Source organism: Apodemus sylvaticus, chromosome 7, assembly GCF_947179515.1.
Source record: "Apodemus sylvaticus chromosome 7, mApoSyl1.1, whole genome shotgun sequence".
In the NCBI taxonomy this organism is placed as follows: Eukaryota; Metazoa; Chordata; class Mammalia; order Rodentia; family Muridae; genus Apodemus; species Apodemus sylvaticus.
Window position 1 is genome coordinate 111,181,300 of NC_067478.1, and position 256,634 is coordinate 111,437,933.

The window sequence follows — 256,634 nt, forward strand, 5'->3', positions numbered from 1 at the left end:
TCTCCTGAGCGGCCAGCGCAGTGGCTCGGTGGAGAGTGGTTGCTCCGTGAGCACGAGAGACTCAGTTCGGATCCCAGCACCCACATAAACAGCAGGGAGTAGTGGGGTGCATCTACCATCCCAACTCTAGGAAGTGTAGACAGATCCCAGGGGTTCAGAGTGAGACTCTGTCTCAACAGATAATGTCGAGGGGCCATCAGGCTGGCCGGTGGGTTAAGGCGCTGGCTAGGCAAGCCTGACAACCCTAGTTCAGTTCCCAGGACCACAGACGGTAGAAGGGGAAACTGAGTCCACGAAGTGTCCTCTGCCCTGCATGTGCACCCAACACATCGCAGATAGAAACAGCATAAGTAGATCTTTGCAAAACCAAGATGGAGAGCAGTGGGACCTGGTGACCACCTCGGGCCTCCATGTGAGTTTGTGAGAGTGTGCACACACATGCACTGCACACACATGCATTACACACACATGCACTACACACACATGCAATGCACACATGCACTGCATACACATGCATTACACACACATGCACTGCACACACATGCACTATACACACATGCACTGCACACACATGCACTATACACACATGCACTACACACACATGCACTGCACACACACAAATCCTATTGGAATAGGCACATGCCAAAAAGAAACCGGTATCTCCTGTACTGGAGAGTCCAGCAGGGGTCTGGAGAGTTTGGCTCCGTGGTTAAGAGCATTTGTTCATTTTGTGAAGGCCCCGGGTTCTATCCCCAGCACCTGCTGGGAAGTCCAGTGGGTCTGGCTTCGGGTCCAGAGGGATCCAGGATCTCAAAGGGCATCGTCAGGGCTTTTGTTGTTCTCTGGACTCCGATTTGTTCTGAGAACAAGATTGTCCGTCCTCCCTCAAGTTCACTCACTTCCTATGGGAGCAGAGGCACCGACGCTCAGCCACTGAAGGTGAAAACTACAGACCGGGCTGTCACTCCAGTGCTCAGGAGGCTGAGGCTGAGGCATGGCGGGTTCAAGGCCAACCATGTGTCAAAACAACGTGAACACTTCCCTACGTTAGGGATCAAACACAGGGCTTTGAGCATGGTGGGCCAGTGAGCTACCATAGAAAAAGTTTTACCTAACTCTCCTGTGGTTGAGTGTGGTCACATGACTAACTCTCCTGTAGTATGGCCACATGACTGACTAATTCTTGGCCAAGTTGGCCAATTTCAAGGATTGCTCTGTTTTGTTTGATTTGAGACAAGGCTTTTCTGTGTGTAGTCCTGGCTGTCCCAGAACTCACTCTGTAGACCAGGCTGGCCCTGAACTCAGAGACCGACCTGCTCTACCTCCCAAGTGCTGGGATTAAAGCGCGCGCCACCACTGCCTAGCCTTCCCTTTAATAACTGAGCCGCAAGAGGGAAGGTGCCTGGGCCCTGGAGCCAAACAGCTGCCATGTAGATGCCTGTCAGTCAGTGGGGGGTAATGGCCGTCAGTCAGTGGAGTTGTAATGGCCGTCAGTCAGGGGAGGGTAATGGCCATCAGTCAGTGGAGGGTAATGGCCGTCAGTCAGTGGAGGGTAATGGCCGTCAGTCAGGGGAGGGTAATGGCCGTCAGTCAGGGGAGGGTAATGGCCATCAGTCAGTGGAGGGTAATGGCCGTCAGTCAGTGGAGGGTAATGGCTGTCACATGGAGAGTAATGTCAGAAATAATTGCTACCACTTCCTGCTATTATTATTTGCCCTAGCACCAAAAGAACACAGCCTTGACCCCAGCACTCAGGAGGCAGAGGCAACTTCCACGATAGCCAGGGCTACACAAAGGAAACCAAACCAGGGGCTGGAGAGGTGGCTCAGCGGTTAAGAGCCCTGTCTGCTCTTCCAAAGGTCCTGGGTTCAATTCCCAGCACCCACACGGTGGCTCACAGCTGTCTGTGGTGGGATCCGATGCCCCTTCTGGTGTCTGAAGACAGCGGCAGTGCAGTCATAGAAATAAAATAATTCAAAGTAAGAAAACCAAACCAACCAAACAACAACAAAAGAACATTCTTGGGTGTCTTGGTTTGTTTCTATCATGAGTGTGTGGTGTGTGAGAAAGACAGAGAGAGTGTGTGTGTGTGCGTGTGAGTATGTGTGTGAGAAAGAGTGTATGTGTGCGTGTATGTGTGAGAGTGTGTGTGAGAAAGAGAGAGAGTGTATGTGTGTGCGTGCGTGTGTGTATGTGTGTGAGAAAGTGTATGTGTGTGTGTGAGAGAATGTGTGTGCGTGTGTATTTGTGTGTGTGAGTATGTGTGTGAGAAAGAGTGTGTGTGTGTGTGTGCGCGCGCGCGTGTATGTGCGAGTGTGTGTATGTGTGAGAGAGTGTGTGAGAGTGTATGTGTGTGCCTATGTGTATGTGTGAGAGACTGTGTGTGTGAGAGAGTGTAAGTGTGTGTGCGGGTGTGTGTGTGTATGTGTGAGAGAGAAAGAGTGTATGTGTGTGTGTATGTGTGAGAGAGTGTGTGTGAGAGTGTATGTGTGTGTGCGTGCGTGTGTGTGAGTGTGTGTGTATGTGTGAGAGTGTGTGTGAGAGAGAAAGAGAGAGAGTGTGTGAGTGTGTGAGTGTGTGTGTGTGTGTGTGTGTGTATCTCTGAGACTGTCTCTCTGAGCCCGGGTCTCACGGTCAGCTAGGCTGGCCCGTCAGTGAGCTCCAGGGGCCCGGTCTCAGGTCGCTGCAATGAGGTTTCATGGGGAACTCATCCTGCTTTTCCACGGGGGCTGGGGATTTGAACTCTGGTCCTCCTGCTTGCATAGCAACCACTCTACCCGTGAGCCTTCTCAGCTTCTGTGTTTGCTACTCCTATTTGTTTGCTTTTGTTGGTTTTAGTCAAAGCCTCATTTAGGCCAAGGTGTCCCCAACCCCGCGGTGTGTGTCCGGGTGGCCCTGCTGTGACAGCGCATGCGTCTTCTGCAGGGCGGCAGGGGCAGCCTTTCCTCGCACAGGCTCCGCACACAGCAGAGAAGGTGCCTGGCCTCTGTGTGCCCCAGCTAACGCCCCAGGGCGGGTTCCACTGGGTGGGCGTGGTCACGCCTGACCTGTGACCTCCAGGTGATGGCCAGGTCCAAGTTCTACCCACGTGTCTGGAACTGGCAGAGAAACTTCAGGTCCAAGAGCAGAGTTTGGGAGGCGACTTCCTTTCAAGGTAAGTTTGAGAGCGGCGAGGAGGAGGAGGAGGGAAGCCTGCTGGGCGGGGCTGAGAGCCGCGGCTGTGGTTCTGTCTTAATGGCGACCACAGGGCGGCCCCGCCGGGGTGCAGAAAGTGCAGGCCCCGACACGACACGTGGAGGTCAGAGGACCACGTACGAGAATCCACTTGCTCCTTCCACCACATGGGTCCTAGGAATAGAACTCGGGTCTTCGGGCTGGGCTGTAAGACCCTGTACCCGCTGAGCCCTCTCGCTGGCCCAACCCCACATTGTTAATATTTATTGAGAACGTTTTTCTTTCTGATTGTTTTGCTTTTGTTTTCTGTTTGTTTGCTTTTGTCTTTGGAGACAGGGTTTCTCTGTGTAGCCCTGGCTGTCCTGGAACTCACTCTGTAGACCAGGCTGGCCTCGAACTCACAGAGATCTGCGTGCCTCTGCCTCCCAAGTGCTGGGACGAAATGTGTGCGCCACGATGCCCAGCTATGCTTTAAATTACTTATTTTTATCTATTTTTGTGTGAGGGTCGCACTGGAGTTACAGCTGTAAGCCACCACATGGGTGCTGGGAATCAAACCCGGGTCCTGTATAGGAGCAGTCGGTGCGCTAACTGCTGAGCATCCCAGCAGCCCAGGCTTCCTCCGCGAACATTAGTTCCTGAAGGCCATTCTGATGTGCAGCCTCTCCTCTGAAGTGGCCTGAGAGCACTTCCTACCCCAATGCCCACTTCCGGGCCAGCCGCAGTGCACACGGCTGCAATCGCATGGGGACCGCGGGGAGGATGAGCGGACACACGGAGATCCCTGTGGGTCTACACCTTTGATACATAACCAGACTGTCACCAAAAAGAAAATTTTAAAAAGATTTATTTATTTATTTTGGGTGTTTTTTGGTTTGGTTTGGTTTGGTTTTTTGGATTTGGCTTTTCGAGACAGGGTTTCTCTGTGTAACCCTGGCTGTCCTGGAACTCACTCTGTAGACCAGGCTGGCCTCAAACTCAGAAATTCACCTGCCTCTGCCTCCGAAGTGCTGGGATTACAGGCGTGCACCACCACCGCCCGGCAGATTTATTTATTTTATTTATATGAGTACATCATAGCTGTCTTTAGACACACCAGAAGAGGGCATCAGATCCCATTACAGATGGTTGTGAGCCACCATGTGGTTGCTGGGATTTGAACTCAGGACCTCCGGAAGAGCAGTCAGTGCTCTTAACTGCTGAGCCAGCTCTCCAGCTCCCAAGAATTTTTTTTTTCTTTAAGAATTTTTAAGGCATATACAAACACTACAAAAGCCCATTTCCTGAGGAAGAGAGTTGCACTGATATTTGAATTTTTTGTTGCTTTATGTTTGAGCGATTTGCCTGTATGTATATATGTGCACCACATGTATTCAGTGCCCATGGTTGCTAGAAGTGGGTGTTGGATCTCCCGGATCTGGAGTTACAGACACCATATCGGTGCCGAGAGTCCAACCCAGGTCCTCTGAAAGATTTAACCGCTGAGCCATCTCTCCGGCCTCAACATCTGCCTTTCGGTTTGATTCACTGTGAGACAGCGTCTTGAGATGTGGTCCGGGCTGAGATTGAATTTATGACCGTCCTCCTGCCTCAGCTTCCTAAGCACCGGGATTACAGATGTATGCTACTGCATCCGGCTTCTTACCTGTATGTGCCTTTGTATGGTCTTCTTAAATAAAGATAATGTGCTTGCGTTTGTATGTGTGGGTGTGTATGTCATATGCACATGTGGAGGTCAGAGGACAACTTACAGTGAGTTCTGCCCTTCCACCACCCGGGTTTCTGAAGAGAGTCACGCTGACCTCTGCCTTTGTTGCTGGTGTCTTATGCTTGATGTGTTTTTTGTGTGCCACACGTGTCACTCAGGTCATCTGGCTTGGAGACAAGCTTCCCCTGAGCCACCTCCCTGACTCTCTGTCCATGTATGTATGTATGTATGTATGTATCCATACATGTATCTACCCACGGGTCTCAGCTACTATTCTATTGCTGGGAAGACACCCCACAATCAAGGCAGCTCATAAAATAAAGCACTTAACTGGGAACTTGCTTACAGTTTCAGAGAGAGTCCGTTGTGATCATGGCGGGGAGCACGGTCCTGGAGCAGTAGCTGAGTGCTCACATCCAATCCCGAGGCTGATCACAAGGGAGACTGGGCGTGTCACTGGCTTTCCAAACCTCAGAGCGGACCTCCCAATGACGCACCTCATCCAACAAGGCCGCGGCTTTTTAAAACAATGATTTATTTTTATTTTATGGGCATTGGTGTTTTGCCTGCATGTTTGTCTGTGTGAGGGTGTTAAATCCCCTGGAAGTTGGGTTACAGACAGTTGTGGTTCTGGGAATTGAACTCAGGTCCTCTGGAAGAGTAGCCACTGCTCTTTACCCTTGAGCTGTCTCTCCAGCCCTCAGGGCTACACTTTTTTTTTTTGGTTTTTTTTTTTTTTTGGTTTTTCAAGACAGGTTTTTTTGGTTTTTTTAAATTTGTTTTTTTCGAGACAGGGTTTCTCTGTGTAGCCCTGGCTGTCCTGGATTTCACTCTGTAGACCAGGCTGGCCTCGAACTCAGAAATCTGCCTGCCTCTGCCTCCCTAGTGCTGGGATTAAAGGCGTGTGCCACCACTGCCTGGCAGGGCTACACTTCTTAATGCTTCCTAAAACAGTCCACCATCTAGGCACCAAACATTCAAATATATGAGCCTACAGAAGTCATTCTCAATTAAACCACTGTATCATGTATATATGTATGTATGTATGTATGTATGTATGTATGTATGTATTCATCTGCCAACCTATCTATCCATGTGTGTATCTATGCATGTATGAATATATGAACATATCCATACATGTATCTTTGTGTGTATGTATATATCCAAATGTGCCTATTCATGTATGTATGCATGTATGCATGTATGATGTATGTATGATGTATGCATGCATGCATGTATCCGCCTATCTCTGTATTTTGGTGGTTCTGGGGATAAACCTAGGGTTTTCCACCCGCTAAGCACGTGCTGGCTCACCACACCCCACTCTACTCTGTTTTTCTTTTTAAGTTTAGAAAGCACAGGTCTGTGATCTCAGCACCCAAGAGCCTGAGACAGGAGGATTGCCACAGTTCCAGGACATTCAGGGCTATTTAGTGACAGCCTGCATGGAAGAAAGCAAAACAATACTGGGGCTGTGGCGTTGGCAGAGCCTTGCTCAGCATGGCCGAGGCTCTGGGCTCCATCCCCAGCACCGCATCGGTGGCACATGCCTGTCATCCCAACGCCCAGGAAGTGGAGGCAGGAGGACCAGAAGTCTAAGAGCATCCTTAGTTATATGGGGAGTTTGAGGCCAGCTTGGGATACGATGAAACCTGTCAAAAGAAAGGGCTGATGGGATGGCTCAGGAGAGATGGCGCAGCTGCTCACGGACCTCTCTGCCAATACAGAAGACCTAAGCTCAGAACCAGACACACATGGTAGGGGAGGGCTGACTTCCAAAGTTGTTCTGTGCTGCCCATATGTGCCCTGCTGCACTTGTGCATACACACACACACACACACAAATACACGTAAAATTTTAAATAAATTATATTTAACATTCCCAAATCCATGTAATTTATAAACAGAAAACACCGTAGCATGCGTTTGTCACACTGCACGGCCTGATCCCACTCACACACCCAGTTGCTAGTTTTCTTTAGGATTCTTATTTTGAACCGGGCTGGAGAAGAGACACTGGCTGGGGTGACAGCCTCGCTTCCATCTGTGTGGCCTGCCAGCTCCACAGCAGGCAAGATCCAAAGACCCCCTGACAGGACGGTAAAGCAAGCTAAGTCACCTGTCCATGACCATAGCAGCAAACCCACCCGGAACAAAACCCTGCTGTCCGCCCCACCCCCACACTGGGTTAGGCAGTGGCTGTGCCCAAGAAGGCCCCTGTTCCCTTGGAGGCCCGGAGCTTATCTGTCCCCGAACTGCTAGCTGGCCCCGCCCCCTGGAGGGAGCTGCCACTTAGAAGCTCCTGGTCAGCTGTGTCCGGCAGCTGCTGCTGACCCAGCTGTGGACTAGGGCAAAGGGGAGAGAGGAAAGGGAAGGGGAGGTGGGGGGCGAAAGGGGGGGCTGGAGCCCTGAGCTTCCCGAAGCTGGGGCTGCACCATGGGCCAGCTCAGGGTGCCCCTCTGGCCTCGGGTTGGCACCCTCTGTCTCCTACTTGCTGGGGCAGCCTGGGCACCTTCACCCAGCCTCCCGGACCCCAAGTTTGAGAGCAAAGGTAAGAGATGAACATGGGCATCTCCTCATTAAGTCGCAGAAGGGCAATGCTATGGCCTGAATTCCCAGCCTGGTTCCCGGGGGTTAAATGTCCCCTGAACCTCCTGATGGGGTCCTAGGGGACAAACTGGTGTCTGAACTTGATGAGGCACCTCAGAGTCTCTGAGCCCTGGAATGATGCTCGGGCCAGAAGGCTTACGATGGTTTCGGCTGTTGTTTGTTTGAAACAGGATCCAACTAGACATTCCAGGGTTAGACACTGAACTGCTAGGATTGAAGGCCTGTGTCTAGGCCTGCACTGTTTTTGATTTTGAGGCAGGGTCTGTGTAGCCAGAGCTGCCTCAGACTCGTTATGTAATTGACATTGGGCTTGAATTCCTGACCCTCCTGCCTTCACCTCCGGTTGCTGGGATGACCTGCAAGAGTGTTTTGAGGGAGTCTGGGATATGGCAGAAATCGCAGGGGTAAGGTAGTACTCGGTCCGACGTCCTGGAGGAGGTGGCCGAGCTCACAAGACTGTGAGACGGATCAGGTAGTAGTACAACAGGACCCGCTGCTGACTGTAAATACAGTTTGGCGGGCGGATGGTGCTAGGTCCTTTGGACGGCTTGCTAGGAGGAGGAAGGGGGCGGAGGACACGGTTGGCGCTATCGGGGTACAGCCGGGTGCCTGCGGGAACCGATAGGAGGCCGAGCTCTCTGCGCGCGCACACACCCGCTGGGGCGGGGCGAGCCCCTGCTCAACTTGCAGGGTGAGTGGGCGTGCGCACGGGGGTGGAACAAGGCAGGCGGGTCGCTGCTCTTGGGAGTTCTGGAGGCGCCACTTCTGCAAGACCCCTCGAAGGCCCTTTTGGAGAAGAGGGCGGGGCACTAAAATTATCGGATCTGCACAGGCGGCAAGAGGGAGGGTAAGGGGACTGTGGAAGGCAGAGCTGGACTTCCCTGATGCCCCCTCCCCCCGCCATGGCTACCCTCTTTTCTAGCGGCCCTGCTGGCATCCCGGGGCTCCGAAGAACTTCTGTGCTTCACCCAACGCTTGGAAGACTTGGTGTGTTTCTGGGAGGAAGCGGCGAGCTCCGGGATGGGCTTCAACTACAGCTTCTTTTACCAGCTCGAGTGAGTCCCCCAGGCCTGGGTGGCCTTGGGGGGGGGGGTGCAGCAGAGCTTCCTGGATGTCAGCCTGGAATGGTTCCCTCGGCCTGGAGACTAGGTTCAGGGTGGGAAACTCCGGGAACGGAGGCGGGGATGGGGGTGGTGCGGAGGTCGCCCCCCGGTGGCCGGAGCTGGAATAATTCCTCTCCATCAATGCGCTCAGGTGTTAACGCTGGAAATTGGGCACTAAGTGGTCGTGGTAGTCAAAATGCTCTGGTGCCCACGATGTGAGCCAACGAAATCCGAAACTCTCCAGTCACCTCCTGCCCTCCCTACTTGTTCAACCTTTTCTTCTCGGTTCCCCCGACTGCCCAGGGGTGAGTCACGAAAGTCGTGTCGCCTGCACCATGCGCCCACCGTCCGCGGCTCGGTGCGTTTCTGGTGTTCACTGCCGACCGCGGACACGTCGAGTTTTGTGCCGCTGGAGCTGCAGGTGACGGAGGCGTCCGGATCTCCTCGCTACCACCGCGTCATCCATATCAATGAAGTAGGTAGGTGAGAGGGGATGGGAGCGACGCCGGTCCGGGTGGGGACCGCACTGGGTCCCCGCCTACACCAACCACTTCACTTTCCGCAGTGCTCCTGGACGCCCCCGCGGGGCTGTTGGCGCGCCGGGCAGAAGAGGGCAGCCACGTGGTGCTACGCTGGCTGCCACCTCCTGGGGCACCTATGACCACCCACATCCGCTACGAGGTGGACGTGTCAGCGGGCCACCGGGCAGCGGGGACACAAAGGGTGAGAGCCGAAAGAACTGCCCCACCCAGCCTTCCTGAGTGCTGCCCAAAGTCCCCACTCCCTCAAGTGCCTCTCCGAGCGTCCAACATCCCGTCGCTATTTTTAAAACTGCTCTCTTGCCTGACATTTAGACATCTTAAACATTACATTATTGTGTTATTTGTGGGGGGAGGGGCACACTTGGCACTGTGCACTTGTAGAGGTCAGAGAACAACAGCTTTCCGGAGCTTTCTGTTCCCACCACTTGGGTCCACCGAGCCCTTGCCACTGGAGCTCACGATAGGTCACTGTGCCCCACCCCCACTTTGCTCGTGCCTCTGGGGCAACCCATCAGAGCCTCAGCCCCTCTCACAACCTGGCACAAAATCTCGGATACCAAGGAGGCGATCTGTCAGGTGTCTGCCTCTGCCTTTTGTTTTGTTTTTTGTTTTGTTTTGGATTTGTTTTTTTTTTTTTTTTTCCAGACAGGGTTTCTCTGTGTAGCCCTGGCTGTCCTGGAACTCACTCTGTAGACCAGGCTGGCCTCGAACTCAGAAATCCGCCTGCCTCTGCCTCCCAAGTGCTGAAATTACAGGCTTGGCCACCACCGCCCGGCTGCCTCTGCCTTTATATGGCCCACGGCCAGTTCCTGACTTTGGGGTCCTCTCTCTGATTGGCCTTCAGGCAAGAACGGGACTTATCAGTTGACACCATTACTTGAGCACCCCAGGCACCCTTCCCATAATTCGGGTGCTGACTAGCTGCCTCGGTGCGGTGCGAGCCCCACACCCCCTCTCACTGGGTGTGTTGGCTAGCTGTGCTGGCTCCCCGCCCCAGGTGGAGGTCCTGGAAGGCCGCACCGAGTGTGTCCTGAGCAACCTGCGGGGCGGCACGCGCTACACCTTCGCCGTCCGAGCGCGCATGGCCGAGCCCAGCTTCAGCGGCTTCTGGAGCGCCTGGTCTGAGCCCGCGTCGCTACTGACCGCTAGTGGTGAGGCCCCGGTTCCCCGGGATGAAGGAGGAGCCGGGCCAAACACCAGGCAAACCTCCTGACCTTCTCGCCTCCCAGACCTGGACCCTCTCATCTTGACGCTGTCCCTCATTCTCGTCCTCATCTCGCTGTTGCTGACCGTGCTGGCCCTGCTGTCCCACCGCCGGTGAGCCCCTTACTGAGCTCTACCTTAGATCATCCCCGGGATCTCCCTCTCTAGAGAAAGCCAAGCTCAGATTGGCGTGAGCACTTGCCCACAGTAAGTAACAAACTGTGTGTCGGAGCTAGCCCACAAGCAAGTCCACTCACACTCACAGTAATCACAGTAACAAACAGTGTGTCAGAGCTAGCCCACAAGCAAGACCACACGCACTCTCGGGCTTCACTCTTGGGCGGCGGCTGGAGCTCCCTTGACTTTAGCGATGGCTCCTTCCTGCATTCCTCTGTGGGTTCCATTCCTAATGTCGTCAACTTTGTCAAATCAACCAGAAAGTTTAATGGGAAAGATTTAAGCGAGTGGCTCTAATGATCTGACCAGCCAGCCGTGCTGAGGTATTTATAATTCCCAGTGCACTCAAAGCTTGGCCCTTCTGGCTTTCTGTAAGTACACAGCCTGTTTGCCTTTTGTGGCCGCGTTTATTTACTTCGTTGAAAAACATGCTCGCACTTGTGAGGGTTCTGGGGATCCCATCCCTAGCCTGAGGACAGGAATGATGTCGGAGGCAGGATACAGCAAACTCCTATGCATCCTTCAGAATTACCAGTCACCCTTCGGTAGGGCCTTGCTAATGCCTCCTTCACAGGCTGCTGCGCCTTCCTGCAGGAAGTCACTGTGGTGGGGGGGTTGAGAGGGCACAGGTGAGCTGAGCGTCACAGGTTCACGGACTTGTTTCTAACGATTTCCTCAGGACCCTGCGGCAGAAGATCTGGCCTGGCATCCCAAGCCCAGAGAGCGAGTTTGAGGGTCTCTTCACTACCCACAAGGGTAACTTCCAGGTAGGTGACGTTTTGTCTTCTCTGTTCCTGGGGCTGCTGCTGCCACACGCTGAAGCCATGGCTCTGAGCCCACAGGCAGGCCTTCTCTTTCCAGCTATGGCTGCTGCAGCACGAGGGCTGTCTGTGGTGGAGCCCAAGTAGCTGCCTCCCTGAGGATCCACCTGCCCACCTAGAGGTCCTCTCAGAGCGCCGCTGGGGAGTGACTCAGGCTGGGGACCCAGGGGCAGATGACGAGGGGCCTTTACCGGAGCCGCTGGGCACAGAGCATGCCCAGGACCCCTACCTGGTACTGGATGAGTGGTTGCTGCCCCGGACCCCATGCAGCGAGACCCTCTCAGGGCCTGGGGACAGTGTGGACCCTGTGACTGCGGATGAAGGCTCAGAAACATCTTCCTGCCCCTCTGATTTGGCCTCGAAGCCCAGGCCGGAGGGCACCTCGCCTTCCAGCTTCGAGTATACCATCCTGGACCCCAGCTCTCAGCTCCTGTGCCCGCGGGCACTGCCTCCTGAGCTGCCCCCGACTCCACCTCACTTGAAGTACCTGTACCTTGTGGTGTCCGATTCCGGCATCTCAACAGATTACAGTTCAGGGGGCTCCCAAGGGGCCCACGGGGGTTCATCTGATGGCCCCTACCCCCACCCCTATGAGAATAGCCTTGTCCCAGACCCAGAGCCCCTGCATCCCAGCTACGTGGCCTGTTCCTAGGACTCCAGCTATAACTTCTTGAACGGGATTGCTGAGACCATACTTAAAGTCACAGCTGATCTTGGCCCTCTCCCCAGGAAGTGACAGCCTCGCAATGTTAAGATGGAGAGTTATCTGTGTATAGAAATATATATATATATATATATATATATATATATATATATCGGGTTTTCTACCACGACTGTGTCATTTGTGTATGTATGACGTGAGTGTGGGTGTGTGTGCCTCAGGTCATGTACGGAAGCTGATTCCTCTCACCTCAATGCAGAGCGCCTTGTTCCTGCCTGATTTCCTATTCCAGGCTGGCGGTCTATGCTGCTTCTCTCTCCCGTCTGCCTCCCATCTTGCCTTTGGGTTGCTGCAAAGACTGCAGACTGCACCACAACCCTCAGCGTTCTCTTGCTGGCCCATAGTTTAGTTTGAGACACGGCAGCTGAAGGTGACCTTGACACCCCCCCCCACATGCTCCTGACTCTACCTCCCCAGTGCTGGGACCGTGGACAAGCTGCACCACACCAGCTCCCGTGGTGCTGGGCGTGGCACTTGAGCTCTGCCTACTGCGCCACACCCCATCCTCTGCCATGGCCTCGGACCCTGGCTTCACCTGGTCCTGGCCCATGGAAACAGACGGCCAGCACTGAAGGTTTGGATCTGGCGACATGAAGACAGACTACACTGGTCACTGCACATTTCACCAGCTGCCAATACACGCTGCTCCGAACCCCAGTGCCTTATCCACCGTCCATCTCCTGCAGGACATGAACGGACATCCACACTTGCCCAGACAGAAAACCCAAGTACACATACCACCAAAGTCCACTCTGGTAAACCAAAAAAGTTTTACTGGGGTTATGTCCAGGAGTGTGGGTGAGGGGTTTCCCACCGGAGTGGAAAGGCCTCAGACAGAGAACCAAAGCTGTCACAGTGAGAATTCCTAGCCACAAGCTCCGTCCAGACCCCTAGTTGTTGAGACAGGGTCTCACTGCATAGTCCTGGTTGGCCTGGAACTTGTCACGTAGACCAGGCTGGCCTCAAACACATACACACAGAGCCACCTGCCTCTGTGCTAGGATTAAAGGCCTGAGCCGCCACGCCTGGCCCATTTTGGTTTTTGGAGACAGGGTCTGGTCTGAGGCAGCATGGCTTCCAACAGCTTATGCGGCCACAGAGAGCCTTGCACTTGTGAGCTCCCATCGCGACCAAAGCCAGCCTTACCATTTAACATTCCATCATGCACAGCTTCAGTGTGATGGCTTTAAAAATGGCTGTCCTAAGAAGGCTAAATGTATGCATACCCTACATGGAGTGGACCCTCACCCACCTGTACACCCTAAGCACACGTGCGAGGTTATGTATATATTTGACTAGACCCCAACAGTATGTCAGGCAACACACGGAGGTCACTAGGTCACCCGCGGCACGTGCCAGAGGCGGCGAGAATAGGAGCAAACTCAAGAGACGAGGCTGGAGGGTCAGGAGTTCAAGGGCAGCCTCAGCTAAGTATCTAGTCTGAGGCTAGCCTGACTTACAAGAGAGCCTGTCTGGGTAAAAAATGCAGCAGATAAAAAGAACTGAACTAGGAAACATGGCTGACCTCACTAACAACGGTGAGTGGGCAGAGGCGGCTCCGCTGCTCTTATTTATCTTAAAGGTTTCATTATTATTATTAGTGTGGAGGGCATATGTGTGCCTCTACCCAAACGTGCAGGTCGGAAGACAACTTGCAGGAGTCAGTTCTCTATCTTTCTACCACGTGGGTCCTGGGTCATCATGATTGTCGCCAAGGCGCCTGACCTCCTGAGCCATCTTGCCAGCCCCCGACAACGTCGACGACAATAATGCTAGCTTATAAACAGAATACCTATGCTTCTCAGGTCTTTGAATCTGTCCTTGTCCCTGACTTAAGTATCCCATCCAAGGGAAACCCAGGACCAGGGAGGTCGTCACACCCCAAAGTTAAGGACTGGCTTCCTGCTCCTAAACCTTTTTTGTCTGGGCTGAGCTTAGAAGCCTCGGCAAACCATGGGGTGATTGTCATTTCTCCACCGGGTAAGAAAGTCACTGACCACTCTGTCCTGGGGCCCGGCTGGCCCGGCTCCAGGCTGGCCCGAAGGCAGCCATGCTGGCCCGAGCGGAGGGCGTCTGGCTGCAGCCGGCACTGTGCAGGAAAATACCGCTGAAGTAATGCTAGATGCGGGGCATCGCCATCTGCCTCCTTTTGGGTTTCAAAGGCCACCACAAGCCCACAGCTGCCATTGGCTCCAAGACGGTGGCTAAAATAGGCAGCAGTATCCAGAAGCAATGCGGCCAAGTACGCGACTTCCTGGGCCCCTGGATCCTCCGCTAGATATTCTTCTAGGCCGTCCAGGAGTAGAAGGGACGGGGGAGGTGCTGGGGCCTCGTGGGCACAGGCTAGCAGCTGGAGAAGCTCTTGAATTGAGGATGGATACTGGAATCGAACCTTCTAGAAGATAGGAAAAGGCTAGATTTAATATAGGGGTCAAAACGCCCTGTTCTGGCCACCTCACTTCTATACTTTCCGGTCCAGGATGAGGCACCAGCTCCAATACCTCACCCTTTTCACCCTCCCTTCTCCAGCACTTCTCGCGACCCAAGATTATTTAAGGAAAATGTTTTTATTTTCTTTAATACAGGGTCTCATGTAACCCAGGATGATCGCAAACCCATTTTGTAGCCAAGGATGGCCTCACACTTCTGTCCTGAGAACTGAATCCCAGGCATATATTACCAAGTCTGGTTCAAGGGATAGAAAGAACCCAGGGCTTCGCGCAGGTTAGATAAGCCCGTCTTTTTTGTTGTCGTTTTTGGTGGTTTTGGTTTGTCACCCATGCTGGCCAACACCGCCCGACCACAGGACCGTCTTTTATTTAATCTTAAGTAAACCCGCACTGTCCCGGGCCACGTGCCTACTCCGCCTCTTCCACCCACCACTTCCACATGGGCTTTATGACGATTTAGTTATGAATCTACGATCCACGCTGCCATTTGCCTATCGAACTGTCACTCACGCGAAACCTAGCCCGCCATTGGGTGACGCATTGCCAGATCCAGCCCTCCGTTTACCTGGAGCCGCCAATGGTCTCGTGCTGCGGGTGTATTGAGCGGCAGGCTCTGAAGAGGCCTCCGTGTCAGGAAGAGGACGGGCCCGTGGCCTTCCCCTGCCGCCTCAAGAGCGGCTGCAAAGAGCAGCGACGTCTGCGCAGAGCGCGGAGCGCCGAGCAACAGCAATGGCGGCCCGGCAGCGCCGTCCCCTCCGGGCCCTGCCGCGCTGCCGGCATTCAGCACCCGCCTCAGCGCCTCCGCCATTTGCTGAGTGCTGCTGACCAATCAGAAGCGAGATATTCTCGTGGGCCCGCCCACACAGAGCCCTCATTGGCTATGGTTCACAGTGTAGGTTCGTCGCTGTTGGCGAGTGGTCAAAACCCGGAGAGTGGAGGAAATGGGTGCGGGAGGGAATCTGCTGCGTGAAGCCTCGTGGTCGATTAAAAGGAAGGCCGAGGGTCCAGACGCGCTGCCCAGAGACGCCCAGGCGCTAGGTCGGAGCTGGAGAGAATGGCTCAGTCGTTACGAGCACTGGCTGCTCCTCCACAAGACCCGGGTTCAGTTCCCACCACCTAGCCATCCATAACCACAGTGCGAGGGAATCCGGCGTCCTCTCTGGCCTCCGCGGGCGCGTGGCACACATATATTCATGGCCCCGCGCGCGCACACATGTAAAAAAAAATCTAAAAATTAAAAAAAAAAAAAGGAAGCCGGTCGATGGTGTCGCGCACCTTTAATTCCAGCACTTGAGTGGAGGTCCCCTGAGCTATATATATATTGAGGTTTGCAACCAGGCTGAGCTACATGAGCACCTATCTTTAAAAGATAATACTATAATAACCAGACTCTCAGCTTGCCCACCTGCAAAATGAGTATTATGATTCCATGTGATGATCACTGCAGTGTGTTGGTGTGAATATTTGCTAATGTCACCCAAGGAACGTTCACAGATGGAAAGAGATACCTGTTTGCTTTTCTCCGCATAGTTGAACAGGGGGTGGTTTTTATGAACTACAGACTCATAGATCTGGCTTTTTTTTTTTTAAAGTAGGGTCCCAGACATTTTAGCCTGTGCCACCATGATAAGTTAATGCAAAGCTGGAGATGAAATTGAGGGTTTTGTGCACGCTGGGCAAGCCCTCTGCAGTCTGCCACACCCCTAGCCCTCGATGGGGTCATTACATTTATTTAGTTGGTGTGAGTGTGCATATACTCCCATGACACAGGGTGCGTGTGCTCTGAGGGCAACTTCTGAGATAAAATGCAGTTCTTTCTCGCCCACCAGGTGTGTCCCTCGGATGACAGATCTTCAAGGTTTTCTGTTTTATTTATTTATTTTAATCATTTTTGTGTGTGTGTGCGCGCGTGCGTGCAGAGCTCAGTCCTTGCCTCTGTCGCGTTTTCAGTCGTGTGTGTGTTCACTGCTCTGTATGCCAGACAGGATGGCCATCGCGGCCCCACCACGGTGTTTACGCGGGCTCTGAGCTCTGAGGCTCACGCCTGTACATCCAGCACTGTGCATCCTGAGTCCTCTCCCCGGCTCCTGAAGAGGCCTGTCATCTAACTTTCTCTTTGGCCTGGGACCTTCTTAATGCCTGTAATGCTTGTGTGGAGGGGAGAGGACACTGGGTGTGGAGGGGGAGGGAGGGCGGTTGGAGAGAATGAGGGAAAGAGGGCTTCGGCTGCTCCATTCACCAGCAGGCGGCGGCGGCTGCGACCACACCGGAGAAGGACAATCCTGTAAGGTCACTGGATGAAGGAGGAAGAACTGAAGGAACCAAGGCGAGCGATCCTGATTGCTCAGCCCGCCCGTCTCGTCACCCAAACTTGGCTCTAGAGCTGTCACTCAAGCCTGTGTTTCCCTGGAAACCTTGTCTCCTAGTAACTTCAAAGTGGTACGGTTGCCTGGAGACCCAGGAACAGGGCGGAACTGTGATTTCCTGAGCTTACTCTCTCCCTTTGGGGACAGAAAACAGCTTCGCAACATCCCCCAGTACACCCACACACACAGCTGGGCACCCCCCACCCGGACACGCATACGCACACACACCCTGCACACACACATGCACAATACATGCACACATACATGCATACACATATGCACACACACATGCACACACAGCTGAGCACCCCATACCACACATGTACACATATATACACACACACCCTGCACACACACACCCTGCACACACACACCCTGCACACATATATGCACACACACCCTGAACACACACATACCACGCACACACACACCCTCTGTGAGCACACACATACACACATACACGCTTACATGTACACACACACCCTGCACACACACACGCACATACACATACTGTGTACACACACCCTGCACACACGCACATACACATACTGTGCACACACACCCTGCACACACACATACATTCCACGGCATTTTTGTATATTCCTTTTTCAGACTTCCATGGCCCCGCACACATAAACAGCTCAACCCTGACACAAAGCATTCCATACAGTATCCCCACTTCACACGCCACACCACGCCCCTCAGGCGCGTGTGTGCACACACACACACACACACACACACACACACGTTGAGATGACTGTGTGGTTGGGATTCCTCACCCATCCTCAGCAGTTACACTGTTCTAGGGAATCTGACGCTTCAGCCCCCAGCCCCACCCCAGACACAACCTGCCACCGCACAGCCTTAGTGCGCAAGCCCAGGTCACAGGAGTGCGCTCGCTCGCCTTTTCACAATTCCTCCTTACCCGGGAGACTTGGCTCTACTGGCTGTCTCTCGCTCTGGGTCTGTCTGTCTGTCTGTTTGGCCTCTTGCTGGTTTGGTGTCTTCCTCTCTTCCCTTCGGTACACAGGGCCCATGTGTGCTAAGTGAACATTCGAACACTGAGCTAAACAGAGCCTTGTTTGTCCCCACATAATGTTTTTGTTTATTTTTGTTTCATGGCTATAAAAGTTTGCCCATATGCAGTATGTGGTATTGTGTGCACCACGTGAGCCTGGTGCCCTTAGAAATCAAAACTGGGCCACCCTGTGATGCTGAGCCCTGCATCCGGGCCCTCTGCAGGAGCAGTGTACACGGCTCGCCTCCAGCCTCCCTCCCTGCCTATTTTCCTCTTTATTCAATTAACTTTTCTTTCTTGCTTGCTTTTTTGTTTGTTTGGTTGGTTTGGTTTTTTTGAGACAGGGTTTCTCTGTGTAGCCCTGGCTGTCCTGGAACTCACTCTGTAGACCAGGCTGGCCTCGAACTCAAACATGCGCCTGCCTCTGCCTCCTGAGTGCTCGGATTAAAGGTGTGGGCCACCACCGCCTGGTTGTGGTGTTTTGTTTGTTTGTTTTTAAATGTGTATGAGTACACTGTAGACACTGTAGATTCACCAGAAGAGGGCATCAGATCCCATCACAGATGGTTGTGAGCCACCATGTGAGTGCTGGGATTGAACCTAGGACCCCTGGAAGAGCAGTCAGTGTTCTTAACCATCTCTCCAGCCCGTCATTTTCTTTTCACATTGAGACTTTCATCTCCTTCAGTTGCGTAGTCTGGTCTGAGCTTGTTGTGTACTCCAGGCAAGTCTTGACTCGTGACCATTCTGTCGCAGTCTCACAAATGGCTGTGAGTGCAGGCTGCAGCACCAGGGCTGGCAGCTGCTGCTCTCCACATACACGCGCACATACACACATATACTTGTATGGGTATTTTTCCTCTCTGTATGGTTGTGTAACATGAATGTGCAGTGCCCATGGAGACCAGAGGAGGGCATTAGATCTCCTGGAATTGGAGTTATAGATCGTTGTGAGCCACCATGTGAGTACTAGAAATCAAAGCCAGGTCCTCTAGAAGAGCAACAAGTGCTACTAACTTCTGAGGGAACATCTTTCCAGGCCTCATCATCACCACCATCATCATCATCATCATCACCATCATCACCACCATCATCACCACCACCATCACCATCATCACCATCACCACCATCATCACCACCACCACCATCATCATCATCACCACCATCATCATCACCACCATCATCACCACCACCATCACCATCATCACCATCACCACCATCATCACCACCACCACCATCATCATCATCATCATCATCACCACCATCATCACCACCATCATCACCACCACCATCACCACCATCATCACCACCACCATCATCATCATCACCACCATCATCACCACCACCACCATCATCATTTCCTCCTTCTCTTCCTTTTTCTTTTGTTCTTTTCTTTTTGTTAGTTATTTATTTGTATTTTATGCATATGGCTATTTTTCCTGCATGTAGCCTGTGCATAAATTGTGCCTGATGCCTGCAGAGGCCAGAAGCGTCAGAGTCCCTGGGCCCAGAGTTATGGACAGTTGTGTGTGCTTACATCGGACCTGGATCCTCTGTAAACACACAAGTGATGTTAGTCCCTGAGCCATCTCTCCAGCATTACATTTTAAACCTTGATCCATTTCTGTGTCCTTGTGTGGCTGCGGCACGGTAAGGCTGCACAGGCAGCCGGGGATGACCTGTGGGAGTTCTCCCCTTCCACTGTGGGAGCCCTGAGATTTGAACTCAGGCTGTCAGGCCTGGTGGCAGGCCTTTTGTCTACTAAGCTCTCTCGTCGGCACCCCCCCCCTTTTTTTTTAAAGATTTATTGTTATACATAAGTACAAAGTAGCTGTCTTCTGACACACCAGAAGAGGGTGTCGGGTGTCTTTACAGATGGCTGTGAGCCACCATGTGGCTGCTGGGATTTGAACTCAGGACCTTCGGAAGAATAGTCAGTGTCCTTAACCGCTGAGCCATCTCTCCAGTCCCCCTCCCCCCTTTTTAACTTCATTTGAGTCTCTGAACATCACCTGCTTGTAGAGACTTTGCTTGAGCAAAACTAATGTGTCCCTTCATTTATTTTATTTTATTTTATTTTATTTTATTTTATTTTATTTTATTTTTGGATTTGGTTTTTTTTGAGACAGGGTTTCTCTGTGTAGCTCCGGCTGTCCTGGAACTCACTCTGTAGACCAGGCTGGCCTCGAACTCAGAAATCTGCCTGCCTCTGACTCAGGAGTGCTGGGATTAAAGGCGTGCACCACCACCGCCGGCTCATTTATTTTTTAAAGATTCATTTCCTTTAAAAGTTTAAGTGTGTGTGTGTGTCTGTGTGTCTGTGTGTGTATGTCTGTGTGTGTGTCTGTGTGTATGTGTGTGTCTATGTGTGTGTTTGTGTGTGTGTGTTTGTGTCTCTGTGTATGCATTTGTGTCTGTGTGTATGTGTCTTTGTGTCTGTGTCTATGTGTGTGTTTGTGTGTGTGTGTTTGTGTCTCTGTGTATGCATTTGTGTCTGTGTGTATGTGTCTATGTGTGTCTGTGTGTATGTGTCTCTGTGTCTGTATGTGTCTATATGTGTGTGTATATGTGTCCTTGCATGTGTTTGTGTGTCTTTCTGTGTGTCTCTGTGTGTGTGTGTGTCTCTGTGTGTGTCTGTGTGTATGTGTCTATGTGTGTCTGTGTGTATGTGTCTCTGTGTCTGTATGTGTCTATATGTGTGTATATATGTGTCCCTGCATGTGTTTGTGTGTGTGTCTATCTGTGTGTCTCTGTGTGTGTGTGTGTCTGTGTGTCTCTGTGTGTGTGTCTGTGTGTGTCTCTCTGTGTGTGTCTCTGTGTGTGTCTGTGTGCGCGTGCACATGATTGGGGAGCTATCCCACGGCAAGCATGTTCAGGTCAGAGAACAGCTCTGATTCTCTCCTTCCACCTTTGCATGGGCTCTGGAGACCAAGCTCAGGCCAGCAGTCTTTGCAGCACTCCTCCAGAGCTGCTGAGCTCTCTGGCCTGCCCAGGCTTGTGTTTCTATCTCAGGCATCTCCGGGCTAGCCTCCGACTCACTAGCTTGCTGAGAACCACCTTCAGTTTCGAATCCTGCCGCTCTCATCTCCCAGGTGCTTGGGTTACAAGCATACCTCATCACGCCTGGCTCAAACATCATTACATATCCGGGATGAAATAGACAGATGATCTGCCACGGAGCTAACTGCCAGCCCTGGAGAGATTCAGGAGTCGGTTTGCACCGCCTACCCGAGGTTATCCATTAGTGGCGCGCATCTGAACCGGAGTGTGCCACGACCCTCCTCAGCACTCCTGTTCTCCAAGCCTTTAAGACCTTCCGTTGCCCGCCCGCAGAATCAGCACCAAGGACAGCGTCACCGAGAGCTGTCCAGACCTGAAGGCCTCACACATGAGGTGCGTGAGCTTCAAACGCAGCCCTCCTTGGTCGAGATAGAGGCTCTATGATCAACTAAAGATTCTCAAGGCTGCCCTCCCCGTGGCCAGTGACCAGTCCCTCCGCCTCCCGGACCACCACCTCCTCCTCTGTTTGCTCTGTCATTCACAGAGTCCCAGCCACATAAAGGTCCTAGTTCCTTCCTGGAGACATCAGGCACGGGTCTCAAGCCTCAGGACCTTTGCACGTGCTGACTTGTGTGCCTGGGATTCTTACTGCCACACACACATACACACGGTTCGCAGATATTCTTGCGACTCCTTTTCTTCCCTCTCTTCTCACCAATGCTGTTTTCTTCTCAGTGGGCTTCCAGGAAAAGTCTTTAAGATGCTGTTTCCATTTAGAATTCTCACGCACACACTGTCTCCTTTCCTGCTGATATAGCCCAGGCTGGCCTCTAAGTCACTGCTTAGCTGAGGACCACCGTGGACTGTCTCCCTGCTCCTCCGCCTCCAAGTACTGGGCTCGCCGGCATGCCCCAGCACCCACTCTGAAAATGTTTCATTACTTTTATTTACTTTAGTGCATGTGAAGTGACCACGTTGAGGTACGGAGACTACTTGCACGAGTTGGCTCTCGGTACCAAGCTCAGGTTTAGCACCTTTACACAGGAGCCATCTCTCCAGCCTCCCTTTTTTTTTTTTTTTAACTTAAAAGAAACATTTAAACATGTCTTCTCTTTTGTGTGTGCATGGCATGTGAGTGCAGGTGCCCCAGAGGGCAGTGGAGAGCATCAGGTCCCTTGGATTTGCATCCATCTGAGACATCCTACATGAGTGCTGGGGAGAACCTCGCTCAGCCACGTCTCCAGGCCCTCTTTAAAAAGCTGTCCTCTGCTGCTGGGCGGTGGTGGCGCACGCCTTTAATGCCAGCACTCTGGGAGGCAGAGGCAGGCGGATTTCTGAGTTCGAGGCCAGCCTGGTCTACAGAGTGAGGACAGAGAAACCCTGTCTCGAAAAAAACAAACAAACAAACAAAAAAACAAAAAAAAGCTGTCCCCATCACCACCACCATCATCATCGCCACCACCACCATCATTGGAAGGGGAGACAGGGAGGATTGTCACAGTACACACATGAAGCTCCCTGTAGTCTGTCCCTTCCTCTCACCCTGGGGTCTAATGGCTGGAACTCAGGTTTTCTTGGTTTTTGGTTTTTTTTTTTTTTTTGAGACAGGGTTTCTCTGTATAGCCCTGGCTGTCCTGGAACTCACTCTGTAGACCAGGCTGTCCTCGAACTCAGAAATCCGCCTGCCTCTGCCTCCCAGAGTGCAGGGATTACAGGCGTGCGTGCGCCACCACCGCCCGGCATGGAACTCAGGTTTTCAGACTCTGAGAAAAGTGTGTTCACCTGCTGAGCCACGTCACTGGCTCCTGCTCGACAACTCTTACATCATGCCACACCCTGGCTTAAGTTTTCTACGGGTCGAATATCAATACCTAACATTCCAGAGATCTTAAGCCCAGGTACTGGGTGTTCATGGGCCACCCCAGCGCTCAGGAAGCCCAGGGAGGACGAGACCCTTCTCCGAGTCACAAATAGAAATCTCAAGCCCTTACCTAAACAATTGAAGCTAGAGTTTCCAGCTCCACAGAGTTTGATTCGAGGCTTTCGTGGGCGGTGGGTAGCAGGGTCAGGTGACCCACACGGACTTCTCACTTGGTGCTCTAAGCCCGATCCTACCTCCAGATCCCTCCGCTGAACCCTGACTCCGGATCCTCTCAGTGCTCTGTCTGCAGCCGCGTGTCACTATGCCCAGGTTTATGGATGCCGAGGACCCCACTGCCTCTCCACATGTGTCCTTAGACACAGGCGGCAGCCCGCACCCTCACTCACATCCACTGCTGTCTAGAGTCAGCGCTGTGGTCCCATCTGTCTCCTAGCGCTCGGGGGAGGCGGGCAGAAGGCCGAACTTCTGTTACAAACAGGTCTTTATTAAATGAGGAGGGGCGCAGGAAGGGGGACAGTGTCTCGTCTGCCCACTGCCTTTGGCTAGTCAGGGTAGGGGAACCCCCTTCTGCTCCACCCGTGCCCCCCAAGATGGCCCAACGACACGAGGCTGAGGCATGGGGGCAGTGTGAAAGAGAAGGGCAGGTCCCGAGAAAATAAAGTCTTTTTCCACAGCCCTAATAAATAATAGAAGGGTTTTTTTTGGGGGGGGGGTGCCCTAGGCACAGCCAAGGGAGACAGCATCTGGCACTCCATAACCTGTGAACTGGGGCGAGCCCTACTTTAAGTAGAGAGTTGGAACGTGTGAGATGGTGCACCTGGGGCAAGGGCGAGAAGGGAAGGGGTGCCGCAGGACCTTGCTGTGGGGGAGCCTGCCCCCCACCCTCCAGCTGGACTCCGTGTTCCCGGGGAGAGACTGGATAGCCCTCCTTGGCTTTGACTTGGCTTTGACACGGGCGGTCCCCCATTGACTGGAATCATTCCCACCCTCTCTCAGCAATTCTGAATGCCAAGGGATCGTCTTGGCTGTTTAGACACTCAACTCTGGCCAGAGTAGCACCCTCTTGCTTGAGGAAGCTAAGAAGTGAGAGGTTCCCATACACTTCTGTAAACTTTTGGGTTGAATTCTGAGAACTGGAGCTCTCACTGGCTAGGCAATGCCAGCTGGGTCAAGCATCAGCCGTTACAAGGGCAATCCTAGCGATATGGACCCACCTGGTTGTTTTTGCCTACCCAGATGTCCCAGAAGGCCAGAGAGCAGCCAAGAGATTCCCTGCCTTGAAGCGCCCCTTCCAGCCATCTTCTGATGCTGGGCCTGGCTGGTTTGGAGGGCAGGGGCCTTTAGCACTCACGTGCCACACACACGCGTGGCAGGGGGGGGAACAGGGGACACTGGGTAGATTTTAGGTGGTGGATCTCACAGCAGGTGGTCGCGGCTGGCAAACAGATAAGGGCTGAAGTTGTCGCGGTGGAAAGGGGAGGGATGGAGTCCACTGAGGGTGTACAGGTCCCTTAGCAGGGGCGTGGGCAGCAGCAGCTTCCGGCCACGCCCACCTCCCCCGCCTGGGCCCCCGGGTCCAGGGGAGGAAGGCGAGGGACCCTGGCTGGGAGTCGGTGCAGGAAGGGGCAGCGGCAGAGGCAGGGGCGTTGGCTCAGACCTCAGTCGAGGGCGGGGCACACGGGGCGAGGAGCACATCGCTGGCGCCCTGGAGGACACACAGCTGGGAATCAGGTGGCCACGGCGGGCACAGTTCTGCGGCTCTAGAGATGACAATCGAGATGGAGAGGTTAGCAAACCTGGGAGGGGGTGGCACAGAAGCCCAGGCCAGATGAAACCTCTGCTCACCTGGAAGAGCCCCTGTTTACCCCCACCTTAGCCCCTAACACACACACACCCACACCCACACCCACACCCACACACACACACACACACACACTTACTGGATGGGGTGAGCCGTGCCGGTGTCGAATGCGGCCTGCAGGTCTCGGGTTCCTGGGACAAAAGAATAAGAGGGGAGGGGCTAGAGGATCCCAGGAGCCCACAACTCACAGTCAAAAATGGCTGGTCAGCCAGCCGCCCCCATGGCAAACGCGGCAGAGATGGCCAGATTAATGATGTCGGTTTGAGAGAGAGGGGAATGTGGCCTTCTGCGCAGTACGGTTGCTTTCTTCCTAGGACTCATCCCCAGGGCTGGGCGGTTCCTCTACCCCCACCGCCCGTGGCAATGACACCTCTTTGTTGACTTCCTACCTCCACGGGCCTCCTCCACCCACCACCCTCTCCAGAACGGAGCAACCCCCGGGCCCCCTTACCTGGGCCACACTTAACTTTTCGAGGGGGCTGTCCATGGTGGGGGCCTGGCTCAGGTCCTCCCAGGGGGAGAGCCTTCGGCCAGAGTGGGGTCGGCTCTGGAAATTGTGCACAACACAGGTGACCTAGGGCAGACGGACAGGAGCAGGTTGAGGCCTGAGACCATCAACACAGAATTATGAAAACACCCTCTCCAGTTTTCAGATAGAAACTGAGGCTCACCGGGCGGTGGTGGCGCACGCCTATTATCTTAGCACTTGGGAGGCAGAGGGAAGTGGTTTTCTGAGTTCAAGGCCAGCCTGGTCTTCAGAGTAAGTTCCAGGACAGCCACGGCTACACAGAGAAACCCTGTCTCGAAAAAAACAAAACAACAACAAAAAAAGAAACTGAGGCTCAAATATCTAGACACATACAACCTTTCTTGACTTTTTACTTATTGATTTTTTATTTAAGATATTTCAGATTTAAGATATTTACTTACTTTTTACTTACTGATTTTTTTTTTATATCTATCTATTTATTTTCGAGACAGGGTCTCTCGGTGGCTAACCTGGAACTCCCTGTGTACGCCTGGTCTGCCTTGATTGCGAAAGATCCATTTGCACCTTGCATGGAGTGCTGGGATTAGAGGCACTCAACACTACGCCCGACTGCACTTATGTTTGACATTTGGAATATTGCAATTATTTGGCATGGATATTATTGGATATGTAAAACATTTTTGAGACTTATTTTTAATTTTCTGTCTATAAGTGTTTTGCATATATGTCAGGGCACTAGAGTGCCCGGTGGCCAAGGCCAGAAGAGGGCATTAGATGCCCCTGGAACCAGAGCTACAGATGGTCGTGAGCCACCATGAGGTACTGAGAACTGAACCTGGGTGTTCTACCAGAGGACTGGCGCTGAGCCATCTCTCCAGCCCTGAATATCAATTTTTTTTACTATCTCAAAAATATTATATTTTATTATCACTACTCACTGTGTGGGAGGGTTACCCACAACACGCTGCATTTGTGGGGGTCAAATGAAAGCCTTCTGCACTTAGCTCCTTTTACCAGTTGAGACCCAGGATGGAATCTAGGCTTAGGTGGCAAATTGCCTTTACCAGCCGAGCTCTCTCACCAACCCTTCCCCAAATGTTGCTCTGCGAGCTGCTACACTGTGGCTCCCTGCAGAGAGTGCGTGCCTGGCACCACGAAGGCCTGGCTCCCATCTCCAGCACCACAGACTCTCAGCACTGGAGAAATAAGGCAGGAGGATCAGAAGAACAGAGTTATGCTTGGCTGTCTAGCTAGTTCAAGGACCGCCTGAGCTTCACGAGAGCCCGTCTCAAAAAACCCAGTCTCGCCGGGAGCGGCAGTGCACAGACTTCCTCCCATGCTTAGAAGGCAGAAGGAGAGTTCTGAGTTCAAGACTAGCTGCTCTGCACATTCACAACCAAGCCAGTCAGGCCTGCGGAGTGAGACCCTATGGACCAAGACGGCCTCAAACTCGAGCAATCTGCCTGTCTTTGCCACCCAAGTGCTGGGATTAAAGGAATCTGCCACCCTCACTGGCCAAAAGATACTTTTAAAATGTATTTAGTGGTCTCAAAAGGTGGCTCAATGGTTAAGAGCACTGACTGCTCTTGCAAAGGCTCCGGATCCTGTTTCCTGCACCCTCACGGCGCCTCCCAACCAACTGTAACTCCAGTTCTAGTACACTCTTCAGGTACGACACACAACACACACACACACACTCACAAGTTCATGTTCACATTCACACATGATGCTCGGACACACACATGCATGCACACATATACACAAACTCACATTGAATGCAGGCAAAATGCAGAATTAAAACTAAATCAAAATTTAATAGACACACACATATATTTTTAATGTATCGGTGGTGTGGATGTTTGTGTATGTGTGAGTGCATGTGTGTGTGTCATGCAGGTGTGTCCCTGTGTTTGTGCAGATCACAGGGTGTGATGTGAAGGTGGAGTCAACCTCATATCATTCCTCAGGAGCGGTCGGCCATGCTCTTTGAGACAGCGCCTCCCGCTGGCCTGGAGCTCCTAGATTAATGTAGACTGGCCAGGCAGTGAGCCGCGGGGACCGCCCTGCCTCTGCCTTCCTGGTGCTGAGGCGGCAGGCACACCGCCTCTGCCTTTTGTATGGGTGCTAGAGATCCGAACTCAGATCCTTGTTTGAAAGGCAAGCACTTTACCAACTGAGACATCTTCCCCTGTGTGAAATAGTATTTTCCTCAGTTGCTTACTGCTGTGGCGTCCCTTTAAATTTTGCTCTTCGTGGTATGAACCCATTTCACAGATGAGAGCAAGCAAGCAACCAGGGCCAAAGTAAAGGACAACTGGCCTCCCCAAGTCATGCAATACTTTCAGCATCGTTGAGCGACTCTGTCTCTGCGTCAGGGGCCTGAATGAGAGGTCTTCCAAACAGAGATTGGCAGGAAGGGGACTTACCAAAAAGGTGGCAATGGCTGCTCCAGTCAGAAAGCCAGCGAGCACATCCGACCAGTGGTTGCGATACTCTGCCACGCGGACTACGCCCACCAGGAAGGCGGGGCACAGGAGGGCCAGGCAGAGGGAAGGCTTCACCAGGCGGGAGCCCTTCACGCGGAACACTAGGGTCACGTACATCTGGGAGACCCAAACCGATCAGAGGATTAATCTACACCTTTCGGGCCAAAGGCTCGAAGGAGTCAGGGGGCCTCCAGGAATGGGGCAGTGGTCCGCAGGGGTGGAGATGAGAAGCGGAGAGAGAAGGGGTGCCTGGAACTGGGAGGCAGTGGTTCTGCATGCAGGTAGTGTGGTCAGAGCGGCAAAAAGGACGGGTGAGGGTCTATGGACCATGCTGCCCCAAGACAAGGGAAGATGCTCGCTGCATTAAAGCATGAACACGGAACTCGGGAGTCCAATCAGCGCCAAAGAGGCAGGTCTGTCCGGGAGCTCAGAAGTGGCCTCAGAACCTCATGGAGCCATAGTTGTCTGGGGCGGGGCGACTGGTGGCATCAGTCATTCCAGAGGCCAGAAAAGTGAAGAAATCAAAGCAACAAAGCGCGGGAATAGAGAAAGGCTAGGAACCGAATTAATTCATAAGGCTTAAAGATCAGGGGCGTGGCAAAGGGGAGGGGCGAGGACTCCAGGAGGCGGAGTCAAAGGCTTAGTCTCCCAGCCATGGTCCAGGGCCTGCAAAGTCTCTGCAACTCCAAAGGGCGGAGTCCGAGAAGGCAAAGTCCAAGACAAGAGGAGAGCAGTGAGGGGGCTAGGGCTGGGGTGCACCACGAGGGTGTGGCCTCAACTTTAAGGCTCCATCTCAGCGGGCATGACCTCCTTCCCAGACCTCCCCCAGCTCCAGCTGCCCCCACTTCCAGACCCCTGGCAGCTCCATCAGGGCCTCACCGCAGTATAGGTGACCGCGTAGGCGCACAGGGCGGCATCCTTGCAGGGAAAGGCGCGGCGTGCGGCGGCCACCAAGCTGGGACTGCCTGCACAGGCGCTCTGGTCCGTGACGAAGCGGTCAGGTCCTGGCCGGTCAGGAGACGGCGGTGGGCAGCCCAGGGCCGTGTAGTTGGGGCGACACACCGACAGGAAGTGAGGTGTGGGGTTACCGGTCACCACTTGTCCAGCATTTGCGAAGATGGTCGTAGTGAAGAGGCCAAAAGAGTACACCCCTGGCGAAGGGGAAGAAAGGTCATGTCCCTTCCACTGCACTCCTCCCGAGTGCCCCACACAGTGCCATGAAGCCCCTTGTCGGTCTCTTTCAATTTTTTTTTTAAACACAGGGTGGTAGTGGCACTCCAGGCAGAGGCAGGCAGTTCTCTGAGCGACCTATCTGGTCTGCAGAGAGTTCCAGGACAGCCAGGGAAACAGAGAAATCCTCTCTTGAAAAGAGATTTTTTTTTTTTTGCGTTTATTTGGGGTATGTCTACTTGTGTGGGCATCGTTATACTTTGTGTGGAAGTCGGAGAACAGACAACCCCAGGTATTTAGTTCTTCTACCACAAAGGTCATCAACTCAGCGCTGTCAGGCCTGGTACCAAGCTCCTTTAGATTAGTTGCTGGTCTCAACTGTCTTGCTGGGATGGCCACTGAAGCCAATCTGGGGCCCTATGATGACTGGGCTGAAGTCCCCTTACCTTTGGTGCCACCACAGCCCCCACCCCACCCCCAGTAAATATAGTCTGTCTCTAAGAAAAGTTCTGTGTCATGGGCAGGCTCTCCTGACTGCATCACAGCCTCTGTGGGACCCTTAGTACCAGTGCATCATGAGTTCATGACCTCCTAGAAAGACCTTATCGGAGTTTCTGAGATTCCCCTCTCCTCCCCCTTCTCTTCCTCTTACAGTTTTTAAGGATTATGATTATTTGTTTGTGTTTGCTTATGTGTGTGGAGGCCAGAGGACAACTTGTGCCAGACCTGTGTGTCTGTGTGTCTGTGTGTCTGTGTGTCTGTGTGTCTGTGTGCCTGTGTGCCTGTGTGTCTGTGTGCCTGTGTGCCTGTGTGCCTGTGTGTCTGTATGGTTTTTGTTTTTGTTTTGAGACAGGGTTTCTCTGTGTAGCCCTAGCTGTCCTGGAACTCACTCTGTAGACCAGGCTGGCCTCGAACTCAGAAATCCTCCTGCCTCTGCCTCCCAAGTGCTGGGGTTAAAGAAGTGTGCCACCACTGCTGGCCATGTCTGTCCTTCTAGCAGGTAGGTCCTAGGGATTGAACTTCACCCGTGGAACCCTCTGACCACCATGCCCCCATCCCCCTCCCCTCCAGGCAGAATCTAGCTGTGTAGCCCCACCTTGACTGAAAATTATATATATATATATATATATATATATATATATATATATATATATATACACACATACATATATGTAACTCCTAGCCAGCCACACACACACACACACACACACACACACACACCACACACACATATATGGCTGGCTAGGAATTTTCAACCAAGCTTGAACTTTTAAACAATGATGTACTTGGGGCTGGAGAGATGGCTCAGTGGTTAAGAACACTGGCTACTCTTTCAGAGGTCCTGAGTTCAATTCCCAGCAACCACAGGGTGGCTCACAACCATCTGTAATGGGATCTGATACCCTTTTCTGGTGTCTAAAGACAGCTGCAGTGTACTTGTATACATAAAATAAATAATTCTTTAAAAAAAATATTTACTTGTTATTTGTATGTGTATGTTTGTGTGCCTCTGTGAGTTTATGTTCACCACATGGGTACAGGTGGTCCTGGAGGCCAGAGCGAGTCAAATTCCCTGGAACTGAGTCACAACCAGCTGTGGGCTGCCTGATGTGGCTGAACTCTGGTCCTCTGCAAAAGCAACAAGCTATCTTTCAGCTCCTGAGCAGAACTTTTGAATGTTGAGTTTATAGGAATGTGCCAACCCACGTGGCTTTTCTTACTTTCTTTCTTTCTTTCTTTCTTTCTTTCTTTCTTTTAAGATACTGACTCACTTGTAGCCCAGGCTAGCTTCCGGGCCAGAGCTCTTGCGTGTGTGAGTGCATATGCATGTTGTGGAGGTAAGAGGACAATTTCAATTGTCATCCCTCTGACACCTTCACGTTTGGTTTCACACAGAGCTTCTCACAGGCCTGAAATGTTGCCAAGTAGGCCAGGCTGTGTGGCCCAAAGCCTCCGTGAGCCACCTGTCCCCACCGCCCATCTCTGGGACAACAGATGTGTGCCGTCTCTGGTTTTTAGAAAACATTTTCTTTTATTCATATGTGTCTATGTGCATATATGTGTGCATGTATGTGTGGGTACATGCGTGTTATCCATATGTATGTGTATACATGCATCTAAATGTATGTGTGTGCATGTGCATGCCTGTGTCTATGTATGTGCACACATGCAAGCATGTGTGTGGGCGTGCGCCATATCTACAATGCAGTCAGAGGATAGCTCAAGAACTGATTCTCTGGGAGGCAGAGGCAGGCGGATTTCTGAGTTCGAGGACAGCCAGGGCTACACAGAGAAACCCTGTCTCGAAAAACAAACAAACAAACAAAAACAAAACAAAAAAACGATTCTCTCCTTAGACCACGTGGGTCTGGATAAGCGAACTCAGGCCAAGCTTGGTGGCAAGCACCTGTATACACTGAGCCAGCCATCTTGAGTGGCCGAGACTGAGACTGGCCTGAGACTCTTTTCAAGGTGGAACTGGCCCACACGCCTCGGTCCCTGAGCCTACCTCCCCACGACCGTTGGTCTGACCCCAGGCTGCGTGTCTTACCCAGGAAACGGACCAGCCTCCGCAGCGGGGGACTGAAGCGGCAGCAGGCCCCAGACACAATGGTGCTCTCCCCACTGACAGGACTGGCAGAGGGTGGTGCAGGGAAGAAGGCACGGGCCAGCTCCCCCAGCAGGATCTGTGGACAAGACCAAGATGGGGTTTTTCCTGACCTTCAAGGCCAGGGCTCCACCGGCCCCACCCGGCCTTGCTGCCTCCTGAGAGGTTTTACTCCGTCACCCAGCCTGGTGACCCACACCACGCCGTGTCTCACCGTGAGGGTGGGCCCAGCAGTGACCAAGGCGTAAATGAGGGCAGGAGGTGCTCGGCTGGCGGCCTCGGGCCCGGGGTACGGCTTGGCGTAAGCACTGTCATAGCAGAAGAAGCCCTGGGTGTGCACAGGGAAGGTGTCTGTGAACTCCAGACGGTATGCGAGAAGGACCACGATGCCTAGTAACACAGACTGCAGCCAGTCAGGGGCCGGAGAGAAGCACAAAGAGATAGGAGGAGGTCAGAGGCCGTGAGGTCAGAGACAAGGAAATGCAGAGAGATGGAAGGAGAGAGAGATTGGAAGATGAACACTGAAACCAAAGCAGAGGAGGGAAAGAAGGAGTTACTACATTTTAGGCTTTTCACTGTAGCAACGGTGCCCTGTTATCTTGTGTCTGGTGGATTTTTGTTTTGTTTCTGAGACAATTCTTCATGTAGTCCAGGAGAGCTTAGAATTCACTATGGGCTTGGGGCTGGCTCCTGATCCTCCAGCCTCCATGCCCTCGTGCTCGGGTGGTAGCTATAGGGTCAGCACACCTTTGTTTCTTCAGTGCCAGAGAGAACCCAGGGCTTCGTGGGCCAGACAGGCCTCTGGCCACTGACCCACATTCTCAACCCCATTTTTTTTATTTTGCTATTTATTTGCTTATTATTTTTACATGATCTCATTATATATCTCAGGCTGGCATGGAAATCATAAGCTTTTTTTGTTTTATGTGAAACAAGGTTTCCCTGGGTGGCCTGGAACTCACTCTGTAGACCAGGCTGGCCTCTGAGTTCACCAGAATACACATGCCTTTGCCTCCCGTGTGCTGTGACTAAAGGTGTGTATGACAACCCCTGGCAGTTGGTTTTAAGACAGGATCTCACCCACAGCCCTAGCTGGCCTGACCATGTATATGGACTAGCCTTGAATTTGCAGACATTCTCCGGCCTCTGCCTCTCCTCTCCTTTCCTGAATGTCAGGATTACAAGTACGCATTACAATGGCTGTACCTTGCATTTTTTCCTCTCTCTTTCTGTCTTTATCTTTTTTGAGACAGTCTCATGTAGCCCAGGCTGGCCCCGAATTCCCTGAAATCCTTCTCCTTCAGCCTCCCAAATGCTGAGGTTACACATATGTACCACCATGCCCTGTTAATTATGCACATTTTAGAGATGAGGAAACAGAGGCTCAGGCACACAAAGTCTCTAAGTGTGATGGATTAGGGCAAAATAGGGCCAGAATCCAGAGAGGAATGCTTCTGATTCCAGTCTGGCCATCACACTTCCAGAGAGATGGGGCAGCAGCAGAGGTTCTGAGGTAATGGGGAATCAGGGGCAGGACTGCCTGGGGCCAGGAAGGTGGGGAAATGAGTGTGGGCCAGGAGCTGGGAGACAGGCTGGGTGGGAACAGAGGGACAGGAGGACAGAGGGACGGAGCCCTTTCTCAGAGTGGCTCTGAGGTTCTCACCTCCACGAAGACGAAGCAGGGGATGATGGAGAAACTCCGCTTCAGGTGAGGTCTCCCTCCAGCCATGGTGAAGCCCGGGCCTGCGGAGGGACGGGGAGTGGGAGCTCGGGGGCGCGTCACCGAGCAAAGGAGGCTGCGTGGCCTTCAGCCTCCGCTCACTGGACACCCCACCTCTTCCTACACCAGGGCTCTGCGTCTACTAGAGAGCTAAGGCTTTTCTTTCCCCTTAGATTTATTATTTGTTGAGTCTGTGCTGTGTGTCCCAGAGCTCAGTGGCGGTCAGCCGGCAGCCGGCAGGGGTTGGTTCTCAAAAGATCCTATAGTGATGTCGTCTCTCTAGCTTCACTCAAATTCTTCAGGCCCCACGTCTTTGCCTTTTATGGGACCCTCTAACCGGCCCTTAGAGAAGGGTGCCTCTCTCCCTGGTGCCACCTCTGTCACACTTTAGGGAACTTCATCTTCGTTGCCCAGGAGACCCCTCGCTTCTTGCCCTCTCCCTTCTCCAAGTCTCTTCCGTGATGGCCTCCACATTTTCCTCCCTGTCCCCATGGGCTGTGGTATCTGGTGTGGGCTGATAGCCAGATACTCCCTCTCTCCCAGCTGCCTCACACCCCCATCCCCCCAGGCCAGCTGCCTCTCCAGTCTCCTCACCACCACCACCCCCCATCTAACTTCAATTCCCAAGGAATCGGGAACCAAAGCAGTCAAGTCAGCCCGTGCCCCCTGACACCTGGTCTCACCTGTGAAAGCGCCCTAGGGCTTCCTACAGGCATCCGCCTCCACCGCCACCAACTCACAGCCACTCCATGAGGCCAGCAGAGCAAGAACACTCATCTCCATTGCATGGATGTGGAAACTGAGGCCCAGGCAGGTGGGGGTTGGCACTGTGCATCCAGGGCTCCATTGAGGCCTATGTCATGAATAACACATTGAAGAGAGGGGCACCACAGGTCCAGGTGTACAGTCACCCATATGGGCACTCCCACACACAATACAACCCAGGCGTGGCTTCCATCCCAAACACCACACACAGGGACATCTCAGAACATGACATCCATCCATTCCACAGCAGGAGCCAGCACACTGTGTGGGGTGCCTGCTTCATGCTGAGCAAACCAGATATGCTCATTCACACAAATCCCCGGGACTCCTAAACACACACACACACACACACACACACACAGTTTGCATACGGCCTGTCATAGACACCCACACAGATGGAACATACCCCCTCAGACACACAGTCAGAGAGACACACAGAGAGACATCCCAGCCCCCCACAAATCCTTGCCCTGATACAGTCACCACCATAGACTCAAGGTTGTTAACCACTTAGACTCACAGCAGAGTCACTCCCCACAGTGAGAGTCACAGAATGGGTCACGGAGTCACACCCCCAGTTACAAGGCGCTCAATGACAATCACACACACGAACACCCTTCTCCAGAGTCCTAGGAGACACAGCCTGCCACCCACAGCCTCAACCACATGGTCAGGTAGGGATATACGTGACAGGGACTTGCAGCTCACACAAAAGGCACGCAAGAGCAGACACCTGCCAGATTGCAAAATAGACACACAACATCAGAAGGAACACAACAGTAACTACAAAATGACAGATCACACAACTAGACACCAACACACACACACACACAGAAGCCTGTGCATATTCTCGCTCTATCGCTCTCTTTCTCTCATACACACACACACACACACACACAATCAGTGGACACACCCGAACCCATCACAGTCAGACAGCCACACAACCAGTTACACAACCACACACCAACACGGGGCAGCTTACACCATCATTCACCCCCAGCCACCCTCGCAGTACTGTGTGGCCTGGCTCTTGAGGTGGGGGGGGGTCCCTTCTTCCGGCTCCCCTCCCCCAACCCCATCTAAAGCCCTAGATCGCCGCCTCCCCTCCCCCCAACTCTCCCCCCCCACCCCCCGGCGCAATGGACCCGCAGGGAACGCATCGGAAGGACCCATGTCCATGGTCTGGACCTGCATGTCCAGGCTGAGCAGCCCCTCGGGCTAGAAAAAGGGGACGCCCACGCTTCTCCCTCACCCTGTCAAGGCCGCCGCCGCCTGAACACTCGCTCCCTCTAGACGGTCTCGGTGCCGCAGAACAGTCAGACAGATCGCTGGTCAGGCAGGCGGACACCGAGATGAAGTCTGGACCGCTGGACTTGCCGCTCCGCGCAGACTCCGTGGCCGAGGCAGGGGCGGGGCCACAGGGTGCCTTATTTGCATAACCCAGTGGGGCGGGGGCACGAGTCACATTTGCATAACCCAGTGGGGGGCGGGCCCAAGCCTTTTGTTAGCCAGGCAGGCGGGGCCATTGGGCCCTTCATTTGCATAACACAGATGGGCGGGGAGTGGTGAGCATGTCGGGGCGGGGCTATAAACGCTCTTTTGCACAACTCAATGAGGCGGGGCAGGACGCGTAGGCAGAGATTAGAAGGGAAAAGAATGGAGATAGAGAGTAAGGACTAGCTAGGTAGGATAGGCTAAGAGAGGAGCTCAGCCTCTTCAGAGAACACCCTCTTGTACGCCTCTTTCCGTTTGGCAGCCCATATCCATTTTGTTTGAGACTGGGTCTCAGGAGCTGGCCTCCAGTTTACTTTGTAGCCAAGACTAGCCTTGAACATTGGATCCTCCTGTCTCCATTTTCTTGAGTGCTGAACTTTCAGACCTGTTCCACCACATCCGTTTTATATGATGGGGTTGGAACAGAAAGCTTCCTGGGTGCTAGGCATGCAAGCGTTGTCCTGATTTTGTGTTTTTAAATTTTTAAAATTGCATTTATTTGCTGAGCAGTGGTGGCCGGCCGCATACCTTTAATCCCAGCACTCGGGAGGCAGAGGTAGATGAATCTCTGTAAATTCGATACCAGCCTGGTCTACAGAGAGAGTTCCAGGACAGCCAGGGCTAGAGAAACCCTGTCTTAAAAAAATATTGTTTTTTAATTATTTATCGGGGTGTGTGCGAGTGTGCATTTCTAGATTGGAGGACAGCTTGCATGAGTCAGTTCTCTGCCACCATGAGAGTCCCTGGGATCAAACTCAGGTCTTCAGACTTGGTGGCCAGTGCCTTTACCCAGTGAGCCATTTGGTTGGTCCACTTCTTTGTTTTTCAGACAAGGTCTCCTGTGGCTCAGGCTGGTCTCACACTCGCTGTGTTAACTTTAAAGTGATATGCCTACTCCTACCTACCTGCCAAGTCCTTGGATCACACGCCCGTCTAATGCACCCTAAGTATTGTCTCACCACACATCCTCAAAGTGCCCAGTCTCTGCATGCTTTGAGATAACAGAGTGATCTGGGGTTGGCATGGGGAGGACCCCAGACTCTTGAACTAGCAGGTGCAAAAGTCCAGGGTGGAGGAAGGTCTCAGCTAGTTTATTTTCTCTCTGGAGGGGTCTTCAGGGCAAGCAGTCCCAGCTGCTCAAGCTACGGGGAGAGAAGGTAGGTCGTAGTCTGGTTTGAACCAGGCGAACTCAGGGTTGCCAGCCAGGGACCAAATGCCCAGATAGAGTGTCAGCCTCAGGGTCCACACTGTGGGAATCACAAGTGGGCCAGATGGTAAGGGATGAAGAGGGGTTGAGTAGGGTCTGTACCGGGAGGGTAGGATCCGCTCTTGCTGAATGGTCTCTCCCAGTCAGAATCGGAGTCCCAGGACGGGCACTGAGAACTCTGGCACTGGTGTCCTTTCTGGCCTGAGGGAGAGACATGCCATCCTGGACCTTCAGGTCCTCAGTCGGACCCTCTAGCAACTTCAGAATATGAACTCCACATCCCTTGAAATGAAACCGTCCTGATTTATGATCCAGACACCCACATCCCTTGGGTGACCCAAAGTAATTCCAAATTATATCAATGACCCTTTAAATGTTCCCTTAAAGACATCCCACAGGGGGCTGGAGAGATGGCTCAGCGGTTAAGAGCACTGACTGCTCTTCCAGAGGTCCTGAGTTCAAATCCCAGCAACCACATGGTGGCTCACAATCATCTGTAATGGAATCGGATGCCCTCTTCTGCTGTGTCTGAAGATAGCAACAATGTACTCATATACATAAAATAAATAAATCTTTTTTTTAAAAAAAAAAATCCCATAGAGGGCCAGAGAGGTGGCTCAGTGGTTAAAAAATACTACTGTGGACTCTTCCAGAGGACCCAGGTTCAAATCCCAGCACCCACATAGTGGAATTATAGAGGCTCACAACCCTCTGTAATTCCACTTCCGAAGGGTCTGATGCCTCTTCTGGCCTCTGAAGCACCAGGCATACAGGCAGTGCACAGATATATGCAAAACACCCACAAACATAAAAATAAAATAAAATAAAATACATATTTAAAAAAATCCCATCGAGCCAGAAATGGTGGCACACATCTGTAAGCCCAGAATGGGGAGTTGAGTTCAGGTCATCCTTGACTTCGTAGTGAGTTTAAGTTAATCTGGGCTATGTGAGACCATATCTCAAGAAAAGAAAGAGGAGGAAAAAAACCTCACAGATCCTGAATGTGACCCCAAAGCGGCTGATCTTGGGTTTGAGGTCCTCTTTCATCCACCCACCCCTTATGCCTTCTTCAAAATCCCAACCATTATCTCAGCTACCCCGTGTAACCTTGGAACCCAAGCCTACATGACCCTAAAGGTGGTCTCATACACATGAGACTGGGAGTGACCGCCCCGTTCCATTCTGCCCCTCACCCCTGAGACTGGAGGCCCTGGGTCTGGTGCCCATGGACAAAGCGAGACAGTCGATGGAGCTCTGCAGACTGTGAACAGCAGACCTGTGGGGAGACAGAGACAGGGTCCCCAAGAGATGCTGGGGTATCCAGGGTACCCCTGAATCAGCTAGGGCGAGGGCGGCTGAGGAAGGGATGATTCCCAGAAGGTGTAGGAACCAATCGGGTTCCAGATGCAGTGGGTAGAGAGGCGGGTTAGAGGAGGGTTGGTGGGTCAGAGGTCACACCGGAAGCTAGCCTCACCATATGTCACCCAGCTCCTTCTGGAGGTCATCCTTGCAGCAGCCGCTGCCTTCCGCGAGCACCCCCTCAGCCTCTGTCCACGAAGATGAATCATATGCCTGTTGCTTCATCTTGGTAAGAACCTGGGGTTCAGGAGGGGGTGGGGAGACACACAAGTAATGTAACCATAGGAAAACTTCAATTCCAGGTCGTATTAAGAGTATTCAGTCCTCAGTGGGTGCATCTTTCTGATCAGGGAGGAGTCGCAGCTAGTACACCCATTACATGGAGAGGCAAATCGAGACCGGAGAGGCAAAGTGATTTGCCTATAATCACACAGCATTAAGAGGCAGAGCTGGGCTTTGAATTATTCTGCCTCCTAGATCAAGTTCCGTGATGGAAGCCAGGGGAAGCACGCCTTGGCCCGGTGTCTCTCAGGCGCTCACTGTCCCGCTCACCTTTCGGCATTTGACCTGTGTTTTCTGCATCTTGTGGATATTCAGGAGATTCTCTGAGATCTCGTCCTCCTGGTCCTCTGTCGGGGAAGAGGGCGCAGTGAACCGGGAAGCAGAGGAGTCCCACATCCCTTCCAGGCTGTGCGCTTCCAGGAACTCACGGAGCTTCTGATAGATGAAAGTCACCTCTTCCCGCACCAGCTCCAGTTCCTCCCACAGGAACTTCTTGCTGAAGGGAGAGAGGAGCCTAAACCCACACTCCCCGCCCATTCCCCAGGCCTCCATAGCCTCCTCCCACACCCCATCTGCCCAGCACAACAACCAGAGACTCCTCTCAGAGCCCTAGCTCCAGTCAGGGCATCCACTAAGAGGCCCTGCTAACAACCTCAAAATCCACAAAGTCCACAGCCCGAGGCTCCACCCAGTCCCAGACTCCGCCCACACCAGAGCTCCACCCAGTCCCAGACTCCGCCCACAGCCCCCGTGCTCCATCTTCTCACCTTTCAGTCTACTTTTCTCTTTCCTACCTGGATCATCCCAGCATTGCCTTCAGCTCTTGATTTTTATTCTCCAGCCTCTCCGCTTCCTAATCTTCTGAGTCCCTGCCTCTTCCCCACCCCACCTCAGCTTGCCGTCTCCCTAACCTTCTAGGTCCCTTAGACTCAACACCCACTCTCTAGCCACCTCTATCCTCTGAGCGTCCTTTCCCTATCCCTCTGTTGGGTCCCCCAAGCCTTCCACTCCCTGCCCAATTAAGTTCCTCCGGTGGTGGCCTGCTGTCTTGAAACCTCCATGCTGCCCTCCTGCCCACACCCACCTGTCCCGGATCTCCTGGGCCAACAGCTGCAGACAGCGAGTGGTCCGGGCCCGCTGCAGCTCCTCGCCTTCCTTCAGGGACTTCTGCAACACCTGCAGGCCTTGAGCCAGGGCCCCATACAGCTCCTGGTGGCCCTGCTCCGTGCTCCACTTTCGGCCGTCCTTCTCTCCTTGGCGGCTCATGGGGCTCAGCACGTCTGTAGAGACGGTGGGATCCTGTACACGTTCACGTTTGCGCAGGTGTGTGCACAGGTGTACAGGCTGTGTGTGGGGTAGGGAGGTAATTCTTCTCCACCTTATCTTCTGACACAGGGCCTCTTACTGAACCTGAAGCTTGAAGATTCAGGTAGACTGGCTAGCAAGGGCACCCAGGAGTCTTCCTATCTCCAACTCTGAAGAACCGGAATTAAGAATACCGCACTGAGCCTGGCCTTTTAATATAATAACAGAGTCATCTCCTGGGCCCTAGAACATTTTTAATTTTTAAGATTACTTATTTTTATTTTATGTGGCTTATATTTTGTGGACGTTTTGTCTGGTGCCCATGGAGGTCAGGAGAAGGTGTCCTATTAGCTGGCACTGAAGTTATAGGAGTTGTGGCCACCACATGGATATGGGAACAGATCCTGGGTCCTCTGCAGGAGCAGCCAGTGCTCCTACCTGACTGAGGCTTCTGTTCTTTCTTATTTCCCGGCCAGAATCTCTAGCCTGGGCTGACTTTCAGCTCCCTAATTAGATAACCTTGAATAATTCTCTTGCTTTTGCCTCCCAAGTGCTGGGATCACAGGCACACACCACCTGGTCCAGTTTTATTCCAGGCTGAAGATGGAACCCAGGATTAAATGCATGCTAGGCCAGTGCCTTACCAATCCAGGCCCAGCCCTAAAAGGTAGGAAACTGATGTGGGCCTGAGGCTAGCCTTGACCCCAGCTTTTTAAGCCTGTTTTGACCTTGACCTGGTGACCTATTTCTCACTCACTGTAAACTTCCTCAGACCTTGGCCTCTGTCTCACCCTCACCTTCAAGCTGCTGAATCTTGATCTGTTGCAGGCAGCTCTCCTTCTCCAGCATGGTCACGGAGTGGTTCAGGAACTCGAAAGCCTGGAGGGGTGGGGGGTGAGGCCCTGGAGGGGCACGGGGTGAGGCCCTGGAGGGGCAGGGGGTAAGAACAGGGGTGCAGAGGGTGGAAGGCACTCACCTTGCTCTGAGCCTGCAGCTGGGTCCTGAGAGACTCCAGTTCACATCGCAAGAGCTTCTGAGCATCAGGAATTAGCATGGTGTTCTTAACTGTTAGAGGCAAGGGTGGGCCGTGACTGAGGTAAGATCGGGGCCGAGATGGGGCGACCGAGGAGGCAGAGGGGCAGGCATAGAGCAGGAGACCCCCTTGAAGCATTTAATGAGCATGGGCCTTGAACTGGAGAAGAAAGGGGAGGGTGCAAGGTGGCTCTGTGGGTAGGCACCACTAAGACAGGGGCCAACGAGGTAGGAGAGGACCAACCCTGGGAGGTTGTTCTCTGACCTTCAAACGTCACGGCACACCCTAAGACACAGGGAGTAAACACAGAAGGGAAACTTTCTGTGGAGAAACCCAAATGTCTTCCCACTCCAGTCTCCCGCTCACCTTTTACTTTGGAAGAGCTGGGCTCCAGGGACTTCTGGGGCAAGAGGAGAGGAGTGTGAGAATGAATCCTTAGATAGCTTACCTGATTGCAGCCCTCGACAGAGGGTGGGGCAGGGGTGCTTCTCCTGAGTTCTGGCTATCCCCAATCAGGCAAAAAGACCCCTGCCCCAGATTTATCATGTGCACACGCTCAGATGTGTGCTTGTGTGCCCCGACTCTGTGAGAGTCTGGTTGACACTGACAGGAAGCAGACGTCAGGCTGTCCTTGATTTGACCTTTCTCCTTCCTAGTGCAAGAGGTCAACTACAGCAATGTCTATAATAAACGCCACCAGCACTTACTTGACACACCACAAACTGTTGTTTGTTTGTTTGTTTGTTTGTTTGTTTGTTTGTCTGAGACAGGGTTTCTTTGTGCAGCTCTGGCTGTCCTAGAACTCACTCTGTAGACCAGGGTGGACTCAGAACCACAGAGATCTGTCTACCTCTGCCTCCCAAGTGCTGGGATTAAAGGTGTGCACCACAGCCACCCAGCCACAAGCTGTTAAACACAATCAGCCACATAGACATACAATTTTAGTCACTAACATGAGTCTCACACACAATAAGAAACCATATAGTTACAAAACCAAGAAAAACCAACTAACCAACCAACCAACCAGACAGACAAAAAAACCCACAAAAAGTCAGACATCCTCATGTCTGAAGAGAGCTCAGTGTGCTGGTCTTTCAGGGACCTAAGATTAGGTGGTCCACAACCACGTAAAGCTCCAGCTCCAGCTCTTCTGGCCTCCATGGACATCTTGCCCTAAAGTGCACACACACACACACACACACACACACACACACTTGGAAGGCAGTAGTGGGTGGGTTTTTGTGAGCTTCAGGCCATCCTGGTCTACATAGTGAGTTTCAGACCAGCCTTTTTTTTTTTTAAATAAAAATGGATAATTTCAGCCGGGCGGTGGTGGCGCATGCCTGTAATCCCAGCTCTCTGGGAGGCAGAGGCAGGCGGATTTCTGAGTTCAAGGCCAGCCTGGTCTACAGAGTGAGTTCCAGGACGGCTTGGGCTATACAGAGAAACCCTGTCTCAAAAAAACCAAATAAATAAATAAATAAATAAAATGCATAATTTCTTGAAGAAGACCCAATTATCCAAGTCAGAAGGCTCACAACTACCTGAACTTCAGCTCTAGGGATCTAATGCCCTCTTCTAGCCTCTCAAGGAACTGCACTCATGTGCACAAACCTCTCTCTCTCTCTCTCTCTCTCTCTCTCTCTCTCTCTCTCTCTCTCACACACACACACACACACACACACACACACACACACACCTTAAGAAAATGACTGAAAGTCAGGCCAGGCAGTGGTGGTGCACAACTTTAATTCCAGCACCTAGACAACAAAGGCAGGCACACCTTTAAGTTCCAGACCATCCTGATCTACAGAGCAAGCTTCAGGACAGCCAGAGTTACACAAAGAAACCCTGTTTCAGAAAACAGAAAACAACCAACAAAGACATAATGTCTCCATCCTAGAATCCTTGCATTCAGGAGATACAAGCATAAGAAACAGGAATTCAAATCCAGCTTTGGCTACAGAGCAAATTCAGAGTCAGCTTGGGCTACAATAGACACTGTCTCCTGACAAACAAGCAAAGACACACAAGCAGTATTCCTCAGGGTCCTCCCTCCCTCCTTCCCTCCCTCCTTCCCTCCCTCTCTCCCTGCCTCTCTCCCTGCCTCCCTCCCTCCCGTCTGTGGTGCTGTTCTAGGTGCTGAAACAGAAGACCCTTCCCTATGTTCCACGGTAGTACACAGCATGTTCATTCTTAGGTTAGTGAGGATACCCTAAGTGGGGGTAACCTTGGCTATGCTGTGGTTCCTCTTCACAAGGTCCTGGTCATGATAATGGTCCTTGTTCAAGTCTGAGTTGGAACAGGATGTAGCCTCATGAGGCTGAGGTTCTGAGTCCCACTCCTTCTGCCAGGCCACAGACTTCACTGCTTGTTCAGAAGCAGTGTTCACGATCTCAGGCTCCAAAGTCCTGGACCAGTGGGTCATACAGTCCAAAGCCTTGTCTGAGGAGGGCCCTAGGGGGACAAAGGTTTCCTTCAGGGACAAGTGAAAGCGACTTGTAATTGTCAGCCCCTCCCCGGCCTCCAAATGTCTACCAGGCTCTCCGAGAGGTGGTGAGTACTTGCCCCTCTCCTTAGCAGGCCACGATGTGATGGAGAGTGAGGGAGGTGAGCAGAGATGAGAAACACAGTAGTCAGAGTCCCGGGATAGGCCAGCCAAAAGAGGGTCACTGCAGAGGGGGGATGGGAGGAGCTCTGAGACCAGGCTCTAACTCCTGATCCTTTTATTTTGGCTACTTATTATTTTGAGACAGAGTCTCGTGTAGCCCAGGCTGGCCCCCAACTCATTATGTAACCAGGGGTGATCTTGAACTCCAGGGCGTCCATCGTCTACCTCCCCGGTGGCTAGGATGACAGGCATGTGTCACTGCGTCCAGTTTGTACAGTGCTGGGGATGGAACCCAGCAGCACGCTAGGCAGGTGCCCTGCCAACTGAGGAGCAGCCCCAGACACCTAACCTCTTTAGAGCGTCCCCAAGAGACTCCTCAGAGATGTTCCAACCAGAATCTCCTCAGTATTGGCAGAAGTGGAAGCCAGAGGAGAGGTAAACCCAGACACAGAGGTGGGGTTGGGTTAGGAGAACCAGACATCCACATAAAGATGGGAGGCATGGAGGGCTCACAGAGCAATGTGCTTGTGGCCATGCCTTGTCGACATGACTGGATCCCCAGTGGCCAGCTCAAAGGTGGGAGGGGAGAACCGACCCCATAAAGCCATCCTCTGACATGCACGCCTCGACACATGCATGCTTAAGACAACCTCATGCGCGACAAGAATAACAAAGCTTTATATTAGAAAAAGACACAGCTGGGCAGTGGTGGCGCACGCCTGTAATCCCACCACTTGGGAGGCAGAGGCAGGTGGATTTCTGAGTTTGAGGCCAGCCTGGTCTATAGAGTGAGTTCCAGGACAGCCAAGGCTACACAGAGAAACCCTGTCTCAAAAAACTAAAAAAGAAAAAAAAGAAAAAAAAGAAAAAAAGAAAAAAAGAAAAAGAAAGAAAGAAAAAGAAAAGAAAAAGGACATAAAGCAGTCACATGCCTTTAATCCCGGCACTCAGGAGGCAGAAGCAGGCAAATCCCTGAGTTTGAGGCCAGCATGGTCTATTTAGTATTTAGTGAGTCTCAGTCTAGTCAGGGCAAAAGACCCTATCACAAAAACCTTTTTTAAAAAATGGCTTGAGAGTTGGTTTAGCTGCTTTCCCTGAGTACCCAGGTTCAATTCCCAGCACCCATAAGGTGGCTCACAACCTTCTGTGTCTCCAGTCCCAGAGGATTTGATGCCCTCTTCTGACCCCTACAGGCGCCGGCTGCAAACGCAGGGCCCAAGCATACACAAGCAAATCGTTAATACACATAAACCAAAGTTTAAAAATCTGAAACAAAACACATAAAGGACAGGATGTGGCAGTTCGTCCCTTTTAATCCCAGAACTCAGGGGACCCCAGAGTTTCAGGCCGGCCTAGTCTACAAAGCTAGTTCCAGGCCAGCCAGAGCCATACAGTGAGACTCTGTCCGAGGGGAGAAAAGCATTATATATACTATATTGGGCTGCCCTGATTACACAGATTTAGTCCAGTGCTTGTAAACGAAAACTTGTTCTAGAATGTCACCTGAGGACCACAGATTCCCTAGAAGATTAGAGCGGGAAAGGAAAGGAACAGTTCTGAACTTCACCGTCAGAAGGTCCCCCAACCTTCCGATGCCTGCCCTCCCCCCAGCCCCAATTGAATCTTCTGCTGTCCCCTTCTCCAGAGAATTCTCCGCGCTTGGGGGCGTAACCATTGCTATTAGCCCCGCCTCTTGGTCTGTCAATCTAACACCCGCCAGTCTCCCTATTCTCTTCCATCCCCACCGACTACCGCATACCACCTGTTCATGCTCTCCCATCAGGGACCACGATGCCAGTCCCCAGCTGTGACGCTGAAGTTTTGATCCCCTGGGGACACCATCCATGGAAAACGCGGGCAGGCCAAAGGTGGAGTCACAGAGAAGGGCGTGGTCCTCCCTTAAGCCACGCCCGCTCACTCCGGGTCAGGAGCGGAGTTCATTGGCGCCTGAGCATCTTCGGTGTGAGTGGATGAAGTTCCGAGAAACCAGAGGGCCGGATGATTCCAGCAAGCCAACTGGGCAATCACTAAGTGGGCGAGTCCAGAGGAGTCAGAGCTGTGATCTTATTGGCTTCTGGCTGGCTGGGAGGTGGGGCGAGGCCTACGGAGCGGAAGAAAACCTGGGCGTTCTCAGGCAAGCGGAGCTGCGCTGGAGCTGCCCGGAGCTGCCCGGGTTCTTGGTCCCTACGCCTGACCTCGGGTGCTCCAACGGTGGGGTCAGATCGGGGCTCTGGGGGTGCTTTGGGATGTTCCTTGGATATCTCGAGATGAGGGCTCTTAAATGTCTGCAGAGTTAGGGTTATCCCTGAAGACCTAGAGATGTGAACTTGAGCTGCTGGGATTTAAGCTTTTGGGGTGCAGTGGATATTGGGGTTCGGAGAGAGCCTTTTGTTCTAGAATTTTGGTTTTGAGACAAGGTCTCATGTATATCTGTTTGGCCTCCAACTTCTGCCCCTCCTGTTTCTACTTTTGTGCTGGTGTGACAGAAGACAGCCAGAGCCTGTTTTATGCAGAACTGGAGATGGACCGCAGGGCTTCCTGCGCGAGGCAAGCGCTGTCCTCTGAGCCACTTAGCCAGCTGGAGCCTGAGATGTTTCCTTGTTTATCTTGAGATAGTCTCACTGTATCTGAGGCATTCAGTCCTCAGACTCAGTGATTTTCCTGCATCATCCTCTGATATGCTGGGATTACAACTGAGTCACCAGGCCAGTCTCTATGTCTTTAAACGCCTTTTGGAATTGAGGAATCTTTTTCTATCCTTGAGCTAGAAAAGTGGCAACCCCCTGCCTCCGTCTTCCAAGTGTTGGGGATTTACAGGTATGAACCTTTCATGCTGGGTGAGATTATTTACTTATTATTTTTGCAAGTATAGAGGAGAGAATGCGAGGCCAACACCAACGGAGTCCCTGACCCCCAAAGCCACAATTCCAGCCCCACGCCTGAGCTCAGACCGACTGCTTGGGCTTGAGATTGTCTAGGAACTACTTTGGGTCTCCCGACTGCCATTTCCAGGCTGTTTTCTCTCCTCTTTGCACCAGTGTGAGGCTAAGCACTCTCTACCATGGCCTCCAAGCTAGGGGGCAAAGGTTGAAGGTTAAGCTGAGTCACCTCTGCTTCCTTCCCAGGGCGGCAGAATGGAAAGTGAGGACCCAGGAGGTCTGGTTAAGGTGATCCACTTGCTGGTCCTGTCTGGTGCCTGGGGCATGCAGTTGTGGGTGACCTTCGCCTCAGGTAGGGCCCCTCCAACCTGTTATTTAGGGTGAGGACTGAGTGGGAGGGAGGTCCGGAAGTGTCCTGACGGGTGTTCGTGGCCCTCCACCGCCCAGGCTTCCTGCTTTTTCGGAGCCTCCCGCGGCACACGTTCGGACTCGTGCAGAGCAAGCTCTTCCCGGTCTATTTTCACGTCTCCTTGGGCTGTGCGTTCATCAACCTCTGCATTCTGGCACCGCAGCGAGCCTGGATTAACCTCACACTGTGGGAAGTCAGTCAGGTATGAGGATCTGAGGGGCCCCAGGACTCCAGTGAGCACTGAAGGAGACTTGGTTTTATTTCAGTGTGTGTGTGTGTGTGTGTGTGTGTACATTCATGTGCACATGTGTACAATCATATAAAGACAGACCAGGGCTTATATATAATTGGCTTTCTCTGTGTAGCCTAGGCTATCCTAGAATTAATTCACTCTGTAGACCAGAATGGCCATGAACTCAGAGATTAGCCTGCCTCTGCCTCCTGAGTGCTGGGATTAAACGTGTGTGGTGTTACCACCCGTCTTATTTATTTTTGTTCTTCTGAGACAGAACTCTGGCTGTGCTGGAACTCACTCTGTAGACCAGGCTGGCCTCAATCTCATAGAGATCCACCTGCTTCTGTATTCTAAGTGCTGGGACTAAAGGCTTAGACCACCCCACCTAGCTTATTTATTTTTTTGAGACAGGTCTCTCACTGAGCCTGAAGCTCTCACTGATTTGCTCAGACAAGCTGGCCGGAACTCTCCAGGGATCCTTCTAGCTCTGTCAACCAGCACTGAGACCATAGGCACGAGCCTCCAGGCCTGGCTTTTTAGCACGGGTGTTGGGTGATTGAACTCAGGTCCTCACGCCTGCAGGGCAAGCCCTTTACTGACAGGATCTCCCAACCCTTTATTTGATGCTATTTTTCACAGTGTGGGGGGATAAAGCCCAGGCCTTGTACATGCTAGGCTTGCAATCTAAAAGTATATGGGTTTTTTTAATTATTATTTTTGTTTGCTTGTTTTGTTTTTTTAACCTACATGGGTAGTAGTGTCTTTATTTTTTTGAGACACAGTCTTGAACCGAGTATGTGGAAGATGAGTTTGAACTTCTGTTCATCCTGCCTCATGAAATCACAGGCATGGTCTACTACACATAGTTTTCTAAAGTGTTGGGAATCAAACCTAAGGCTTTGTGTCTGCCAGACACGTACCCTACCAAAGTAGCTCCATCACTTGTGTAATTTTCTTTAAGATTTATTTTTATTATGTTTTGTTTTGGTTTTTGTTTTTGTGATTCCCCTGCTTCCACTACTTCAGGATAGCCTTCTGGTGTGCCACCGCCATCAGTTCAAGTGACATTGTTTTGAAAGGGACAAAGAAATGCCTCTTTTTCTTAGAGAAGCCAGAGCTGATCACTGGGTATCCTTGAATGGTGCCCACACACTGGATAGCTTCTCCCATCAGCCCCCTCGGTCCAGCCTTATCTTCCCGACTAGCTCCTGTTTCCTCTCTGCCCAATAGCCGGGCCTCCTGCTAAACTGGAGTGACTCAGCTGAGCTGAGACACCGATCACAGTTCATTGTTTAAAAACTAGACGGACTGGGAATTGAGGTTTCCCTGGTCCAGTGTACACATTCCCTCAGCCGCAGTATAAGGAACAATGTCCGCTCTCAGTTCCCACCCTCTCTCCCTCTGCTCTTGAAGTTTTCAGATGTGGGCGGGTGAGACCTTCTGTGTGTGATTACCCGTCAGTCCGATGTGGTGGTGTTCATACACCAGTCACCCCGGAAGGTGGTAAAAGTTCTAGGCCAGCTTGGACTATATAGTAAAACCCTGTATCAAACAATTTCTGGGAGTGCGAAGCGAGCCTGGTCTACATAGAGAGTTCCAGGACAGCTAGGGCTGCAAAACAAAGCAAAACAAAAACAAAAACCCAATAAACTAAAAGTAAAAATTTAAATAAAAACACCAAGGTTGATGGGGGGGGGGAGGTGTCTGACCTCCACCTGGCTTGAGGTAGAGGTCAGGAGTTCAAGGCCAGGGTCAGATACATAGGGAGTTTGAAACCAGCCTGAGCTACTAAGATCCTGTCTCAACCTGCTCCCTCTGAAAGAATCATCTCCTGGAGATCAGAGAGGGTTATGGGTAGCTGCTATTCCCAGGTGTTTAATTCACTTCCTGTTGGTCCAGTGTCAGTTCCTTGGGTCTGAGCTGGGAGCACAGAAGCGATGGGTCCTATTTAAGGCTGTGTATTTTTGGGCATGAAGAATCAAAGAACAGTTAGTGCTGCTGTCTGTCTTAATTTTGGGGCAAGAAGATGGAGAAGGCCACCATCCCAGCTCTCTGGGAGGCCTACGCAGGAGGATTGCAAGTTTAAGGTCAGCGTTGGCCACATAGCAAGTTCTGCTCCAGCCTGGGGACTTAGTGAGACCCCGTCTCAAACAGAAAAGAGGGGAGGCTGGGGGATGACTTGGACCGAAGAGTGCTTGCTCTGCAAACACGAGACTCAGGTTTGAGTCCTCGGCATCCATTCAAAAGCCGAACACCGAGGTGGTCCCCATCATGGGGAGGTGGTGGGGGTCAAGGGTGGAGACAGGCAGAAGCTCCCTGACCATCCAGCCAGCCTAGCTTCATGAGGTGGTTCCAGGATCAATGAGAGACGCCGTCTCAGAAACTAAGGTGTAGCAAGCTGCCAAGCCTGGTGACAGTCAGCTCCCTGAGGGTCTACACAGTGGAAGAGGAGAAATGACACCCTCAAGCTGTGGTCCAGGCTGCACAAGCATACTGTGACACACACACACACACATGCATGCAGACACGCATGCACACACAGGAATAGGTAAATCCAATAAATTAAAAAAAAACAGAAAAGAAGAAAACAGTGGAAAGCCCAAAGGCAACTTCTGCCCTCCACAAAAGCACATGCACCTGCAAGCACGTGTTGCACACGTACATAAACCACATCTGCACAAGAGGAGAAAGGGCGGGGCATGTAGCTTAGTGTAGATACTTTGACTGAGGCCCCAGGGTCAATCAATTCTCACTACTACAAAAAATAAATAAATAGATTTTGCTTTGAAGAAGCGGTTTCTGTGTTCAGGGAACAGGAGCAGAGCAGAGGAGAAAAGGCCATAGGTAGATTCTTTCCCAAGGACTGCTGTTTTCAGGGAACTCTCTGGACTGTGAGGATGCAGGCATGCCCTCTCCTCTCCGCCCTCCCCACCTCACCCCCTGTCACTCTGTCACTGTCCTCAGCTTACCCTACTGCTTCTGAGCCTCACACTGGCCACCATCAATGCCCGCTGGCTGGAGGCTCGCACCACGGCCGCCATGTGGGCCCTACAGAGTATAGAGAAAGAGCGAGGCCTGGGGACAGAGGTGCCTGGCAGCCTCCAGGGGCCTGACCCCTACCGCCAGCTGCGGGAGAAGGACCCCAAGTACAGTGCTCTGCGCCAGAAATTCTTCCACTACCACGGCCTGTCTTCCCTCTGCAACCTGGGGTGCCTGGTGAGCAACGGGCTCTGCCTCGCGGCCCTCGCCCTGGGGCTCAGGGGCCTCTAACATGGGCCCCATGTGTCAATAAATGCTTCTTTGGAGATGGTTGTGGTCCATTTTTTCACCCCAGGAGAAGCAGGGTGATGTGTGTGTGTATTTGTGTGTGTGTGTGTGTGTGTGTGTGTGTGTGCTTGTATAGCCCTCAGAGCCTCAGGTTACCCCCTAGCTGGTGGCATGACACATTGGAGCCTGAGCTACTGAAGTCCCAGCATGTCTCCTCTAATAGTGACCATACATTGTGCACCTTCTGTATACCCGGCTCAGTTTTAACCACTGCCCTTCCTATGTGTTGCTGCAGCAACAGCAGGTTCCCACCTCCCAGGCACAATCACAGTTCCTATCCTGCCAACACAGGAAGTGACATTATGACTTGCATTGACTGATGAGATGTGAGTGATTCTAAGAAGTGTTTACAGGCTGGAGAGATGGCTCAGTGGTTAAGAGCACTCACTGCTCTTCCAGAGGTCCTGAGTTCAAATCCCAGCAACCACATGGTGGCTCACAACCATCTGTAATGGGATCTGATGCCCTCTTCTGGTGTGTCTGAAGACAGCGGCAGTGTACTCAAATAAATAAATCTTTTCTTAAAAAAGTGTTTACAAGACAGGATAGAACCTCTTCCCCTAGCCCCTAGCATCCACCCCGAGATATGAACCTAGGCGTGTGATATCCTGGGGGCTTGGCAGCTGCTTGTTTCTAAGAATATCTCAGCTCTTCCTAGCTAATACGCTCCAGCACAATCCATGTTAGAGCTTTGGAGGCAGCTGTTGTTCCTTTAGGCATCTGGGCGAGCAGAGTTCAAGTTTGTGTGTGTGTGTGTGTATATGGGTATGTGTGTGTGTGTATATGGGTATGTGTGTGTGTGTATGGGGGGTGTGCACACATGGGGTATGTGTGTATATGGGGTGTGTGTGTGTATGGGGTATGTGTGTGTGCATGGGGTATGTGTGTATGGGGTGTGTGTGTATGGATTGTGTGTGTGTGTATGGATTGTGTGTGTGTGCATGGGGTGTGTGTGTGTATGGTGTGGTGTGTGTGTGTGTTGAGGCAGGGACTCTAGATCAGGCTGACCTGGAATTCTGTGGCTCAGGTTGGCCTGAAACTAGAGAATGCTCCTGCCTCGGCCTCTCATGGGCTAAAATTACAGGCATGAGCTACTATATCAGTCTACTTTTGTTTTGAAACAGGTTCTTACTATGTAGCTAATCTGGCTTGAAACGTACTATGTAGCCCAGGCTAGCCTCAAATTCATGGCAGTCCTCCTGCCTCAGCTTCCTGGTACTAGGATGCCAGGTATATACCACTTCACCTGTACAGACACACGTGCAGATAACTTTTGAGATGGAGTCTCGTCTGAGCTCAGACTGGACTTGAACTTACTACAGACCTGAGTATGACCTTGAACTCCGGGTTTCTGTTGTCTTCCACCTCCTCCCAAATTCTGGAATTACAAATGTAAGCCACCATACATAAAGGTATGTTTGATTTTCTACATGTGGAGGTCAGAGGGCAACCTGTGGGAATTGTTTCTCCTTCTACCCTGTTGGTCCCTGGAACCCCCTCACCAGGCTTAGTGGCAAGTGCCGTTACCCGATCGTCCATTTTGATTATTCTGAATTCCAAATCTTGCTGTGTGAGCTCAGGCAAATATCTACCTGTCTTTGATCCTTGGTTTCCTTATTTCTAAAGCTTGTTTTAACTCCAAGAGCCCTTAAGCATGTTGAACAGCAGAATCCCTTTAGAGCATCCTTTAGAGCCAGGCACTTAGACTCCTCCCACATGGGACAGGGAACACGCCTAAGATTCAGGAAGCCCCCAGCACTGAAAAGAAAATGGGCTGGGGGATAGAGTGCTTAGTATATAGGAAGCCTTGGGCCGGGCGGTGGTGGCACACGCCTGTAATCCCAGCACTTTGGGAGACAGAGGCAGGCGGATTTCAGAGTTCGAGGCCATCCTGGTCTACAGAGTGAGCTCCAGGACAGCCAGGGCTACACAGAGAAACCCTGTCTCGGGGGGAAAAAAAAAAAAAAAAAAAAAAAGGAGCCCTAGCACTATGTTAACCAGCTTTAGACACCTTCAATCCCAGACGTTGGGAGGCGGAGCCAGTAGAATCAGTTCACATTTATTCTTGGCTACTTAAAGAGTTTGAGGTAAGCCTGGAATAAATAAGTCCTTGTCACTAATAAATACATACATAAATAAATATATATTTTTTAGATTTTTAATTTTTTTTTAACACGAGTGTTTTGTCTGCCGGTCTGCACCATGTAGGCTCGTGCAACTTGAAGAAGGGGGAGGGGTCAGGTCCCCCGGAACTGGAGTTATGAGTCACTTATATCCTCAGCCAGAACAAGTACTTTTGGCCGCTGAGCCATCTCTCCAGCCCCCGACATTAAAATAAATAAAACTATGGTTACACAAATCTTGTTATGAACCACTCGGCAGATGGAAACATTGAGGTTGAGAGAGGGTAAATATGTCCGGAGTCACCCAGTCCTAGAAAGGGGCGGTGGGACTAGAACTCAGCTGCTGAGGTTTTCCTCTTAACCACAGAGTGCAAAGAAAATATTTCCTACCTCCAGTTAGGAAAGAGAGGCTCTGATGGGACTTAGTGCCTCTGCCTGCTCCTCTGGGCTCTAGCTCAGGACCACACACTCGCACTCCCAGACCCCTACCACCCCGCCCCCACCACACTACCAGGTCCCACCCTCTCGACTCCCCGCCCTCCTCCGATGCCTCTTGAGGTGGTCCCGCCCCTACCAGACTCCACCTCCGCCTGCAAGGTTCGACTCTTGCCGCAACTAAGTCTCCGACAGACCACGCCCATCTCCCCGGCTCAGTGGGCGGTGCCCCGATCGGCAAGGCCACGCCCACCTCCGGGAGCCACCTCTCACGACGCCCTGCCCCTCCTAGGCCCCGCCCGCGCACCTCTCCGAGCTTTGCTGCGGCCTCGCCCCCTCCACCTAGGAGGAGGCCGCGCTGGATCCGGGTGTCAGCGTTGGCAGCAAGCGGCCCGCGGCTGTGGGGCGAGGGTCGCAACCCCTGTGCGGGCCGTAAAACTTCGTGGGCGGATCCTGGTGTGCAAGGCGGGACCCGAGGTGAGTCCAGGAGTGAGTGCACCAGCCAACCCGCCGATTCGCGCGTGCACTATGACAGGGTTGAACTGGGGTCCGCGCGAGCCTGGGTCCCGCACCCCCAGTCAGTGCTGCTGGCTCTTCTGGGTTCCCCCGCACCCAGCAAGCTCTGCGAACGGTGGCGGGGTGGGCGAGAAGCCCAGCTGGGGGGTGAGCGAGGGCGCCATATGGTGATGGGGGAGGCACTTGCTGGTGCACGCAGTGCAGTGACAGTTCGGAAGCCAGCCTTGAGGGCCAGGGGACCCCAAAATGGCCCGGAAGAGGAGCCGAGGTGGGGCGGGGGGCCAGCCTGGAGGCCCTGCCCGACGGACGCTTTGCAGTCCCTCCTCAAACCCGTTCTCCCGGAACACAGGGTGGGGTTGGCTGCGTTCTCCTTAGAAATGCACGGGGCAGAGAAACAGAAAACACCGAAGGCCGTTGAGAAATACTTTTGCTTGGGCTTCGGAGAGCAACTCTAAGCTAGACAGCTGGGGAAAGTGGAGCGGGGGGCGGGGTGGGGGAGAGCTTGGAAGGGCACCCTGGATTCGGATAAAACAGCATGCTGGAGTGTGGGTAGATAGAAACAGCAGGATATGGGGTGGTGGGTTTTGTGATCATTAAGTGGCTAGGATAATTCTCTTGGATTTGATGACTTTCAGTCCTGTCTTTGTGGACCATGGCTGGGGTGAGTCAGCTGTGGCCAAGAGGGAGCCAGGCCCAGCCCCTTTGACAAATAAAATGGCAGGTACCCACTTGGGAGCCTACCTGGCTTATTAAACCTTATGCTAAATGTATAGAAATTCCCCTTAGCCTGGGGGACAGGGAAAGGATTAAAGTGTATTTGGAGGACAGGACAGGCACCCCAGTGGCAGGAACCAGCTAAATTCAACATCCAGGCCCCGATGGAAGGGGCTCTGTCTAGCTGGCAGTCACACACACACACACACACACACACACACACACACACCTGGCCATACCAGCTGCTTGCACTGGGCAAAGTCCAGCTTGCTACCTGTGCAACTTCCTCACCACCACGCCCCCCACCCCCAACTGGCTCTGAATTTTCACCTGTTACCTGAAGGAAGAAGATCAGAACCTTCCACTATAAAGGTTCAGTATTTCTTTTCCTTCCTTCCTTCTCTTTCCTTCCTTCTGTTCTTTCTTTCTTTCTTTCTTTCTTTCTTTCTTTCTTTCTTTCTTTCTTTCTTTCTTTCTTTCTTTCTTCCTGAGACAGGTTCTCAGATAGCCCACCCCAGTTTACTTCCAATGTAGCACAGGATGGTTTTGAACGCCTGTGCTAGAATTACAGGGGTGCACATCATGCCTGTTTTCCTGGGTGCTGGGTCCTGGGTGCTGGGGCTGAAACCTCAGGTGAGTGCTCTAAGTCATCCCCAGCCCTCAGCTTCACGTTTGAAGATTAAATAGCAACCATAGCCTGCGAGCCGTGGGTGGCGTTCATGTCATGCACAGCTGTGTTTCTTCAGAGACCCTGCGCTTGGTGCAGACAAAGTCTCAGCAGAAGTTTGTTGGTGAAGACCACAAGAATCGTTAAGAAGGGCACAGTGGTGCACACCCTAATCCACAGCTGTAATCCAGAGGCAGGAATTTGAGGTCAGCCTGGACTACCTGAGATCTTTCCTTAAAGAATAAAAGAGAAAATGAGCAGTTTTTTTCAGACAACCTGACTGGATTCTTAGAACCCAGGTCAGGCAGTTTACAGCCGCCTGTAACTACAGCCCCAAGATGGAGGTCCATACCTGTTAACCTCATACACAAGTCACATATGGAGTCCTAGTCTGGCTCCATAGTGAGACCTTGTCTCAATAAATAAAATAAATAATAAAATTTAAAAACTAGGGCTAGGGATGGCTTTGCAGGAAAAGGTACTTACTGCCTAGCCTGCTGACCTGAGCTTGATCCACATGTTGGAAGAAGTGACTCTTGAAACCAGTGCTCCCATAGGACTCACACTTACGGTTCCCGCCCTTACGGGACCCGCCCCTTACAGGACCCGCCCCCTTAGAGGATTCCACTCTTTCACATCAGAATTTCTGGCCTCCCTTCCAAGCAGATCCCACCAAGATGGCGTCTGCCAGTGAGTCCCCTGCCAGCCCAAGGGATGCTGCTGACCAGAACTTTGACTACATGTTCAAAGCTGCTCTTGATCGGGAACAGCAGCGTGGGCAAGACGTCCTTCCTGTTCCGCTACGCCGATGACTCCTTCACCCCCGCCTTCGTGAGCACCGTGGGCATCGACTTCAAGGTCAAGACAGTCTATCGACACGACAAGAGGATCAAGCTGCAGATATGGGTGGGCTGAGTCGCCGTGTAGAGAGTGGGAGGGCAGCCAGCAGAAAATCCCAGCAGACACGGAGAGTAGTGTGGGGCGGGGAGACGCCTCCTGTCTCCGAGGGAAGCCCACCAGGGTGTGGGGACATATCTCCCCTGGGTGTCCTGCGGAGGGAGAAGGTGGACAGAAGGCACTTCATGGAAGTATCAGTGACTAGTGAGGAGTCATTTAGGAACCATCTTGACTCCTATGAGGCTGCCAGGCTCAGCGCTACATTCTGTCCTGGCCTGGTTGTTGATATCATCATCACGGTGACAAGGGGACCAGACACAGATCAAGATGATGTCCTGAGGCCCAGATGGCTCTTCTTTGTGACAGTCACATGGGTTCTCGGAAACAAGGTTAGGAAGCTCATAAGTGGGGGACAGCCCTACACAGTAGAGTCCATCCAGGGCAGAGCTGAGTTAGTTAACTGAGTTTTCAAGATGGGACAATGGGGCTGGTGCTACATGCCTGTAATGTCTCCCGTCAGGTTGAGTTGTGAGGGCGGAGTCATGCCTGCCCATCAGACTGGGAAGGGAAGACCAGTTTTTCTCCAATCAGATAGGATTGCAACGGCGGGGCCATACCTCTCTGTCACACTGGGGCCTGTGAAAGGAACACCTCTCTCCTCCCATCAGATTGGGCCACAAGAATAGACCTGTGTCCCTTTCAGGGTCCCGCAGAGTCAGGCGGGGAACAGGTGGCCCCTACCTAGCTGACTGACTACTGTTTGCCCAGGACACAGCAGGCCAGGAGCGCTACCGGACAATCACCACGGCCTACTACCGCGGAGCAATGGGCTTCCTGCTCATGTATGACATCGCCAACCAGGAGTCCTTCACCGCCGTGCAGGACTGGTAAGCACTGGCCAACCACCGTGCCACGGGCCTTTCTTCTCCCCTTCCCGATCCCCATGCCTGATCCCTAAGCTTACTCTCAATGTCTTCAACTCCACAGGGCTACGCAGATCAAAACCTATTCCTGGGACAACGCCCAGGTCATCCTCGTGGGGAACAAGTGTGACCTGGAGGACGAGCGGGTCGTACCTGCTGAGGATGGCCAGAGGCTCGCCGATGATCTTGGTGAGTCCCCAGCCTGAGCCACAGGTCCTGGCTCCTGACTCCACACCAGTCTTCACCCTTGAATCCCAGACCCACAGTGGTTGCCTGAAGATCTGGGGTGTGGAGAGGGGGGTTCCCATGAGCTGGAGCTGGGGAGATGGCTTCGTGGGTAAGCAAGTAAGAATGCTTTTGTTGTTGTGTAAACATGAGACTCTCAGCACCTTCATCAAAGGACACACACACACACCTGAACCCACCTTCATGCCTGTAACCTCTGCGCTGTGGGGGGCTGGGATGAGGGGGGCTGGAACTTGCTGTCTGCCATGGTAGCTTTAGGTACAGTGAGAGACCCATCTCAGTGGAATGTGAGATGTAGAGACAGATGTGCATGTACACCTACACATACTCCGAGATAGCCCATAAACACACCCGTATATAAGCCATGTTCTCCCATTGGGGACACATGCCCTGCCCTGGGAACCCAGCTGCTTGACCCTGCTGACCTCTTATTTTCCTTTTGAATTTCTATAACAAGTATTAACATACCATAGTTTTTATTTTTGTTGTTGTTTTGAGACAGGGTCTCACTGTGTAATGTCGGCATGGAACTCAGTTATATAGGCAAGGCTAGCCTTGCTCACAAGGAACCCACCTGCCTCTACCTCCCAAATGCTGGGATTAAAGGCGTGTACTTACATGCCCAGCATCTACTACCGATTTTTCTATGCATTCTGAAACTGGAGTGATACTGTTTTTTCTTTGTTTTGTTGTTTGGCTGTTTGGTTGGTTTGGTTTGGTTTGGTTTGGGGAGCCGAACCCAGGGCTGCCTTCACATTGAGCAGGCACCCTACCACTGAGCAACACCACCAGACTTTTCCTCATTTGTTAGTTTGGACAATCTCACTAGGCCAGGCTGAACTTTGAACTCATGATCCTCTGTCTTAACCTCCCAAATTGCTGGAACTGCAGGCTTCCCTTTCATTCAGGGACCAAGAGCTACGGAAGAATCACACCCTCCTTGGGCTGGTCCATTCTAGCAGCAGAGATGACTATGAGGTGGACATCATACACTCACCCAGTCAGGTGATCTCAATTCTAGAAGTCGCACAGGTCGCACGGGCTTTCTCATGCTAAGAGCTTTCTCCTCCAGCTTCCCATTATGTCCTTTCTGAGCTGGGGGGGAGAGATGGCTTTAATATAGCCCAGGCTGGCTCTGTGCTTCTCCTGTCTCAGCCTTGAGTCCTGGGATTACAAGTGTGCACCATTATGCCTACACACACACACACACACACACACACACCTGCATATTAAGAATTTACTAATTTGGCCAGACAGTGGTGGCACATGCCTTTAATCCCAGTACTTGGGAGGCAGAGGCAGGCAGATTCTGAGTTTGAGGCCAGCCTGGTCTACAGAGTGAGTTCCAGGACAGCCAGGGCTACACAGAGAAACCCTGTCTCAACTGCCCATAGACACACACAAAAAATCTAAACCCAGGCCCTCATTCTTGCAAGGCAAGCACTTTACCATCTGGGTGTCATCTCCAGAGCCCCCACAACACTGCTTTAAATGACAGTTTCTAGCTCTCCAACCCAGGGTTGGGGGCAGGGTTAGAGACAATGAGTCTTGGGAAGCCTACTGCCTGGCTTCTCTTTTTTAATCGCAGATGGTGCCTTGCCTGCATATGTGTCACTGCATCATGTAGTGCAGACGTCAGATCCCCTGGAGCTAGAGTCACAGATAGTTGTGAGGTACTGTGCAGGTGAACCCAGCTCTGTCTCTGAAAAATGGTGATGGCAGCTGACACACTCACGAACACATAGCACTGCACATACACAGGTCTGTGCTGGGAATTGAACCCAGGTCCTCTGGAAGAACATCCAGGGCTATTAATGGCTGATCCATCATCTCTCTAGCCCCATTATTTATTTAGTGTCTCTGGATACATGCACACACACACACACACACACACACACACACACACGCGCGCGCGCGCGCGCGCGCGCGCACGCACACACACTCGCCGGTGGAGGTCTTGTAAATTTTGGGGATTAAACTCAAATCATCAGACTTGGTAACAAATACCTTTACCTCTGAGCCAGCCATCTGTCTGTCTTCTGAAGACTCTTGGCTGGGCAGGGTGGGGTAGCCTGAAATCACTGCACTCTGACAGCTGAGGCGGGAGGATTGCTGAATTGGAGGCTCTATGAACCATTTCAACATTGCTACACAGTGAAATTTTGTCTCAGAACTTTAAAAATGGTTTACAGAGGCTGGGAAGGATCTACATTCAGTCAGGCGGGGCAGTGTACACGGGTCATCCTGAGGGGCTGATGGGCTGACCAGCCAAGCCCGCTTGACGGCTTTTAAGCCACTGAGAGACTCTGTCTCTGAAAAATGGTGATGGCAGCTGACACAGTCACGAACACATAGCACCTCACACACACATGTGCATCCACACACATATGCACCCCGACACACATGCATCCACACATGTACACACACACTTGTGCACACACACACACACATGTGCACACACACTCACACCCACAGCAGATCAGACAGGAGTGAGCTCAGAAGAATCCAGGTTTGAACTACTCCACTTTCTAGGCCCAGTCCTTTGGGACTCACATGACTGAAAACTGTCTCTGCCTTCTTCCCACGCAGGTTTTGAGTTCTTTGAGGCCAGCGCCAAGGAGAATATCAACGTGAAACAGGTGTTCGAGCGCCTGGTGGACATCATCTGTGACAAGATGAATGAATCCCTGGAGCCCAGCTCCAGCCCAGGCAGCAATGGCAAAGGCCCAGCCCTTGGGGATACCCCACCCCCACAGCCAAGCGGCTGCGGCTGTTAGGCTCGGCCCTGACCTCCCCACGCCTGTCCCTTCTTGCCTCCTCAAGGACAGCAGCCCAGGTGTGAGCTATGGGGACTCTCAGCTCAGGGCACCCCTTGCCTCTGGCCCACCTCCCCTCCTCTTGCACAAGTCCCTCTCCCTGTCTCTCCACGTCGGAATGCTCAGACAGTCCTGCTTAGAGCCCACACACCCCAGGGCTCTGCCCAGCATTGTCTGAGGGGCTGGGATACCCACGCGGGTGCTTACTGCTTCCGAGGCATTTTGATGGACGTAGCTGTGGGCGGCATCACCTTCCCTGAGTGACAGAGGGGATGTTGGTGCCTTCTGCCTTAGAACCATTCCCCAGGTCTACTCTTCATGTCGTTGGCTGAAGATAGCAGCTGGTGTGGGTCGCTGTCCAACATAGTCCTGGCAGCCTCTCTATCTCAGGTCCACCAGTTTGGCCTTGAAACCTGCCCGTGACCTGACTGCTGGCCAGGCACACAGGTCTGCGGTCTCCATCCTCTGCCCCCCTGGCATCTACCGGAAAGCCTGTTTTCTGGATGTAGAAGGGACAGAGTCAGAGCCACCCCTGGCACCGGGAACTCGCCAAAGTGCCTTCCAAGCTTCCCCTGAATCCATCCATCAGTGTGGGTTAATCCACTCCTAGAGTTAAATTTTGTCACATGGGGCCCTGTCACATAGGGGCTGAGAATGGCCAACCCTAGCAGTCCAGCTTCCTGTCAGTTCGCCTCAGAGCCAGGGAGCTGAAGGCTGCCCGCCCAGGCCCCTGTCTGTCCGCCTGGTGTTTAAGCAAGAGCTTTACAAACCTTATATCCTGTTTAGAAACGGAAGTGGAGAAAGCAGCCCACAGAGGGTGTGTGCCCTTGCTGGCCAGTTTCTCATGACAGGATTGGGGCTTTTCCTCCTGAGGATTCTTGTATATCCCCAGTGTCTGCATCGTGGCCACCATCAGTTGCCCAGTGACACTGGGGTTGTGGGGAAGGATTGGGGAGAAGGGACCAGCGTTTTCATTTGTCTGTCATGGGCGCAACAGGCCCTCCTGTGGATTAGGGATGGGTGTGGGTTGTGACTGATGTCGCTACAAAGTTTGGGATGTGGCCCCTAGGATCCTTGGTTCTCTCCAGCTAGGAGGTCTTTCTACTCACCGGCCAAACTCCCCTAAACACCATCTGACATCTCATAGCCGAGGTGACAGTGCCCAGATGGCCTGTGTCCTACGCCCCTGATTCTATATCAGGGGTGAGGTGTACTCCTTCAGTCCCCATGGCCCAAATCACGTCTGCAGCCTTACTGAGCTCGGCATCGCCCCAGGGGTGTGTATTCCCTACAGTGCCTGGTTCAGGTTCTTTATAGCCATGCCAGTGGCTGTTTTTGTACAAACCGGATGAGCAACGTGAGGGCATCTGAACACTCGGGGGAAAGAGTCAAAAACTTTTTATGTTGCTTTGTCATTAAATAGTCAAAATGGTGAAAATTATGTTGCTAAGATTCAACAACCTGCTCGGTATGGTGATGAAAATTTTTGATCCCAGCACTCTGGAGGCGGAGGCAGTTGGACCTGTGAGTTTGAGGTTAGCCTGGTCTATAAAGCGAGTTCCAGGATAGCCAGGGCTACACAGAGATAACCTGTTTTGAAAAACAGAGAGGAAGGGAGAAGAGGCGCAGCGAGTCTGGAACTAGCTCTCTTGCTAGCATTTGCCTAGTGTGTTGCACAGGGTCCTGGCTTTAAGGCCCAGCACCAGACGAACCAGGCATGGAGTCACTCTAGTACAGGCACGAGGATCAGAAGTTTGGGGTCACCTTTGAGAACTATCTAGGAGGATTGAGGCCAGCCTGGAACTCTAAGAGTCTGATAGGGGGGAGGGGGGCGCGGGGGAAAGGAATGCCTGTCAAAAATCCTATAGACCAGTCAGTCCATTGTCCCCAAGCACAGTGGGGGAGATCCTGCCCTGAGTTAGCTAAGGCCAGTCCTGACATTCCATGTCAACTAGATCACCTCTGACTGCATCTTGGACTTGGTCTCAGCTTCCTGTTGCTAGAGTCCCTCCGTTTTACTCTGAATACCAGCATAGGAAACCACCTTGTGGTTTTCTTACAACTGGAGATTTGGCTGGCAGAATGGCTCATCTGAAGACACTTGCCACCAAGCCCCATGACCTGAGTTAGATCTCGGGATCCATGAGGTAGAAGAGAAATGACCCCGTTAAGCCACCGTCTCACCTCCATGGTGAGCAAGAGTGTGTGCTCAGTCAATGTCAAACAAAAAACCTTTAGTGAAGACTGAATAGTGTGGACAGTTTGTTGTCTCTTCCTCCGATGAAGGGTGATTGAACTCTGATTCTTCCATTAGGGTTTACCAAGGATAGGTGAGGGGGCACTCAGTGAGTGGAGGCTGTGCAGATGGCCAAGAGGGACGGGAGCCTGATGAGTTTATAGACAGAAGCTATACACAGGGCATGGAGAATGCTGCTCCACAGAAGGCCCAGGAGTAGCCAGCCTCTGGAGCCTGAGTCCTCCCGGGCAGGACTGTCCATGGCTTTGGTTTTTCTTGTTCTTGTTTGTGGGTATCATGATGTAGACCAGGCTGACCTTGAACTCACAAAGACCCACCTGCCTGTGGCTCCCTAGTGTTGGAATTAGAGGCTTACATCATTATGTCCGGCTAATGTTCCCACCTCCTACATGGTGGAATTATAGGTCGCACCACCGTGCTCTGTCTGATGCAGTACTAGGGATGGAGTCCAGGACTCCCTGCATACTAGGCAAACATTCTACCAACGAAGCCTTGGCCCCGTCCTGGTCTCTGCTCCCAAGCGATGATTCTGCTCCAGGCTCCCTGCTAGCGATTCTGAAGCAACACTGAATTCTGGCCTGGCGCTGCCTATTCTCCCAATTGTCCAGTCCAGAAAAAATGTATAATAAAATAAGGGAAGCCACTGTGCCCTGTGTGTCGTGTATTGCTTAAGCTCACTGCGAAGCCAGCTGTTTGTGGTGCACAGAGTCCTCAGCAGGTTGAGGTCTCCAGCTAGGCCCCAGCCACTACCTTGGCTCTAGGAAGTTTCAACTGCCTCCAAGTCTGGTGACCCAAGTTCGAGTCCTGGAACACACAGAAGTAGAAGCCAGATTCCTACAAGTTGTCCTCCTGTCTTAGGGTTTCTATTGCTGCAGTGAAACACCAAGACCAAAAAGTTGAGGAGAAAAGGGATAATTTGGCTTACACTTGCATTTTGTAGTCCATCACTGTATTAGTCAGGGTTCTCTGGAGTCACAGAATGTATGGGTAGTCTCCATATAGGAAGGGGACTTGTTGATGAGTTAATAGTCTGTAGTCCAACTCCCAACAATGGTCAGCAGCAGCTGTGAACGTAAGTCCAAGGATCTAGCAGTTGTTCAGTCCCACAAGGCAAGCAGGTGAGAAGAGAGAATTCTCCTTCTTCCAATGCCTTTATGTAGGTCTCCAGCGGAAGGTCTTGCTTTGTCCCAGATGACCTTGAACTCGGAGATATCCCTGTCTTAATCTGGGATTCATAGCCACTATGCCTCAAGATTACCAAGCTAAGATCCAGGTCAGAGTTGATTCCAGATATAGTCAAGTTGACAACCAGGAATAGTCACTACAATCACTGAAGGAAGTCAGGACAGGAACTCACACAGGGCAGGACCTGGAGGCAGGGGCTGGTGCAGAGGCCAGGGAGGGCTGCTGCTGACTGGCTTGTCCTCATGGCCTGCTCAACCTGCTTTCTTCTAGAACCCAGGACCACCAGCCAGGGGTGGCCCCACCCACAGTGGGCCGGGCCCTCCCCATCAATCATTAAGAAAATGCTCTACAGGCCTGCCTGCTGCCTGACCTTATGGAGATATTTTCTCAGTTAAGGTTCCCTCCTTTCAGATGATTCTAACTGTGTCAGGTTGACATGAAACTATCCATGACACCTCTGACCTCTACATATATGTTGTGATACACTTGCCCAACCCACCCTCAAAGACAAATGTATAACTGCCTATTTTTTATTTATTTATTTATTTATTTATTTTGGTTTTTTGGATTTTTTTTTTTTTCGAGACGGTTTCTCTGTATACCCCTGGCTGTCCTGGAACTCACTCTGTAGACCAGGCTGGCATCGAACTCAGAAATCCGCCTGCCTCTGCCTCCCAGAGTGCTGGGATTACAGGCGTGCGCCACCACCGCCCAGCGTATAACTGCCTTTTAAAAGATGTTTGTCTTGTGTTTATGATTTCTCTGCTTACATGTATTTATGTGCACCACTAGCACACTTGATGCCCACAGAAGTCAGAAGAGGGCATCCAGGTGCTATGGAACTGGAGTTATGGATGCTTGTAGGATGACCTGTGGGTGCTAGGAACTGACTCCAGGTCTTCTCAAGTGCGGCAAGTGCATGTTGGGAGAGATGGTGTAGCAGTTAAGAGCATCGATTGCTCTTGCAGAAGACTCATGACCATTTCCTAGCCCTATGTGGTGACTACAACCACCTGTAACTCCAGTTCTGTTTCTTCTGATCTCCATAGGCGTCAAGCAGACATGGTGCACATACACACATGCAGGTGAAAAATTCATACACATAAAATGAAATACATATTTAACAACAACAAAAAAGAATAAGTGTGCCAGGCAGTGGTGGTGCATGCCTTTAATTCCCTGACTTGGGAGGCAGAGGCAGGTGGATCTCTGAGTTTGAGGCCAGCCTGGTCTACAGAGTGAGTTTCTAGATAGCCAGGGCTACACAGAGAAGCCCTGTCGAAGAAGAAGAAGAAGAAGAAGAAGAAGAAGAAGAAGAAGAAGAAGAAGAAGAAGAAGAAGAAGAAGAAGAAGAAGAAGAAGAAGAAGAGGAGGAGGAGGAAGAGGAGGAGGAGGAGGAGGGGGGAGGAGGAGGAGGGGGAGGAGGAAGAAAGAAAGAAAGAAAGAAAGAAAGAAAGAAAGAAAGAAAGAAAGAAAGAAAGAAAGAAAGAAAGAAAGAAAGAAAGGGAAAGGAAAGGAAAGAAAGGAAAGGAAAGGAAAGGAAAGGAAAGGAAAGGAAAGGAAAGGAAAGGAAAGGAAAGGAAAGGAAAAGAGAGAAAGGAACAGGGAAAAGCAAGCAGGGAAGCAGGCTGGCAAGCCGTGAGGAGCAAGCCAGTGAGCAGCATCCCTCTGTGGCCTCTGCTCCAGCTCCTGCCTCAAGGTCTTAAATTCCAGCTACACAGAAAGTCACAGATCCTTCTGACCTCAGCACACACCATGCTCGAGTGGGACAAAATGACACCAAGCAACATCATGTGCCTGGGGACTGGGGGAGGCTAAGAGAGGCTTCAGATCACAATGCTTCCTGTCCGCAGATACTGTTTATGCTAAGGCATGTGGACGCAACTTCTTGGTTTGAAACTATGGAATGTCTTTTTCTGTTCTTTTGCTATTTGTGGCCTAACTACCTAGGCCATAAGTACCATGTCCTCCTATATCCATACTAGCTGATCCTAGGATGCTTGTTTGTTTGCTTGCTTAAATGGGTGAATCTGTCCACTTTAACCTGTGTTATATGTGGATCCCACAGACACTTATTCCCTCACAAAGAATGGACTCGCTTCACCATGGAGTTGAGCTCATGAGCAGAAACTAACCACGTGTTTTGGTTAATGTCACCATGTTACCATCAAAAAGATGGTGTGTGTCATCCGACTTCACCACCATCTTGGATATTGTACCCACGTGGCATAAACCAAAATGGTGGCCGAGCCCTCAATGGGTTACCCCTTTTGTGCTAAGGAGCCAACACAAGACTTCCTTAAACTGTCTTTTTAAGGCTTTTATTGTCTTAATTTTGACACATGGCTCAATTTGATATATTTACTGACCTCTAAAGGAAACTTAAAAGTAGTTCCAGCCATGTGCCTCCAACATTAGTAAGGTATCAAAGGAAGCTGACATGGAAATGGTTAGACTTGGGAGGCTTATGTGAACTGGATCAAGCCAGAGCCAAGTCTTGGGAAAGCACAGAACTCAAGGAGAACTAAAAGAATAGCTGACCAGGTGCTGCCGGAGAGGGGGACAGCTATGACAGCCGGGGCAAAGAGGAAGCCATCTGGTTGGAGGGAGGCTGGAGATACGGGCTGTGCTTGGGTCTCAGAGCCTGATCTTTCTGCCTGGAATCTCCAAGACTGTTTTTCTCTAAGATATGTGGGGCTCCTCCACTCCACCTCTGCTGACCACTCTTGAGCTGCCCCAGCGTGTCCTGAGAACGGAATGGTTTTCATTTCTAATTCTTGTGACACAAATACACGGGAAAGAACATTCTCCCAACAGCAAGTCTCCTATCCAGTGTGTATCACTAGAGTGTCAGTTACTGACTTGGCCTTTGTGGTGTTCTCTGTCTGCCTTTTTTTCCTTCCTTTCTTTCTTCCTTCCTTCCTTCCTTCCTTCTTCTTCTTCTTCTTCTTCTTCTTCTAGACAAGGTTTTTCTGTATAATTTGGGCTGTTCTGAAACTTGCTCTATAGACCTCGTTGGCCTTGATCTCAGAAATCCACTTGTCTCCCCCCTGAGTGCTGGGTGAAGGCATGTGCCAGCACGGCCCAGTTCCGGTAGGGAACCAGTTCTCAGAGACTCCTTAGCTGAGTCTTGATGGACATGATTGAGGGGGCTTAAAAAGAGGAGGATGGGGGTTAAGGGAGTGTGGCATGGTGGCCTGGGGAAGGGGATGCCCAGGCAGGCCTTTGCCTGGGCACCTCTGCCCCCTGGGGGACCACACACACCCAGGCATGGTATAGAATCGAGTTTATTCAGAGTAGGGGATGGGAGTTAGTGGGGGGGGGGGAGAGAGAGAGAGAGAGAGAGAGAGAGAGAGAGAGAGAGAAGAGAAAGAGAGAGTAGAGAAGTGGAATGGAGGCCGGCCATGACCACGTGGGGGGGGGGAGAGCCCAAGGGGCAGAGAGGTGAGAGTATGTGGGAGAGCAGAGAGAACAAAGAGGGAGAGGAGGGGCAAGTAGCCCCTCTTATAGTGGGCCAGATCTCTGAGGCGGGGCATACCTGGCTATTGCCAGGTAGGTGTGGTGTGGAGCTTAGACGAACACCAACATATACCAATATTTGCTTAATTAAAAAGGAAAAAGAAAAAAGAAAAGAAGTGACAGTGAACACAGTGAAGCAGGAATAGGGTCATTGTTGAGATCTGGCTGCTTCATGCTGACATTGGGGCGACGTGTCTCTGGGGAACCTAGAGAAAGTGGAATGGGGGGTGATTGTCCAGTCTCAGGAGGACTGGCTGCTTCTTTGCTGTCCAGGGTCTGTCTGTGGAGCCATTTGAGGATAGGTCAGGAGAACAGGTCCAGACAGGTCCAGTAGAAGCTGTCTGCGTCTAGAGAAGCTGAGAGGAGATTGGAGCATCTGAAGTTGCTTCTCTGGAGCTGTCCTGGATATGGCAAAGGCCTGGACTTAACAAGATATTGGAGCATATTAGTATAGGTAGGGAACAAGACTAAGTACATTTGGGAGAAAGGAAAAATTTTAAGATGTACAGTTGAAACCCAGAGGAATCCCACCCTTTGGAATGGTAGTAAAGTGGGAACTTGGGCAGATGTATTTATCTGGATGGAGCCTACTTGGTCCATGAGCAGTAGATCTGGGTAGGTTTTTCTGTAGCTAACAAGTTTATTAAAGAGATAACAACATGAGTTAACCACATGAACAGTCTTTAAGATGAGCCTTTGTGGATCAGAAGGAATAGGATTGAAGGTTGGATCATATAGTGGAATATTTATTATTAGAGAAATCATTAGGAATGCAGATGTTAGGACAGTGACAGAGCAAGAAGAGGAAATATGAAGCATTTAATGGAAACAGAGTTTAGGTAAGGAGATAACTGTCTAGCTGTCAATGTAGTCAGAAGTCTGAGGGATAAACAATAACTTAGCAGTTATATTATTAAAGAATGACAGGTTCCAGTAGCCAGCAGTTCTTTGTGGTATCTGGTCTCCATGGTGGCTTTGGCTGTCAGTCTGGCTTTCAAGCACAGAAGATGCACGGCTTTTTCTCTGTGGAATGGATACCCATGACATGAGAAATGGCTTACCTTTGTTTAGCTAAGTCATTTGACTCAAGGTATCCAGTTTTGTCCACTGTACTCTTTCAGGCAGCATCCTGTGGCAGTGTCCATCTTTCTTCTGAGACCTCCTGGGAGAAGCTGTCAGGCCTTTGGGAATTCTGTCTGTCTTAAATCTAATAACAAACTTCTGACAAGATTGAGTGCAAGATAGGAGAGCAATAGTTAAAGAGAGACTAGGAATGGGAATCTTAAGTAGCTTTGACAGGTTGTATAGGTAGAGGAAAGTATATTGCCTTGGTTAGTAAAGATGCTAGGATCAGAGTAAGAAAGCTGGCAGCAATGGATTAAATTGTGGTGACAGAAAATGAGTTTGTCTAGGCAGATTTAGGCTCGTTAACATCAACTTGAGCACGCAGGCTATAGGAACAAACAAGTTAAGGATGTGGGAGCACAGAATAGGTGAGATTTAGGTCCTTTATCATTTACCAGACTGTTAATTTTAAAAATATACGGTTGAAGACAATTAGCGCCCACTGGGTGAGAGAGGGGTACCTGCTAGATAGAGTTCCAGCGTCCTGGAAGTCTATTAGCAGTGTGTTACAGCCAAGGCTAGAAATTCAGGTCGTCGTGAGAAAATCTAGGTGGCAAACAGCTAAGGAAGAACCCAACCTGGTTTCAGGATTTCCAGCGGCGAGAGGAAAAGGGAATATGGGTTCCTTCCGAGTGTTTGGGGTGGGGGCGCCCAAAGGAGGGCCTAAATGTCCTAAGCAGGAATTTTATCTGGAATGTCAATGAAAGGGCTTAAGCAAAACCCACGGTAGCCGGGCAGTAGTGGCGCACGCCTTTAATCTCAGCACTTGGGAGGCAGAGGCAGGTAGATTTCTGAGTTCGAGGCCAGCCTGGTCTACAGAGTGAGCTCCAGGACAGCCAGGGATACACAGAGAAACCCTGTCTCAGAAAAAAAACAAAAAACAAAAAAACAAAAACAAAAACAAAAAAACCAATGAGGGGCTTAAAAAGAGGAGGGTGGGGGGTTAAGGGAGTGTGGCACGGCGGCCTGGGGAAGGGGATGCCCAGGCCTTTGCCTGGGCACCTCTGCCCCCTGAGGGACCACACACACACACAGGCATGGTATAGAATAGAGTTTATTCAGAGTAGGGGATGGGAGTTAGTGAGAGAGAGAGAGGTAGAGAGAGAGAGAATAGAGAGAGAGAGAGTAGAAAAGTGGAGGAGTGGAGGCAGGCCATGACCACATGGGGGGGGGGGGAGAGCCCAAGGGGCAGAGAGGTGAGAGAATGTGGGAGAGCGGAGAGCAAAGAGGGAGAGGAGGGGCAAGTAGCCCCTTTTATAGTGGGCCAGATCTCTGGGGCGGGGCAACCTGGCTATTGCCAGGAAGGTGTGGGTGGAGCTTAGACAAAACACCAACAGCTGTAGACATCAGTTTGAGGGTGATTTCCTTTGCTGTGTTTGTTGCTCCCCACACTTGTTCAGAACCAAAGGCGTGGTTATGGTAGTGTCTCCACGTCCTGAAAGACTCTTATGTTTTCTATAAGATTTACCTATGGGGCTGGAGAGATGGCGCAGCAGTTAAGAGCACTGACTGTTCTTCCAGAGGTCCTGAGTTCAAATCCCAGCAACCACATGATGGCCCACAACCATCCATAATGAGATCTGATGCCCTCTTCTGGTGTGTCTGAAGACAGCTACAATATATTTACATGTAATAAATAAATAAATCTTTAAAAAAAAAAAAGATTTACCTAGGAACTTACAACTTTCCGTTTAGCAGTGTTACACAGGTGATATTAACTCAGTGCACTATCTTGTGCATGCAGTTGCTGTGCAGCTGTCCTTTATTAAAGTGGTCTTGTGCTGGCCATGGTGCCTAGGCCTTTAATCTTACACCACGAAGACAACCTTTAATGGAATTTGACTTGGACATTTTAAAGTACTTTCCAGACACCAGGAACTTACTTTGCTCCCAACATCTGAAATTTGGTCTATCTAAGAGACCCTCTGGAGGAGGACCCCAAAACTGCTTCACTGAACACCCCAAACAAGGCAAATTGGACATCACCCCAGTTCCATACTGGTATTTAGGGTTAGCTTTTCAAGGAAAAGAGGGATGATAGAAACAGGAAGTCAAAACTGGCTAGGTAGTTTAGGGTAAAAAGATTCCCAAAGAAAAGCAACCAGTTTCTTTCTTGAGTAAAAGCCAGAAATTTCCTTGGAACTCTTGGCAATGTAACTGACTTCGTGAGGGAAGTACCACTGAGGTCCTAAAACTCAGCACGAGGACAACACCACCAGCCAAAACAAAAACAAAGACCAAATCCATCGAAGTCCAGAGTTCTGGAAAAGTCTCTAAATGTACAAACCTTGCTTTTGGGCTTCTGTAGTTCTGCTTCTGAGCAACTGTGCTTGTAACAAAAAGAAAAAAAAAAAAAGAAAAACAAAAAAACAAAGCAAAAGAAAACAACAAAACCGACAAAGGAACAAAACCACCCCTAACACAATGCAACCGATGCTGGAAAGACACCAGGCCTTTTGAAGATGGGAAGCCTTTGTTAGCAAGCACAAAGGGAGAGAGGAAGAGTGCCTGGTGCCTTTGTTTTGCCACAGGAGGCACAACCTCAAGGTAGCTTCAAGGATGTTCAACCGCAGAGGGGCATTCTGACACCAGGAGTCAGCCACAGGAAGCAGCTACCTCCCTCCTGTACCAGATCACTCTTTAAAAGCACCCTCAGGTATTTCACTATTACAAAACCTAGACTTAACACACACTGTTACACTTAGCTGTTTCAAGTTCATATCCTCTCCAGGAGCGCAAAATAAAAACCAAGAAAGACGCCGGGCAGTGGTGGCACGCGCCTATAATCCCAGCACTCTGGGAGGCAGAGGCAGGCGGATTTCTGAGTTCAAGGCCAGCCCAGTCTACAGAATGAGTTCCAGGACAGCCAGGGCTATACAGAGAAACCTTGTCTCAAAAAAAAAAAAAAAAAAAAAAAAAATCCAAACAAACAAACAAACAAAAACCAAGAAAGACAAAGGGATAGGTAGCGTTTATGCTAATATTTTATCATCAATTCCTCCCCAAAGAGCAGTGAGCCCCCCAGAGAAATAAAAGAGGAGCCTCAATGCCCAGCAGACAGGTGGACTCTGGGTCTTGCCCTTTGCCAGATTTTGTCAGCCCGGCTTGAAGAACAGCAGTAAAGGTGGCAAGAATTCCCAGCTTGAAGAACAGCAGTAAAGGTGGCAAGAATTCCCAGCAGCTGCGGGGAGGGATATCCAAAGCTAAAACAAGCTGGATGAAAGGATCAAGTTGGTTCAGTGGGTAAAGGCGCTTTGCTGGCAAGCCCGATGGCCTGAGTTCAATCTGACCTCCATACGTATGCAATGCCACCTCCCCACCCAAACATTTTAAAAGTTATTTTACAGATTTGTTTTTATGTGTACGAGTGTTTTGTCTGCTTGTATATACGTGCACCAGGGTCAAAAGGGGGCGTCAGACACCGGGAAACCGGTGATGTGGCCCTCATCCGCGGTCATTGGTCTGAAGCTGGGAAGGAAAGAGGCTGAGAAGAGGCAGCTCTGTACGCTGAAACTTCGGCTAATACTCTAAGACTAAGCCTCCAACTGAATCAATAACTCTTGCCTGGCGCTTTGCCCCGTCTAAGGACTACATTTCCCAGAATCCCACACAATGACTTCCTATAAGGCTGCACCAATAGAAGGCGCTAACTTCCGGTAGTGGTTACAAAATGGAAGCATAGATGGGAGATGCATGTACAGAAGGGAAAATCTTGAACAACTGTTCTCACCCCTAGTCTTCAGCTCCGCGGTTACAGCTTTGGAAAGATGTGTTTTCTTGTGTTAAATCCGTTATTTTATTATTTTAGACAGGGTCTCACTCTGTGTCCAGGCTGTATTGAAATTTACTATGTAGTCCAGGCTGTCCTTAGAACTCAAGATCCACTTGACTTCTGCCTCCCGAGTGGGCCACTACACCAGGCTGATTTTGTTTCTTAGACAGAGTCTTGTAGTCCAAGATGTCAAACCCCTGATTCTCCTGCCTCCCCTCCCGAATCCTGGGATTACTGGTGTTTATTCCACCATGTTTGGCTTTTGATCACATTTTCTTTTAAAGTTGTTACTACTTTCTTTACCGTATGTGCGCATGTGAACTTGCACATCTCGTGGCAAGAGTGCAAACAGAGGTCAGAGAACAACTTTGACAGTCAGTTTTTTCCACCACATGGATTCAGGAACTCGAATTCAGACCATTTGGCTTGGCCACAGTGCCATTGCCAGCCGAACTGTCTTGCTAGCCCTCGTATGTGTGTGGTGTGTGTGTGCAAGAATTGGGAATGCATGTTGGTCCATGTGAATATGGAGGGCAGACACTGATGTCTGGAGTCTTCGTTTAGTTTACACCTTTCAGTTTTAAATTATTTCATTTATTCATTTGGGGTTGGGGGGGATGTAGGTAAGCCACAACTCAGGTGTGGAGATCTGAAGAGAATTTGTTGATGCCACCCACATCTATCTTATGGGTTCTAGGTATCCCAAATCAGGTCTTCATGCTTGTATTTCAAGCATTTTACAACCTTGAATTTTGTTGCTGTTATTGTTGGGTGTTTTTGTTTTTTGAGACAGAGTTTCTATGTAGTCCTGGCTGTTCTAGAACTCACCATGTAGACCAGGTTGGCCTTGAACTCAGAGACCCACCTACCACCACCATGTGCATGTGTATCTTTGTGCTGGGACTACAGGACTTGCCACCACAATAGGATTACATGAGAAATCGATTTTCAGAAGGAATGCCTGTGTTTTTGTTTAAAAGTTAGAGCTGGGAGTAGTGGTGACAACCTTTAGTCCCAGCACTCAAGGGGTAGAAGCAGGTGGATCTCTGATAGTTCGAGGCCAGCCTGGTCTACATTACTAGTTCTGAGGCAGCCTGGCTACCCAGTGAGATCCTGTCTCAAAACCAAAAAAGTTGGGGGATATTCTAATATTTATTACTTGATCCATAGTAGCAGGTCACACCATAATTTATTTCCTTACAAGTCTAGGTAATGTTTTGTTTTTTTAAAAAAAACAGAACCAGATGTATTAAAAAGCAGCTTTCCTGGCTGTTCACCTGTGTGTACGGTGTGCGCACACCCTGTATGCCTGTGAGCAGATGCAGGGGAGCACCTCATCTACTACCCTCTGCCTCAGTCACTCGAAGGGAGTCTCACTGAATCTGGAGTTAGGCTGCCAGCATCTTGAGGTCCTGTGTGTCCACCTTCCCAGTGCTGGGGCTGGCAGCGTGGCCCCAGTCTTTAAGGTGGTCTTTAGGGGGTGACTAGATCGGCCTGTAGGATGAGCATTTCCCTCGGGGGTTGAGTCCGGTGGGGCCTGGGTGGCTCACAGCAAGGGCAGGCTCTCACAAACTGAAGCTGTCCTCTGCAGAATACCTTCACTACATAGCCCAGGATGACTTTGAACCCCGATTCTTCTCCTGATGTAGAATGCTGGGCAGAATCCCAGCAGAATGCTGGGCAGAATCCCGGCAGAATGCTGGGATTATGAATGTGTGCCGCTATGCTAGGTTTATGTGATTGGGGACGGGGGGCGGTTAACCAGACCTAACACACCAGGCAAGCCATCTACCAACTGGGCTTCCTCCCCTCCTAATGACATCAAGTGTTTTGTTTGTTTGATTGTTTTGTTTTCAAAATGGGGTTTCTCTGTGTGGTCCTGGCTGTCCTGGAACTCACTCTGTAGACCAGACTGGCCTCGAACTCAGAAATCCACCTGCCTCTGCCTCCAAAGTGCTGGGATTAAAAGCATGCGCCACCACTGCCCGGCATCAAGTGTTTTCAATTGAGACTTGGATTATCGGGTTTATTTATTTGGTTGTTTGGTTGGTTTGTGTTACTGTTGTTCATTTTTTGAGACGTAGTTTCTCTGTATAGTCCTGACTGTCCTGGAGCTCAATCTATAGACCAGGTTGGCCTCGAACTCAGAATCACCTACCTTTGCATCTCGAGTGCTGAGATTGAAGGCATGTGCCACCACCACCCAGCTCAAACTGAGATTTTTATCTGTTTTCTCTTGACTCTTGGCTCCACCGCAGCAGAGATTTCAGTCTTTCACTCACCGCCTTGTCTCTGGTGGCCAGAACACCAGAATTTTCTATGTACTTCATAAAAGAGTTTGATCAGGGCTGGCAAGACAGCTTAGTGGGCAAAGAAGCTTGTGGCCAAAATTGATTATCTGACTTGGATTCCTAGGATCCACGTATTGGAAGGAGAGAACCGAGTCTAACAAGCTGACCTCTGACCTCCACACATGTGCTGTGTGGCATGTGCCTGCACGAAATAAGTCAATTGATGCAGGGCTGGCGAGATGGCTCAGGGGTTAAAAGCACTGAACCACATGGTGGCTCACAAACATCCATAAGGAGATCTGACGCCCTCTTCTGAAGTGTCTGAAAACAGCTACAGTGTACTTACATATAATAAATAAATAAATAAATAAATAAATAAATAAATAAATATTTGAAAAAAAACAAGACGATGTGAATTCCTTCAAATTCAGTTTACCCCAGAGAGACCGAGTCTTACCTGCACTGCCGCTGTCCTGACGGAGACCTCACCTCAAGATGAAACCCTGGGTCCTGGTGATTTTCAGAAGTTTGACAAAGCAACCGTAGGTTGATAAGGCAGAGCTGTCAGCAGCTCGGGGCCCTGGGGCTCTCTGCAGTGCAGCTTCTTTCCTCTCTGGCCATCTCCAGTCCAGCCTTGGCTAACCTCCTTCTCACTTCCTTCTCCAGTCTGTGCTGCACAACGGGTGTGGCCAGTCAACCCCATCCTCAGAGGCTGTGTGATCTCAGGCAAGTTAAGGTGCCTCTCTGTGCTTTAGCTACCCCAACCCTAGATGGCACCAGTGCTGTGAGAGGTTTGCAAGGACTTCAAGGATTCACTTGGAATGCATCAGCTGCTGTTTCTTCCCTCCCTCCTTCCTGCTCTACTTTTCTTTTTCCTGAGACAGGGTCTCAACTGAGTATCCACTGATGTCCTGGAACTCACTCTGTAGACCAGGCTGGCCTCCAACTCACAGAGATCTGCCTGCCTCTGCCTCCTGAGTGCCGGGGTTAAAGGCCTGCACCACAGTGCTTCTTTGCTCTTGCCTTTTTTCTTTTTTTTTCTTCTTTCATTTTGTTTTAGTTTTAATTTTTTTTTTTTTTTTTGGATTTTTTTTTTTCCGAGACAGGGTTTCTCTGTGTAGCCCTGGCTGTCCTGGAACTCACTCTGTAGACCAGGCTGGCCTCGAACTCAGAAATCCACCTGCCTCTGCCTCCCAGAGTGCTGGGATTACAGGCGTGCGCCACCACCGCCCAGCAATCTTAATTTTTTTATTATTACTCTGTGTGTGTGTGTGTGTGCTCTCAGGGGCAGAAGAAGGTATCTGTCATGGTTGGCTCTTTGAAATGTAACACAACTTAGAATTATCTGGAAACAGGGAACCACAATTGAGAAAATGCCTCCATCAAATTGGCCTGTGGGCAACTCCGTGAGGCATTTTCTTTTTTGGGAGGGGGCATTTTCTTGATTGATGATTAATGTGAGAGAGCCCATCTGGCGGTGGGCAGTAGCACTCCTGGGCCCTGGGTGCTGTAAGCAAGCAGAGCAAGTCATGAGAGCAAGCCTGTAAGCAGCATCCCTCCATGGTCTCTGCATCAGCTCCTGGCTCCAGGCTCCTCCTGCCCTGGTTTCTCTCAGTGATGGAGTGTGAACTGGAGCCAAGTAACCCTTTCCTTCCCAAGTTGCTTTGGTCATGGTGTTTTATTACAGCAATAGACACCCTAAGACAGAAATTAGTACCGGGAGTAGGGTATTTCTGTGACAAAACTGACCATGTTTTGGGAGAACTGTTAAAGAACTTTCAAATTTTGGGCCATGAGTGTTCAGAGTTGTGCTGGCTACTTTTAAGTTAATTTGCCACAAGCTGGAGTCGAGGAAACCCCACTGAGAAAATGCCTCTCTAGATCTGGCTGTAGGCAAGCCCAAGAGGCATGTCTTTAGTGATTGATGTGGGCGGGCCCAGTGCATTGTGGGTGGTGCGGCCTCTGAACTAGTGATCCTGGGTTCTAGAAGAAAGCAGGCTGAGTGTTCCTTGGTGGCACACACCTTTAATCCCAGCCCTGGGGCTGGGGGAGGGGGGGAGGCAGGCGGATCTTTGGGTTAGAGACCAGTCTGGTCCACAGTATTAGTTTCAGGACAGCCAGGGCTACACAGGGAAACCCTGTCTTAAAAGCGAAACAAGGAAAGAAAGAAAAGCAGACTGAGCAAACCACGAGGAGCCAGCCAGTAAGCAGCCTCCTCCGTGGCCTCTTCGCTCGCCAACTCCTGCCTCAGGATCCTCCTCTGACTTCCCTGTGAGATGGACTCTCACCTGGAAGTGTGAGCAAGGTGCATTGGTCATGGTGTCTCATCACAGTAATAGAAACCCTAACTAAAACAAGAACTTAATGAGTGCCTGTGGGAACCTAGAAGGAAATTCTGAGAGCACACACCACAGGGGTCAACGGGAAGTTTGAAGTCCCTTAAAAACTCCATGAGAACCATTCAACATGCACAATGTCCCTGTCTTCAGACACACCAGAAGAGGGCATCGGATCCCATTACAGATGGCTGTGAGCCACCATGTGGTTACTGGGAATTGAACTCAGGACCTCTGGAAGAGCAGTCAGTGATCTTAACCACAGAGTCATCTTTCCAGCCTCCAGTCAACATTCTGAATTAAAGATCTATGGTTCTGGTCAGCTGGGGATGAAAAATTGGCTATAAGTGGGACAAAACTCACCAAACTGAAAACTTTGCCTTGCTGAAACCATTTGGGGCTAGGAAGAGACCAGCATCACCGAGGGACCAGCATCACCGAGGGACCAGCATCACTGAGGGACCAACATCACTGAGGTGAGACCTGTTGTCTCCTCAGGGTCAGCCCTCAGGAGCTGTGCCCCAGACAGAGCCAAGACTGCACCGTATGCTGCACCCAAACTTGTTGATGTGTATGTTTCCCAGTGGTACTGGTTTTGAAGGCATGAAGGGGTCATGGAGAGCAGCTGGCACCTGGCCCTGTGAGAGGCCAGGAGAGGCCATTGGGAAGGGTTGGGCACAGTTGCAATGGCGAGCCCAGGACTGAAGGAGAAGCTGAGTATTACAAGGCAGGGTCAGAGTCCTGAAGGAGCACAGCAGAGGCTCTTGTGGGTGCCTCCCAGTTGAAGTGGGGACCCGAGCTTTTCGGAGATGCCAGGACCGAGGGCTGACCATTCACAGCAGTTGCTGTGGAGTGGAGCTGACCTGTGTGAGTGTCAGATCCCAAGAGGGGAGCTACACAGGCCCTTTAGAGTCTAGAAGATCATGAATCTCAAGACCATCGAGCTTTACACTGTTGGATTTGGGTTTTGCTTTGACTTGGCTGTGACTATACCCTAGTTCTTCCCTCTTGAGAAAGAAAAAATGTAACTTTTTTTTAATAGCAGCCCACAATTAAGATACTTTGGATTTTCAGAGAGACTTTGAATACTTAAAAAGACTATTTTTAGCCAGGCGGTGGTGGCGCACACCTTTAATCCCAGCACTTGGGAGGCAGAGGCAGGAGGATTTCTAAGTTCGAGGCCAGCCTGGTCTACAGAGTGAGTTCCAGGACAGCCAGGGCTACACAGAGAAACCCTGTCTCGAAAAAAACCAAACCCAAAACAAACAAACAAACAAAAAGACTATTTTTAAAGTGTTTAAAGTTTTAGAAACTGAGACTTTTAAAAGTTGGATTGAAGCCAGGCAGTGGTGGCGCACGCCTTTAATCCCAGCATTTGGGAGGCAGAGGCAGGCAAATTTCTGAGTTTGAGGCCAACCTGGTCTACAAAGTGAGTTCCAGGACAACCAGGGCTACACAGAGAAACCCTGTCTCAAACAAACAAACAAACAAACAAGCAAACAAAAACTTGGATTGTTTTTTAAGCAGGGCAGTGGTGATGTACACCTTAATCCCAGCACTTGGAAGGCAAAGGCAGGCATATCTTTGTGAGTTTGAGTCCATCTTGAGCTACAGAGTGAGTTCCAGGACAACCAAGCCTGCATAAAGAGACTCATTGTCAAAAACAAAACAAAAAAAATTGGAATGTTTTATACTGTGATATTAATATGCGATCTTGGGGATAAGCAAGAAAGGAAGAGTTATGGTTCAATAGTATTGCGTTGGTGTGTTAAACGGACAGGTGACATGTTGTCCTTGCTTGGGTTTTGGTCAGCTGACACAAGCTGGAGTCTCTGGGATGAGGAACCACAGTTGAGAAAATGCCTTCAGTGATTCTCCTGTACTCAAGCCTGGGGTGGGGTGGGGCACCTGCTTGGGTTGGTGGCTACTTAGAGAAGGCCCAGCAAAGCCCACTGTGGGCAGTACCATCTCTGGGAAGATGGTTCTGGGTTATATAGGGAAGAGGGAACAAGCCACGAGGAGGGAGCCAGTGGACAGCCTTCCTTTCTCCAAGTTAGTGCCTCAACTCCCCTCAATGATAGGCTAGAAACTTTAAAGCAGAAATAAACCCTTTATCCCCAAGTTGCTTTCAGTCATAGTTTCAATGCAGCAATAGAAACCCAGTTACGGGCAGCTCCGAGCTGCCCAGGGCGGGTGCTGGGATCTGAGCTCCAGTTCTCAGGCCTGAGCACCAAGTGTTCTCACCCCCTGTCCAGCTCCTGAGATTTTGTTTTTGTTTGAACAGGCTCACCCACCGCACGGGCTAGCTTAGAACACTCTACAGCAGAGAATGACCTTGAACTCCTGGACTTTCTTGCGCTCCCTTGTCAAGTACTGGGATTATAGGTGTGTCTGCTGATTTGCGGGGTCCTCAGGACCAGACCAAAAGTCTCATGCAGTCAAGGTGCACAACACCACCTACTTAGTTACAGTCTCAGCCTTAGTTTTATTTTTATTTACTTGTTTGTTTACTTTAGATACAAATATATAGCCCAGGCTGGCCTCAGGCACGACTCCTGTTTCAACCTCCAAGGTGGTGGAATTATGGGGCATGTGCACTCCTCCTCCTCCCGCTCCTCCCCCTTCTCCCCCTCCTCCTCTTCTTCCTCCTCCTCCCCTTTCTCTGGGCCAGAACCCAGGGCTTCACCAGTGCTAAGCACCTATTCCTCCACTGAGCTACAATGTTACTTATTTCCAAGGCTCTTTCCATGTGAAGGGAAGGGCTGTACTAACCATACTCAACTACTCAACGCCTCAACCCTTTGTGTTTTCCCAATCATCTCTCAGTGCAGTCTCAGGAGAAGGGGGCTGCTCTCTGCTTTATCTTATGGGAGAGGGAATTGGAGCTCAAAGACATTAGGATACCAGATAAAGAGGTGTGCCAGGAAGCTGCCTGCAGAAGAGCCCTTCCCCTCCCAGGCCACGCATGTCTTGCCTCTACAAGTTTGGGCTGGCTGAGGCTTGCTGTGTAGAGGACCTCTTCCACTTGCACACGTGAGTGAGAGAGAGAGAGAGAGAGAGAGAGAGGACCAGACAGAGGGAAGGAGTTAGGGAGGGAAAGAGGGAGGGAAGGGAAGGAGGGAGGGAGGGAGGGAGGGAGGAAGGGAGGAAGGGAGGGAGTTAGGGAGGAAAGGAGGGAAGGGAAGAAGGGAGGTAGGGAGGGAGGAAGGGAGGGAAGGGAAGGAGGGAGCACATCAGTGACCCAGCATATTTATGGATGTCAGAAGACCACTTGCACAAGTTGGTTTTCTTTCTACCATGTGGGTCCTGGAGACCAAACAACTCTTCGGCCTTTGTGGCAAGTGGCATCCTAGTAAGTCACCTCACCAATTCCTCATATTACCATTTGACTACCGAGTGCCAAGAATTAATCTGGACTCCCCAATTCCCAACCCCACTGACCTACTTCCTCAAACCAGAAGCCATCCTAATAACACCAGTCTTATGAGTCCAGCACAGACAGCATCAGTTGAGGGTCACATCAGAGCTTTCTTGATTTAATTACCTCCTCAAATCTCCAGAACTGACCACCGAATGTCTGAACCACAAGACTCTGTGGAAACACTGTTAGTTTAAACCACAGCTGAATCCCACCCACATTAAAGGCAGTGAGAAAAACGAGGCTCCCAGGCAGGGAAGCGTAGAGAATGGCTTAGTAGCCTGGGACTCCGCTTGGCTTGGGCTATGCACACTGTCTTCTAACAATGAACTGATAACCCAGGACCTTCATCTGCTTGTAGCATGCATCCACACCCCTTTCCTAGTGATGCACCCCGAAACCTGGGACAGCTAAGTGCTTCGAGTTGATTGGCCACCCCACTCTGAACAGTGTCATAGGGGTGTGGCGATGTAGCCCAGTCAGTAAAGGCACCTGTGCTAAGGTTGAAGATCTGAGTTCAACCCCAAGAACCAATGGTGGAAGGAGAGAACTGACTCCTGAAATCGTTCTCTGGCCTCCAGACTTGCCTTGACACACTGGCCTATGCCCAGTGAAATTAATAAATGTAATAATTAAAACACACACACACACACAAAAGCAGACTGTCAAACCGAGCTTCTGTTCACATGAATTTCTCAGTGTATCTGGGTATGAGGTTGGGTGGTCAATCCAGCCAGGACTGGTTCAAACACAGTAAGGAAGATTGTGGTCTCAAGTACAGTTTTATGGAGAATCCCCTGTTTACCATCGTATGCATATGCATAATAGGCTGTGCATATGAATAGAATCAGATGCCCGCATGGCAGAGCCAATTTCCTTTAACCCAATCCTGTCAATCAAAATAAGGAGCCACAGTGCTGAACCCCTTAGCAACAAACTACTCTTTCTCTCAGATCCCAGGAAAGGAACTCCAAATAATAACAGTAACTATAACAGTAACAGGGCCTTCACTGCCATCACTCATGTGGCCCTTCCTCCCTCTTTTTGTTTAATTGTGACTTTTTAAACTTTGTTTTAATTGTATGGGTAATTGTATGTTTATGTAACATGTGGGTGCCTGGTGCCTGCAGAGGGTGTCTGATCCCTTGGAATTGGAAATTATGATCTATGCGGTGCTAAGACTCAAGCCCAGGTCTTCTGAAAGAACATGTGCTCTGAACCACTGAGCCTCTGCTCCAGGCTTGTTTCTTTGTTTCTCTGTTCTTCTATCACTGCTCCAGGCTTGTTTCTTTGTTTCTCTGTTGTATCACTGCTCCAGGCTTGTTTCTTTGTTTCTCTGTTCTATCACTGCTCCAGGCTTGTTTCTTTGTTTCTCTGTTCTATCACTGCTCCAGGCTTGTTTCTTTGTTTCTCTGTTGTATCACTGCTCCAGGCTTGTTTCTTTGTTTCCCTGTTGTATCACTGCTCCAGGCTTGTTTCTTTGTTTCTCTGTTCTATCACTGCTCCAGGCTTGTTTCTTTGTTTCTCTGTTCTATCACTGCTCCAGGCTGGTTTCTTTGTTTCTCTGTTCTATCACTGCTCCAGGCTGGTTTCTTTGTTTCTCTGTTCTATCACTGCTCCAGGCTGGTTTCTTTGTTTCTCTGTTGTATCACTGCTCCAGGCTTGTTTCTTTGTTTCTCTGTTCTATCACTGCTCCAGGCTGGTTTCTTTGTTTCTCTGTTCTATCACTGCTCCAGGCTTGTTTCTTTGTTTCCCTGTTGTATCACTGCTCCAGGCTTGTTTCTTTGTTTCTCTGTTCTATCACTGCTCCAGGCTGGTTTCTTTGTTTCTCTGTTCTATCACTGCTCCAGGCTAGTTTCTTTGTTTCTCTGTTCTATCACTGCTCCAGGCTTGTTTCTTTGTTTCCCTGTTGTATCACTGCTCCAGGCTTGTTTCTTTGTTTCTCTGTTGTATCACTGCTCCAGGCTGGTTTCTTTGTTTCTCTGTTGTATCACTGCTCCAGGCTTGTTTCTTTGTTTCTCTGTTGTATCACTGCTCCAGGCTTGTTTCTTTGTTTCCCTGTTGTATCACTGCTCCAGGCTTGTTTCTTTGTTTCCCTGTTGTATCACTGCTCCAGGCTTGTTTCTTTGTTTCTCTGTTGCATCACTGCTCCAGGCTTGTTTCTTTGTTTCTCTGTTGTATCACTGCTTCAGGCTTGTTTCTTTGTTTCTCTGTTGTATCACTGCTCCAGGCTTGTTTCTTTGTTTCTCTGTTGCATCACTGCTCCAGGCTTGTTTCTTTGTTTCTCTGTTGTATCACTGCTTCAGGCTTGTTTCTTTGTTTCTCTGTTCTATCACTGCTCCAGGCTTGTTTCTTTGTTTCTCTGTTCTATCACTGCTCCAGGCTTATTTCTTTGTCTCTCTGTTGTATCACTGCCCCAGGCTGGTTTCTTTGTTTCTCTGTTGTATCACTGCTCCAGGCTTGTTTCCTTGTTTCTCTGTTGTGTTGTATACACAAGCTCATGATACACATGTATGGTGTGCAGATGGAGGGCAGAGGATAACTTGGGGATAACAGGTTTCTTTTTTTCCAAGTGGGTCCCAGCGATCAAACTCAAGTCATGCCAGGCTAGGTGGTAAGTATCTTTACCCACTGAGCCATCTTGCCAGCCCTCCTCCTTTTTATTTTTTTAAGCTAGGTCCAGCTAGCCTCTCAGACTCACAGTAATCCTCCTGCCTCTGCCTCCTCAGTGCTTACACTGAGTGTAATCACAGGGATTACAACTGTGATCACCCTGGCCAGCTAATATTCCCTCTTTTCTTGCTGATGGTCTCAGGTGTTTTGTTACCATATCAGAAAGCTGACTCGGGGGCTGGAGAGATGGCTCAGCAGTTAAGAGCACTGAGTGCTTTTTCAAAGGTCCCGAGTTCAATTCCCAGCAACCACATGGTGACTCACAACTATCTGTAATGAGATCTGATGCCCCCTTCTGGTGTGTCTGAGGACAGCGACAGTGTACTCACATACATAAAAATAAATAAATAAATCTTTCAAAGAAAGCTGACTTGGTATCCCAAAGTGAAGTGAACACCGGATGAGTTCACCTCTTTCCCCCACAAGCCCTTGGCCAGGGTCCCACAGATCAGTCACGAGATCCTAGAGTCTCTAACATGCAGCATAATAAACCCCCTGGTAGAAGACATCTGAAGACACATTGTGCCCGTCACAGTGGGCAGTGTCTGTGGATTCACAGCAGGTCCTGGGATAGGTGTGACCAGCTGTCATATGAAAGGGAGAGCCACCAAAATCTGAATAGTTAATTATTCTGCCCACAGCACTTGAACTGCAAAAGACAAGGAGTATTAGTGACTCCCCATGAGGATCTGTGGGATGGCTCAGTGGTGAGAACATTTGCCGCACAAGCACAACCTGAGGTAGAATACCCAGTACCCTTTAAAAAGCCAGGTGTGCCACATGTGCCTGTAACTCCAGTGCTGGGAGGCAGCAACAGGGCACTCACTGGGGTTTGCCAGTTGCCAGCCTGGCATCCAGGTTTAGTAAGAGACCCCATCTGAAGGTGTAGCATGCTGGAGCAGGACCCTGATGTGCTCCTGTGTTGTCCACACACACGCACATGCCTGTGCACACTCGCTTACACACAGTATTTAAATAATAAAGCAGCACCAGGGAAGCCAGGTTCCACAGAGCTGCCACACCCCTCTCCCAGGCTCCGGCTAAATGTCCCGGACACCATTCCATGGAGTAGAAACTAGCCTCTTTGCCCTGACTCGCAAGGGCTTTGCCTCTGCCACCTCTCAGTCTGATCTCAGGCTGGTGTTGAGTTCATGATGATCCTCCTGCCTCAGCCTCCTAGTGTTGAGTGACCCTGGTGGCTCAGTTCTTTTAAATACAATTTTTGTTTTGTTTTGTTTTGTTTTGTTTTGTTTTGTTTTGAGACAGGGTCTCACCGTGTCACCTGGCTGCACGGACCTGGTGATGCTGACCTGGATGGTTTGGATTTTTTTTTTTTTTTTTTTTTGGATTTGGTTTTTCCGAGACAGGGTTTCTCTGTGTAGCCCTGGCTGTCCTGCAACTCACTCTGCAGACCAGGCTGGCCTCGAACTCAGAAATCCACCTGCCTCTGCCTCCCAGAGTGCTGGGATTACAGGCGTGCGCCACCACCACCCGGCTATGGTTTGGATCTTATAGAGAAGCACCTGCTTCTGCCTTCTGGGACTACAGGTGTGTTCCACCACACCCAGCCTAGATTGTCTTTATTTTTATTTATTATTAATTTATTATTATTATTATTATTATTCCTCTGTTCCACTACACAGGTGTATAGAGCAGGGGAAACCTCAGAAGTCAACTCTCCTCTCCTGTTACTACCAAGTCATCTTGCCAGCTTCGTTGAATCTTTTCAATCCACAGTTGTCTGACTGAACGCTTCCGTACAGAGAACTGACTGGGTTCATTTCTCTCTCGTGGTGACGGCCCATCACACTTGGCCAGGGCTTGAGATTGTCTGCTCAGAGGGCTGGAAGTGCTACAGGCCGCAAACCTGCACAGGGAGCCTGCAGGAGCCCAGGGGGCATCACCCCTCAGCGAATAGTGGTGAGGTCCAGGCCAGGCGGCAGGAGAGTCATTTTATAAAAGTTAGAGTGTGTCTGGGAAAATAGTTTGGTGGCTGTTTGTCTAACGTATGGTCTTCCTTGGTTCTGTGCGCAGCACAACAAAATGGTTAAATAATCAATTTCCCCGTTGCGTCTATTTCAGCGGTGCTGTATAAAGGACACAACACACCCTCTGTGGCAATGTTCCACCCTACAGAAAATTCTCCACGCTCATGGTAATGCCGGGAATTCCCCCTCAGGGTCAGCAGTGTGTGCTCTGAAGCCACATCTCGAACCTTCCAGGAGAGACCAGAAGCAGAAGCAGCAAAGGGAGCCACTGATGGAGAGAGCCTCCTGCCTCCTGTCCTCCGTCTCCCTCCCTGCCTCCCTCCTTCCTTCTTGCCCCCTCTTCTCCCCTTCCTCTTTCCCCCCTCTCTTTCTCTTCCCCTCCCTCCTTCTCCTCTCTCCTCTCTTCTCCCTCCCTCCTTCCCTTCTTCCTTTTCTTTGACACACAGTCTCACGTACCTAAGGCTAGCCTCCGATGCACTTGGCACCCAGAGCTGACTTTGAACTTCTGACCCTCCTATTCTTACCTCTTGAGTGCTGGGGTTATTTGGTTTGTTTCTTTGGGGTAGAGTGAGAATATGGGGGTTCCTTGGTTATCCTCACTTTCTCTACCTTTCCTCAAGGCTTTGGGGTAGAATTAAATCGTTCCGGCTGGAGGACAGCAGTCTGCAGGAAGCGGGCCTGATCTGCCCGGTAACCAAGGAACCTGAATCACCTGCTCTTTCCCACCACCTGCAGCTGGCTACGCCCCCCCCCTTCAGCTGCCCCTCCCTGTCCAGTCTTGTCATCCCAGCACTGAGGGGACAGATGCACAAGGGTCTAGAGTTTACAGTCAGCCTAGCTGCTTAGTGAGTAGCCTAGCCTGGGCTACATGAGACTGCATCTCAGAGAAAAAGAGGACAGCATTAAATATTATTTTAAGCAACCAAGTTTTTCTTGGAACACATAAAGGGCAAATTTAGATTTTGCTTTTTTTTTTTTGAATTTTTTTGAATTTTTTTTATTCGATATAATTTATTTACATTTCAAATGATTTCCCTTTTCTAGCCCCCCCCACTCCCCGAAAGTCCCGTAAGCCCCCTTCTCTTCCCCTGTCCTCCCACCCACCCCTTCCCACTTCCCCGTTCTGGTTTTGCCGAATACTGTTTCACTGAGTCTAGATTTTGCTTTTTATATTATCTGTGTATTTGCTGAAACAGAGCCTCAATAAATGTTCAAACCTGATTGGGCTGGAACTCTCTATGTAGACCAGGCTGGCCCCAATCTCACAGGGATCCATTTGCCTCTGCCTTCTCAGTGCTGGGATTAAAGGCGTGTGTTACCACACCCAGCCTCCAATTTATATATAGTTTAAAATAAAGGTTTTTTGGGTTTTGGTTTTGTTTTGTTTTGTTGTTTTTTGTTTTTGTTTTGATTTGTTTTGGTTTGGTTTTGGTTTTTTGAGACAGGGTTTCTCTGTCTAGCCCTGGCTCTCCTGGAATTCACTCTGTAGACCAGGCTAGCCTCGAATTCAGAAATCCACCTGCCTCTGCCTCCCAAACGCTGGGATTACAGGCATGTGCCACCACCGCCCGGCTAAATAAAGACTTTGGAATGCTAGGTTTTGGAATGCTGGAGTGGGGTTGCTGAGGACTTGGCTGTCAGTCAGCACCTGCCTGTCGTCATTAAACTCTGGGTTCAGTCCCCACCACAGCAACCAGGCATGGTGGTGGCGCAGACCTATAAACCCATCACCAGGGGTGTGGAGACAAAAATGTTAGGAGTTCAGGGTCATCCTCAGCTACGTAGGGATTGAAGATCCTGTCTTCAGAAGCATCCCTGCCATGCTACGGTATAGAGTCATCTCCAAAACGGACGGAGTCTAGAGGACCAACCATGGAACCCTTTCCTTCCCACCACGTTTCCCAGTCTCCTCTCAAAGCATGACAACTTACAGCGGTGACTGGCCCCGTGCTTCATGTCCCAGTGTGTCAGGGTGACTGACGCACAAGCTCTCTCTGCACCTGACTGTCCCCAGCAAGGCCAGGTCTCCACTGCTCCTCATTTCTCTCACAGTGGCCTCACTGCCAGCGCCATGAGGGTGGCTGCCTGTCCTTTGGCCCCTGCACACAGCCCTCGTGCAATACACCCAGTGTGAGTTGGTGAAACAACCTCAGGTCCTTATCCCTTTGAGCACAGTAACTCAGGTTTGTGTTGTTTGAGGCAGGCTGTGGCAAGTAGCCCTGGTTGGATGTAAGTTCATGATCCTCCTGCCTCAGCCTCTTGAATTCTGCAATTACAGATGTTTGCCATGATTCCTGGCTCAAGATACACGCTCTTTTTTGTATGTGTGTCTATAAGTGTGTATGTATGTGTGTATGTGTGCATGTGTGTACACAACTACATTCACGTGGAGGTCAAAGGTCAACCCTGTTGTTTTGACTTTCACTTGATTTATCTTATGGAGAGCAGAGGGCGGCTTAGAGGAGTCAGTTCTTCCATTATTTGAGTCCTGCTCCCACAAAGCCATCTTGCTAGCCCCACCTTGTGTTTAGACACAGGATTGATCGCTGGCTCAGAACTTATCCATAGGTCTAGGCTGCGGGTCTCAGGGATCCTATGGTCTGTATCTCCCCAGTGTGAGATCACAGAAGCACCCCACCCACCCACCCACCGTGCCTGCTTCATACGGTGCTGGGGATGGAACCCAGGACTTGTGCGTGCTGGACCTGCAGTCTATGAACTGAGCCTTCTCCAGGCCTCTAGATGGATTTCCTACTTTGTGACTGGCCCAGTGACCTACTTTTCCTGTCCCCATGCATGTGCTGTCATCACCTCCCAAATAAACCACATGACTTGTTTTGTTTTATTTTGTTTTTCAAGGCTGGGTTTCTCTGCGTAGCCCTGGCTGTCCTGTAACTCCCAAAGATCCACCTGCCTCTCTGGGATTAAAGGTGTGTGCTGCCACCACCTGACTGCCACAGGGCTTTTTGTAAAGCCTCGGTCTTAACCAGGATAGGAGAGTAAGCCCCTCACTGGGGATCCGCAGCAGGGACTCGCTCTCCGCTAAGACATCCCGACACCCCTGACCTTTGATTATCTTTCACAATTCTACAAATGTGCCTGCCTCCCGTCTCCCTGAAGAAGACAAGTTGGATGGTGGTGGGTCCCTGCTGTCCTTCCCCACCCCAGAGTCCCCTGTCTCCATACTTCTGTGTGCCCTTGGGACTAGACCGCTATGGCTTCTCTGTCCTTCCTGTGACTTAGCAATTGTGTATTTACAAGTGGAAAGAATCCAAGCAGCACAGAGGCCACCGACTTCCAGGATGACAATGATGACTAGAAACAGGAGAGCAGAGAGGGGCGGGGCTGGGCGGGGCTGGGAGCTGGCACATCCCAGGGATGCGGTTCTGAGGAGGGAAAGGCTCTCCTGGTCCTGCCCGACCCCCACTCTGCTCAGCTCCAGTTTGAAAGAACCCAGACCTGGGTAGGGCGGGAGGTTTTGTTCTCCCAGACACTTCCAGGGTGTGGGAAGATCCAGGATGCCGGCTGGCCTGTTAGATAGGAAGCTATGTTGAGAAGCTGAAGGGCAGAACTCAAAGGAGGTGCATATGGAAGACAAGGTCGCTGAAGAAGAAAGGATGTGAGAGCAGGCAAGCCCCAGCCTTCGACAGGTACCAAAATCAAACAAGGAAACCACACACCTGAACTCTGCCCACTTGAAAAGTGGAAAGGGGGGAAAGAGAGGCTAAAAGTCATCCTGGGCTGCTTAGCCAGACCAGGGCCAGCCTGGGCTAATGAGACCCCGACTCAGGAAAAAGGAAAAAAAGAAAAGAGCCAGGTATGAAGCAGGTGTGGAAGCAAGAACCTCTATTCTTAGCACAGGTGTGGGGGAGGGGCAGATACAGGTGGGTCCTTGAGTTTAAGGTTAACCTGGGCTACATGTAAGATCCTGATTTGTTTGTTTGTTTGTTTGTTTGTTTGTTTGTTTTTTAAGTCTCAACAAAAATACAATATATAATAAAACAGGGGCTGTGGAGGGAAGGCGCCAGGGACCCGTGACTGAAGAGGAACACATGGCGGCAGGGCCTCGAGGGCCCCAAAGCGCGGATCCTACTTACAGTCAGAGCAAGCCTCTGCCTTCCTGGGTTCATCCACACTGACAAGGCTAATATGGTGATACATCCCATCCCCAGCTCAGGTAACCCAAGTGACAGAGGCAGGCAGAGGACTTCCCAAGGACCTTCATCAGTGTGGCCTCTCCATACCTGACGCGCGCCCCCCCCCAGAGGCAGGCCATCGAGGATCAGACCAGACACCTTGAGAACAGAAAGCAGAAGGACAACATTTAATCAGGGCTGGCTTACGGGTTCAGACGTTCAGTCCAGTATCATCAAGACAGGAACATGGCAGCATCCAGGCAGACATGGTGTTGAAGACATGGTGTCTTCATCTGAAGGCAGCTAGGGTGAGGTCTTATAGCCCACACCCACAGTGACACACCTACTCCAACAGGACCACACCTTCTAATGGTGCCACTCCCTGGACCGAGCATATACGAACCGCCACAGGGTGCAGGTGGGAGTCTTCCTGGATGGGGCCAGAGGGAAGCAGAGGATAATAAAATCTGCAAAAACACCAAAAGGGGTGAGGCCAGAGGCGGTGGTTATGTGGAGGCAATCTCAGAGTTGTAGAAGAACAGAAAGCAGAACTTTTTAGGTGGAGGAGGTGGCTGCACTGGCCAAGCACACACAAAACCCTGGGTTCCACCCCACAGCCAGGAAAACCCAGTGTGGGAGCACAAACTGGTGATCCCAGCGCTGGAGAGGTAGAGGTCAGGCGGTCAGGCGGTCAGGAGGTTAAATTAAGGTCATCCTCAGCTACTGAGTGGATTGGAGTCTGTCCTGGGCTACAAGAGAGACACCTCAAAAAGAAAGAGAAAACTAAAAGATTTTCTTTTTTAAAAAAATTGGTTTTAAAGGATTTTTTTAAAAAGAGGAACTCATGATGTATCTCTAGTTGACCTGAAACTCAATATAGAAATCAGGCTGGCTTTGGACTCACAGACATCTACCTGCCTCAGCCTCCTAGTGCTGGATCAAATGTGTGTGTGTCATGAAGGCTGACTTCATTTCTTTGATGTGTGGATGTTTGGCTGTGTTGTGTGCGCGAACTCCTTATGAATGTCTGAAGAGGCCAGAAGAGGGCGCTGGCTCCCCCCTCCAAGCGGAGTTACAGGTGCTGTGAGGGCTCCTGCAGCAGCATGTGTGTGTGTGTGTGTGTGTGTGTGTGTGTGTGTGTGAGTGTGCCCTTAGTTGTTTCTGAGCAGCCCTCCAGCCCCAGATTTTACTTTCGGAAGTAAAATTCTATCCAAAAAGCTGGGCGGTGGTGGCGCAAGCCTTTAATCCCAGCACTTGGGAGGCAGAGGCAGGTGGATTTCTGAGTTCAAGGCCAGCCTGGTCAACAGAGTGAGTTCCAGGACAGCCAAGGCTACACAGAGAAACCCTGTCTTGAAAAAAAAACAAAAAAAAAACAAACAAACAAAAAAAAAACAAAAAAAATTCTATCCAAAAACAACATTTTCAAATTTTCAGCTCAAGGAAATAGTCATAGCCATCTCTCATGGGCAAAGGGTGTTCGCTACTGCAGAGTTTTGTATTGTTTCACTACATAGCCCAGGCTTGCTCATTATGCAGGCTAACCTTGCACTTCTGACCCTCCTGTCTCCACCTACTGAATTCTGGAGTTACCAGCACAACCCATTATCCATGGCTTTGTTACTAGGATTTGTTTTTGAGGTTTTTGTTTTGTCTTGAGACAGGGTCTCACTGTATAGACCAGGCTAACCTTGCTCTCACCTGCCTCTGCCCAAGTGCTGGGATTAAAGTTGTGTGCCACCATGCCCAGCTGTCACTGTGCTTTTATAGGAAGAGGACATGAGACTGTAGAGATGGCTTAGCTATGAAAACTATTTGCTGTTGTTGCCAAAGACTTGAGTTTACTTTCTCATACACACACTAGATGGTTCACAACTGCCTGTGGCTCTAACTCCAGGGCTTCTGTCTCTCTTCTGGCTTCTGCAGACAACACACACACACAGAGACACACACACACTGCAAAAACAAATTGTTGAAGTGTGGGACAGTTGGGGAGCTGGCTCAGTGGATAGGAACTCTTGATGCACAATCTTGAACGCCTGCATTCAGATTCCCAGCACCCACATCAGAGCCCGGCTCTGTCTGCTGCCCCTGTGCCTGTAACCTCGGTGCTGCGAGGAGGGCATGGTCAGGGGGATCGCAGGGCTAGCAGCCACCAGGCTCCAGGCTCAGGGAGAGACTCTGCCTCAAGAGAACAAGGCAGAGAGTGACAGAGCAGGACTGTCCTCCTCTCCTCCTCCCTGTGTGTATGTATGTGTGTGTGTGTGTGTGTGCCCGTGTGTGTGTGTGTGTGTGTGTGTGTCTGTGTATGTGCATAGGTGTATCTTTGTGCACGCGCCTCCCCGTGCACACATACAGGCACATATATGTAGAGGTAAAAGGACAACGTGAAGGAGTCAGTTCTTGTCTTTCGCCACGGGGCCTCCAGGGCTGGAACTCAGGGTGTCAGGGTAGATGGCAGGTGCCTTTACCCACCGAGCTATCTCACTAGTCCTGGATTGGCTCTTGTCTGTGTGTTTGCTTGTTTGGTTTTTTTTTTTAAGATTTGTTTATTTATCACATGTAAGTACACTGTAGCTGTTTTCAGACACCCCAGAAGAGGGAATCAGATCTCATTACAGATGGTTGTGAGCCACCACGTGGTTGCTGAGATTTGAACTCAGGACCTTCAGAAGAGCAGTCAGTGCTCTTAACAGCTGAGCCATCTCTCCAGCCCATGTTTGCTTGTTTTTGAGACAGAGTCTCATGTAGTCCAGGCTAGCCTCCATCTGTGCGAATCCTCCTGGCAGCCTCTCAGCTTCTGTGGTTGCATATGGAAGCCACTAACACTAGCCCGAAAGATGAAGAGTTCAAGATTATCTTCAGCTACATAGTGAGTCCAAGGCCAGCCTGGGCTACATGACTCTGTCTCAAAAAACTAACAAAGTATCGAAGAATGGTGGCACATACCTTTAGTCCCAGTACTTGGAGGCAGAGGCAGGTGGATCTCTGTGAGTTTGAGGCTTGCCTGGTCTACAGAGAGAGTTCCAGGCCAGCCATAGGACTGCGTAGTGAGAGCCCGTCTCAAAAATAAGACAAAAACAAGCAAACAAAACCAAAAGCATACTGTGTCACCCTGGTAGTGAGAAACGGCCCTTCAGGGACCATAAAAGATCAAAACATGAGCTTGGGAGCAGCTCTTGGCCATGTGCTTAGCATGCATGAAGACTGGGTTCATCCTCAGCACACAAAAGACCACCCGGGGTCGGAGCGCACACTGCTCCTGCAGAGGACCTGAGTGAGGTCCCAGCACCCACGTGGCAGCTCTCAGTGTCTAGAACTCCAGCTCCAGGGCATGGGAAACATAAAATGCGCCTTCCTCCTCTTCCTCTTCCTCTTCTCCACTTGGATTTTTTGTTGTTGTTTTGGCTGTTTGTTTGTTTGTTTGTTTGTTTTGAGACAGGATTTCTCCTTTTAGACCGGGCTGGCCTCAAACTCACAGAGATGGGCTTGCCTCTACCTCCTGAGTGCTGAGATTAAAGGTGTGCACCATCACCACCCAACTGCATTGTATTTTCTACCAAAGGGTCAGAAAAGACAAAACCTCTCTCCATTGGAAAAAGTTATAAAGAAGCCACTTGGCAGAAATTTGAATTGTTCTAGGGTCAGTACTTTGGGAATCAAAATATGTCCTCAGTGTCAGTTCTCCACAGAAAGCTTGCTGCTCTCTGCCAGCTGGTCTCCGAAGAGTGAGGCTGAGCCCTGACCTCCCGTGAGGCACAGGAGACCTTTCTTTGTGTTTGGAATCGTTAAAAACCCGGTGCCAACCTAGGCTGTGCACCCTGCTACGGAAATAAACGCTTTGCCTTGTCTTGTCCTCTCTCTCTCTCTCTCTCTCACTCTCTCTCTCCTTCCATCCTTCCTTCCTTCCTTTCTTCCTTCCTTCCTTCCTTCCTTCCTTCCTTCCTTCCTTCCTTCCTTCCTTCCTTTTCTTTCTTTTTCTTCTGTTTGTAGCCCTGGCTGTCCTGAAACTCTTTCTCTGTAGACCAGGCTAGCCTTGACCTCAGAGATCTACCTGCCTCTGCCTCCCTGACACTGGGATCAGAGATAAAGGACTTAACCAGCTGTGTGATTTTCTTGAGGATCTGGGCTAATTTATTTTCTTTTTCACTTTCTCTTTTTCCTTCTTTCCCTTCTTCTTCTTCTTCTTCTTCTTCTTCTTCTTCTTCTTCTTCTTCTTCTTCTTCTTCTTCTTCTTCTCCTTCTCCTTCTCCTCCTCCTCCTCCTCCTCCTCCTCCTCCTCCTCCTCCTCCTCCACCTCCTCCTCCTCCTCCTCTTCCACCTTCTCCTCCTCCTCCCCCTCCACCTCCTCCTCCTCCCCCTCCCCTTCCTCCTCCTCCTCCTCCATCACCAGGTCTCACTAGATGGCCTTGTCTGGCCTGGGACTTGCAAGTTGGGAAGGCTTGGCACCAGATCCCCTTGTAAGAACTGGACCAGGTGAGGCAGGCATGGCTCATGCCTGGTTTTAGTCCCAGCACTCTGGAGGCAGAAGCAGGTGGATCTTTGTGAGACACCAGCCTGGTCTAAGACCAAGGAAATCCAGGGCTTCAAAGAGAGGCCTTGTCTCAAAACAAAAACAAAGGAAACCCCCTGGCTGGGGAGGCCCCAGGCCCTGAGGAGAATGTGTACTTCTGTTGTTTTGTTGATTACACTTGCTCTCAAGCTGCTCCTATCGGTTGCTTAATACCTTTCTGGCCTAGGTTGATATCCGTAGGTTAATATCTTTCTATTCATAGGTTAATGCTCTCTGCTTTGTTCCGAGAGGCTTCTGTTTGCAGGAAGCACCGGCTAATGCAGGGACTAGGGATGACCAACTACTAAGAATAAATGCCTACCGAGTGCTCAGTCCTAAACAGAGGGCTGTCACGTACCTCAGAGAACCTCACTGGGTGGGAAGAATGGAAGAGCTGAGGGGTGGGGAGGAGGCCCTGGGGGCCTGAGGGCTGTCTCCTGGACAGGACAAGGCTGCTGCTCCCACAAGCTCAGGGCATGGGGGTTTCCGGCACAAATGGAGCTGTCGACACTACTCCTTGGGTGAGAGAGGGCTCCGAAGGCCCCACCCCTGCCTGAGGAGCTGTTGGCAGGTAAAGGTTGCTGCTGGAGCTGGAGCCCTGACCTCAGAGCTGTAGCCATTGGTCCATGGCCTCGCTACACTAACCAAACACAGGAGTCAACAAAAACTCAGGCAGAGGTAGGGAACCTACTTGTTAAGAAGAAAAGATACAAAATGGTGACAGAATGAACACTTTCTTATAAAGAGAAGGAGGAGGGGCTGGAGAGCTGGCTGTGCAGTTAAGAGCACCTTCTGCTGACAGAGGGCTGGGTCCAGTTCCCCCTCCACATGGAGGACACCCACAGGTCTAGGTCCAGCTCCCGGGACTGTGACCCCATCCTCGGACCTCTCAGGGCCCTGAGCACAGGTACACATGCTCACACACACACACACACACACACACACGGATCTTCAAACAAATATGTGAAGGGAGGAAAGAGAGGCAAAGGGCGCGAGAGAGCCAGCTCCCAGGGACAAGAGCGACACAGCTCTCACTGAGGGCCTGCGTCATTTCAGGCTCTCATATCAGATGGTTTACGGCCGCCTGCAACTCCAGCTGCAGAGGGTCTGATGCCTCTGGCCCCCATGAGCACGTGTGTGTGTGTGTGTGTGTGTGTGTGTGTCCATGCGTGCACACATGCTTGTGCATGTGTGCAATTAAAACAACAAAAGAATGAACCATTGTCTACTGTGACACAAAATGTCCAGTTAAAAGCAACCTGGGGAGGAAAGGGTTACTTCAACTGACAGCTGATAGCCCCTCCCTGAGGGAAGCCATGGCTGGAACCTGGAGGCAGAAACTCTATCAGATGACAGGAAGTGCTGCCCAGTGGCTCGCTCTATGGCCTGCTCAGCCTGCTGTCTCATAGCCCCAGGAAGAACTGCTCCACCGTGGGCTGGGCCTTCCCACTTCAGTCACTGACCAAGAAAATACCCTCCAGTCTGGTGGAGGCAGTTCCTCTACTAGGCCTCTTCCTAGACGACTTCAGCTTCTGTCAAGGTGACCAGCAAACAAACAACAGCACCACACACCACACACAAACGCACACACACAAAATCCTGCTTGTCAAATTCAATCATCTTTTTTTTGTTTTTTTGTTTTTGTGAGACAGGGTTTCTCTGTGTAGCCCTGGCTGTCCTGGAACTCACTCTGGAGACCAGGCTGGCCTCGAACTCAGAAATCCACCTGCCTCTGCCTCCCAAGTGCTGGGATCAAAGGCGTGTGCCACCACTGCCCGGCCAAATTCAATCATCTTTTTCAACATACATTTATTTGGCTTGCTTGTTTCTCTTTTCTTTTTTTTTTTTAATTTATTCATTTATTTATTATGTATAAAATGCTCTGCCTTCATGTTCGCCTGAACACCAAAAGCAGGCAGCAGCTCTCACAGATGGCTGTGAACCATCTATGTGGTTGCTGGGACTTGAACTCAGGGCCACTGGAGGAACAACTGGTGCTCGTACCTGCTGAGCCATCTCTCCAGCACAGCTTGCTTGTTCTGAGACGGCATCTCATGGACCTCAGGTTGGTGCAGCTGGGATGACCTTGAACTATCTGATTCTCCTGCACACACCTCCCGAGTGCTGTGTGTGCCTCTGTGTTGGTTTATGTGGTGGTAGGAATAAAACTCGGGGCTTCTTGCAAGCTTGGGGGCTCCCAGCTTGTCCCACCCCCAGCCTCCCCAACTCTTTCATGGGATCTGATGAAAAGCCATGCCTGACCTGGGCTCCCCAACTGTGTGTCTGTGCTGACCTGGCAGCTCTGGGTCCCGGTGCCCACACACTTATGTCTGACAGGTCTCACTTCTCCTCAGCCTGCCCTTCTTCTCTCCCGCCCCTCCACCCCCTCTGGGAGCACAGATCCGGAAGGCAATTTAGATCAACTTATTTCTGTCTTGCAGGGAGAGGTCTGTGAGGGGAGGGGACCGCAGTGTCCCCAGGGCCTGGATTGTGACACACTTATGGCCGAGAAGCCATTGAATAGAGACAACGGTTTCCTCAACAAAGAACACGGCACATGAATGTCAGTCATGAAGGCAGACCTGGGGGCTCTGAGAGGTCGAGTCAGCATCTTCCCTAAACCTCTAGGCTGCTGAGTCCCCACGTCAGCAGTCTTAGCAAGAGACACTCAAGTTGACCTGCTCAGCCTCCTGAGTCCCGGGTCACCTCCTTGGGCTGCTTGGCTCAGCCCTAAACCGTTATCACATCACAACAGGAAGCTGGCTGGACATGGTGACCAGCCACACCTTTAATACCAGCATTTGGAAGGCAGAGGCAGGGGGATCTCTGTGAAGATGAGGCAGGCCAGGGCTATATATAGATCCCTCTCTGTCTCGCTCTGTCTCTCTGTCTCTGTCTCTGTCTCTCTCTCTCTCTCTCTCTCTAGCGTTTAACAGGACACATGGTTCTTCCAGAAGGTGGGGGTCAGATCCCAGCATCTACTCCAGTCGGTGGACAGCCGCCTGAAACTCCCTCTATCTCTGGGATTTGATTCCTTCTTCTGGACCCAGGGGCCCCCTACATTCACACGGCAGACAACTCACACAGACATTAAATAAATAAATAAATAAATAGCCAAACAAAACAGCTGGAAGCCGGGCGAGATTGACAGTAGCAGAGACAAGCGTGCTCCCCGCCCCCACCCCACCGCCCCACCCCGCCCCGTCCCCACCCCAACCCTTGCTGGGCTTCTTCTCCAAAGAGAACATGGGACACAGAAGAAGATAAGTCTCCTATATGGCTCCGGGGCCACCAGGCTCAGTGCTCAGGACTCAACCCCGGGAATGCCCGTGCCGGAATGACCTGTGACATGGCTGGGCGGTCCTGCTACACCGCCCCTGAAGCCCCGCCCACGAGATGCTCATGGAGTCAGAGTAGATGAATGAGAACGGGGCTTTGAGTCACACATTTTTTGTTGTTGTTGTTTTGTTAGTTTTGTTTTTTTTTATTCGATATAATTTATTTACATTTTAAATGATTTCCCCTTTTCTAGCCCCCCCCCCACTCCCCGATAGTCCCTTCTCTTCCCCTGTCCTCCCTCCCACCCGTTAGTTTTGTTTTTTAATTTAATGAAAACTTTAGCTTGAAAACTGAATCCCAGATGGTCTAGAACTGGCTATGTGGCCCAGGCTGGCCTCGAACTCACAGATATCCACCTCCCGAGTGGTGTACAGGCAAGGTACTCCGAACAGCTGACTTCATCTTTTCTGCCACCTCTGAACTTTTGCAGTGTCCTGCCTCCCCCGCGCGGCAGGTGGAGGGATAGGTTTCTCTCTTCCACGAAGCGTTCTGAGCATGTGAGTTCAGCATCGCGGTTGAATCCTCGGGATTTTGAATTCAAAGGATGGCCTTGACCTGCAAAATCACGCTGGCCTGACGGAGCAGCTGCAAGGGCGGAATTCCGGAGCTGTTCCCTAGTGGCCGCTAGGGGACACTATTCCCACAGAAAACAATGGACGCGTCTCCGCGTTAGGGCTAAGTTCTTGAGTTAGGCCTGCTAACACTGTCCCCTCGTGGCAGATGCGTGGGTCAGCAGTATATTCGAGCACTGTTTTGTGTCGCGCCGGGCAGGCACAGGTTGGTGGCGGGCTCGGCGTCCCCACTAACCCACTAAGTCCTCTCCTCCCTCCTCCTCTCCTCTCCTCTTCCTTCTCACCCCTCCCCTCCCTCTCTTTAAGACTAGATCTCTCCTGTAGCCACTGTAGCCGAATATGACTTTGAAACTCTGGCTCATTAAAATAGCCTGTCTGTCTCTGTCCTTAGTTGTAGGGCATGGGAAAGCCACGCTGTGGGTGTCTCCCGCAGCCGGGGTTCCTGCTGACCAGGTAGCCAAGGATGGCCCTGGACTCTTTATTTATCCTTTTTTATATATTGTAATGTAATTATAGTTCTCTCTTCCCTTTATCCCTCTAAGTCCACCCACATATGCTTCCTTGCTCTCTTTCAAATTCATGGCCTCTATTTTTATTGTTATTATATGCATATATGCCCATGTATATACATATACACTCCTAAATATAACCTGTTTGGCCTGTATGATGTTACTTGCATGGATGTTTTCAGGACTGATCATTGTTTTTGTTTTTGTTTTGTTTTGTTGATGTTGTTGGTTGGTTTGTTTGTTTGGTTGGTTGGTTGGTTTTTTGAGACAGGGTTTCTCTGTGTAGCCCTGACTGTCCTGGAACTCACTCTGTAGACTAGGCTGGCCTTGAACTCAAAGATCCTCCTGCCTTTGCCTCCCAAGAGCTGGGATTAGAGGTGTGCACCACCACTGCCCGGCTGACCATTGGTTTTGAATAACCAAATGGTGTGCTCCTGGGGAAGACCGTTCCTTCCACTCTCTGAATTTCTTAATCGCCTGGCTGTCTTTTGTGCAGGGCTGACACGTGGTCCTCTGGGCTTCCCTCTGTCCACACTGAGATGTCTATTGGTGTCGTCCCTGTTCAGTTCACATTTAGGCAGGCGTGCCGGTGATGCATTATGGATGCAGCTTCTGATATTTCTAGAAGACACAATCACACAGCAGCCCCCAGTCCTCTGGCTCTTTATGTCTCTTCCCAAGGGTTCCCTGAGCCTCACATACAAGGGTGCTTTTGTCTGTCTGTCTGTCTGTCTGTCTGTCTGTCTTGCTTTGTTTGTTTTGTTTGGGTGCCACCCCTGCCCCACTAATATGAGGATGTTTGTGAATGTATCCATTGAGACTGTCGTCCTCAACTCTGCATGATGATTGGTTGTGGGGTTTTTTCGAGTGGTCTCCATCCGTTGGAAAGCGAAGTTTCCTTGATGGGGCCCGGGACCTGCAGCTGCATGTGCAGATCTGACGATAGGCTAAAAAAAAGATTTATTCATTTCTCACGTACAAGTGCTTTGTCTGTGTGTGTGTTAGTTAGGGTTTGCATTGCTGTGAAGAGGCACCATGGCCAAGGCAACTCTTTTTTTTAACCATTATTATTATTATTTTCTAAATTCTTTGTTTACATTCCCAATGCTTTCCCCTTTCCCGGTTCCCCCCACCCCATATGTCCCATAAGCCTTCTTCTCTCCACCCATTCTCCAATCACCTCCCTCCTTTTTCTCTGTCCTGGTACTCCCCTACAATGCTGGATCAAGCCTTTCCAGGATCAGGGCCCTCTCCTAACTTCTTCATGGGAGTCATTTGATATGCTAATTGTGTCCTGGGTATTCAGAGCTTCTGGGCTAATTATTATCCACTTATCAGAGATCGCATTCCATGTGTGTTCTTTTGTGACAAGGCGACTATTATAAAGGGGGCTGCTTACAGGTCAGAGGTTCAGGCCGCTTCTTCTTGGCGGGAAGCATGGCAGCGCCCAGGCAGGCGTGGCAGGAGGAGCTGAGAGGTCTCCATCTTCATCTGAAGGAAGCCAGGAGCAAACTGTCCATGGGCAGCTAGGAGGAGGGTCTCCAAGCCCACTCCCGCAGTGACATACGCCCTCCAAAAAGGCCACACATACTCCAACAAGGCCACGCCTCCTAATAGTGCCACTCTCTGGCCCAAGCATATGCAAACTACCACAGTATGTTTGTGCACATATGTGTGCCTGGTGCTTGGAGGTCAGATGGGGGAATAAGACCCCTTGTAACTATACCTATAATCTTAGCCACTGAGCCATCTCTCTAGCCCTGACTTTTTTTTCTTCAGGGTTTCTCTGTTTAGTATTGACTGTCCTGGAACTCACTCTGTAGACCAGGCTGGCCTTGAACTTGGAGATTCACTTGCCTCTGCCTCCCACTGAGATTAAAGGTGTACGCCACCACCACCAAGCTCAACCAACCTTAAACTCTTGATCCTCCTGCCTCCGTCCCCCATCAGCACAGCAACATCACAGTCATATCATCTAACGGGGGGAGGGGGGGGGCACTCAGTTAGAGAGCTCACACGTGAGACCCTGGGTTAAATTTCCAGCTCCACAGAACTAAAATGAAATAAAATTCCACATTCTCTTGAAGAATCAGGAAAACTTAAAATGATGGTGGAAGCCACTGTAATGGAAAAGCCAACATGAACTGGGAACAGTTTCAAAAGTCAAACATGACTCCAGGACTGGGAACTGAGAGCAGGTGGCTCCTCTGATGGTCATCCCTAGCTGTAGAGAGAGTTTGTGGCTTGACTGGGCTGCGTGAGACCACTTCTGGAATGAGGAAGAAAGGAAGGGGCTGGAGAGGTGGCCCGGTGGTTGGAGTGTTCTAAGACAGGAGCTGAGTGGAGACCCCAGCACGCGAGTGACCAAGTGACCGTTCAGGATCACTGAGAGACAGCCTCAAGGCAGCGAGGCAGAGAGAGCAAGGAGGAGCAGGGGCCCCTGGAGTTCTCCATCCTAATCCTGCTGCTGTGGGAGCACACGCATCTGTGCACGGACTGTCCACACGCACGCGTGCACACACCACACAGACACAGAGGAGGGGCGGGAATTTGGCCAGTTTTGTTTTTGTTTTGTGAGCCAGGGTTTCTCTGTGTAGCCTTGGCTGTCCTCCAACTCAGAAATACGCCTGCCTCTGTTTCCTAGTCTGCACGCCTACTGCACCCCAATATTACCTCACCCCAATTATAAAGATTTAAAAACAGGGCAGCAGGCTTTCGAAGCCAGAGGCTTCTAAAGCTAGGAAAGAAAACCAAACCTTTTTGTTCTTATTTTTATTCACTTTATTTTATTCAGCATTTTCAGGCACGGTCTCTACATAAGCCCTGGCTATCCTGGAACTCTCTCTGTAGACAAGGTTGGTCTTGAACCCACAGAGATCCCCCTGCCTCTGCCTCCCAAGTGCTGGGACTAAAGGTGTGTGCCACCTGGCCTGGCACCTTTTTACTTTTTTTTTTTTAAGATTTATTTATTTGTTTTATGTGTATGAGTACACTGTAGCTGTACAGATGGTTGTGAGCCATCATGTGGTTGCTGGGAACTGAACTCAGGACCTCTGCTTGCTCTGGCCCAAAGATTTATTTATTGTTATATGTCAGTATACGGTAGCTGTCTTCAGACTCACCAGAAAAGGGCATCAGATCTCATTACAGATGGCTGTGAGCCACCATGTGGTTGCTGGGATTTGAACTCAGGACCTCTGGAAGAGCAGCCAGTGCTCTTGACCGCCGAGCCATCTCTGTGGCCACCTTTTTACTTTTTAAGGGGATTATGTCAGGTGTTCTGTGTGGCAGTGACGTCTAGATGACTAGCGCAGTCCCCAACCACTATCTTAAGAAGTCTATATGAATCACTCCATCTTTAAATGTTGTTACTAGTAAATATCAATTATACACGATCATGGGATTCTATGACACTCTTGTCAATGTGTCAGAGGATTTGCTGTCGAGTGAATTTGGTGCTGTCTTTATCCCTCTTCACAGATGAGATAACTGAGGCATGAAGAATTAGACACCTGCCTAAGGCTAAAAGGGTCTTCAAACGATCTCTAATTCTCTCTCTCTATATATATATATCCATCCTGCCTGTCAGGCAAGGGCTCTAACTATTGAGCTTCATCTCCAACTGCTTGACTGTTTTGTTTAGCTAAGACAAAAGTCTTGCTCTGATTCTAGGTTGGTCTTGAACTTTTGACCCTGTAGATGCTTTGGCAGCAGGTTTGCGGCTCTAGGCCTGGGCCTTGACCTCTGCATTCCTAGGAAGGTTTCCTTACAGTCCTCTCAGCTGGGAGCACCTGCTTAGCCAGGCAGGGAGGATCATGGGAATCGGGATCACATCCCGGACCAAGCAAGTAAGAGATCATCTGGGGAAACAAACCAGTTCTGACCTGAAACTTAGCCAAATCCTCAGAGGGGTCAAAGAAAACAATCGGCCCAGCAGAGGAATTTTCCTTGCTCCTTTGAAGAGAGGTGGGAAGGTCGATGGAAGGATTTCTCAGGGTGGTTAGTGACAAGGCAGGCGCTGCTCCCCCCGGCCTGGAATTCTTCCCCTTTCCTGGAGACAGCCTCTGGGAAAGTTGCTAGTATAAAATGGAGTCCCAGTCTGCGATGATCATAAATGCCTGCCCTCTGGGGATGAGGAGCAAGGACCTGGAACAAGCCTGGAGGGCAGAGAAACCCTGTCTCAAAACCAGACAGACAGCAGACAGACAGCAGACAGACAGCAGACAGAAGCAGACAGCAGCCAGACAGCAAACGGGGATTTGCAAAACTAGACTCACTTCAAATCACCACACACTGGAGTCAGGAGGACGGGAAAGAGATCTCATGGGGCTGTGTATGCCTATAGGGTGTGCGGTAAGAAACCATCAGACTGGGCAAGGCTGAGTGGTAGCCTTGCCCAGTGAGGAGCTGGGGGCATGTGTGGCCTGGCTGGAGAGGGCTGGCCTGGCATTTGGAACACCCGAATTCCACTCCCAGCAATCAGTGACCTGTATCCGCAGTAACAGTGCCAGGGAGATGATTCAGTTCTCCTGCCTGACAAACAGGAGAACCTGCACTTGATCCCCAGCAAGTCATAAAAAAAAAGGCCAAGAGAAGCAGCATGTGGCTGTAACACAAGCACAAGGAAGCAAAGCAGGAGGACACACACACAGTCACACACATTCACAGCCACACTCATACACACTCACACTAACATACACTCTTATACAGACACACACACTCACATACACTCTTACAAACACATACACACTCACATACACTCTTATACACACACAGACGCACACACTCATACACACACTCACATACACTCTTACAAACACACACAGACACACACACATATACAAACACTCACATACACTCTTACAAACACACATGGATACATATACACACACTTATACACAAACTCACACTTACACAGGCACACACACTCACACACGCTCATACACACAGACACACACTCACAATCACTCGCATACACATACCCACATTCATATACACTCTTATACACACACAGACGCACACTCACACACAATCACACACACACTCATATACACACTCACATTTACATACACTCTTACTTACACAGGCACACACACACATACACATAAGACAACCAATACTAACCTCTGGTGTTCACAAACAGGTGCCTACAGGCATGTGTACACACACTCAGGCACATGTGTACATGTGACATAACCAAACACTTAAAAGTATATAACCAGCCAGGCCCAGTTACCTTTAATCCCAGCACTTGGGAGGCAGACACAAGTGGATCTCTGTGAGTCTGAGGCCAGCCTGGTCTATATAGTGAGTCCCAGAACAGTCAGAATACCCAGAGAGATCTCGATTCTTTTTTTTTTTTTTTAAGATTTATTTATTATATTAAGTACACTGTAGCTGTCTTCAGACACTCCAGAAGAGGGCATCAGATCTCATTACAGATGGTTGTGAGCCACCATGTGGTTGCTGGGATTTGAAATCAGAACTTCAGAAGAGCAGTCAGTGCTCTTACCTGCTGAGTCATCTCTCCAGCCCCGAGATCTTGGTTCTTAATTCAGAAAGAAAGAAAGGAAGGAAGGAAGGAAGGAAGGAAGGAAGGAAGGAAGAAAGAAAGAAAGAAAGAAAGAAAGAAAGAAAGAAAGAAAGAAAGAAAGAAAGAAAGAAAGAAAGATGAAAAAGAAAAAAAAGGAAGGAAGACAGAAAGGAAAGAAAGAAAATCTAATGTATATATTTATACTCCCCCCCCCCTCTCTCTCTAATCCTTAAGTATCCACCGAGTATTCATTCCAGACATCCACAGACACCAACAGTCTAGGATGTCCAAATCTCTCACACAAATAGCAGAGGCCAGGTGTGCCGGTGCCCCTGTGATCCCAGGCCGTCTGGCTGCATAGACAGATCCTTCTAAAACACCAAAGGCTGAGTAGCTGGAGCGACGGCCTGAGAGCCTACCAGACACAGGAAAATGTGAGTTCCGAGCTTCGGGGCCCATCTCAAAAGCTGGGTGCAGCGGCACAGGCCTGCGATCTCAGGGATGGGGAGACAGAGGCAGGATCCCAGGCGCTCGAGGGCAGCCAGTCTAGCTGACTTCAGAGAGGGAAAATGGGCCACGTGAGAGTGCGGGTCTTGGTGCATGGTTGGTGGAAGAGCAGGGGTTAGCACATGGTCCCACGATGTCCCATCCCAGAACTCAAGAGGCAGAGGCAGGAGGATCAGGTGTTCAGGCTCCTCTGCTATAGTGCTCTAGTTTGAGGCCAGCCTGGGCTAGAAACCCTGTCTCAAAAGTAAATAAATCTCTAAACAATTGAAAATACATAAAATGGGAGGGGTTAAAGAAGGCGCTATCTCCGGCTTCCACAAGTAAACAGACACTTGCACATTTGTACACAGATTAAACAAGCAAACAAAGCCACCGGAGGCTGAGTGTGGCTCTGGGGTAGAGTTTCTCTCTAAAATGTCTTCAGTCCCGTGCTGCGTGTTCAGCACTGAAGAAACATTGTAACAGGGGCCGGCAAGACGGCTCTGAGGGTAAGGCCGTTTGCAGCCAAACCTGACAGTCTAAGTTTAAATCCTAGGACTCACACGGTATAAAAATGAGAACTGTGACCCAGAGACTGCCCTCTGACCACCACACAGTCACCCACACAGCATAAATGATTTAAAACCGTTTAAATTTAAATATACTTTCTGCTTTTGTTTTTTGAGATAGGGTTTCTTCGTTTAGCCCTGGCTGTCCTGGAACTCATTCTGTAGACTAGGCTAGCCTTGAACTCACAGATCCTTTGTCTCTGCCTCCAGAGTGCTGGGTTTAAAGGAGTGTGCCACCATGCCAGGTTGAAAAGTACATTTAAATAATGAACTGGCATAGTAATTTTATAGGCCTCACACATCCTTTCTGAGAATAAGAAACCTGGGTGGTTTATAGCTCATCATGACCATGTGGAAACAGTTTTATATTGAGTATTTTACAGGCGATACAGAGGAGAAGCGTGCTTTATGCAGGTAGAATGCCATTTCAATTTTTAATTTTAGCATCTTATTTCTTTATTGTAGAGGGTGGTTCTCTCCTTTCTGGGATCATGAGGGTGCAGGGATTAAACTCAGGTGGTCAGGTCTGGTGACTTTTTTGTTTTGTTTTGTTTTGGTTTTGAGACACATATGACCCAGGATAGTCTGGAATTCATTGTGTAGCCCCAGGCTGACCTTGAACCTTGAGGTCTCTTTTTGTTTTGGTTTGGTTTTGTTTTTGTTTTTGTTTTCGAGACAGGGTTTCCCTGTGTAGCCCTGGCTGTCCTGGAACTCACTCTGTAGGCCAGGCTGGCTTCAAACTCAGAAATCTGCCTGCCTCTGCCTCCCAAGTGCTGGGATTACAGGTGTGCGCCACCACCGCCCAGCTGACCTTGAGTTCTTGATCCTCCTGTCTCAGTCTTCTGGGACTGACTTGGGCTGAGAGTTTTTTTAGCTCTGCAGTCGAAAGGGAGTGGTTTTGCTCAGTTTCCCCTCCTGCAGTCTGGACTCTTAAAGACACCTTCCTCAGAGCTGATGTTCTGTGGATCCTGAGGTATTCCAAGGAGCTCTTAGCACCCAGCGGCCGCTCAGTCACGTTCTTGACAGCTACTCTCTCAGCAAGCCTGTCTCCCCACAGTTTCGGGGAGCACTTTTGCCCCAAGCACCTCGACAACTGATCAGAAAACCTCCCCACTTAACCAGGACTATCACCACGGCTCATAACAATTTTGATTTCAATTTTAATAAGTCATTTATTTGTTTTATTTGTGTGTAGACAGGCCTTGGTGTGGTGTGTGTGTGTGTGTGTGTGTGTGTGTGTGTGTGTGTGTGTGTGGTGGGCAGAGTGCAGATGTGGAGGGGATCAAACTCGGGTCACCAGGCTTGGCAGTAAGTACCTTACCCAGTGAGTCGCTTCGCTGGCCCTGAAGGCTGCCTTTCGCATCTAGCCTCCTGAAGCAGCCGGAATGTCTTTAAGATTGACTAGCTGTCGCCTGTGGCAATAAGTAGTTCTTTTTTGTCTTCCTGAAGAATATTCCATGGTACGGACAGACCCTGGCTCAACGTTCACTCCTGGACACACAATTGGCCATTTCAAGTCATTGGCAATAATGAATAAAGCTGCTGTTTCCACTGTGGTTACATTCATGGGCAGTGGGTTTTCGGGCAGGGTGCAGGGCAGTAGTTAGCTGGAGGACAATTTTTAATTACATTTCAAGAGAAAAGCAATTAGATGAACACACTGAAATCCCAGCAGCCACTGGGAAAGGAGGAGAGCAAGAAGAAGGGGGAGTGTCATACCGCGTGACTTAGGTCCAAGAAAGCAGACAGGTTGGGCCAGCGACAGGGCTTAGGAGATGAAGGGGCTGTCTGCCAAGGCTGGAGACCTAATACCCAGATCCACGTGATGGAAGGAAGGAAGTCACTCCCACAAGCTGTTCTGTGACCTACACACACACACACACACACACACACACACACACACACACACGCACGCACACACGCACACACAAGTAATTAAACAAATGTAAAAAGAAAGCAATCAGGTGTGACAATGGCAGTCTGCAAGCATTTGCATGGGGCATGGAGGGGCAGCGGGGTCATCAGAGAAAGCAGTGAGAAAGCCCAAAGGGTCAAAGGGAACACGCTTAGGGTTTTGTTCACTGTGCAAAGATTTATATAAAAAGGGTGTGTCCTGATTTGCTTTCTATTGCAAGGGTAAAGACCATGGCCAGCCAGGCAGTAGTGGTGCACGCCTGTAATCCCAGCACTTGGGAGGCAGAGGCAGGCAGATTTCTGAGTTTGAGGCCAACCTGGTCTACAGAGTGAGTTCTAGGACAGCCAGGGCTATACAGAGAAACCCTGTCTCTTCTGGAGATCCTGACTTCAAATCCCAGCAACCACATGGTGGTTCACAACCATCTGTAATGAGATCTGACACTCTCTTCTGGTGTGTCTGAAGACTGCTAGAGTGTACTGATATATAATAAATAAATAAATCTCTTTTAAAAAAGAGAGAGAAATTTGGGGTTGGGGAAGAGTTTATTTCATATTATAACTCTCAAGGAAAACACCTTCACCTTTCTTTTATATAGAAAGGCAGGGCCGAAACTGCAGGAGCCTAGAGGCAGGAACTGAAGTAGAAGCCACAGGAAATGCTCCTTATCAACTGTATTCCTTTGAATGAGAAAAGCTCTGTGGTGGTTTGAATAAAATGACCCCCATAGGCTTACATGAGCAGCACTATTAGGAGCTGTGGCCTTGTTGGAGGATAGGCTTTGAGGTTTCAGAAGCTCAAACCAAGCCTAATTTTTCCGTTGCCTCTTCCTGCTGCTTGTGGATCCAGACGTAGAACTCTCAGTCACCTCTGCAGCACTATGTCTGCAGCACTATGTCTGCCGCCTTGCTTCCTACCATGATGATAATGGACTAAACTTCTGGAACTGTTAGCCAGCCCTGATGAAATGTTCTCCTTTATAAGAGCTGCCATGGTCATGGTGCCTCTTCACAGCAATAAAATCCTAAGATGGAAATTGGTACCAGGAGTGGGGTATTGCTATAATAGGGCCCGACTACATGGCTTCTTGGCAGAAAGTGGGTTTTCAGACTTTGGATTAGCAAAGCAGTTGAATCCTGTAATCAGGGCTTAATGAGCCATAACGTAGAGGACAGTTACAGTGAGAGTGATTTGAACTGTGGGGGCCTGGCTCAAAAGGTTTCAGAGGAGAAGATTACTAAGTGGACTAGAACCCTATCTTTTAATATTTTGGTGAAGAATGTGACTGTTTCTACCCTTGCCTAAAGAACATATGCCTGAATGTGGTAGGTTTAATAGGAATGGCTTTTTTTTTTTTTTTTTTTTTTGGTTCTTTTCAAGACAGGGTTTCTCTGTATAGCCCTGGCTGTCCTGGAACTCACTCTGTAGACCAGGCTGGCCTCGAACTCAGAAATCCGCCTGCCTCTGCCTCCCGAGTGCTGGGATTACAGGCGTGCGCCACCACCACCTGCCTAGGAGTGGCTTTCATAGACTCACGTGTTTGAATGCTTGGCCCATGGGGAGTGGCACTATTATGAGGTGTGGCCTTGTTGGAGGAAGTATGTCACTGTGGGGGCAGGCTTTGAGGTCTCCTATGCCCAAGCTCTGCCTAAGGTAGAAGCCAGACTCCTCCTGGTTGCCTTCAGGTTAAGATGCAGAACTCTCAGCTCCTTCTCCAGCACCGTGTCTGCCTGGATGCTGCCATGGTTCCTGCCATGATGATAATGAACTAAACTTCTGAATCTATAAGTCAGCCCTGATTAAATGTTGTCCTTTATAAGAGTTGTCATGGTCATGGTATCTCTTCAAAGCACTAAAACCTAACTAAGACAGTTAGGCTCGATTCAAGAGTGATGGATTAACAGCTTTGCCAAAGGACATTTCCAAACATCGTCTGAAAACATCAACTGTGCTGTGCAGCCATTAGTGGCCAGTTTTATACAGAGATCTGTAATGAAAAGTAGCAAACTAGCCAGGAGGTGGTGGCGCACACCTGTAATCCCAGCACTCTGGGATGCAGAGGCAGATTTCTGAGTTCGAGGCCAACCTGGTCTACAGAGTGAGCTCCAGGATAGCCAGGGCTATACAGAGAAACCCTGTCTTGAAAAAAACCAAATCCAAAAAACCAAAAAAAGAAAGAAAGAAAGAAAGAAAGAAAGAAAGAAAGAAAGAAAGAAAGAAAGAAAGAAAAAGAAAGAAAGAGAGAAAGAAAAGTAGCAAACTGAGCAAGGAAAACCACAAAGTGTACTTCTTGAGGAGAAAAGGGCCCTAGGAAGTGTAAACAGATTAAAGAAAATTCAGAAAATTTCCTTTTTTCGTGGAAAAAAGGGAACGGTGACCTCAAAGCAAGGTCCTACCCAGCTAAGCTTCCAACTTGTAAAAATAATTAAAGAAAAATGAAAAGGAATGAAAGAAAGGGGCCAGGCATGGTGGTGCAAACCTTTAATCCCAGCGCTTAGAAGGCGGAGGCTGGCCGAATTCGAGGTCAGCTAGGTCAACACAGTGAGTTCCGGCATGCTCAAGTGTGAGCATTGAAGGGGAGCGTGGAGGTCAGAAAACTGGTGGAAATGTGCTCTGCCAGCCCAGAAAGCACGGCGGCTTCGGCCCCATGGGTCTAGCCTTAGAGTTTGAGGCAAGGACAGAAGAAAGGTTACAGAATCTCCCTCTGTGACTGAGGAAAGCCCCCGAGGGCGGGCTTGTGGCAGGGGTGTCCCAGTATGGAGGCCAAGAGAGCCCATTGCACGAAGCTGTGAACCTGAAGCCTGGATTGCCTTTGAGGCCCCAAGATTTTGGAGGTGCCAGAGTATGGGATACCTGCTGAGGAGAGCTGCTAACGGGGAGGGGAACCAGTCAAGAGAGAAGAGTGTGCTGCCTTCAACAAGGCTGACAGGAAGTGGGGATCTGAGGAGCGCTTTGGCATCAGACATAGAGATGCAGAGTCTGCCCTGCGGGTTTTCAGTCTTTTCCTGTCCAGTGTTTCCTCACTGTGCTCCTTTCCTTCCCTTTTGGAACAGTTGACCCTGTGCCATTGTATGTTGAATGTATGGGATCTGCTTTTAATCTTGATTTTCTAGGGGATTACAGTTAAGAGACTGCATGAGTCTCAGAAGAGACTTTGAACTTTGGACTTTTAAACGCTGTAGAAACTGATGGAGTATGAGGACTTTTGGAGTTGGATTTGATGCAGTTTTGCATTATGAAACAACCAGCCTTTGGGGACCAAGCAGTGGGATAAGGTGGTCTGAAGGAAAATGGCCTCCACAGGGCCACGGGGAGTGGCACCGTAAGGAGGTGTGGCCTTGGAGGAGGTGTGTCACTGGGTAGTAGGCTCTCAGAGGCTCAAGCCAGGCCTAGTGGCTCACTGCCTCCTCCTGCTGCCTGTGACTCCAGATGCAGAACTCTCAGCCGCCTCTGCAGCACCGTCCATGTCTGCCTGCACGCTGCCGTGCTTCTACCATGACAATGGACCGAACCTGAACTGTAAGCCAGTCCCAATGAAATGTTTTCCTTTATAAGCGTTGCCTTGGGCTGGGGGGCAGCGCATGCCTTTAGTCCCAGCACTTGGGAGGCAGAGGCAAGCTGATTTCTGAGTTCGAGGCCAGCCTGGTCTACAGAGTGAGTTCCAGGACAGCCAGGGCTACACAGAGAAACGCTGTCTTGAAAAACTAAAAAAAGAAAAAAGAAAGAAAGAAAAAAGAGTTGCCTTAGTCAGGTGTCTCTTCAGCACAGCAGAGCAGTGATTCAGTTACTAGCTTGATCCTCACGGCTTGCTTAGCATGCTTTCTTATATGTCCCAGGACCACCAGGTCATGGTGTCACCATCCACAGGGGGTTGGACCCTCTCACATCAATAATTAAGCAAAAAAAAAAAAAATCCCCACAGACTCTCAGACTTGTCTACTGGCCAATCTGATGGAGGAATTTTTTTTTTTTTTTGGCTTGATGTTCGTGCTTCCTAGATGACCCTGGTTTGTGTCAAGTTGACAGGGATAGGAGGAAGGAAAGTCACACTTTAAAAAAAAAAAATCATCATTATGAGGGCTGGAGAGCTGGCTCAGCAGTAAAGAGCACTAGATGCTCTTCCAGAGGACCCAGATTGATGTCCATCACCCACACGGCAGATCACAACCATCTATAATTCAGTTCTAGGGGAGCCAATGCACGTGGTGCACATGCATACATGCATGCATGCATGTAAATCACACATAAAATAAGATAGGATAAAATAACCATGACCTGCCTGTGATGTGTATGTGGTGTTGATGTGTGTGATGTGTGACACTGATGTGTGTGGTGAGTGTGTGTGCACTTGACATGGCTCACATATGGAGGCTGACATGAGGTGTTCAGCTGCCCACAGGTACTTGCTGCCTGGCCCCTACACCTGCACACTCGGGTCACCAACTTTTTTTGTCTTTTTTTCTTTGACACAGGGTTTCTCTGTGGCCCTGGCTGTCCTAGAATTTACTCTGTAAACAGGATGACCTTGAATTCAGAAATATGCCTGCCCCTGCCCAGCCGTGATTAAAGGCCTGCGTGCCACCACCACTGCCCAGCTGGTTCACCAGTCTTACACATAATCGGCTTTACCTGTGAAGTTATCTCATGGACTCCTGTTGGATTTTTTTTTTTAAGACAGGGCTACAAAAAATGTGAACTCAGCCGGGCAGTGGTGGCGCACCCCTGTAATCCCAGCACTTGGGAGGCAGAGGCAGGCAGATTTCTGAATTCAAGGCCAGCCTGGTCTACAGAGTGAGTTCCAGGACAGCCAGGGCCACACAGAGAAACCCTGTCTCAAAAAACCAAAAAAAAAAACCCTGTGAACTCTGGTCCTCCTGTCTCTACTTCACACCAGCATACCATGATAAATAACACTTATATGTGTGACCATGTGTTATAAGTATGTATCAATATGTATTCACATGCACATACACTATATACTCATAAATATATAGTATATAATATACTATATAATGTATACAATATATACATAATATACATGTAATATATATTATGTAATATATATAATACAGGTGATAAATATATGGAGATAGATAGATAGATAGATAGATAGATAAGACAAAAAAGTACTTGGGGCTATAGCTTAGAACCAGAGTGCTTGCTTAGAACATCCATGAAAAAAATTGTAAGCATCTAATTCCAGGGTCCTGCAGTGCCAGAGACAGCCCAGCATCCGGTGACTAGGTCATCTATCCAAAGAAAACAGGAAGCCTGGGCCCTGCCCCTTGGCCTCTCTTTGTGACTTCACGTCCCGAAGGCCTGGACACCCTGCCCGGCTTCAGCTTCCTTTCCTAGCTCCGGAAGGAGCAAAGCAAACAATCTTGTGAGGCCCTGGTGGCTTGCGTTGGGGTGGCAAACCTTCCTGGCCTGCTGTGGCTCTGTGGGCTGAGGCCGGGGTCCTCCCTGCACCCAGCTTACCAAAGAGGCCCAACAGGACCCAAGCCACCTTTGGCCAACCTGGAAATGGAATCCAAAATCTCTGCACTTGAGATTGTTATCACACTAGATGATGTACAGTCCATTCATTCAGTCAGTCGCTCATTCATTCACACATTCATCTATTCATTAACTCATTCATTCATTCAGGCACAAGTTCATTCACTCATTTGCTCATTCCTTCACTCATTCACTCATTAATTTATCATTCTCTTTTTCTTTTGTTAGTTTTTTTGAGACAGGGTTTCTCTCTGTGGCCCTGGCTGTCCTGTAATTTAGTCTGTAGACCAGGCTGGACTCAAACTCACAGAGATTGCCTGCCTCTGCCTCCCAAGTGCTGATATTAAATGCATGTGCCACCACCACCTGGTTCAATTTATCATTTTCATTCATTCATTCATTCATTCATTCATTCATTCATTCATTTGTTGAGTCATCAATTTACCAAAACAGGCAGCTGGCTGGAGTGTATATGAGCAGCCCTGTGAGGCTGCCACCTACAGGGAGGGCTTTGCTCCTCACTCTTGCTGGAAAAGTGTCCCTGCCACATCACCTCCTCTGCCTGTGGGTGGGACAGGGCTCTGTCGTCTCAGCAGTTCTGTTCATGGGATGAGAGCCGTGTCTACAGATGTCAAGCCTCAGCATCCTCAGGGAGTCTTCTAGATGGGAACATTTTACTTATTAATTTTATTTCTTTTTAATTACACACACACACACACACACTTTTATCTTTGTGGTGCTAGGAGTGGATCCCAGAGTCTCACACATGTTTAGCATGTACACACTGCTGAGTCACACCCCAGCCTTCGCTGAGGTGTTCTAGGCAGACGCTCTACCTCTGAAGTGCATATCCATTGTTTATGACAATGTTTAATAGTAAAAAGTGAGGCAACTGCATTTCAGGAGGAAGGCTTGGCTTGTGACAGCTGCAAAAGGCCAGACACAAAAAGCCACGTTACACCAACTGTGGGGTTGGGGAGAGGGCGAAGCAAGCGCCCAGCTCTGGCTGGGACCAGACTTGGGACCAGACCCACAGCAAGTGGCTCGCCTCCGCCTGTGCCCACGGTCTCCTCTAGCTTCATCTGCTCACACGTGATGCACACGTGCACACCCCCATACATAATACATCTTTAAAGACAATTGCATGTGTTATGTGGATGTTTACCTGTTCATGTGTGTGCACCTGCGTGGGGGTGCATGTTTGTACTTGTGGAGGTCAGAGGTCAACATCAGAAGCTTCTATCACTCTCCATTTTATCTCTGTCTGTCTATTTATTACTTATCTGTCTGTAGCTATTATCTATTTATTACTTATCTGTCTATTTGTCTATCTGTCTATCTATCTATCTATCTATCTATCTATCTATCTATCTATCTGTCATTTTCCAAGACATGGTTTCTCTGTGTGGCTCTGGCTGTCCTAACTCAAGCTGTAGACCAGGCTGTGTTCGAACACACAGAGATTCTCCAGCCTCTGCCTCAGGGCTGGGATTAAAGGCATGCGCCACCACCACCCTGGTCATTTAATTTTTTTTAACCTATTTTTTTCTTTTGAGGCTGGAGGGAGACTGACCTTGGGATGTCAATCTTGCAAAGCGAGGGTTTTCACCCCCTTAGCCCTCCTTCCTTTCTGAGACAGGGTCTTTCACTGTACCTGGTGCTCATGAATTCAGTCGGGCTGGCTGAAGAGTGGCTCCCAGGAACCCTGCTGTGTCTGCCTCCCCAGTTCTGTCACTAGAGAGGCTTTTTTCTCAAGTGCTGAGACCTCACCTCAGGTCTTCAGAGTTGAGCAGAAAGTTTTCTCCCCAGCTCCTTGCCATTGTTTTGAGATAGAGTCTTGTGTAGTCCAGGCTGGTCTAGAACTCCCTCCTTAGCTGAAGCTGGCCCTGCTTTTTTTTTTTTTTTTTTTTTTTTTTTTTTTTTGACTTGGTTTTTATTCGAGACAGGGTTTCTCTGTGTAGCTCTGGCTGTCCTGGAACTCACGCTGGAGACCAGGCTGGCCTCGAACTCAGAAATCTGCCTGCTTCTACCTCCCAAGTGCTGAGATTAAAGGCGTGTGCCACCACCACCGGGCTGGCCCTGCATTCCTGATCCCTATCTTTCTACTTCTCAGTTCTGGGCTTATAGACATGTGCAACGTGCCTGGTCTTCAAGTGAGTGTGCAGGACCTGACCTTGGCTTGAGCTGCAGGCACACGGAGCCGTCCCCCCGAGGCTCACCGATCCCCATCACAAGCTCATGGGACAAATGAACACTATCGGCAGGTCAGGAGCATGTGAGAGCAGAGTCCAGAATTAGACATTTTAGCAACAGCTGTGCACCAGGTCCTAGGCAGCCCAGAGATGCGGAGAATCTAATTATCAGTGTCACCGTGGATGGAACAGTGTTCTGGGAATGGGGCAGCATTGCCAGCAGCACAAATGGAGGGAAAACCTTTCCTGCTGTTTAAGACAGGGCCTCAGGTGGCCCGGGCTGGCTTCAAATCCCTCAATAGATAACTAAGGCTGACCTTAAACTCCAGGTCCTCCCGCTTCCTCCTACCAAGTGCTGGAGTTAGCTGTGTGTCCTACCACGCCCAGCAGAAGGTTTCCAACCCCTCATTTCTCACACAGACAGTGAACTAACCAACAAGGCAATGAACACACCCCCTTCTTACCTCCCTGTCAGCCCCACCTACATCCAGCCCTGATCAAGTCTCCCAGAAGGAAGCAAGATTGTCTCCTCTGCCCAGGTGTGCCAGCCCCACCTATACCTCATCATGTGGAGGCCAAAGTCTCCTGAAGCTGAGCGGCTGCAGGAGCACCCCTGCCCCGCCCAGCTGAGTCAGAGCTGGCAGTGGCCTGCAGAGGTGTGGTCTTGACAATCGGGTCTGGCAGGGACCTGGGTGGTGCTGGGCACTATCTTGGCCTGAAGGGATCTTTGAAACTACCCTTTCTGAAACCAAAGCCACTCTGAAAGTCCCCTGGCTTGGGTTAGGGCCCTATTTAGCTTCTCGAGAGAATCAGGGCTCTGGAGGCCCGCTCCCCCTACACAGATCAGTACATTGTGCTGTGACTCACCAGAAGCTCTCATTGAACAGAAGAGAAAAATCAAGGCTCTGAGAGGTTGAAAAATTGAACACAGCCAGGCCTGGATTGGAACCCAACTGCTTTCTTGGGGGTGGGGGGCACATCAAGCTCCTTATATCCAATTCTTAAATCTGACATGGATACATTGTGTCTAAAGCTTAAATGGGACATGGATGCATTGTGTCCAGATCTTAAATGGGCGTGGATACATTAGGTATATAGGGCAAGTCTTGGGTTTCCTCATGTAAAAGAGAGCAGGCTAGCACTCACAAGTAAAAGGTGGGGGCTGAACCCACAGCCAGAGAAAGGTCTTGGAGGAAATGTGGGCCACATCCTAGTGTTTCAAAGGACTATTTAGGGGTCAGAGGCAGGAGGACAGTTGGGCTGAAGTACAAGAGGGAAACTACGAGGACAGGGTGGCGACAGGGCAATTTACCAGCACCTGGAGGGATGGATTAGGATCCAAGTGAGATGGGCCACGGAGGCTCTGCACAAGGAAGGATATGGTGGGACACAGACATCCCCAAGACCATGCACAATGGAAGCATCAGGGAGGGCCCAGCTCCATGTTCCCTACCTGGCCTCAGAGGAAGAGGCAGAGACCTGAGTGACACTGGGTGTGGCCCAGCAAGTGGTGGGTGGAGTTAGATGCTGCATCTCCCAGGCCTAAGCAGCTGGACCACTCTGGGTAGGTGTGTGGGCTCCTGACAGCTGTGTACACAGAGCAAGAGCAGATGGGTATCTAGGGGGTGCCCCTACCATCTAGGTTTCCTTTCTGTGCCTTTAGAAGCAGATAAGGATTTGCTGGGCAACTGAGGCAAGTTACTCTGCCCTCTGGCCCCAATTTCATCCTCTGTAGATGGGGCTCCTGTTAGCATCCATCCAGAAGTGGGGAAAAGAACAGCACAGGAAAAAGCTCTGAGGCAGACACGTCCTGTGCTGTACAGCTGCCTACCCTCCCTAGACGGTTTTGACCGTGACAGCTCAGAAGAGCTTTTCTCTCAGAAAAGCTCTTGCTTTTCGGGAGAAGGTGTGGAGGCAGAAGACAACCGGCCTATCCAGAGATGAGCCAGGACTGAAAAAATTCTAGGAAACTGTTGTCGGGAGAGGAGCTGTAGGGAAGACATTTAAGGCCACAAATTAATGAAGGCATCCTACAACCCTAACCCTAACCCTAACCCTAACCCTAATGAAGGCATCCTACAACGGAGTCAGACGCTTCCGGTCTGGCTCACTCAGGTATCGATACCAGCTTTCTGAGTCACACTTCCTAGAGTGACACCCCTGAGCTTAGCTGGACTCATCCACCTCTCTACAGCAACCCAGAAACTGGCAGGAAGTCCCTTGAGCCCCTTTTGAGGCTACTAAGCAAAAAACCTCCACACCTCTAGCCTTCAGTTCACCCATTTGTCAACAGTGGAAAACAACAGTTCTTCCCACCTATGCCCACTGCACATCTATAAACAAAACCTTAGAAATTACTGTGTGACATTGAGATTGTTTCCTAGGCAGCGTGCCTCCGGGGCTAGTGGGGACCTAACAGGTTTTGATGTTCAGTATTTTTCTTCCCAGCCCAACAGAAGTCTCAGTTTCCCCATCTCGACCCCAGTGGGAAGGGAACAGTCCCTTCCATGCCCTGTCCCTGCTCCACACCCACCCATGCCCAGCTCTGTCTGGTCCCCAACTCCCAATTCCCAGCCCATCTCAGAGATGAGCCACTTACAATGTCCCTCCCATCAAGGACCGTCCCTCACAAGCCACGCCCACAACGAGCTTCATCTCTCCAGCCTTGTCCCGGTCCTCATCTGGGAACAGCGACATCCCGGACCACAGCCTGGTTCCATCCTGCTGTCAGCGCTGTCTCCTCCCCATCTCCAGTGTTTCTGTCCCACTCTCAGAGCTGGCCCCGCGCCATCCCAGAGAAGGCTCCGCCCTATCTAGGGGAAGCCCCGCCCCTCCAGGGAAGGCCCCGCCCCATTCTAGAGTTAGCCCTACCTCGCCGCCACGCCCCGAGAAGACCCCGCGTCATTCCCGGCCTGGTTCCGCGGCTGAGGCGGGTCGAAGCGCAGGCCCCGCCCCATCAGCACAGGCCCCGCCTCTCCCGCGCGCCAGCTCCGCCCAGCCCGGCTGCCCAGACTCGGGAGGCTGCGGCGGGACGCGGGGCGTCATGGCGGCCTCGGAGCGCCGCGCCTTCGCTCACAAGAACAACAGGTAGTGAGAGCGGCCGCGGTCACGGCCGTTCTGGGCGGGACCGGCGAGTGCTGGGGGCTGGCGGGCAGCGGGGGCGTGCCGGGCTCCCCGAGGACTTCCCGGAGGAGGAAGCGCATCCCGGGTCGGTGCGGGCCGGGCTCTGAGAGTGCTAGGCTGCACTCCGACCCTCCTGCCGTCCTTCCCTTCGCCGGCCTGGGGACATACGCACCCCTCCCCCGCCCAGGGTCCCGGGACCCAGCTGTCTGGGAGCTGGGGGACAGCTGGGGACAGCCCCTCAGTCTCCTGCCTCAGCCTCTCCCAGCACCGGCAGGGCGCGGGAGGGGGCGTGGGGGCTGGGGACTGAACCAGCTGGTGGGCAGACAGGGGAGGGGACAGGCGACAGATGCTGGGGGATCCCTTTCCGCGGCCACTGGATGCTGAGAGAGGCTCAAATCTGGGGTAGGCTAGTAATCATCTCTGGTATCCGGTCCACTGGAGACCTGTCTGACCACCCTTGGGTGAGAGGAAAGCTACTCTGTGGGACCCACCTGATGGAGAGACAGGAAAGTAGCCCCATTCTTGGATTTTGCTGTGGTAGGACAAGCATAGATGTGTCCGTGGTGTGGTGGAGATCTATAAGACAGGAAGGGGGTAGGGTCGCGATGGACGACCAGGTATAGTTAAGCACAGACCTAAAGGAGAGAAGGAAGAGATCTCCTGTCCATTATCCAGGGGAGACAAGTGCAAAGGCCCTGGGGCCACAGAGGGACCAATAGGACTAGATTTTTAGGGCCCTGTAGACCAGAAGAAGGACTTTGACTGTGACCCCAAGAGAAGTGAGAGCCACAGAGAGTTCTGGATAGAGGAGGGTCGTGATCTGGGGCAGAGCATTGGGCAGTCTCCTGCTTCCCTGTAGTACCGTGTGTTACCTGTACCTGTAGTACCTAAGTCCTTATGCCGTTCGCTCAAGTGGGAAAAATGGAGAGAGGAAGCCCAAGACTCCCAAGCAGCCTGGTCGATAACAGACCTCACCTCTCCCTTGAGTTCACTTGCTAATCCCAGATGAACCAAACATCAGTGGACTGAATGAGTCTTGGTTTACTTTGTCGTATTTTGTTAGTCTGGGACTGGGTCACGCAGCCCACGCTGACCTCAGATGCACTCTGTAGCTAAGACCAGCTGTGAACTCCTGGTCCCCCTGCCCCAGTGCTGGGCACACAGGCGTGCGCTGCCACGCTCAGTTTCTGTGTTTTGAGAAAGGTTCTCACCCTGTCCTAGCTGCCTGGAACTGACATATCTTTTGTCATTTCCTTATTGTGTGTACATGTGTATACCTCTCTCTCTTTGTGTGTGTGTGTGTGTGTGTCATAGGATGCTTGTTGGACGCTCGGCAGCAAGTTACTACTGAGCCATCTTGCCAACCTCCTCCCTCCATCTTCAGTTTTTGGAGGCAGGGTCACTCACTGGGATCTGGAGCTCCAGCTAAACTGGCAGGGAACTGGCCCTGGGGATCCTCTTGTGGAGATCTGGACTTTTACTTATTTATTTTGTGTATGTGGGTACACTGTAGCTGTCTTCAGACACATCAGAAGAGGATAATTGAGCCCATTACAGATGGCTGTGAGCCACCATGTGGTTGCTGGGAATTGAACTCAGGACCTCCGGCAGAGCAGTCAGTGCTCTTAAGCACTGAGCCATCTCTCCAGCCCGTTTCTGGCTTGTCATCCTCCCCATTATAACAAGAGGCCCAGGAACCCTCGCCAGCCTGGGATGAGCACCACATTGCTACAGTATCTCTTGTTGCAATTGTGACCTGATTTGTAGAAACCCAGTCAGTTCAATTCAGTGTGTGTTGCCTCTTTAAAAAAAAAAAATACCCTTAGCCGGGTGGTGGTGGCGCACGCCTTTAATCTCAGCACTCGGGAGGCAGAGGCAGGTGGATTTCTGAATTTGAGGCCAGCCTGGTCTACAGAGTAAGTTCCAGGACAGCCAGGGCTACACAGAGAAACCCTGTCTTGAAAAACAAAAAAACAAAAAACAAAAACAAAACAACAAAAACACTTATTATTGCACGGTTGTGTGTGTACGCAGGTATCACAGCACAGGTGAGAGGTCGGAGGTCAACTTGAGGGTGGGAATCTCTCCCTCCCCCTTCGCATAGGTCAAACTCAGGCCTTCACTCTTGGTGGCAAATGCCCTTACCTGCAGAGCCATTTTGCAGACTATCTCTGTTCTTAGAAATGTCTTTCTTCTGCCAGCGGTGGTGGCAATGCCTTTAATCCCAGCACTCGGGATGCATAGGCAGGTGGATCTCTAAGTTTGAGGTCAGCCTGGTCTACAGGTCACATTCCAGGATGGCCAGGGCTACACAGAGAAACCCCGGGGGCTTGGGGGGGGAGGTCTTCTACCAGGTCACCTAAACAAGTCAGATTTCGGGTTGAAACACGGAGGAGGCTCAGCATATGGTACATGCCTGTTATCCCAGCAGTCGAGCCGTGGAAGGAAAGAGGGCTAGGAACTCAGGCCCAGCCTGGGTTACGGAGTGAAACTGGGGCCAGCCTGGACTGTATAAGACCCTGTCTCTAAAAGGTGTTTTGTGGGTTTGGAAGATGACTAAGTCAGTAAACAACCATGAGGCCCTGAGTTCAGTGCCTGACATCCGAGTACAAGACAGCTGGGACTAGCAGTAACCTCGGGGCTCCGGGAGGATGGAGAATGGGGGCTGCCGGGAGCTCGACCATGGAGAATCGTGGCTTCCGGGAGCCAAGGCTGGAGAATCGTGGCTTCCGGCAGCCAGAGGATGGAGAATGGTGGCTTCCGGGAGCTCGACCATGGAGAATGGTGGCTTCTGGGAGCTCGACCATGGAGAATGGTGGCTTCTGGGAGTCAAGACTATAGAGAACCGTGGCTTCCGGGAGCTGGAGGATGGAGAATCGTGGCTTCCGGGAGCTCGACCATGGAGAATGGTGGCTTCCGGGATTTCACTGGCCAGCAGCTTGTCCTTATAGAGGGCCCCAGGCCAGGCTCAGACAGTAAGATGAATGGTTGCTGAGAACCTCTGACCTCCATCTGTATGTACATAGGCATGCCTTGAGCGCGCGCACACACACACGCGCACACACATACACACACACACATACACACTGCATGCACTTCTACCCAGTTACTCCCTAGTAATGGGTCATAAGGCCACCATAGGAATTTACAAAACATACTCAGTGGCTCCCTTGCCTCGGGTTGCAGATTCATCTCTGTTTTCCAAGGCCACGGCAGTGTCCCACCCTCCCCAGCCTTTTCTCCAGCCAAAAAGACCAGCCCGGGTGGGGCCACTGCCTAGCCCCTGGCCTGGCTTCTTTTAAAAAGAAATAATCCCCCCGGGCTCTGAGTGCCTCAGGCTTCAGGGAGTCTGCTTGCAGGTTTGAATTTGAGCACAAAGCCTTAATTTTCACTTTAATTTCACTGGGGCTGCAGAGGTGGCTCCGGGTTAGGTAAGCTGACCCTGGTTCAGTTCCCAGCACCCACATGGTGGCTCACAGTCATCCAATCTCCAGTTCCAGGAGATCTGACACTCCACACTCTTCTAAGCTCTGAGGGCACAAGGCACGCATGTGGTGCACATATGTACAAGCAGGCAAAACACTCATACACAGAAATAATAAAGCTAAGTTTACTTCTGTTGCTAGGGTCAGTGAGAGGGCGGAGCAGGTAAGGGGCTTGCCACCAAGCCTGACATCCTGAGTTTGATTCCCAAGACCCAGTCGTGGGAGGAGGAAAAACTCCCATCAATTGTCTTTTCCTTGGTTTTGGTTTTGCTCCGGTTCCGGCATGCAAAGCAAGCACCTGACCGAGCTGCAGCAGCAGCAGCAGCAGCAGCAGCAGCAGCACGGTGCTACCTTCTAGAAACAACATTAACTGGTTTTCTTTGCACATGGAAGGGGCATGCAGTGACGTGCATGTGGGTTGTGGAAAGGAATGGGGTCCCCAAATTCAGGTTCTTGGCTGTGTGATTTTTAAGACAGCCTGGGGCTGGGACGGATCATCGTCAGAGTGTGAGGAGCGACTCCCAGTATCCCCAAAAAATTAAAGGAGAGAAAGCAGTTACTCAGACCCACAAAAGATGCCCAGTGGGCACGGCTGGGTGGGCTATGTCATTAATTCCATCCTGTGCCACAGAGGGGCCGTCTCCTACACTCAGCTGGCCATGGAGGGAGCAGCTCCCCATAACTGGTGTGAGCCAAGGCCATTTCTCTCCCACAGGCCATGGTCTGCAGGGTTCCTGTGTTGAAAGGTTGAAGTTAAGAGATGGAAGGCAGGGTTGGGGCTTGGCTTGTTCTGGACCCCTGCTGTGAATCCCCGTGAGGGGCTGAGGGTGTGCCTCAGCCACAGGGGGCCAGAGGATCTCCTCCACTGCAAAACAAAGTAACCCGTTATTGAATGCCTAGAGCCACCACCTTCAGCCCCGGGACTCCCGGAGTGTGTGTCAGCCAGCCGACATTCTTCACGTGAGCTCAGGGTCCTGTTGGACTCTGGCTGGCAGCCTCGTCCTGGACTCCCTGAGGAGACACATACAAAGAATGCTTACTGAATGTCAGTAGGGCGTTCCTCTGAGGTCAGGGCAACTGAGTGGGTAAACTGAGGCTGGGAGGCAGGAGTGTTGTGCCAGAGCTGGGGGTGCTGGATTGGTGTACATCTTCAGGAAAAGTGGAGAGAGCATGTGTTCCTCGAGACCTTGATGGGTCTAGGAGGGGGGGTGATGGGGGAGGAACCTGTCACTCCCTGGAGCCTGGCACAGTGAGGTTTCCCTGCTTGTGTTAGGTGCAGGGGGGACTGGGGTGCAGGGAGGCCTGCATCCTGTATCATCTGTTTCTTTAGTTTGGTGGTGCTGGCAGTGGAACCCAGGGCCTGTCGCTCACTTGCAGGGACAGCTCTCTGCCACTGTGTAGCACCCCAGCTCACTGCTGTGTTCACGTGTGTAAGGGGACCCCGTTGGGGACTCAGTTCTCTCTCTCTGCCTTGTGAGTCTAGGGTTGGGGACTGAGCTCAGGGGTTCGTGCTCAGGAGGTGGGGCCTGCTTTATACCTGCTGAGCCGCCTCACCCGGGCCTCTTGTTTTTGTTTTTAAGCCCTTGTTTTTATTTTTCCTTTCATGGCCTGAGGTCTCGCCTCCAAATAAAACTACCCCCATTTCCCCAGAACAGCAGTCTGAGTTTCCTTGTTTCCCACACCCCCTTCCTGTCTTCCCAGGACTGTAGCTGCTGAGGTCCGGAAGCAGGTGTCCCGGGAACGCAGCGGCTCACCCCACTCCAGCCGACGCTCCAGTAGTTCCCTGGGGGTGAGTCCCTGCCCAGTGGCCGGCAGCGGAGGGGTACACGCTGCTCTGACACTGCTTGGACCCGTAGCCAGAGGGGAGGGAGTCCTTGTCCTTCACCCTCGAACACAGATGCAGGGATGTGTGTGTGTGTATTCCAAGGGTGGTCAGGGGGTGACACCGGCTTCCTGGACCACCCAGATGGGGCCCCAGGCTGGGGGCTGGAAAAGACTTCCTGCCACAGTGGGAAGGGGTGGGGCCTCAGGAATTGTCTCCGGCCATGCCTTTTACCATGAGAGTCTTTCCAGACACCAGGGTGTGATTTCCTTCCTGGAGTCCCTGGAGGGAGGGGGCAGGCCCCTAGCCAGGCTGCTGTGGAAAGTCTGAGCTCACTGGCTCCCCTAGACCCTCGGGGGCTCCCACCACCCCCTGTTGCAGGCTAAAGTCAGCTGTCACCAAACTCCCAGCCTCTCACCAGGGGCACCATGGCTGCTGTCCTCCAATCAGGTCCCTCTGACGGAGGTCATTGAGCCCCTGGACTTCGAGGATGTGCTTCTGAGCCGGCCACCTGAAGTAGAGCCCGGTCCCCTCAGGGACTTGATAGAGTTTCCAGCCGATGACCTGGAACTACTGAAGCAGCCCCGAGAATGCCGGACCACAGAGCCTGGGGTGCCGGAGGATGGGTGCGTTCTACACACACACACACACACACACACACACACACACACACACACACACACACACACCATTCCCCTCCCAGAGTCTCATACTCCCAGGTTCACCTTCAGGCTTGGGACAGCTGTGTGGCCTTGGGCAAATCACTGTCCCTCTCTGAGCCTGCATTTGTTGCATCTTTGACTAAAAGTATTTTTTGTTGTTGCTTGTGGATGTATGTATGTAGTGTGTGTGCATGTGTGTGTATCCTGTGTGTGTGCATGTATTATGTATGTGTATGCACTCAGTTGATAAGTGTGCAGGTTCATGCGCACACCTGTGCAGAGGACAAAGGTCAAATGTCAGGAGTCTCCCTTTTCCTTTTTTTCCTAATATATTGAGGCGGAATTTCTCACTTGAACCCAGAGCTCCACAAGTTGGCTTGTCTCGCCAGCCAGCTTGCTCCCGGGACCCCCTGCTTCTGCATTCTGAGTTTGGGACCAGCTGCGCAGGTGCCGAGGTCTGAAGGGCAGTCTTCATGCCTGCGTGGCACCCCTCCCCACGCCCCCGCCCCGCCCCCGTTGGCCTTGAGTCTCTCCAGCAAGATCCTTCTCACTTTTTAAAGATTTATTTATCTTGTTTCACACATATGGGTGTTTGGTCTATGTTCCTGGTGCCCGTGGTAGCCGGAAAGCATTGGGTCCTCCGGAACTGGAGTTACCAGTGATTGTGAGCCACCGTGTGCGTGCTGGGAACTGAACGGGGGTCCTCTGGGAGAGCAGCCAGTGCTCCTGACCGCCTAGCCATCTCTGGAGCCTATTGTTTCTGTGTTTTGAGGCTGGGTCTCCTATGGCCCAGACTAGGTCCTGGACATCCGGCTCTCCTGCCTCTGTCTCCCTACCGCTGGGACGGCTGCGTGCCGCCTCCCGGTGTATGCAGTGCTGAGACCAGGAACCCAGGGCGTGGGGACATGAAGCCAGCCCCTGAGCTGCATCCTCACAGTCTCACACTGTGTCCCAGCCTGGTCTGTAACTCCTAGGAATCCTCCTGCCTCAGCGTCCTGGGCACTGGTATCTGTAGTCCTTTTCTCCTAGGCCTTGGAAATGTCCACCCCGTCTCTGTTTACCCTGCTTGTATTTTGCTGCAGAAAGTTGGATGCCCAGGTGAGGGCCGCAGTGGAGATGTACTCAGAGGACTGGGTCATCGTTCGCAGAAGGTAGGTCTTACCTGGAGCAGCTCATGGGAGGGGAAGGAGGGTCGAAGGGCTGCACTGTTTGTGGTTGGTTCCTCTCTGAAGTTGGACTTCATTAGTTAAAGGTAGGTGTCAGGTGGGCTCGGCACTCTAGTCAGAGTCCCCAGCTCCGCCTCCTGCTTAGCCCCGCCTCCTGCTTAGCCCCGCCTCCCGCTTAGCTCCGCCCCACTTAGCTCCGCCCACCGTCCTGCTAGGTACCAGCACCTGAGTACAGCATACAGCCCCATCACTACTGAGACACAGCGTGAGCGGCAGAAGGGCCTCACCTGCCAGGTCTTCGAGCAGGACGCCCCTGGGGATGAGAGGACGGGTCCTGAGGATGTGGTAAGGGGCCGCTGACTGGGGTCACCAGAGGGGGGGGTCAGTTTCAGGGCCGCTGACTGGGATCACTGGGGGTCAGACTCAGGGATGTGGCCTGGTCAGCCTTGATCCCAGTGAGTGAAATAAGCCCCGTTCAGGAGTGGAAAGAGTCACACTCACGCACATTTATTGAGTGCTTAGTGTATACTTACAGCTTCCTGCTTCTTCTCCTTTCATCCTGTGAGTGGGGCCACAACTGTTATATCACTCTTCACAGGCAGAGAAACTGAGGCACAGCAACATTACTAATGCTTATACTTTCTTAGTCAGCATTTACTATAAACACTTTCTGTGTACCAGTAACCGTTTGTTATCTCTAGTGTGCGTTCCTTTGTTGTTGTTGGATGTATCTTGGGAGGGTGGATTTAACCCCGTGGGAAAGTGTTTGTGCGGATGGTAGGCACAGGTTCCATGCTTAGCTGGGGAAGGGACCAGGGAGGGAGACGGAAGGAGACGAAGAATAGATAAGGAAACAAGGTGCAGGAGGGGAAACTGAGGCTGGCAGTCAGGTCAGAGACTCACAGTCACAGCGCTGAACTAGATTTGAGTCAGGGCTGTGGGCAGAGCTGACTGTGGGTGGTCCTCAGCCAGCCGCACACTTGGGGGCAAGGACTCTCCTCTTCCCCACAACGGCGAACAGGGTCTCAGAAAGGCTCGGATTGGTCCAGCCCAGGAAGCTTACTCGGAGCCAATCCCTGCGGCTGACCAATGTGGCCATTCTAAGCTTAGCCTAAAGGCAGAGAAGTTATTAGGTATGTTCTGATTGTCCAGAAGAGAGCCTCCTGTGGGACAGGGTTACCCCCCCACAGCAGTGGTAAAGAGCTCCCTACATGGAGTATTTCCGGAAGTTTCTGGAGAGGCCAGTCAGGCCCCCAAATGACCCCTGTAGTGGTGACCCCACCTGGCCTGCCCCTCAGCTTCTGTCCCATGTAGACTAGATGTCTACAGCGACAGACTCAAGAGAGCAGGTGCATGCAGTCGGCGCTCAGTACTTGCACATCCTCTCCTGCAGGATGATTCCCTGCACTGTTCGGGCTCCCCAGAGGACACGCCTCGAAGCAGCGGGGCCTCAGGCATCTTCAGCCTGCGGAACCTGGCTGCGGACTCCCTGCTGCCCACGCTGCTTGAGCGGGCGGCCCCGGAGGACGTGGACCGGCGCAATGAAGCCCTCAGGCGGCAGCACCGGGCCCCCGCCCTGCTCACCTTGTACCCAGCACCTGATGAGGTGGGTGCCCGTCGGCTGGCTCACTGCCCCAGACCAGAGCCCAGCAAGCATTTATTGGCTGCCTGCTGTATACCCATCGTCAGCTAGTGACATCTGGATCCTTATTTGTCTGACCGCCATTTACCAACCAATGTGCTGACCACCTCTTTATCAAGGCATTTATTTGGCATCTAGTGCATTCTATTATGTTTTGTTTCACCATTTATTAAGTGCTGGCTGTATACATATATGTTTATTTAGTCACTACCTACTGGATATGTAGTGAATGGAGATACCTTGGCTATGATGAAGTCATACCCCAATAAACCTATTTGAAGTTCAAAGTTTCTAAGTCAAAATTGCATTCAGGCTTGCATGGTGCCCTGTGCTTATAATCCCAGCACTTAGGATGCAGAAGTAAGAGGGTCAGACGTTCAAAGTCAGCCTTGGCTATCTAGTGACTTTGAGGCCAGCCTGAACTACACGAAACCATGACTGAAATAACAAAACAGAACCGAAGAAGACTGTGTAATGCAGATAGATATCTTATTGAGTGTCAGCTTAGCCTACTTTAGATGTATAGGAATACATCCATCAGCCTGTAGTTGGGCAAAAGAGAGGGGGAAATCCTGTTTTATGCTGAAGTGTTGCCTGTCTGGTGTGGTGTACGGAAACTGTACTGAATGAAGTGCAGTTGCTTGGTTACACATCCTTAATCCTCACAAGCTCGCACAACGGCTAAGAATCAGAGACTTTGTATGCATCTAGCATTTAGTGAATGCTTTCTTTAAATGCTGACACTTATACAAACAAAATCTGCTGGCACTTACTGTGACGCCTGGGCTGAACCAGCCATGCTCTGTGGTTGATGCTGGGATGGATCTAAGCTGAGTGAGGAGGACTGAGGGCACCCAGGCTGGGAGCACGGTGAAGCAAGGCTGGCAGAAGGTCTCTGAGTGCGAATGCCAGTCCATCAGGCTTGGGGAATGGGGGGCTGGGGCTGGGGGCAGCCGATCTCGGGGCAGGCACCCTAGAACCTCCCTGGAGGATATACCCAGAGCGCCCCACCCGCCTTGTAGGATGAAGCTGTCGAACGCTGCAGCCGCCCCGAGCCGCCCCGAGAGCACTTTGGACAGAGGATCCTGGTGAAATGCCTGTCACTCAAGTGAGTCAGAGGCGGGCCCTGTGGGTTTCCCTGTTAGGAGGGCACCGTGGGCTCTTCCTTCCCCTCAGAAGGCACACGCTGCCCCCACATCAGCACATGTGGATCCCCGGCTCAGCCAGCCCCCTCATTAACATCTGTTCCCTCAAGCTGTGGCTCCGCCCCTCTGGGCCTCAACACCTCGTTCACATCTGTGACCCGTCCTGTGAGGCCTGCGCCCCGAGCATTTGCTGATTGACTGTGTGAGCTCACAGCTTTCCCAGCTTTGGAGGCTAGGGCTGACGGCCAGAATGGAGTTCTGTTTCCTGCTCTGATCCAGACAGAGACGGGGTCCAGGCCGGCAGGGCCAGGCTCAGAGAGCACTTCCTGCCCAGTTCCATTCCCACGCTCTGCTCTTCGGGCTGTCCTGAAGGCTGATACTGATGAGCCTTGGACAGGCGGGCTGGCGGGTGGGAGCCAGGCTCCGCCTTTCCAGCCACCCGTGTCTCTGCAGGAGGGTGGGCAGGCCAGAGCCAGTCTCTGGTTTTTACAAGTGCCATGCTCTCAGGCAGGACACCTGCGCTATTCCGTGCCTCAGTTTCCTCACCTGACAGGTGAGGGAGGTAGATACTAGTACAGGAGAGGGGCCGCCTGAAGCAGCGGGGGCCGGACTGTACTTGGGAGTTCTGCCGTTTTCAGTGGTAGAATGACTGCATGCAGCACTCCTGAGTCCATTCACAGCACTGCAGACAAGGTGCGAGCCAGCACTTGAGAGAGAGGCAGGAGAGTCGGGAATTTAAGGGCGTTCTTGGGTACAAAGGGAGCTGGAAGCCAGCCTGGGCTAAATCAGACCCTGTCCCAAAAGGGAAAGAAAGAAAGGAAGGGAGGGAGGAAGGCAGAGTGTGGCTGACAGCTCTCAAAGAGCTGGCCCCCTCTTACCTGCAGGTTTGAGATTGAAATTGAACCCATCTTTGGCACCTTGGCCCTGTATGATGTGCGGGAGAAGAAAAAGGTAAGTGCCCCTCCTCCTCCCTCCCTCCTCCCTCTCCTCCCTTCTCCCCCTCCTCCCTCCTCCCTCCTCCTTTCTCCCCTTCCTCCTTGCTTCCACCTTCCCTACCTCTTTTCAGTCATCCTTCCTCCCCTCCCTCCTCCCTCTCCTTCCTCCCTCTCCCTCCTCCTCTTCATCTTTCCCTCTTATTCCTCAGAGGGTGCCTGTGGAGCGGTGTCTCTCAGCTAGCTGCCTCTTATATCCCCAGATTTCAGAAAACTTCTACTTTGACCTAAACTCGGACTCAGTTAAGGGGCTGCTCCGGGCCCATGGCACCCACCCGGCCATCTCTACCTTAGCCCGCTCCGCCATCTTCTCCGTGACCTACCCCTCTCCTGACATCTTCCTAGTTGTCAAGGTGCCTACTGGGGCCCTACAAGGGGGTGCAGTGGGATAGCATTTCAAGGCTGAGGCAGGGGGATTGTGAGTTTGGGCTGCATATAGAAACTTTTGGCTTAAAAGCAAGCAGGAACAGCTGAGTCTCCCTCTGTGGGTGGGGCAGGGAAGATGGGCAGAGCATTCTGGGATTTCTTCAGTGTGCTTAGGTTTCAACAATGGCCAGCCTACTGTGCAGAGCAGCCGAGTCAGACCCTGTCCCACAAGGAACGGTCCTTGAGATCTAGCTCCTCATCGTTTTATAGATGGGGAAACTGAGGCACAGAACACATAAGCACCTTGCCCGGGGTCCCACAAGTCCTGAGATGTTTAGGACTGGAGTTCTGGCCCCTGGGTTCAGGGTCATGGCTCAGCTGTAGAGGGCCTTCCTAGAATCCTCCAGTGAGGGCCTGGGGTGTGTCTCAGTGGCAGAGTGCTTATCCAGCATTGGGAGGCCTGGTTTCCATTCCCGGGATAAGAAAGAGTCCAGGCGGCGGTGGCACACACGCTTGGGAGGTCTTCCTGGCCTTACAAAGCAAGCCTGGGGCCAGCCAGGGCTACACAGTGTGGACATGCCCCAAAACAACCAGAAGCAGGGGGGTGGGGAGGAGGGCGGGCGGGGGGGTGGAGGAAGGGGGAAACTGCAGAGATGCCCCTCCACCCATGCTGGGAGGCTCCAGTGCCCTCTTCTGGCCACCACGGGCACTGCGCTTACACATGCGTAATTAAAAACATTAAAAAATCTGCTAAAGTGAGGAGCTGGGTGTAGTGCCACACACCTTCAGCCCCCACCCCGAGAAGGCGGAGACAGGCGAATCCCTGTGAGCCTGAGGCCAGCCTGGTCTATGCAGAGCTGTATAGTAAGAGCTACGCAGGAGTCCTGGGTTCATCCTCTGGAATGAAGTACCTGTGGGCAGGGGAGGGTCGGGAAGACTGACGCGGGGCTAAAGGAGCCCCTCTCTGGGCCCTTCTGCCCTGCAGCTCGAAAAGGTGCTACAGCAGGGGGACATCAGCGAGTGCTGCGAACCCTACATGGTGATGAAGGAGACGGACACGGTGAAGGTATGTGTGGGTGGGCCGCGCGGGGTGGGAGCGCAGGTCCTGAGGGTGCCGCACAGGGGAGGGCAGGCCGCTGAGCTGCGGGGCGTGCGCGACTCCCCACAGAACAAAGAGAAGCTGGAGAAGTTGCGTGTGGCCGCCGAGCAGTTCTGCACCAGGCTGGGCCGCTACCGCATGCCCTTCGCCTGGACGGCCGTGCACCTTGCCAACATCGTGAGCAGCGTCGGATCCCAGGACCGGGACTCCGACTCCGAGGGCGGTGAGGACTTGCGCCGCCGGCTGGGTCACCTCGGCACTCAGCCATCGCCCCCCCCCCCCCCCGCCCCTGCCCCAGCCCCAGCACTCTGATCTCTAACCCTGTCCTGCTCTGCCACCGTGCTGATGTCTTCTAGAACGCAAACCCACCTGGGCCGAACGCCGGCGTCGGGGCCCCCAGGATCGAGGCTCCGGTGGGGATGATGCCTGCAGCTTCTCCAGCTTCCGCCCGGCCACGTTAACTGTCACCAACTTTTTTAAACAGGTGACCTTGGTGTAGGACAAGGGGATTGGGAGCAAAGGAGCTCAGAAATTTTTTTCCCCCGCCCTGGGATCCATCCTGGGGACTTTCAGCCCCCTTAACCTTGGGGAACCTGTATCTGGTAGGAGGCAGAACGGCTCAGTGATGAAGACCTGTTCAAGTTTCTGGCGGACATGCGGCGACCATCGTCCCTGCTGAGGCGACTGCGACCTGTGACTGGTGTGTGACATACTGTACAAAGCCGAGCTGTCGCTCCTATAGTCATTCAGCAACCGTGCTGAGGAAAATGGGTACTGGGGACCCAACCCCGGGGCATGGATAGGCAGTGAAGGAACAGGGCAGCTAGTGGGGTGCGGCGCCCAGAGGCCATCGGGAGGCAGGCAGAGCCCGGCAGAAGTGCCCGAGCTAAGGAAGCTGAGGCAGGTGAAAACCCAGTCCTTCTCCCCAGCTCAGCTCAAGATTGACATCTCCCCTGCACCCGAAAACCTGCACTTCTGCCTGTCCCCTGAGTTACTGCACGTCAAGCCCTACCCTGACCCCAGGGGACGGCCCACCAAGGAGATCCTGGAGTTCCCGGCCCGTGAGGTCTATGCCCCCCATACCTGTTACAGGTACGGCCTGCGGGTTGGGTGGGCCGCATTCTTCCAGCCCGTGCACATGTCCACATTTATGATTGTGTGTTCTTGGGGGTGAGGGCGTGTCTTAAGTGCGCACGGAAGCCAGAGAGCCGCCTCGGGTGCCGCTCCTCAGGTGGTAACCACAGGCCTTAAAAACCTTTTTTTTTTTTTTTTAAATCACATTTCTTCATTTTATTCAGGGAGAGGCACAACACACAGTCAGAGGATAACTTGCAGAATCTTCTTCTCTACCGTGTGGGCTTTGAGAATGGGACCCACGTTGTTAAGCTTGTGCTGACAGAGGCTTTGCCTTCTGAATTATCCTGGGATCTCTACCTTTGTTCTCTTTTTTTTTTCTTTTTTTTTCAATGCATTTTTGTTTGTTTGTTTGTTTGTTTGTTTGTTTGTTTGTTTTCGAGACAGGGTTTCTCTGTATAGCCCTGGCTGTCCTGGAACTCACTCTGTAGACCAGGCTGGCCTCGAACTCAGAAATTTGCCTGCCTCTGCCTCCCAAGTGCTGGGATCAAAGGCATGTGCCACCACCTCCTGGCTCTACCTTTTTTCTTAAACATGTTACTATTATTATTTGTCGAGACAGGGTCTTACCATGTAACGCTGGCTGTGCTAGAACTCAACTATGTAGACCAGGCTGGCTTCGGACTCAGTACCTACGCCTCCCAAGACCTGGGGTTAAAGGTGTGCACTGCCGGGCCTGGCTTTTCTTTGTTTTTAATTGTCTGTGAGCGGGGACCTGCACCTGTGTGTGGGAACATGCGTCTGTGTGTGGGAACACACATGTGCCTATGTATGGGTACACACACTTGTCTGTGGGAACACGCACCTGTGTGTGAGAACATGCACCTGCGTGTGAGTACACGCACCTGTGTAGGGGACACGCACAGAGGCTTTTGATCCAGGAGTTGCAGGTGGGGTGAGCCACCTGATAGGAGGAATGGGAGTCACATATGGTCCTCTCCAGAGCGCCGTGTGCCTTTAACTAGAGCCTTCTCTCCAGCTCCCAGCGTTTCTATTCTCAGAGTCTGTCCCAGCCTGGAACTTGCCAAGGCTGGCTAAGGATCCTCCTGTCTGTACCTTTCCAATGCTGAGATGCAAAGTCGCGGCACCACGTGTGTGGCTGTGGTTCTGTAGGTGGAACTGGGGGTTGTGCATGCTGAGCGAGTGCTCGGTCCCTAAGGCCCTGCCCAAGGCCCCAGGGCTTGCAGAGACAGGCATGGACCCGTGTTCACAGATTGCCTCTGTTCTGTTTTATTGTGGGGTGTGTGGGCACAAGGGGGCGCGTGTCCTTTTCCAGCCCCTCCTCCACGGGCTCTGCCTTCTGCCCTCCATCCCGCCTGCTTGCTTCTGTCTCTGCTCTGCCAGGAAGCGGGGCGCCCTGGCCAGGTCCGGCTGACGGCTGACAGGCAGCCGGCTCTGTCGGCCCTGCTCTCGGGCCTGGCGGAGCGCATTCAGTGTTCCTTGCAGCACAGCTGGTCCTCAGTAGCGTGTAGCGTCCAGGTCACCTCAGGCTGGGAGGGCCGCGGTGTGGAGTCTGGGGAGGGAGGCAGAGCTTGGTCAAGGCCAGTGTGGGGAGGTGCCCTCCATCCAGTGGCCTAGGCAGCATGCCCTCGCCACCCCTGGGTAAAGCACCAGGCTCACCTCTGCTGGATCTGTCGCAGCCACTGCTGCTGCTCCGCCATCTCCCGCTGCTGTCGCTGCACGTGGCCAGCGAGTGCCCACAGGAGGTGGCTCTGCTTGTCGGCACGAGCCTGTGGGTGGCAGACAGACCTTAGCGGGGAGGTCTGGGCCACCTCCCTGCTCCTGACCGCTGCAGCTTTCTCTGTTACAATCCATGTGACCCAGCAAATGTCCAAGACCCTCTGGCCTCAGTGTCCCTATTTGTGAGGTGTATCTAAGATGGGGCTTGCTTTGTATAGTTTGTAGATGCAATCAAACGATACTGATTGGGTTCTTAACCCAGAGCACTAGACATCACGATACTAAGCATTTATTTAGCGCTTACTGTGTCTATCGCCCCTGCATTTTGAGGCTCTGCCTTTGCTCTGAAATGACGGTCACTACTCCTACTTTATTTTAAGGCTTATTTTATCTAGTGTGTGCACGGGCCATAGCACCAGTGCTGGAAGTCGAGGGACAGTGTTGGAGTGGGTTCTTGCCTTCCGCCATGCGGACCCAGGGAATCGATGTCATCGGGCTCGGCAGCCTTTGCCTGCTGAAACGCCCTGACGATCCCTCATTCATTCGTTCATTCATTCATTCATTTACTTATTTTGAGACAGGGTCTCTCATGTACCCCAACCTTAACCTGGATGTCTTGTCTAGCCAGAAATCACCTGGGACTCCTAACCCTGGCCTTTATTCCCAAGTGCTAGGGTTGCGGGGATATGCCGCCACATCTAGGTATCTTTCTCTTGTTCCTTTTGAGACGGCACCACCATGTAGTCAGCTGGCGTACCTGTAGCCAAGGCTGGCTTTAATCTGCTGTTTCTCCTGCCCCACCTCTGGGGTTCTAGAACCACAGGCGAACACTAGTTCTTGCCCTTACTTGCAAAGGTCACTTGCAAAGGTCACCGAGGCTGGAACCCCATATACAACTAAAGGGTCCTCTAGCCCAGGGTTCATGGTGGCTTCTTTCTGGGAAGCAGGCTGTACCCCTTGCAGACCTGGGAGCCCCTTACCTTTAAGGTCTCAAATTCTTGGTGGGCTTGGCCGAGCCAGGCGCCTCTCAGCTGCACTTGTAGTCTCCGTACAGTGTCCCGCAGAGCCTGCTGGGCCCGGGCCACTTCCCGCAGTGATCGGGCTGTGGCTTCTGCTCGAAGGTGTAAAGCGTCCTCTTCCACCTGCTCAGGAGATGGTGTGGGTCAGCGAGGTCACTAGGTCAGCCTTGCTAACCCCGCACCTGATCGCTTTCCTTTGCTCTGGGCTTGACCTTTCCTCAGACTCTTATCCACCCAACAACACCCCAGCCGCAGTGCTCACCTGAATCCCCGACAAGCTGGTGCGAAGCTCCTGTGTCGCATCCCGGCCCTGGGTCACCTCTGCCCCCAGAAATTCCAGTGCTTGGTCAAAGAGGCCCAGGCTGCGCCCAGCTTCTGTCAGGCGAGCCTCCGTGGCTCTGTACACGCCGTTGAGGGCCTGGCCTAGCTGCAGGGCCCCGTGAAAGAGCAGGGTCAGCTCCTCATACTGAGCAGGCTCTGGAGCACCCAGCGGGGCCACCGGGGCGGCTCGCACGGCTGTTGCTAAGGCCCATAGGAAGCAGAGAGCAAGCAGAGCCATGGCTGCCGTCTCGGGGGTGTGGTTCCTGGGCCGCTCTGACCACCTTTTATTCCCACAGGCTGCCATTAACCCCCCTGGTCAATGGTTAGCCAGCCACTGTTGCACAAGGGCCTGGCAGAGGCCCAGCCATTGCATCAGGGTGATGGCTAACCAAACCATGCTGATATCACGCCGCTGGGACTCCGGGCCAGCTGGGGGTGGGGGTGGGGTGGGGCCGAGCTCAGACCAGAGATCTCAGCGCCAGGGTCTGTATGAGAATAGCACTCACCGCCGTGAGCCTCAGTTTCCCATCTAAGTGCGGGTGTGGCCTCCGTGAAGCCATGGCTCCCTTCACACCCGACCCAGCAGGTCCAGTGTTGCTGGGCCACCCAAAGGACCATCGGGGGCTCCAGCCTGTCTCCTTCCTGCAAACAGCTGATGCAGGGGTCCCTGGGTGTGGCTGATAGCTGTGAGGAAGGGGGCGAAAAGTGACGTGACAGCCCATTTCCGAGGTCACGGAGCCTGACTCTCGGCACAGTCCATGATCTGTGCCAACTTCAGTTTAACTTCCTAGAAGACTCGGGGCAAGTACTGCACCCCATTTCCCTACCTAGGGGTCCCATGTGTAGGGCAAAGCATTGTTGAACACCCACTATGTGCACCCAAAAGAACAGCCATTGCTTTCCTTGCAAATGGAATGTTACACTCTGAGGTTGAGGCAGGAGGAGCATGAGTTCAAGGCCAGCCTGGGCTACAGAACTAGATCCTCTCTTATTTCAAGAAACCAGGAGCTGAGGTGAAGCTCAGCGGCAGAGAGCTTGCCGGGTACTCAGCATTCCACCACTAGCACCACGGAAATGGCCGTGGCATTAGCCACTCACACGGAGTGTTTGGAATGGAGTTCTGGGTGACGACAGTCATCATTACTGGTTGTTGGTACTGTGTTTCAAAGGCTGAGCTAGCAGGCCAGATGCCCCCGTCGTACAGCTCAAGGAGGCCTCCAGCCCTGGGGTTTGTGCAGTGACAGTTCAGGAAGACAGGCAGGACCAGGACTCCGGCCCCAGGTTCTGGTTCTCCCTGTACCTAAAGGACAGAATATATATATATATATATATATATAACTAGAATGGGCCAACATGGTGGTTGTGTGGGCTGGGGAGGCCCAACATGTCACCTGGCTACTGGTGGGACCACCTTTTGTAAAGGTTAATTTTATGGTTTTAATGATTTATTTATTGTTTGGGGGGCATGGGTGAGCAGGGATGTCCAAAGAGGCCAGAGGCGTCAGGTCCTCCGGAGCTGCCTGAGTGGGTGCTGGGAACTGAACCCGGATCCTCTCAAAGAGCAGTGCGTGCCCTGCCCTCCGCTGCTGGGCCACCTTTCCAGCCCCGACGCCCTCGGGCGCTGGAGCCGGGGCTCGGCTGGTAGAGTGCTTGCCCAGAGTGCTCATAGCCCTGGGCTCCACGCCCCTGCCGGACATAGCAGGAATAGTGGGACACACCTGTCACCCCTGCACTTTGGAGGTGGAGACAGGAAATCAAGACCTCAAAGTCCTCCTCAGCTAAGTATCAAACTCAGATCTGCCCCAGGCAAGACGAGACCCAGTCGCGAAAGTCAGCTGTTGTTTGGTTTTTGTTCTTTCTGAGAGAGATTTCCCTATGTCGCTTTGGCTGGCCTAGAACTTGCTGTGTAGCCTAGGATGACTTTGAATTAGGGAAAAAAAAAAGAAAAAGCAAAACTGCAAACCTCTGAGTCAGTACCCATCTGTGCCTGGCCTTGTACCTCCCCGAATGTAGATGTGTGCATCCAGGGGTGTCACCTACAGGTGACTGTTTGTGTCACCTGGGGTCACAGCCCACCCTGTTTTACACGCACGTGCTTCATGTCCGTCTCTCCCACGACTGTCCCCAGGTCTCTAGAGGGCCCTCACCCCTCCAAACCCTCCTTTTCCAGGAACCTGCTCTTCGTGTACCCACACAGCCTCAACTTCAGCAGCCGCCAGGGCTCGGTGCGCAACCTAGCCGTGCGGATCCAGTACATGGCTGGCGAAGACCAGAGCCAGGCCTTGCCGGTCAGCGCAGTGGCCCCGCCCTGGGGGGAGGGGATGGAGCAGGCACAGGTCTTCCCCAGTGGGTCCCTCATGTCCCCCGCTCCCACAGGTCATCTTTGGGAAATCTAGCTGCAGCGAGTTCACCCGAGAGGCCTTCACACCAGTGGTCTATCACAACAAGTATGCGGGGTTGGGTGCCGGACACGTGGGCTGGCCAAGCGCAGGGAGGGTATGCGTGCAGCCGGAAGAGCGGGGAGTCGTCCGTAAGGTCCCCACACCCTAGCTGGCCCCCAGCCCCGGCCCTGTCTCACCAGGTCTCCTGAATTCTACGAGGAATTCAAGCTCCGACTTCCTGCCTGCGTGACGGAGAACCATCACCTCTTTTTTACCTTCTACCATGTCAGCTGCCAGCCCCGGCCAGGAACGGCCCTGGAGACGCCCGTGGGATTCACTGTGAGCCACGGTTACCCCAGAGCTTCCTCCCTGCCCCGCCCAGGCCTCCAGCCACATCTGACCCTCATCCATGCCTTGTCTTCCCAGTGGATCCCGCTGTTACAACATGGCCGCCTGAGGACTGGTCCCTTCTGCCTGCCCGTGTCCGTGGACCAGCCTCCACCCAGCTATTCAGTCCTGACCCCGGATGTACGTGCCTGAACCCACAACCGATGTCTTCATTACCCTCTGGCCCCCAGCAGCCTCCTGCCTGCCTCCCTGCAATGCCCCTGAGAGCCTTGCTGGCCTCAGTGGGTACCTGTGGGTCCCCGTCCTCCTGCCCCCCACAAGAATGTCTGTGTGGGCGGGCTGCTGCATCCACTCGTCTCCACACTCCCTCCTATATCCCCCTCCTCTCCAGCACGCTCCCCGGACTCTCTTTCCTTCCCCTCGGGATTTTATTTTTATTTTTCGTTATTTTGGGGGTGGGCCTCACGTGCCTCGTGTGTGACGTGAGAGAGCAGCTTTGTGGCATCAGTTCTCTCTCGTGCCGTGTGAGCCCTGGCTTAGACTCAGCCGTAAGCTCTAACCCACTGCAACGTCTTGACAAGGTCACACACAGCCCAGGCAGGCCTGGAATTCTGTAGTCAAGGATGGCCTTGACCTCCTGACCCCTGCCTGTCTCCCGAGTGGTGGGATGGCAGGTGTGTGCCCCCACACCTGGCTCTCCCGCTGCCGTTTTTCCCCTCCATATACCCCTTTGCAAGGCTTATTCCTACGCCGTTGCCTTTTCTAGTTAACGTTCACTCTGTGAACATACCCCGTTTCCGGCCGGTCTCCATCCCACCCCTACGATTCTTCCTTTATCCACGGGGAATGGACTTAGAGACAGGGTACCCTGCTGCTCCCTCAGGCCAGGCTCCTCTGGCCATGGTGTCGCAATGGCTAGTGCCACGGCCACGGCCTGGCCTGGTGGCCTGATGCACGGGGGAGGGTCAGCCTGTGCCCACCACGCCTCTTCCTCTCACAGGTCGCGCTGCCAGGCATGCGCTGGGTGGACGGTCACAAGGGCGTGTTCAGCGTGGAACTCACAGCCGTGTCGTCCGTGCACCCCCAGGTACAGGGTGGGATGAGAACCGGGGCTCCCCAGCCTGTTCCCCTCCTGCTCACCCCGGGATTGAGCAAGACTTGGTTGCAGCTGGCTGGGAAAGGCCTGGCCTCCAGCCACTAGACGTGACTTGAGTCCAGCTGACCCAGACTGCTGACTGGGAGGGGCCGCTCCACTCCGCCCTCCTCTCTACACAGGACCCCCACTTGGACAAGTTCTTCACCCTGGTGCATGTTCTAGAGGAAGGGATCTTTCCATTCCGGCTCAAGGAGACGGTCCTGAGCGAGGGCACGATGGAGCAGGAGTTGCGGGCCAGCCTGGCAGCCCTGCGCCTCGCCAGCCCCGAGCCCCTCGTGGCCTTCTCCCACCACGTGCTGGACAAGCTTGTCCGCTTGGTTGTGCGGCCGCCGATCATCTGTGGCCAGATGGGTGAGTGAGTCACTATGCTCTCTTTCCCAAACCCTGAGCGTCTTCCCATGCTTCACCGTTTCTCTGGCCTCAGTTTCCCCACATGACAGTGACCCCAGTGCAGGTCCTTTAAGATCCTAGATGGATACGTTCCCTTCCCTCCTCTGGAAAATGAATGGGGACCGGAGAGGCCTTGGGCTGTGGAACGTGACCTTTGCTCTGTCCGACAGTGAACCTGGGACGAGGGGCCTTTGAAGCGATGGCTCATGTAGCCAGCCTTGTGCACCGGAACCTGGAGGCCGTCCAAGACTCCCGCGGTCACTGCCCACTGCTGGCTGCCTATGTCCACTACGCCTTTCGCCTCCCTGGTGGTGACCCCTGCCTGCCAGGCGGTGAGTGTTGATGGAGGACACTGGGCCACAGAAGATGTGAGAAAGGCACACTGAGCAGAAGAGCATGGCACGTGCAAAGCAGGGACGGCAGCGTTCACCTCATGGTGACGGCCACGTTCACCTCACAGGCGGCGTTCACTTCATGGTGACGGTGACGTTCACCTCATGGTGACGGCAACGTTCACCTCACGGGCGGGTATTCACCTCATGGCATTTACCTCAAGGTGTTTACCTCATGGTGTTCACCTCAAGGTGATGGCAGCATTCACCCCATGGTGATGGCAGTTTTCACCTCGTGAGGACAGAGAGCCACTTGAGTGTGACAGTTCTCCTGGAAGGCTCTCCTACACAGTGAGCAGTCACTGGATTAGGCCTGGCTCAGTGGCATGCCTGAAGCACTGGGTTTAAATCCCAGCATCAGAAAGAATGAGCAGGAGGGGCAGAAAGGGACCGGAAAGGAGGAGGAGGAGGGACTTGGGCAGGCTGAGGCCCCAGGCCCTAAGGTGGTTAGCCGCACAGGACCTTGGTTTCACCCCAGCACGGAGGAGAACATTAGCTTCCCCCCATTTGTACATAATGGATGACAGCTATGAACACAGGCCCCGGGCTCTGCTCCAGTGTCTTCTGTCTGTCGTATGAGGCAGTAACCATGTTAGCTCCATTTTACAGTGAGACCATGGAAACTCCCGGGGAGGACAGCGATTTCGCCCAGGGCTGCCCTTTGGGAAGGGAGTGTCGCCATCATGTGGGGTATTGAGTTAATGGGTTCCCTCTCCACAGACGCCCCTCCAGCAACTGTCCAGGCTGCCACACTGTCCCGCGGCTCCGGCCGCCCCGCCAGCCTCTACCTGGCTCGGTCGAAGAGTATCAGCAGCAGCAACCCTGACCTGGCCGTGGTCCCCGGCTCTGTGGACGACGAGGTGTCCCGCATCCTAGCCAGCAAGGTAGGGCAAGCCCCAGCTTCCCGGGCCTGGCTGCAGGCTGGCGCCAGTGGAGGAAGTCGCCCGGAAGTCACCGCTCAGAAGAAGGTCGCGCGCGTCCCAGCCCTGTGGCCAGGCCGAGGCTTTCATAGCTGCAGGGCCGGTCAGGTGTTCCACACCGTTCCCTTGACCGAAGCATGGCAGGGCGGGCCAACAGGTTCAGCAGGTGCGCATGCACGCATGTGGCCTGTGCACACTAACATGGAGGTTACATGTTCCTTGCACAGACGTACACAGATGCATGCACACAAGTAGCTTATGTGTACGTATACATTGATGTATGCACACACTGCACAGACACATTCACCCCATGCACACACAAGTATGTGCTCACCCCATGCACAAGACGGGCCTCACGTGCACATACATATGTCAATACATATGTACACGCTCTCCACGTATACATCGATCTACATGGGTATGGACGCATGTGCAGTCCAGGCAGTTACATGCAACATAAACACACTGCACTTGGGCAGGTGTGTGCGTGGCACACGTGTGCTTTGGGGCAGTGTCCACACTTGGTCTCCCGCCCCGCACCTCCTTCCCTGTGCCTGGCCCGGGATGTCATCCGTCTCTCTGTATCTTCAGGGTGTCGATCGCTCACACTCCTGGGTGAATTCTGCTTATGCTCCGGGCGGCAGCAAGGCTGTGCTGCGTCGGGTGCCCCCATACTGCGGGGCTGACCCCAGACAGGTGCTCTCACTCCCCGCCTCGACACTCGTGTCGCCGCCTTTGCATGAGTTCTTCCCACCCTCGTGCCTGCAGTGAGCTAACCCCCGGGGGCTGCCTGAGGGACAGCAAGGACCCCACGTGACTGTCTGGGGCTCTGGAGGTCTGTGTTATGGGTGTCTGTGGCCTGCCTGGGGCTACCACATAGGCCGCAAAGGGGTGGAGGTGGGGCTCGGTGGCAGAGTTCTTCCACAGCAGACATGAGGTTCTGGGTTCTATCCCCAGCACCACCAAGAAATAAGAGTAAAATTAATAAGCAAAGCCGGGTGTGGTGGCGCGCACCTTTAATCCCAGCACTTGGGAGGCAGAGGCAGGCAGAGCCCTGAATTTAAGGCAAGCCTGGTCTACATGGTGAGGTGGAGGCCGTCCAGGGCTTCACAGTGAGACCTTATCTTAACAAACAAAAAAACAGTAAGAAAAAAAAAAAACATAGACCCTAGCCCCGACAGAGAGAGGATCCTGGGTGGTATATAAATGGATAGAAATCTACCCACCTCTAACATCAGTGCCCTGCATGGCTGCTCCCCGCACTAACCCACCTGTTTTAGGGGACTTCTAACCAACCCCTGGCATACAGAACACTCAGAAGGGTGACGTAGCCCTGCACCCCTGGAGCTCCCCATCTGTTTACACTCAGGGGTTCCCCACCTTTGCCCCTCTCCAGGGACCTGGTATGGGCAGGGCTTTGCCTGCAGTGGGCCTGGGCTCCAGCCCCCCCTTGGCTTGGGCCTTGCCCTACGGCCCGTGTGATTGGCTGCCCCGGAGTCTCTCAGTTTCCAAGATGAAGTTAGGCAGCACACCCAATTTTCAGCCGCCTGCCTGTAATCTCAACACTGGGAGGTGCAGATAGGAGTTCAGGGTCATCCTGGGCCACGTAGAAGTTCCAAGGCAGCCCAGGCTACACCAGCAAATCAAAGCAAACAAAAAGACTCTGAGTACAGTGCTCAGCTGCGCTGTCTGAGGCCTGGGCTTAGGTCTCAGTGGGGTCTCCTTAGGACCTGCAGTGCACATCCCTGGAACAGACGCCAGTCAGTCAGGTGAGCAGGCTCAGGAGCGCTGGCAGAGTTGCCGAGCACAGGCCGGAGCTGGGCTCAGCAGGTGGAGCACTGGCCTAGCGTGCACACAGCCTGGGGTGCCACCCCTAGCCCCACATAAAGCCAGCATGTGCTGCACCCTGTAAGCCTATTCTTTGGAGATGGAGGCAGAAGGATCAGTAGTTCAAAGTCATCCTTGGCTACAAAAGAAAAATGATAGGAATGAAGGCCAGTGGTAATTCACACGTTTAGCCTCTGTGGCTGGTCCATCCTGGGCTGGCGATGGGCCCAGGACTTTGCGGAAGCTGGGCAGGTGCTCTGCCCGTCCAGCCCAGCATTTACGTCTGTATGTCAGATTCACTCTGCGTGCACAGGTGCTTTACCAGCGGGCATACCTAGGCTGCCCCTGCCTGGTGCCCTCGGATGTCAGAAGGGAGCATTAGATCCCTGGGGACTGGAGGCACAGACAGTTAAGTCACCATGTAGACGGTGGGAATTGAACCCAGGTCCTCTGCAAGAGCAGCCAGTGCTCCTCACGGCTGAGCCGCGGCTCCAGCTCCAGCCCCTGGCAGTTTTTAACCAGGGTTGCCCTCAGTTAGGACCTGGAGAGCCAAGAGGAGGTGACGAGGTAGAAGCAAGGTGGTGTCCCCGGCAGGACGTGGTCTTTGTGGCGTGTGGCCAGGCTCGGACATGCTGAGTAGCCGGTGTATGCTGGGCCCAGGGCACTCGAGTGCCAGTGGCTGGGCCAGCTCCACCATTGAGAGTCTTCTGACCAGAAAGCCAGGCGAGGGATAAGAAGCTTGGGCCACCCCTGTGTCCATTTCACAGAGGGGGACGGTGAGGCCCGAGCCAGGCGGGAGCAGGAGGCCAGGCCGGTTGTCCAGGGTGCTTAGCGCATACCATCGTCTCTGTCTCGCCTTCCCTCCGTGTGTGTCTGCTGTCTGTCCGTGCGTCTCCATGTTCACACACTCACCTGTGACCCAGCCCTCATCTGTGCCTTCCTGTCCCCAGCGGTGCCCTGACTTGTGGCCACAGCCATCCCACCCCCCACTCTGCCGTGCCCTCTGCACTCACCTGACGCCATCACCATCTTCACTGTTCGCCTCCACTCCGTCTCTCCACCTGCCCCCTTTTCTCCTCCCCGCCAGGGAGCTCAGTGCGCTCCGCCTGGCCCTTATTTTCGTTGTTTGGTTTGGTTGTGCTTTGAGACAAAGTGTTGCTATGTAGCCCATGGTGGCCTGGCAGTCACACTCTTGCTGCCTCGGCGTCCTGAGCGCTGAGATGCCGGGTGGACCCCGCCATGTCCAGGTCCCTCCTTTCTCAGCACATCGACACCGCCCTCAGCGCCCGGTGCTGTCCATCTCTGTCCATCCACATCTCTGTCCGCTTCACAGGGCCGCGTGTCTCTTCCCATCTCCCTCATTGCCGACGGGGCCCTAACAAAATCAGCTGTTTAATTCATGGCTCCCGAGGCTAAGGGAAGCCCCAGCGCAGGCCTTTCTTGGGGGATAATGTGGCGAAGGATAGCCCATGGCTGACTCGGCCCCTCTTCTCCCCTCCCTACTTTCTTCTGCCTCCCTCTCCTCCGTCCTCCCTCTCTTTCCTCCCTCTCCTCCTTCCTCCCTCTCCTTCCTCCCTCTCCTCTGTCCTCCCTCTCCTTCCTCTCTCTCCTCTTTCCTCCCTCTCCTCCTTCCTCCCTCTCCTCCGTCCTCCCTCTCTTTCCTCCCTCTCCTCCGTCCTCCCTCTCTTTCCTCCCTCTCCTCCTTCCTCCCTCTCCTTCCTCCCTCTCCTCTGTCCTCCCTCTCCTCCTTCCTCCCTCTCCTTCCTCCCTCTCCTCTGTCCTCCCTCTCCTCCTTCCTCCCTCTCCTTCCTCCCTCTCCTCTGTCCTCCCTCTCCTTCCTTCCTCCCTCTCTCTCCTCCCTCCTCCCTCCCTCTCCTCCATCCTCCCTCTCTTTCCTCCCTCTCCTCCCTCTTCCCTCTCCTCCCTCCTCCCATCCTCCCTCTCCTTCCTCCTCCCTCTCCCTCCTCCCTCTCCTCTCTCTGCTTTGCTGTGAGACAGCCTCCCCCACTTGGCACGTCCTTGGAGGATGACAAGAGCATCCCACCTTGGTTGCCTTTCCCTTCCTCATCTTCTGAAGCCATTAATAGGACCACAGAGGCCCCACCCTCACCGCCTCACCTAATGCTAGTCTCCTACGAAGGCCCCACCACCAAATGCCATCAACGTGGCCAGCCTGGGCTACATGAGACTGTCTCAAAAAACCAAACACAAAATCTCTAATCCATGAGCGAGGTTTCTGGAGTTGTGTTCGAAGCCTAACAGCCTCCTCCTGCGTTGACACTGATGCAGAGCCATCGCTCTGTCCGTGCCCGCGTGGACCGGCTCTCCCTCCATCCGTGTTCCTCCTCTGTGCCCTCCACATCACTAACCCACTCCTCCATCCCATGCTCTCCATCCCATCCTGCCCTAGGCCAGCGACCGCAGCTCCTCTTACCTAGAGGCCTCCTCCTCCTCGGCCCTGCCAGCCCCTCAGCCGAGACTCGCTGTGCAGAAGGTAGAGGGGACAGCGGGGTGGATCCATGTCTGCCCCACTGCCCCATGGGAAAGGGGTCCAGCGCTCCTCCCCACATCCAGAGCCCAGCAGGGACTGCATCCGCCCCATCCCATCCTGCATGGCTTCCTGCTGCTCTGACCCCCAAGCAGGCTTCAGGCTGCACCCCCCCAACAGCGATGCCTTCCTGGGGTGCGTGGGCGGGGCGGCTCGCGGCTCTTGGTGACTCTGGCCCTGCCCACAGCTGCTGCACGAGGAGCTGGCTCTGCAGTGGGTGGTGAGTGGCAGTGCGGTGCGTGAGCTGGTCCTGCAGCACGCCTGGTTCTTCTTCCGGCTCATGGTGAGGACTCCCCCATCCCGGGAGACCCTTGAGAAAAAGTGCCTGGAGACTGCAGTTGGAAACCCTGAGAAAGGCCGCAAGGCTCTCCTGTGAGGAGACAAGGAGGGTACCCTGACAGTGAACCCCCGGCTCCCGAGAGGACTCCCCAACCCAGAGATGGGCCTCCCTCCTCCAGGAGACCCCAGGCCCTGAGAGGCCAGGATTGCAGAGCCCCCACCTTCCTTCAGGTCCCTTCACGCCTCTGCCCCAGTGCCTGCTGGCCCTGGCCCCACCCGCCCATCCCCACAGTCTTCCAAGACAGAGCCCAGAATTTCTCAAGTTCCCCACCCCCCCCCCCCAGGGCTGGAGAGAAGGTTCAGTCAGTGAAGTGGTACACACACACACATACACATACACACGGGGGACTGGAGTTTAGTCTCCAGCACGGGGGAGGGGGTGGGGGAGGACCAGACAGCCTCCCTGAGACCTGTCTCAAAAGTAGAGGTCTCCTCACACACCCACAAACCTCTGGGTCCTAAGCCGCACCACGGTCCCACGTGCTCTCGTCCCTCCCACTGCCATCCCACCACACACACACACACACACACACACACCAGGCTTCATCGTGTCCCTTTCTCAAGCCCTGCTCACAGCCATCAGGCTGCACCCGTTGGGGTCAGGACCCCCTAAGCCCACCGCTCTCGATGCTAAGGTTACGCCCTTGCTGTCAAATCCAGACCCCCCTCAGCTACAGCTACGTAGTCAGAGCCACCCACGCCCCCTTCCATGCCTGTAGAACCCCACATGTCGCACCCAGTCCCCCACAAGCCCAGCCTTGTACCTTAAGCTCCTCCCACAACCCTCAAGCACCGCCCACATGACAGCCCTGCACGCTTGCGTCCCTCCCAGGTAAAAAGCATGGAGCTGCACCTGCTCCTGGGTCAGCGCCTCGACACTCCCCGCAAGCTGCGCTTCCCTGGGCGCTTCCTGGACGACATCACCGCCCTGGTGGCCTCTGTGGGCCTGGAAGTCATCACCCGAGTCCATAAGGTGAGGCGGGGCTCAGCCCTGCTCCCGGATGCAGTGTGCCGCACGCATCTCTGCGGCACTCTTCCTTGAGTTCCCAGGGCTTACACAGCCCTGGCTGGGTGTAGAGACAGCCGTCAATAAAACAGATCGAGTTCTTGCCTTCCCAAAGCGGTTTTAGAGAGAACTGGAAGGTGAACCGGCTGAGGCCTGGGAAGTGCAGGCAGAAGGGGCGGCAAGCGTCAAGGTCCTGCGGCAGGCTCACAGCCGGGCAGAGAGCAAGCCAGCGGCTGAACAGGGACAGTCGGAGAGAACTAAGAGTCGCGAGGGCCGGGAGGGCGTGGGGCACATCCCCGCCCCTTAGCGTAGTACCAGTATACAGTAGGGACATAATAAAGTAGATGCTGTGTTTCTGAGACCCTGATGATCATTGAAGCTCTAGGATCACCAGCTCCAGACCCCACAGGGATTGGGCAAGCAGCCGCCATGATATATCTATATATAGATATATAATCTATATACAGACTCCTGGCTGTCCTGGAGCTTGCTCTGTAGACCAGGCTGGCCTCATTTCATCTGCTTCTGTGTCCACCCCCACCCCTGCCTCCTGAGTGTTGAGATTAAAGGCATTCGCCACCACCGCCTAGCAACCCTGCTGGCTTTTAAAGAGAAATGTCACTCAGGGATTTTCTGGGAACATTCCAGATTTGGAAAATCCTGCCCAAGTTACACAATCCCATCGCCCTCCTGGCTGGTCCAGAGGTCCCAGTCTTGGTGTCCTTGGAGCAAGCAGTCCCAAGCCCTGACATTAGTGTCTGTGGTCATGGGCACTGCACTTCAATTCATTCCTTTGGCATGTAATGTGCACCAACTGTGTCTGGCTCCATACTCAGGGCCGCCCCGGCCAAATGTGGTGATGCACACCTGCGGTCCCTGCACTTGGGCCCCGGCCAGGCGTGGTGGTGCACACCTGCGGTCCGGTCCCTGCACTTGGGCCCCGGCCAGGCGTGGTGGTGCACACCTGCGGTCCCTGCACTTGGGCCCCAGCCAGGCGTGGTGGTGCACACCTGCGGTCCCTGCACTTGGGCCCCGGCCAGGCGTGGTGGTGCACACCTGCGGTCCCTGCACTTGGGCCCCGGCCAGGCGTGGTGGTGCACACCTGCGGTCCCTGCACTTGGGCCCCGGCCAGGTGTGGTGGTGCACACCTGTGGTCCCTGCACTTGGGTTCCAGCCAGGTGTAGTGCACACCTGTGATAGGGATCATACTTGGGAGATTGAGACAAGACAGTCACAAATCTGAGGATAGCCTGGGCTATCTATGTAATGTTAACTTATCTCTTGTCTCTCCTAAGACTCTTGGACAAGCAGCCAGGACAATGTTTCATCACAGCTTTGGCACACAATAGGTGCTCAATAGATGCTCACTAAAGGATTGATGACTGTGTACCAGTCGAGCACATGAATTCACTGGAAGACGTGATAGGCATTTAAACAAAACCAAAGTGTTCCTCTGCACACAAGTAGGCTGTGGGGCTTGGAGAGTTTGGCCCAGGCTCTCCCAGATCACCAGGGATCTCAAACAATGGAGGAGGGCTTCTCACCTCTTTCGTTTCATTGGTCAGGATAAGGTCAGCTAGCACTCAGCTGCAAGCGAGCCTGGGAAATGTATTGTTCGGAGCTCTGAAGTCTGGATGGAGAGGCTGAGTTACTCAGCTGTGGGTGGGAGAAGAAAGAAAAACCGTCTTGTGAGGCTGGGTGTGGCATAGTGGCGCAGGCCTTTGATCCTAGCCCTGGGGAGACAGAGTCCGGTAGATCCCTGAGTTCGAAATCACCCTGGCTTACACCCTGGTGAGTTCTAGGACAGCCAAGGCTACACAGTGAGACCCTGTGAAATGAAGCCTTGTGAGCGGATGGGGGGGTGAAGTCAGGGAGGAGGACCTGGGTCACAGCGTGTAAGGACGCCACGCACAGGTGGCCGTGGAGAGCCAGGCTGGACACTATGAATGTGGACTGACAAGCCCCTGTGTCCCCAGGACATGGAGTTAGCTGAACGCCTCAACGCTAGCCTGGCCTTCTTCCTCAGTGACCTCCTGTCCATAGCGGACCGAGGCTACGTCTTCAGCCTGGTGCGCGCTCACTACAAGCAGGTGCGTGTGCATGGTGTGGGGGGTGGGGTAGGGGTGGCGGATGGCAAGTCATGGGGCCTGTGGAGTGTGTGGGCATGGTGATGCCAATGTCACCGGGTCACTGCCTCCCTCGCAGGTGACCACTCGGCTGCAATCCGCCCCCAACCCAGCTGCACTGCTCACACTGCGAATGGACTTCACCCGCATCCTGTGTAGCCATGAGCACTACGTGACCCTGAACCTCCCCTGTTGCCCCCTGTCGCCCCCAGCCTCCCCCTCCCCCTCGGTGTCCTCCACCACCTCCCAGGTAGGTGACCTCTGCCAGTCCCCTCCCTTTCACCTTAAGTGACATACCTTCAATCCATTGTCTCCACCTCTGTTCTCTTCCTTGTGGGCTGCTACCCTGGCTGACCTTTGACCTTCAACTTTTCACCTCTGAGTCTTCACCCATGACTTCTCAGAGGTTCCCAAGGGAAAATGACCCCTCTGGTCCCCAAATGCAGTTTCTGGACTTGCACTCAGTCTGCTGCTTCTCGTCACTTTGAGTTCTGACTCCACGCCCTCCCACTTGATGGATAGGTTACCCTGACCTCTCACCTCTGACCTTTGAAGACTTATTAATTTTTATTTTATGTGTATGACTTGCATTGCACATATGCCTGGTACCAGTGAAGGCCAGAGAGGGCACTGGGTCCCCTCGGGCTGCTCTACAGATAGTTGTAAGCACCAGGTGGATGCTGGGACGTGACCCCAGGCTGCTCTGTCTCTCCAGCCCCTCACCTCTGACCTTTAACCCTATGCCCACCGACAGTACTGTTGCACTGACGTTGTCAGCACACACAATAAGTGAGCAGTATAACATCGTGGTGACTCTGTGTCGTGAGATATCTTTAATGTGCACTTGTGTTTGCCTCATGGGAGGAGCAGGTGTGCTGTGTGATGGTGTGGCAGTCAGAACAACTTTCAGGATGCGATTCTCCCATTCAAGCAGCTAGGCTGGACGGAGCAAGCCTTTCCTGGCCGAGCCCTCTTGCCGCCCCTTCTGAGGCACTTTTAGGAGAGAAAAATGGGAAATCCCCAGATTTTGGATCCGTGTCTCTCTCATCCCAACCAGCCATCTCCAGCTCCTGATGTTAGCTAACATCAGTTATGTCCATGGTGACCCGTGGTGGTGACCTTTCACCTCTGACCCTTGACCTGGGCATCCACTCTCCTGTCTGCAGAGCTCCACCTTCTCCAGCCAGACCCCTGACCCAAAGGTGACCAACATGTTCGAGCTGAGCGGGCCATTCAGGCAGCAGCACTTCCTGTCCGGACTCCTGCTGACAGAGCTGGCCCTGGCCCTGGATCCAGAGGCTGAGGGGTGAGCGTGGGGCCTGGGCGTGGCCCAGGGACAGCATCCGAGGGGGGGGGCTGGGAGCCACGCCTGCACCATGCTGAACACCCCTCCGTCACTCCGCAGGGCGTCCCTTCTGCACAAGAAGGCCATTAGCGCCGTGCACAGCCTGCTGTGCAGCCACGATGTTGACTCCCGCTACACTGAAGCCTCCGTGAAGGCCAAGGTGGCCGAGCTGTACCTGCCCCTCCTCTCCCTTGCGAGGGACACACTGCCGCGGCTGCACAGCTTTGCGGGTTAGCTGGCTGGGGAGAGGAGGTTTCAGGAACCGACACCAGGTCGTGGGGGGTGGGGGATCAGCCTCAGGATGAGCGGCTAGGGCCAGACTCACGAGAAGAGTGAGAGTTGGTGTCCATTATAATAGAAAAACACACGTGTCCTGGGCAGCCAGGTGTGTCATGACACACGTGACCAGCATCCGGGAGGCTGGGACACACTCCCAGGCCCTCACTGGGGGATTTTGTTGTTGCTTTTCAAGACAGGGTTTCTCTGTGTAGCCCTGGCTGTCCTGAAACTCACTCTGTGGACAAGGCTGGCCTTGAACTCAGACACCCGCCTGCCTCTGCCTCCCGAGGTACCTCTGCTCCCGCCTAAGTCGGTGCTTTCCATCCATTCTGCTCCCAGAGGGCTCAGGGCAGCGATCAAGACTGGCTTCCATGCTGGACTCAGACACAGATGGTGAAGGGGACATCGGCGGCACCATCAACCCGTCTGTGGCCATGGCCATCGCTGGGGGGCCCCTGGCTCCTGGCTCTCGCACCAGCATTTCCCAAGGACCTTCAACGGTAAGGCTGAGGCTCATCCCCATAGATACCCGTGTCTCGGGCGGGGGCTGGGCTCCGTTGCTAGAGTGCGTGCACCAAGTCCTGGGCTTCATCCTCAGCACCACAGGGAACGGCACACACTTGTGATCTCAGGACTCGGGAGGTGGAGGTGGAGGCCCTGAAGATTAAAGTCATCTTCAGGCTGCCCCATGAGTGTGATGCCAGCCTGTGTCTGAAACCAAACAAAAGAAAGGTGGGCCGCCATTCACCTCCATCAGAAAAGTAGAAATCTTTTCTGTTCCCTCTCCGCACGCAGGCAGCCCGCTCAGGCTGTCCCCTGTCTGCCGAATGCAGCCGGACCTTGCTGGTGTGTGTGCTGTGGGTCTTGAAGAATGCAGAGCCAGCGCTCCTGCAGCGCTGGGCCGCTGACCTGGCCCTGCCCCAGCTGGGGCGCCTCCTCGACCTGCTCTACCTCTGTCTGGCTGCCTTCGAGTACAAGGTGTGACTGGGCGGGTGAGCCTGCGGTGGGCCAGCTTAGCATCCTTCCAGAGCCCCCTGCAGCAGGAGCCTGGGGGGAGGGGCAGACCCCCTGTGTCTGTCCTCAGCCCTCCAGTGAGGTGTCATGTGATTTTCACCAGAATGTTAATGCGAAGGGTGGAGGGGGGAAAGGGGGGGACACATGAACCTGCTGTCTCTAGCACTGGGGATCCAAGCTCATTCTCCACTACATTGTGAGATCAAGACCAGCCTGGACTTTTGGAGGCTCCGTCTTAAAAATGAGGAAGTTGGAGAGGAAGGAAGGGACAGAGAAAGGCGAGCTGTGAGGGCCCTGGTAGCGTGGTTTTGGCTTTGTGGGCACTGGAGGAAGTGTGGTTGGAAGGGAGGGAGGGAGGGAAGGGAGAGAATTTAGAGGTGGTGAGATTTTTGGAGAGAAGGACTGAGCTGTGCACCTGGTAAAAGGCCCCGGGATAGGGATGGTCTGAGCAGGGGAGCAGGCTACCTTGGGTCACGTCACGCATGTCCCTGCTTTCCCAGGGGAAGAAAGCCTTTGAGCGGATCAACAGCCTCACGTTCAAGAAGTCCCTGGACATGAGGGCCCGTCTGGAGGAGGCCATCCTGGGGACCATCGGGGCGAGGCAGGAGATGGTGCGGCGGAGCCGGGGTGAGGTGGCAGTGGAGGACCATGGTGGTACATGCCCGTAATCCCAGCGCTTGGGAGATGGAGGCAGGGAATCAGTTCAAGGCCAGCTGTAGGAGAGAAAGAGTTCCTAAGTCACTGTCCCGTACAAGGATGTGTGTGACCCCATCCGCCCGCACGGGCCGTCTGTGCCTGCTTCTCCCTGCATTGGGGTCTTCCTGCCGGGTGTGCTTCCTAATGCTCACGTCTGGATTTCTGTCTCCACCAATGCACATACACTCGTGTGTGGCAGAGAGAAGTCCATTTGGAAACCAAGAGAATGTTCGCTGGCGTAAGAGTGTCACACACTGGAGACAGACCTCAGACCGTGTGGACAAGTAGGTTGACAATTGGAAGCATCTGTCCTTTGCTCGCTGCAGGGTGTCTCAGTCAGGGTCTCTATGCTGTGAAGAGACACTATGACCAAGGCAGCTCTCATAAAAGAAGACATTTATCAGGGAGGACTCACCGTTTCACAGGTTTAATCCATATCACCGTGGTGGGCAGCATGCAGGCAGGCAGTGCCAGAGGGGCTGAGAGTTCATATTGATCCCAGGAGCACAGAGACCTCAAAGCCCACCCCACAGCGACACGCCTTCTCCAGCAAGGCCACACTTCCTAAAAGTGCCACTCCCTATGGGACAAGCATTCACATACTTGAGTCTATGGGGCCATTCCTAGTCAAACCGCCACACTGAAGCAGGCCACTGTAGAACAAAAAAGACTTTTCTCACAGTGTGGTGGCGCAGACCTGTGATCTCAGTGCACATAGCGAGTTCACGGACATACAGAGCTACTTAGAGAGAACCTATCACGAAGGAAGGAAGGAAGGAAGGAAGGAAGGGAGAGGAAAGGAGGAAGGGAGAGAGAAAGAAAGAGAAAGAAAGAAAGAAACAAACAAACAAAGGACAAACTGTCCCATAAAACCTACCTTAACCCTTCCTAGGGCACGCTCCTAATAACCGAAGTCCAAAGAAATCTCACTAGTCCCTGCCTCTTTTTTATCTCCTTAAATAGATCTACAGATATCAAACCACAGATCTCACCACTGAGCCGCGCCCCCAGCCCCTCACTGGGGGATTCTAGGCATGGAGGGGGGGAGGGGCTCTACCACTGAGCCACACCACCCCCACCCTCCATCTCTTAACTTCAAGCTGAGGACCAGCTCTCCAACATAAGATCCTTTGGGAACACACTCTAGCCATGACATGTGTCAAGGAATTCCTTGATTGAGACCAGTTCTAGAGAGCTGCTCCCTCCGGGGCAGCTGCATGTGGGCGAGTATTCCTGTGTGGCCTTGAGCTGACTCAGTGACCTCACAAGCTCTCCCCTGCCTTCCAGGACCAAGGACGAAATGGAACACGAAGCTCTGGTAGATGGAAACCTGGCGACAGAGGCCAGCCTGGTGGTCCTGGACACGCTGGAGATCATCGTGCAGGTATGGCTTGTCCAGTGTCGGTCCTGCCCTCTCCTCCCACGTGGAGGCCTAGGATCTCTGACCCTAAAATTCCCCAACCTCCCAGACCCCAGGCCACCCAAGTCTCTTAATGTGGGTTTCTTACACATGAAGACAGTGATGCTGTCCGAGGCCCGTGAGAGCGTCCTGGGTGCTGTGTTGAAAGTGGTCCTCTACAGTCTCGGCAGCGCCCAGAGCGCCCTCTTCCTGCAGCACGGCCTGGCCACCCAGCGGGCCCTGGTCTCCAAGGTGAGCACTCCTAAACCTCAGCCGTGCTTCACAGAGATGACAGCTGCTCACTCGTTGAGCACCTACTGTGTGCTGCACAGGTTCATGACACAGGGACACCACAGCTGCAGTTCTGAACTGAGACGTGAGCATGGCATGGTGCTCGCACCCGTTACCCCAGACCTGGCAAGTGGAGGCAAGACGACCTGAAGTTTCAGGTCATCTGTGGCTACATAGCAAGTTTAAGGCTAGCCCAGACTGCCTAAGATACTATTGCGGAATAACAACAACCAGAAACAAAAAGGAAAGAAGAAAGGAAGAAGCTCTTGCAAAAATATAGTGATCCTGGCTTTGGGAGGTGGAATTAGGAGTCCAGGGACATCGTTGGCTCTAGGGAGTGTAAAGTCGGCCTCCGTAAAAGACCCTGTCTCAGAAAGCAAGCCGAGCAGGGCCTGCAGGGGACACGGCGGGTCAGGGACTTGTCATGCAAGGCTGACAACCTGAGATCTGGAAGGCACAGTAGGTGAGAGCTGAGTCTCAAAAGTTGTCCTCTGACCTCCACAGACAGGTGGTGGCCTACAAACACAAGGTGACAACGTTCAAGGAAGACACCCAATGTCAACACCTGACTGTCACCCACATGTACATACCCATGCACACATACTTACACACACACACTCGCACACAATCACATATACACACACTTATACATACACACACACACTCAACATATGCACTCATATACACACACACATACACACAATCACATACACACTTACATACACACACACATACATACACACACTCATACACACACACACACTTACATACACACACACACACATACACTCACATACATGCTCACACATACACACACATACACTCACATACATGCTCACACATACACACATACAAATAATAAGTTAATTAAAATGAAACTATAGACCTTGGGTCAAAATGGCCAAGTCACTTGACAGGGTCAAAACAAAGACCCAAACTCAGTCTTAATCGTTGGCCACGGTCAGAGTGGGAGTTCGCCCTGTTCAGCCTCCATCTAGGAGCTCCTAGATCCACCTAGGAGCACTGAACAGTATCTCTCTGGGTCCTGGGGACAGTTTCCAGAACTGCTTTTCGAGGAGGACACGGAGCTTTGTGCCGACCTCTGCCTGAGGCTTCTGCGACACTGTGGCAGCCGCGTCAGCACCATCCGCACACACGCCAGCGCCTCACTCTACCTGCTTATGCGCCAGAACTTCGAGATCGGCCATGTATGGGGGCAGGGTCTCCACAACGTTCGTCCAGGGCTCCAGCTGCAGGGGCGGGGTAGAGCTCTGCCGCAGGACCGGGGGCGGTCGGCTAGCATCACAGTGTCATAGGCCAGTGAGAGGGGTCAGAGCGTGGGCGCGTGCATGGATGGGCGGATACGGAGAGAAAGCATGGCTGCCGGCAGGCAGGTCAGCAGGCTCAGTGGATCCTGGGGGTGGGGAGCCCAGGCCCTGAGGCTCCTGGGTGACTCTGCTTCCCTGTCCCATCAGAACTTTGCCCGTGTGAAGATGCTGGTGACCATGTCCCTGTCGTCCCTTGTGGGGACAACTCAGAACTTCAGTGAAGAGCACTTGAGAAGGTCGCTCAAGACCATCCTTACCTATGCAGAGGAGGACCTAGGGCTGAGGGACAGCACCTTCGCTGAGCAGGTGATGTCTATGACGGTCCTCCCTTGCTGTGGACAGCCTGTGGGTTTGCAGTTAGGTCCTTGTGGTTTGTCTGTCTGTCTGTCTGTCTATTTATTGGTGTTTATATTCAAAACTTTGGTATTATAAGACAAAGTCTTACTCTATATCCCAGGATGGCCTCAGACTCACAGTAATCCTCCTGCTTCTGTTACCTGAGTGCTGGGATTTTATGAATGATACACCAAGACAAGCCTTATTTGTGTGTGTGTGTGTGTGTGTGTGTGTGTGTGTGTGTTTGAGATAAGTTTTCTCCCTCCCCTTCTCTCTTTCCCTCCCTCCCCCCACCACCCAGTCAAGGAGGCCTAGATCTTATTATATAGCCGAGGCTGACCTTGAACCTGTGACTCTCCTGCCTTATGTGTTCTGAGGTAACTGGAATCTGTGCTCCTCCAACTTCTGTCTTCTTGTGGATGTCTCAGTCTTAGCCGAGGCTGAGCTGGGACTCATTCTGTGGCCTAGGATGACCTGTGGTGATCCTGGCTCTCCCTCCCCAGGGTTGGGACTGCATGGTGTTCTCCTGTGCACACCTAGCCTGCCCTGCTGTTCTGTCCCCGCCACACTGTGCCTAAGCATGTATACTTGTATGTACATGCGTGTAGAGGGCAGAGGTCAACAGGGGTGTCTTCCTCAGTCTTTCTCCACCTTATTTTGTTGAGGCAGTGGGGTTTTTTGGGGTGGGGTTGGGGCTTCTTTTCAGATGGGTCCCACTGTGTGCCTCTGGCTGTCTTGAATCTGACTATATAGACCATGCTAGCCTCAAACTCACACAGATGGGCTCCGCTGCTCCCCGAGTGCTGGGGTTAAAGTGTGAACCATCACGTGCAGTTCCACTTATCTTTAGAGACCGGGCCCTCACTGGTTCAGCTAGCAGGCTGCTCACGGGCAGGCGCCCGCTCTGCCCCTCCCCTAGCACTAGGATTGTGGCCAGGCCTCGCTGCCCGTGGCTTTTACTTGGGTGCTGGAGATCAAACTCAGGTCACTATGCATGCAAGGGAAGCACTTTGGCCACTGAGCCATCGCCCCAGCCCCTTTCTCCCATCCACCCCTTCACCCTTGCTGCCCCTGAGAAACCCTGTCTACAAAATCAAAACAAAACAAACAAACAAACAAACAAACAAAGCCTAGAACCCTGCCCTCAAGTCCCCATGTAGCCACGAATGACCTTTGACCTCTCCTGCTCCTGCCCCCACCTCCTATCGCCAGGTTCAGGATCTCATGTTCAACCTGCACATGATCCTGACGGACACGGTGAAGATGAAGGAGCACCAGGAGGACCCCGAGATGCTCCTGGACCTCATGTACAGGTGGGGGCGGGGTCCGGCGGGAGCGGGGAGGGCGGTCACGGTGGTCAGGGGAACAGACGGAGATGGGCTTGTTGGTTCTCCAGCACTAGAATAACTTCCAAAGACAAAAGTTTAGCCCAGCAAGTTGTCTCCATAAAGATGCCTGCCACCAAGCCTGATGGCCTGAGTTCAAGCCCCGGGCCCACATGGTAGAAAGAGAGAGAGAGGCGGTTTTGATCTATAGCAGTTGGCTCATAGCGTCTTTGGGCCTGTGAGAGGACTCCACCCTGCAGCAGGAGCTTGTGGCCCACTGAAGCCACTCCCCTCATGGTGAGAAAGCTAGGCAGCCTGCAGGAAGGGACTGGGTCCACAGTCAGTGACAGGGAAGAAAACAAGTAGCGGCCATGACTATGACGATGGCTGCCCAGCGCACACAAGGCCCTGGGTTCATCTCTCGCTGCAGGAGATGCCCTGGTGAGTGCTGGCCACACCGGCCACCTCGGGAGGTGGGAGCAGGAGCAGGAGAGGTCAAAGGTCATTCATGGCTACATGGGGACTTGAGGGCAGGGTTCTAGGCTTTGTTTGTTTGTTTGCGTGTTTGCTTGTTTTGTTTTGTTTTGATTTGATTTTATAGACAGGGTTTCTCTGTGTAGCCCTAGCTGTCCTGAAACTCACTCTGTAGACCAGGCTGGCCTTGAACTCAGGTCGGTCTGCCTCTGCCTCCCGAATGCTGGGATTAAAGGTGCGCAGTACTAGGTCAGCTTTCTATTGCTGTGACAGACACTGACCAGAAGCAATTAGAGGAGAAAAGATGTATTTGACGCATATGTCCCAGTCCCATTCTGTCACAGAGGCAGGAAGTCAGGGCAGAATCTGGAGCAGTGGGTGGGGAGGAGCACTGCTTACTCAGACATCTCTCACACAACCCAGGACACCTGCCCAGGGGTGCCGTCACCCAGAGTGGGCTGCTCTGTCGACCATCAGTTAGGACAACACCCCACAGACTTGCCCACAGGCCAATCTTATGGACGCATCTTAATTAAGGTGCTTCCCAGATGACTCTACCTTTGCCAGGTTGACAAAAAGAACTAAACAGGGCAGGAGGCTGGCCGGTGGGGTGCTTGATCCCTGCCTCAGAAACAACAAAGAAAGAAAGTCATAAAGACACTCATCCAGCACCACACCAACCGGGCATGTGCCACACCCCTGCAATCCCAGCACTCGAGAGGGAGAAGCAGGAGGTTCAGAAATTCAAAGTACTTCTGAACTCCATAGCAAGTTCCAGGCAGGCCTGAGCCACATGAGACCTTGTCTTAAAAAATAAAAAAAGGAAAAAAGGAAGAAAAAGAAAAAGAAAAGTTAGGGCAGTGAGGATGAGTAAAAGAATGGAGAAGACAGGGATTGGGTGAAGAGGGGGCCATGGCAGGGCAGGCTATTGCTGGGTGGGGCGGGGCCGCGGTGGGGAGGGGTCATGGCTGTGCGGAGCTGTGGCTGTGCATGGGGGTGGGGCGTGGTAGGGCGGGGCCAGGGCGGGGCGGGGCAGTAGGGGATGTTTAGATGGACAGAAGATAAATGGGTGCAGGGGAGGGTCAGGGCTGGACAAGCTGAGACAGGTGCTCACCCCCCTGCTGTCCTGGACCCCAGAATTGCCCGGGGATACCAAGGCTCTCCAGACCTGCGGCTGACGTGGCTGCAGAACATGGCTGGCAAACATGCAGAGCTGGGCAACCACGCAGAGGCTGCCCAGTGCATGGTCCATGCCGCTGCCCTGGTGGCTGAATACCTTGCCCTCCTTGAGGACAGTCGCCACCTGCCTGTGGGCTGTGTGTCCTTCCAGGTGAGTGCCCAGGGTGCCTGGGGGTAGAGGAAGGCCCGTTTGGGTGAATGCTGGGCCTGATGCTACCCCCATCCCTCCCCTCCCTTCCCCTCCCCTCCCCTCCCCAGAATGTCTCATCCAACGTGCTGGAAGAATCTGCCATCTCTGATGACATCCTGTCGCCGGATGAGGAGGGCTTCTGCTCTGGGAAGAACTTCACAGAGCTGGGCCTGGTGGGGCTGCTGGAACAGGCAGCCGCCTACTTCACCATGGTGAGGCCCGGGGCTTCGTGACACAGCTGAGGACAATGTGGCACTGTCAGACAGCTCGCCAACACGTTCCTGGCCAGGGATTTAGAATGGGGAGTAAGAGGCAGGCATGGCAGTGCATTTGGGACACTGAGGCAGGGGGATTGCAGGTTGAGGCCAGCCTGGACTACAGAGCCATTTTCCCCCAAACAGAACACAATTGGCTGGGGCCGGGGCCGGGGCGGGGCGGGGCGGGGCTGGCATGCACACAGCCCTGGGTTCTGTCCCCAGCGCCCACTAGGCAGAGGCAGGAAGATGAGAGTCTCCAGGTTATCCTCCACTACATAGCAGGTCTTAGGCCACTCTGGGTTATGGGAGTTCCTGTCGAAAGAAAGAGAAGGAAGGAGGAAAGGAGGAAAAAAAGGAGAAAAACCAAAACCAACACCTGGGGCCTCAGCTCCAGGCACTGGTATGGTAGAATGCTTGCCTGGCGTGGAAACCTAGGTCCAGTCCCCAGTACCACCACCACAGGGTGGGGTAGGGAACAGAAATCACCGGCCTGCGGTTGTCTGGAAAATGCGGGGCCAGGAGGTGGCTTAGCTGGTAATAGCATGTCAGTTCAGTCGAGCATGAGTCTGAAAGCACTAGGATCCAGGAGGGTGCTGAGGGCGCTGCCACCCCCCCCCCCCCCCCCCCGTCTTCCTTGGATGGCAGCACCAGGCTCTGTGAGGCCCTGTGTCAGAAAATGAGGTGGAGTGCAGTGGGCGTGAACCCCTCGGCTCCATCCCTGGTACCTCATCAACCTGGCCCAGGGCACCCACCTCCACTGCCCGGGGCACCCACCTCCCCTGCCCACACTCAGGAGGTAGAGACAGGAGGAGCAGAGTTCAGGGTCAGCCTGGGCTCACAAAACCAACCCTGCTTCAAAATAAGAGGAAAGCAGAGAACTGGGCCCTGGAACCGCCGCTGCCTCGCTCTGTCTTCATGACCCGTCACATAGGCCTGTGCAGTAAGTTCTAGAACTTTCAAGTGCACGGGAAAGAAGATAGGTTTTGTTTCTCTTTTTTCCCAGCCTTACTCTAGCTGTGAAGCGAGCCTCCGGCCTCACTGCCGGCCCTTACTGTTTCTGGGAATGAATGCTGTGTTGGCCAGTTAAGGCGGAAGCTGGGGTCAGCCCAGAGAGCACCAGCTTAGCCAGGGGCAGCTCTGGGTTCCATGCCAGTGCCGCATAACCTAGGTGAGGTGGTTCACACCTGACATGCCAGCAACTTGGGAGGTTGAGGAAGGCTCAGGTGTCCAGGTCATCCTGAGACTGAGTAGTGGGTTTGAGGCCAGCCTGGGCTACATGAGACGCTGTCTCAAACAAAAAACAAAAAAACCCAAAGAGGCTCCTGGTGCAGCACGGTGATGGGCTCCATCCAGCAGAAAGCCAAGAATCAAACCCGGGGCCTCAAACCAGCCGCAGCCAGCAGGCCTGTGCTTGACACGATCTGGAAGACCCCTCTCTTGAGATCTAAGAAGCTCTGGCTTCATGCAGATCCCAGCTGTCAGGCCTGAGCCCCACAGGGCTCCCAGCACCCCGCCTGTGAAAGCCTCCAGGGAAGGGGCACATTGGCCCTGTCCTCAGATGTGGGGGCAGGACCGTGCCTCGCAGTGGAGCGCATCCTAGCAGCGAGCGGGGTGACAGGTCATTCCCCGGGGTGGGTGCACGCAATTATTTGTTTTTCCTTTTTAGATGTGTATTTATTTATGTGTGGGTGGGGTATTCAGCCTGCCTTGGCTCACTATGAAGGTCACAGACAACGTGCCCAAACTGGTTCCCCTCTGGGAATCAGACTCAGGTCATCATCGGGCCTGGGTGAGCATCTTTACCCACTGGGCCGTGTTGTGTTGTCCTGTGGGTCAAATAATACTTTATAGAAGTACCCCGCCTGCGAAAGCCTCCAGGGAAGGGGGGGCACACTGGCCCTGTCCTCAGATGTGGGGGCAGGACCGTGCCTTGCAGTGGAGCGCATCCTAGCAGCGAGCGGGGTGACGGGTCATTCCCCGGGGTGGGTGCACACAATTATTTGTTTTTCCTTTTTAGATGTGTATTTATTTATGTGGGGGTGGGATATTCAGCCTGCCTTGGCTCACTATGAAGGTCACAGACAACGTGCCCAAACTGGTTCCCCTCTCAGCACGTGGGTTCTGGGAATCAGACTCAGGTCATCGGGCCTGGGTGAGCATCTTTACCCACTGGGCCGTGTTGTGTTGTCCTGTGGGTCAAATAATACTTTATAGAGATACCATATATTTTATAGAATCCCCCCCCCAAAAAAAGAAAAGAAATTCTGATGCTGCATGCACCACCGCACTCAGCCAATAAAGTTTATTTTTAGTAAAGTTTTCAGTCCACAGTCAAGCTGAGTGGGAAGTATAAGAACTGTCCATGTGTCTGGTTGGGGAAGGGGTGCTTTTTAAGTTTTCTTACCAGGTTGTCATGCCAACCTAAAATGCACTTTGAGTATCTCTCTTCGGGGCTTCCCCTTTTTATTTTGGAGAGAAGGGTTTAGATAGCCCAGGCATTCCTCAGGTCCCCAGGCAGTGGGCGGTGACCTTGGGCTCTTGTTCCTCACGCTGCCGCCTCCAGACCTCGGGGCTTGCAGCAGTGGCCACCAGACCTGGTTTGTATGCATAGCCTCTTCCCCCAATATACACAGCCTCCCCCACGGTCAACACCCCACACTGGCTTGTCTGTTGGTTATAATCGATAAAGTTCCATTGACAGACACAATATTGTCATTCCCCGCACCCCCTGCACCCCCCGCAGTCCAGAGTTCACAGCTAGGATCAGTCTGGGTCATATACATAGTCTGGAGGCTTTAGCACACACGCAGCTCCACAGACCCCACTGTAGGATTGTCAGAGGCCACTTCCTGAGTCTCTTAATCTAAACAGCTCAAACCAGGAGACTCAGTTACCACTTTCCTCCTTCTTGGGATTAAGACTGCTCCTCCTCTTCCTCCTCTTCTTCCTCCTTTCCCTCTTCCTCCTCCTCCCCCTCCCTGTCTCTTCCTCCTCCTTCCCCTCCCCCTCTTCCTCCCTCTCCCTGCCCCTCTCTCTTCCTTCTCCTCTTCCTCCTCCTCAGTGCAGTGGTAGGGTAGAACCCAGGGTTTTATGCACACTGCCAAAGCACTCTACAAACTGATTTCAACTTCAGTGCCCTGCTTGTGTGTGTGTGTGTGTGTGTGTGTGTGTGTGTGTGTGTGTGTGTGTGAAGTGTGGTCAGAAGACAGCCTGCAGAAGTTAGTTCTCTCCTTCTACCATGAGGATTCCTGGGATTGAACTCAGATCATCAGGTTTAGTGACAAATCCCCTTTCCTGAGGCCCTGCTTCCCTTTCTGTTGCTGTGATAAACATCAGGACCAAAACACCCTGGAGAGGAAAGGGTTTATTTTACCTTACACTTCCAGGGACCAGTGCCTCTCTGAGGGACCTCAGGGCAGGAACCTGGGGGGCGCTTGCTCTCCTGATCACCTGCCCAGTGGGCCCAGCTCCCACATCAGTCACAAATCACAAAAGTGTCCCCGGGATGCATTTTCCCAACCTGAAGTTCCTTCTCAGACTACTTAGCCTGTGTCAAGGAGAGGACACTAAGAGGCACAGTCTTGCCAGCACCCTTGGGTGTCTGTCCTTTGTGACAGTATCTCAGTACATGACCCAAGCTGGCTTGGATCTTCCTGTTTCCCTTTTTTTTTCTTTTTCTCTTTCTTTCTTTCTTTCTTATTTATTTCTTTTGTTGTTGTTGTTGGCGGTGGTATTATTTTGGTGGGGGGCGTCTCTTTTCATAGCCCTGTCTGTCCTGGAATTCACTCTGTAGACCAGGCTTCAGATCCACCTGCCTCTGCCTCTCACATGCTAGGATTAAAGGCGTGTGTCACCACAGCCCAGCTAAAATAATTTTAATTTAAAAAAATTTACTTTTATTTTTCGTATATGAGTGTTTGCAAGTGTGTGTGTGGGTATGAACCATCCATGTGTCTGGTACCTGTGGAGGTCAGAAAAGGACGCTGGACTCCCAGTAACTGAAGTGACGGACAGTTGTGAGCCGTCATGTGGGTGCTGGGAACCCAGCCCAGGTCCTAGGCAAGAGCAGCCAGTGCTTTTACCCACAAGCCACCTCTGCAGCCGCCTTTCCAGTCCTGGGAGGTGCTGTAGCTCAGCCTAGCATATTCGGAAGCTCTGGGCCTCCTCCCTGGTCTCGCCACCACAAAACCTGTTCTCTCTTCCCACCAAGGAGGAACAGTATGGAAGCCTTGGCTCCTGGGCCTTGGTAGATGTTTGTGAGAAGGTGTGGAGGCCTATCCAAGAAGCCATGTCTTTTCTGGGGTGGGGGTTGTCAGGGTGGTGGGAGGCGGTGGGAGGGGCAGCCTGGGGCTCAGGGTAGCACAGAAGGTTTCGGGGCTCCTTACCTCATCTCTGTTCTCCAGGGTGGTCTGTATGAAGCCGTGAACGAAGTCTACAAAAACCTCATCCCCATCCTGGAGGCCCACAGAGACTACAAGAAGCTGGCCGCCGTGCATGGGAAGCTACAGGAGGCCTTCACCAAGATTATGCACCAGGTAGGCCCTGCCCCCCCCCCCCCGCTCCGCTCCCCTCCCGGAGAGGACCTCTCCAGCCCCTCCTCTCCAGCCCCCCTCCAGTCCTCCCCCCTGCCTCCCCTAATCTTGCCTCCTCTTTTCCCACAGAGCTCTGGCTGGGAGGTGAGTCTGAGGGGAGCATGACCCTGGTGAGCAGTAATCAACGAACACTAGGGGGCACTAGAACAGCATGGCACCCCTCCACAGGGGCCCGGCTCAGTGGGTGATGACGCACTGCCCCCCACTAACTCCCTTCCCCCAAGTGCCCCCCCATCCCAAGGGCAGCCTGTGAGTCACCCAGCTGGGAACTCTCCATAGACACTACCCCTCCCCCGCAGGAGCAGCTCAGTCACCACCAGGGCTGGGGGTGGGGGAGGAATGGGGCTATCTCTCCTTCCCTCTCTGTCTCACTCCTTTCTCCCTCTGCCTTAGGGCTCCCTCGGTCTCTCCATCCCAGTCTCCCCAACTCCCAGCTTTGCCCGGGACAACTCCTCATCACAGTTAGGGTGCTCCCCACCAATCCCTCCTTCTCCTTTCTATTTTTAGGCATCTCTCAGTTGAGGGAGAATTTTCTGGCCAAAGATGGCAGGGACCCAGAGCCCTAGGCAGGCTGGGTGGGGGCAAGCGGGTAGGTCCCCGTCTTTCCTGCGTCCTAGATCTCCATCTCCTGCTATAAAACAATTCTCATAGGGGGATATAAGGAGGACCCTGGGAGGGGTAACTCTGACCTCTGACCTCTGACCTCTCCAATGACTGCATCTCTCTGTCTACCATTCCTCCGTTCTTGTTTCTGGCCACACAATGTCTGCCCCACCCTGTCTGGATCGACTTTGGTGAGTGGATTTGGGTTGGGGGGATGGTGTCTGGGGTGAAAGGTCTTCCTTCCACGTGTGGGGCTAGAACAGAGGAGGCAGTCCTAGAACTAGAGCCCAGCCTCTCAGGGCAGGAGGCAGCTCAGAATGTCCCTTAGCCGCTCAGTCACCAGGGCACCTGCTGGACCTGGGTCCCATGGGTGCTGAGGTATGACTGGGAGCAGCTCCGCCCTAATTTGGATGTTGGGATGCTGCCAATGAGCGCCCAGCCAGTGGAAGCTACAGAAACTCAAGTTTATGTTAAGCAAGGAAGTTGACAGAAGACTGGTGGAGCCCAGAAGGCTGAGACAGGAGGATAGCCTGGTCTACATAATGATTTCCAGGTCAGCCAAAGTTATGTAGAGAGATCCTGTCTCAAATAAATAAACAAGCAAACAATTTTTTTTAAAGTTAAAAAAAGGCCGGGCAGTGGTGGCGCACGCCTGTAATCCCAGCACTTGGGAGGCAGAGGCAGGCGGATTTCTGAGTTCAAGGCCAGCCTGGTCTACAGAGTGAGTTCCAGGACAGCTGGACAGCCAGGACTACACAGAGAAACCCTGACTCAAAAAACCAAAAAAAAAAAAAAAAAAAAAAAAAAAAAAAGTTAAAAAAAGAAAATGGCTGAGGTCTTGGCATAGCCATAGAGTCCCAAGCTGGAATCATGCAGTCCTCAGACAAGGAGTACTTATCTAATACACACACACACACACAAAGACGGTGATTGCCTTCTGTGGTCTGGGCCCCCTGGCTCCTGGGGTCCTGGGGTTCCCCATCCCCAGCTTGTTCACCGCCCCATCCCACCCCGAGTGTGTCTGGGGTGGAGGCCCTCTGTAGAGATGCCTCCCCGCCAACACCACCTGCTTCTCCCAGCCCAGCGTGTATTTGGGACATATTTCCGAGTGGGCTTCTATGGCGCACGATTTGGTGACCTGGATGAACAAGAGTTTGTGTACAAGGAACCGTCAATCACGAAGCTGGCAGAGATCTCACACCGGCTGGAGGCACGTCCTGGCGCTGGGCGGTGGGACAGGGCGTGCGGGTTGCAGTGGAGGCTGCCTCCCCTCACCCCCGGCCGACCCCGAGCTCACCCATGTCTTTAGGAGTTTTATACGGAGCGGTTCGGGGATGATGTGGTAGAGATCATCAAAGATTCTAACCCCGTGGACAAGTCCAAGCTGGACCCACAGAAGGTGGGTCCTCTGACCCCACCCCCACCCAAGATCCAGGGTGGGGGCAAGGCCTGTTTCTTGGGAGAGTCCGGTACATCCCGTTACAGAAAGATCTGGGCCTCTAGATTCAAAGCCTTCAGGCCTGCGGGACGGGCTCAGGCTGGAGCTGTGGTGTCAGGCGGACCCGCACCGCTGGCTCCCAGCCTCATGCTTGGACCCGGCACTCCAGGCCTACATCCAGATAACCTACGTGGAACCCCATTTTGACACTTACGAGCTCAAGGACCGGGTGACCTACTTTGACCGGAACTACGGGCTGCGGGCCTTCCTCTTCTGCACACCCTTCACGCCGGACGGGCGCGCGCACGGAGAGCTGGCCGAACAGCACAAACGCAAGACACTGCTGAGCACGGAGCACGCCTTTCCCTACATCAAGACCCGCATCCGAGTGTGCCACCGTGAGGAGGTGGGGCCTCGGGGAGTGGGGGGAACCCCAGGCATGGGGGGAGGGGGGAGGGGAACCCAGGCATGGGGGGAGGGGGAACCCAGGCATGGGGGAAGGGGAGGGGGACCCCAGGCATGGGGGGGGAGGGATATCTCAGGCCTGAACTGGAGAGGGAGATTCAGGGACTCAAGGTCCAGGGGGAGACTTTTTCCAGGGAGGAAAAGGCAGAGGAACCCCACAAATAGTGCATTTCAGGGACACTAGGTTTGGGAAGAAAGAGACAAGGACGTGGCAGATTGGGTTTGGGAAGTAGAAGGACCCCAGGCTGTAGGCTCCAGATGCAAGCCTCTACCATCAGGCCTGGAGAAATGTGGAAATCTCAACCATAGAGTCCCTAGACTCAAGGGCAAACAGCAAGTGACACAGACCAGAAACCCCAGCTGAGTCAAGACCCACGGGGAGCACAGACCCCGGCACTGTTCACAGCCTGGGACCCTCCTGTCCCTATAGTTCCAGCTTCTTTGGGCTGGCTTGGAACAGGACATCACAGGCCCCAGCAGGTGTGCCCAGACACGCACACACATGTACTCATAACACACACACACACACATTCACCCCACCCCACTCACCCCACCCCACAGACAGTGCTGACACCAGTGGAGGTGGCCATTGAGGACATGCAGAAGAAGACACGGGAGCTGGCCTTTGCCACTGAGCAGGACCCTCCAGATGCCAAGATGCTGCAGATGGTTCTTCAGGGCTCTGTGGGACCCACTGTGAACCAGGCATGGCTGGCATTTTGGGGGAAGGGGCGACAGGCTGGCTGCCGTGGGTCTCCAGTTACCATTCAGGACCCTCATGAATCTTCTCACCCAGTAGGGTCCCTTGGAAGTGGCCCAGGTATTTTTGTCAGAGATCCCAGAAGATCCCAAGCTCTTCCGACATCACAACAAACTACGGCTCTGCTTCAAGGATTTCTGCAAAAAGTACACTGGCTGTTATACCCCGCCATCCTGACTCCACACTGTACCAGCCCGGCCCTGTTAGACAGCCTGATTCCTGCCACACCCATCCCGACTCCCTGGTTACATTCTCAGACCCTGTTGTGGGGCCGTGCATGATTGTCCCCAGACACAACACATCTTTAACACATCCTTAAGGATTCCCTGGCCCCTCTTCTCTCTCTCTCTGTCTCTCTCTCTCTCTCTCTCTCTCTCTCTCTCTCTCTCTCTCTCTCTCATATGCCGGTCCCCAGTGCCTCTTCTTCACTCCTCAGGTGTGAGGATGCACTGAGAAAGAACAAGGCCCTGATTGGCCCCGACCAGAAGGAGTACCACCGGGAACTGGAGCGCCACTACAGCCGCCTGCGGGAGGCGCTGCAGCCTCTGCTCACCCAGCGTCTGCCCCAGCTGCTGGCACCAAGCTCCACCAGCCTCAGGTGCCCACCGCGGGGGCTGTCACACAAACACACACATGTGCACTGTGCGGGGTCCGGACTGGGTTGTGAGGCTCCATCTATGCTGGTTTTCTATTGCATTTGCTTTAGTGGAGTGGGGCAAGTGTGGAGGTCACAGGGCAGACTGCAACCAGCACTTCCCTTCCGATGAGTGGGCCCAGCCTTTGAACAGCAGGCTTGGGAGCAGGTGCCTTGACCCGCTGAGCCATCTGGCCTGCTCGCCACACCCACTCCAATGACAGAAACCGACTCCTAGGGTTTACACTAGGCGGCTAGTGCCCACCACTGAGCGGTGTCCCCAGCTCTCAGCTGGCCATCTGAGCCTCAGTTTCCACACCTGTGGAACAGACATGATGCCAACATACTGGGAATCTTCTAGTCAGGGAAAGCAAGACGGCTAAGTGACTAAAGGCGCTTGTAGCCAAGCTTGAATACCTGGGTTTGAGTCCCCAGAAGCCACATGGTAGAGGGAAAGAATCGATTCTAATAAGTTATCTTCTGACGTCTACACTTGCACACACATACACACACACACACACACCACAAAAATAAATGTGATTTATTTAAAAGAAAAAGATCAAATCAGGCTAGACAGACAAGAGCCTACACAGATTCTTAGAAGGGTTCTGTGGTGCTGGATGAGGAAGGTTGAGAGGACCGTAGAGCTGGGGTCCTATGGCCCCCGCTAACCTGCCTTCTGCCCCCAGGAACTCCATGAACAGATCGAGTTTCAGGAAGACTGACCTCTGACAAACGAGGCTAAGAGTCACACCCAGAAGTCCAGCACCCACACCTCAGCTGCCTGTGCCTTTCTGGACCCCTACCTGCCCCTCCTCCATGGGGTGACCAAAGTCCCTGGAGCTGGGCCCTCTCTCTGCACTGATGGATTCTAAGTTTTGTTTTTGTTTGTCTGTCTTTAATTTAAAGTGAGTTTTATATACAAGCTGTGTGGTGTGCTGACTGTTGTCACGGTTCCTGCCCTGGGGGTGCCGACGGTCATCCAGTTGAGAAGCGAACAGGCACACAGTGTAACCTGTCCATGGGAAAGAGTGCTGTGTGTGCGCATGGCTGCGCGTGCGCGTGTGTGCACCTGTGCTGGGGCTTTGCACACGCCAGCGTGTGATGTATGTGTATTCCTCAGTCTCCACAGTTTGTTTTATGTTTACTTTGCTTGCCAGGGTGACCTGGAACTCTATTTATAGATCAGCCTGGCCTTGAACTCACAAAGATCCATCTACCTCCTGGCCTCTTCTCACTAAGTACTGGGCTTGAACGGGGTGCACAGGGCCCCATTATTGTATTTTTTTCTTACACTTATTTGTGTATTTTTTTCTTACACTTACTTATTTGTGTCTGTATGTTCGTGGGTGCGTGTGGGTCCTGACACTGTAGTAGAAGGAGCTCAGGAACTTTGCAGAACTCAGTTCTCCTCCTACACCTGGGTGTGGATCCAGGGCTTCAATTCGGGCCATCAGGCTCCGCAGCAGCCTTTACCTGCCCAGCCTCTCCTTGGTCGGCAACTTAAACCTGACTTTTTGAGACATGTCTCACGGAACCTGGTGTTCACAGACCCAGCTAGGTTCACTGGCTGGTAAGCCCCAGATAGAGATCTGCCCAGTTCCCAGAGCTGGCCTTACAGGTAAACTTTAGGGCCCAACTCTTACGTAGATGCTGGAATTGGAACTCATGTCCTGGTTCACACAAGTGGGCAGTTCACCCACTGAGACAGGAAACTCTTTTTTCTATTTTTTTTTTACTGTAGTTTTTTTGTTTTGTCTTTTGTTTGTTTTGAGACGGTGTCTCCCAGCCCAGAATCACTGTAGTAGAAGGTGGCAGCTCTGGGACTTGATCGCCCTGGCCCCACATCTTTGATGTGCAGGGACTACAGGTGTGCAGTCTCGCTTTGAGAGTGGCTTCAGAAAGCCCAGTGCAAATAGAAGTTCATCTCTGGGCTAGGAGTGTATCTTAGCGGCAGAGTCCCGGGGTCCAGCCCCAAACCCACGAAATCAATAAATCACACCCTGTGATCTGTGTCAGCCCCAGAGCAGCATGAAGGAAATTTTCTGAACACACTTATCAGATAGGTCATGTGATTAGCCCCATTTTGCTGATGGGGAAACTGAGGCTCAGCTTCAATTTCAGGGTATAGGGGATCCGGGAGGTGGGCTGCAGTCTCGGAGCCTGGGCCGACGGTCACGCCATGGTGCACCCGGCCAGCAGCTGGAAGACTTCCAGCTGCCGCCGGCCAGCGGGGGAGGGGTGACCTCCAGTCGCCGCCACCGCAGCCGCCCTGGAGCTGGGCCGGGGCCAGCTCCGCCCCCTGCAGCGCCCAGCTGAGAAGGGCGGGCACCAGGCTCGGAGAAGCGGGAACCCTGTCCCCAGGGCTGGTGGCCAGGAGCCGGCTGAGACCCTAGGACGTGCTCAGGCCGCAGCGAGAGCGCGTGCGCCCCCACGACCACCCTTCAACCTCGCCCCCAGCCCCCGCTGCCCAGGCGCCCAGGAGGCTGGAGGGGCGTGGCTTTCTGGTGGGGGCGTGGCTAGCGCGCAGGCTCTGCTGGCTCGGGGCGACTGAGGCGGAGCGGGCAGGACGCCTGGGACGGCGGAGGCTCGAGCGCGCCAGGCGAGTGGGACCGAGGGCTGATCGGGGTGGTGTGGGGTCCGGGCTGCTCTGGGGGGACCATCGGGATTTCTAACCCATCTCCAACCCGAGGCTACAAGCTCGCTCTTGCTCTCTTAGCTGGTCCCTCCCAAGTCTTACCATCTGCGCCCAAACTTTGCAAACCGGAGCGTCTGGGTCCCCGCGCTCCTGTCCCCTCCCCAGCCCTGACCTGGGCCCTGCTTCCCTTACCCCTAACCCACCTCTATCCCGTTATCATTCCCTGCCTCTCTTCCTCTGCTCCGCCTCTCTCCTCTAGCTCTGTCCCCTTCCCTACCCAGGTCCCCGCTCCCGCAGCTCCGGGTGGCCGGACCAGGCCCCTCAGCGGCGGGAAGGCATCCGGGCGTCCGGCCGGGCTGGGCCTGGCTGCTGGGCGGGTGTGGGGATCAGCAGATGTTTGCCATTAGACTGGGACCCCGCAGGCCCCGCCCCCTCCCCGCCCGGGGCGGGGTCCTCCTCACCCCCAACTTTAGGGGCGGAGAGAGCAAGGCAGGAAAACCCCCAGATTCACCCAGGCTGGTGGGGAGGTGCGCTCTGGGGAGACCCTGTGGCCCTTCTCTGAAAAACCCCACCTGTTGATTCTTCCAGCCTCCTTCGGCCTCTCTGATCCAGGGATCTTGTGGAGAGAGGGGCCTCCTCCGACTCCCGCCACCGAGTTACCAGCCTGAGGTTAGATAACTGGAGAGACCCTTATACCTCAATCACTCCGTCTGGAGAATAAGATGTGTGGAGTCTAGGAATGCCTTGGGCGGATCTGCCCCGTTTTAGGTTCAAGTCACAGAGATCTGCCTGCCTCTGCCTCCCAAGTGCTGGGATTAAAGGCGTGCGACACTACACCCAGCTTGCAAGATCTTTTCCCAAAAATACAAACAGGGCTGGGGACGGGGATCGTGGGCCTAGCATGCATAAAACCGGGGGCTCCACCCTGGAATGTATGGTGTGGTATGGTGCATCCAGCAAGTCCAGCGCTTGGGAGGTAGAGGCAGGAGGATCAGGATTTCAGGGCCATCCCCAGCCACATAGTGAGTTTGAGGCCAGCCTGGGCTACAGGAGACTCCACCTCAAATTACAAAACAAAACAGTGTGGTAATTATTCATTTTATTCATTCCACCTTAGTGCCCTCTATCCCAGGCTACCACAATTCTGCTCCCTACTTCCTGTGTCTCTTTTAAATCCTCAGAAAATATTTTGGACTAACTTCCTGCCCTTGGAGGGTCTGAGACTCCAGGCAGATGCAGAGGCGACTTTAACTACAGCTGGTAACTGCATTTCAGGTGTTCAAGTCAGCAAAGCAGGGGCAGAGATGTGGAGACACACCTGGAGGGACAGAGCTATGGAGGCAAACTAAGCCAGAGGGAAGGAGCATCCTAGGCCCTCCTTCGTGCCCAGGGGGTGCCCCACCTGATCCACCCTCCCAGGTGCCCACTGTCCCGACCTCCACAGCCTAGAATGGTCCACTCTGGAGGGCGAGATGGGTGGAAGTGTCTGCAGCAAAGGTGCTGCAGGACAGACAACAGAAAGGACTGGCCTTGGCTAACCTCCCGGGGCTGAGGTGGGCCTCTCAAGTTTTGATTATCCCTACCCTGCAGCCTGTAGCCCCCCCCCCCCATGACCTTCCAGTCTTCCACCCCACTCTATCCCTACTGTACCCCCCCCAAATCTGGACACATCCTGAGGGGGCAGGAAGTTCTATGTAGCTGGGCAGTGAAACTGTTTATTTTTAGAGAAAATTGTTTCCATAAAGAGGAAGGCTTCTCAGAACTCGTATCCGACCACTTTCCCGACCCTCCTCGGGCCTGGCTTAGCTCTCTGTTTTGAGGTTGCTGAGGGGTCCCACCCCCATGTTGTCTCTTGGCCCCTCCGTGACTCCACTGGAGTGTCCCTGTTAGCACCCCAGCCCTCCACCCGGCCTAACCCTGCTGTGCATTTTCCATGCTGGGCCAAGGGGAGGGGGCACAGGAAGGGTGGGGCCACCTGCCCTGGGGGCCATGTGGAGGCTGTGGGAACAGCTGGAGCCCGTCCAGGGCTGGACAGATGTGCACACAGTCAGGGAGGTTTGGTTTCTTTGTTCCAGGGCTTTCTACAGCCAGGCAGGGGTAGGAAGGGGAGCTTGAACGTTCAAGTATTTGAGAGGTGCCTGACCCGGACAGGGTACGGGCCGTCTGTGAGCGCGGGCAGGCGGGCAGCAGCATCTCCTTCCTTCTCTCTGAAGCTTGCCCTGCCAACCCCTCTGCAGGTCAGCCTCAGCTGTCTGCAGGCTGTTGGGGAGACTCGGTTCCCTGAGTGACATCTGAGGAGCAACCGCAGAGGATGGCCCAGGTCCTGCATGTGCCCGCCCCATTCCCAGGTCAGGTCAGGGGCTGATGGGAGGGAGGGGGGGGCTTGAATGGGGAGGACGCTCTGATGGTCCTGGGGTAGACGGTGTGTGTGTGTGTGTCAGCCATAACATGAGGACCTGAGGTGGGGGGACAGCTCTGACTGTGTGGGCCTGACAGGGAAGGACAGCTCTAACTGACAGTCAGAGGGAGGGCACAGCCCTAGTGGGAGCTCTGAGGGAGGGAGGGACAGCTCTGTTCTTGGCATCGATGGGTGACAAGGCCAGACAAGACCTTGTTGATCTACAATAGGCCCCAATGCTGGCAAAAGCCACTTGTGTCCCTGGGCAGAAAGGGGCGCAGCAGTGCTTAAAGGCCCCGACTTTTATCCAACTCCAGGAACCCCTGGTCAGGCTTCGCCAGCGGCCTTCCCCGGCAAGGAGCCAGACCCGCCATACTCAGTGGAGACGCCCTATGGCTACCGCCTGGACCTGGACTTTCTGAAGTACGTGGATGACATCGAGAAGGGCCACACACTGCGCAGGGTGGCGGTGCAGCGCCGGCCGCGCCTGGGTTCCCTGCCACGGGGCCCGGGCTCCTGGTGGACATCCACAGAGTCGCTGTGCTCTGACGCCAGTGGGGACAGCCGGCACTCGGCCTACTCCTACTGTGGCCGCGGCTTCTACCCACAGTACGGAGCCTTGGAGAGCCGCAGCGGCACCAACCCACGCGTGGAGCGCACGCTGCTGGATGCGCGGCGCAGGCTGGAGGACCAGGCGGCTGCCCCGTCGTCCGGTGGCCTGGGCTCCCTGACACCCAGTGCCGCGGGCTCCACCAGCTCCCTGGCAGGCGTGGGCCTGCTGCCCCCCACGCCGCGCAGCTCGGGCCTGTCCACCCCGGTGGCACCCAGCGCTGGTCACCTGGCCCACGTGCGCGAACAGATGGCCGGGGCCCTGCGCAAGCTGCGCCAGCTGGAGGAGCAGGTCAAGCTGATCCCCGTGCTCCAGGTGAAGCTGTCGGTGCTGCAGGAGGAGAAGAGACAGCTCACGGTGCAGCTCAAGAGCCAGAAGTTTCTAGGTCACCCCTCAGGGACACGGAGCCGGAGCGAGCTCTGCCTGGACCTTCCCGAGGCCCCCGATGACCCCGCTGCGCTAGAGACCCGTTCGGTGGGCACCTGGGTTCGAGAACGGGACTTGGGCATCCCAGATGGTGAAGCCGCTCTGGTAGCTAAAGTGGCCGTGTTGGAGACCCAGCTCAAAAAAGCCCTGCAGGAGCTGCAAGCCGCTCAGACCCAGCAGGCCGCCCTCCAGCCCCAGGCCTGGCCACCTCCAGACAGCCAGGTCCGCATGGACACCGTGCGAGTGGTGGAAGGTCCCCGGGAAGTGGAGGTAGCAGCCAGCACGGCAGCCGGTGCCCTTGCACAGCGAGCCCAGAGTCTGGAACCCTACGGAGCAGGGCTGAAGGCCCTGGCCGCATCGGGGGGACCAGAGAACACCCTCGTGTTCCGAAGTCACGAGGTGGTGGAGACCATGTGTCCACAGCCGACCACCACCTCCAACAACACGCACACAGCCAAGAAGATCAGCATTACAGAACGGAGCTGCATTGGTGCGGCCGGGAGGACAGGTGAGTGACATCATCCCAATAGGACCCCGCCTCATCCTAACCTTCAGCGGAAACAGGTGGCCCCAGCCTATCAAAGTGAGAGGACCCCAGGGTGGACCTCACAGCTGTAGGCATTGGGCAGAGAAATGTGGTGTATTTGGGCCTGGGGAGACGCGGCCCAACTGGTAAAGTCCTTGCTGTCTAAGAGCCTGAATTCTGATCTCCAGCACCCACGTGAAAAAAGAGAGGTGTGCTCATCCCCACAGGTAACCCCTTCGTGAGGAGACAGTGGTAGGAAGATGATGGGGACCGGATAGACTACGTTATGTAGTGAGTTCCAGCCTGAACTAGACGGCCCAGTGAGAGGGCTCCGTGGGTAAAGGCACCTTGTAGCCGCCAGGTGACGCGCATTCTATCCCTGGTGTCCACATGCTAGGAAAGCAAAACTGACTCCTGCGAGTTGTCCTTTGAGCTCCACAGCCGCACTGTGGCACCTGTGTGCTCTGCCACATAAAAAATAATAATTCTTTTAAAAAGGTAGACAGGACCTGAGGAACAGCACCATCTGTTTGCCTCTGGCCTAAACTCAAATACACACAGTACATACACACAGGTACACAAGTACACACAAGTACATGCACACACATGCATGCGTATGCACAGGCGCATGCACACATACATACATGCATGCACATATATACATGCATGCCGTACACATCCGTGCATGCACAAAGAAATTGAACGTCTACATTACTGCCCTGTTGTGTTGAGGTGTAAAAAATATCCAGAAAACAAGAGTTGTTGGTTTCATGGCAAGGTCCCTCTTTTGAATTAAGAACTGTCAGGGAATCAAGACACTAGATAGCGTCCTGTTTGTGTTACTGAGGGACAGTCTAGGGCACAGCTGGGTCCTGGCTCAGGAGTCATGCCGCATCTCTAACTCCCTGTTCAGTGGGACCGTCAGATGACTGAGTAGAACTGGGGCGCTCCCTTCTCCTCACAGATCCGCTTAGTTCGCATAACACCAGATAAAAATCCCAGAGTGGCCCTCCATGGCAGAACCAAGCACTGAGCTTTGAGGGCAAACGAGACCCTACCCAAGCCCCGCGGCCTTCGGAAGAGGAAGGGGTGTACCCAGAGGAAGTGCTGAGTCCTCGTGCCAGGAAGGGCTGTGTATGGACTGCCAGCTGCCCAGAAGCTGCCAGGGTGATTCATGAGATTAGTGACAGCTGTGCTGCCTTGGCACAGGCCAGGGGTGCCAGCTGCTGTGCTGAGTGTCTCACCGAGGGGGGCTGGGGGAGGGGGGCCCACAGCCAGATACCCCACCCGGCTTCCGTCACCGTTCCCATCACCCCAGCTGGACGACACCACCTCTCTGGGCCTCCATTTTCTTCCCTGTGACTTGCTCCAATACCGATCCATCCGTCCAGGACCCTCGGGCACACAGTAACGCATACAGGAAGCGCTTCTCGCTGCTTCTGCTGACAGTTGGCAGGTTGACCTGGCTCCTTGGTTTTGAGTTTTCTTTTCTTTCCCTTTTGGATGGAGTGTGTGGCGTTTGGGACAGTCTTGCAGTCATGGGGTCCAGCTTTGAGCCCTTCCCACCTTCCTCTCCATCTCCCCCGGTGGTTAGGGTTACAGGACGTTTAATCCATGCCCGACTTCAACTCTGCTTGTAGTTGGGGAAACTGAGGCTTAGAGCCAGGAATCCCTGTGCCAGAGTCTGCCCCTAGGACCCTCGGAGCCTCACATCTCACCCCCAGATCCGGGTCACGCTGGCTGGAGCCCCGCTGACTCTAACGGGCACCGGCTGCAGGGCGAGGGCCCAGCTGTGTTTCCTCGCTTCCCTGTAGTTCCTGGCCAGCGACGGAAACCACCCCTCTGTTCCGAGTCCATCCAAACACCCAGCCCTGAGGTTCTGGCCCCTGGCCAGGGGTCCGCCCAACACAGCCTTGGAATCTTTGAGAGGCACCCTCCATTCCAGACATGCCTCCCAGGGCAGTCAGGGGCCCTTCTGCTCACAGGACATAGACACAAAACTAGTTCACTGCCTGTGGAAGACTGCCACCCTGAAAGTCCTCCCTCGTGTCTCACTACACTCCCTGTTGCTGCATCTTGGCCTCACTGAGATGGAACTGGAGTCTGTTCATTTGTTTCATCTTGTTCAACGGATGCTTAGTGCTTATTGTCACAGATACTAAGAACACAGAAAGAGATCCCAGTTACCAATGGCCTTGCTCAGGGCCTGCGAGATGGCTCCGCAGGTGGAGGTGCTTGCTGCCGAGTCTAATCTCTGACCCACATTTTGTTTGTTTGTTTTTGGAGACAGGGTCCCACTGTATATCACTGGTTGGCCTGGAACTGTCACAGAGACCAGGCTGGCCTCCGGTTCACAGACACCTACCTGCCTCTGCCTCCTGAATTCTGGGATTGAAGGCACCCACCAACATGCCTGACCCAGAGACTCACATATTGGAAAGAACCCACCCTCCCCCCACCACACACACACACACACACACACAGAAGCTGTCCTCTGATCTTCACACAGGCACCAAGCCATGACATATACCCTCTCTCCCCCTACTAAGTAAATAAATACATAAAAAAAAAAATCTACTTTATTTTTAGAGACAGGGTCTCATTATGTAGACCAGGCCACCTTCAAATTCGTAGAGATCCACCTGCCTCTGACTCTGGAGTATTGGAATTAAAGATGCGTACACCAGCATGCCCAGAAATAGGTGTACTTAAAAGAAAAAAAAAAAAAAACTTAAGAAAATGTATGAGAGACAAAGTATCCACATGAGAAATATGTGTTCAGATCGTAACTGAGGGAAGCAGGGTCAGTGACAGCTTGCGCTGGGGACGTGGCTGCCCTGTGTCCTCGTTGTTTGTAATCTTTTTGTTTGTTTGTTTTGTTTTGTTTTTTTGAGACAGGGTTTCTCTGTGTAGCCCTGACTGTCCTGGAACTCACTCTGTAGACCAGGCTGGCCTCAACTCAGAATTCCACCTGCCTCTGCCTCCAAGTGCAGGGATTAAAGGCATGCGCCACACTGCCTGGCTTCGTCTGTAGTCTTGAGCATGATTTTCAAGCCCTCTGTGGTTTGCTGCCAGAGCACCCAACCTCATCAAACTGCAGCACTCCCAACAGATCACTGCTGGGGCGTGGCCCGTTGGTAGAGCCCCTGCCTAGAATTCCCCAGTGAGGAGCCCAGCAGTAGACCAGCTGTCTAGTCTGAGGCCCGGGGGCTCTGGCCCTGGCCCTGTGAATCCAGCTATGTAGTCCGGCGTGGATGCTCCAGTCAGCTGCAGGCTCTGCAGTGTCCTTTGACTGAGTCTGTTCAGGTGTGGTAGCACATTATAAGCCCAGCACTCAGGAGGCTGAAACGGGGATCACCTCAGCTTCAAGATCAGTCTGGGCTACAGAGCGACTCTTAAGCAGCAAATGCTAAATAAAGTAGTAGGTTATGGAGAAGATAAAGCCTCTCGGGCAGAGAATCGGCAAGAGGCTCCAGGGTAGGCCCAGCCCAGGATCTAAGGCCCTGCCATCAAAAGAGCTTGGGCTGATGAATGATCGGGAAGGCGGAGGACAAAGAGTGAGGTGCTGGGGACTCGAAGCATCCCAGGGTGAGTGTCAGGGACTCTGAGCTGGGCAACGCAGTGTCAGAGACCACATCATGTCTACTGAGGTCAGTGGGCCTGATGATAAATCATGGAGCGCTCCTTGGAGGAAGAGGCAGGGGGAGGTGACCTCTTTAGCACCTAGTGAGAGCTATGTTTCTCAGCAGAGCAGGAATTTAGTTTTTCCAGCTGAAGAGTCGGGGAAGCGCCCCTGTCCTCACACACACACACACACATACACACAATCTTATAGCCAAGTATGGTGGCAACACTCTTTTAATCCCAGCATTCTGAAGGCAGAGACAAGTAAGTCTTTGAGTGTGAGGCCAGCCTGGTCTCCTGAGTGTGAGGCCAACCTGGTCTCCGCAGTGGGCTCCAGGACAGCCAAGGTTATGGCTCAAGCAAGACCCTGACTCAAGCAACAAAAAAGTGACTCATTGTCTTTGTAGAAGGATTGGAAAGCACAGAAACATCTAGAATATCAGAAACCTGGGTGTAGCTGCTTTCCAGATTTTCCGTTTGTTCTGTTTTGCTGAGATAGGGTTTCACTCTAGTCCAGGCTAGCCTGGAACTCATGGTCATGCTGCAGCCTCAGCTTCTCTGAGTGTTGGGATTACAGGGGCGCATGACCAGCACGGCTCCTGCCCTTGGCTGACATGCCTCACACATGCTGGGCCAGCGTTCTACCCGGCGGGCCGTGCTCCAGCCCCACTTCTGAATTTCTATTTTTTAGTTTAATTCATGAATTTAGAGGCAGTGTCTCAGGTAGCCCAGGATGACCTTGAACTCCTGATGACCTGTCCTCTTCCCCTGACTGCTGGGCACAGGAGATGGTTTATAGGGTGCTGGGGTGATACCCAGGGCCTGCAGCAGACACGCCTCTGCCCCAGCCTCAGTCCTGCGTTTATTTTGAAGGAGTGTGTGTATTGAGTTCTGTCTTGTAGCCCAGGCTACTCTTGTCGCTTTCCTCCATCTGGCTCTCCACAGCTGGGAGGGTCCTCAGGCTTGGGCCACCATAGCCAGCCTGAAGTTTTCAAATGCATAAAAGCAAAGTATGTTTTTAGTATCTGGCACCACGAAGCTGGTGGAGATTATTGTTATGGTTGGTTGTATTTATTTTTTCAGCTGCAGTGGAGCCCAGGGCCTCACAGATCCCAGGCGAGGCATTTGCTTTGGTGCCGGGCCCTGACCCTGTACTCCGCATGTTTTTGTTTTGGTTTTCCCCAGCCACATAAAAAACGCAAAGGCTACGGAGCATGGTAGCACATGGAGCCGACCAAATTCATTCCTGCACTTGGGAGACTGAGGCAGGAGGATTGTGGAGAGACCTAGGTAGTTCTAGGGCTGCATAGCAAGATGCCATCTAGATAAAGAGAGAATGGAAAGGAAAAGAAAGAAAATGTAGAGTAAACACCGGCTAGAGTCGGCTTGGCTGGAGTGCTGTGGAGTTGGAGGCGGAAGGCTCAGCGGTCCGAGGATGCAAAGCATAAAAGAATAAAAGCTTTGTAGTGGTGGCCCACGCCTTTAATCCCAGCACTCAGGAGGCAGAGGCAGGCGGATATCTGAGTTTGGGCCAGCCTGGTCTACAGAGTAGGTTCCAGGAGAAACCCTGTCTTGCAGAAAACACAGAGAGAAGAAAGAAAAGCGGGGAAGTTCTTTTTACATTTTGTGTGTTTGTTGTGTTTTAAGAGAAGATTAAAGGACAACCTGGGGTACATGAGCAGCCTGCCTCAAAAATACAAATAAAATACAGCCAGGGCCTGGAGAGGTGGCTCTGCGGTTAAGATCCCTGGCGGCCGCACCGGGAGACCACAGCCACCTGTACCCCGAGCCCTCGGCGCCTCCCCAGACACACTCCTGATTAGAGATAAATCCGAGAAAGCACAGCCACACAGTTGGCTCACGGCGCGATGTGCGCAGTCTTACAGAGTCCGGCTCACCCATTTTTCAATTACAGCTCAACCTGATCTTCCTTCATCCCCTCCCCAGCACTGGGGTCTCAGATGCCCACGGCCATGCTTGGCCAACATACTTTATCCCCTTTTATTTACTTACAAACGTATTCACTTGTTCCGCGTGTGTGTGGGCATGTGTGGGTGTCGGAGCACAGCTCTGGGGACATCTGTCTCCCACCATTAGGTCCCAGCAGTCAAGCCCAAGCCAGCCACTTAGCAACAAGCTCCTCTCTTCCCTGAGCCTGCTCGCCCGCCCATGTTTTGCTTTTTGAAGATGATGTTTCTCTGTGCTTCCCTGACTGGCTACCAAGCAATCCTCCTGCCTCACCCTCTGCATTCCCTGGGCCCTCAGGCATGAGCCACCACCCTAGGCCTTCCCATCCCTTTTAATGAGATTGCTGCGCCCCACTTTCAGCCCCTAATTTAGATATTTCGTGTTCTTGAAAAACATGCCTCATGCTGCCTGATTTCCTTAAATGGTCTTGTGTTTCAGAAAAACAAGATTCTCTCTCTGTTTCTTGCTTTTTCCACTTGAATTTTTTTTTCTCCTCCAGTGCTGGGACCGGGCTGTGGGCATCTTGCAAGTCAGGCGAGAGCCGTGCTGCTGGTCCTGTGTTTTATTCCGCCTATTACCTTTCGGGGGCGGGGGTAATGTGTGACAGTCAGAGGACGATTTGGGGGATCCGTTCTCTTCCTCCACACTGTGGGTCCTGAGGATCAAACCCAGGTCACCAGGCTTGACAACAAGCTCCTTTATTGGCTGAAGCCACCTTGCCGGCCCTGGGTCTGGCTGTTTCTCCATGGGTCTGGGAATGTGAATCCAGGCTGGCGAGGCCCTTGTGGCTAACCTGCTGAGTCACCACACCAGCCCCCTTATTTGTTTTGTTCTTAGATAAAGTCTTAGAACTGTGCAGCCAAGCCTCAAACCGCCTTAGGTGGGGCTGGCCTTTGACCTGTGATTCTCCGGGGCATCCTCCCAGAGGGAGGGGTGGGGTGTGTGTGTGTGTGTGTGTGTGTGTGTGTGTGTGTGTGTGGCAGCCAGCACACAGCCGCAGATGTCGGTTTGAGATGGAGGGCTTTGTTTGCTCCATTCACGCCCCCCCCCCGCCCCCTGCTGGCCGCCCTAGGGTTCTGAGGAGTCTGCGCGTGCGCACCCATCTCTCCACAGCTGCCCTGGGAGCACAGACACACACAGCCATGCTGGGGTCTGGGGATTTGAACTCAGATCCCTAAGGCTTGAACTGCAGGTGCTGGGCTCACTGAGGCATCTCCCAAGCACAAGGGATCTGTGAAACTTGTTCCATCTGTGTTTATGGGGGGGTGGGGGGGAGGCAGTGGCAGGCTAACTTTGAGGAGTCAGGCTTGGCAGCAAGCACCTTTCGCCCTCTGAGCCCTCTCGCTGGCCCTAGAACAGGTTTTCTTCCCTACTGTTATTTTTGACCTGAAGCTGTTTGAAGGCATGGAGGCAGAGTGCCGACGTGGGCCACGGCACGCCTCTGCCACTGCTGTTGTTTTTGTTTTGCTTTGCTTTGTTTTTTTCCAAAACTCGGTTTCTCTGAGTAGCCCTGCTGGTCCTGGTTCAGTGTGTAGACCAGGCTGGCACTGAACTCGGAGATCCACCTGCTTCAGCCTCCAGAGAGTGCTGGGACTAAAGGCGTGCGCCACCATGCTCAGCTGTCCCCTGATGTTATTTCAACATGTGAACACCATGCTGGGGTTGGAAGGAACCTTTTAAGCCTTTTAAGGTTGTTTGTCTGTCTGTCTTCCTTCTCTTCTTTACACAGGCTCTTGCACATATATAGCGCATGTGCGCGCTCACACACACACACACACGCTGGACTCACTCACTATCCTCCTGCCTCAGACTCCTAGTCCTGGAGCCTGGGATTATAGCGATGAGCCGGCACACAGACTCTGTCTAAGGTTTATCGCTATCCCCGTTTCCATTCTTGAGGTGCATGGTGTGTTTGGGGGAGGCAAGCCTGTCGCCGCTGAAGGTATGCCAATGTCACAGCCCGTCCTTACCTTCTACTTCTCTCTGGTTTGCTGCTGGATCCCCAGGCTAGCCCAAGGGCTTCCAGTGGTTGCCCATCTTACCATTGGAACCCTGGAATTGCAGATTTCCACCACTATGTGCAGCTCTCACACAGAGGAACCAGGTCATCAGGCAAGTTCCCCACGGAGCTGTCCTGCCAGCCCGCTAGCCCCCAGCATTTAAAGTCTGGAGCTCTAAGCCAGGCACAGTGGGGCTGCTACCCCAGCACCCAGGACTGAGACAGGAAGCTCTCCGGCTCAAGGTAGGCCTGGGATGTAAAGAGAGACCCACAAAACAACGACAGCGAGAGCCTGAGGTGTGACTCGGTTGGTAGAATGCAGAAGTGCTGGGCTCTACGCCAGAACTCGGGAGGTGGAGAGAGTGAGTTCAAGACCAGCCTGGACCACATGAGACTCCATCTCAAAAGAGACAAGGAGCAAGCTAGAGCCACAGCTCAGTTCAGAACACTGCAGTAGTGTACACAACCGCAAAACAATAATAATAAATAAGTAAATGACAAGTCTGACGCGCCCAGCACTGGCCCCAGGCTCAAAGCAAATTCAGCTCTCTGGCAGCTGGGTCACCACACCCTGCACTATACTGCTTTTGGACACATTTGTAGCCAAGTGTCTGTCCCCACCCTGTCCTGTCCACACTCAGCCTGTATGGAGAAAGCACTCTAAGCTCCTTGCAGAACTTGAGTGGCACCCAGGAACTTCAAGAAGCAGCGAATTGCTTCTGTTACAGGGAGAAAAAGTTAGTGTCATTAGCTCCTGCCTTTAATCCTAGTGCTTGGGAGACTGAGGCCAGCCAAGGTGACACAGTGAGACCCTCTCTCCCAAACAAAACATTGAGTCTTTTTGAAAAACAATTAACCATTAAAGAAACCTTGCACTCTTGGGCCCTCAGCGGAGCTGTGCCCCCCGTAGCAGGATGTGGGTGCTGTAAGGAAGGAGGGACACAGAGCTACAGCAGGATGACAAGGGACACGGGCAGCAAGATGAAGTGGATTACACTGAGTCCACACTTGAGGCTTGGGCACTGCACGTCCTCAGCGACCGGGCCCAAGAAGTCACGTGTGTCGGGCGTGGTGGCACACGCCTTTGATCTCAACACTCCTGAGACAGAAGCCAGACTCTGTCTGATTTTGGTGCCAGCCTAGTCACATAATGAGTTCTAGGCCACCAAAGTTACACAGTGAGACCTTGTTTGAAAAAAACAAAGGGCTGAGAGCTGGGTCAGCAGTTAGGGGCACTGGCTGCTCTCGCAGAGGCCCGGGGTCAGTTCCCAGCACCCACGTGATGGCTCACACCATCCAGTTCCGAAGGAGCTAAGGGATGTTCTTTCTCTTTTGTGCACATGGTACTTAGACAGACAGACAGACATGCACGGACAGACGTTAGGGCAACACACACACACACATGTACATGCTAAAAAAATCTTTAAAACTTAGAATAACTTAAAGGGTTGTTAATTGAGTGAAAAAAAAAAAAAAAAAAAAAAAACTTAGAATAACTGATATGTGGAGTAAAAGTGCCCCCTTACGTGTGCATGCTTGTGCGTGTGTGTGTGTGTGTGTGTGTGTGTGTGTGTGTGTGTGTGTGTATGTGTGTGTTGTGTGTGTGTATATTACACGTGTGTGGGAGTCTGCGTGGAAAGGGCAGTGCTCATTCACGTAAGTCAGGTTGCCAGCCTTCTACAGCAGACGCCTTCACCCTCCTTGCTAGTAAAGCCATCTTGGTGCCTCTCCAGCGGCAGGAAGCGTATTTATGATGATGCTCTGCGGTTGACCCGTCTCCAGAGCTTACTTTCCTTTTAACTGAGCCAGAGTCTTGCTACGTAGCCTTGACTGGCCTGGTGCTTGCTGTGTAGGCTAGCCTGATGTCAGTCTCACAGAGAGCCTCCGCTCCTAACCTGCTGCACTTTTATCTTAAAATTTCAGCAGAGCAGGGTTTTGATTTGGTTGGTTGATTGATTGTGGTGCTGATACTGGGTTTTGTTTTGTTTTGTTTTCTTGGATTTTTGGTTTTTTTGAGACAGGGTTTCTCTGTGTAGCCCTGGCTGTCCTGGAACTCACTCTGTAGACCAGGCTGGCCTCGAACTCAGAAATCCGCCTGCCTCTGCCTCCCAGAGTGCTAGGATTAAAGGCGTGCGCCACCAGCGCCCAGCTGTGGTGCTGAGATTGGAATCCAAGGCCTCACACGCTAGACAAGTGCTCTACCACCAAGCCACACCCCACCCCTCACTGGGGGTTCTAGGCAAGCACTTTTGTCCTAAGCCCCAATTTTTAAAATAGTTTATAAATGCAAAGTTGTTCAAAGGTGTGATGGTACATACATGTCCCTAACCTAAGGAGGCAGAGGCAGGAGGATCACCACAAATTCAAGGACACCCTGAGCTACAGAATGAGATCTGGGCCAGTCTGAGCTCTACAGGGAGCTGGTCGTACAGAATATAAGTTTAAGTTTTAGTTTTTAAATTGTCTAATGGCTCCTGTTCCCTTTTCCTGGTGACCAGAGTGATACCTGCTGCTTGGAGTTAGATCAAGTCAGTCTGTCTGTCCCACGCGTGGCTTAGGCAGACAGTGCATTGTGTGTGTTCTTAAGAACCTAGTGAAAGCCGTGTATAGTGGCGCCTAGGCCAAGCGCTCCTGAGGGAGCATGGGAGGCAGAGACTGGAGAGTCCAGAAGCTTGCAGGCCGGCTAGCCTGGGCTACATAGGAGCAAACAGCAAAGGACTCGTCTCCTACAGGGTGAAGCCTCACTCACATTCACACACACAGTCTCACACACTCACAGAGAGTCTTATTCATACACTGGAGAACACACACAGTTACACTCCCAGATACACTAACACACACAACCACACATGCTCACAGTCACACACGCAGACACACACACACACATATACACAGATAAAGAAGACAAAACATTAGCAAGGAGTGGGGTTTCACACCTGTGAGCCCTGCACTTGGGTGACGAGACAGAAGAATTGCTGCAAGTTCTAGGCCAGCCTAGGTTATGTAGCAATGCCATGAGGTAAAAGATGGGTTTGTCAGCACTTAGGAGGCAGAGGTAGGCGGATTTCTGGGTTCGAGGCCAGCCTGGTCTAAAGAGTGAGTTACAGGACAGCCAGGGCTACACAGAGAAACCCTATCTGGGAAAACAACAATAACAAAAGATGGGTTGGTTTTTTTGTTTGTTTGTTTTGTTTTGTTTTGTTTGCTTTTTTGAGGGGGTTCAAGGTCACAGAAATGTTTAAGCCCTGCTGCCTGGGGGAACACAGCTCCTACATACGAAGTTCACATCTCTCTTCTGACCACCACACTCTTGCTGTAATTGCATTTTTTTTTCTCTAGAAAATGCTCAGGATGACACAGAGGGTGAGAATTGAGTCTGAAACCAGGCCTGTGAGGCCTCCACGCCCTGTCACCTACAGGCTGCTGCCATACTGTACCTCTCACCTGCCTGAGATCAGTTCACTGGGCCTCCACTTCCTCCCTCTGTAATCTGAGCCCTTGGAGGGGTGAAAGGTTGGGTGTGTGGTGTAAGGGCCAGCTCACTGTCAGAAAGGACCCCGGGGCACATGGCCATCGTGACTCGGCGATTTGGGGTTCGATGGGTGCGCTGAGGGAGTCAGAGGACCCTCTGGTGGTCTAAACATGCATCTAACGTGTTTTCTTTTTCTAAGATTTATTTATTATGTATACAGTGTTCTCTGCACACCAGAACAGGGCACCAGATCTCATCATGATGGCTGTAAGCTACCACGTGGGCCACTGGGCCATCTCTCCAGCCCCCTAACGTGATTTTTGAGTCAGGGTCTCCCAAAGTCCTGGAATTAAGCAGACAGGCTAGGCTGCAGTGTCGGGTGATGCAGGGTACGTGCTTATCATGGACTCTCGGGCCAGCTCAGGTCCCCAGGAGGCCAAAGCAAGCCCTGTCCCGGGAAGCCATTGCGTTTGCCTTCCCTGAAGAGGGCCACACTGTGAAGCCCTGGCTGGCCTGAAACTTACAGAGAACCCCCTGCCTCAGCCCCCCAGGCTCTGCAATTAAAGGCAAGCCTCGCCACACCTGGACAAAACTTTTTTGTTTGTTTGTTTGTTTGTTTGTTTGTTTGTTTGTTTTGAGACATTTTTTCTTTGTAACCCTGGCTGTCCTGAAAGTCACTTTGTAGACCAGGCTGACCTCAAATTCACAGAGATTCTCCTGCCTCTGCCTCCCAAGTTCTGAGATTAAAAGCATGTGCTACCAGTGCTCAGCTATGGCCAAATTTTTTAATTGCATATATTTATATAGTGAATGAAGGTGTACCTGTGTGTGTGTGGGGGGGGGGGGGTTCTAAAACAACTCGGGGAGATGGTTATCTCCACCATACAGGCCCCTGGCTAATCCCTTGTTTCTTTTTCCTTTCTCTCTCTCTTCCTCTCTCTCTCTCTCTTCCTCTCTCTCTCTCTCTCTCTCTCTGTCTGTCTGTCTGTCTCTGTGTGTGTGTGTGTGTGTGTGTGTGTGTGTGTGTGTTTGAATATTTGTTACACATGTAAACTGGATATCCATTCAGGGCAGAAGGCGGTGCCGGATCCCCAGGACTTTCAGACTGCGGTGAGGCACCCAGCATAGGTGCTGGGAACTGAACTCAGGGCGACTGGAACTCACTCAGTAGAACGCCCTGTCCTGGAACTCCTCAGTAGACCAGGCTGAGCCATCTCTCCATCCCTCCGACACCAGCCAACCTTTTATTTTATTTATTTATTTGTTTGTTTGTTTTACTGTTTATTTGTTTTTAAAGACTTATTTATTTACATGTCTATGAGAACTGAGTGCTCTATCTGCATGTACATCTGCAGGCCAGAAGAGGGCGTCAGATCCCATTGTGAATGGTTGTGAGCCACCGTGTGCGTGCTGGGAATTGAACTCAGGACCTCTGGAAGAGCAGCCAGTGCCTTTAACTTCTGAGCCAGCTCTCCAGCCCCATTTGTTTGTTTTTTTTGAGATTAGATCGCACTCTCTAACCCAGACTACCCTCCCATTTGTAGTAATCCTCCTGCCTCCTTACCTGAGTTTATGTGGTGGTGGGGACAGGACCCAGAGATTCCGGAGTGCTAGGCAGGCACTCTGCCATCAAGTGCAGCATTGTGTGTTTTTAGAGATAACATCTCACTCTGTAGCCCAGGCTAGCCCTTCTGCCTCTACCCAAGGACAATAAGCCTGGACCAGCACACTAGGCTTTTGTCATTTTTCTGATATCCTGAGATGGCGCTACTCTGTCCCGCTGTCTCCCACAGAGCCTTCCTCCTCTAGTCCACGCCCTGCTGCAGTCTCCGAGATACAGCCTGAGAGCCCTGCCCCAGCTGCCCAGGACACCACTGACAGGAAGCCCACCAGGCCAGCAGCATCACAGGACTCACAAGCGGCTGAGGGGACAGGTAAGAGGACATCTGAGGGACACAGGACCCCAGCCATCCCGCGTGGGCTCAGAACCACAGGATCACTCACACCACGTGCTCTCTCTCAGACAGAACCTCCGTGGGGGTCCAGTCTACCATGAAGAGGAAAGAGGACTCTGCAGACCCTGAAGTCCCCCAGAGGAACCTCCAGTTTGTGGGAGTCAATGGCGGGTGAGTGGGTCTCCAGCCCCCTGTGACCCGAAGGCCTTCATTCTGTAACACTGAAGGTTAGGAGCAGGCTGTCTGAGCTTGTCTGCTGCAGAGAGCCTCGCTCAGCCGCGCCCTCAGGGTTAATTCCTTACATCAAAACATAGGCGTATAGGATAAGGAAACTGAGGCAAAGGAATATGTGCACTTTGCTGGGACCCGTTCAGTGGCTCTGGAGCCTGCGGAGGCCGACTGTGCCCCTGAACAGCATCGCAGGGCCAGCGGAGACTGTGGCGGTTACAGCATGGCGTGGTTAGAAATGGGGCGCCATGGGCTCTTGACTCCCCCAGTGAGAGGCTGGGTGTGGATGTCAAACACCTACTTACCTAACGTGACTTCTTTCATCCTCAATGCAAAATGTGGAGAGACTGAGGACCGGGGGAGGGGGTCACACCAATCCCTCCACCGCACACCAGTGTCTGTCCCTCTCCCCCTTAGGTATGAGTCCTCCTCGGAAGATTCCAGCACAGCAGAAAACTCCGAACACGAGAGCACCGAGAACGAGGGGCCGGAGCCCCCGGCCAGGGTTCTGAGCACAGCTGGATGCCCTCAGCCCAGGCCTCCGGGGCCTGCAGTGGCCAAGGCCAGTCTGGAGGGGCGCCAGCATGCCCAGGAATGCCAGCGCGTGCCTGCAGCTGAGGTGGCACCAGGACCCGACCCCGAGGAGGAAATCCGGTCAGTTCTCTGGGTGGGATGGCATTGGATTGGGTAGGATCCCCTGTTGCCCGGGGTCTGGCCTGCAGGCTTCCTGTCAGTTTCGTCAGGCGTCACATCACTCACTCTATGCGGACAAGAACGCTTGACTTTGAGCCTCTCACACGACCTTCTGAACGCCTTCTTGTCTTTTTTAGACAGGGTCTCAGTCTGTAGCCCTGCTGGCCTGGAACTCACTAAGTAGACCAGGATAGCCTCAAACTTAGAGCCGTCTGCCTCTGCCTCGTGGGTACATGCCATATGTGTGCACATGTGTTTGGGGATGCATATGGTGTGTGTGCACAGGACAACTCCCGGTCAGGGTTGTTTCTTTTGGTGTGTGTGTATGTGAAGTGTTGGTATGTGTATTGTGTATGTATCTGTGTGCACATGGGACCATGTTTGTTGTGTCTCTGTGTGTGATGTGGGCGTTTGTTTGTGTAGGTATATGTACACTTATGTGTGCATGGGAATGCCCAAGATGGCATCCAGGGTCTTTGGCCAACCCTCTGCACTGCATCCGTTCAGTCTGCGTCTCTCCCTGACCCCGCTGACTGCGAGGCAGCTTAGCTGGCTGGCTTGTTGTGCAGACCGGCTGTGTCTTCCACCGGCATTCAGGGCTTGCAGACCCTCCCACATGCCCACCCAGGATTCTGGGAATGTGGATTCCTGCCCTCACCCAGCATTGCATGTCCTTGTCTACTGAGCCACCCTCCCATCCCTCCCTTTTTATTTTGAGATAAAGTCTCCTTAAGTTGCCCAGGCTAACCTTGAACTCTGTAGCACAGGCTACCTTGAATTTGCAATCCTAGTACCTCCAGTTCCTGCATGTTAGAATTATAGACAGGTGTAACCAGCCTAGTTTTAGGGGTGCTGGGGCTGGAACCCAGGGCCCCACGCTAACTAAACCTCATGCCCATCTCCAGCCTGCTCTGCGCTTTCTCTGTAGAGTTGCTAAGTTTCCCATGCTCGCCTTCAGCTTGCTGTAAGCCCGGCTGGCATTGAACTTGCAATCCTCTAGTTGGGAGATCCCAGTCAAGTCCACCAGCCCTGGCAATGAACGTGCCCTAGCGGATGGATTTGAAGCTATCCTGGGACACATAACACCATGACTCAAAAAAATAGGGAGAGGGCTCAGATGGTGGCTCACCAGTTAAAAGCATTAGCTGCTCTTCCGGAGGACCTAGGTTCGATTCTCAGCATCCATATGTGTTGTGAGATAAAACGTTTTCTGGGAAGACACATTAAACCCCATGACAGACCAAAGTATGGATACCACCAAAGTCCAACTTGCCAACCAGTGAGTCAACCAGTGAGTTTTATTGGGGTTACTTACAGGACTATGGGGGGTTACTTAAAGGATCAGCAGTGATTCACACACAGCTGTATCACCAAGGTGCACCCCAGCATGAACGACAGCTCCCAGCACTGGGACCCTGGAGCACACTGCACGGCTTGCCGGCAGCTCCACAGGCTGCACAGTGTCCTTTCTGAGGGACTCGGGGCTAAACCTCTTCCAGGCAGCCTGGCAGGTCTGAGAGTCTTCTCCACAGCTCAGCTTCCCTTCCTCTGTGGGGTCTCTCAGCTTTCATTGTTTACTGTAGAAGGAAGTACATAGTAATCCGGCGGTTTCAGGGACTTCCGGAAGCTACGTTGAGTTGTCTACTTCCTGCTTAAGTAGCTTCCTGCAGGATGGACTGTCTCAGTCTCGGAGGAAACTGTTAAACGACAAGGTGACTGCTCACAGTCCTCTAACTCCAGCCCCAGGGGACCAACACCCTCTTCTGGCCTCTTCCAATAGGGCACACATGGTGCACGGACAGACAGACATGCAGGCAAAACACCCATACACAAATATAACAATGAGTAAAGCTCTTCTTAGTTTACAGTCTGGTAACATTCCTCCCTTTCTCCTCCCATGTACGGTATCCTGCTCTCTTTCAAATTCTTGGTCTCTCTATTTTTTTTTTTATTAATGTTACTACATGCAAATACCTATATATTCCTCAATTTAACCTGTTCAGTCTGTATAAGGCTACCTATATGTATATGTTCAGAATTGACCAAAAATAAGTAAATCTTTAAAAAGATGATGATGACGGGCAGTGGTGGCACACACCTTTGATCCCAGTGCTTGGGAGGCAGAGGCAGAAAGGGATTTCTGAGTTCAAGGCCAGCCTGGTCTACAGAGTGAGTTCCAGGACAGCCAGGGCTACACAGAGAAACCCTGTCTTGAAAATAAATAGATAGATTTTTAGAAAGTAAAGCAATGCAAGCTCACTCCTCTCTGTTTCTGGCAGGATGGACCTGAGCCCTGACCTCATATCAGCCTGCTTGGCCCTGGAGAAATACTTGGATAACCCCAATGCCCTCACGGAGCGAGAACTGGTATGGAGGACCCCTGGAGGACCCCTGAGCACGTTCTCACACCACACGCCCCTCAGGGAGTCTCTCCACCTACGTAAAGTGGAGTTAGGCACCAAGGGTGCAGCTTGGTGGTGGGTAGGGCTTGAGTGGGTGGGGCTTGAGTCCTAGGGTTGGAGTGGGGTCCACTGCTACCTAGGGACACCCTGGCTTCCTGTTCTTATCTTTGGGATGTTCAGGAGATACTATACTCTCATTTTAGCAGCTGTCTATAATTGTCTTACAGCCTATGGGGCAAGCAAACACTTTAGGGACTGTCTATAATTGTCTTAGAGATAATTGTCTTAGAGCCTATGGGGCAAGCAAACATTTTAGGGGCTGCCTATAATTGTTTTAGTGTGTAGGCCAGCATATACTAGATTACTACCTCCTGATGTGTCGCTGTCACTGTGGCTGAATCAAGGGCAACATTGTTTTGCTTGTTGGTTTTCATTTTGCTCATTTTGAGATCCCATGTAGCCTAGGCTACCCTTGAACTACATTTGTGGCTGAGGATGACCCTGAACTTCTCCTGATCCTGCCTCCATCTCCCAAGAGCCAGGATTACAGGCCTACCTCACCTCATTGGATTTGTTTGTTTTCTGAGACAGGCTCTGACTACGTAGCTGTAGCCTGGCTGGGCCTTGAACTCATAGACATCCCCCTGCCTCTGCGTCACGTGTTCACTTTCCGACAAGTTCTCAGCGTGTAGTCATCTCTGACTTGAACTCTGGATTTTCTTTCCCTGGGCTCCCGAGTGCTGGGACGGGACAGGCACTACCATGGTCTGTTGCAGGAGCAGCAGGAGGGGGTCCCAGTCCTCACACCCTGCTCCTGCTGTCTCTGCAGAAAGTGGCCTACACCACGGTGCTTCAGGAGTGGCTGCGACTGGCCTGCCGCAGTGACGCGCACCCTGAGCTCGTGCGGCGACATCTGGTCACCTTCAGGGCCATGTCTGCCCGGCTGCTGGACTACGTGGTCAACATCGCTGACAGCAATGGTAACACTGCCCTGCACTACTCCGTGTCACACGCCAACTTCCCTGTGGTGCGGCAGCTGCTGGACAGCGGTGAGCCTCCAGGCAGGACCGGCCTGATGGTCCCATGGGAGAGGCATGTCTTCCCAAGCTTGTAAGAGAGAGGCTGCCTTCCTGGTCTGAGGTCCCTGCTCTATTCACAGTCTGATGGAGGGTTGGCGCACAGGGATTGCAGCTCCATTCTGATGGGGGGGCACTGTGCTTTCAAGTCTGAGGGGGCCTCCACTCTCTGGATGTAGTGGGGCAGTGCACCTTCTAAGTTGGAAGGGGGAGAGTGTGCCCTTCATTGACAGATAAGGAGGCTTCTCCCTGATGGAGGAAGCTCTGTCTCCTTCTCTGATAGAGGAAATATAGCCAGTCTGGTGGGACTCAGTCATCTCCTTAGCAGCATAATGGATTCCGACTGGACACCAGGGCACTAGTGTCGTCACTGAGCGAGCGGTACTTGTGTGATGGACACTTTAGGCGTTATGGATACTTTGTTTCCGAAGCCCTTGTGTGAGGGAAGGCCATGGCCTCGGTCCTGGGGATTGGACAGTAGACATGGTATTCAGTCAGGCAAGAAGAAACCTGTCTGTGAAGGAGGCGGAGCACACTCAGCAAGCGCCAGGGTAAAGAGAGACTGGTTACAAAAAGGAAGAAAAGAAAGCTCTGGGAGCTGGGGGATGGCAGTGGATAAAAAGTGGATGTTTTTCCTGTCAGCATGACCATAGTTCAGGTCCCCAACACCCAAGATTAAAAGAACAAGACAAAAACCGAATCTAGGCATTTATGGGGTGGAGTCACATGCCTATAACTCTGGCCTGTGAGAGGGAGAGGGTGGAGGCAAGAGAGGCACTGGATTTGCTGGCTGCTAGTGACAATTCAATGACAGATCTCATGTCAAGAATAAAATGGAGAACAATTAAGGACGACCTGGCACTGACCTCTGACCTCTATGTATACACACACCAGATGGCACACACACACACACACACACCAGACTGCGCGCGCACACATATACACACACACACACATACACACACACCAGACCATACACACATACACCAGACTGTGCACGCGCGCGTGTGCACACACGCGCACATACACACCAGATTGCACACACATACACACACACACACACAGACTGCACACACACACACAGTTTCTTAAGAAGGAGGCATCAAGATGGCTCAGTGGGTAACAACATTGAGCCAAGCTTCACAACCCGAGTTCAATCCCCAGACCCACACCGTGGCCAGCTGCTGCAAGCTGTCTTCTAATTTCCACAAGATGCCAGGGCAGGGACTCCGACCCCAGCTAACTAACTAGATAGAAAAGGTAATTTAGGCATCTGCAGAGTGGTTCAGTGGTTAGAGGTGGGTACTGTTCTCACAGGGTAGTTCCCAGCACCCACACTGTCTGTAATCTGCCTATAACACCCTCCCAGGGACTCCAGGGACACTTGGACTCTTGTGCACATATATGTGCACATACACAGACACACAAGTTAAAACACAGTAAATCTCTCTTTAAAGTAATTTTTTTTTTGAGACAGGGTTTCTCTGTGTAGCCCTGGCTGTCCTGGACCTCACTCTATAGACCAGACTGGCCTCGAACTCAGAAATCCGCCTGCCTCTGCCTCCCAGAGTGCTGGGATTACAGGCATGCACCACCACCGCCCGGCTTAAAGTAATATTTTTAAAGACAGACAGAACACACAGACAAACAAAACAGAACACAAACCGAGGTCCCTGGCTCCTGAAGACACTCTCTGGTCTCCACAGTGATGAACAAGTACACAAAGACCCACTGGCTGTGCCTGGACAGAGGGAGGGGCACAGTCCCCATGGTGGGCTAGCCTATAGTCTGATGGCAGAGACTCACCCCACCCCACCCCACCCCTCCCCCTCCACACAGGCGTCTGTCAGGTGGATAAACTGAACCGTGCTGGCTACAGCCCTGTCATGCTCACCGCCCTGGCCACTCTGAAGACCCAGGACGACATTGAGACCGTCCTTCAGCTCTTCCGGCTTGGAAATGTCAACGCCAAAGCCAGCCAGGTACGGGCTGCAGGGTGCCTTTATACCTGATTCATCTACAGGGATGGGCATGAAGGCCTGGGGACACTTCTTGAGACTCAGTTTCCTCCTACTGGCATGTGGGCCCCAGGGATTAAACTCAGGTCATCAGGCTTGGTGGCAAGTGCCATTACCCACTGAGCCACCTCCCCTCCCTCCCCTCCTTTGTGGGCCAAGCCAGGTCATGATAACATTCGGCGTCCATGAGAGCAGCCACCACTGTGTGGTTGGGTGTTGAGACGCAAAGCAGCAGGATTAATTCTTCAAGACTCGGGGCAAGGAACTGATGTCTGCACCGATTGACCGAACCCAGCTCCTGGCATATGATGCGAGTGTTCATTCGTGTGTGTGTGTGTGTGTGTGTGTGTGTGTGTGTGTGTGTGTAGGCCAGAGGACCAGCGTTTTGAGACATGTTTCTCCTCCCTAAATCTAGTGCTCACCTAGACTGTCTATCTAGGATCCTCCTGCCTCTGCCTCCCTGGTGCTGGGATCACAAGCTGTATCCCAACCTCGTTGGCATGGGGTCTTTCTATGGATGGAACTTGAGTCCTTATAAGGCAGGCACTTGACTTATTGCTACAAGGTCTCTCCACCTCTCTTTTTGAGAGTGTCTCACAGTGTACCCCAGGCTGGCCTCGAACTCACAGAGATCCACCTGCCTCTGACTCCCAAGTGCTGGGATTAAAGCCTGCAACATCATGCCTCGCCCCTATTTATGTGGTTGGTTGGTTTGGTTTGTTTTTTTGGGTTTTTTGGTTTTTTGGGTTTTTTTTGTTTTTTGGTTTTTTTGGGGGGGGCGGGATTTGGTTTGGTTGAGACAGGGTTTCTCTGTGTAGCCCTGGCTGTCCTGGAACTCACTCTGTAGACCAGGCTGGCCTCAGAAATCCTCCTGCCTCTGCTTCCCAGAGTGCTGGGATTACAGGCGTGCGCCACCACTACCCGACTAGTGTCATCTTTAGAAGAAGAAAGCCCAGCACCCACTGGTTCACTCTGTATCCCAGGGCTCTGCTGGCTCCGGGCTTACCTATTCTGGACATGTCTTGTAAATAAAGTTACAGTGCCCCTAAGTATGAATCAAAGTGTTCACGAAACCTCTTAACAGCCAGCAGACTGAGACAAAAGTGTTACAGGTTCCAGTCCATTTTGGGGGCTCTGCAGTGAGGCTCTGATACACCAAAATAAATACACACATACACTCATACACACAAACAGAATGACACACACATACACACACAGAGACACATACAGAGATAGACACACAAGCATACAGAGACAGACACACACAGGCACACACACACATACCATCTGTGATTTGTGTGTGTGTGTGTGTCACTTTACACTCAAAGTTTTTACAAGTTAGAGTATCCACCAGCATTCTGAGTAATGTTTCTTTTCTTGGCTGAGTGGTATTCTGTTGTATGACTTAAGGTGGTTTTCTCTGTCTCCTCAACCTCTGGTGATCATCAACTTTTAACTATTTGGGTGTAAGTAGGATATAGGAATATATACAGATCTTGGTTGGATATGCTTTTCTTATTTATTTACTTTTGGTAAGTTTTTACTTAAGTTTCCACCTATGGGTTAGGAGCTCATGGGAGGTGGATAGAACCAGGCTAGCCCTTTTGAAGAAGACCTATTTATACTGAGACCCGAGGGAAGAGAAGGAGCGAGGGGAAGGTGAGCCAACATGTGTGCCCAGTCAACGTCAGAGCACTCGGGAGCCACTGGATGTCAGAGAGCGGGGTCTGATGCCGCCGGGCCCCTAAACTACGGCCCGATTCTGTTGTCTCAGGCTGGACAGACGGCCCTGATGCTGGCTGTCAGCCACGGGCGGGTGGACGTGGTGAAGGCGCTGCTGGCCTGTGAGGCGGATGTCAACGCACAGGACGAGGACGGCTCCACGGCCCTGATGTGTGCGTGTGAGCACGGACACAAGGAGATCACCGGGCTCCTGCTGGCTGTGCCTAGCTGCGACATCTCACTCACGGACCGCGTGAGTCCCCACCCGGTGCTCCCCAGGGAGGGCGGCTGCACACCGGGCATCCTTAGAGCTGTACCTGCTTGCTTTACAGGACGGGAGCACAGCCCTGATGGTGGCCCTGGACGCTGGGCAGAGCGAGATCGCATCGATGCTGTACTCACGCATGAACATCAAGTGCTCCGTGAGTCCGGATCCCGGCACCCTCCTGAGGGTGGGGCTCAGGGGAGCTTTGGGGTCGGAGGAGCCAGGCAGGCTCCACTCCAGCCAGGGTGTAAGGCTAGCCTGGGCAACTAAGTAAGACTTAATCTCAAAAGGAAAAGGAAAGAAGGAGCTGGAGCTCAGGGTAGAACCCCTGCCTAGAATCCCCCACTGGGGGGCTGGGGCGTGGCTCAGTGGTAGAGCCCCTACCCAGAATCCCCCAGTGAGGGGCTGGGCTATAGCAGCAGCAGCAGCAGGACCAGCATCCTCTCTTAAACCCTCAGCATTAACATTTGATTGCTTAAAAACATTATTTTGGATTTTGTTTGCTTTTCAACATAAGTATATTTGACTCTTTTATGATGCTCCTCCAGCTGGGTTCTGAGTTTGGGAAGCCAGGACTACGCTGTGAGATCCCACTGTCTATGTGTATAGAGGGGGAGGGGAGGGGCCGCTGCGCCAGTTGACTAGGTGTCTGGGATCACGTGACAGACTTTCTCAAGCCCCTCCAGTCCTATCTCCAGAGCCTCTGCCCTTGCCCTTCTCCGGGTCTCCTTGACCTTGGTGCAGGGGTCTCCCTCTCTTGTTCCCGGGCTCTGTTTTGATTCCTTCCCATGCCTTCTCTCTGCAAGGAGAGGGTGACAGACTGTCGCAGTGTCTGGTGCGTTGGAAGGCAGGGACTGCCCTTCTTCCCTCTGCATGCACAGCAGATCTCCCCCTCAGAGGGATTTGAAAGTATGCCAAGAAAGACTTCTGCCTCTCCTTACAGTTCGCTCCCATGTCAGACTACGACAGTCCGGCTTCGTCTTCAGCTGAGGAGTGACTACAGGGAGGACCAGTGAATCCCCCAGGACCCACCAGCCGCCCAGCAAACCTTCCGTCCTCCTCCCTCCTCCCTTTCTGCCTCGCCCTCCTTCAGGCCTGTTCACACCCCCTGCCCTTCCCTAAGGGAGCTCAGACATCCTTCTATCAGACTCCCGGCTCCAGGAGGGCTTTCCCAGCAGCCTGGGTTCAAACCCGTTCAAGTCTCCTCCCAGTTGGCACCAGTTGACGACTCCCTCCCGGGTGTGGGTTTCTTGTAAAGATGTGGAGAACAATCAGCCGGCAATTAAGGGAGGAGTGGGGGCAAGCAGGAAAATACTGTATTCTTGAGTCATTGTTAGGGGATGGGAGGGGTCAGAATTCAGTTGCTAAATTTGAATGTCACTGGAATGTCACTGTGCCCTTTGTCCCCCCCTTCACTACAGCAGGTCTCCACAAAGCCCTTTGTCACCTCATTTCATTGTCTTTGTACAATAGGGTCTGGTCCACTGCCCTCCACCTCCAGACAGCTTCTTTAGGGACAGGGATGTCTCTTGTGATTGCTTCACAAAATAAGACTCTGCAATCCCTCAGCTATCTGCCTCCAGCCAGAACGCAGTGCTTTCAGTGTCACACACACACACACACACACACACACACACACACACGCACGGGGCTTGTCACCCTGCAGCTGATGTTCTGGTGGGTCCTGTGACTTGGAAATGACCAGCTTACAAGAAGTTATGCCTCCCTCCCCATTCCCACAGGGAGGGCTTGGGAGAGGAGAATGCTCCTAGAAAAACTTTCAGACCTACAGACAAAAAAGAAAAAAGCCCATTCCGGAGTGGCTCCCAGCACCGCAGCCCAGAACCTCCCTCCTCAGAGGAGAGTAAACAGAGGATATGAGGCTTACTGACCAAGTCGCGCGCTCGCTCGCTTGCTCCGAGGCCCATGTGTTCCTGATTAAGAGCTGGCTGGCCTCAGAACACTCCCAGAACTAGCTTAAAGTGACAGGCTTTGCTGAAATCCAAAGGGACAAATGAGTAGTTTTATGTTTGTGTGTTTGTTTTTAATGCCCCAGAGCTCCTGCTGGTGACAGGGCACAGACAGGCTGCGATTTTTCTCTTCCTGGGTTTCCGTTCTGTTCCCAGAAGCTCAGCGTGGTTCATGGAGGGGTTTTGTTGTTGTTTTTCCTTTGTTTCTTTTCTTCATAAGAAAAAGGAAAACTTCTAAATGTGCCTTGTGATAGGGGAGGTCATGTCCCCTCAGGTCTCCCTGTCTTATCCAGGTCACAGCTGGACCCACTGGGCCTTGGAGCCAAACCTCAGCAGGGCAGCGTTGAGGCTCTTGGACTAAAGGAAAGTGTTTGCTTCTCTTCTAGACAAGTAGGTCTCTTGGTTTGATGGAGTCTTACTCCGCTTGAGTTTTGTAGAAGGGACCTGTCTAAGGCATAGAGGCTTGGTTGGCATGAGAAGAGAAGATGGACGGATGGATGGACAGACGGATGGGTGGATGGACTTATGGGTGGATGGTGGGTGGACAGATAAATGGATGGATGGATGGGCGGATGGGTGGACAGATAGATGAATGGGTGGATGGATGGGTGGACAGATAGATGAATGGGTGGATGGGTGGACAGATAGATGAATGGGTGGATGGACGGATGGGTAGATGAATGGACAGATAGATAAATGGATGGATGGATGGATGGATGGATGGGTGGATAGATAGATGAATGGGTGGATGGATGAATGGGTGGATGGACGGATGGACGGATGGGTGGATGGGTGGATGGACGGATGGGTAGATGAATGGGCAGATAGATAGATGGATGGATGGATGGATGGATGGATGGATGGACGGATGAGCGGATGGGTGGATGGACGGATGGGTGGATGGATGGGTGGGTGGATGGATGGATGAGCAGATGGGTGGATGGACAGATGGGTGGATGGACGGATGGGTGGATGGATGGGTGGGTGGGTGGATGAGTGTGGGGGGTGGATGAATAAATGAATGTTGGATGAGAAGCTGGGTGGGCTGGGGGATGGATATCATGATGGAGTCTTTGCACGTGTATAAAAGAGAAAACCAAACCACAGGACAGCTGCTGCTGTCTCCGGATGCTCACAGCCTAGGACACATGTGAAAGGCCATGTGTGCTCTGAGCTGAGCCCTGAGTTCTAGCCTTGTAGCCAGAAAGGGAGTTTATTTAAGGTTCTGGAAGCATCAGCTATGACCCCGAAGCACACGCTCCTCAGCAAAGCCCCTGTCTGTTTCTGCCACTGCTGTTTTCTGTGTCTGTGTGGGGGCCTCCAGGGCCAAACGCCGGTCTTTCCTCCCCTTCCCTGTATACTGTGTTATTTCTACTCTGTGACCACGGTACGTCCATGAAGACAGTGTTACACGTAAATGAAGTATTCTTTTCTTGTAATCATGTTTTAGAAAGTAAAACGACTTAATAAAGCTACAAAGCTGATTCCTCACGTCTGTTTGTTCGCCTTCTCTTAGGGCTAGCCTTGGACCGCTGCTCCTCTGCCTTCTCTTCCCACCGGGTGTAATTGATGCTAGCGATGTAACCGGTGTGTTGTGCATGCCAGGCTTTATGAACAGCCATTTCCCCGGCCTCTGCATTGTCTCTTGACATACTTCAAGTGCTGCGGCTCTGGGGATCGAACCCAGGCCTTGTACACACCAGGCAAATGCTGTGCCTCTGAGCCACACCCCAACTCATTTTTTTCCTGTATTTTTTTTCTTCTGGTATAAAGGGTTTAGTAGGGGAAGGGAGGGGAGTGGGGAGGACCTGGGAAAGGGTCGAGGCATCAAGTGACCATGTAGACAGTCGTCCTGCCTACCCTCAGCTGCCTACCGAGTACCAGGCAGGCCTGGTCTGTGGGGACCCCGTCTCAAAGAGAACAAACAGCAGAAATGCAAATAAACTCTGTGTGTTTGTATAAAAATATTCCAAGATTTGAAAACATAATAATCTGAAGTCCATAACACACATTTCCACGCAGGTCTTGTGCTTGCTATGGTGGTGATGGTGTTTTGGTTTTGAGGCAAGGTTACCACGTCACCCAGTTTGCTCCATATTCACTGCAAAACCAAGGCTGACCTTGAACCACCCGTCCTCCGGCTTCCTCTCCGAGTGCTGGGATGACAGGTGTGCACCTCCACACCAGCTTCTCTTCCCTCGGAGCCAGGCCTGGGGCATGCTGGGAAAGCACTGTTAGCTCGGCGGGCGCCAGCCTCATTCTGCCCGGCCTGGTCTGTGCTTGCATAGCTCGTCCTTCTGTAGCCACTGTGCACACAGGGGACAGTGCCACGAGTCTTGGAAAGTCTCTGAGACCCACGGTCCAGCCTTCTCCAAGCAGCAAGAACTTCTACCAGCCCCACCAAACTCAGGCCTCCAAAAGAACAGCGTGCTACCTGGTCTTGGCCACTGGGCCGTCTCTCCAGCCCTGCTCTGGATGTTTTAATTTCTGATTTCTTTATATGTGTGTGTGAGTGTCTATTAGTAGGTACTCACAGAAGAAGGCATGAAGGGTCCTACTTGGTCACCTCATTCCCTTGGGATATGATCTGTCACTGAACCTTGGAGCTAGGCTGGCAGCCAGTGAGAGCCAGTGAGACTTTCTCTGTACTTACACTCTGTATGGTGCTGGAGGGACAGGCCACACAGACACTGGTACACCGTGTCTGGCTCCCTCATGCGGACTGAAGATTTAAACTTAGGTCCTTGAGCGTGCGCATCAAGTCCTCACCCAGAGCCCTATTACTTTACCATGTAGTCCAGGATGACCCTGAACTGCCCCCACCTCTGAGTGCTGGGACTACAGGTCTGTACCACCACAGTTTGTTAAGAACTTTTAGATTTATTTATTTTGTGTGTGTGTGTGTGTGTGTGCATCACACGTGTGTCTGGAAATGAGAAGAGGATCCAATCCCCCTGGAACTGGAGTTACAGACATCTATGAGCTGGGAATTGAACCCGGGTCCTCTTGAAGAACAACCAGAGCTCGTAACCACTGAGCCACCTCTCCAGCTCCACCGTCGTCATCGTCCGGATAAGGTGGTACTGAGGATAGACCCCAGGATTTGAAGAGCTAGGCAAGCTCTGACGGCCGAGCCACATCCCGGCCCTGCTGTAATGATCTGTTTGGTTTTGTGTGGCTGCACGTCATGGTGCCGTGTGGAGATCAGAAGACCACCTCGGGGAGTGAGTTCTCTACTTCCGTCAGTGGGTCCCTGGAGACTGAACTCAGGTCATCAACCTTGGTGGTTCAGTGCCTTTTCCCACAGAGCCATCTCACCAGCTCCACGGCACCCTTTAAAACAAACACTGTCAGGGAGTTGAGGAGGTGGTTCAGTGGGAAGAGCACTGGCTGCTTCGAGGCCAGCCTGGTCTACAGAGTGAGTTCCAGGACAGCCAGGGCTACACAGAGAAACCCTGTCTTAAAAAAACAAAACAACAAAAGAGCACTGGCTGCTCTTCCAGAATACCCTCCCTGCCCCTGGGTTCAGTTCCCAGCACCCACATGGTACCTGGAAACTGCCTGTAACTCCAGCTACCCCAGCGCCTTCTGACTTCCTGGGTACCAGGTAGACAGGCGGGCACTGCACAGACATAAATCCAGGCAGAACACCCATGTACATGGAGTATTTTAAATATTTATTTTCTGTGTCTAAATGTTTTGCCTTTCTGTGTGACTGTGCACTGCGGGCGTGCTTGCCTGGCATCCCCAAAGGCCAGAAGAGGGCATCAGATCCCCTGACGTGAGAGTTACAGACGGTTGTAAGACGCCAACTCTGGTGGGTGTTCAGGTCTCTAGAAGAACAAGTGCTTTTAACCACAGCCATCTCTCTAGCCCATAAAGTTTTTATGAAATGGAAAAAAATCCATATGTACATATGCTTATATAAAATCATTACATTGGACATTTCATTTTTTTCTTTTGATCCTGAGAGCAAGTGGCACACAGGGCCTCACATAAGCTGGACACGGGCTCTGTCCTGAGACCCAGTTCCATCACCTGCACCATTTCGAAGTCCCTAGTTCAGTGGCATTTAGCTCGTTCACCGTGTTGTGTAACCGTCTCCAAAACTACTTACTCAGCTTGCAGAATCAAAACTCTGTCCCCACAGAACACTAACCCCATCCCCCAGGCCCAGACACTGTGTATGTGTATCTGTGTGTCTCTGTCTGTCTGTGTGTGTCTGTCGCTGTATATGTGTGCCTGTGTCTGTATGTCTATGTGTGTGTCTGTGTATCTGTGCCTGTGTGTGTATGTCTGTGTGCTTGTGTGTATCTGTGTGTGTCTGTGTGTCTGTGCCTGTGTGTGTGTCTGTGTGCTTGTGTGTGTCTGTGCGTCTGTGTCACCTCAGAGACTGACAGAGGTGTTTGCAGAGGCATTTGTTTCAAGCACCTCTCTGCCTTCTATTTTGAGACACAGTCTCCTCCTGACAGGAAGCTCACTGTCTCTGTAAGCGAATGAACAAGCCACCTGCCCCAACCCCTGGCACTTGGGGTGCAGGCCTGTGTTTCTTGCCTGGCTATTTGTTTGTTTGTTGAGACAGAGTCTCTCTATGTAACCCTGGCTGCCCTGGAGCTCAGGCTAGCCTGGAACTCACAGCTATCCTCCTGCCTTTGTTGTTTCCAATTGTGAACCCAAAAGACCACCAAGGAGCACAGCGATCCCGACACAATCGCGCACTCCGGCCTTTTTAGCCAACTAGGAGCTTGGGCTGACCACCAACCCTGGTGCAGCAGGGCAGGAGGGTGAAGCCCGGAGCCCAGTGTCAAGCAAGCTTCTCTAGAGGCAAGCAAACAAGTAAGAGGGTGTCCACCCTGGCACACATCTGACTGGGGGGCTATTGTGGAATTTTGTTGCCTTTAAAATAATTGGCTGGTTCTGGGAGCCAAACCATAAACTTAACTTCTGCCTTCCTCCTGATTGGTGGTTGTTAGGAGTGACGGAGGCGCAGACCTGTTAGGGAGTAACCTAGAAACTAGTTCTGAGGGCAGGCGTGTTAGTCAGGTCAGGTTCTCTGAGAGGGAGTCTGAACCCAAGATGGAGTTGGTCTGGTCTCTCTCACCTTTACCCCACAAGAGCTGGGATCAAAGGCATGCATTACAGTGTCTGCTCTGCCTGGATCTGAGATGGGGCCGGAGACTTGATCTTGGGTCCTCCTGCTTGCACACCATACACTTTACTGAGTCACCTCCTTAGTCCTCGAGCCCTTGCTATTGTCCCTTTAAGGTTCTTTTCTATGAGTGCACATGTGTCTGTATACTTACCTGTGTACGCAGGTCTCCTTAGAGGCCAGAAGAGCATGGGACCCCATGGAGTTGTGAGTGTTTGTGAACCACAATGAGGGAGCTGGGATTTGAACCCCAGGCTTCCTGGTGGAGCAAAAAGTGCTCCTAACCACTAAGCCATCTCTCCAGCCCTTTTTGTTCTGTTTGTTGTTTTATTACTTTTGGTTTTATTTTGTTTTGAGACAGGGTCTCACTATGCAATCCCGCTGGACCTCAAACTCCCAATGAAAACTAAGCGGAGCCAGGCACTAGTGGCGCACGCCTTTAATCCCAGCACTTGGGAGGCAGAGGCAGGCAGATTTCTGAGTTTGAGGCCAGCCTGGTCTACAGAGTGAGTTCCAGGACAGCCAGGGCTACACAGAGAAACCCTGTCTCTAAAAAACAAAAAACAAAAAACAAAAAAACAAAAAACAAAACAAGCAAACAAACAAAAAGAAAACCAAGCTGACCTTGAAGAGATCTGCCTGCCTGTGCCTCCCAGCTGAGATTAAATAAATGTATAGTAGCTGGCAGCTTATTCTGTTTGTTTGTTTGTTTGTTTGTTTGTTTGTTTGTTTTCTGAGACTTGTGTAGCCCAAGCTAACACCAAACTGTTTTCCTAGCCAAGGACGACCTTGAACTCCTGATGCTTCAGCCTCTACCACCCAAGGGTTGGGACTGCAGACCTGTCTATGCCCCTCCTCCCAAATCCTGGAGCACTAGGGATAGACCCAGAGCGGCCAGCATGCCAGGCGAGCCCTCTAGGAACCACTGCACACCTCCTGTTTGAGACAGGCTCTCCTATAGCTCAGGTTTATTTTCAACTCAGTTCCTAGCTGAGGCATCTCTGATGCGTCTACCTGCACAGGGGAGGACTGGGGCTACCAGCAGCCCTGCACCTGATTTCACTCAGAGCTGGTGACTGAGCCCCATGCTCCCTGTGTGCTGCACAAGTGCTCCACTGTTCTCCACACCTCAGTCCTGTGTTTCTATTTCTACTAAGGCACCTGCACTGTCTCCAGTTCTGCCTCCACGCTTTGCAGCCTCAGCGGGCACTAGCCCTTCAGGGTCCCCAGCAATCAGGACTCTCCAGGACTCTTCAGGTGTGTGCCTCTCTCTGGACAGAAGCTTTGGCCAGAACTGTGAGGTGGCACACACTTTGCTCTTAGATGGGAGGAGGGTGGCACTTTGGGCCAGGGGCACTTATGTCTGCTGGGTTCTCTTGCTCAACCCTAGTGTTAGCTCCTGACCCTCCCCTGCTGATAAGAACAGGCTATCTTTAGCCCCAGGGTTTAGAAAGATCTGGTAGGAACCTGCCAAGGTCACTGGCACAAGTTGCAGAGCTAGAAACCAACCCAGCTAGAAACTGAACCCTGGGTCCCCACCCCCAGTCCCTTGACTCAAGTCACCTGTGTGCTAAGCAAGCATTCTCTCACTGACTTGCACGGTTATGCAATTGACTGACTTGGTGCCCAAAGGAGGAGGGTTGGTGTGACAGGGCCACAGAGCCACCAGGTGGAGATGGAGTCGTTTCCACTGTGAGCTCTGGAGCCCAGCTCGCGTCCAGACAATCAGATTGCCAACTGCCCTCCCTGCCGGCCCCTCCACCATGACTTCCCAATTTTCATTTTCCCTTGTTGTTTTTGTCTATTTGATGGCTTCACTGTTTCAAAAATCCTCTTTATTCTTAGTGGGGGGTGGGTGTGCCACGGCAGGCGTATGCAGGTCAGAGAACAGGTTCTGGGAGTCAGTGCCTGGGTCTGTCTGGGGTGTAGGTATTTAAGGAGACAGGGTTCACTTTGTAGTTCTGGTTGGTCTGGAACACACTCTGAACTCTGGAGGCTGGAAGCCCATGGAAGGCGATTCCTCTTCCTTAGCCTCCAGATTCCTGAGATGCCAGGTGTGAGCTACCACACCCAACATTGGGATTCGAGGCTCTTGTTGCCCAGGCAGGCCTGGAATTCACCTCCGTCCTCACGATCTCATCACCTGAGTGCTGGGATACATGCTAGAAACATGCTAGACTCCTACGTAAAGACTTATTTTATTACCAGTTTATTATTATTATTATTATTATTATTACTACTACTACTATTTTGAGACAAGGTCTCTATATAATCTTGGCTCTCCTGAGGCTCTATCTGTAGACCAGGCCAGCCTCAAACTCAGAGATCTGCCTGCCTCTGCCTTCCCAGTGCTAGGATTAAAAGTGCACACTAGCGGCTAGAGAAATGGCTTAGAGGTTGAGTTCAATTCCCAGCAACTACGTGGTGGCTCAGAACCATCTGTAATGGGGATCTGATGCCCTCTTCTGGTGTCTGAAGACAGCAATAGCAACAACAGTGTACTCACATACATGAAATAAATAAATCTTTAAAAAAGTGCTCACTACCACACAAGGCCCCCCATTTAAACATTCTTTTAAAAGATTTATTTTATATATGTGAGTACACTGTTGATGTCTTCAGACACACCAGAAGACGGCATCAGATCTCATTACAGATGGTTGTGAGCCACCATGTGCGCTGGGATTTGAACTCAGGACCTCTGGAAGACCAGTCTGTGCCCTTAGCTGCTGAGCCATCTCTCCAGCACCCTAAACAATTCAAGAACACAGAAGTTGGAGCCTGAAAAGTGTATCTGTGATAACGAGCATTGAATCCTCTTGTAGAGGACCAGGGTTTGGTTCCCAGCACCCGCAAGATGTCTCACAACCATCCATACCTAGTTCCAAGTGATCAGATGCCCTTTTATGTCCTCTGCTGGCATCAAGTAAGTACACGGTACACATACCATACCATATACATACATGTAGGCAAACAAAACGTTTGCCCATACATATTAAATAAACATAAATAAGTCTAAAAATATAGATATGTGAACGATCGTCGTGGCACATAACTATAACCCAGCCACTAGGAGGCAGAGGCAGATGGATCTCTAAGTGCAAGACCAGTCTCAACAGCTCACACATTCCACCCTGCACCCCCCGAAAATAAATTAAATAAATCCCGGTTTTACGTATACTTAATATAGTCCTAAAGTAAACTTTTAAAAAAGAAAACACTCAAGCAAAAATAATAAGCCATCCGCTGCTTCGCCCCTAAAGTAGTGACTGATACGGGCAAACTTCGTTAGGATCTCGCAATTTTCCTGTGTACGCATGCGCAAAAGACTCCTACGTCTCTCACCGGCTCCTAGCCCGAGAAATGACGCACGCGTACCGGCCAAACGCGGATTGGCCACTTGTGACACGCCCTCCCTACGATGATTGGTCCTGACATCTGATTGACAGAAGACATTTCGCACGGATTCTCCACAAAATGGCCGCTCCTTCCCAAGCGCTCTGTCCCCTCGCTGATTGAGTCCTGCAGAAGACGGACGTAGGAACGATCCAATGAGACTTATGCGCTCTGGGAAGGGGGCGGGGCCCTCGGTGAGACAAATTTGCGCGGGTTCGGAGTCGGCGCGGTCAATCATGGCGGCTTTCCGTGACATGGAGGAGCTGAGCTACGGGCTACTGAGCCTAATGGGAGCCAACCGCGCCGAGGCGCAGGAGCGGCTTCTGCTCGGGCGTCACGAGCAGATGGTGGAGCGGCTGCTGGAGATGCAGGACAGCGCCGACCGGCAGCTTCGGGGTGAGGGCGGGTCCCTGCGCTCTAGCCCCGGGGGACTTCTCGGTGGGAGCTGGCACTCCTGGGCCTCAGTTTCCCCATCTGACAGTAGCCACCGCCCAGAGGGGTCCAGATAAGTGTCAGAGCTCACAATGCGCGACTCTGCACGATCTTACTCTGTAGCTCAGGCTCCTTTGGAAGTCATTATGATCCACACACACACACACACCCCAGCCTCGGTTTCTCCTCTCGTGAAACCGTTGCCATGACAATGGATGTCATCTAGGGACATAGAAGTACATATAGGAGTTAGCAGGGTGTGACTCTCTATTAACTTTCCAAGACTCAAGTCTTTTTTTTTTTTTCCTCGAGACAGAGTTTCTCTGTGTAGCCCTGACTGTCCTGGAACTCACTCTGTAGACCAGGCTGGCCTCGAACTCAGAAATCTGCCTGCCTCTGCCTCCCAAGTGCTGGGATTACAGGGGTGCGCCACCACCCGCCTGGCTCCAAGACTCAGTCTTAAATGTAGCTCTGGCTAGTATAGCACTCTATACCTGAGAAATTCAAAGACTCTTTCCTGCCCGCTCTTCAGGGTTACAGGTGAGCACAATCTTCCATCTCAGTGGCCTTCCCAGTAGATTGTTGAGGACAGAGCTTGCCTTGAGCTGGGTCTCGGGTGACTGCAGGGAAGAAGGGCCCGGAGGCTGGCATCCTACTGGACAGGAGACAGGACAAATATTTGAACTGCAGTGGCCGGCTGAGGAGACCTTTCTGTCTTAGGGAGTGGTAACATGGGCAGAGCTGGGGAGGGCTCTGCAAAGATGGTGGGGAGACCCTGCACGAGTTGCGGGAGCAGGGATATGGTAAGGGTTTTAAAACATGTGCTGCCAGGCTACGCCCCCTTAAACCCAGCACTCGGAAGGCAGAGGCAGGTGGATCTCTGAGTTGGATGTGCAGAGTGAGCTCCAGGACAGCCAGGGCTACCCAGAGAAACCCTGTCTCCAAAAAACCAAATCCAAAAAAAAAAAAAAAAAAAAGAATGAAAAATTAAATAAGCTTTTGAAAATCCAAGCAGGGAGGCGGTGGCTGTGGTCCAGCTGGTGGAGTGCTTGACTGGCACGCGTGAAGCCCTGGGTTCCAAGCCAGGCATGGCAGAGTGGGCCTGCCCAGCCAGTGTTCCAGAAGGGCAGGAGGGTGGGAAATGTAAGGCTGGGAGGACGAAGACCCAGGTCAAAAGACCAAAAATGAAACAAATGTCAGGATTGTAGCTCCGATCACATTGAGGTCTCCGGAGCAAGCAGTGATGATGAAGTAATATCTGAGGGCCGGCAGGGTGGCTCAGTGGGTAGAGACACTTGCTGCCTGCCTGCCGATCTTAAGTGTGACTCCGAGGAGCCGGGTGGAGCTGGGACTCCTGCTGCTTGTCCTCTGACCTCCACAGCAAGCATGGTATTTCTTGTTTGAATGAGCCATCGGTGGCTTGAACATGTAATCTTAAAATTTGAGAGCCCGGAGCCGGAGGCTGCTGAGAATTCAAGGGTAACCTCAGTTACATAGGATTTCTGTCCCAATGCAGAGACGCTGGCTGTGGAGGAGGAAGTGGCTCAGAGCCTTCTAGAACTGAAGGAATGTACGCGCGTGGGAGGCACCGAGCTCCAGCAGCTGGAAGCCAAGTTCCAGAAGGCCAGCAAGGAGGACGCCTGTCTGCAGGCCAGGCTGTGATATCCTTCACTGCCCGGCAGCCTCTGCCGGTGCACCTGGAGTGGGCTATATGCGGCTCAGTGGTAGAGCCCTGCCTAGGGTCCCCCAGTGGGATGTGCTCTGGTAGAGCCTGACTAGCGTGTGTCAGGTCTTGGTTTTTGTCCCTAACACTGAAGGACAAAGGTAGGAAGAAAACGCCTGAGCACGCGTACTCTGCCTGCTGGTGTGGCGTAGTTAGAAGCCTGTCTCTCCGTCTGCGCCGTGGCCTTAACTGAGTGCACTCAGCTCACCACAGAGCTGCAGGAGCTCAAGGAGATGGAGGAAGATCTCCAGCGTCAGGAGAGAGACTTGGATGAGGACACCACGGTCACCATCCCCTCTGCAGTGTAGGTTGTGCTGACTGCGCCTAGGCCCTGCCTGCGGCGTTGAGCTGTGGTAACTGTCTCTCCTTCTCTCCTGTCTAGGTATGTCGCCCAGCTCTACCACCAGATTAGTAAAATAGAATGGGACTACGAGGGCGAGCCCGGAATGGTCAAGGGCAGTATCCTTTGGGAAGTGGGCGTGGGGCTGGAAGGACACACCTGGGGAAGTGGGTCCATCCTCACCTTACGTACTAGTCACAGCCAGGCGTGGTGGCTGCCCGCCCCAGCGCTGTGAAGGCAGAAGCAGGTGGATCTCACTGGAGTTTGAGGCTAGCCTGGTCAACTCACTAGAATAAGTTTCAGGACAGCCAGGGCTACACAGAGAAACCCTGTCTCCAAAAAACAGAAAGGAAAAAGGGGGTGGGGTGAGGGGAAAGAGAGAAACAGCGAGTGCAGACTCCAGCGGGGCACTTCTGGGAATCTGTGCCCCCAAGAGTAACAGTGGGCTCTTGACGAGATAGCAATACCTCATGTTCCTGGGATGACATTCTCCATGTCCAGATGCAGACAGTGTCTCTAGAGATGACGGGTAAAGGGATCTTTACAGTTGTCTGAGCGCGACAGTAGTATTCAGCTGGGGGGCAGGGCGCAGACAGAAGACAGAAATGTAGTAGATAGTTCACCCAGCATATGGGCGGCCTAGAGCCCACACGTTCTCCAGCCCAGCCACAAACCCGTGGTGGACCTCCTGTTTCTGTCTCTCACGTGCTGAGACTGTCGGTGTGGTGTCCGTCATTGCATCCAGCAAATACATCGTTTTTAATAAAAGAGAACTGAGGGAGCTAGCCAGAGGGTCAGGGAGCAGTGGCGCGTGCCCCCGAGCCTAGTGACTGCAATTCAGTCCCTGGGACCTGCTGGGGGAGAACAGCTACACGTTGTCATGTGAGTCCACAGGGACACAGTTTGCTGTGCCATGTTGGCACCCACGCACGCACGCACGCAGGTCAAGGTTAGTGACAGCTGGGGACTGGCCTGCTTTCCTTTCATCGCGCCCTCAGTCCACCACGGCCCCGCGGTGGCCCAGCCCATCCACCTGGACAGTGCGCAGTTCTCGCCCAAGTTCATCAGCGACTACCTCTGGAGCCTGGTGGACACCGCCTGGAGGCCAGAGCCCTGACACAGACCTTGCGTGGAACTGGGTTGAGGGCCAAGGAGGGCGTCACTCTAGAATTAAATGTCCATATGTCACTGAGTTCGTTGATTTCTCTGCTTGCTTTAGATGGGTTTCATGGAGCCCAGCTGGCCTGCGACTTCCTTTTTATTATTACTATTATTTTCTTTCAAAATCATTATTTATACTGTATGAACGAGTTTTGCATGCGTGTATGTCTGTTAGCTCTTGTTCCAGTAGAGGTCAGAAGAGGGCCTCAGAGGCCCTGAGACTGGAGTTGGGGTGGTTGGGAGCTGCCATGTGGTGCTGGGAATTGAACCTGTATCCTCTGCAGGGGCAGCCATGCTCTTAATTGTTAAGCTGTCTCTCCAGCCCCTTAATTACAATTTTTGCTTTGGTTTGGTTTGGTTTTTTCGAGACAGGGTTTCTCTGTGTAGCCCTGGCTGTCCTGGAACTCACTCTGTAGACCAGGCTGGCCTGGAACTGAGAAATCCACCTGCCTCTGACTCACAAGTGCTGGGATTAAACCTGGCCCTTAGTTACAATTTTAAAGTGTGTGTGTGTGTGTGTGTGTGTGTGTGTCTAAGCATGCGTGCATGTGTGTCACCTTGCTGGAGTTGGTTCTCCTGTGGGGTGTGTATGAGCATGCTTGGTGCCTGAGGAGGCCAGAGTTGTCAGATCTCTGGGGAGGAGACAGGTGGGTGTGAGCTGCCTGCTGGGGACTGGGGACCAAACTCTGTAAGAGCAGCCGTGTCAACAGCGGCAGCCTCTCCAGCCCCTCCACACCTTACCTTTCTGAGGCAGGGTTTGAACTCTCTCCGCCTCTCCCAGCAGTTTACCCAAGTTTTAAGGTTTGACCTCAGTCCTCCGGCTGCAACTGTAAGCAGCTGGCTAGCGGCGTCTCAGCCCAGCCTCCCTCTTTATGAGGCCCTGATGCCAAGCTCGTCACTGGAAGGTTCTCAGGTTCAGCATGTCCAGAGCCGGGTCACTGCACCTCACCTAGTGACAGCTGTAAGATGCCTTAGCTTTGGGGACACCATCGCTGACCTCACTGGATTCCAGTAGTGCCCTGACAACAGGAAGTGTCTGAGCCATGGCTGAGTGTCCCCAGGAAGGTCACACACAGCTAACGTCTGCAGGCCTAGCTTTAGTCCACAGTGCCTGCCGAGTCACTGTCGCCAGCCTGTTTTCATACCTGAGAGATGGTGCAGGGTAGAGAAGTCACCCGGCCCAGGCTTCCTTTCCTTTCCTCGGCGTAGACACGCTGACCTGCAGCCCTGGAGCCTGGGGGAAAGGCTCAGGAGCTGCAGACAGCCAAGCTAGAGGGCTAGGGAGATGGTGTTCAGGGTAAAGGCTGTCAAGTCTGTCCTCATCTGAACAGCACCTGCTGCTCTTCCAGGGGATCTGGGTTCAAGTCCCACCACCCCCAGAGTTAAATGTCTTTAACTCCAGTTCAGGAGATTAGATGTCTTCTGACTTCATGGTGTACTAGGCACACACATAGTGCACAGACATATATGCAAGCAAAACACTCAAAATACATGAATCTTACCAAAGAAAAAGCAACAAGAACCAACAACAAGGTTCTCTTGCCCCTGTGGAAAGGAACGACCTCGCTTTGCACAGGCAGGGCGAATGCCCAGGTGCTCGAACCCCTGACCCTCTGGCAGCTGGAGGGTCTGCATCCACCTAGCTGCCTTCCCTGGAGGAGCACCAGGGGCTGACTCTAGGGTCCGGTGAGTGAGGACTGTGGCCCGGCGCCCTGGAGAGCCCCCAGCTCTCTGCATGCCTGGGCTCTGAGTCACTGTCCAGCACGGGCTGGCTGCCCAGGACATCGTGGGGCCAGGCCACAGCCTCCTGTCCAAATTCCTACCCACAGCCCGGCTTGCTCTTTCTAAGAGAACCAGTCATCCCAGGGGCCAGACAGAAGGAGGAGCAGTCCTGAGTCTTCACAGATGAGGAAACTGAGGAATGGTTCCACCTGTCCATTTCCCTTAAGTCCCAAGCCATTATATGAAGTCCAGGGGCTGGCCTGTGTTCTCCTGCCACCAGTCCCTGAGGCACACAGTGTCTTCCTCTGAGGTGTCACCAGGACAAGGTGGTTTGTCAGGAAGTGGTAAGAGCGCCCTTTCTCCAGTCTTTCTACCCTCTTTGTGTCTGGGGTTCAAGCTGTTTCCACTAAACAGGCAGGAGGCAGAGGCCTAGGGAGTGAGCAGGACCTGAGCAGTCAATGACGGACCTGCCTCCTCATGGCTCACGAGCAGGGCTGGGGAGGGCACAGAGGGTCAGTGTGGGTTCTGGGCATGGGCACACTGGGAGACTGAAGCCCACAGTGACTCGCCTCTACCTGTGACCTTCCCTCAGGACCTCCTAACAGAGCCCTTTTTACTGCGCGTCTGTCTGGAGAGACTGTGTAGGAGGTGTGTGCAGGTCACAGGGTGCACGCGTGCCCGTGGAGAGGCAAGCCGGTCAGTTTTCTCACCTTGACAAGGATTCCGGGATCCTTGTCACCAATCGATCGGCAGGCTTGGCTGACAGGCCTTACCTACCCTCAGAGCCACAACCCGGGCCAGTCCCCGCTGGCTGAACGCCCTGCCTGGAGGGTCTGTGGCAGCCGTTCTTGTAAGTGGCTGGAGCTATCCAAGTGTGTCTGGCTGCACTTGGAAAATGAACCGACACTCCGACACCCCACCCAGGCTGGAGATTTGTCTCAGCTTTCACACCTGGTGGGGGTCCGAGCTCCCGGTGGAGGGGGGGAAGGAGGTCCTCACACCTGGCCATGAGGGGGTAGAGGGGGTAAAATGCTGTGGGAGGGAGGGCTCTAAAGGTCCTCAGGAGGGGGTGTCCTTTGAGCACAGGGGACAAGGATGGGAGGGTAGAGATAGTGACACAGAATAGAGCATCTGAGCTAGGAGAAAGCCAAGGATGCCACCAAGCAAGCTCCTTGATCGATCTGGGCCTGCAGTCCACAGTCTGAGTAAGGGACTGGTGGAATTAAGCCCCAAGTTTCTCGCACACACTCCCTAAGACAGCCAGGCCACAGGGAGGGTCAAGGCAAGGAGGGCGCTCCCCCAGGGCAGGGCGCAGGTGGAGCTGGGGTGTCAGACACAGCACAGGAAGTCTAGGGAAACTTTCCCAGGGCAGGCTGACAGGGATGTTCCTAAGAACTTACTCTCAGAAACCCACAGTGCGGAGGGGGAGGGGGAGCAGGAGCTGGGGAGTGCTGGTGCTGCAGAGCACCCCTCCCCTGCCTCCCCTGCCTCCCCTGCCTCCCCCTGCCTCCCCTGCCTCCCTTGCCTCCCCTGCCTCCCCCTACCTCCCTCTGCCTCCCCCCTGCCGGCTTGGGCTCTGAGCTGGCTCACCACAAGCAGCTGTGGGCTGAGACACTGAAGGGACCCCAGCCTTGGGGCACTGGCGATCAGCGGGGGCCGCAGTTCCTGTGCCAGAAATCAGCTGCTGCCTGGCATTCTTGTCCTGGACAGAACTGAGTCCACAGAGACAAGACAGGCAAGACACCCTCACTTGTCCTCCCGGGTCAGATAGATCACTGCACACAATGGGGTACACATCCAGGCCTTTCCTCAGATCGCCATTCTGAACTGCAGGCGGGGAAGCAGAAAACAGGAACCCTGACCCGGGTACCTCCCGTTCCCGTTAAGTGGGCACCGGCACCGTACAGTGAGTTAACGCCAGCCCCCCCAGTGCGTGTTGGGAAGTAAGGTGTTTGTTTTTAAGAGAGTCATCGAGCCAGGCGGTGGTGGCGCACCCCTTTAATCCCAGCACTCGGGAGGCAGAGGCAGGCGGATTTCTGAGTTCCAGGCCAGCCTGGTCCACAGAGTGAGTTCCAGGACAGCCAGGGCTATACAGAGAAACCTTGTCTTGGGAAGAAGAAAAGGTCAGCCCACGCCTTCCATGCACAGCACCCCGTGGGAGCCCCACACCGGCTCTGTCTGTTAAATCCCAGGCCGTGGACGCTCTGTCCTGCAGTTTGCCACGCATGCCAGCCACGTGACTCAGCGAGGCCTGTGCGGTCAGAGGCTTTCCAGACCACCTCTCCTCTCCGCTTTCCCTCAGAGGCCGGTTGGCGCTTGCCCTAAACAAAGGGCAGAAGGAAGGGCGGATGTGCCACCCTGTGGATGCAGAGGAGATGGCAGGCCCGGGCAGAGGGCCCACCACAGTGTGGCAGAAGGCGGGCTAAGCCGAGGCTCTGAGGGGCACAGAGACTCCAGCAGAGCCAGCGTCCGAGCCGGGTTGCGCTCCATTGCCACTCCATTTCCCTTATTATTTCTCTTATTAGACGGGCCTCGGGTGGGAGATGGGTGCAGGGCGTTCTCCTCCCCCGCCGCTCCAGTAAGGTTTCCTAAAGGTGTTTCCCGGTGGCAGTTCAGTCTGGGTGCTGGCATTTTGTCTAGGCTCCGCCCCACAGTTACCTGGCAACAGCCAGGTGTGCCTGACTCCCTGTAAATGGGGATGCTCGCCCCTCCTCACTGTTCTGTTCTCTTGCCCTCTTCTTCCTCTCCCCCCTCCCCTCCCAGCTCTCTCCCCATGTGCTCATGGCCGCCCTCTACTCCTTCCCTCCCCCCTTCCCTCTACTCCCTCCCCATGCCCTGAATAAACTCTTCTATACAGTGGCTGGTCCCTCAGGGAGACCGGATGCCTCAGCATGGCCGGCAGAGGCGCTCCTTCCCCGCACCATTCCTCCCCCACAAACATATTCCTTTTTCTCTGTCTTTTTATGAACACAACATTGGTGCCTGTTTTATAAAGCCTTGACTCTCCACAGTCCCCAGGCCCTGCCACCCCCTCCCCACTTCTCCTCAGCTCCTGGGCTCCTCCAGGACTCTCAATCCTAGGGACAGGCCTGCAGTCGCTTGTCTCTCGGTGGCCAGCCTCAAGGCTCCCACTTATTCTTCAAAAATGTTTTCTTTTTTTGTTTGTTTGTTTGTTTTCGAGACAGGGTTTCTCTGTGTAGCCCTGGCTGTCCTGGAACTCACTCTGTGGACCAGGCTGGCCTCGAACTCAGAAATCCGCCTGCCTCTGCCTCCCAAGTGCTGGGATTAAAGGCGTGCGCCACCACCCAAAAATGTTTTCTTTTAAAACATTTCATTTCAGCCAGGCGTGGTGGCCCATAATCTCAGCACTCCTGAAGCAGAAGCTGGCAGAGCTTGTAAATTCTGGAGTTCACACAGGTAGGGAGGGAGCGCAGGGCTCTGTAAACAGCCCCTCACCCACACTCTGTAAGGAACCGTGGCACTCACTGGGTCACCAAAAGAGAAACTAGATATGAGAGGAGTTTGGGGGGGCTGGGTGAGGAGGGGTCAGCGGGAGTGGATGAGCATGCATGGGGGGGGGGGCATGAATATACCAAAATACATGTGTATAACGAAAATATCAAAATGAAGACATTAAGATTTGCTTTTTGGAGCTGGGTGGTGGTGGCACACGCCTTTAATCCCAGCACTTGGGAGGCAGAGGCAGGTGGATTTCTGAGTTCGAGGCCAGCCTGGTCTACAGAGTGAGTTCCAGGACAGCCAGGAGCTACACAGAGAAACCCTGTCTCGGAAAAACCAAAAAATAAATAAATAAATAAACAAACAATTTGCTTTTTGGTTAGTGCATTCACTGTGTCTTCCCTCATGGTGTGTGAGATGGCGAGAGACACACCTCCAACACCAACACGGGGACAGCAGAGGCGGTGAGTTTAGTCTGGGTTTTCTCTTCGGATGAAATAAGCCAATTCAAGCCTAATTAAAGTTCATAATGGCAGGTTTATTGGGTGCTGTTCTCAGGCAGGTGCGTGGATGTCCCGGAGGAGGTCAGGAAGTCGCTGTGCAGACAGAAAGGCGGGTGGGGCAGAGAGAGTGCACAAGCAGAGGAGACAGGACTAGATGTCTGGAGTGTGTGGGGAGGCCAATGCGGAGAGGAAGTCAGCCTGTGCTGGGCAGGCCAGGGTAGACAATGGGGTGTGCCCACGTGCCAGGCCAGGGTAGACAGTGGGGTGTGCCCACGTGCCAGGCCAGGGTAGACAGTGGGGTGTGCCCATGTGCCAGGCCTGGGTAGACAGTGGGGTGTGCCCATGTGCCTGTGACAGGTAGGGGTCCTGGGGGGACCTGGAGCCAGGTCTGCTTTGGTATGTAAAATAGGCACCTCAGTCCCTTGTCCTGGCTCTGAGACCCAACATGGGCTCCGTTGTGAGATCCTGGCTCTAAACTACCACATTCACAACTCAAAGCACAGCAGCCTTGGCTGAATGGCGGCTCAGCAGCTCAGGACTCACGGGCACCAGGGGCGTGGCACACTCCAGCAGCAGCTTGGCAAGACGGGGGTTCTCTGAGCACTGTGACCCCAACTCAGCAGAGACAGACAGGCTGGACCGTGTCGGCATTGGACATAGCTGAGGGAGCCCCAGGCTCAGGGAAAGACCTTGCCGTAAAGGAATGCTTGGGAGTTTCAGGACACCCAGGGCCCTCTTCCTCCAGAGAGGTGCTGACCTGCAGATCATGTGTACATATGCTTACACACACACACACACACACACACACACACGTGCATGACCTGCAGTGTACACTTATGCTTACACACACACACACACAGGTGCGTGACCTGCAATGTACACTTATGTTTACATAGACACACACACACACACACACACACACACACACACACACGAATGAAAGTGTTCTTTGTACAAGCCTGAGGACCTGCTCAGCTGCTGCGCCTGGGCGAATGTAGAGAAGTGAACTCACAGAGCTGTCCCCCCAGCCTCCAGATACCTCCTCTGCACCCCACATGTGCACACACGAGGACGACAGAGTTTCCAAGAAGGAATTTAATCCATCATAGTAAGACATTTTCAGCTTAGAAAAACATCTGAACAAGGGTTTTAAAGCAACACACAGAAGAAGCCTGAGATGAGTCCATTCAAATCATCTTTGTACACAGCATCCCAGAGTCTCACCCCAGCCTATCCTGGAGAAACGTCCCGACAAGTGCAGCAATCAGGGTTTGCAAAAATAAATAGATTTAATACATATGTGCGATATCCTTGAATATCCAGTGAGAACTGAGCCAGGTGCCCTTGGCACAGCACAGGGCTCCTCACAAGTGTCCTGGTGTGCTAGCTGGGCAGAGTGCCCGCATGTCCTGAGCAGTGGGCAGGCGATCTACCCAGGAATCCAAGCAAGGCCACCACTGTCTTCTTAGGTTACCCATGTGACAAATCTGTGGCAATTTCTAAATATTCTTCCAAGTTCCCCCAAATAGCCTGGATTGTGGGATTTCTTTTGGTTTTTAGTACACAAGGTCTCACTACGTAGCCCAGGCTGGATTGGACCTCTGACGGGCCTGCCTCTGCCTCTTGAGTCCAGGATTAAAGCCAAGTGCCGCCACACCTGCACCTGGCTGACTTTGGGCTTTAAAACCAAGCATGGAGGCCTCCCCGCCCCCTCTCCCATTTCCCATTCTGAAGCAGTGTCTTACTGTGCAGCCCAGGCTGGAGGTCTCTGGGAGAAAGATTGTGTTGAGTCATTGTTACCAGGGGGGCTGAACAACTCTGTTGTGCAGAATCACAAACTACCAGGCAGAGGTTTAAAGTAAACAAACAAACAAGCAAACAAAACAAAACACCAAACAGAGGCCCTGAGTTCCACCCAGTACTGAAGAAGGCAATGGATGCTTGGAGCCTGGCCACTTCCTCTATGGTCAGTGATTCGGGGCCACTTCCGGCCTGAGGTTCCATCCAGCAAACAGTGCAACCTAAGAGTACAGATGTGGACCACGTGGGTGCCCCACCCAGACGGGAAAGTGCGCAGAAGTGCAAGCCTCACAACGGCCAACGGGCTAGGCACCGACGGAGGTCCTGGTGACCAGCCACCCCCGAGCAGCAGGACACTTAACCAGCGCAGGCCAGGACTCCTGAACAAGGCAACCAGATGTCTCAGGCACTTCATAAATATTAAGGGAGAATGGCGACTCAGGCCTCTCCCTCCAGGAACAGGTGAAGTTTTGGCAAAGGCATGAGCAGACATCCCTCACCGGCAGCTGCTGGCCCCAGGACCCAGCAGGATCAGTACCGAATGTCATGAGTCACTTTCCTTGCTTCGAGGGGGTGGCGGAGTCAGACAGGAAGGCTCTCGGGGTGAAGGTCAGTGCAGGTAGTCCTGAGTTAAGGGATTGGCTAGGGGACCTGGGACCCTGTCACTGGTACCTGCTGTCTCAAGTTCAGACCAGCAGCCTTCTCTCTACCTGGGTCTCTTCCTCCTCGGAGTTAGTGTTCAAAGAAAAATCCCAGGCAGAATTCCCATCTTGACCACAGTCAGTAGTAGCCTTTTCTGTCCCCAGACAATAAATATATAAAACAGAACCTGGGGCAGGCAGGCGATGGGTGTGGCCCCAGCCCAGCCTTGAGCAACACAGGGCCCACCGAGGTGGCAGGAGCAGTGCAGGATGGGGGTGTGGAGAACAGGTCCTTCCCGGCTAGGCGTGGCAACGGATCCTGGAGGGGGAGAGGCTGCTCTCCCAGCTGTTCATGCCACGTCGTCCTCCAGGCTGACCATCTGTCTCTGTCAGCAAACCGGAAACACAGGAAACAATCAGACTAATAGGGCTACACACATGGCCGGAATCCACCCTTTTCCCGCCCCCGGGTCCCCCACCTTCTGCCCCTTGCACAGCCACCAGAGGTGGCAGAACACCTAAGACTACGGAAATCCTCTTGTGAAGGATTCAACGAAGGCTCACAATGCCTGCCTTCTCCCCTCACTGCCAGGCTCTCTGCTCGCGCCCCATGTATCTCCCGTTTCTTTTTTTCTTTTTTCTTTTTTTTTTCTTTTTTTTGGTTTTTTCGAGACAGGATTTCTCTGTGTAGCCCTGGCTGTCCTGGAACTCACTCTGTAGACCAGGCTGGCCTCGAATTCAGAAATCCACCTGCCTCTGCCTCCCAGAGTGCTGGGATTACAGGCGTGCGCCACCACTGCCCGGCTCCCGTTTCTTTTTAATTTTTAGAATCTCTCTCTCTCTCTCTCTCTCTCTCTCTCTCTGTCTCTCTGTGTGTGTGTGTGTGGTTTCTCTGTATTAAAGTCACGTGTGCCTGACGCCTGTGAAAGCCAGAGGTTATCAGATCTTCTGGAACTGGAGTTATAGACAACTGTGAGCCACCATGCGGTTGCTGGGAATTGAACCCAGGTCCTCTGGAAGAGCAGCCAGTGCTCTTAACCACTGAGCCATCTCTCCACTCTTCCCTTGTGCTTCTTAAGCACATTACACCCGCTCTTATCACAACCTGAAATCTTTGCCGTGGACTTATCCTCTCTGTACAATCTAATCCCCACTCGGAGGACACCTTCTCCGTTCCACGCCACAGGGGATGGAGACGGACTCTGGCGTGCTACTGCTACTGAGCGCGATACCCTAAGCCCTCCCGGGGGGTCCTAGGCAGGCTCCACCACTGACTCTGCACGCCCCTGGTTTGGACTTCCTTTCGTTCCACGCCTGTTGAGGTCTCCTCTCTCTCACGAAGGGCACACTCACCGAGGGGTAGGTATAGCCGTCCTGGCTTCGGCAAATGTGGAGTTCATCCTCCGTGGTCTTCTGGTAGACTGGGTTGTCAAAGTTTATGCTGTTGATGTTCCTCAGCCGCCAGTTCCTCCACAGTAGGATGGCCCCAAAGACAAGGAGGATGACCAGTGCTGTGGGGGAGGGGCGTGGTCAGGGGCGTCCAGGAGACCCTGTGCCAGTGAAGCTATGGGCATTCCAATCCTGGCTCTTTTGTGTGACAGAGATGTGTTTTGAATATAAACTTACACTCACCTATCATATAAAGAAAAAACCAAGGCGGGTGGGTATATGGTGGTACAGCATTGACCTGGGAGCCTAACACCTCAGGGGAGTGAGGCAGGGGGATGCTGACTTCTGAATCAGTCTGGGCTCTATACACTGGCTCTGGTTCTATCTTGAGATTCTGTCAACTTTGCTGTTTGTTTTATTTGATTTTATTTTATTTTTTCTTTTTTTGGTTTTTCAAGACAGGGTTTCTCTGTGTAGCCCTGGCTGTCCTGGAACTCACTCTGTAGACCAGGCTGGCCTCGAACTCAGAAATCCACCTGCCTCTGCCTCCGAAGTGCTGGGATTCCAGGCGTGCGCCACCACCACCCGGCGCTTTTAATTGTTTGAGACAAGGTCTCACTTGGTAGCCCTGGCTGTCCTGAAACTCTCTGTAGACCAGGCTGGCATCAAACTCACAGAGATCCTGCTGCCTCTGCCTCTTGAATGCTAAGATTTAAGGTGTGAACCACCATGATTTTTATTTTCACACAGAATCACAATTATCTTTTGAGACAGAAACCCACTGTCTACCTACCCCCTTGCAGGTCTAAGAGTCTGTATGTAAACCAGGCTGGCCTTGAAAAACCTCAGAGTTCCTCCTGTGAGATTAAAGTTGTGTGCTGCCGCCACCAGGGAAAGTTATTTGTGATGAATGAGAAGGGGGCAATGATTCGAGGCAGGCAGGGGGATTCCATTTTGGGTCAGAAAGGCGAGGTGGCCCAGTTGGCCAGGCGTGGAGGCCCACAGGTCAGCACTGCCGGCAACACTCACCAACAGGGAAGAAGATGGACAAGAACCTCACACCGTGCGGCGGCTCCTCCTCGTTCCCTCTGCCAGCCATGTCGCCCTGGACTGCAGTAAGGAAAGGGTGCGGTGAGGAAGTGAGGGGAAGGATAGACGGGGCAGGACAGACGTGACAGGACAGACGTGGCAGGACATGTCTACCACCCTGTTAAAGTTCAGGGAAACCTGGGATGTTACCAAGGTTCCCGCAAAGTCATGTGGACTTAGTGTGTAGGCAGCTGGCCTCCAGTGTCCGGAGGGACTAGGATGCCAGGGATCTGCACAGAAACTGTACCACACAGACACCTAGCACAGTGGGACCGGCAAGATGGCTCAGTGAATAAAGGAGCTTGCGGCCAAGCTCACTAACCTGAGTTTGATCCCAAGACCCACACGGAAGGAGGACAGAATAGCCTGCCACAGGCTCTGCATAGTGACCAATTCCCCAACCCCACTAAATACATCACTGTAATTTTTTTAAAAATGTAGTACTTAGGAAATGAAGGTCGGTCGGGCCTGGCTGTTACCTTGGTGGGACACTGTCACCGACTCCACTGTGCTGAGCCCTGGGGTGTCCACAGGCGGCCTGGAAGAGCTGGTGGCTGAGGGACCCTCCGTGTGCTTCGGTGGCCCGGAGGCAGATGTCCCCTGGGTGGTCAGTACAGTGTCGACTGCTGATGGGGAAATAAAGATGTCCTGAGTGCCAGGGACCGGGTGCCACACTGACACCCGGCCCTGGGTGGAACGCAGGTCACCATCATCAGAAGTTGAGCGGAAGAAATGAGTAAGTAGCCGGTGACACTGTGCCCTGTGCAATTCCTGAGGATTATTCCAGGAGGACCTCAGACTTGTGATCCCTTTGCTTTGGGCTCCAGCGTGTTGGCAGAGTGTAGGTATCTGTTCTTACAACAGATCTGCAAATGCTGAGTACACTTGGTCCCTGAGATGGTGAGAGTGGCCCCGAAAATCCACACGGGGGAAACTCAGCCACCAAATTCTTACTGACGAGAGGCTTTTTTGTTTTAACTTTTTTGTTTGTTCGTTTCTGAGACACAGTTATACCATGTAGCTCTCTCTGGCTGTCCTGGAGCTTCCTACTATATAGACAGGCTGGCCTCAAACTCAGAGGTCTGCCTGCCTCTGCCTCCTGAGTGCTGGGATTTAAACACCTGAACCCGGGGCTGTCTCCGTGGCCCCTCGTGGGCACGATGCTTGGCAGTAAAACCTTACAGAGGTAATTAAGAGTTAATGAGGGCTGGGCAGTGGTGGCACACAACATTTCAGAGGATTTCCGAGTGCAAGGAAGGCCAGCCTGGTCTACAGAGCAAGTTCCAGGACAGCCAGGGCTATACAGAGAAACCCTGTCTTGAAAAAAACAAATCCAAAAAGCCAAAAAAAAAAAAAGAATAAATAAAATGGGAACATCCACTTTAAGTCACTGGGTGACACTGTTCCCCATGTCTACCAGCTGAGACCTCTCATATCTAAAACTAGGAGCCACATCGGCCATGCTTTCTAAATCACCCAGTCTCAGGCAATCTGTTTTAGCAACAGAAAACAGACAGAGACAACTCCAAACCGAGCCGTTCTCAGATCACGTCAGCAAAGAGAGGTCTTCTTACTTGACACCCTGGTCTGAAGTTTGGAGACAACTAGACCCCCTAAGTGTACTTGCATCTGAGATGGGCAGAAACCCTCATCCATGAGCCCCAGACAGCCGGGTGTCCGGTCAGCCTCTGCAGGCTCACGCAGGCACAGCTCTGGGACTTGAGCCCCTACCTGGGAGGCAGCTCCGCATGTCCTTGGCCAGCAGCTCGCCGTCAGGGCATGCGCAGGTGAATTTGGGTGAGTGGGCACTGATCTGTGGAGCGGGCAGGCACAGGTACTGGCAACCACCATTGGGGAGGGCTGTTGTCTCACACCAGTTCACGCCTGGGAGGAGGAGGAAGAGAGAAGTTCGTAGCGAATAAGCTGACGACTGGCGAAGTCTAGAAACGTTCTAGAGCAATGGCTGACGGTACAGGAAGGGCTTGAACCCATCTTCAAATAAGCCAGAAGAATCCAGAAAGGTCTGGGACAGTGGCAGAGAAACTTATTTGCAGGCAGGGGCAAAGCTTACCGCTAGGTTGTGTCACATTGTGGAACAGGACAATGTCCTCTGGGGACAAGAGGTTTTCAGCCACCAAATTCACATCTGAACCAGTGAGGCGATTGGCACTGAAGATGGCTTCATTTATGACATCTGTCCAATACACTTTGTCCTACACAGGTGGGATGTACAAAGGGGACGGAGCCGGTTAGCCACTGCACAGCACCCAGCACCGCACAGCACCCAGCACCGCACAGCACCCAGCACCGCACAGCACCCAGCACCGCACAGCACCCAGCACCGCACAGCACACAGCACCGCACAGCACAGCACACACCACTGCCCCCTCCCCCGGTCTCCGGGGTTCTCTAAACATACGCAGTGCTGCCTGCGGCAGGAATGCAGCAGAACAGTCTCCCGTGCTAACCATTTTCTCTGTGTATGTTGCACGTGTATACACACGTTCATGTGCTCTGCACACGTGTGTGAGGTGCGTGTGCAGGCCACGGGTTGATGTCAGGGATCTTTCTCAATCAATTTCCCCCTTAATTTCTTTTGTTTTTTTGAGGTCGATTCTCTTTGGATAACAGCCTGGAACTAGCTCTTCAGACCAGGCTGACCCCAAATTCAGAGATGTGTCTGCACTGCTTCTCAGGGTGCGGGACTGGAGGTGTGCAACACTACTGCCCGCTCTCCACATGACTTGGAGAGACAGTCTCTCCCTGAGCCTGGGCCTCGCTGAGGCGACACCGGCTGGAAAGGCTGGCGAGCCCCAGGCGTCTCCATGAATCTCGGTTCCACTCCTAGCACTAATAAAGAACAACCAGCTCCATGAACTAGCTGTAACTCCAATAACTCTCTAGATCTCTAGACACGAGCTCTTCCCCAGTCTTGGCTTGAATGGACAAGACAAACCTATGGAAGGCCCAAACTCCCTCACATTCCCGGGGTTCACCTCATAGATGGCCAAGGAGAAGGGGTGGGCCAGCTGGTTCTCATCCTCCAAAATTGTTTTCCGGTTGCCCCCGTTGACATCGATGCTGGAGATAGAGTGGAGTTTGGAATCAACCCAATAGAGGCGGCCACTGGGAAGATCTAAAATGCACAAACGAGAAGAAAATATGGAGAGGTCAAAGGTGAGACTAAGATTATTCAATTGCCTAAATATTCCAGTACGTCCTAGAAGATTCTAAAATGTATGTGCTCTGCCCTCTTCCCTGTGCCCAGCCCCCGCAGGCTAGACGACCCGCAGACATACCTAGTGTGATGCCGTTTGGCCACTGGATGTCCTCTGTCACCAGTGAGTGGATGTCCACACCATTCAAACCCCCTTTCTTGATCTTGGCAGGCGTTCCCCAATCCGTCCAGTACATGAAGCTGGGAAGACAGCAGAGCAGACCCGAGAGACATGAGGCTCTGCCAGTGCCGACGAGAGGCCGCTTATCTTCGAGGATCGAGCTCAGAGCCTCACGCATCCGAGGCAGTCACATCTTCCCCTCAGCGCCCCACCCTTCCTCCTGCACCACCTACAGCTTCTGCAGGGTTCTCCCACTCACAGGCTGCCCCTGGATGGTCAGCCCCTCTTGAAGTCTAGAGTGAAGCCCGGCATGGTGACACACACCAGTACCGCCAGCGCTTTCAGAGGTGCTGCGACAAACACACAAAGTCCAAGGGACCCATGCCTGAAGTAGACAGACACTACGAAACCACTGCTATGTGACACGCATGTGGCTCACAGGGACAGAACATACGAGGCGGAGACGGGTGGTGGGTGGTGGGTGGAGTGTGCTTCCCAATAGATAACGTCTAGAGCTGCTGTGTGTTGGGCCCTGACCGGTCAGGAGAGAGATCTTATAGACCTGTCTGATGTCCATGGGCAGGCGGGGAGCAAGAGGGATCCTGTCTATTGTGTGCATGTGCATGACGTAAGTGGACGGTGGAACATGGTCTCAGGAAGGCCAGCCGTGGGGCCAGCAAGATAACTTAGCAGGTAAAGGCCCCTGCTGCCAAGCCTGGCGACCTGAGGTCGATCTCTGGAACTTCCATGGAGGAAGGAGAGAACTGACCCCTGAAAGTCCTTTAGAAGCCTGTCCTAGCCTGGGAGATTTGGGTACAAATTAAGTGGTTAGCATCGAAAGCCGTGCACCGCTAGGCCAAGTTGCTTTCTTGTACGGGGGTGGAACCCGGACCCTCCTGCATGTTAGGACGGTGCTTCAGCGCTGGCCCCAGCCGCAGGCTGCGACACTGTTTCTGACAGTGGCTGTTTTTGACTCACCATGGCTTCCAGTGCATGAGTGCGAGTGAGTGTGTGAGCGTCTGTGCGTGCGCGTGTGTGTGCATGTGTGTGCGCGCGCGTGTGCATGTGTGCGCACATGCGCGTGTGTGTGCGTGCATGTACATGTGTGCGTATGCACGCGCGCACGCATACGTGTGTGTGTGTGTGTGTGTGTTTTTGACTCACCATGGCTTCCAGTGCATGAGCGCGAGTGAGTGCGTGAGCGTCTGTGCGTGCATGCACGTGTGCGTGCGCGTGTGTGTGTGTGTGTGTGTGTGTACGCGCGTGTGTGTATGTGTGTGTGTGTGTACGCGCGCGTGTGTATGTGTACTTATGCTACATTTGGGGGCTTGGTCCTCTCCTTCACTGTATGTGTCCCTGGGATTAAACACAGGTCGTCAGGCTGGAAGGCCTCATCCACTGAGCCAGGTTTGGTTTAGTTTCTTTTTTAAGATTTTGTTTTGTCAGGCAGCGGTGATTCACACCTTTTATCCCAGCACTTGGGAGGCAGAGGCCAGCAGTTCGAGGCCAGACTGGTCTACAAAGGTAGTTTCAGGACAGCAGGGGCTACACAGAGAAACCCTGTCTCTGTGTAGCCATCACATCCAGCCCACACACAAACAAAGATTTTGTTTTTAATTATGTTTATGTCCCTGTGTCCCTGGGTAAAATGTCTTACAAGGCCAGAGGCATCAGATCCCCGGAATCCTTGCTAAGCCTCCATTTTGTTTTTTGTTTTTTTTTTTTTTTTGAGATGGGAGCTCACTCTGCAGGCCAGTCAGCCTGTAACATAACCCCCTCAGGGCTGGGACTTCAGGTCTGAGCCTTGGTCTTTCACAGACCACCAACAACTCCGCCTCCACATCTCTGTCCCCCCTGAGCTTGGGACCATCTCACATTGTCCTGGGCCCAGCTCTGGATCCCCGCCGAGGGTCAGCTCTGAGGACACTCACCCATGCACGGGGTCTACTACGATGGCTCTGGGTCTGGACCCCAGCTCCTGGAACAGCGTCCTCCTCCTCTTGCCTTTGGTGTCAGCCACGGACACACTGCCCGGGACTGAGTCTGTCCAGTAGATGTTGCTGTGGATCCAGTCCACTGCCAGCCCGTCAGGGGCATGCAGGTCCCCACCGATGACGGTGTCATAGGACAAGCTCGGGGCCTGGTCCATCAGAGCACTGAGGCAGAACAAAGGGACCCCGTCAGAACCTGGGGTCTGGGCCTCCCTAGGGGACAGGCTGTCAGAAGGGTGACAGGGCCACAGCGCACCTGTAGATCTTTTGTTGGGACAGGTCAGACCAGTAGATTCTATTGTTGGCCACCTCGGTGTCCAGGGCCACCACATTCTTCAGGTTGGGGATCACACTGGTGTACTCGCTGCGGTCCAGGGTCATCTTCCGTACCTCATGGCGGTTGGTGAAGAGCAGGTAGCCTACGGAGCCTGGGAAGCCACGCAGGGCGGTGAGGAATGGGAGCCAGGCTCATGGACGCCAGGCAAGAACTCTGCCTACGAGCCCCCGCCCCCGCCTCCAGAATCCATTTCTCTAGTAAGCGTAACCGGGAAGGTAGCAGAGGCCCGGGTCACACTTTGTGCCTCTCCCCATCTCCCACCCCGTCAGAATATGGAGTAGGACAGACAGAGTCTGGGAAGGATGAATACGGTGAAGGCGGTGTCTCCAGGTCCCCACTGTAAGCCCCCCCCCCAGCCAGAATCCCGGAGAGCTGCCACACCCAACTAAGGAAAGGCTTAACAGTTCTGAGCCCTAAAGAGGAGCTGCCCGAGCCCCCCCTCCCCCCCCCCCCCCGGGCCCCAGTGCTCACCCACAGCCTTGCAGGCCCTGCTGTGAGGATCCATCTGGAAGCCGGCCCGGCACTCGCACTTGTAGCCACCCTCGAGGTTCACACAGAGCTGGCTGCAGGTGCTGGGCTCCTGGCACTCGTCAATATCTGCGTGCGGACAGGGGAAGGGTTTGTCCAGGGAGAGGAACCCTTTCTACAGGAGAACAAAAGCCGTATCCTCCAGGAGCAGAGGGGTGCCACCCTCACAGCATCCTGACCCGTCATCCCCCTGTAGTGAGCAACTGCGGAATTCACCCATCCACCTTCCCTTCCCTTCTCTATTTTCTCCCATTATTGGTTGTTTTTCTGTTATTTATTTATTGTTGGTCTTTGTACGTAGGCCTGGTGGGCCCAAAACTCATTATGGAGACCACCCTGGTCTTGAACTCAGATATTTGCTTGCCTCTGTCTCTCAAGTGCTGGGATTAAAGGTGTTGCACATCACACTGAGCTCTGTTTTCTGAGACATCTCACACAGCCCAGGCTACATAGAAGACCTTGAACTTCTGAGCCAATTGCGACACATCCTAAGCATTAGAATTACCTGTGTGGGCCACCATGCGAGGTTTGCAACACACTGGGGACAGAAACCAGATCTGACTATCTGGGAGGCAAGCGGTCTAACCACTGAGCCCTCACTCTAGTCAGAACCTTGCTTCTCAAGATGAGGGTCCCAAAGGTGGGGCTGCCGCTGACGCACTCGGTTCCTAACCATCAGGCCAGCACTCAGTGTTCACCCCTGGAACTCTCCTAATAACCCTAAGAAGTGGGGACTGCACTCCTGCCCACCGAGCACATGGGGAAACTGAGGCACAGGTTCAATGGGTGGTTGGACGTACTGCTGACCCACCTTCACACCTGTGGAGGTCCACCAGCCGGAAGCCACTGGGACACAGGCACTCAGAGCCAATCTTGAGGTCCTTGCAGATGTGGGAACAGCCACCATTGTTGTCCAAACACTCGTTGGTCTCTGCGTGGGGTTGGGAGAGCAGACCGGCTGTTCCAATGCCATAGACTTTGCCCTGGAACCACTGTGCCACTGCACTGTCTTTGCAAAGCACTTCCAAGATCATTCACTGTATTATCTTTAATCATGTGTAATCATGATTCTCTTTAATCATGTGTGTCTGTATGAGGCTGTGAGAACAGATGCTCTCAGAAGCCAGAGGCACTGGAGGCCAGGAGATGGATCCCCTGTGGCTAGTCACAGGCGACCAGAGCCACCTGACCTAGGTGCTGGGAACCGAACCTGAGTCCTCTGGACCACCAGCCCGTGCTCTTAATGGTTAAGCCATCTCCAGACCAAGACCATATTGACATCAGTGCCAGGGATCTGAACCAGGGCCTCATCCCCCAGCCCCCCAGCCCCCCAGCCCCCCAGCCCCACTCAGGCCTGTCCTGCCACAGAGCCAAAGCTCTGTCATGTCTACGATGCGTAGCGAGCCTTTTGAATGCTGTGGGGGCGCTGGCTGGGCTCAGGGCCCCACAGTGACTGCATGCTGACGCCATGCCTGCCACCCCCCACACCGCGCTCTACCCAGATCCCCAACACTCACTGCACTCCTTGATGGGCTCATCCGACCAATCCCGGCAGTCCCGGGCGGAGTCGCACACCTTGTCCATGCTGATGCATTCCCCACTGTGACACTTGAACTTGTTGGGCCCGTCGCACTGTGTCACTGAGAGCGGCAAAGAGAACAGTCAGGAGGTCGGAGCGACAGGGCCTTGCCTGTTCTCTGTGAGATCACACTTCAGAGCTGGGGTAGGTGGCTCAGTGGTACAACCCTAGCCGAGAGTTCCCGGGGAGGGGCTGGGGCCGTGTGAGGGGCTGGGTGTGTGAGGGGCTGGGGGTGTGTGATGGGGTGGGGTAGCCCTGCCTTAAGTCTCACTTTGTAGCCTTACTGGCCTTGAAATATAGTCCAGGACACTGGAATTTAAGGAGACCCTCCTGCCTCAGCTCCCAGATACTGGGATTGCAGGGCTGTCCCAGCATGCCTGCTGTAAGGAGTTTCCCACTAGTGTTTTGACTTTTGTTCTCTGTGTAGGAGACCCGGGACCTCGTGTGGGTAGACAAGTACTCAGTCACTAGACCAAGCCCCTGGGGACGGACGGGGTTGCTGGGAGCTCAGCAGGCAGACAGGAAGTTAATGTTTAACAGGAAGAGAGTTTGCTTAGATGCTGCTTGATCAAACAAGTCTTGGAGAGAGACCTCAGCAATGGCTTCAGAGACACGTGACTTGGTGGTTGAATTGGGTTTTTATATAGCGGTCTCTGTAGGGTCCAGGCTGGCTGTAGGTTTGTGTGTTTCCTACCTCAGACTTGGGAATACTGGAAACAGAGGCCTGTACCGCCATGCCTGGCATGGTACTGTGCAGTTAAAAAGAATTAGTGACACCTTACCCTAGCAAGAACGGGAAGTCACACAAAAGAACAAAAAGAGAGGGTTTTGTTTGTTTGTTTGTTTGTTTTAGTTTGTTTTTTGGTGACAGCTGTTTTCAAATCTGATATGGAAGCAGGGCTGGCCGGGACCTCCTGCCTATACTGCCTGTGTGTGGGTGTGGGTGTGGGTGTGGGTGTGGGTGTGGGTGTGTGCGCGCGAGCGCGCCCATGCCACCACACAGGTGCATGCGAGGTGAGCGCTCCACCAGCAGCTCAACCCTAGACCACATCATTTTATGTTATGTGTACTTCTTCCAACTTGCAGGTCAGGGGGCAGAAACAGTGTCACCAGGCCAGATGAGGAGAGTTTGATCTCAGGACACTCATGGTAGTAGGAAGGAATCAGTTCTCATCAGCTCTGGAATGTTCTTTTCACAGAATTGGATTATATGTAAATCCCTAGGGTCTCAAGCATAAAGCAGTTTCTATGGGGACTGCGGCTCCCTTGGTAGAGCACGAAGCCCTGGGTTTGATCCCCAGCATAAACTGAGCGCGGCAGCGCCCTTGGGAGCTGGGGGCAGGAAGATAATGAATTCATTGACAGCCTCTGCTACATAAAGAATTTGAGACCAGCCTGGACCACACAAGAGAACCCGTCTCAGAAATAAACAAACGGAAGGACCGAAGTAGGGGATTCTATTTTGTAATCCAGCTAAGTGGAAGGAGGTTCAGAGGGGCCAAGTAATGCTCAGATACAAACAAACAAACAAACAAACAAAACAAAACAAACCCACAGCTGAACCTGGGTGATGGAGCTCTGAGTTCTAGGCCAGCCTGGTCTACAGAGCGAGTTCTGGGACAGACAGGACTACACAGAGAAAACTTGTCCCAAAAAACATACAAATAAATGAAAAGAAACTAAGCCTCCCGGAGGCCTGCCCCCTCCCCCCTAATCCCCCTCCCCCCATCCCCCCACGCCCCCCACCCTGAAACCCGCAGTACCCTAACTTCACAGAAATGCTTAGAAACAGCAAGGCACTGAGAGGTGGGAACAGGGGCAGGAACCAGTGAGGAACAGCGGTTACCATTGACACAGCCGAGTTCGTCGCTTGTGTCCTTGCAGTCATGTTCACCGTCACACTGGCGGCTGCCGTGAATGCAGGAGCCATCGGCACACTGGAATTCATCAGGTCGGCAGGTGGCCACGGCTGGGGAGGACAGATGACCATCAAAAGAAGCACGGACACCCTCCTCTGCTTAACTGTAGTTAGACGGGCCGGCAAGATGGCACGGCAAAGGCTTGCCAGCAAGCTCAAAGCCTGAGCTCAGTCCCTGGAATCTTCACCGTGGGTGGTGAGAACTCACTGGTGGAAGTTGCCCTCTGCCCTCTATAGGTTCCCACACACATATGTCATGGACACTACTGCATGCAGGGGATTGGAACCTGGGACTCACACATGGGTGGTGTGGTGGTCTGAATGAGAACGGCTCATGAGTTTACTTGGAGCACAGCACAGTCTGTGGAACTATTCAGGAAGGATTAGGGGCGTGGCCTTACTGGAGGAGGAGCATCACTGGGAGCAGGCTTTGAGGTTTCAGAGGACTCTCCTCCTTCCCAGTTAGCACTGTCTCTGTCTCATGCTTGAGGTTAAATGTAAGCTCTCAGCTACAGCCCCAGTCCTGCCTGCCTGCCTGCCTGCCTGCCACTGCCACCAGAGGAACCCTGTCTGGGGGAAGGGGGAGGACACAGGACACTAAGAAACTTGGTAAGTGAGCCACAGACTTGGCCCTCTTAGAAATTCATTGTTCCAAAGAAAGAAAAACATTTTCTAACCCATCTTTGGTTGATTTTTTTAAAAAAATTAATTTATTTACTTTGGTTTTTGAGACAGGTTCTCTCTACGAAGCCCCGGCTTTCGTGGAATTCACCACGTAGAGTAGGCTAGCCCTCAACTCACCTGCTTCTAAAGGTATGTGACACCGTACCAGCCCTTATCTTTGGCTAATTTTTAAATTTTTTGGGGGGGGCTTGGATTTTTGAGACAGGGTTTCTTTGTGTAGCCCTGACTGTCCTAGAATTCACTCTGTAGACCAGGCTGGCCTCGAACTCAGAAATCCGCCTGCCTCTGCCTCCCAAGTGCTGGGATTAAAGGTGTGCACCACCACACCCCGCCACCACCACCCCACCCCCCGGCAATTTTTAAAATTTTATTAACAGTATGTGTGCACACGCAGGTATGTGTTCCTGTACATTTTGGCTCTTCCTTCTCCCCGAGTTGGGGGGGGGGGGGTCTCTCAATGAAGTGGGAGCCAGGCTGGCAGCCAGCCAGCTCCAGCCATGCTCCTGCCTCCACATCCCACACCACGGGTGGTAGGTACAAGCTTGAGCATGGCTGTGCTGCTGGAGATTCGAACTCAGGACTTCATGCTGTGGCAGCAGGTGCTCTACCTACCCAACCAGCCCCTCACCCAAAACAAATCAACTTCCTTCCTGGGCAGTCTGGTTATTGCTAAGCAAGCTCCCCACGCAGGGCCTCACCGCACTCTTCCTCATCCGACTTGTCCTTGCAGTCCGCTGTGCCGTCACACACCCAGCTGCGATGGATACACTCACTGCTGCGACAGTGGAACTCGAGGGAGGAGCAGGGGCTGCTCTCCCGTTCGGAGGACGTGTCGCGGCCCCCGCAGTTCTGTGGCCACTCATCGGAGCCGTCGTCACATTCCACGTCCCCGTCGCAGGCCCACAGGCTGGGGATGCACGCGGATGAGTTGCAGCGGAAGTGGGCGGGGCTGCAAGTGGAGACCGCGCAGTGGGCCTCGTCAGAGCCGTCCAGGCAATCACGGTCTCCGTCGCACACAAACTGCCGGGAGATGCACTTGCCATCCTGACAGCGGAAGTCATCCAGGGAGCACGTCTTGGGAGCTGCGGGGGTGCACAGGGAGGAGAGGGCCCTGTCAGGCGATGGCTCACTCACACCACCACACACCAGCCTAGTCACAGACACAGTCACACCACCACACTAGGCGGGGTCGAGCCACATCTTAGTGCTTTAGGGTGTGTTGTGAACTGCTTACCTTGCTAACTGTATAAACTACACTCTATTGAAGGTATGTACGTATGGGACAACCTACATCATACATAGATAATATTCAGGGTTCTGCACGCTTGTGTCCCCAGTATCCACTGCAGGCACATAAGCAGTGTGACATCAGCACACTGGCATCTGGTAAACCAGCTCTGACTTGATTCCTAACCCAGCTCAGCCTAAGGCAGGGAGGCCTTCATGTGCAGCGTACACGGGGGCTGCCTGGCCAGTCTCCAGGGCTCCCCACCTCAATAAATGCTTCTGACGTTCATGAGGAGGCACGATCGCCCCAGGTGGGATTTAAGCCTAAGCCGTAGGAGCAACCACACCAGAACAAGGTGGGATCCACTCAGGAAAAGAAGCCTCGTGCCTCTTACCCCACAGGGCTGCTGGTGGACTCAGCGCAAGATGGGCCAGCACACATACACAGGCACACGCACACACACCACACACACTCACACATACACCCATACACACACACACACACACACACACACACACAAACGTACACACATGTGCACACACAGACATACACACAAACGTACACACATGTGCACACACATACATACATGAGCACACATGCTTTCACATAGACACACACACACAGACACACACAGACACACACACACACACACACACACACACACACACGCATGCCATACCCAGGGGTCTGAGCAACACTTACAACAGCCTTGTTCGTCGGAGCCATTTTCACAGTCGACCCGTCCATCACACCTCCAGGAGTCAGGAATGCATCGGCTGACACGGCCTCCACAGCTGAATTCGTTGGATCGACAGGTGACAGACACTAGGGATAAAGAGGGGCTATCACTCAAAAGGAATATGATTTGGTCAAGCCAGGTCTATCTCCCTTGTATGTGTGTGTGTGTGTGTGTAACCATAGCATACGTGGCAGTCACAGGAAAACACACAGGAGTTCCTCCTCTCCTTCCACCAGATGGGTCCCAGGGATCAAACTCATGTCATGGAGTTTGGCCACCAGCACCTACACCTGCTCAGTCATCTCAACAGCCCCACCCTGTGCAGCACCATTGTGGACTAGTGTTGTGACTGCAAATCTCAGCATGAGGTCAGGTGTGGAACCTTCCAAATCCACCATCATAGCATGCAAAATACTTTGGGTTTTGGATATTTGGATTAGGGACGGTCACCCCAGCCTTCTTTAAGTTTACAGTTGAACTTAGCATTCCTGGGCCACTCTGGGTGGATCCCAATCTGGGCAAGAAGGCCGGGGCTCCGCACAGCAGTGCAGCCCCAGTGAGGCCAGGCCTCGGCTCAGCGGAAGAGCCCCTGCCTGGAACACTAGGCCATGGGTTCTTGTACAACCACCGACAAATACAGGGGACTCACTGCACGTCTCAGGGGACTCGTCGGAGCCATCCGGGCACTCAGGACTTCCGTCACACACCCACTTGCTGACGATGCATTTCCCGTCTCTACACTGGAACTCGTTCGTGCCGCACGAGTCTTCTGCTGCAAGAGCAGAAGGAAAGGAAGGTGTGTCAACAGCGGAACACAAAGATGGTGGCCTCGGCTAACCGCCGAAGGCAGCAGAGAGGGCAAACGCACCCAGGGTGGCCAGGGAAGTCCCGGAACCCGAGAGTCGGACAGCCGAGGGCCAACAAAGCCACACAAAGCGGAAATCTTTCAGACATTAATATTGACATCTGGGCTGTTGAATAAAAAGTATAAAAATGTATCAAAATCCCCCCCCTTCCCAGACAGGGTTTCCCTGTGTAGCCCTGGCTGTCCTGGAACTCACTCTGTAGACCAGGCTGGCCTCAAACTCAGAAATCCGCCTGCCTCTGCCTCTTAAATGCTGGGATTAAAGGCGTGCGCCGCCACCACCCGGCTAAATTGTATCAAATTTAATTGGTTAACTATTTTTAAGCTTTATTTTGAGAAGGGGTCCCACTGTGTAGCTTTGGCTGGCCTTGAACTTTGTATAGAACAGGATGGCTTTGGTCTCACAGAGATCTGCCTGCCTCTGCCTCCTGGGTCTGATCTGCCACCCGATCTCCTGATACTGGTACAATACTAGTCCAAAAGTTGAGCCAAGTAACCAACGGCTATCAGATCTTCATGAGAGGGAGCGCAGGTGTGAGATTAGAAAGGGCATGGATGGGGTGGGGAACACGGACAAGCACCTTCTGCTAAAGGGACACAAGAATGAGATGACCCCAATGACCTTCTGCTTCATTCACATCAGTGCCCTGCTCCGCCATCCCTGGAGACGCTTCCTCCTGCAGCAGATGGGGACACACAGAGGCCCACAGCTGTGTCGGGATGACCCGCAACTATTGTGTTTACTGGCTATGAAAAAGTATGGCCCAGTGTTGATAACTGTCAATTGCTGGGCAAGTGAGAGACCTTGGAACTCTCGGTACTGACGAGGACTAAATCCCCCGCCTGGGGGCTCGGGGCACCCTGCCTGAGAACCAGGAGGCGGAAGAGTTGGAAGGGCTGGAGGAGAGCAATGGAGCAGGGCCTCCGGACACAACCGGACTGACACAGTGAACTCACAGACAGACACTGTGACAGCGCGCACAGGATCTACACAGGTCCAAGCGAGACGGGGCCAAGCCCTGAGAGGAACCTGGACAGAGTTAGACCTCAGCCCTAACTCAGAAGCTATCTCCGACTGCCAACCCACCGCTTACAGAAGAAAAATTAGTTTTCTCCAAGGAAGTCTGACTGAGCACACAAACCACTCCTAAGCACAGGCCCCGCAGCAGTACAGGGCCGACCAGGGAACTCCGCGGCGGTTCTGGAGATAGTTTTCACACGGTTTCTTTGGGCTTTTTCTTCTCCCCCCCCCCCCTTTAACCTTACTAGTCTTGCTTGCCTTTTATGGTTTCCTATTAATTATGTTTTTATAGACTTGGCATGTATGTGTGCCTTGAGTATGCATGATTTTTCCTTTGCTTTTTCTTTCTTTTTTTTCCCTCTGTTTTGTTTAATACTCATTTGATTATTAATGTTATTTATTTTTGCCTGTTTGATTTCTAAAGAGAAAGAAGTGGAATTGGGGGAGGGGAGGAAGGATCTGGGAAGACATGAGGGAGAAGAAATCATGGTCAGAATATAACTGCACGGAAAAAAATGATTTCCAATTCAAAAAATATTAATGTATGGGTCACCCGCCATGCCTGGCCAATTTTTAGAAATTTTGTTTGTTTGTTTGTTTTTGTTTTCTGTTTTTTGGAGACAGAGTTTCTCTGTGTAGCCCTGGCTGTCCTGGAACTCACTCTGTAGATCAGGCTGGCCTCTAACTCTGAAATCCGCCTGCCTCTGCCTCCCAGAGTGCTGGGACTACAGGCTTGCGCCACCAACGCCCGGCAATTTTTAGAAATTTTAATGTTATTTATTTATTTACATCCCAAAAGCTCTCCCAGTTACTCCTCCCAGAGTCCCTCCCCCCAGAGGGCGGTCCCACCCTCGGCCCCGCCCCCTGCATGGCATCTCAGAAGGATCCGGAGCTCTTTAGTTTCTCCTGCAACAGTTTCTTTGTGTAGCTCTGGCTGTCCTGGAACTGACCAGACTGGCCTTGAACTCAGAGATCCACCTGCTTCTGCCTCCCGTGGGCCACCGACCACTGTCCAGCTTCCGGAATAGAAGGAAGAAGCCTCAGTAACTGAAATTCCGCCCCCCCCCCGGGGGTCCCCTCTGCGGTTGCTCCCTGCCCTGCTACACTGTAATTCTTTCTGTTTCTTTGTTTTGTTTTTCCCCTTCAACAGTGTAGCTCTGAGTACCCCTGGCAGGCCTGGACCGCTCAAGGATTTGGATTAAAGGTGCGTAGTACCATATTCATGGGCGACCACATGCTCTCGCTCAGCGGCTGCCCTGACTAGGAGGTGACTCACTCGCTCCGCATCTGGCCAGCAAAGGAAATGACTCATCAACTTCTCTCTGAGGGCAAGGCCACTAGAATTCCAGGAGTGGCTGGGTCCTTACAGAGGAAGTTCGGAGGAGCTGTGGCAGAGGGCAAGGGAGTGTAGATCTACACTCTCACTTGAATGACACACGAATCGGGGATGTGGGCGGGAAAAGACCAGCCACACCCAAAGCCGGGGTGTGTGTGTGTGTGTGTGTGTCAGTGTCAGGTGGCGAGCCTTTGCCCGGCGTGCACAAAGCCAGGTCACGCTCCCAGCACTGCATCCACCAGGCAAGACGGTCCAAGCCGGCCAAGCCTGTCACTCAGGAGCTGGAGGCAGGAGGATCACTACCACTTTGAAGGCAGCCAGGGTTTCAGAGCAAGACCCTGTCTCTATAACAAAAACCAACCAAACAAAAAAATTAGTAACGTTTAGGGGTGCACACCTGTCATCCCAGGGACCCCTTGGCAGAGGTGAGGAATCTACAAGTTTGTGCACAACCAGGGTTAACGGCAAATTCCAGGTCAGCCTGGGTCATAGAGGAAGAGCTCCTGCCTCAGGCAAACAGAAGAAATACAGAAGGCTTGCAAGGTGGCTCAGTGGTAAAGGGCTGGCCACACCCATCTGAGCTGGATGACAGAAGGAGAGAATCCATCCAGCCCCTGTCCCCAGAAGTCCATACATACACAAAACAAACATACAAATACTTGTAAACATTTAAAAGCAAGCCAGGTGTGGTATGCACACCTTTAATCCCAGCATGAGGGAGGCCGGTGGATCTCTGTGAGTTTGTGGCCAGCCTGATCTACACAGTGAGTTCCAGCACAGTCAGGGCGATGGACAAATAAAATCAGGCAGAAGGCCAGGCACCACGCACACCGCACCTCGGCAGCCTTGGCCCTCAGATCTCGAACGTCACGAATGACGAACCATGAACAAGGCCACAGAAACTGAAAAGGGGAAGGGTAGAGACAGTTCTGGAGTTGTGGTTTCCTTGAAAGGCACAGATACATTCTATGACTATGTTTTCATTTTAGCCCAGGTGTGGGGCACAGGGCTGCTTCAGGTTGTCCACAGCAGCGGACTAGGATGTGCTTCACGTTCCAGCAGGGGCGTGATTTTGCCAGCGGCAGATAGTTTCTGTGATTGGGTGACAATTCTGGGGGCTATTCAGAGGGTGTATGAATGCTAGGGCCCAGAGAGGCGGGTGTGTTGTTGATTGACTGATGGTTGGTCATGGTCCATTAAGCATTGAGCAAAGAAACAAGAAATTAGATATCCTAACAGCAAGGATCAAACTTGCCCCAAGAAACCCGATGCCCCTAATAAGCAGGAAGTAGGCTAGGAATAACGTCGCCCCTTTCTCCCTTTTTTCTCTCCTATCTATGTTTGGGGGTTTTAAGGATGGAGGAGGGTGGAAGAAAGAAGAATCCACAAAGTAGCAATGCCAGCTACAAGGAGGGCCTCAGTCCTGTTTCCCCCACACTAATAAGTACTCCCCCCCCCCCCGCCCCGCCCCGCCCTGATGGAATGCCGGGGTGTGTGTGTGTGTGTGTCCAACACCCTGCCACTGGTTTCTTTCCCAAACTGAGGACAGATGGCATGCAAGGAAACCAAAATAAGCTGCAACTCATAGCACACACTTTTTAATCCCAGCACTTGGGAAAGCAGAGGCAGGAGGATCTCCATGAGTTTGAGGACAGCCTGGTCTACAGAGTGAGTTCCAGGACAGCCAGGGCTACACAGAGAAACCCTGTCTCAAAAAAACCAAACAAAACAAAAAGAAAATAAGCCAGAATAAAGGAGGTTAAATCATTTGCCAACACACAGGGCGCTTTGAGCTCCACCCGCAAGGACAAAGAGCAAGCCCACAGACAGGTGTTAGCTTTCCCTGTAATTCCAGCATTCTGGATGCTGAGGCAGGAGAGTTACAGTGAGTTCAAGACCAGCCTGGACTACGTAGTAACTTTTATTCCAGCTGGGCTATATAGGGAGGGAGACCCTTCTGAAAATATAAACGTGGGTCATGCAGGGGATACTTCCTGGTGAAAAGCTCCTTTAGGCAAGAAGAGACCAATACAGGAAAACCCTCGACTAGTCGGAAGTGACTGGGTCTGGCTAATGTGGAAGGGACCCAGCCTCGAACACGACACTAAGTTTCTGTAGACCTTAGATTCATAGGTCACACCAGGTTACACTTTGAACAATTTAGACAGAGCCAGGAGACTGAAAAATCTAGTCCCTTGGGCAGATGACAGTGACAAGCAAAGCTATTGCCAGAATTGTTTTTAAATAGTGTTCTTTTCTAACGGCTGGCATCCTGGGTCATCTCATCCACCTGACAAAATTATCCTTCTCCTGATAAAGACCTGCTCCCCCCTCAGCTGTCCATCAGAGGCGTGTTTTTTGATGTGGGGAGGGGCCTAATGGCTGGTTCTAAGTCAGGGCAGTCGCCTGTTGTTATGGGAACGAAGCCCAATTGGAGGTCAATCCTGGTGAACAAACATTTACAAAAGTGTTTCATGGTAACCCTAAACATCAGGGAAGGCACCGACATTTCTAACCGGCCTGGTCAGTCAGTATGCGCTCACCCCAGTCACAGCACAGGCGGTGCCCATTTTACTGGGTGTAACTATCGCCTAAGGAGGTTTGTTAGTAGACCCTCCGTAGCATCTGTTTTACTGTGTCAAGGTTCTGCTGCACCAGGGGCAGCTCGGGAGTGAAGGTCCTTGCCAGCCTCAGTGGCAAGCCTAAGATGTCTTCCATCTGGGGACAACTCCTGCCGTCTCCACCCGCTGGATCAACTCCATGCTTAGCAACCAAAGCTGTCACGCTCCTCAGGCCCAGAGGGTGCAGATGCTGCAGATATAATTAGTGCAGAAGCCAGTGCCAAAAGCTCGGCCAAAGAGCCAATCACAGAGGTGGTTAGAGCCAATCACAGAGGTGGTTAGAGCCTTATCAGGAGGAAGCGGGAATAAGAACCTGGCGCTCAGAGGCAGGAGCATCACCCTCCAGGTTTGTGATCTCAGGGATGCGCAGGTGAGAGGCTCCCAGAGCTCAGGAGTCAGAGGCAGGGCTAGCCTGAGCTGTACAGTAGACCCTACTTAAAACAAAACAGAAAGGAAGACAGAGGCTGGCACAGTTGAACTGTCACAAGGACAGCCTGGACTACATAAAAAATTCAAGGACAGCCTGGGCTTCAGAGTGAGACACTGTCTCCCCAAAAATAAATAAATGAAAAGAACAAGAGAAAAAAATCCAACCTTATCCAGTGTTTTACCAATTTTACTCAGCAAGAAATTCAACAGAGACGGCAGAGAGGGCAGGGGCCCTCGGCCTTCCGGTGAGCTCAAGGCTTCAGAAAATGATTTTTTTTTTCTTTTTGTTAAAGAAGGCAATGATGGGTAAAACGCAAGCTGAACAGGGTATCTGGTCTAGCCTTGTCTACAATTATAACAGGATGGCTGAGTGTTTGCCTCAGGGTTCAGCCTGGTGCTCTCTCTGCCTGTCTCTCTCTGAGTCAGGGGTTCACCATGTAGCCCTGGCTGCCCGGGAACTCATAGGGATCCACCTGCCTCTGCCTTCCCGGTGCTGAGGTTACAGGTGTGCCCCAGGATGCCCAGCTTAGCCAGGCTGTCTCAAGGAAGCACCCCCAGGGATTGGAGAGCTGACAGCCACTCACAGCTAACTAAAAAGAGCCCCTTCCAAGCTCCTGCAGGCTCAGAACCGAAGCTGGTTCCGAGAAGAAAAAGTAATTAAACTGTTCTTGGCCAGCCAGGCTGACGGTAACCCCGGCTGGGGCCTGCATCCCACGCATGACCCTCGGTTCTATCCATGGTATCCCCACATCCTGGCGTGGTGGCACATGTCTGTCATCCCAACACTCCCGAGCTGAGGCAGGAGAATTAGGGGTTTAAGTCATTCTATGTCTACAAAGTGAGGGAGAGGTGGCGCATTTGTCCCAGTGCTGCAGAGAAATTGTTGATGAGATTGGAACATCATCTTAACTTCCTGTCCAAATTCCAACGCCTCTCCTAAAAGAAAGTCCATTTTATGGGGCAGCCCAATCCAACACATTCAGAGAGTGGGAACAAACCCGGCAAGAATCCTCGCCGGGTCCCCGCCCTCCCTGGCTGATGGTCTCGGCTACCGCGGTCTGGGCTGCCAGAGGAACACACCTGGAACCGGAACAAGGAAGTGGGGGGGATAAGTGAGGGACTGAAGCCTCACGGGGACCCAGCCGGCCCGGATGTGTAGCCCCACCCGACCCGGGAGGCCCATTCAAGCCGCGCCCCTGCACCTCATCCTCTTCCACCATTGGGCGAGGGGAGTGGCTCGAGGCTCGCCTGTTCCGGCTACACCCAATAGGATCTCGGGGGTGCGGTGGGAGGTGGAGTTAGGGCGGAGTTTTCGGGCACGCGGCTGCAGCGGGATTTGAGTTCAGCTTTGGAGACCCCCTAAATTCTGTACCTACAACTAGCGACTCCAAAGTTGAACAGCTAGGCCGGGTTCTCCCCAGTCCTTAAAATGAATGATGGGAGCCTTCCTCTTGGATTCCCTCATACATAGCTCTGAAGAACATCGCTAACTCGGGAGAGCACCCACCCGTCTCCCCCAAACCCACTCTGACTCCCTACAACTCTGGCACTCTATTTCCAGAACAGCTCCCTCCAGCCGCGTGGAAAGGGCATCACCGCAAGTTCGCACAAGTAGTTCTATTTCTCTTATTTCTCCACCAAAAAGAAAACCACTCGGGGCTCCCCGAGTTCGGGGCGGCTGCCCCTGAGTCCGGGCGGGCAAGCTCCCGGAGCAAGCCTTACCTGCAACTCCGGCAGCAGCCAGGAGCAGGGCGATGGCCCAGCGCAGCATCAGATCCGCGGTGCTCATCCTCAGCCTCTGCGATGCGTCCTCACTTGGCTCACAGACCCCCGGAATGATCCTGCTGCCTCTGCAAACACGGGGTCACGGGCCTCACGGTGTCTCGGCTGCGAGCCCGGGGTCGCAAGCCCACGGAGTCCCGGCTGCAAATCTCCGCCGCAGTGGTCGGCCGGCGACTACCCGCGCGCGGACAGAGTCATTCCCAGCGCTAGGGGCGAGGTCTCTAGGCGGGGGAGGAGTCTGCAATGGGGTGATTTTCAAAAATCTTCACCTCACTGCGGGGGAGGAGCTTGGAACGGCCGATGTGACATCGGCTCTTTAACCCCTGAGGCTCCCACTGCAGTGGGAAGTTCCTCACGTTCCTCCCTCAGAATTTCACCCGCTTCCTGGACGCTTAGCCGCCCACTGCTGTCAGAATGCTAAAGGGATGACCCACGTCCTTCCACACCCTGGGTCGCCTTCTGATATTTTCCTTTCCACCTCCAAAGGAGAACAGAAGTGTGGGGAACCCCCCCCCCCACACACACACACACGATTCTTGTAGCAGGTTGGCTCGCCTTTCTAGGAATGGGCGCATAGATTTCTGATCTAACTACAGCTGCAGGTTCTGTCCATAGAATGTAAATAAAAGCAAGGAGAAGTGTTATTAAACCGTGCCGGGCGGGCGGGTTGGCTTAGTGGGTGAGAGAGGGCGCAAGCTTGAAGACCTGAGTTTGACCCCTGAGAAAACATACTGGAAAGACAGAGAACTAACTCCGGCAAATTGTCCTCTAACTTCCATATACACCCCTCTCCATTAATTAAAATTAATTAATTAATCACAAACAAACAGAGCCGGGCAGTGGTAGCGCACGCCTTTAATCCCAGCACTTGGGAGGCAGAGGCAGGCGGATTTCTGAACTCGGAGGTCTGCTTGCCTCTAACTCCCCTGAGTGCTGGGATTAAATGTGAGCTCTTACCACCTGTCAAGAGACCCCATTTCAAAGCTAGAATTGAAGTTATTTTAAATAATCCATCTCAAAATCAATGGGGTCTTTATCTTCCTGTGTTGACAGAATGTTGATTCCTCATTTATTTCCTTAGGCACCTGTTGGCACCATGATTATCCTTTGCCAAGGAGTTGAACACACAGGAGGACATCTCTTCCCCCGAAGCAAAAACAACCAAATGTGACTGTCCCCCCTCTTGACACTAGATGACTAAACCATAAGGCTGTCACAGAGAAGAGGCTTTGAAGAATCAAAGGCTCCTGGGATTGGCTAAAAGGGCTCAGATTCCATCTATGCCTAGCTCCCTGCAAAAGAACAAACCCTGGCTAGTGCAGTTGGCATAGTGCATGCAGCCAAGTCCAACGTGAGTTCAAATCCGAGAACCCACTTGAGAGGAGCGAACTCAAGGACACACCGACCTGTGTTGGTAGAGAACCTTCCTGGGTTTCCTCCCCAGCATCACATAAACCAAGCCTGTTGTCACAAGTCTGTGGTCTCAGCACTCCCGGGGTGGAGGCAAGGGGAACATGAGGATAGCCTCGGCTACGCAAATAGCTGAAGACAAACCAAAAAGATGTAAGAAGCTTCTTTTGTGAGTTGACTTCTCTCCTTTTCTATTTTTGAGACGGGGTCTCTCTATTGTGTAGCCCTGGCTGTCCTGGAACTCACTGTGTAGACCAGGCTGGCCTCAAACTCAGAGAGACCCACCTGCCTGTCAAAGGCATGTGCTACCAGCTGCTCCTTTTGTGTCTTTTTCTCTCATGAGTTTTGGGGTGCTTGTGTTGTGTGTTGTGTTGTGTGTTCACATGTATATGTAGGCAAATGTCAGGTGTCCTCCTCAGTTGCCTTTCGCTTCATTAAAAATCATTGTAGTATTGTGTTTTGTGTGTGTGCACACCAGTGCGCGTGCATGGAGGAGGTCAGCGAACGCCTTACTGAAGTCAGCACTCTCCTGCCTAAGTCTCAGTCCTGGCCTGCCACATGTGGCCTCACGTGGCGGTTCCCTCCCTTGGCAACAGGAGACTCACTATAAATAACCCGAAATTCCTAGGCTCTGGGATCCCCTTTCTCGGCCTTCTGAGCAGCTGGGACGCCCCCACGCTAGCCTGCCCTCCTGAGAGTCACCAGGGAGGCATCTCTTCCCAGAAGTCACGCTGTGTGCAGAGCTGGTCCTAGTGGCCAGGACCTTCTGGGACAGCTTAGACGTGCTGCTTCTCTGCGGTACTCTGACCAGCTGCTCCTGGCCAGTTTGCCCAGATCCACACCTGCCCGCGAAGTCTCCAAGCCTCTGGCTGTCACTGCGGTTGGGTAATGGCCTCTGGTCATGAGGAATTGAGTCAGTCTGTACTGGGTGATAGCCCCTAGCCATAAAGAATGGCTTAACCCAGCCTTGACTGTTCACCTACAGAGATAATCGAATAGCCAGATACTGAAAACCCAGCTGCTCCCAGTTAAGATAGCTGTAACTTCCTGATGGCTATGGTGTGTGTGTGTGTGTGTGTGTGTATTGTATGGTGCGTGTAGTGTATTTGTACCGTTTATGTGTGAGTGTGTGGTGTGTGTGCATGTGTGTGTGTGTGGCGTGCATATATATCTGTCTATGTGTGGTATGCGTGTACACTATTTGTGTGGTGTGTGTGTATAGTGTGTATATGTGGTGTGTGTATAGTGTGTGGTGCGTATGTGTGTGGTATATGTGTGTGTGTGTATGTGTTGGTGTGTGTAGACTATTTGCATGCTTTGCATGTGTGTATGTGTATGGTGTATGGTGTGTATGTATAGCCTGTGTGTGTTTGTGTGTGTGTGCGTGTGTGTGTCCCAGACCATCCAAATGTGCCCACTGTTGGAATAAAGTAATCTCAGCCTGTTGGGGGTGGAGTCTCAGCATGTTGGGAGTGGAGTCTTAGCCTGTTGGGGGTGGAGTCTTAGCCTGTTGGGGGTGGAGTCTCAGCATGTTGGGAGTGGAGTCTCAGCCTGCTGGGGGTGGAGTCTTAGCCTGTTGGGGGTGGGGTCTCAGCCTGTTGGGAGTGGAGTCTTAGCCTGTTGTGGGTGGAGTCTGCTTCTCTAACCTGTTTCTCCTTCACCTGCCACCTGTGTCTCCTGAGCTGCCCTGGGCCACAGAATTTGCTCTAGAAAGTTCCTGCCTCTGTTTCTTTTCCTTCTGTTGCTTTCTCATCACTAGCTTGAGAGAATTCTGAAACTTGACCACAGTGTTTGGTGCCGCTCTCCACCCAGAAGCCACACCGAGAATGGATCTGGCAGTCATATTCTCTGCCTCCTTCCCTCCATCTCATCTCTCCCCTTCCTCCCTCCTCCCTCCTCCTCCCTTTGCTCCCTCCTCCCTCCTTTCCAACTCTAGAAAGCACCTGCCCTTTTCTGCCCAGAGCAAGCAATGCACATTACTTGGATTTAAATGATTTGGTTAGAACTTTGTGGGTTGTGTGTGCATGTGCTTGTGCACAGGGCAGCCAGAATTCTACACCAAGTGCTTTCCTTGTTATCTCGCTTTAAAGTTGGTATAAACCCAGAACTCACTGACTGGATACATTAACTGGCTGGCTAGCAAGCCACAGGAATGCCCTGGTCTTCTGCAGCTGCGCGTGCACACACTGCCTGCAGGTGCACACCTCGCGGCCCCGCCCCACCTGGCTTTCCCTGGGCGCTGTGTGTCCAGCTCAGGTCCCCATGCTTGCACAGCAGACAGTATACCAAGCATCTTTGCTGGCTAGTTCTGTCAACTGGACACAAGCTAAAGTCATCTGAGAGGAGGGAACATTAACTGAGAAAAATGACTCCGTAAGATCCAGAGGTAAAACATTTTTCTAATTAGTGATTGATGGCTGGTCCAGCCCACTGTGGGTGGGGCCATCCCTGGGCTGGGGGGCTGGGTTCTATAAGAAAGCAGGCTGAGCAAGCCAATAAGCAGCCCCCCCCCCCCCCCCCACAGCTCCTGCAGCAAGTCCCACCTGGGTTCTCACCCAGTCTGAGTTCCTGCTTTGGTGTCCCCCAATGGCTTCTGACTGGGGATCTGTAAGTCAAATAAACCCTTTCCTCCTAAAGCTGTTTTTGTTCCCCCTGTTTCAACACAGCAATAGTGACCCTAAGACACACCTGCCTAGTCCCAGGGGGTTTGTTTGTTTGTTGTGTGTTTGTTTTGTTTTGTGGGTTTGTTGTTTTTGTGGTTCCCTTGTTTTTTTGAAACAGTCTCTATGTAACTAGGCTGACCTGGAACTCACAGAGATTCCAGTGCCTCTGCCTCTCAAGTGCTGGACCATGCCTGGACCAGTTTTGGTTTGGTTGGTTGGTTGGTTGGTTGGTTTTGTTTTTTTTTTTTTTCAAGACAGGGTTTCTCTGTGTAGCCCTGGCTGTCCTGGAACTCACTCTGTAGACCAGGCTGGCCTGGAAATCAGAAATCTGCCTGCCTCTGCCTCCCAAGTGCTAGGACTAAAGGCGTGCACCACCACTGTCCCGCCCAGTTTTGATTTTTTTAAGACAGGAATTTACAATGTAACCTAGTCTAGCCTCAAACTATGTATCCAAGGCTAGCCTTAAACCGATGCTCCTGCTTCTACCTACAGGGAGCCAGGATGCCAGGCTTGGTACCACCAAGGTCAGTACTGTCCGGCTAGGGATGGATCCTGGGGCTTCCACTGAGCTAGACAGGCCTGCAGCCCCGAGCCCCGCCCCAGTCTGTCTGGCCCTTTATGTCTTGATTTTTTGTTTGTTTCTTGTTTTTGAGACAAGGCTTCCTCAGGCTGCAGAAAACTTTCTGTTCCTGTTCCTGAGGTCGCAGACGTCATCAAGTCCCTCTCTTCCTGTGCAGGACCTGCTTGGAAGAAATATTAATGCTGAAAGGGAATTTATTATTTTTTCATTGAAAAAAAGCACAATAATTGTGTTCAAACCTTGAGTGTCACTGACAAGGACAAGTTCATATGATCTGAGAAAAATTTCATGATCTGAGAAAAATTTCTCAGGATTTAACAGGTTAACATAGTAACAAAAGAGCAGGCAAGATGGGTAGAAACACTTGCTGCCCAGTCCTAAGCCTGGAGTTTGATTTTGGGACCTTCACACTGGAAGGAGGGAAGGAACTCTTTTTTGTTTTTGTTTTGTTTTGTTTTGTTTGTTTTGCTTTCGAGACAGGGTCTGTCTGTATTGCCCTGGCTGTTCTGAAACTCACTCTGTAGTCCAGGCTGGCCTCGAACTCAGAGATCCACCTGCCTCTGCCTCCCAGAGTGCTGGGATTAAAGGTCTGTGCCACCACCGCCCGACTGAGAAGTAACCCTTTAAGGCTGTCCTGTTACGTCCACACAGACTGTGACTGGAACCCTCAATTAAATAAGTGTAATTCTGAAAACAAGCCAGGCTGTGAGGGACACACACCTTTAACCCCAGCACTGAGAGGCAGAAGCAGGAGAATCTGAATTTGAAACTTGCCTGGTCTACATCTACAGTGAGTACCAGAGCAGCCAGGGCTACACAGAGAAACTAAGTCTCAAAACACAAAACAAACAAAAGAAATGAGAGAGAGAGAGAGAGAGAGAGAGAGAGAGAAACAGGAGTTGTGTTAGGGGTGTGGATGTGGTTGGTAAACACATTTAACCTCCACAAGCGGGAGGCAGAAGGAGGCTGATCTCTTGAGTTTGAGAGTTCTAGACCAACCAGAACTACATAGAGAGACTGTTTCAAAAAATAAACGACAGAGAGGAGCTGGAGAGCTCTAGCTGCTCTTCAGAGGACCCGGGTTCAGTTTCCAGTACCCACAGGGCAGCTCACAACTGCCTAGAACTCCAGCTCCAAGGGGTGTGGTCTCCAGGGTCACAGCACACACATGCATGCTGCAATGCACCCACACAATGAATAGAAACTTGAAGAAGGGGGTGGTGGTTGTGACACATGCCTTTAATCCCAGAACTCAGGAGGGAAAGGCAGGTGGATCCCTGTGATTTTTGAGGCCAGCCTGATGTACAGAGTTCCAAGACAGTGAAACTCTGTCTTAACAAACAAACAATTTTAAAATAAAGTTAAATTTTAAAGATTTGTTTTGTTTTGTTTTTGAGACAGGGCTTTTTTTTGGGGGGTGGGGTGGGGCATAGGAACTCACTCTGTAGATTAGGCCCAAACTCAGAGATCCACTGCTTCTGTCTCCCAAGTCCTGGGATTAAAGGCATGTGCCACAACCACCCAATTTAAAGATTTATTTTAAAAACAATTTCAGTATCAGCAAAATAGGGTCAAAATATATTACATGCATGAAATTTCAAATAATTAAAATATTATGTTATTAAGTAATAAAAAAAGGATACAAAGATGGCTTAGTGGTTAAGAGCACTGACTGCTCTTCCAGAGGTCCTGGGTTCAATTCCCAGCAACCATGTGGTGGCTCACAACCATCTGTAATGGGATCTGATGTCCTCTTCTAGTGTGTCTGAAGACAGCTACAGTGTACTTACATAAAATAAATAAATCTGAAAAGAAGACGGAGGAGAAAGGAAGGATGGAAGGAAGAAAGAAAAAGAAAGAAAGAAAGAAAGAAAGAAAGAAAGAAAGAAAGAAAGAAAGAAAGAAAGAAAGAAAGAAAGAAACAAGCTAGACATAGGCATGGGGGTGAATGCTTTTAATTCCAACTCAGAGGCTGAGTTTTTGAGGCAGGGTTTTACCGTGTACTTCTGCTTGTCTGTAACTCGTAGAACTCGTTGCCTCTTTCTTCTGGGCCCAGGACTAAGCACCTGTGCCGCCGCACCAGTCCTCACGTGGTGTTCATGAGATGGAGTCTCTCCGAAGCCTGGCTATAGCTTAGTGAGGCAGCGGCCTGGTCACCTTGCCCCTGGGAGCACCACTCGTGTGCACCTCTGCAGACCCTTAGTGCACTGCCCCTGAGAACCGGGCGCAAATCTAGCCACACACCCCCACCCCCGCTTGTGCAATTGTACTCCACTCACTGAGCTGTCTCCCTAGTTCCTTTGGTTTTTTGAGAAAGGATCTTCACATGCTGACCTGCTGTGTGCGCTGTGTGTGAGGCATATCCTATGTATATATAAGGCTGTACATACCCATGCGCCCACAGAACCCTAAAGAAGGTATTAAGTGTCCTGTTCTGTCTGGTCTGCTGAGAGAGTTCTAGTACAGCAGGAGCTGTAAGATCGAGACAGATCTTTGCCAGGTGGCGGCAGCAGCGGAGGCAGCGGTGGCGGCGGCAGCGGAGGCAGCAGCGCACGCCTGTAATCCCAGCACTCGGGAGGCAGAGGCAGGTGGATTTCTGAGTTCAAGGCCAGCATGGTCTACAGAGTGAGTTCCAGCACCGCCAGGGTGCGTGCTGGGTGTGTGCCTGGTACCCTCAGAGGTCAGAGGAGGGTAGTAGGTGTTAGGATTCTGTCTAAGCTCGGCCCCACAGTTACCTGGCAACAGGTAGGCCTGGCCTGCTATAAAGGGGGCTGCTCAGCCCCTCCTCTCTCTTACATCTCTTGCGTCTCATATTCTCTCCTAGCCTCCCCTCCCCCCTCTCCACGTGGTCATGGCGGCCTCTGCTTCTCTACTCTCTCCCTCTCTCTGCCTTTCTCTGCCTCTACTGCCCTCTTAACTCCCATCCTCTGCCCTGAATAAACTCTATTCTGTACTGTGCCCATGTGTGTCTGGTCCCTCAGGGGAAGGGATGCCTCGACTTGGGCCACTGAGGCACCCCCTTCCCCACACCACCGTAGAACATTTTATGATGACAGCAGGTCTTCTGGAGCTGGAGTTGTAGACAGTTGAGAGCTGCCATTATAGGTGCTGGGTATTGAACCTGGGTCCTCCAGGAGCGCAGCCGGTGCACCTGACTGCTATGCCAGTTCTCCAGCCTTTTTTTCAGTGGGTACTTTGTACCCAGCCTAGCTTCGACCTCCTAGGTTGAAGCTTCAGATTCCTGAGCTGGTGGACAAGTTGTCCCATGCATGCCCACCACGGACGACAGTGTAACAAGTTGCTCCTGGTTATGATTGTGTGTAAAGAAGCAAACGTCCTGTCCTTCCGGTGGTCAGGGGACAACTTCATGCAGTCGGTGCCTTCTCTCCTTCCACTTTTATGTGGGTTCCAAGGACCAAACCCATGGCCCAGGGCTTGTGTGACTGTGGCGACAGATGCCTCCATCTGTGGCATCTGTGGAGCACAGCTGCAACCAGGGCTGAGCTCATGTGGGAGGGCCTGGTCTCCCTGAGTTCAAAGGGGACAGATGACTCAGGTGGGTGGGCCAGGCGTGTGAGTCATGACTTTCTTCTGCATTTCTGCCTCTGTGGAGATAAGTTCACTTCCCCCTCAGGGTATAGGGCAGGGGAGGTCCAGTAAGACCTCCTGGGACCTGTGAGGTCAGGGAGCTTTAGCTGGAGGGAGAGGTGAGGGAACTCTTTCTGCCCGGATGCAGACAAAGGTGACTTAGGGAAAGAAGGGTTTGTTCTGCTTACCATTGAGTGGGAGAGTTGAGGGGCTGTGAGGTAAATGCTGCTTCTCAGTCGCCTACCTTTTCCTTTCTATCAGTCCAAGACCGCAACTTATGTGATGGTGCCACCCACATTAGGGTGGCATGCTCTGCCTCAGTGAACCTAATTATACGCACATCTAGAGGTTGGTCCCCAAGGCCATCCATCTTTAGACTGTCAAGTTGTGTGCTTCAGCGGAGAAGGCTGAAGGGAAGACAAGACTTTCTGCTTTTCCTCTGTCCTAAAATGCTATCCCTGGCGTCCAGTGTCCTCAGCCTGACACATACCTTGCTAGGCAGAGGTAAACAAACACCAACCCCTCCCACCCCCAGCATCTCTGAACAAAGATAAGATACTACCCAAGCTGGGCGCAGGGAGGGGATGCTGGCTTCAATCTAGACTAGGGTGGGAGCCATGAGAGTCCCTGAGCAGGAGAGGAGCTGACAGGGAACTGACTTGGTGCCTTTGGTCATCTCTGGGGGACACAGCACGAGTGGAAGTGGAAGTCTAAGGAAGAGCTGAATGGCTGGCTAGGCGGGGATGCTGGGGCAGTCTGTATCAGAGGAGGAGGAAGCAGACAGAGGGAGGACAGGCATACTGTCCACATGGCCTGAGTGCCCTGGGCCGCGCCGGGAGACTCTGGAGATGGCTATTCATCTGCCACAGGCTACTGGCACACGGAGGATGTCAGGCTGGGTGTGTGACCAGCGTGACTTAGAAGGTCAGAGGACATAAGAATGGCTGTCCCAGTATGGACCTCAGAGGACAACTCTGGGGCGTCTGTCCTCACCCCTCACCAGTGCTGGGATTAAAGACATGTGCCACCACCGCTCACCAACTGACTAGTGCTCAGTTCTTATCTAGAGTCCCATGGATACAACTCGAAGAAGACAAGTGCCAAGCAGAGAGAGAGAGAGAGAGAGAGAGAGAGAGAGAGAGAGAGAGAGAGAGAGAGAGAGAGAGAGAGAGAGAGAGAGAAAGAGAGATCCTGAGAAGCAATGAAAGCCAAGGGTCACCAGAGTCCCATGGGTGGGTTGCCATTTTGTTGGGTTTTGTCTCCCCTCCCCACCAATAGGGTTTCACTGGCTGTCCCTGGAATAATTCTCTCTGTAGACCAGGCTGGCCTCAGGGGCTGGGGTTCAGTCGGTACAGTGCTTGCTCAGCATGTAGTCAGGCCCAGTTTCTCACTCGGCCCACAGAAACTGGATCCAGCACACACCTCTAAAACTAGCCTTCAAGAGGTGCAGACAGGGAGATCTAGAGGCCAGGGCCAAGCAGTGTGTGGTGGCTCATGCTTTTGAACCCAGCGCATGGGAGGCAGAGACAGGCAAAGCTGAGTTTGAGGTCTACATAGTGAGTTCCAGGACAGCCAGGGTTATGTAGAGAGGACCTGTCTCAAAACAAAACAAAACAAAACAAAACAAAACAATTAAAAAACAAACAACATCAACAAAAACCCAGCTAGTTGATGTGCTATTACTCCCAGCACTCAGGAGACAGAGGTAGACAGAGCTCTGAGGTTGAGGCTAGCCTGGTCTGCAGAGCTATTTCTAGGATAGCCAGGGCTACACAGAGAAACAGTGTCTCGAAAAACAAAAACTAGCAAGCAAACAATTACAAACAAGGCTAGATACCCACTGCTTTTCTGACATTACTGTAGTCATTTTGAATGAAACTTCCCTTTTGAATAGGGGTCAAGTAAAGTTTAAGTTCCCAAGATCTCCCTGGGTAACTGACATCCTGGTTGGCAGAAGGAGACATGTACATGGGTAACTGACATCCTGGTTGGCAGAAGGAGACATGTACATGGGTAACTGACATCCTGGTTGGCAGAGGAGACATGTACATGGGTAACTGACATCCTGGTTGGCAGAGGAGACATGTACATGGGTAACTGACATCTTGGTTGGCAGAGGAGACATGTACATGGGTAACTGACATCCTGGTTGGCAGAAGGAGACATGTACATGGGTAACTGACATCCTGGTTGGCAGAAGGAGACATGTACATGGGTAACTGACATCCTGGTTGGCAGAGGAGACATGTACATGGGTAACTGACATCCTGGTTGGCAGACTGACCTGCCACAGTTGAAGAACCCAACCAATGGGAGCGGGATAAATGTACCAGAAAGACATGTTTCTAAGGAAGGTCACTGTCCCCAAATCCTGATTGGCAGGATAATTTGTCACAGATGTTTGTGGATTCTGGGCTTAAAAGTTGTATGGCATTCTGGCTGGGGAGGGGGGAGGTGTTGCAGTCTCAGCTTCCAGCTCTGACCTGCATCCCCGGATCAATCAGTCCTGAGGTATGTGTTCAGTAAACTACTCCTATTTGATGTCCATGTGGTTTGCGGCGCAATTCCTAGACTCCACAGTTCCCCGCACCCACATGGTAACTAGGCCCCAGTCTTAGCATAACTGACTCCATGATGTAAGTACCATTCAGGCCATAAAACTCAGCATGTGACATTAGTCAAAAGCAAAGACCTAACCCATCAGTGTCCATAGTTCTGGGAAAGACTCTATCCTTGCTTCTTTGCTGTTATTGTTGTAAGTTATTGTAGTAAGTCAAACGGGAAGTTTTCTGGCGTTTTACAAAGCTCATCCTAAGAGAGGTCTGAGGTTAGGACTTTCTATTGGCTTGAACTGGTCTCCGAGTAGTCTTCTCTGGTGAGTACCTTTGACACCAGGAGCTAATGCCCTCTTCTGACTCCCATGGCACACTCCCTACCGCACACAAAAATTAAAACAAATCTTTTTTAAAAAACAATAACTTCATGTTGTATTTGTTCATAATTGGAGTAAGAAGGAAGGAGGGAAGATACCCAGGGCATTCCCAGGCAGCTGGCTGGCCTTGTGTGTATTTTCCTTCCTCACCTGTAAGAAGCTGAAGGAGGGCTCAGGATCAAAGGAGGCACAGCCTGAGCTATCTGGTCAACCCCACTGGAAACCACAGGAAACCAGAGAATAAGCCTCAGTTGCCAGCTTGTCAGGGCCTCATCTCTAGATGTGCATAAGGGAGCCCAGGTGACCCTGCCTGCCAGGGTCAGCTCCTCAGTTCTGGAATACACGCTGGAACTGTGGTGTGTAATCATGGGGGATGGGTAGCCAGGGTGACTGTTGAACCAACTTTCACTACTTTTTAAAAAAAAGATCTATTTAATTTATATGCGTACACTGTAGGTATGCATTGGATCCCATTACAGACGGTTGCAAGCCACCATGTGGCCATGTGGTTGCTGGGAAGTGCAGTCAGTGAGCCACTCTCCAGCCCCAACTTTTACTACTTTTAATGCAAATATACTTTGGTGTCTCCTCAACCTTCCCCACCTTTCTCTGCTCACATGGGCCAAGGTTTAGGTACAGAGATCAGGGTATAGCCTGTGGGAATCTGTTTTCTTTTCTTTTTTTGGTTAAGATTTATTATATGTTAGTACACTGTAGCTGTCTTCAGACAACCCAGAAGAGGGAGTCAGATCTCATTCAGATGGTAGTGAGTCCCCATGCAGGTGTTGGGATTTGAAGTCAGGATCTTTAGAAGAGCAGTCAGTGTTCTTGGATTTGGGTTTTTTGAGATAGGGTTTCTCTGTGTAGCCCTGGCTGTCCTGAAACTCACTCTGTAGACCAGGCTGGCCTCGAACTCAGAAATCCGCCTGCCTCTGCCTCCCAGAGTTCTGGGACTACAGGCGTGCACCACCGCCACCCGGCAGTAGCGCTGTTTTTTGTTGTTGTTGTTGTCGTTGTTTTGTTTTTGTCTTTGAGACAGGGTGTCACTATGTAACCCAGGCTAGCCTCAAACTCACAGAGATCACTTGCCTCTACTCCTGAGTGACAGATTTAGAGGCACATGCCACTTTGCCAGGCCCAGTCTTTTTTTCTTTTTTTCTTTTTTTTTTTTTTTTGGATTTGGTTTTTTTAGAGACAGGGTTTCTCTGTATAGCCCTGGCTGACCTGGAACTCACTCTGTAGACCAGGCTGGCCTCAAACTCAGAGTGCTGGGATTACAGGCGTGTGCTACCACTGCCCGGCTTTTTTAAAAATTTGTTTTAAAAATAGTATGTATAGATGTTTTGTCTTCATGGAGGTCTGCAGGGTTTCTCTGTGTAGCCCTGGCTGTCCTGGAACTTGCTTACTCTGTTGACCAGGCTGGCCCCAAACTTTAGGGATTCACCTGCCTCTGCCTCCCACGTGCTGGGATTAAAGACATGTACCAACACCACTGGGCTGAGAATTTAAACGAAGATTTTGTTGGGTGCTTGTGTGACGGTGCCTGTGGGTATCAGGACAGGCTTATGTAATGCTGGAGTGGATCCCAGGAAAGGTGAGTGCTCTAACATTGGGTGACACACAGGCCCTGCTGATCTGCACGGAGCAGTTTGTGTCACTTCTGTGACACAGTACTAAGTCCTGCTGGGATTCAAGAGGAGGAGGAGCTGGAGACGCCCCTGCAGTTTAAAGCGAGTTTCGGGTGGAACATGTGGGGTGGACAGAATCCCTCAGACTCTGGAAGGCTCAGGCAGGGGGGTGGGGGCAGAGAATGCCACCATAGGCCAGCAGGGGTGGGGCCAGCAGGGGCTGTCACCATCTTCAGGCAAAGGGCAGCTTAGGACTACTACCCTGGCCGTCCCACACGGCCCACAGCCATGTGACATCTGGCTGTCTGTGCACGTGATGCTCCATCCAAAGTATGCCTGGTGAGTGCTCACAGTGAAACACACACACACACACACACACACACACACACACACACACACAGGGAGTGCTTCCCGACACTGAGGCAGTGGCTCCCATCAGTCTGTCTGTCTGTCTCTCTCTCCTTTCTTTTTTCCTTCTTTTTGGCTTTTCTAGACAGGGTACTCGCTCTGTAAACTAAGCTGGCCTTAAAGATCTGCCTGTGTCTGCCTCCTGAGTGCTGGGGTTAAAGGCATGTGCCACCAGTTCCACCAGCTCTGTACTTCTGACAGGAGAGATGAAAGGTCACATAGAGCCTGTTAGGGCAAATTTTGGACCTTGCTGCCCTTTACAATGAAGTATATTATCCTAACTACTTTTTGGTCTGTTTCACCTTCCCTGTAAAGGACCTTTACACGTATGCACATATATATGGATGTATGTATTTAATGTGTGTAGGGGCTCATATGTGAAGGGGAGAGACTTATGGGAGTTCATTGTTTCCTTCACCAACTGGGCAGGCCCTGGGACCAAACTCTGGTGTCAGTGTGCTGTGCCTTTACGCCACCACAATTCAAAAAACATTTACTCGTTTTTCTTTTATGTTTGTGCGTTAGCCTGCATGTGTACCATGTGCATGCCTGGTGCCCATGGCCAGAGTTTCAGAACCTCTGTTTGCAGTGGTGAGCTGCAAATTAAACCTGGGTCCCTGCAGGAACAGGAAATGCTCTTAGCCACTGAGTCACCTCTCCAACCCAAGACCTGCATTCTACATCCCATCAAAAAACTGGGTTTATAGTTCAAGAGCACCCAGGCCAACTCATATACATAAAACAATAATGAATGGACGTGTTTGGAGTCGTGGTGGTCTATCAAGCTGGCAGAAAGGCACAGCACACCTGACACCAGAGAGCTTCGACCTGAGGGAGTCGAACCCCTCCTCCTTCCACCTGGACTCTGCAAAGCAAACTCCAATCTGTCAGGCTTGGCAGCAAGCCCTTGTACTTGCTAAGCTAGCTCTCTGGTCCCCAGGACAAGGACATTTTTTTTTTTTTTTTTGGTTTTGGAGACTCTCATCATGTAGTAGGTCCTGGCTTTCCAACAACTTGCAGTTTATCTTCCCACCACTGTGGGGACTGAAAGTGTGCTTCACTGTGACTGGCTCTAGAACACATTTTAAAAAAGATTTATTTATTTATTTATTTATTTATTTATTTATTTATTTTTTGTGAGTACACTGTAGCTGTCTTCAGACATTCCAGAAGAGGGTGACAGATTTCATTGTGGATGGTTGTGAGCCATTATGTGGTTGCTGGGATTTGAACTCAGGACCTTCGGAAGAGAAGTCAGTGCTCTGAACTGCTGAGCCATCTCTCCAGTCCCTATAACTATTTTTTCTGAAACCAAGACAGTTTGCCTGTATAGCCCAGGCTGTCCTGGAACTCACTCTGTAGACCAGGTTGGCCTTGGACCCAGAGAATTGACTGCCCCTGCCTCCTGAGTGCTGGGATTAAAGTTAGAACCCATTTGTAAACAGGTCTCTCAATCCAGAATACCATGAAACAATAGAATTGGCAAATTGGTTCTCTAAACATTGAAGATAAATTTATCAGCACTGGCCGGGTGGTACATGCTTGTAATCTCAGCATGTGGGATCAGCATGAATTAACAGCCAGCTGCAGCTGCAGCTGCAGCTATATACTAAGTTCGAGGTCACCCTGGCCTACATGAAACTGTCTCAGGACAATATAAAGCAGCCGGACTCTGGAGGACCATGCCTGTAATCCCAACACTTGGGAGGCAGGGGCAGGCAACCCCTAGGAGTTCAAGGCATGCTGCTCTCCACAGAGTTCCAGGACAGCCATGGCTACACAGAGGAACCCCCCATCTTGAAAAACTAAAATAAATCCACCAGCCTTTGTCTGCTGAGATTAAAGGTGTACACTACCATGCCTGGCCCCAGAACACATTTGTTGTGAATTTTTTTGAGACAGGACGTACGAACCCCATGAATCTTGGGACTCACTGCACAGCCCTGAGATGAGAGCTTTGCTCTGCAGCTGCCCCCCAGACCTTTCCCTCCCAAAGCCTCGTGCGAGGTCGCTGTGCAGTGTCTCTGGGGTACTCTGTGGCTCCCACCTTCCAGGGTCCCTTTCCCTTCAGAGCTGTAAGACTGTGGGACAAACCTCCCCACTGGAGTGGAGAGACACTTCCCTTGGGGTAGCTTTTCCCCTTAGCTGTCATCACACAACCGTGGCGCCCAAGGCAGCTGTAGCTACTGATGGCCGAAGACTGAGCAGTATTGAAGAACTGGAGGCCAAAGGGCTGCAGCCAGACTGGGGCTTATGGGCACAGGACCAAGGCAAGTCCAATTTATTTATTTAAATCTTCATTTAAAGGAATACTTCTCTTTGGAACTAGAGAAATGGCTCAGTGGTAAAGAGCACTAACTGCTGTTGCAAAGGACCAGGGTTTGGTCCCCAGCACCCACTGTGACTCCAGTTCCAGGTCCAAGGGCCTCCCTAGGCTCTAGGAATGTACTTGATGCATATACACATATCGAGGCAAAACATTCGCACATAAAGGTAAAACATTCGCACATAAATGTCTACTAATTTAAAAAGGAATTAATTTTACATCTGTGTATATGCATGTTCATATGTAAAGGCATGTGCATGGGGTCAAAGGGCAATACTGGGTGTGGGCTCTGGTGCATTTGAAGCAGGGTCTCGTCAGTGCCTGGCATGCTAGTTGGAGAGTCTCCCTGAGGTTCCTCTCTGTGCCTCCATCTTAGAGCACAGGACTGTAGGACTAAATCAGAGCTGGGCCCATGCCTGTGGCTTTGTGTTACGGGCACTTTCGCCCACGGTACCATCTCCCCAGCCCAAGCCAGGGACCGCCTCCAGGTGTGTGCATACGTGCGAGCATGCGCACGAGTGTGTGTGTGTGTATTCAGTGTTGTGTGCATGTGCACATGAGGTGGAGGTTAGACGCATCTTTGATTGCTTTCCAATCAAAGGTGTTGAGGTGGAGGCTCTAACCTGACTCCCCAGCTCACTGCCTTGCCTTGGCTGGGCTGTGTGGGTGGTGGGGATGCAAACCCAACCCTTACCCCTGGCAAGGCCAGTACTTTGCCGATAAGCCAGACCCAGTTCCTAAAGGCCCTCCTTCTCTGTGGCCCCAGACCCTACTGCTGACACAAGGAGTTCAGGCAGCCAGTGGTGGTTTGTCATTGGTTTAATTTATTACTGTCTGACTCCAGTGACACTGACATACCCGCGGGGCCTGTGAGCCTCTGGAGAGTCGGCCCTGTCCAGTAAGATACAGTACAAGGAGTGGACGGACGGCAGGCGCATGCATCCACGCTGAGCTACAGTGACTGGGGCCTGGGGAGGTGGGTGTTGCCCCCAGGAGGTCCCCTCTCCAGACAGTTAATGCTGGTAGAGACTCGAGGCCAGGCCAGGGCCGACAGACAGGCCTATACTTCTCTGCCTAAAAATGTGGAAGATTGCATGTGTACAGTTCTCCAAGTTCGAAACTACATCTGCTGCTACCCATCACTGCTAAGGGCTACTCCACCTCGGCTGGGAAGAGCGCCTGGGGGTCAGGCTCAGGAATGTCTGCTTCAGTCTTCCTCGCTGCCACTTCCTGAGCGGTCCTGAAAGAACAGGGGACAGTCTGTGAGCAGGCTGCTGTCTAGGCCTCTCCCGGGTCCACGGTGCTTTCAATGTGTGGAAGGGGCTTGGATGCTAAGGGATAAATTCTCTTAATGTGGCAAAAGACAGACTGCATCAAAACGTGGACCCTGCCCTGCACTATGTTACCACTGGGCCTGCTGTATGGGAGAAACGGGCTTGGGGGAAGGGACAGGCCACCAAGGAACCCCGCAGAGGCAGCCAGCTTCTTATAGCCATTCTTGAGTATGAGCAGTTGTTTCTGACTGCCATTTTGGTATCTAACAGAGCTCAGACTGGACTCAAGCTTGCTAGGCAACCATTACCTCCTCAACTTCCCGCTTCTACCTCCCAAGTCCTGGGATCACGGGTGTTCAACCAATATGCCTGCAGCCATTATGTCATTAGGATTTATTTTTCGGGCTGAAGAGATGACTCAGTAGCTTTGAGAACTAGCTGCTCTTACAAAGGACAGGAGTTCATTCCCGAGAAGCACACAGTGGCTCCCGGCACCCCAGAACTCCAGTTCCAGGAGTGCAATGTGCTCTTCTGGCCTCCATGACCACTAGGCACACAATTGGCACACATCCATACATGCAGGCAAGATAGCTGTACACAAAAATAGTTAACCCAAAATAAATGAACAAGAAATTCCTTTAAAAAATATTAGGGTCTCTATACAGCCCTGGCTGGCCTGGAACTTGCTATGTGTACCAGGCTGGCCTAAAACTCAGAAAGCTGCCTGCCTCTGCCTCTTGGCTACTGGCTTACTTTCATCTTTACTTACATCGTGTATGGATGCATGTCTGTGTGTGGGCATGGGTGTGCATGGGCGTGTCGTGCCCAGGATGTCCTGGTGCTTGAGTTCTAGGCACCCATGTGAGCACTGGGAACTGAACGCAGGTCTTCCACAAGGCAGTGATGCTCCCAAGGACTGAGCCATCTCTGCGACCCCTCCCCACTTTGTAAGAGTGTTTTTATGTGTCTGAGTGTCCTGCCTGCACATATGCTTGTAGCACGAGTGCCTGGTGCCCAGAAGCCTGCAGAGTGTCCTGAAGCCCTGGGGCTGGGATTAGAGATGGTTGAGTCTCTACATGTGTGCTGGGAAGTGAACCTGATTCTCTGGCAGAGCAGACTGCCATCAACCCCCAGCCGTTTCTGCAGCCCTCTTTACTTTTAATTCACTGGTCTTATAGGCTGGACGTGAACGTAGGCTACAGAATGCTGAGCCTCAGTTTCCCAGCGTGGCTCGGCACTCTTACCTCCTCTTGCTCCTCCTCACTGTCATCGTCACTCACTACCGGCTTGGCCCGGGAGCCCCGGCTCGGCCGCCGCCGGCCCCCCTTGAGTCGGTCCTGGGCCTTCTCCTTGCGGCCCAGCTTGATCTTCACCTTGACGGAGCGGGCTGGGGGCGGCAAGGAAGCGCATTAAGTGAGGCCCTGCGGGGCTGGCAGGGAGCTGCTGCGGCGCCTGCCCTGTCCCCTTACTCACACTCAGACTCGGAGCCTTCCTCCTCGCCCTCCTCCTCCTCCTCGCTTTCCTCGCCTTCAGTGTCGTCCTCCTTCTCAATTTTCTGCCGCACGCTGGTGAAGACAGACTGCAGGACGATGGAGTCCTCATAGATCTGCAAGGACACAGGGCCCGTGTGACTCTACCGGAGCCGGCCACCCTACAACCCTTGCTGGATAACAACATGCCCGGAGAGAGGGGTGGGGCTGGGAGGTCTGTGTGCCGCCAGTTCCTC

The 256,634-nt window shown here is 52.5% G+C and overlaps 12 protein-coding genes across 32 annotated transcripts in view; 6 read left to right on the forward strand and 6 right to left on the reverse strand.

Moving 5' to 3' along the window:
* Window positions 1-7,201: 7,201 nt before the first annotated feature.
* Epor (erythropoietin receptor) lies at window positions 7,202-12,162 on the forward strand. 2 transcript variants are annotated; one of them, XM_052188854.1, is made up of 8 exons: window positions 7,202-7,432; window positions 8,414-8,546; window positions 8,898-9,073; window positions 9,160-9,317; window positions 10,134-10,287; window positions 10,366-10,453; window positions 11,196-11,283; window positions 11,363-12,162. In XM_052188854.1, the coding sequence occupies exons 1-8, from the start codon at window positions 7,318-7,320 to the stop codon at window positions 11,987-11,989; spliced, it is 1,539 nt and encodes a 512-aa protein (XP_052044814.1). In that variant the 5' UTR covers window positions 7,202-7,317; the 3' UTR covers window positions 11,990-12,162. The 2 variants fall into 2 exon arrangements, with proteins under 2 accessions (XP_052044814.1, XP_052044816.1); XM_052188856.1 differs by having other exon boundaries at window positions 7,204-7,432; window positions 11,378-12,162.
* Window positions 12,163-12,809: 647 nt separating this feature from the next.
* On the reverse strand, window positions 12,810-15,333 carry Swsap1 (SWIM-type zinc finger 7 associated protein 1). The gene is made up of 2 exons (XM_052188857.1): window positions 15,074-15,333; window positions 12,810-14,453 (listed from the first exon to the last, which is right to left on the reverse strand). Exons 1-2 carry the CDS (start codon window positions 15,314-15,316, stop codon window positions 13,860-13,862), a joined length of 837 nt encoding a protein of 278 aa, XP_052044817.1. The 5' UTR covers window positions 15,317-15,333; the 3' UTR covers window positions 12,810-13,859.
* Window positions 15,334-23,255: 7,922 nt separating this feature from the next.
* Plppr2 (phospholipid phosphatase related 2) lies at window positions 23,256-35,963 on the reverse strand. Of its 5 annotated transcripts, none has more exons than XM_052188858.1 (10): window positions 35,127-35,963; window positions 33,793-33,962; window positions 33,053-33,132; window positions 31,604-31,792; window positions 31,333-31,468; window positions 28,491-28,762; window positions 27,552-27,728; window positions 25,087-25,209; window positions 24,715-24,766; window positions 23,256-24,534 (listed from the first exon to the last, which is right to left on the reverse strand). In XM_052188858.1, exons 3-10 carry the CDS (start codon window positions 33,116-33,118, stop codon window positions 24,191-24,193), a joined length of 1,359 nt encoding a protein of 452 aa, XP_052044818.1. In that variant the 5' UTR covers window positions 33,119-33,132; window positions 33,793-33,962; window positions 35,127-35,963; the 3' UTR covers window positions 23,256-24,190. The 5 variants fall into 5 exon arrangements, with proteins under 5 accessions (XP_052044818.1, XP_052044819.1, XP_052044820.1 ...); XM_052188859.1 differs by having other exon boundaries at window positions 31,604-31,717; window positions 35,127-35,962; XM_052188862.1 differs by having other exon boundaries at window positions 24,412-24,534; window positions 25,103-25,209; window positions 31,604-31,717.
* A 480-nt stretch (window positions 35,964-36,443) lies between these two features.
* Ccdc159 (coiled-coil domain containing 159) lies at window positions 36,444-45,160 on the reverse strand. Of its 2 annotated transcripts, XM_052188863.1 has the most exons (12): window positions 44,928-45,160; window positions 43,096-43,229; window positions 42,788-43,014; window positions 40,924-40,957; window positions 40,501-40,589; window positions 40,322-40,403; window positions 39,304-39,499; window positions 38,648-38,715; window positions 38,490-38,566; window positions 38,053-38,174; window positions 37,772-37,854; window positions 36,444-36,776 (listed from the first exon to the last, which is right to left on the reverse strand). In XM_052188863.1, the coding sequence occupies exons 1-12, from the start codon at window positions 44,936-44,938 to the stop codon at window positions 36,625-36,627; spliced, it is 1,275 nt and encodes a 424-aa protein (XP_052044823.1). In that variant the 5' UTR covers window positions 44,939-45,160; the 3' UTR covers window positions 36,444-36,624. The 2 variants fall into 2 exon arrangements, with proteins under 2 accessions (XP_052044823.1, XP_052044824.1); XM_052188864.1 differs by lacking the exon at window positions 43,096-43,229 and having other exon boundaries at window positions 38,490-38,715; window positions 44,931-45,160.
* Window positions 45,124-49,996, forward strand: Tmem205 (transmembrane protein 205). 4 transcript variants are annotated; one of them, XM_052188866.1, is made up of 4 exons: window positions 45,124-45,384; window positions 46,294-46,399; window positions 46,495-46,658; window positions 49,656-49,996. In XM_052188866.1, the coding sequence occupies exons 1-4, from the start codon at window positions 45,139-45,141 to the stop codon at window positions 49,959-49,961; spliced, it is 822 nt and encodes a 273-aa protein (XP_052044826.1). In that variant the 5' UTR covers window positions 45,124-45,138; the 3' UTR covers window positions 49,962-49,996. The 4 variants fall into 4 exon arrangements, with proteins under 4 accessions (XP_052044826.1, XP_052044827.1, XP_052044829.1 ...); XM_052188867.1 differs by having other exon boundaries at window positions 45,289-45,379; XM_052188869.1 differs by having other exon boundaries at window positions 45,307-45,368.
* Window positions 49,997-55,140: 5,144 nt separating this feature from the next.
* Window positions 55,141-62,260, forward strand: Rab3d (RAB3D, member RAS oncogene family). Its single transcript, XM_052188870.1, is given in 5 exon segments — window positions 55,141-55,219; window positions 55,221-55,379; window positions 56,139-56,257; window positions 56,358-56,482; window positions 59,129-62,260. Coding segments are annotated over 5 exon segments (660 nt in total). The 5' UTR covers window positions 55,141-55,150; the 3' UTR covers window positions 59,317-62,260.
* A 53,928-nt stretch (window positions 62,261-116,188) lies between these two features.
* On the forward strand, window positions 116,189-165,834 carry Dock6 (dedicator of cytokinesis 6). Of its 5 annotated transcripts, XM_052188876.1 has the most exons (50): window positions 116,192-116,302; window positions 121,525-121,612; window positions 122,096-122,271; window positions 123,390-123,458; window positions 123,689-123,818; window positions 124,867-125,079; window positions 126,138-126,223; window positions 127,145-127,211; window positions 127,456-127,605; window positions 128,604-128,684; window positions 128,787-128,940; window positions 129,074-129,201; window positions 129,324-129,417; window positions 129,647-129,809; window positions 135,042-135,159; window positions 135,248-135,318; window positions 135,453-135,591; window positions 135,679-135,780; window positions 136,601-136,687; window positions 136,876-137,107; window positions 137,317-137,478; window positions 138,259-138,422; window positions 139,050-139,154; window positions 142,696-142,779; window positions 143,021-143,116; window positions 144,005-144,145; window positions 146,155-146,268; window positions 146,384-146,554; window positions 147,471-147,610; window positions 147,710-147,879; window positions 148,268-148,428; window positions 148,724-148,906; window positions 149,443-149,569; window positions 149,838-149,922; window positions 150,926-151,022; window positions 151,155-151,289; window positions 152,384-152,536; window positions 152,804-152,962; window positions 154,205-154,305; window positions 155,929-156,121; window positions 156,229-156,372; window positions 160,821-160,952; window positions 161,079-161,093; window positions 162,697-162,822; window positions 162,922-163,011; window positions 163,220-163,456; window positions 164,077-164,220; window positions 164,315-164,421; window positions 164,712-164,873; window positions 165,599-165,834. In XM_052188876.1, the coding sequence occupies exons 1-50, from the start codon at window positions 116,259-116,261 to the stop codon at window positions 165,639-165,641; spliced, it is 6,333 nt and encodes a 2,110-aa protein (XP_052044836.1). In that variant the 5' UTR covers window positions 116,192-116,258; the 3' UTR covers window positions 165,642-165,834. The 5 variants fall into 5 exon arrangements, with proteins under 5 accessions (XP_052044833.1, XP_052044835.1, XP_052044836.1 ...); XM_052188872.1 differs by lacking the exon at window positions 139,050-139,154; XM_052188871.1 differs by lacking the exon at window positions 142,696-142,779 and having other exon boundaries at window positions 116,193-116,302.
* Angptl8 (angiopoietin like 8) lies at window positions 131,110-133,109 on the reverse strand. The gene is made up of 4 exons (XM_052188877.1): window positions 132,813-133,109; window positions 132,512-132,673; window positions 131,472-131,581; window positions 131,110-131,364 (listed from the first exon to the last, which is right to left on the reverse strand). Exons 1-4 carry the CDS (start codon window positions 133,107-133,109, stop codon window positions 131,337-131,339), a joined length of 597 nt encoding a protein of 198 aa, XP_052044837.1. The 3' UTR covers window positions 131,110-131,336.
* A 1,397-nt stretch (window positions 165,835-167,231) lies between the features above and the next one.
* Window positions 167,232-196,383, forward strand: Kank2 (KN motif and ankyrin repeat domains 2). Of its 5 annotated transcripts, XM_052188880.1 has the most exons (13): window positions 168,138-168,216; window positions 168,823-168,966; window positions 169,785-169,895; window positions 170,263-171,489; window positions 184,364-184,504; window positions 184,594-184,696; window positions 185,171-185,407; window positions 187,726-187,813; window positions 188,678-188,897; window positions 190,764-190,906; window positions 192,717-192,917; window positions 192,997-193,086; window positions 193,873-196,383. In XM_052188880.1, the coding sequence occupies exons 3-13, from the start codon at window positions 169,859-169,861 to the stop codon at window positions 193,924-193,926; spliced, it is 2,541 nt and encodes an 846-aa protein (XP_052044840.1). In that variant the 5' UTR covers window positions 168,138-168,216; window positions 168,823-168,966; window positions 169,785-169,858; the 3' UTR covers window positions 193,927-196,383. The 5 variants fall into 5 exon arrangements, with proteins under 5 accessions (XP_052044838.1, XP_052044839.1, XP_052044840.1 ...); XM_052188878.1 differs by lacking the exons at window positions 168,138-168,216; window positions 168,823-168,966 and adding an exon at window positions 167,232-167,511; XM_052188879.1 differs by lacking the exon at window positions 168,823-168,966 and having other exon boundaries at window positions 168,132-168,216.
* A 7,147-nt stretch (window positions 196,384-203,530) lies between these two features.
* Spc24 (SPC24 component of NDC80 kinetochore complex) lies at window positions 203,531-207,131 on the forward strand. Its single transcript, XM_052188883.1, has 5 exons — window positions 203,531-203,840; window positions 205,393-205,537; window positions 205,799-205,903; window positions 205,982-206,058; window positions 206,938-207,131. The coding sequence occupies exons 1-5, from the start codon at window positions 203,600-203,602 to the stop codon at window positions 207,054-207,056; spliced, it is 687 nt and encodes a 228-aa protein (XP_052044843.1). The 5' UTR covers window positions 203,531-203,599; the 3' UTR covers window positions 207,057-207,131.
* Window positions 207,132-213,864: 6,733 nt separating this feature from the next.
* On the reverse strand, window positions 213,865-238,335 carry Ldlr (low density lipoprotein receptor). 2 transcript variants are annotated; one of them, XM_052188885.1, is made up of 18 exons: window positions 238,040-238,335; window positions 230,695-230,817; window positions 230,009-230,131; window positions 228,777-229,160; window positions 227,323-227,445; window positions 225,415-225,537; window positions 224,709-224,828; window positions 223,841-223,966; window positions 223,289-223,460; window positions 222,973-223,197; window positions 221,003-221,121; window positions 220,700-220,839; window positions 219,775-219,916; window positions 219,435-219,587; window positions 218,183-218,326; window positions 217,644-217,724; window positions 216,579-216,736; window positions 213,865-215,611 (listed from the first exon to the last, which is right to left on the reverse strand). In XM_052188885.1, exons 1-18 carry the CDS (start codon window positions 238,104-238,106, stop codon window positions 215,576-215,578), a joined length of 2,559 nt encoding a protein of 852 aa, XP_052044845.1. In that variant the 5' UTR covers window positions 238,107-238,335; the 3' UTR covers window positions 213,865-215,575. The 2 variants fall into 2 exon arrangements, with proteins under 2 accessions (XP_052044845.1, XP_052044844.1); XM_052188884.1 differs by having other exon boundaries at window positions 218,183-218,329.
* Window positions 238,336-254,438: 16,103 nt separating this feature from the next.
* The window catches only part of Smarca4 (SWI/SNF related, matrix associated, actin dependent regulator of chromatin, subfamily a, member 4), an 82,145-nt gene continuing 79,949 nt past the window's right edge, over window positions 254,439-256,634 (reverse strand). For all 3 annotated transcript variants that reach the window (XM_052188889.1, XM_052188887.1, XM_052188886.1), the window contains exons 32-34: window positions 256,382-256,514; window positions 256,153-256,295; window positions 254,439-254,874 (exon numbers count right to left, since the gene is read on the reverse strand). In XM_052188889.1, coding sequence (XP_052044849.1) covers window positions 254,842-254,874; window positions 256,153-256,295; window positions 256,382-256,514 — 309 coding nt within the window. In that variant the 3' untranslated portion in view covers window positions 254,439-254,841. The remainder of the gene's footprint in view (window positions 254,875-256,152; window positions 256,296-256,381; window positions 256,515-256,634) is intronic.

Excerpts from the sequence above, each read along its gene's own strand:
- Epor (XM_052188854.1), top strand. The coding sequence starts at position 7,318 with ATGGGCCAGCTCAGGGTGCCCCTCTGGCCTCGGGTTGGCACCCTCTGT. Across the intron at positions 8,547-8,897 it reads AGCTTCTTTTACCAGCTCGA|GGGTGAGTCACGAAAGTCGT; the intron begins GTGAGTCCCCCA and ends CCGACTGCCCAG. Across the intron at positions 9,318-10,133 it reads GGGCAGCGGGGACACAAAGG|GTGGAGGTCCTGGAAGGCCG; the intron begins GTGAGAGCCGAA and ends TCCCCGCCCCAG.
- Swsap1 (XM_052188857.1), bottom strand. The coding sequence starts at position 15,316 with ATGGCGGAGGCGCTGAGGCGGGTGCTGAATGCCGGCAGCGCGGCAGGG. Across the intron at positions 14,454-15,073 it reads GAGACCATTGGCGGCTCCAG|AAGGTTCGATTCCAGTATCC; the intron begins GTAAACGGAGGG and ends CCTATCTTCTAG.
- Plppr2 (XM_052188858.1), bottom strand. The coding sequence starts at position 33,118 with ATGGCTGGAGGGAGACCTCACCTGAAGCGGAGTTTCTCCATCATCCCC. Across the intron at positions 31,793-33,052 it reads CCTGCTTCGTCTTCGTGGAG|TCTGTGTTACTAGGCATCGT; the intron begins GTGAGAACCTCA and ends GACTGGCTGCAG. Across the intron at positions 28,763-31,332 it reads GAGGCTGGTCCGTTTCCTGG|GGGTGTACTCTTTTGGCCTC; the intron begins GTAAGACACGCA and ends CCCCTTCGCCAG.
- Ccdc159 (XM_052188863.1), bottom strand. Across the intron at positions 40,404-40,500 it reads AGCTGCAGGCTCAGAGCAAG|GCTTTCGAGTTCCTGAACCA; the intron begins GTGAGTGCCTTC and ends CCACCCCTCCAG. Across the intron at positions 38,716-39,303 it reads GCCCAGGAGATCCGGGACAG|CAAGAAGTTCCTGTGGGAGG; the intron begins GTGGGTGTGGGC and ends CTCTCCCTTCAG.
- Tmem205 (XM_052188866.1), top strand. The coding sequence starts at position 45,139 with ATGAAGTTCCGAGAAACCAGAGGGCCGGATGATTCCAGCAAGCCAACT. Across the intron at positions 46,400-46,494 it reads GTGGGTGACCTTCGCCTCAG|GCTTCCTGCTTTTTCGGAGC; the intron begins GTAGGGCCCCTC and ends TCCACCGCCCAG. Across the intron at positions 46,659-49,655 it reads CACTGTGGGAAGTCAGTCAG|CTTACCCTACTGCTTCTGAG; the intron begins GTATGAGGATCT and ends CACTGTCCTCAG.
- Dock6 (XM_052188876.1), top strand. The coding sequence starts at position 116,259 with ATGGCGGCCTCGGAGCGCCGCGCCTTCGCTCACAAGAACAACAG. Across the intron at positions 156,122-156,228 it reads TGGGCTGTGTGTCCTTCCAG|AATGTCTCATCCAACGTGCT; the intron begins GTGAGTGCCCAG and ends TCCCCTCCCCAG. Across the intron at positions 163,457-164,076 it reads GAGTGTGCCACCGTGAGGAG|ACAGTGCTGACACCAGTGGA; the intron begins GTGGGGCCTCGG and ends CCCACCCCACAG.
- Angptl8 (XM_052188877.1), bottom strand. The coding sequence starts at position 133,109 with ATGGCTCTGCTTGCTCTCTGCTTCCTATGGGCCTTAGCAACAGCCGTG. Across the intron at positions 132,674-132,812 it reads CCAGCTTGTCGGGGATTCAG|GTGGAAGAGGACGCTTTACA; the intron begins GTGAGCACTGCG and ends TCTCCTGAGCAG. Across the intron at positions 131,582-132,511 it reads AAGAATTTGAGACCTTAAAG|GCTCGTGCCGACAAGCAGAG; the intron begins GTAAGGGGCTCC and ends TGCCACCCACAG.
- Kank2 (XM_052188878.1), top strand. The coding sequence starts at position 169,859 with ATGGCCCAGGTCCTGCATGTGCCCGCCCCATTCCCAG. Across the intron at positions 188,898-190,763 it reads GCGGCAGCTGCTGGACAGCG|GCGTCTGTCAGGTGGATAAA; the intron begins GTGAGCCTCCAG and ends CCCTCCACACAG. Across the intron at positions 193,087-193,872 it reads GCATGAACATCAAGTGCTCC|TTCGCTCCCATGTCAGACTA; the intron begins GTGAGTCCGGAT and ends CTCTCCTTACAG.
- Spc24 (XM_052188883.1), top strand. The coding sequence starts at position 203,600 with ATGAGACTTATGCGCTCTGGGAAGGGGGCGGGGCCCTCGGTGAGACAA. Across the intron at positions 203,841-205,392 it reads CGCCGACCGGCAGCTTCGGG|AGACGCTGGCTGTGGAGGAG; the intron begins GTGAGGGCGGGT and ends GTCCCAATGCAG. Across the intron at positions 205,904-205,981 it reads GTCACCATCCCCTCTGCAGT|GTATGTCGCCCAGCTCTACC; the intron begins GTAGGTTGTGCT and ends TCTCCTGTCTAG.
- Ldlr (XM_052188884.1), bottom strand. The coding sequence starts at position 238,106 with ATGAGCACCGCGGATCTGATGCTGCGCTGGGCCATCGCCCTGCTCCTG. Across the intron at positions 219,917-220,699 it reads TCTCCTTGGCCATCTATGAG|GACAAAGTGTATTGGACAGA; the intron begins GTGAACCCCGGG and ends CCACCTGTGTAG. Across the intron at positions 216,737-217,643 it reads GTCCATCTTCTTCCCTGTTG|CACTGGTCATCCTCCTTGTC; the intron begins GTGAGTGTTGCC and ends CCTCCCCCACAG.